Below are 288,358 nucleotides of genomic sequence, written 5' to 3'. Positions count from 1 at the left end.
ATTAGCCCAAAAGGAAAGCAGACGCATTTTGTAAACACTGAGATCTCAGCATCCAAGGAACAGATCTGACACGCAGCCTGAAGCTGCGGTCCCTAAAAACAATAAACAGCTGGAGAGGCTGACAGATATGGAAAGAAACAGAACATAGAGCAAGGAGAGGAGAGGAGGAGACCAGAGGAAGTGGTTCAGGGAAATGGCAAACAAACAACCTTCAAACATAATTGTTCGTTTTCCATTGCAGGCAGCATTTCAGCCAGAGCTGTGTTCTCAGTTTCTAAGCGCAACTGCCGGGGTACATCCCAAAGCAGCAAAGAATCTGCAGCAGATAAACAGAAGGAGGTCATGAGGAAAGAACATTGCAAGTAAAACATGAATAGCAACTGCAAACTGGCAGCTGCAGGCAGGTCTGGAAATGAAAGTGCTCCTTATCACCTGTTTTCCTTGGAGATCTAAGCACCAGGAGCCAATATCATTCATACAGAAGGGGAGAAAATGAGACAGAGGCTGTTTGGTTTGGCTCACGTACAATGGATCTCAGAGTGAGGGGGTAGTCAGATTTGCCAAGCCCATGTAATCTTTTGTCCAGTGCCCTGTGGCACTCTCTTCCAATGTGCCACTCTAGAGAAGGAATCCACCTGTTTGGTCTAATCCAGGTATTTTCTCAAAACACTTGCAGTTATCCCCTGTTCCTAGACATTGTCAAAACTGTTCTCAGAACATGAGAGAGAGAGAGAGAGAGAGAGAGAGAGAGAGAGAGAAGAGAAAGAGAGAGATTTACCTTCAGCCAGCTCTCTCCAGTCCTAATACAAAAGTCCAACCACTATACCACACTACCATAGTCTCCCTTAAGTTGCTTGTGTGTTATCATAATGAATTGGCTTGATTGTATGTGTTGTTCCCCATTCAGATGCACAGCATAGCACTGATCTCAATTATCGTTGCATGTGACATTATTATCCACATTTAGTTTTCATTGTGACTCTTCTTGAGCATTCAGTTGTCACTGTTATCATTGGATCTGACAATAATACTCTTCCACTTGCTTCCTTTTCAGGTCAGTTATCCACAACAGTCAGTGTGTGGTTTTCTCACTGGGAGCGGAAAATCACAGATATTTGTGGCATCCCTACATACCTCTGAAAACATAGGTTTGGTAGATTACAGTGCATTTCACATGATAGGCTGGAATATCTGGGACTTTCCAGCTGAACTCAAGATAACCAAAGTGGTGGCTGTTGATTTGCAAAGAAAGTGTGGAATTAGCAGCATCCATGGCTACCTTTCTTTGACTGCTGTTTGCACTCACCAACACTCACTCTAGAAACCCTAACAAAAACTGAGACGAGTACTTAGGAAAGTGTGTGTGTGTGTGTGTGTGTGTGTAACTTAGTAGTAAGAGATGGGGAAGAAATTTGAGTCAATTTGCATTTAAAGGCAAAATTGCTTATTTCGCCTTTGTTTTGCTATTGCTTATGGTATGTATCGATTTCTGAATCAATACATGAAACGAAACACAGCTGTCTGATAAAATTCGCACTCCTCTGAATTTTGCAATGCAGTTTCCCAGATACATAGTGTGTACAAAAATGAATATGCTAGGGTAAAGTATGTATGTATACATACATATACTCATGAAAATTGTGTGTGTGTGTGTGTGTGTGTGTGTGTGTGTGTGTGTGTGTTAGGAGAAATTAGCACTAAAATGCTTATTCGTTTTCAAGAGGATTTTTTTTTTAAGTTGCAAACTGATGCAGAATGTGGAAAGTGGAAAATTGAGAAACTGAGACCAAAACTGATGTATCCATCTAGCCCTAGTTGAAAGCCAGTGTAAGGCAAAATTAGGCCTTAGGTGGCAGTATTTAACTCCTAATTTGGCCACAAATATTATGTGCCAGTTATTGAGCCAACCTCTATCTCTCTGCCTAACCTAATTCACCAGGGTTGTTGTGAAGGCAATATGTTCATTGCCCTGAGTTCCCTGGAGGAAACGTAATAAAAATGTAATAAAATAATAATAATAAATCAAATCAAATCTATATTAAGGTGCAGAGGTCATGCTTTGGAGTGCTAGGGAAGACCGTGGAAGCCGAGTTGTGTGTGGCCACAACACACCACTTTTGGGGAACATGTAGTTAAAGAGAGGGAGTGCGGGGTGTCACCAGGAATTTATTGCATTTACTTCCTCAAGAGTTTTCCAGATTTTTATACATTGAAAAGTTTACATTAGGCAAGTTTATCAGCCTCGCCTTGAGCTTTTAATAGATTTGCAGCTTCAGGCTGTGTCAGTGAGTTGTGAAAGCAGTATTCCCCTTGGCTCATTCAGGAATCCACTGCCTGAGAGTTAACATAAGCTGAACTCAAAATCAAACAGATGGAGATGGAATCTCTATGCATGACCTATAAATGTGCAATGCCAATGTGGATGAACCAGGCTGTTTTGTCCGGTCCTCATTCCTTTCCTTGTTAAACTATGACTTTGTTTCCAAGTGCCCCCCCCCACCTCCCGTTCACTATAGTCAATAATGGATATTGTGAATTGGAATGCTGAGTCCTTGCACATTCATATATCTCCTTATTTATATATTTACTTTCTTCCTCGCCCACTTCAAGGTTGGTTTTGGGTTTTTTAAACCACTTTCCAAGGGCACTTACAGTACATGAGTCAGAAATACAGCAGGCCTCTCTGGAATGAGCTTGCGGGACAAATAAGAGGGGATCCTCTCAAACCTATGTCCTGCTCTTCTATCCCGTTGTGCTGTTTCCAATGCTGTCATGCCGGAGCATCCTAAATTGGAATCGTGGTTTGAGAGGAAGCCCCCAAAGTGATACTGTTTTATTTATTTCCTGCCTTGCTCCTGAAGGGGTCAGGGCAGTGTACACAGAGAACCCACATGATCTTCCATCCATGCACAGACTTGACCCAGGCCACCAGCACATCACTACACCACATGTCTTCACACCATCTCCTTCCATCCATTGAGGTCTCTTTCATATACAGGCCCTGCTGGCTTATACACAGGGGATGTGGAAAGGTTCTCTGCTGAACTTCAACTGTTTTTTTTATAATTTTTATTAAATTTTACCATTTAAAATACTCGTTTTTACATCCTTAAAATATCAATGACTTCCCTTCTTCTCTCTCTTTCCACAGTTCATTTTACATATCATAAATCCCTGCATATTTTACAAAAACTATCCCATTCAGTATTCCATTATTACATCCATCAAAACTTATTTACACTCTGTTGAATTTATCTTAATGCTGCCAATGTCAGCTGTACACAGTTATTTCCCATATATTCAATAAACGCTTATTGGACTTCAACTGTTTTGAACCAGTTGAAGAAAGGAAAGAAAGGCAAACTACTGCTGTACAAACCTCATTAAAATGAATTGGAGTTACCGGGAGGCACTGTTTAGAAGACATTCCCAGTGGATTGCGCCACAAGATTTGCAATTATTTTGCATGGCTATGAATCACGAATACTTCTGGCTTTCTCCTAGAAATAAAGAGGCATAATCATTTCCGGCACAACCCTATGTATGTTTACTCAGAAGAAAATTCCACTGAGTTTCCTGGGACTTCATCTCCAGGTAACTGTGCGCAGCAAGGATAGAAAACCTGTGACTCTTCAGAAGTTGTTGGACTTCACCTCCCATCAGCCTCAGCCAGGATTGCAAATGGCCAAGGAACACCTGGAGGACCATGGGTTCCCCAGCTCTGCAGCCTTAGGATCCCACAAGATTCTATTTTAAAGTTCACATTTTTTTAAAAAAAACCCACACATATAAACCTGTGTGCAGACATTGCACAGGAAGCACACATTCACAAGGCGTCCGTTGGGTTAGTCAGGGGCTGAGCAATCCAAATTCTAGGGATCTCTCATGGTTAGTGGCTGCTGGTGATACACTAGCATATAAAAAGCTGCAGTCGAATCCTCTTCAGTATTGTCCGGGAGGAACTTCAGCCAGTGTAGGGTAATCCGTGGAGGCGAGCAAAGGCACTTTATCCTGCCCCACCTTCAGTCCAGCAAATATGGGGTTTCAATCACACTTTTACTTAGTGAAGGTTTAGTTCTTTGCCAGTTTTGGACCAGTCAAAATATAACGAAGCATATTTTACAAAGATACATGTTTCATATAGACAGATTTTCTGCCAACCACTCTTAGAGCTGTGTCCAACCGCTGCTACACATTTTAAAAGTGTGTGTTAACATTTCTTATTGGCAAATATAGTTAATGGCAAAAGTCGTATGTTCTTCTAGAAAGCTAGTTGTCCCTGATTCAAGAAGGAAGGCAGATTCTTGGGGGGGGGGGGAGAGAGAAGTTATGATTCACTTGAGAACAAAATGTAGACCTCCTCTCCATAAAACCATCCAATAGTGAAGATTTACTGCTGTGGACAGCTCTGTCCAAACTGCTGAAAGATAACGCCCCCTCCCCTCTGCCCTTGCAAAGAATGGTACCAATTACACTTACCTTTGATGCTGCTGTGGGTCTCTCTCTCTCTCTCTCTCTCTCTCTCTCTCTCTCTCTCTCTCTCTCTCTTCTCTGTGTGTGTGTGTTTAAATGGACAAAATTAAAGGAGCATGCGCAGCCTGCTTTCATGTGGCCAGCTGCAGTATGGGCCAGACTTCTCATTGCGACTTGATGTCAAAATGAGTAGTTCCCTGTTGGATCAGACCAATGGCCTGTCTAATGATTCTAGTCTCATGGTAGCCATTCAGGTGCATCCAGGAAGTCCATAAGCAGCAGATCTCCCTCCTTCTTCGTTCCTGGTATTTGCAAGTATAGTGCCATTTAAAAAAATATTGAGGTTTCTGTTTAACTAGCAATGGAAATAACCTCTGGTTGACCTACCGTTCATGAATCGATCTAAGCCAGGGGCAGCGGGTGAGATCCTTGTCTCTAATCTGTGATCTTTCTTAAAAAGTATAATATCAGGCCTTTTGTTTTACTGCATGTTATCAGGGAATTGGGGAAGAGCAGATCCAGAGATGTGGCAGCAGCTGTGTGTTGCATGTTGAGGTCCCCCAAAAAGCACTCCTACCCCAATAACTCACACATCACACAGAATTTATGTTTAAGGTTTTTGGCATAATTTTGGCCACAACTTTATTAACATACATGGATGTGAGTGGTTGCTTAGGCATTGGTTAGGACTATCTGTCCCCCCGCCTTGGGGACAGAACTGACTTCCGGATTCCAGTGAAAGTCAGTGAGGGGAAACAATATTGGGGAGAACTGGAGCTGCAACACAGGCCCCCAGCTTCTCCCCGCATGCTCCCAGGGCTTACGCTGCCCAAACCCGATTCCAGGGGTTTGGATGAAAGGATGGCAAGCCCCTGAATTCCTTTAATGGAATTCCCTTGCAGCAGCAGCATTGGAGGGGCAGGCCCAGCCAATCCTTACCCCTCCTCCAGCCAATTTTAACCAATGCCTAACTGCAACCTTACAAGTTGTGACGATTTGCTACGCAGTAGGTAAAAACCAAATGGCACCAGCCAATCAGCCAAATGGACAAAATTCCTGCCAGGCCCCTGCCCCAACGGCAGACGACCCCATGACAGGCAAAGTAAGGTCAATGCACAAGACCCAAATCAAGGGAGGGTGGGCGGGTGATCCAGTGCACACAGCGAAAGAGAAAGCAGATCGCTGTGTGCACTGCTTAAAAACCTCTGTTCCCACCCCCAAATTGGCAACATCAAAATTCCCCCAGCAACTCGGGCTACCAATCCCCGCCAAGGCCATCCTTCCTAAACTGCCTGGCAACAGCAGGGTGTCTTGTCTGGCCCCCACCGCAACACATGCTCTCTTTTAATGAGAACACTCTTTCTTCATACCATCTAGTTCAATGGTTCTCAAACTCCCTCCACCTACAAACCACTTGAAAACTTCTGGGGGTCTGGGGAGGCCACTTAATACTTTTTCCCTGCTTGCTGTAACAATGCACTATGCAAGATGCTGTATGATTTTTAATTGCTCTTTTACAGACAAACTGCAGACACCTGAATGAAGCTCATGAACTTCTGGTGGTCCACAGACTGCAGCCTGGGGACCCCTTGCCTAGCCCCAGCTTCATGCACTACAGTCAGGTTCCGAGGGTTAGCCATCACAAACCTCTTTGAGAACCGACTATGCAAAACGGCAGGTCATGCTCCATGCAAGCAAATTAGATAAACTGCACTGTATGAACCATGGAATCAGCATGGAGGGGAAAAATAAAAGTGTCTCTCCTCCAGATATGTATTTTGCATCCTCTGGGACCTTCTGTGTGCAAAGCATGTGACCTGCTCTCCACTGAACATGATGCATTCCAAACAATTGTTTGCCAGTGTAAAAATTGCAACAATTTTATTTATTTTTTTAAATATGAAACTGCAAACTTTACAATTCATCCCTGCTGAGGTTTTTCTTCTTGTGGGTCTACTAGCAAACTGGAATAATTAAGGCACATCGCTGCCTGGATTCCTCTGCCATGAAGTTGCAGGCTGGTGGTGCTGGCACCTTCAGCTGGACCAATGTCTCTGGGTGAAAAAGTACATGTGCATTCTTAACCAGCCTTCTGTCCACCCATATTCTATGCTTGGCTGACTCCAGAGAGTCAGAAGGCTGGTTAATTAGCTACCTTTGAAAGATCAAAGTAGCCCACACATTCTCAGATTTATTTATTTATTTTATTTTTTTAGAACGGCATCAAACAATTTCCTGTCTTTGAAAGCATGTGCTTCAGCACTTTGTGTCAGGCGGAATTGCGGAGGTCCTTTCGTTTCGTTTTGTTTTTTCATTTTCCACATATAAAAGGTGACAGAGAAGGATAAGAATGCACTCTGTTTATGGCTCTGTGCCTGGAGTGATCCAGGAGTCTCCCAGGAAAAAAAATCTCCCTTGGAAATGGGATAATGCGCACCCCTGTTGCTGGGATTAGCGGCCATAGAGGGACAGCTGAATCGGGCACTCGGACTTTAATAGGATTACTTACTTGGGAACTCCAATCAAATCAAAACTTGCCAGCCTGCGATTCAGCTCAAGGCACCCTCCCTGTGCTGGCTGGGACCCTGAAAACTTCCCCAAACATGAGACTCATAGTCACCTTTGATTGAAAATGTCATAACAAAAGGGAGTTGGCTGACCATTTGGTTTTGATATGCAGGCAGAGAGAAGGAAGAGCAGCTTGATCTTCTATTATGTTCAAAGGGATTAGGCCAGTCACACTGTGCCACATGCCACATGAAACAATTCTCTGCACTTTTGCAAATGAGGCTCTGAATACAAAAAGACTGCTCTGGAGAGAGGCTGGGTATATTTCTCTTTGTTCCTATCCTGTGCTGCAAGCAAGAAATTATACCATGTAAAAGACAGTAGCCATTGCCTAAAAGTCAGCAGCTTTCTATTTTATTTTTACTTTCATGGACATATCTATAGGCTGATCTTATTTACCCAATATTCTCTCTATTTTCTAGTCCCTAACAAATCACTGACAAATCACGCTTTGCCCCTGTTTTGTCCCTATTTTTGCCTTTCACAGACACCTTGTTAAAATTGTGTTAATGGGATTTCCTTGGCTTCTCATTCTTCAGGATTCATTCCACTCTCTTCTTCCTAGCCATGAAATCCCAGAGGCCAGAGTGGATCCATCTTGCCTGTAGTGCACATGCATGTAAATGAAACAAATCAACATAATCACTAATACCAATGCTGCTACGGCTGTATCACTTTACTAGATAAGGAATCTACAAGTGACTTACACAAGTTTAAAAGTGTAAAGGATAATAAAAATCAGAACAAGAAACAATTCATTACAATAAAAGTCATACCCAAAAACCTATGCAACAGACCAAAAAAAACTGCAGCAAGAATTTCAGCAGCAGCAGCATCTCATCAATAGACAGTAAGATCATCATAATGCATCAAATGCCTGGGAGAAAAGAGAAGTTCTTACCTGGGGTTGAAGGGATGTTAATGATGGTGTCAGATGGACCTAACAGGGAGTACATTCCAGAAACAGGCAGCCACTACTGAAAAGGCCTTCTCCTTTGCTGCCACCATCTGAACTTCCCTCAGAGGCTGGTTGAACACTACTGTCCAACAAAGTACACACCATATCATTTGACACACTGCAGGTGCTGTGCTACCTTTTGAAAGACTGTGTGTATATTGTGGGACAATTGTGTTTTCTTTGTTAATGAATAAATAAATTTGAAAAACCCCATACTGTCCTGGATGATAGACCATAGGATCCCTGTAAAGATGATTCTAAATAGGGGTGCAAATCTATACAACAGTTTCCCATTATATGAGGGATACAAATGCTATGCATTTTGTAACCTTATTAACCTTTGTTTTGCATTCCTAAATTGGATTGTAGTTTTAATTGATATGCATTAAAGGATATACCAAAACATGGATGAATATTGGCACCACTTACAGCATTTTTCCTCGAGCCTAAACCTAGACAAAACTCCAAGGAACAGAAATTCTATAGTTGCAGGGGAGCCACTGAAAATAACTATCTACAAATTGGGGTTGTCCAAATTTGGAACACCAATGTTAAGAGTTCAAAATGGCATGGTGGACCATAGAGCTATCAATAGGGAACAGCGATGGAGGGGTGCATTTTCTAAAGTTTTGGTGGCTCAAGTTCAAAGCACTTGTAGGTGGTCACATGTGTGTGAGAAAGTTTTGCAGGGCAATCCATCCACCATACCTTTCTGCCCAGCTCTGCACACATGTGCAGCCGCTTGTGTAAGCAGAAATGTCCACAGGGCACAATGGAGCCTTTCCAGTTTCCAAATGGTTTTGTCTGGGCACACAGTGTTTCCTGCCCATGCTTTCAATAGGTGCCTATGAGTCAGGTCCCTTCCAAGGCCTTAATGCCTTCAGTATGTAACAATCCAGAACTCCGGTTCTGTGAGACGTCCAGTTCAACAGCAATTTGCACCTCTTTCAAATCTTCACGGCAAGTAATGATATCTAAGTCTCCAGCTCTTTGCACTTCAGCGCCAGCATTTATCAGAGCAAATAGTTAAGAACTTGGCATCAGTGAGGCTGAAAACATAACACATTGCCTTGATTACCCCTTAGATTTGGGGAGTAGGGAATTGCCAACTGGAAAAGTGATTGGCTCTGTGTGAGCAGAAGTTCATTATCTAGCAGTGCACGGGATGACTTATAAACATAGTCCAGCTGCTCCAGGCTTGCAGAATGCCTGGCCCCAACACACAAAAAGAAAAGAAATGTTTGCAGGTGAAACTGAGCAGATTATGGGAAACCTTGAGGCTTTCAAAATTCACTCTTGCTGCTGGCTATATATAGGAGCCCTTCTCTTCTTGCCTAAAAGAATGACTATTGAACAAACCTGGATAGTCTAAATTGTCCCCCCAATATTTATTCTCTTTTTTCTCTCATCTATATGCAGTCTTAAACACTACACCTGTGCAGGGAGCGCTTAATCCAACCAACTCCACACTTTGTACAGGTATTTCTCAAACCAAATGACCATTTTAAAGATGGCTGGGACAGTTGCCCCTCAAATGTATCTTTATCTCTGGTTATTGTGGATGTATACAGCAGTAATTTTGCACTGTGAACTTAGCAAGCAGCAGACTTTTTGGTTCTTGCTAGGAATTTTGTCTTCTTCTTGCCTGCCCCAAAACACACACATTACCTAAAACTGAAAACGTTCCAGTGTTGTTTAACTGAATGTTATTGTTTTTATTGCACACCAGCCCAGAATCTTACTCCAGATGGTGGTAGGTAAGAGGGTCAGCACTGGTACACAGCATCTTTAGGAATCAGCCCTGGCCACAGCAACTTGGCAAACTTAAAGGTCAGCTTTGATCTGATTTAAGCACAGACCAATTATCCTGAGGCTACAATCCAAACCCAATTAACCTGGGAGTAAGACCCACTGAGTTCATTAGGACTTAATTCTAAGTAGGCATGGTTAGGACCTTACAGTGAATGGATTAAGGTGGGATTAAAATAAACGGGTTCATGGTACATATATCAAAACAAAAGGGGCAGGGCCTTTTCAAATATGGGCCCATATTTATGGAATGGTCTCCCCTAGGATGTTTGTATGGAACCATCACTGGTTCTTTTTAAAAGAAGAGGTATAAAGTCAATTTTAACTTGGTTAATAGCATCTTACTTATAGTATATTTTATATGATTGTGTTTATTGGGTGATTCCTTATACAGCGGTACCTCAGTTGTCAAACACAATCCGTTCTCAAAGACTGTTCAACTTCTGAAACGTTTGACAACCGAGGCGTGGCTTCCAATTGGTTGCAAGAGCTTCTTGCACTCAAGCGGAAGCCGCGTCGGACTTTCAAGTTCTGAGGAATGTTCAAAAACCAGAACATTTACTTCTGGGTTTTCAGCATTCAGGAACCGAAACGTTCAAAAACTGAGCAGTTCAAGAACCGAGGTACCACTGTACACTACAATATGAGGGGGCAGGGGGCAGGATCCCATGTACTGCTGCAGCTCACAACCTTTACTTTTTCATCTAAGGATAAAGAATAAAGCCTGCATACATACAACGGTCAGCAAAGCCCTTTCTCCATGTGATCAAGAATCTATCAGATTCTGTTCTGATCTTGAGATGAATTTGTGGGGGTCAGCAGCTGCCTCCACATAGTCAGTGAATGTGTGATTTGTTTTTTAAATGTGAACTAAATCATATAATGAGAGACACCTATTTCACATATATATTACCGAGGGGAAGGGCTGTAGCTTAGTGGCAGAGCAGCCATTTTGCGTGCAGAAGGTTCAGTCCCTGGCATCTCCAGGTAGGGCTGGGGAGAGGGCTGGGGAGATAGCCCCTGCCAGTCATTGCAGACAGTACTGAGCTAGATGGACTTAGATCTGACTTGGCATAAAGCCTATTCAGTCTTCATTTTTGTAAAGAAAATCACCCCATACAAGCAGCAGCCACAGAAACAGCAGCTGTCTAAAAAACACAAAATCAGATTTCCCGTTATCGTATGGATGGAGAACATTCATTTATTTCATAAAATTTATACACCACCTGATTGCAAAAATGAAAAATAAAACCCTCAAAGCGGCTTTCAAAAAGATAAAACAATGAAATAAAGGGGGGGAATCATAAAACTAACTTTAAAACATTTTAACAGAAGTTAAAATACTAAAATCACCTCAGCTTTCTGGGTAGGCCTATCTAAACAAAAATCTGAATTTGGGTCTGGGGGCTTTTGTTTCTGTTCTGCTCATACAAAATAATGAAAGGCAAGAATTTATTAAGCCTCTTTGATTCCTAGGATGCTAGTCGTGGGCTAAGTCCAGAAAAAAACACACTTCAGTATTCCAGGTCCTCACACAGATTGTTCTTTAGGGAAGCAAACACGAATCCCCCCCCCCCCCAAAGAAGCTCAGGACCCACCTAGTGGGCCTAAAGGATAATTCCATAATCCGCTCATATCGAACTACGGCTCCCCCTTTGCCTTCTAGAACAAATGTTTACCATAAAGCATTTACCCGATAAGTCCCACCAGGCCCACCGCAGAAAGGGCGCTGCCCACTGAGAAGGGGGCAGACCCACCACATTACACTTGCCCCTGGATTATCATCTCAGCCAGTCTTCATTGCAATTAAGCCAGAGCTGCCTCAGCCCAGGAAACGTCCCAGGCTCAGCTTGCTCTCCCCTCCTGCTGTCACAAAGGCTTTGTGAGGCTCAAAAATCATTATGCTGCATTCCAGCCATTGCTATGGCGTCACACTGGGATGCTGTCACTTTAGGAAACGGAAAGCAAATGGATTTGGGAGGCCCTTCTTCCAAACTCCCCATTTTGATTTCTGCTTTTGTAAAGTGATCTCCCCTCTGCAATGGCATCAATGCGAGGCCCTTCAACACTTGGGATCCTGGATTAATGGCGGCTTTTGCCTCTCCGACTTCTAAAAAATTATCCTCCACAGACAGGAAGGAAGCAGAGGTGCATCACCCACAGACCTCCAAAGGGTCCCAGAGATATTAATGGCACCTGGTAGTGATAAAAGTCAACATGCCCATGATATCCCAACATGTTCTTATCTGAGAGGCCTCAGGAGGTGGGCAGGAAATGGCAGAAATTCCCCTCTCCCCAAAGCCTATCTGCTCTTCTCTGACCAGAAATGGGGTCTACATTTTCCATTTGCAACCACAAAGCGACAGCCATTTTACTAAAAAGAGAGCAATTTTCCCAATGAGAAAAAAGGGCTGCCCTTTATCTTGAGCAACACCATGAGAACGTCGCACCATGGCTTCATTCAAACATAGCTGTCAACTTTTCCCTTTTTTAAAGGGAAATTCCCTTATTCCGAATAGGATTCCTCGCAAGAAAAGGGAAAAGTTGACAGCTATGGCGCTAGCTAGAGCAAAAGTAACGCAGCAAGCCCCAGGCTCACAAGGTGCCTCATTCGTTCTCCCTCACTGTCACAATTGCAAGGGAAAGGAAGGAAGCATCCACTTCCAGTTTTAAACATTCATTCCTGGATTTTAAATGGCTTGATTTTTGCCCCGAAAAGCTTGTGGCAAGGATAAATCATTGTAGGAAACTCTTTCCTTGCAGTATAAATAAAGTAGCCACCACCAACCTTGGGATGAGCTGGAGCCTCTGTATGACATGATGTCACTGAAGGGATTTGACATGTGCCTGTCAGCTCTAAGCTCTCCCAACTCTGCCTGGTGACAGACAAACTAAGCCACACATGAAGCAGCAATGCAGCCCCGGTGAAGCAGCAATCCTTGAAAGGGCAAAAAGCAGGGTGCAAATCTTGAGGATTTACAGCCTCCCTTTCCCATAGTCATCCCCACATTTTATCTCTGCTGCATCGGAACTGCATCAGATTAGCCACTAAGCAAGATCCTCATATTTTTCAGAGTGACTCTTCTATTCATTTGGGCATAATCTGAATATTTCAACTGGAACCTTATGCTGTTTCCTGGGATCAAGCCCCACAGAAATCAGCAGGACTTATTTGTGAATAAGCCCCTGTAGGAATTGTTATGTTCATTACTAAGCAAGGGCCCAATCCAACCTCCCCCCTCGCCTGCCACCCTACTGGAGGGGCTTTTCAGAGCATTGGGGCCATTGCCCCATCCTCAGCCTCTTAGGAAAGCATGATCCTCTGCATCCAGGAGCTGACTGAAAAAGGAGCTTAATTGCCAAGGCAAGGTCCTGGCCTAAGATAACCCCAGTGAGCCGAGGCTTCCCATATGGTCTTGCAAGAATAAATGAATGCTTTTGGCCCATTTGAAAAGAATGAGCCAGCTTCAACCTGCTGGCTTGCCTTTAAATTCTAGCTGCATTCTGGTTCACAGAACACAGACATGTGCCCCTGCAGAATCTGGCCTCCAGCTGATTCCCCACCCACCTACTGCTGTGGAATGCACAGCCATTTCCTGCACTCTCTGGTGGACACTGGATTGCAGTCCTGGAAGGAAAGGATGCTTCCCTAGAAAATGCATTGCCGGTACTCTGCCATCACAGCATCATGAAGCCTACTGCATGGGCAAATGGCCTAATAGGACCAATAGGGCCAACAGGATCATAGCCTATTATGGTATGGACAGGTGATGGGTTAGTACAGTCCCCAGCCCACGTGCACAACAGAGATTATATGCAATCAGTAAGTGCATCAGATTCCAAAAGAAGACCTAACCCACAAGCAAACTCACAGGGGTAGCCACCTGGAAGCTTGTCGGCCACAGCTGGTTCCTAAAATTATTTTGGCTAGCCTATGAGGGTCTAGCAAGGGGTGGGGAGTGGCCTGGGCTGCACCACATTGGCCTCAACCTGGTGGAAGTTGTTTTCATCCCCTGAGGAAAGGCTCTTTCCCCAGCCTTGGCAGCATAATTCTATTCCCACTAGGCTCTTAATGAGGATGACCCCCAACCCTCCTGGACATGCAACAGTATGTCATTGAGGCCCTCCAGGGATTCTCTCTAATAGTCAGCTGCAAAGCTTGCACTGCACTCAAACTGCCTCCCCCAACCACTTTAACCACCAACACCATCAGTTCTCACTGAGTGCAGATCTTTAGCTATCGGGCTGCAACCCAATTCTCCCTTGCAGACTTGCCCAATGAATTGCCCCATTAATTGTCCCCTGAGCAGCTGAAGCCTGAAGGCTGGCACTTTCCCCTGGCATCTGTGTTGTAGGTTCTGTCTTCTGAACCAACCATGCAGAGCAAACATGTTAACTGGAGTGACATAAGTGAACTTTCAGCCATGTACAAGGCAAAATTCCATACTTTCCACTTCTGTATACAAAAGCCTTCATTGCAGCCCCCTCCCCACTTTGTATGACCATAGCAATATTATTTGGACTGGTTGCCAACAAGAAAGTGAGATGATGATAGATGACAGATGATAGGTAGGTAGGTAGGTAGGTAGGTAGGTAGGTAGGGATAGATAGATGATAGATGATAGATAGATAGATAGATAGATAGATAGATAGATGATAGATAGATGATAGATAGATAGATAGATAGATAGATAGATAGATAGATAGATAGATAGATAGATGATAGATAGATAGATAGATAGATAGATATAGATAGATGATAGATAGATAGATGATAGATAGATATAGATAGATAGATAGATAGATAGATAGATAGATAGATAGATGATAGATAGATAGATGATAGATAGATAGATGATAGATAGATAGATAGATTAGATAGATAGATAGATAGATATAGATGATAGATAGATAGATAGATAGATAGATAGATAGATAGATAGATAGATGATAGATAGATAGATAGATAGATAGATGATAGATGATAGATAGATAGATAGATAGATAGATAGATAGATAGATAGATGATAGATAGATAGACAGATCCTTCCTCAGGAAAAAAGGAAATAAAACTGAGCATGGGAACATAGGAAGTTGCCTGATACTAAGGCATTGATGCATCCAGCTCAGTATCATTGACACTGACTGACAGTAGCTCTCCAGTTTTTCAGTCTCTCCTAATCCTACCTGGAGATACCAGAGACTGAACCTGGAACTGATGCAGTACCAGTGTAATTTCCCACTGTGCCATTATTACCTGATCTGCCACCTACTTGTCATATCTCAGCATGGCAGATTACAGGCTATTATGGTCACCTTATTTGTCTTTCCCTGTTATGGAGCTGGTTCACAAACCCAGCTGTCATTGCAATGTGCACAATTGAAATAATCTGATTTAGAAAAAAAGCAAACCCAAACTCCTATTTGACTGCTGAGGCTGCTAGGAAAACAAATAGTAGCCACGGCAGTGACCGCCCCCAGAATTCAACACAATCAAGTCATCGCCCTCAGTGCTGACGGAACATGGAGAAACTCTGAAGTGACTGACCTCTTAAGAAAACAGAGCATTTATCCCTTTGAAGTTAATGAATCATGAAGGCATTTGAAAGCTAGACTTGTTTATTTACACACACTGCAGCTCATGTGGAGAAAACACGCACCCATTTGGTGCAGGCCACTAATTTGAATGAAAGATCAAATGGAGGCAAGCAGAACAGTGGGAGGCGGTTCGAAGGCAAAACGTTCTCTCCAGCGACCTCTCCCCATAGAAGCCTGGCCAGATTCTGACTCATGTCAAGCATCACTGAGCGCTGTTCTTTAGTAAGGAAGCCAAACAAGTGAGAGTCTGGTTTAAAACTCAGTGGAGCCAATGGGAGACTTTCCTTTAGATCCCAAGGCTGGTATAGCATGCTGCAGAGAGTAGATTTCCAGCAGAACTCATTGTGTTCTAAATACCTGCCTTCTGAGATGAGTGAAAGTGAATCAACAAATAGAGTGCTGTCAGCTTGATCCTCTCGATTTATTCTCAATGAGGGGGACTCCATTTACACATGGAACTTGCCTTCTGGAACATTTTATCCATTCATATCAATGGAAGGAGACAATTCATGCAAGCATTCCTCTGGACCTTCTAACAGCTCCCCACATCCACAGTGAATGAATGAATGTGCACATGTGCACATGTATACATAGGTGTTTAAGGTTACAGGCCAGGAGAAAGAGAGAGAGAGAGAGAGAGAGAGAGAGAGAGAGAGAGAGATGCTCCTGCATAAAAGAGAAAATCATGTTCTCTGAATCATTCTATCAATCTCCCTAAATGGTGTGTGTGTGTGTTGGCTTTTGTATAAGAAATGATGCTCATTTTCTTCATAGGATTGGCATATTACTGACTCAATTGGAAGACATCAAATTTTACTGAGTTGGCCACTTTTCTGAAAAGTTCAGATAGCCTGTTTCCCAAACTACTTGTACATACACTTCATTTTTCCAAATGGGAAAAACCATTGAACTAACCCACGGCACAGTCCTCCTGAATCTACTCAATACATGGCTGCTGTTTAAATAACACAGCATAAAGGCATGCTGCTTACCATTTCATTTCCTGTTTTCCTTTTTTTGACCAAGGCAAAGGCTGGAGCCTTTGGCTTCTATTGGCAGAGCATCACTAATGGAAGGCAGCTTCTGCCTTTGCCTTTTACCGCAATAGGCCATGAACTCCTCACACACACAAAAAACCAACCCTGAATGTCAACAACACAATGGATCTGGTCAAGTTTCTGGCTTTCCTGCTTGATCAGATTACAAAGGACTCTTCCGAGGTTGAAGAGCAACATATCAAGGGGTAAGACTCACTATTGCAAAAGTCCTAGGAAAAAAGACATAGCATGAAATAATCCCAGGAACTCCATGGATAGTGCTTGGAAGGCTTTCTTACTGTTGATGTAATAGCAACTTTAGCAGGTTGTGGGTGGGTGTCATATTAAAGCACACTTAGCAGGCTGATAGAGAAAAGATCCTAGTTTCAAATGACTCTGAATGCCTGTAGGACAGAACAAGCAGTGTGGGGAGTTTTGACCCTCTCTCTTGTTAATGTGTTTTTTCCTTAAGGGCAGAAAACAGCTTACACTTTGGCTTTGGTCTCCTGAGATGAGCAGCCACCTCTTCTGAGCATGAGTTCCACCATGAGGAAGTAAGAGAGGACACTGTGTATGTTACAAGAAGCAGATCTAATGAGCAAAATGCACATCACTTTCAAATGTATTCAATGAAGCACGATTTTCAAAGTTCCCTTTTTTGTTTTAGTGGAGGAGAGAAGATGCAGCTGCTCTTCTGCTCAAAATCTCTCACACACCCCAATGGCATCTTCCCTCTTGGGAGTTCCAGATGTGCTACCTTTCCATGCACACAAGTGAGGGGAAAGCAGCTGCCTTATACTGAATTGCACCATTGGTCCATCTAATTCAGTATTGTAGCCATTGAGTGACAGCGGTTCTGGCAGGTTTCAGATAGCCCTACCTGGAGATGCCAGGGATTGAAGCTTGGACCTCTTGCTTGTAATGTATATGCTGCACCACCAGAAATGAAAGAGCTAACTTAATGACCTACAGATGTTGCTGGACTACAACTCCCATCAGCACCAGGCAGCAAAGCCAGTGATCTAGGATGATGGGAGCTGTACATAAATTGAGACTGGAAGTCTTGTCTTCTTGTCATATTGACACTACAGACTTTACCCATGGGCTCGATGAAGTTGTTTTGAGAGGATGCTGAGATTTGTCTATTAATGACTACCACCATCCCTAGCCTCCACAGAACCAAGCAAGGTTGGGTGTTGTTATAATATATAATAGGGGAACACCCACTGCATGGAAGTTGGCTGGGGTTACTAAGGGCTGGAAATGCTCTCCTCAAATGCTCAGTAGGACTCAATTATTATATTGCCTCACAGGATCCAGGAAAAAGTCCTGGAAGTCAAATGTGAAGACCTTGAGTCCAGCTCTTTCTCCTCCTCTTTTCTGTAACATATGGGCTTTAAATCAAAGGTAGCTAACCTTTATGGGTGGAGGGGTTAACAGGTGCACTCACCCTTCAGGGGCTGGATTCCAGCAGTGGGTGTGGCCACTCTGCACTCTCTTGCACATGTGCGCCCACCCACAAGGCACACATGCAGACACACTAAATCCATGCAGATCATCTGAGGAGAAGATCGCCCCTCTCCCTCGTCATCCAATGAAAAATCCAGTGACCAGGGATGTGGCAATTTGCATTCTCAAGGTATTGGACTGGGCTTTCCACTCATAATTGTGTCTACTTTTGTTTTGTTATTTTGTTTTTTCCTTTCATCACTACCACCACATTCTTGGGAGGGGTGTTGCTCCAAAAAGCTGGGATTGGGCCTGATCTGGCCCCTAGGTTGAGGGGGGGGAACTAGGTTGAGGAGGGGGGAAAGTTATCTGTCGCAGCTTTCAATTTTCACAAAGCAGTGACGACGACATATTCTAGATTGTACACAGCAGTGCTCTGCACACTGGTGGCCCAATTCCGTGTTCAATAGTGTAATAGCATAAAGACATCTGGGGGATCACTGCACATTGCTGTAGGTTAAGGCTTCAAAACAAATGCCCAGGCTCTAGTCTATAAATATCAGTCTTTCTCCCACTATCCTCTCCTCCCTGGGATTGTTTTATAAATAAGTTGTAACACAATCATTCAGTTGGGTCTCAGACAAAAGAGCAGAGTCCCACAGGCTTTTGCTTTCTAGCACTGTAAATTAGAGAAGCCTAATTGGATTATAAAGCAGCGTCGGTTTCTGGTCTCAGTTTCTCTCGGGCCAAACAAAGTCGTTATTTCATCTGTTACAATTGGACTAGGAAGGAGGCTGGAGATTTGGCAAAGGGAGAAAGCAGAGATGCCAGCACTCCTGCTGATATCAGGGCTTGCAACCCTGTGAAATTAATGAGACACAAAGCAGAATGTTCCTCATAGGCACCTGCTAGAATCCAAAACACATACAGAAAAGATTGCAGGAGTTTAGCAAAAGTTTTTTGATGGCCCATGAAGAGGAAAAAGGAAGCACTACCCTGAGGTGGGTTATGGACCTTGACAGTCGCTTGTGCAACTGTTTTTGCAGTGGGTGACAACGGCATGGCATTCCGAACCCAGCCCAGGGCATTCCACAACTGACAAAGCTTTGAAGTGCCATTAGCAAAAACCCAAACACAGCCATCCTTTGAAATTTGCACTTCTCTGAATTTCGCAGCACAGCTCTCCAGCCAGCAGATATGTACAAAAATGCACATGCTGGGGTGATATATGCATGAATATGCATCTAGTCGGGAAAATAACATTAAACATGCATTTGATATGGGAAAATTGCTTTGTAAAAATGTGTATATTAACTTGTGATCATTACCCTATGAAATTTGGCTCCATGAAAACTATGTCCATTTGGTTTTATATCTGGAATTGTAATTTTTAAGTCACCCAGAGAGAACCTACAGGAGAGCCTAAAAAATATTTTAATTAAATGCTAGAGACAGACATAAAATCAGATCTTTGCTCTAATCTAGCAAGCCTCTTCCTAGGTTCTTATGCTTGGATTCTTCTATTTTTTTCTTATAAGCATCAGTGAAAGCCATCATGTGTCTATGGAGACAATATTAGATTTGGGCATGAAAATTTCTTGATAAATATTTGCATCACATATAGCATTTCCCCTATACAGCATTATGTAGAAAAAAAGCAAACCATGCCCGAGAAGTACAGTGATGGGAAAATAATAGTGCAAATGGAATGTTCTCCCTCTCTCCTCCCCCTGGACTCCTACTAAATCTGTCCTGGGGTTTCCTCCAGCCCCCCCCCCCCCCCGGAGCAGATTTGGAGATGTTGCAGGGCATGGAGGAGTGGAGGGGGGAAGTCTCATTGCACTAGCGCAAGTGCAAATATTTTTCAGATACTGCCCCATGTTTTTCAATAAAGTTGTTTCAGAATCTGGCTTCTGCATAAGAACATAAGAGCCTGCTGGATGAGGCCAAAAGCCCATCTATTCCAGCATCCTCTTCTCATAGTAGCCAACCAGATGCCTACTGGAAAACTGATGGAGATCACCCTCGAACTCATACAGCAGGACCACTCAGTGTGGCTTCAGCATGAACCATCTTTGGATGGACAAAGGTAGGGACAAAAAGAAAATGGGGACCACGTTACAAATTTATGGGAAGCCACATGAGCAGATAGGAGGCAATTTATCCTGTACTGCTATGCATTACTTTATTTTATTTGAACAAGTTACATTTATATACATTTCAAATGCATATAGTTAACATCATAGTTTCTAAGCAATGTACAATGATGCTACAAAAACTAAGTTAAAATTAACAATAAAATTGGGGGGGGGGGTACTTAAAATGCTGGCTGAAGTTACAAAAAGGTCTTCACCTGAAGTCCAACAGGGAGGGGGCCAATCTGATCTAAGCCAGGAGGCAGTTACACAGGATGAGCAGGATGGGCCCACAATACTGAGCAAGCAGCATTCTGGGCCATGGGAACCTCTAGCAGCAACTTTCCTGGAGACCTCAGTGATCAGGTAGGGGTATAAGGGATTAGGCAGTCCTTAAGGTATCCTGGACCCAAGTTGTTATGTGCCTTGAACCCTGGAGAATACAGGCAGCCAATGCAAGCTTGTCAGTACTGAAGTTGTGTGCTGGTGGTAGTCTGTCCCCACCAACAGACCAGCCCTGGCATTTGGCACAAGATAGAGTATCTGGACCAGATCCACAGGTAGCCCCAAATAAAGCACGTTGCATAATGAAATACTGAAGTTACCAATGAATGAATCACCACGGCCAGGTTTCCCTGTCCAAGAATGGCAGTAGTTGGCATATCGACCGCAGCTGGTTGAAGGCAATCTGAGCCATTGAGACTACCTCAACCTCCAGTGACAAAGATGGATCCAGCAGCACTCCAAAACTATGAACATGATGTTTCAGAGGGAGTTTATCCACATTTAGAATAGGCTACTAGCCAATCTCTCAGACACAGGAACTACCCATACACATTGCCTTGTCTGGGTTCAAACTCAGTTTACTGGCCTTCATCCAATCCACAACTGCACCCAGATGATGCTGATGCAGATCATGCACAGACTCTCCTGACTCAGGTGGTCTGAAGAAATAGAGATGTGTGTCATCAGAGTACCAATGACACTTTGGCCCCAAACTAAGGATTGCTCCCAAAGGCTTCATAGAGAACTTGGTATAAGATTGTGCCTTGTGATGCACCACAGTGCAGAGACCACAAGACTGAAACACAATCTCTGAGTGGTCTTGCAGGTAGGAGTAGGACCACTGAAAAACATCACCCCTCAATACTAATTTCATGGATGATATCAAATGGTATTGAGAGCTACTGAGAGATGGAGATGGAGAAGCAGAAACAGAGCCACACTCCTCCTGTCTTGTTCTTGATAGACTGAAACAGATCCAGATAACTGGTATTCTCCAGGAACACCTGTAAGTGCTCCACCCACCCACCCCTTTTCACCATGAATGTATGGCAGTGGTGAGACCTGAACAGCTCAGTGGTATAACTTTGCAGGCTCAATCCCCCATATCTCCAGATACAGTTAAGACAGTGCCTGTCTGAAACCCTGAACAGTTGCTGCCAGTCAGTGTAGATCTTACTGAAATAGATGGAGGAAAGATCTGACACAGTATGCTATGCTTATGTCCCTGAACCCTTGGGGTGAACACCCTCTGTATTAAACAAGCCCTGTGCTTATGTGGCAGGGATGTGGGTAGGGGAGAAAGGAGTTATGTACTGGAAGATGTTAAGATTTCTGGCTACTCCCCTGTTTGCTTGGCGGGGGGGGGGGCGGCGAGAAGATTACGGGCCAGAAGTCCAGGGTGCCCCTCAGCAGCAGTCTAAGCAAAGCAAGGGGATCAAAGCGGGGCCCCATTCAATCCCTGATCTAAAATTATCCAGCTACACCGCTGCAAAGCCCCACGTCTAGTATCAAAAGCTCCAGCCTCCCAGCCTGTTTTCTCCCTCGGGGACTTGGATCAGGAGCGCAGGCGGAATGGGCAGCGACAGGAGAGGCGCTAGGACCTCCGGGGGAGGGGAGGTGGATGCTTGCCTGCGCCTGCCTATTGCCCAGTTAGGGAGAGTTCAGCAGCGCCGTCTCTGATCTCTTCTGGCTCTGGCTCTCAGCAGCAGGTGGTGCCTGGGAGGGAAAAGGTGAGCGAGCTTTCAGCGAGCGAGGGAGGGAGAAAGGAAAGGCTGGGCGTGCGGGGGTGGGGGGGGGGGACAGAAAGTGAGAGGAAGAGAGGAAGAGGCGTCCCAACTGCGTGGCTGTGCCTGCTCTGGCCCCAGCCTTGCCTTCGTGCCGGGGCGTTTTTGCCCAATGAGAGTCCACCGGAGGTGTCCGTCTTCCCCGCCTGCCCCCGAGCCCAGCCCTCCGGCGTGTCCTCCTCATCCCCCTTCCCAGCAGATGCCCGTCCATGGGGCTGCTTGCGAAAGGCTTCTTCCAGCCCCGACCACAACCAGCAGCGCATCTTGCCAGGGAATCGGCCGGCCAGCGGACAGCCGCCCGCGGGTGCAGGGCGTTTGACGGCGCCGCCTTCCCGAGCCGTGCCCAGAGCAGCAGCAGCAACAGCAGCAGCAGCCGTCCAGGTCTGGGCTGCGCTGAGCGGATCGATCAGGCCCCGGTCGTCGTCAGCCTCGCTTTCTCCTTCGCGCCCGGTTGTAGAGACCCGAGGGCTTGTCCTTCTCGCGACTACCTTCCCTCGGCCGGGGAATTATGCTGGGCTCCAGCCGCTGGGCTCGGATTGCCTGCGCGCCCGGGGACACTCGACGGGCGGCCGTGGTCCCCCGTGCGCCCTCGCGCCTCTGCTTGCCCTTGGTCCTGATGCTGCTGACTCTCACGCCGCGGGCGGACTCCTCTTGGTGGTAAGTCGGCCCGACGCCGGGGCTCGCTCGCGCTCTCCTTCGAGGTTAGACGGCGGCTGCCCCCGAGGAAATTTGTCTCTCCCCGACGTCTAACAACGAGGCACCGCGAAGCAGCGGTGACTGCTCAAGGTTCCGATTAGCTTGGTGGCGCGCGCTGCTCGAGGCTGGAACTCTCAAAGCGTGCCACGGTGACGCAGTGCTCCTGAGCATGTGCAAAGCGCACGGTGCAGCGGCAGCAAGCGCCAGGACCTGTAGGAGTTGGGGAAGAGACGGGAGAGTCAGAGGGGCTTGTTCAAACTACTTACCAGTGATGTCGTTGGGTCATTTTAAACTCTGGATTTAATATGTATTGCTTATAGTATTTATATTCCGCTTTTCAGGCGGACCTCACAAAGAGGTTTACTTAAGGTTATTACCCAGACGGTACTAATGCGTAGCATTTCACTTTTTTCAAAATGAGGTTTAGTCAGCCCCAGTCCTGCTGCTTTTGAGGTCTGCTAGGTGGGTCCCTGGACTTTTACCCCGAAGTGCCCGATGGCCTGGCCCCCGTCCTTTCGATGTACAAGCAGGCCAGAGAGCCCCACACGCCACAAACGCAGTTGGTGATGGGGGCTCCTCGCTCCGGAGAAGCCCGCGGTGCTTGGAGGGGGCGATATCGGGGTCCAGTTTCTCTCTCGAAGGGTTTCGGCTTGTCCTTGGCTCCTTCTTTGGACAAGCACAGAGGGCAGCGCTGGTTTTTCATAAAACAACCAGGCGGGCTTGTTAGAGAAGTTGGGGTTTATTTATTGGGAGTGGGGGCGGTTGCGCTGCTCGGGAAGCCGGAGTGCGAGGCGTCAGTGGACAGAACCGAGAAGGGAGGCGGACGGGATGGCGCTGTGAGATGGGAATCCTGCTCATTGATGGGGCGATTTGATGAGGACGGGGATGGGGAAGTGCCCGCTCACCGCGTAATTTTATAGAGTTCTTTGTTTTCTTAATCGTTTGATTGTAAGCCACTCCGGGAAAGGCGGAGATAAGTTTTAGGATTCGAATTATTCTCCTCCTCCTCCATAGGATAGGTGGCTGCAGAGCAGGTGCTATAAACCCCCTGCACACCGACAAATGCCCTGCTTTAAACACGCGCACGAGAGCACGATCCAGCTTAAGCTAAGCCCGCGGGCAGCCCCATCCTTACTCCGGAGTAAGTCCGGGGGAGCCTTCCAGGCCGTTTTTTTCAACGGACGGATTCTGCACGTCCTCCCCTTGGGAATCAATGGGCTTCAGTTTCGATAGGCTTTGGACGCATCCTGCTCCTAGTCTCAAAAGTGACGCCGTCCATTAAATCAGAGACCACGTCGTAAACCTGGGAGCCTTTCTACTGTCTGGCTGTCAGATCCTGAGTCTGTCGTTCTAGCTTGGATCTACCTGCCTGCTCCAGCAGCTAAGGCAGATCTCTGAGGTCTCGAGAACCGCCTTGTCGGTGGGGGGCAGGGGTACGTGCCGGAAAAGAGGGGCAGAGACGGAGGTCCCTTCCAGCGCGTACCTGGCGATGCAGGGGATCGAAAGCGGGACCTTCCGCACGCAAGGCAGCTGCCTTGCCCCTGAGCTATTTGGCCGGCAAGTGACAGCAGTTGCGCGGGCATGGCATTATGATGGGCTGCTCTCCTATGGGTTCCTTCTCTCGACCGTCTCCTTCTCTATGGGGCCTCCTCTTTTTACCTTACCCATCTGCCTGTGGACTCAGTCAAGAGTCTCGTGGCACCATAAAGGCTCACACCTTTTATTCCGGCGTAAGCTTGCAGGTGCTAGAAAGTCCGCTTCGTCAGATGTAAAATGGAATATAAATATACCTGGTGGAGTAGGAAGCGGGAAATGAAATGCAAGAAAGCGCAGAGAGTAACTTTGCTACAGCGAGCTAGAATGTGTGCGCAAGAAGCGCGCGCGCGGGGGGGGGGGTTATTTCCCCCAAAGAATCTTGGGGACTGTGGTTTGCTAAGGGTGCTGAAAATTTTAACACCGCGAAGGGTAAGCTACAATTCCCCGGATTCTTTAGCGTAAACAATGTGCTTTAGATGTGTGGTGTGTGCAAAAGCCTCTGAAAAAGCTGAGTTAATTGGGAAAGGAAAGCCTTAGAATCGTAGAATGGCAAGAGGGGAAAAGGGTCATCTAACCCAACCTCCTTGTCTCTCTGCCCAGACCCAAATGAGCTGAACGTGGCGTCCCAGCACAATGCCCACCATGTCTGATTGGCAGCGCAGCACTGTTTCATCCCGTGGGGACGACCCCAAGACAATGGGTGTTTGGATTACAGCCTTATCGATTCACCATCTCGTCCTCCTTTCCATCCCCATTTTTGGGATGTTAGCTATCTACTCTAGTCATCCCATCAATCGATCTGTAAAATGTCCCTAGATTTTTCCTCTCCGTCAGGCATGGGGAGCCACTGCCCTTTATTTCCTCACTGCCTGAGTTGTGTGTCTGTCTGTTTTAATTCACCCTCCTATGAACTCTCTTACTCCCCCAACGTGGTGCGCCATCGCTGTCATTTCGACTTGCCCACTCACTCGCCCAGCTTTAAAGTTCGCCCCGGGCTTGGGTTGGAGGGAGCGCTTTATTGGGCCCGGCCACCATTGTCCTCGACGGGGAGGAGTGGGGGCGATTCCTCCAGGCGGAAGGGCACATTCCCGTCGGGCCGGGCCGGTGATGGGCAACGCGGCCCCTTTCCAAGCTGCGGGTCTGACTCCCACGACGTAAGCCAAGCCTACAGCCTGTTATTGTTAGAGCCGCTGCGGCCGGCGTAAACATGACTTGAGCCTTGTTGATGACAGAGCCGCTTTAATTTAAAACTGTTTTTATTGTTCATACTTGGGAGTTAAACAAGAGCTCCTTCTTAAATGGGAACAGCTGTCAGTCTGCTCCCAGGTGCGAAGCTGCAGAAAGCGGGTTGTTTCTGCAGTTGCGGAGACGCGGGGTAGGTTCACAAGGACCGAATCGTCGCTTGAGGACCACAGCATGAAGGGATGACTTCCGCGCATCTGATTCCTTCTTTTCACATTCGTATCTCGCCCTTCTTCCAGGTCCTGGGGAGCCCCCATTGTTCCCCACACAGATACATGCAACCCTCTTAATTATCTTCCACAACAACCCTGCGCTCTAGGTAGGTTAGGACTCGACGACAGAGAGACAGTGACTGGCCCAAGATCACCCACTGAGGTCCGTAGTTGAATCGGGATTTGAACCTAGGTCTCTCCAGAACAACACTCAAAGACCACGGGATTAAAATTATTCAATTTGCTGAGGGTTGAGCGGGTTCACACGTGCATGCTCATCACTTGAGGACTGCAGCATCAAGTGATGACTTGCGTGTTCAAAACAGGTCAGGACGCCCAACCAACCACTGCCCCTCATCCCCTCTCAAACCCCAGATTTTCTCCGTGGGATTAGATATGCACCTTTCACTGCCAGAGATCAAGGTCCGGTTCACACGTGTGTGTTCCGATGAGTGCCGCTTGAGTGTCTGGTGACAGGCACAACTTGCCAAACACGCTGCTTTTCCAGGGGTCTGGTTCACACATTCATTCACAACTCCAGAGTACAGTACCGTCAGTGATGCGCGGTCCTTTCGCCTTAAGCGATAAAGGCAAGATGGCTCTACATTTCCCAGCGATAGCGACATGCCAAATAAATACCCTATTCAGGGGGTGGGAGAGAGAGAGAGAGACATTTACGATGGTTAGATGATGGGAGCCAAATAAAGACATCTGTTTGCTTCCTTGGAATCATCTGCGCTTAGCACATACTTAGCAAGGAAAACAAAATGTTGAATAAATAGGAGTACAGATTTGAAGGCAGAACGAATATAAACACCTAACTGCAGCATATATCTGAGGTTTTATTCAGCTGGAGTCATCTGGTTAGTGGTCCAACAAGGCAGTCCTATACTCAGAAGTAAATCCCACTGTGTCCAATGGGGTTTTCTCCCAGGTAAGCGTGCAGAGGTTGCAGCCTCACTGGAATTGAGCTAAATGGTATATATTTATTCTCGAGAAAGCATCCATAGGACCGGGTTGCATTAGGGTGTTTCTTTATTTTATATTTATAGGCAATTTTTTTTGTTTAATTCTTTCATGATCTAGAGACATTTTTATTTTAGAAATCCGACTCCGGATTGTATCTGCTTCTATGCGCCGTTTTTGGATTCTGAAACCCAAACGGTGTTTAAGGCAGTGCTGCAAAATTTAGGAGGGAAATCCGTAGCGTCACTCACAGGAGGGGATTTGGGTGAGAGGACACTGGAATGCAAGATCGGGCCACGAGACAATTCCAAAATCCACCCTGAAGTGTGAAGGCCATACATTTAACACAAAGAAGAAAATCGCAGCTGCAGCGCCCCAAATACTCTCTTATTCTTATTCTGGCAATTTAAAAGACGGTTCGGAATGCACCATATTAGCCGATTTCCAACACCCTGAATAGCAAGTGTTGAGACCGAGGCTGTAAATTTACCGAGGAGTAAGTCCCATGTGCAACCCAAAGCGCTAGCTTCTAACTTTGCAATGCCTGTTTTGATGCGATCCTCTCAGTTTTTGCGTGGTGTGAAACCTAATAGGGAGCGTCGGCCAACCATAAGTCCCAGTGACTCAGCTGATCTAGTAAGTCTAGCCCCACACCCACCCCTCGAAATAGCAGCCTCAGAGATTTCCCTCCCCTGAAGTCTTTGTGGCTACGGTGGTTTCCCCATGAGGCTATAGGTTCCCCACCGCAGAACTAAAAGCACCTTGCCAATCTGAAGGTGATGCTCTTAGCTTGTCTTCAGAAGCAGCTATCGCTGAAACATCTGCTGGGCTGCAAAACTACCCCTGCAGGCTAGAGGAGACTTCCTTCTAAATAGGCAATTGTAGGAAATTAGGAAGCTGCCTTCAACTATTGGTCAGTCAGACCACTGATCCTTCTAGCTTAGCAGCTCTCCAGGATTTCTGGCAAGGGTTCCCAACCCCATCAAGGAGATGTCAGGAAGCAGATGTTCTACCATTGAGTTATGGCCATTCTCCCCAAAGTAGGACTGCACTGTAAACATCAGTGTCCAACTTACTTTCCCACCAATGGGTAAAGCCTCTTGTATGTATGGCGACTTGGAGTAAGGACTTCTCTGCAGTTGCATTCCAGTTACTGAACTGCCTCCACCCTAGAGGCATAGTTGAGGCAACACTGATGGGATTTCATACAGAGTAAAGTTCTCTTAAAAGCTTATGTTACTTGGTTGAAAATGTTTGGATCACTTTTAGCATTTAGCATTTGTGTATTGTTGAATTGATTAGCATTATGGTCAACATCATAATTGTATTTTATAACTGGTACTGATATTGTTTGACTCTTACATGCAAACTGCTTTGTGGTCACCTGTGAAGGAAAATGGTTTACAAATCTCTACATATATTTTATTGTGTGTATTATTGCATTTATATCCCACCATTTCTCCAAAGAGCGCAATAGTTCTCTCCTCCTCTTCCATTATCTTCACAACAATCCTGTGAGGTAGGTTGGGCTGAGAGTTGGTGACTGGCCCCAAGCCACCCAGTGAGCTTCATGGCCAAGTGGGGATTGAATCCTGGTCTCCCAGATCTTAGTCTGACACTCTAACCAGCACACCACACTGGCTAACAAACCAGTTCATAGATTTCTATATCTCCCATCCACAAAATAGATACAACTGCTTGGTTACAGGTCATCAGCAGAAAACCTCATTACTTATTGCCTCATTCCACACACACCCCAACACACACCATTCAAAGATACTGAGACAAGGCTAATCAGGTCTTTAAGAATGAAAAGCTTCAAATCTCTCAGCTCAGGTTGATATTTGTATGACTTCCCTACATAGGAAAGAACAGAGGTGGGATGGAAGCCCTCTATTCATAGCTCTTTTAGGAATTCAAGCTATAGTTCATTGAAATCTGGGTACTGAGCACCTATTGTGTTTTCATAACTTTTCTTTCTCAGTCAGCTGATTCAGCGGCGTAGCGTGGGTTATCAGCACCCGGGGCAAGGCAAGTAATTTGCGCCCCCTAACCCGGGGCAAGGCAAATAATTTGCGCCCCCTAACCCGGGGCAAGGCAAGTACAGTAATTTACTCTCCCAAGCAGCAGCAGCAGCAGCAGCGAGGCTTCTCTTTCCCCCGTGCTCTCCTGGAGCTGCCTCTTTTCTTTCCTTTTTTCCCTTTCTCCAAGGCTTTTCGCTTTCTCTCCTTAATTGATTCCTCCTCCACACCACAGCGTTTCCTAGCTGCTTCCCCCCCCCCTTCCCCTCTCTCTCCTCCTCGCTCTGCTTGCCTTGCCCTGCACCGGCAGCAGCAGGCGCAGCCAGACCCCCGCCAGCCAGCCCGCCCGCCCGCCCACCCGGCTTCCTCTCCTTTTTTTGCCTGCGGCAGAAGGCTTCGCTCTCCCCCTTCCGCGACCTCCTCGCCAAGCCGAGCGAGCGCGGGCTCCCTAACCCGTGGATTTTAGTAGGGGCAGAGAGCTGCTAGTACGAGCGCGCCCCCCGCCCATGTTGCGGCCGGTGCGGCCGGCCCCCCTGGCACCCCCCACGCTACGCCACTGAGCTGATTCATTTTATCCCAGACGACTGCCTGAACTGTTATATATCTAATGCCATTAATACATACATGGTGCTTTTACAAAGAACAAATATAACATATTCCTTGTGATGTAAACTTTTTATTAAAGTTACTCCAGGCAGGTTCTTTATTGTATGTTCTTAGTGAGTTCTTAGAGACAACATTTTAGTTGACGTACTTGAGAAAACAAACCAATGGTTGGAAGATTTCGGAGCCCTTGATTCCAGGTACCCTGGCTGTTTTCTCTTCAGCCTTCCATCCTTTTCTAAAAATGCTTCCAAACAATATTTCATCAACAAAGTATCCTCTCTTGGGGATATAGCTATATTGCAAGCATGTATGGAGATGCTAAACTTGGATCCAAAATCTGGAGCTGCCATTTATGAAGACTTTGACTTAAAAAAAAAAGAAAAGACAATGTTTCTTATTAATTAAAACAAAACAACCAAAGCTTGCATTAAAAACAAACAAACAAATTCATACATAAATAATAAATTGGAGCATCATGAATCCAATATTTGCCTTTTCTAACCCTTCCAAAACGTTCTTATAAAATTTCACTTTTCTTTCAAGCCACCTGGAGCTTCAACTTCAACTTCAACTTGGCAGCATAAGACACATTTCACTAAATCAACAAATCAATACAAAAGGTGGAGTGAAATAATGGAGGAGGATATTTTCTGAGGTTCTCCAGCAACTGCTCCAGATAATCAGAGGTTACACACACAAACACACTCCATCCTCAGAGAGGTGGAGGAAGACCTGTCAGTTGTATTCATACTTATCTGGTTTTTGACATTTTGCCTTTTAATCTTCCAGCACTTTCCCTGTTTAGCTGGCTGGATTCAGTGTTTCAACCCTCATTGACGAATGCTTCTGCTGAGTGGGGCAAAGATGGTCTCTTATGTGGAGAGTGTGACTTCCACGAAACTCTTTCCTTAGCCTTTCAGACCTTTAAAAAGAAAGGCAGTATCACGGATATTGCAGCACTAAGAATGGGTAGCATATTATCTGATCTAGACTGCCAAATTCTTGGGGAGATGGATGATCTCCAAACTTGCGCCTAGAGGAAATGCTCAGCGTTTTCTCCTGCCATTTTTTCCCTAGGCAGAATCATAGAAAGTATCGAGTCAGTTCTGCTCTCTGCTGTGCTTGAAAAGGAATTCTCAACCAAATGCTTCTTCTAAACAGCAAGGAGTTATGAATTTTCAGTGATGTCAGGGACAGCACAGATTGCTTCACAAACCAGCCCCCAGGAATTCTTGGAACACCAGCATGGTGGTTTGCAAATGGATGTGTATATAAAAAACTTGTAACTCTAAATAAATGTTATTTGCAATACAACAGAAGCTCAAAACTGTGGCAGATGGGCTCCATAAGGTGGTTGCAGCAGCTTTAACTGGGGGATCCTCTCTCAGTATTGTGGTTGTGGCTGGAGAACTTCACAGCCTTCTGAATACTGTGATTACTCAACGGGAAGAGAGTGGTCTATATAGAGATGACATTTATAATGCCTTACAAATATCCCTTGATCAAAGACCAGATTCTCAAATGGAATTATGTTGGTATCTCTGATATCAATACTTCCTTCTGACGGAACAAGATCCCTGCTGCTATACACACTTACCTAGAAGTAGTCTCATTGAACTCAGTGATACTTATTTCAGAGCAAGTATGCATAGGATTGTGTTGTTAGGCCATAATCCTACACACGCTTAACTGGAAGCAAATCCTCCTGAATTTACAGCACAGGTGATCCACTGTGACTATAGTCCCTCTGTGAGTCCAAGCTTGGATGCAAAATCCATTTACATACACATCTCTTGGGGGAGGGGGGGAATCCTCATGTTTTACTAATTAAAATAAACCAAAACAACAAAGGCTTGCATTGCAAAAAACAATAATACATTCCTAAATAAAAAAATAAATTGGGGCATAAATAAATTCAGTCTTTGCCTTCTCCAACCCATCCAAAGCATTCTCATAAAACTTCTCTCAGACAGCAAGTATCTGTCAAGCCTCCCAGAGCTCCAGCCTTACTTTGCCAGTTAACTAACTGTTGCAGCAACACAGACAGATAGCAGGACTGGCCCAAGACATTTTTATTCCCAAATTGTAAAATCCATAGCATGATAGTCAACAAAGTTTTACACAGAGTGAATTCACTGAGGTTAAGGGACATGATTAAGTTAGGTCCATTAATTTCAATGGGTCTACACTGAGTGAAATTTAGCTGAATACCTCCCATACAGGGTATGTAATCGATCATCATCATGGTTAACCAGTGCCCACCGGCACTATCTCAAAACATGAAATGTTTTCTTTTTCTTGATGGTTCCTGAGATCAAAGAGCAGTTTAGTCTATATTTGGATACAACTGGACACCATTTTGGATGAAGCTGGGGGAATGAATATTTTAAAACCACTGATTTTAACTACGGATTTCAAAACTGCTCTGATTTTTTGTTTATTAGAATTCCCAGGCAACACTGAGTAAGAGGCTGCCAGTAACTGACACCCTTTGAACAGCACCCAAAAAGTTGTTGCTTGAAGCAGATACCACATTTTGCCTCACGGTAGGGCCAGCACAGCCTTCATTGTCTTACCAAAGGCAGCCTCCCAGGATTGGAAAGCAGGCCTCAGTCCAGAGGTCTGTGGAATCTTATGCCTGAGGAATCCTCTACTTTCCCTTGTAACTACCCACTGCATATATTTTTATTTATTCATTACAATTATAACCCAGCTTTCCACCAAGGAGCTCAAGGTTGTATATACATAGTTCTCAGTTTCCCCCATTTTTATCCCCACAAGAACACTTTGAGATAGGTTAGACTGAGAGATGGTGACTGGACCACAATCACCCAGTGAAATTCATGGCTGAATGGGGACTTGAACCCAGGTCTCCCAAGTCCAGCACTCTAACCACTACACCACACTGGTCAGAGGGGCCAATACTGAGGGAGTTGGAGTTGAAACAGCAGCATATGTTCAAACTAGCCAAGAGACACACTCAGGATCTGGCCCTAAACCTTGGCCACCAGCCTTGCTTCAGAGCTATTTGGAGCGGATTAGAGGCATGTGGCTTCTAAACATAATCGGTGCAATAAACAATCTTGGTGTAAATATCTAAGTAGAGTTTACTCATTGCTGAGATGGGGTTAGCAGTCAGAGAGCGGGATTCCATTTTAAAGCTGGAAGTTGAGTTTAAGCGAACTGTACACAAGCACATGTGTTTGCAGCACACTGACACCACACGCAAAAAGCCACACAGACACATTTCCCTGCCTCTTGTAAACTCTCGTTCACATGCACCATTAGCTAATCTGTTTAACTGAAGCTGCTGTTTCTAAAGTAGTCATACACACACACACACACACACACACACACACACACACACACCATCCAGCATCAGAACAGGTCAGACGTCCAAGTTCCCATTTTGATATCGCTTCTCCATAAACGTGGAGAGGGATATTTTTAAATCTATTTGGTAGGTCTGCTTGCAGCAAGGAGGGAAAGAGAATGAGGACAGATCCACACTATAACATACAAAGCATATTCACCACACTTTTTAAGCACATGACTTCCCCCAAAGTATCCTGGGAACTGTAGTTTTCAGTTACCTTTCCCCATAACCTTAACAACCTACATTTCCCAGGATTCTTTGGGGGGAAGTCATGTGCACTGCATGTGCATCAAATATATTCTATAGATCTACTCAGTGTGTGCATGAGTGAGGGCAATATTTCAGCCACAGAACCCCCTTCCACTTGATACAAAGTAAGGATGGGGAACATTTTTCAGCCTGAAGGCCCCATTCCCTCATAGGCAACCTTCTGGATGCCACCTGTCAGTGGTGAGTGGAGCCAGAGACCTTTGTACAGTCAGAAGTCAGAAGCTTCTACATACACCCACCCCCCACCCACATCCTCCATCCAGGCAAACAAGAAATTCAAGGACACATTCCAGGCAGGCAAAAGCACTCAAGGAAGCCACAGAGTGGGAGTATTGAGGGGAGTGGCCTGGGATAAGTCCCAAGACCTGGGGGGTTACAGAGGTTCCCACCGCTTGCATATGGTGTCTGTAGAAATGCACAGGATCTACTTCTTCCAGGTGTAACATCTCCAGAGAGGACAACCAGATTGTGGTTTATTTATTTCCTCTTTTCAGTTAAGAGAGACTCTGTGCAAGTGAGTTTTCCTTCCTTCTCACTTCAAGCTGCAGGTTCTCTCCTTCCTTTCTGAAGGTATGGGGGTTCACAATGTCAACTTGATCCCATCTGGGTCTTCATTAACACACACACACACACACACACACACACACACCTCGTCAGGTTGTCTCCTTCTTTTGAGTCCATTTCCCCTAGACTCCTCCCATTCTTCTAACTCCTCCCTGCTGTTTATCCCTCTCCTGCTACCTTTCTGGATAAAAGACTGAGTTACAAACCAGGAAGACCCTGCTTCAAATAACATCTCTGCCATGAACTCACTGGGTAGTCTTAGGCAAATCACTCTCTCTTAGATTCATTTCTCTCATGCAACTTGCAATATGGAAACAGTACAGAGTTGCCTTGAAGAGTTGTTGTAAGGCCCTCCAGATGCTGCTGGACTACATCTTCCTTCATCCCTGGCCAGGCCTGATAGGAATTGGAGTCCAGCAACATCTGGATGGCCAAAGGTTCCTCAGCCCAGCCTGTTATAAGGATTAGAACCAGATCACTTGCTTTGAACTCTTCACCATGTAGTACAAATGTTAAGTGTTGTTATTATTCCCTCTGATGTTTCTTATATGTTCCCATTTTCCTTCTTTTGTCTTTTTCATTTTTGGAAGCTGTTGAAAGTGTCTTGGCCTCATTGTCTAGGTTTTGGCTTCTTCTACTTCTGTCTGCATCCTACCTCAAAAATATGTTGTCTGGGTTTGCTCAGATTCCATTCCAGAAGATGATTTGGGGAGGAAGCACAAGGATATTTGCAACCAAGAGAGGATGGGATTGGTAGAGACCATAGCTACTCTGTGTTTCAGTGCAGATTTCCACATCCCATAGCTGTGAGGGGTTTCATAGGCCTTCGTTTTCAGAACTCTGGTCTATCAGATAACAGTGTCCAGAAGGGGACTCTTGGATCCAGGGTTAATGGTTTGGGTTTCTCACTAGTATCTGACATTGCATCAGAAGCAGGAAAGGAGTGTGACTCAGTCTCAGACTCTAAGCTCCATAACTAATGCATGTGTGAATTGGCTCATCATGTGAATAATTAGTTACATGATGCATACAAGAGTAGCAAATTAAATGCTAACACATTGTGAAACCAGTATGCAATCTGCAATATATAAACAAGGCCAGCAATCATGGTTTAAGGGTGCTAATGAAGCCACATGCAATCCAAGAGATATATCTTTACAGCAGTGTGAGAATGCTGGGCTGCAACAAACACGGGACAGTCTGCCATGGATGAGGAAGATGACTGATGCCAACATGGATCAAATGAGTATACAAATCCAAGTTCACTTTCAGCAAATTGTCATAGTTTGGTTCATATGTTAATTCATAATACGGAGAGACAAAGACACACTAGATGGAAATAGAAGCTAATAAATATCGAAAGGTACAATGCCCCAACAGCTTCTACCTCAGACATCCCAAATTGATAAAAGTAAATGTTCTGCAGGGCTTGAGCTGAAAACCACCAAACTAGTGGCAGTATTAAAACCTCCAGTGAAGCTGTCACCACGTTAAATATTTTCTCATTTGCATACTCACTTAACTGAGAGTAAGTCTTATTGAATGAATGGTTTTAGTTCTGAGTAACATGTATAGGATTGTGCTGTTATAGTTCTAGAATTCCCCCCACCCCACCCCAAGTATGAGAGCAGATGGGTTTGTTCTGTTCACAATTATTTCATCTAATTATATTCTCTGGTTCATGTTTCATTCATTGGAGAGTTCCCCCCTCAAAACAGGGGTTGAGAACTTTAGAAGTATGTCTTTGGCTTCTAGGGCTGCATGTAATTTGCATCTCATCATTGCTCATGCAATGAATATTAGTTTCCCTGTGTTTATATAAATGCTGTGCAGATGCCATAGTCATGTTATGTCTATTCTACAATTTCCTTTTCCCTTTCCTTTTTTTGGAAACTATTACTGTCATATTTGATGATTTCAACTAAATCTTGAGGTACAGATTCTTGTGACTGAAATCCCATGAAAGTTCTGTTTTACTGGCCTCAATGCTTCCACACCTTTAGGGTTTTTATTCCTCTATTTATTTGCTACCCCATTGTCAAGGCCGCCTTTTGATGTCGCCAGAGATAGAAGTGTGTGTGTGTTGTTGAAATTGCTTTCCTGCTGTATCCTACCTTTTAGCAGAAGAAATAGCTTTTGATGCAGAAGTATAAAAGACAGGTGGGGAGTCTCTCACAGATGAGGGCAAGCTGGGGGAAAATAGCTAATGCCAGTGATGGAGGAGCAGTCAGGCTTAAATATGGAATTAGTACAGAAACAGAATTTTGAAGAGGGTACCAGCACAGCAATGAAAGTGAATCTTCAGTTAGCAGAGGCATTCCAAGCAACTGACTGAAGGGGGGAAAGTGATAGCAGTAAGGGCAGCTATGTGTGGGTAGTTGTTGACTAGGACACAGATAATACAAAACTGTCAGAGGCACCCAATGCCTTTCTTGCATGTGCAGAAAGACTTCTGTGAGTGCAATGGAACTTCCCTCCCTTCTCCTCCAACCTGTACGCCTCAAAATCTACACTGGAGCATTGGAGGAAAGCTCAGAGCAGAAAGGAGGAGCATGGCGAAGGGGAGCGGGGAGCGGATTTCAGTCACTGTATTGAAACTGCAAGTATATACTTGGATAAGGTAAAGGTAAAGGGACCCCTGACCATTAGGTCCAGTCGTGACCGACTCTGGGGTTGCGGCGCTCATCTCGCTTTATTGGCTGAGGGAGCTGGCGTACAGCTTCCGGGTCATGTGGCCAGCATGACTAAGCCACTTCTGGCAAACTAGAGCAGCGCACAGAAACACCGTTTACCTTCCCGCCAGAGCGGTACCTATTTATCTACTTGCACTTTGACGTGCTTTTGAACTGCTAGGTTGGCAGGAGCAGGGACCGAGCAACGGGAGCTCACCCCGTCGTGGGGATTCGAACCGCTGACCTGCTGATCGGCAAGTCCTAGGCTCTGTGGTTTAACCCACAGCGCCACCCGCATACAACCCAGTATTTCAGACAAAACCTAGAATTTCTTGGGTTGAATTGGATCTGCAAAAAAGTGCTGCAGTGTTGCATTCTCCCTCTTCAGGATTCCAGCCACTTCCCCTCTTATCTACCAACAACAACTCCCCCCCCCAGTCTTTTCACCCCCAACTATCTGTCAGTCAGCATCCCATGACCACTGAGCATACTTAATCCTCATTGGACTTCTTTTCTAAATAGTTTTGTAGGTTTCTTTTGTAGCAGAGATATTTCCTATCACCTAGTAAGCCGATCCTTTTACCTGAAGATGCCAGGGATTGAACCTGGGCCACTGTGCATGCAAAGATTGTGCTTTGTCACAGTCTAAACTAAGCAAATATCCTTTCTTGGAGCCAACTGGTCATTTAAAATTGCAAGCATTAAGAGCCTTCCGCAACTATAGTTCTTCTGCAGGCATTTGCTTTTCAGAGGAAACATAAAATAAGACATTGTGAAGGTCTTTCATTTTATGACTTTGGCAAAAACTTGCTAGCATTATACAACCAATCTAAATCTACTTTCCTGCACTTTACATTCCTGGCCCCTGTGGCACCTTTCACAAATATGTGCTGCAATGGCACAGACTGGTATGTGGAGGTTTCCAAATTGGTCTAGACTTTAAAGATAATGGGGCTCACACCCAAAGTTCATGAACGTCATGATGAACCTGATCTCATCATGGATCGGCTGTAGAACACAGAACTCGTGTTGAGTTTTGGCAGTGGAACACATAGGCTGAATTTGGAAATCACCCAAAAAAACCCTTTATTTTAATTAACCAGAGTTTGTCATGTGATTAATTAAACCCAACACTCTGGTTAATACTAACAGTGGTTTGTACAAAACAAGACAACTTCAAAGCATAGGTCATGGGTAGACAAACTAAGGCCAGGGGGCCCAATCGCCTTCTAAATCCAGCCTGCGGACGGTCCGGGAATCAGTGTGTTTTTGCATGAGTAGAATGTGTGCTTTTATTTAAAATGGACCTCTGGGTTATTTGTGGTGCATAGGAATTCGTTCATTTTTTCCCCCTCTCCAAATATAGTCCGGCCCCCCACAAGGTCTGAGGGACAGTGGACCGGCCCCCTGCTGAAAAGGTTTGCTGAACCCTGGCATAGGTTATGAAGCTGGCTTGTTTCAATAAAAGAAGTGAAAGGGCGGCCAGAATGTCTCTAAGGATGTACAGAGTGTCTTAATCCTTAGGTGGCTGAAAATAGGAAGCAGGTCTGAAGATAATGGCTTCTAGGAAATTTAAACCTCAACATCTCTCCTTTGGAAATTAACAGCCTTCCATATCCATCCCAACCCCATGCATCCTGTATGTTGTTATAGAATACCCACAACATACATGTGGAGGAAATCCATTGATGGGCTGATTTGGAGTGCTTTCAGTGGTATGAAAGTACATTGCCCAAAATATGTTTAAAATTATTATAGAATGAGGACAGGGAAATAAAAATAAAGCCACCAAAATGAAGTCGGGATAAGAGGTAGCTGTGTGTGACCAACGGTGTCAATTCAGTACTGTGACTGTACGTGAGGAAATGAAGACTATTAATCATTCCACAGCGTCAACTTATTTTAACAGGCCAGGATAACCTCATTTCCAACAGGGTTTAACGAAGTAGTAAGAGTTTATAATAATATTACTTTTTTAAAAAGAAAAAAAATCTTGCTTTTATGCAACACTTTGCATTCCAGGGTGCTTTGCAACCCATTGCAAAACTGATATCGATGGCTGAAAATATGGTTTTTTTAAAAAAAAAGGGCATGCAACCTTTAGCTGGATCTGCTGCAGAGTGCAAAGTACACCAAGTCTTTCCTCTAGACAAGCCAGCACTGGCAGCTGAGTGACCCAAACAGCTGCCCAAGACTGCACCACTGTCAAGATAGCACGATGCCCTTTCCAGATCAGCAGACGGGGAAACTGAGAAAAATATGTGGCCCATTGCCTAGCAATTGCTTGGGTCTTTTCCACAATTCTCCCCTGTCTGGCCAAAGAGGCCTCATGTCAACTTTGAAGTCACTGAACAAAGAGGAGGGGAAAGGCTTCAGTATCCATGTGCAATGTAGGCACATAAAAAGTTGACACTCCCTTTGCACTTCTTGGAGAAGCCTTAGCAAGGCTAAAGGAGTGGAATAATGCCACACTGAAAAGGACCAAGCACCATACTTGTTTTTTAGCATGGCAACATCTATTTTCTGTGACTTCCTGCCTATTTCTATCAGGCAGGCAATTTTACTGTACTGTTTTGTGTACTAAATACTATCAAAACAGATTTTGAAACTACTGATTTTATCTATATTTTGATGTTTTTATGTTAGGTACTGTTTTTAAGGTATGCTTTATCACACTCCCTGAATGTATTTATACTATTTTACATAAAACTGCTAAATTTTAAATTATTATTAAGTGGTATATAAATCTATAAAAAATAAAATGGCATGCCCCTTTCTTTAAAGGTGTAATCACTACCCTCATTTTGTATACTATTTTATACATTAAAAATCCTGAGTGGATTGTGGGAAAGTCAGTTTTGGCTTGTTGCCTGAGATGTGAAAATACTAAAGGGCAGCATTGATCTCAGGTAGAATTGAGGGACAAATTTGTTTCAGTTTGCATGGAACGGTGAATCTACCTAATTTGCATGTCCTAAAATAATACATGAACTGAAACATAGACATCCTTCAAAATTCATGCATGTCCAAATGGTGCCATGCTGTTCTACAACCAAATAAGTTTTACAAAAATGGACATACCAAAGTGTGGATAAAAAAATGCACATATTAATGAAACGAATGTACAAAAATGTTAATTTTTGATTACAAAAATGTGTATACAGGCAGAATGTGCACATTAGGAGAAATTCACACTCAAATGCTGATGAATTTTCATGAAGCCTTTAAAATATATAACAAAACTATATAGAAATGTGCACGACTGAACTTAAGATGGGGGGGGGGGGGAGTGACAGAAACCAAAACTGTCAGACTCACCCATCACAGGAACTTGTATCCAAGTCACAAATGACAGGTGGCTCCTGAGCTTTGCAGAATACAGTATCATGTACCGTAATGCATTGTGCTTAATGAGTCAGACAACATCCCATGCTACACATCTAAAGTGTAGTCTTTAAATAACCAACTGCCAACCCATTCATACACCCACCTACCCCCTCTCCCCACTCCCCCACCCCTTAGAAAAACATCCTGTATATCTATAACTCAGGCTTCACTCTGAAATTCTAATTCAATTGAGAAAGCTGTGATGGTATCCACTGTTGAGCCGCGAAGGGATTACATGTTTAGCATTTCTTCCAAATGATACTGTGGGGAGTAAGCCAAACTATGGACCTGCTAAATATTACCAGCAGTCAACCTTCAGTCCCAACACAGGCAAACAACAATACGGACATTTTGAAAGGAGTAAATTATAAAATTCTGACTTACATTTTGAAGAGGGGTAAATTATCATCTTGTTCCAGGCAATACATTGAACCAAGAAGGCACCTTTAAGCTTACCTGAAACAGGGCTGACACAATGTGTCATTATCGTTAGCAGAATAATGAAATCATATCCATACACACTGGTTGCCATATAGATCAGGGATGGGCGCTCCATGTGATGTTAAACTGCAAGTCTTAGTGGAAAGTTATCCATCCACCCCCCCCCCCGCTCCCCATTGTAACTGCTGACTGGAAGAAATTGGCCACTCTGGCTGAGAATGATGGGAGCTGGACTCCAACACTATATGGAGAGACACATTCCCAACCCTGCCTCAAAGCACGCCAGTGACTCTTTTGGTTCCCAAGGCCAGGAGCAGAGGCTCCTTGTGCTCTGAGGAAAAGGATATATCCCTCTTCCACAGAAAAACATTTTAACAACTTTGCATTCCCACCCACACCCCACCCCAGACAAACTTTCTGTTCAATTTTCAACCCGTTGTACTGGGCGAGCTCTCTTTTCAGTTGAGAGCAGAGCAGAAAATCATCAGCTTGGCCACATGAACAGGGTAGGATAACAAGTAAGATGAGCATCTGGATTCCCCTGAGATTCTGGCTCCCCACTTCCCTCATGGGAGCATGTGCTCACCGGGAATACACGCTTGTTGGGGTTTAAAATGAAACGTATGTTGCTGAGTAAATAGACCGGGCTGCCTCTGATTGTTGTGTTTATCCAAGAAGCAATTTAGGATTCTCCTTGTTTATTGGAAGAAGAGCCAAAGGATTCTTACAACAAGGGAGGGGGGAGCACAACAACTGGGAGGCGATATGTGACAGTTTTCTTCTGTTGTCTTGAGGGCTGCGTCAAGGGCAGGCTGCATTAAGGGGCCAGGGAGAGAACGAGCACTTGGCAGTTGCAGATCTAGATCTGTGTTGATAACAGATTCACTCATGGAAAATAAAGGCAGGCGGGGGGTGGGGGAGAGAGAGAGAGAGAAAGCCACATAATAAAATTTCACTTCTCCCAGCCCATCTAATGTGAATTCTTCTGCAAAGTGCCAAGCAGATTCAGAGTGGGAGAAAGGAAGAGGGAGGAGAGAGTAGCAACTTATTCTGAAACTTCTTAGGCTTCAACAGAAGGGTAAAGTTAAGAGCAAACTAGCTGATGCATTAAAAACATATCGTGTCTGATTTTTCTTATTTAAATAGCAGTGATGGGGAGAGATGTGCAATCAGGATTGGGGCTGTGGTGTAAGGAGAGGGGTGATGAAGAGGGTTGGGGGAATATGACTATTCTGGCTTGTCTGTTTCTCATCCTCCCATCGTTAACAAGTTTTCCACGTTTCCACACCAGTTTGCTTTTTAAAAAAAAAAAAAAAAAAGAGTTCTCATGAAAATTCAAGAGCATTTTAGTGAAAATTCATCCGGCTACACACATCTTTGTGTTTTGCTTAGCATACACATTTTTTCAAAGCACTTTTCCCTTATATAATGCAGTTCCATATGCTATTTTCAATAACATATGCATTTCTGTACATTTTGCTTGGCTTCCAAACTGCATTGCAAAGTTCAGAGAACAGCAGATTTCAAAAGGAGGCCATGTTTTAGTTTGTGCATTGTTTCAGAAACTGCAGATTAGGTAGATTTGCCCTGCTTGCTCCACCACCTCTGCCAGAAGCAGAGAAGCAATGCTGTTAGTGGCACTGATTTCAGGCCAGATCACACCAATTTTGGGTGAGATCTTGCCCAAAATCACACATGCTGCAAGATCACAGACTATTTTGGTGAGATCTCAGTCAAAATTGGTGCAATCTCGCTTGAAGTTGGCGCTGCCTGGCAGGGTGCACAGCACTGGCAGAGCAGGCAGTGGCAGCAGTGGTGGTGGTGGCAGCAGCAGCAGGTATAGTGGTGAGAGTGGCAGCAGTGGCAGGGCAGAATGGCACTTCTAATATGTACTGTAACCATGGCCTTTGCCTGATTCACAGGTTAAATGGGAGTTGTGTCAATGATGTGGTATTCGCTGGAAGTACAGTTCATGGTTTGAAATGGAGATTTACTTGGAATTCAGGCCTGAAACTTTTCAGTGACCGAGTCCAGTCTAAAAATGTGAAGACATAACAATGGAGAGGGAGAGCATTTCTGAACATGTACAGAATACATTTTCTCTTGGCTTGCTCAAATGAGTAAGTAACCAAAGCCGTCTCCCACACATCCAAACTCTCACCCATCTCATAGCCAATGTAAATATATTCATTCCTCCTTGCTACTCCAGTAAACAGGTGTTTCAGAAAGAGGCAATAGTGAAACAAAGAAATGTGTACAACATGGGGAGAGAAACTTCTTTCAAACCACTTTCAATGTTCTTAAAAATTATTGTTTCCCTGCAAACCCTGGTTAATGTGCCAGCTTAGCTCAGATAGTGAGGTTCCTCACTTGGCTGGAAGGTTCAGCTCAAGTTTTAAAAATGCTACTGCTAATTATTCTGTTTGGCTTTGCAGAGAATCACCTTTTAAAAGCACAAAGAGAATCTGCATGGGACTGAACAAAGTGGCTGAATCTAAGCAGATTTTAATCTTATTTTAAGCAACTGGCAGGCAGACTCTTCTTGGAGGTTAGCTGGTGGTCCCTTCCATTTAGTACACAAAGACCTTAAACGTTACACACAATGAAGGAGATACAGAGAAAAATATAATTCATCTGTCACACTGTTACAATTTGTGATCATTGCGATTCATCTGGAGGAATAATGGTGCACGCCTGTTTTAAAATGGAATGTGCTGCCTAGAATGGGATATCCATTATGTTCTTTGGGTCTGTAGCATTCTCTGCTGAAATAAGAGATGCCATGTTAGAATATATGGCAGTCATGGCTGTGGGTGCAGGAAGAGTCTGCAGAGTATGCAGGAGTCTCAAACATCCCCCACGTCTTGGGTTCTGACATTTCACTAAAAGGCCTGCCCACAGATACATCTTAGCAACAAATGCTGGCTAAAAAGCTCATGTCAGAAGGCTCATTTTTGTACTCACCATTGAAAGATCCTGTTTACATTTTTATTAACTCAAGAGGGCTTGAGTTAACTCATCAGTATGTTAAGCACATCATTTTTTTATTATTTTAATTGTTTTCTCTTTAACCTGCTTTTGTTAGTCCTTCCCCCTCTTGCATGCCATAACACAAGCTCTCTTCTCACTCTGAACTATGGCAGGTCCCCCCCCCCAAAAAAACCCCAGTTATACCTTCTTCTTTTCCCATTTGCATACCGCACAGGGTGTGTCTGTCCTCCTCTTTTTCTTTCTACAGTTCCCTCCCCCTCTGTTTCTTCATCCATCCATCAATCCTTACCTTCCTTCTCACTGAACACAACACACAAGTCTTTTACTCTCCCAGCCAGGGCCAGCCCAATACATTTTGGCACCTGAGGCAAACCACAAAATGGTTCCCAGCTCCCTGTCAAGGAAGAATGGGTGTGGAATAAAGATTTACACTGGGATCCGCTGCCCCTGTGGATCCTGCCACCTGAGGTGATTGCCTCACCTTGCTTCATTAGGGAGCTGGCCCTGCTCCCCGTAATCCACACACTGAGGGAGAGCGTGTCAGATGGGCAGGAGGACAAAGTGGTGCCAACTCCATCACAAGCTTCTGAATCCATGGAGAAAGAGAAGCCATGAAGATGTGCCCACCCAGATAGCATCCTTTCATTCCCACCTTTCTTTGTAGTGGGCTTGAACCAACTTGCCCACCAAGAGATGGGAAAGGGCAAACAAACAAGAGGTGTTAGAAAGATTCCCCCAATCAGCTTACGTTGCATAGGTCCCATTATAGTCCAGCTCAGGTTATTAATGGTACATGAAAAGAAAGGCCTAACTTTGGCCTGATCACAGGCTTTGTAAAGTTGTTGCTACTTTCCCATTTGGCGCATTTCTGCACAATGCAAGCAGTTGGTGTTGGTTCCAGTTCTTTAGTGGCCCTAATTTATTTATGCCTGTGCGAACTAGATACAGAGCACGCCTGCTAGCTAACATTGCATGCAAAGTAGGTCTCCGAAGTTTCTTGGCCTATCACCGCAGACAGTAATCACCTCACACAGCATGACGCTGGCGCTTTGGAAGTGGGACTTTTGTTGGCAAGGTGGACCGCAGGGGGAAAAGAGCAATTAGTGACCTTCCTATGCTCTCTCCCTCTGGCTTTATCCTTAAAATAATATTTGCCTCAGTCAAGACCCTTGGCAGAAAAAGTGGACAAGAGTGTAAATCATTGGCTCCCTCTGTGAGTTGCGGACAATAACATGACTTGAAATTTTGCCTTAGGGAGGCTCTACCTGATGGCTCTGCATGAACATGTTTGGGGTCAGGAAGGAGCTTCCTCCATAAAAGACTGGCAAACAACCATGAGTGGTGGAGCTCTGCTATCTTCTAACGTCTGCTCTTGGCTCCTTCACTTGTGTCATGGCTTTGCTAAACCCTTTTTGAATCACACTGACACTTCTTGGCCCTTCATTGCCTCCCGCTTCTGCTTCGTAAGCACTCTTGAACAGCTTTCCCCAACCTGCTGCCCTTCAGATGCCTTGGACTATAACCACCACCATCAATTATTTGCCCTGCCACCTAAGGTTGATGGGAGTTGGAGTCCAACCACATCTGGCAGACACCAGGCAGGGGAAGGGTCCTATAAGATGAAGTGCAGCAATGAAGTGGGGTGAGGTAGTGCATGGAGTATACATTCATGGGACAAGGTGCTGGAGAAGATGGTTCTCTTCTTTTGTTGTTCTTCAGGGTAACCTAACTCGACTGCATGTCTTGCCATGAGGGTAGGGTTATTGTCTTGTTTGTTATTATGTCATGTATTTTTGTGTTTTTATAATGTAAACCACTGTGTGATCCTCGGACGAAGGGCAGTATATAAATTTAATAAATAATAACAACAGTTATTTATAGGCATTGTACTACACTGGTGATTCCCTCTGTCCTGTCCCATGCACTCTGGGCAGAGAAGACAGGAAGAATGGGCCCTAGCATAAGAGTGGACTATGCATCAAATTCTCAGTTCATGCTTATGGAATATAACCAATGCTGTCTGTACAAGGGTGGAACAGAATTGGAATCATAGAATTGTACAGGTGGAAGGGACCATGAGGGCCATCTCCTCATGGACTTCACTCTCCTTGCCTTGCCTCTTCAGCCTTCCACACATCCTCAAAATCTGTTCCAGAAGGACTTAGAGGACCTTCCAGAACAGATTTTGCAGGCATGCTGGAGGACGGAGGAGAAGATGATATTTATTTATTTATTTATGTATTTATTTGATTTATATACCACCCTTTCTCCAAATATCCCAGGGATATTACAACGTTAAGAACATAATTTAGGAAGCATAATGATAAAAACATAATACACAGCGTATTAGTGCACAGGTTAATGATAAAATAATCATAATAACTGCCCCCCCATTTAATTGTGCAACATCGGATTCCACTCTCTGCTAATTGCATCTGGCTTTTTCTCAGTGTGAAAATTCAACAGAGATTTTTGAAATTTCTCACAGCAAGGACGAGAGACCTCTGGCTGCCAGTGGTTTATTATGCATCCTTGGACGTTCCTTCAAGGAAAGATAGTCAGCCTTGGGATCCTAACATCATTGGTCTGGAAGAACGTTTGGTCAACAGCACCAGAAGAATTTTCATCTTTCTTAAAACAAATACCTCTTACACAACCTTCCTATGTATCAGGGAGCCTTTCACTTCATCACTGTATGGCAATTTCCTGTATGGCAATTTCCAAACTCCTGATATACACTGTGGAGAAAATAGTCACAGAACATTTTAATAAACTTCCTGATATGCAAAAAATAAAAATGAATAAAGCAACTCCTTTTTTATCTGTATGTTTTTATTTTTTGTAATAATTTTTTATTAGTTTTACAATTTAATTTTACATTCACAAATAAAATAAAATCAAAAAGTGTAGAATTCTCCAAAATCTTGGGCTTCCTTCCTTCCCACCATAAAGGTAAAAAGGTTAAGGGACCCCCTGACCTGACCATTAGGTCCAGTCGTGAACTGCTAGGTTGGCAGGAGCAGGGACCGAGCAACGGGAGCTCACCCCGTTGCGGGGATTCGAACTACCAACATTCTGATCGGCAAGCCCTAGGCTCTGTGGTTTAACCCACAGCACCACCCGCGTCCCCCTTCCCTCCATAGAGTCCGCTAATAACCATTTTTGACTGCATATCATATCGCCCTCTATTTGTCCATAAAACTCTATTTGTATCTATAGTTATTTTTGCATTGCAAGTGTTATTTCAATCCTGCTAAATGTTTTTAACTGTCTACAGTGTTCTCTCAAGTACGTTACAATTTCCCCCCAGTCCTTGTTAAAGTTTTTATCATCCTGGTTCCTGATTTCTTCAGTCATTTTAGCCATCTTAGCAGAGTCCATCAGTTTTGTTGTCCACTCTTCTCTTGCAGGTGTTTTCTCTTCCTTCCATCTTTGGACTAAGAGTATCTGGGCTGCCATCGTCAAATTAAGCAACTCATCCTAAAAATCCTTTTCAGGGAGACAGTGTAGTACAACTTTAATCCATCAAATGGGAGCAGGACATGGACTGAGAAACACATGCCAGAAAAAACCCCAAATGTTGCTTGCCTATTGTGAGTGAGCTCATGGTTGAATTACTGCAATGTCAACCAGTGATTTTAACCCTGTAGTTTGGTAAATTGTAGATCTGTCTTGGTGGGGTGCTAGAACAGCATCTTTTTCAATGGCAGGGAGGGGAAAACTTGTTCAACCTGTATTCCTCCATGGGCAGCTTTCCAGGTGATGAGGGGCAGCAGAAAAAGTGGGTGGAGCAATGGATGTGAAGCCCACCTCTGTACAGTAAGCTGCGTTGCAGTCACGCAAAAGTCAGAGGTTTCTACCCAGACAGTGCTACATCAAGGCAAGCAAGAAGGCCGATCATAGTCAAAGCCAAAATCCAGCCAGGCAAAAGCACTCAAAGAGGGCCAGAGCAGAGCTGGTGAGTGCTGTGGCCTGGGGAGAGTCCAAAGGATGAGATAGAGAAGCTTGATGAGTCACATTTGTCCCAGAAGCCTCAGGTCCCCACCCCCGCCTTACAATGCAATTCCATACTACAGATCGAAACTTGTAAAAGTGAGTGGAGAAGTTTATTCTTTCTGCCATATCTTTTCTGTGTGTCTCCCTCTCTCTGTTGCCTGTCACTTTTAACATATGATTTCTTTTTTAGTGGCCCTTCCTATATAGCCTCTCTTTTCTTCAGAAAGCTTGCATGCAACAACCCATTTTATCCAAGTAACAACCCTGTAAGGTAGGCTGCCTCAATTTTCATGGCTAAGAAGGGATTTGAGCTTGTGCTTCCCTAGTCCAAAATTCTTAACCACTGCTCTGCCCTGGCTCAGAGAGAAAGGAGCCAGATGTCTGTCTGTCTGTCTGTCTGTCTGTCTGATATTCATTTCCATTTATGAATCACTTCCCAGAATAAATTTTGAAGTGTTTTCAAAATAAAAATATCAACAATAAAAACAAGGCATATAAAAATATGTAAAAACTATTTAAACAGTTCCACATATGAAAGCAATTCCTTTTATCCTTATTTAATTAATTGCCTTCCACACATGTCTCAAGGCAACGCACAAATGCAATAAAAACCCCCAGCCAAGAACAGTTAAAAGACAACACAGAAAATAACATCAGATATACAACCAACTGAAATCAATTCCACATATAAAAACAAATTAAAACAATTTCATATGCAAAAACAATAAATGTTATGCTATTAAGCCAAATGTAATGTGGTAGCAGTGCACAATAACTAGACATGTAATCAAAACCACATTGGTAATATTATATTTCATATTTTATTCCTTTTTATTTTAATGGATAATTGAGCAAAGATTTAATTGTGGTATTGAAATCTCAAGTGACGGTGTCAAAAATGGGAAATTATTGGACACATTTTTGCATCATTAGGGATCATTTGAACAATGGCATTAAAGCAGGAGGTGCAACCATAAGTTTTTCACTGGCCAGTCATTAACCTTCCCATTAAAAAACGACAAGGAATAAGATATCTAAAATCTGGTCATTATCTTGGAATTTTGGGACAACAGATTTAAGCTCAAGAGCAGGGCTTTTTTCAGCCAGAACTGGCCGGAACTCAGTTCCTGCACCTCTCAGGTGGGCACCATTGCCATTCTAAGAGAACAAGGGGCAGGGGTGCCCACTTAAATAAAATATTGGGGAACCAGGTAAGCCCTGCCCCACATCACATGACACAGTGCACACACGCCATTAACATTTGAGGGCCTGGCCCCCTCAAATATTTTATTGGGGGGCTGAAGACCCCTCGGCCCCTAGAAGATGGCTCCTAAGACAAGGGAGGCATTCATGGTGCATTCAAGCACCTCTTTGTTCTAGAAAAATAGCACTGCTAAAGAGTATTTGGAATTATGTTATCCTCATTGAGACTGCATGATGCATCTATCTTTTTTTAGTCTGATTTTACCTTTTTATAAATTCATACCTGTTTTAACTTTCATTTGAAAAAAAGTAAATGTGGGAGATGACTGTCAAGGAAATATTTTAGCCTTGCGACTAAGGGGAGTTTGCAATTTTGAAAGAAATTGGAGCACGAACTTGGTGCTGGGAAACTGGTGAGAATGTGGTGGTAGACAAACAGGAAGGCTACCTAAGGAATTGGGAACAGAGGAAACTAACTTACACTGAGCCAGACCATCAGGGCACCCAGCTCACTATTGTCTATACCGAGTGGCAAAAAGTGGTTTCAGACCAGTTTCTCTCCCCAGGCCTAACTGGAGAGGCTGGGGATCAAACTCAGGACCTTCTGCATGAAAGCGGGTGCTTTACCAACTGAGCCAAGTCCCTTTTGAAAGAGGATCAGGTGGCAAATTAGTTGAAAAAGGAGGCAGAGACCAGAGCCATTAGGCAGTAGGATGAAAAGCAGGAACCCAAAGGGGGAATGTGGGGGAAGATGAGGCAGAAAGCAACAGGAAAGGGCAAATTGCCGAGCAAAGGAAGGGCCACAAGGAATGGGGCAGGGGGAGCTAGAGTATATAAGAGATTCTTGTGGGGCCTAAGGACTGGAGGGTGAGGCTGGAAGAGCTTGGACAGGAAGGAAACTAGCTCAAAAGTGAGAAAGCCGAGGCAATGGAGAGGCCAAAAGGGGGACCGAATTTCACATATTGAGTTAAACGAACCGTGAAATTTTTGGCTGAAGATCTCTGAGCTTGTGGACAAACAGTGCGGTGCAATGGGAGCCAAGCAACTTCCCCCTTAACACTCTGGTGGAACTACCCCTGATCCTGTTTCAGGAGGGGGGGGGAGCCTCCCTTCAGTGTCATGAGGATGCGCTTAACATTGAGAGAGGGAGGGAGAGACAGTTGTTTGTAAGGGCTGTTTTTTAAGGCTACAGTTCAAACAGACGGAAAGTGGATTAACATCTAAATACAGTGGTACCTCGGGTTAAGAACTTAATTTGTTCTGGAGGTCCGTTCTTAACCTGAAACTATTCTTAATCTGAGGTACCACTTTAGGTAATGATGCCTCGCGCCGCCGCCACGCGATTTCTGTTCTCATCCTGAAGCAAAGTTCTTAACCCGAGGTACAATTTCTGGGTTAGCAGAGTCTGTACCCTGAAGTGTCTGTAACCCAAGGTACCACTTTGGTTCTCAAATGTGCATAAGTCCAGTTTGCTACAGGCAATATGAAAAAAGCACCGGCAACGATCACACCAGTGCATAGGTGCACATTTAAAGCACATTACCTCCCCCCAAAAAATATTGGGGACTGTAGTTTGCTAAGGGTGCTGGGAACTGTAGCTCTGTAAAGAACCAACTACAACTCCCAGGATTCTTCGGCAGCATGCTTTAAATGTATGGTGTTTATGCAGAGTTTCAGCTTTCCCAGGTTTTGGGGAAGCTTTGCACTAATGTTTAGAAGTTTCTGAAGCTGTTTTCTCTTCACAGCGTAGTTGTTGCCATAATACTGTATCAAGACATGGAGTTTGTGTTCTTTAATGACAGAATTCCAGTTTATTGAATTTGAAGTGGGAAAGCTGGATAAAATTAATAAGGCAAAGATTTTGATAAGAACTGTATGGTTGTATCGGAACAGGGGTGGGGAAGCTGAGTCTCTTAAGGTGATGTTGGACTCCAATTTTCATCATCCAATCTTCAAGGGTTATGGTCAGGGATGATGGAAGTTGTAATCTAATACTATCTGGAGGTCCCCAGGTTCCCTCCCCCTGCCAACAATCCCTAAGTAGAATATATCTATGAGACGCTTAATCTCAGGTTCATGGGTTATAGCCCCACAATGAACAAAAACATTCCTGCATTGCAGGGTGTTGGACTAGATGACCGTCTCAGGCCCTTCCAGTGCTATTATTCTATGTCCTAAATTGTTAATAAAGCTAAGATACTGAGTGAAGAGATCTTTCATTTGTGTCTATGAAACCCATGTCCTTCCTCTGGTGCGTCTGGAGCTGGAAGATTCAGTAAAGATTACTGAGAAACTCTGAAGAAGGATAACATCTGGTGGCGATGCAGCCTTAGCTGTCCACTGCAACCTTGGCTGAACATAGGCAACCATTCACCCGAATAGGTTCGCCACACTGTGCATGCAACCACTTGCCTCTAACATCCTGCTAAGTGGTGAAGATTTTACCACACATCTACACCCAGTCAGGAAGTGAGGGAGTCATAAAACTCTCTCTACCACTTGGCAGGACATCACAGACAGACAGCTCTTCAAGTGGTTACACACACAGTGTGGTGAATGGCCACTAGGCAAATGGTGGAGTGGGCTGATCATCCTATACTTTTAATGTTCTTCAGTCTGAGGGTCAAGAAAACATTCTGCCCATATCATTTGACACCAGGCTTGGATCCGAAAACCAGCCACGGGCCTGGATACAGTTCCTCTTCCACAGGCCACATTTGAATCCCTGTCCCCTTCCTCATCCATCCCATGCCTCCTCACACTTGACCAGGGGCTGTTTTCCAGTGCCTCATCTTCTCCCCACACCCCCACCTTTTCTGTGTGTTTTCTGGCTGCTGAAAGGTTGATGAGCCAGCTTGTGAAAATAATATGTGTTAGCCAAAACAGCCCTCCCTTGTAAAGGCTGTGGGGAGCAGTGTTTATTATCCACCACGCCAGCCCTAGATGACCTCAACTTCTCACCAGAGTTTAAACCAAATATTTTAAAAAGGAGAAAAATAATGGGCCCTTGTCTTTATCCGCAGAGCTGCGAGCTATCTCCGTGACTAATACAAATGATAGCATATGGTGAGGTGGACAGTGAAATATTGCCCAGGCGTATTGCCTTTTTCGTTATTATTAAAGGGAGGGTCTTAATTCCAGTCTGGGAACTTGAAACACTGGAACCTTACCCAAACCTTTCCCTTTTCAGCCAGAAATGCAGCTTCAGAGGTATTCTCTGAATTCTCTAGCCTAAAGAGAGAGAGAGAGAAGGATTGCTTTCTTTCTAGAATGAATGAAATTATGCTGTTTGATGGATATGGAAAATTCCATCCTTGACTCAACTGTCTGGGTTACTTTAAGATCTGAAGGGATGCCTTCAGGGCCCTGAAAATGAAGCCTTGAGAATATTAACAACAGCCAATGTGATTTGTTCATGTAAGGCAGGAATCCTATCCATTATATCTTGGATCTAAGTCCCATTGAACTTAGTGGGACTAAGATTGGAGTAAACACACAGAGTTCTGCTGAAAATCAGGTGCAGCATGCCTGACTATATTTGTTCATGATAGAATTAATATAGTGGGTGAAATCATACCCAGGAAGACCTTGGTTCAAATTTCACCAGTCTCAAAATGACAGGTTGACCCTAGGAAAGGCATTTTTCTCCTATGAGTCCAGCCTCCTATCTAGAAATGGAAATATAGAATATATGAAATATATTTGTTTGCACCCTGATCTCTAAATGGTGGAAGGTTTCGGGATTCTGGCCATGTATCTTAAGTTTGGTTTCCTTGGAGTGGATTTCACTGAAGTTTATGACGCTGCTGTGATATAAGGCTTTACAAATACACCAGCTGAGCATAATAGGGAAATTTCATAGCATTAACACTCTAGCAGGTCCTGCTTCCCCACTGGTTTTCTAGGGGTTGCCCCTAATGCCACAGCACTGATTCTCACAGATAGCAAGCCATGCCTCTGCAGTTCTCAGACTCAGTTCCAAGACCGCCCATCTATAGCTGTCTTTCACACAGAGACATCTTGATGACGTCACCTCAAGTCAAGGGAGAAGAAAGGTATGCCCCTTTGCAGAGGAGTCTCACGTTTCTGTGGCAACACATCACCTGTACTTGGCTATTTCTTCAGTTTAGCCTCCCAACAAAAGGGAACCACGCTAAGCTTGTCCAGCCTGTTTGACCTAGTTGCCAGTCTCATTTGACAAGCACAGTCACAGGGTTCATAGAGGTGACCCCCCCAACCCACTTAGTTCATCCTCAGACAATGTTATCCTAGTCTTTCACTGCTGCTTGTAAGGATTGCTGAAAAACAGTAGGAAAGGTGTCCTCAACACTATATAAATGATACCGTATTGGCCTGAATATAAGCCACACCTTTCCCCCCCCCAAATTTGGGCTGCAAAAAGTTAAAGTGTGACTTATATTTGTGAGCCTTATGGCTCCCCCACTCCCCAGGAAGCAGCCCACCCACCACTCCCAAGCCTCCCATAGCCACCTAAGAAAGGGGGAAGGGGGGGACAAAGCAGTGCAGCTCCCCCTCCCCAGAGCAGCCCGGGAGCACAGGGCAACGGTGTGCAGCCCACCCGCTGCTCCCAAGCCTCCCTCAGCGCTGGCTTGCGGAGGTAGTGCTGGGAGTGCCAGAAGGCAGTAGTACCAGGAGGCTGGCATGCAGCGGACTCGAAAGCTAGCGCCAGTGCCAACTTGGGGAGCAGGGCACTGAGCGCTGGTGCCAGCCGCCCCCATCCCCCGTTCAGGGCAGTACAAATAAGCCTTGAATTTTAAAGGTGTGGCTTATATGCAGGTGTGTCTTATATTAGGGCCAATACTGCAATGATTATCACTATCTACAAAATTCTGACTAGGCAAGTGTAATTGAGTAGTACAATAATAATCTGCAGTGAGTCTCATGATAGTTGATGTTTCACTCTCTGGAATCATACAATAACTTTTTTTTAAAAAAATAGCCTTTTGTCCTACAGGCCCCAGCTAAAAACAAGTTCTTGTACAAGAAAGTGCTTTAAAGTGTTTTGTTTTGTTTTGGTATGAATGGTTCATGGGTTTGGAATTCCTCAAGCTGGCACCAGCACTGCACTTGCAGAATGTACCAGGAATCCTCAAACACCAAATGACATCTTTGAAATATATACCTTGCTGCTCTGCCTTTTAGTGCTGCTGCGAAATCTTGCTCTTCAACTTGCCTGGCTCCTAACACTATTAATTCAACAAAACGTTGCAGGTTCTTTTGAGCCAGGGCATTGGCTAGGGATAATTTTGTTAGACCCAAAACAGGACCCTGATGCCTCAGCATTGCCCTGTCCCTGTATTGACTGCACCCCCACCCCGCAGGTCTGTCTGGAGTTTTAGTGTAAGACCGGCATGTTGGCAACTCAAATCCAAGTTGGAGCATGGTGCAGTTTTTACTCCTACAAAATTATCTTCCCTCGGGGAGAAAAACTTGTACAGAAGGATTAAATAATAATAAAAAGGTCTGCCTTGTTCTATCAGCTTCAGATGCAGCCAAAAAGGGGGGCGCTTGGAATACGGCTAACATCAGGATATCGTGAATTATATATTCTCGGAGAAGTATTTTTTTATTTTAAAAAGAAATCCAGACTGTCAATGCTGGATTTCAGAACAGTAAGCTCATATAAAAGGTCCCAAAATGGCAGAGGCATGGAGTGGGGGGGGGGGATTATGCCACTGTTTATTGCTTTCATTATAAGTTTCAAATATAGCAATAGATAAGAGTGCTCAGAACAATAGCAATTGGCACATTTGGGCGAGGGGGGGGGCTGCATTTTCCCAATGAGAAAATATTGCAGTTGGAGAGATGGAAAAATGCTACTGCCCTACAGCAGAACTACTTCCCCCAAACAAACAAATAATCGCAGTGCATTTAGAGTGCCCTGAAATTGCCAGAAAGCCCACCCCAAAGGCATAGAAAAAACCACACACCTTTGTTCAGTGTGCATCTGTAATTCGCACCGGGTCAGTATTTCCTAACCAGTCTCCATTCATCCAGATCATTAGACATAGGCCAAGGGTGAAGAACCTGTGGCCCTTCAGATGTTCTGCTTCCAACATCCTTGACTATTGGCCATGCTGACTGGCCTTGGTGTCAGGTTTTTTCAGTTGGGGAAAGAAATCCCCCTAACTAACTAACATAAGAAAACCTAACTAACCTAAGAAAACAGGTCTATTGTTGCTAGTAGATGTGGTAATTTAATGAAGCCTGGAGAGGCCAGATCTATCTACTCTCTGTTGTTTCTCAATGGGTAGAGTGGCTGTCCATCTGCAGGTGGACCTGTCATGAAGACAATGTCTTCCCTTCAGTTCTCCCCCTGGATCCTTTTACCTCCATTTACACCAGCCTTTAATTAAGTGCATTGCTGCCATAATTGGCTTCACAGCCCCCAGCCCACTGCACTTCCCTTAAAAAGGTAACACCCAGGATAACAATAGACTATCTTTCAAGACTGTCATACATTACTCTACAACCGGCAGAGTTGGAGTGGGACCAGGGAGACAAGGGTTCAGATCAGTTATGCAGCTCATCTTGGGCTAGTCACTGTCTCTTAGCTTAACCTACCTCACAGGGTTGTTGTGAACATAAAATGGGGATGAGGAAAATCATGTGTGCCACACTCTTTGTTGAAGCAGGGTGGGATATAGATTAAAATAAAAATTAAAAATGATTATTTAATTAATAACTATCAATATTCACTGCTTTGTTTCTGGTGCCTGCTAAATACTTCTTTGTTTAGGCAAGCCCATCTGAATATGTATCTTTATTATCTATGGTTTATGGTGATGTACATTTTTAGCAACTGCTGGTTTTACTTAGATTTTGACAAATATTTAAGTTAGATTGCTTTTAACGTTCAATTTTTACGAACACTTTTTACTGAATATTTTATATTCTCTGTAAATTGCATAGAGGTTATGGATGATTAAGCAGTCTATACAACCTGGGTTTTTATTTTTTTTTAAAATGAAAATATAATAATTTATAACACACATTTTATTTTTATTCTTAGTATATTTTAATTTCTTTTATATATATAGAATCCATTTGTTTAAACGGGATATCAATAATTAGAAACAAATACATAAATTAACAGTGTGAAGCAGCCCTAAGTAAGCGCTTGGACCAAAGTCAGGAAATAGGAAACTGCCACTTGGAGGAAATGTGTCATTGACCCAGCTGCCCCCCCCCCCCCTTCATTCTATCCACCAGGAGCTGCTAGACTTTGAACCAGTTGGCAGTTGTGTCCTGCTCTTTTTACAGGGTCACTTTCTCTCTCCCTGCAGGTACATTGGGGCCCTGGGGGCAAGGGTGATCTGTGATAACATCCCTGGATTGGTCAACAAGCAGCGACAGCTGTGCCAGAGTTACCCAGACATTATGCAGTCCGTTGGGGAAGGAGCAAAAGAGTGGATCCGGGAATGCCAGCACCAATTCCGTCACCACCGCTGGAACTGCAGCACTTTGGACAGAGACCACACAGTCTTTGGCAGGGTCATGCTACGAAGTAAGTCCCCAGAGCAGCTCGCCTTTTTGCAGAGAGCCCCACTGAATGGTGCAGCATAGGAATCTTTGACCTGTGATTATGATGTTCTCGTTTGAAAAAGGTCAATGTTGCCTGTCTCTCTGTGCTTTATTTATTAATTACTGATTTATCATTCTTATGAGGCATCTCAAACCGACTTCCTGCATCATGCTGGCATCCGCCTGTCTCAAGAGACAATGGAGGGTGCCTCCAGGGTAGGGCTGCCATATTTCAGAAAGTGAAAATCCAAACACAGAGATTGTTGAGCTTCTTTTGCAAAATCTCATACAAATAAAGTTTCAGAGCTGCTTTTTCAGAACCTGCCAAAATCAGCACCTCCGATATGGGTTGCCGTACGTCCGGATTGTCCTGGACGTTTCAGCAATTTCCACCCAGATGCTGTTCCCAATGGCTGAATCCAGGGTATGTCCGGGAAATTCTGGACGTATGGCAACCCTACTCCAGGGGTTAAGCCAAACTGCTCCATTAGCAGCACTTAATCTCTCCGGGCCACAAGCTTGGGCAGTGTGTATGGAGGTCCTGGTCTGCTTAGATGACAAGACTCCCCTCTTGGCCTCGCTGATGTGGTCCAAAGGAAAGGAGAACAACATGTTTGGCACTAGCTTGGCTGCAGGGGTTGGTGGAAGGAAGCATACAAGTTGCCATCGAACTGTTTTAGGGACTCCACTCTGGATTTGTGTAGGGTTTGCTCCTTAGCCTTTTAAAAGAGTATTAGACAAATTCCTGAAGGATAAGGCTATCAGGTCTACTAGCTATGATGGCTATGGTATATCTCCACTTTTGGAGGGAGTATGCCTCTGAATACGTTTCTGGTGAACACAAGTATGGAGGGAAAGTGGCAGGCACGATGCTGCCCATCTTAATCACTTGGCTGCCTGCCATAGTTTTTCCCCTCTGTCATTTAATAAGAGATCTGCAACAAGTTTTTACCAAGGTCAATGTTGCCTGTCTCTCTGTGCTTTATTTATTAATTACTGATTTATCATTCCTAGGTGGAATGATATTTATTGCCTAGGTGGGTTCACTGTGAAATAATTTTATTGAAAATCTTGAATGCTGTGGCTTTAGCACCTTTCCAGGCTTCAGGAAACAGAAGCAAATAAAATGGACCACTTACCTATTATTTTGAATTTAAGATTTATGGAAGCAGGTACAACTTTACAAGGACTTGACGTTGGCAATATCCTTAGTATAATTTCACGGCGTATGTGCGCCAATTCAGAAAGAAAGATCCCCACATGGAAGTAGCCCTTATGAACATGAGAACATAAGAAGATCCTTCTGGATTAGGCCAATGGCCCATCAAGTCCAGCATCCTGTTCTCACGGTGGCCAACCACTCAAACAGGACCCAAGCACAAGAGCGCTCTCCCCGCCTGTGATTTCCAGCAACTGATATTCAGAAATAATATTGCCTCCAACTGTTATTGCGTCCATCACGGCCAGGAGCCTTTCTGTGTCGCTCCATCTCCTGGATCATTTTGGTTGCTGTTTTCTGAACCTTTTCCAACTCAACAATATCCTTTTTGAGGTGTGACAACATGCACACATACATGTAAATGTGTACAGAGAGAATGGGGTGGAGAGGCAGAGAGAGAGAGTTTGGGAGTTTCTTAGAACTGGAACTCTCAGATCCGGCTTCATACCTGACTGGGACAGACTCACATTTACGAGACAAGTCTGCAGGCATAGCATTTAGCTTTGTCCAGGAAGGAAGAATCTTTTGCTAATCGCTGTGGACAGAGCAAGGCCTAAATTACCCTGCATGATGGCTTGGCTTCCCCTGTATACTAAGCAAACAGTAATAGGATATGTCACTGTGCTGGGAAGTAGCCACTTCAGAATAGGAGAGAACACCTCTGGAAGCATGAGCTTGAAAGTAAACTGTAACAGGATATATAAATATTTGGCTAGCGGGAGCTGGCTGGGAATCAGCTGCTGGGGCAAAGTTTGTAGTCACCCTGCATAGTGCAAAAGGCCAAGCCACAGCTTTGACCTTCCTCTCAAAGAGGGACTGTGGTCAGGGAGTAAAACGCACCCCTGTGGAAGGCCTCACACATCAGTGTCTAAAAGCTCCAGTGTGCCCTGCACTGGCTGTGCCGATAGATGTGTTTCAGCCCTGCCCCAAATGTTACAAACACTTGCTTTAAATGATACACAGGGAAGCATGCAGGGGCAGAAAGTCAGTGTTTAGTGTGTATAGAAGTGGTTTTGTGCACTACCCCAATGTTCTTCTCAGTCTGCATACAAGTATAGGAAAGTGCATAGACACCTCTTTTGTCCTTGATTTTTACAAAGAAAATAGTGCAGGGACAGGATTCACATCTCCATAATGCCTTTTACCATAATGTTGTGCAATGTCAGACTGATATAGGCTAACACCAAATCAGTAAGTCTGCCTACCAGATAAGCATCTCAGCCTACTTACATTTATTTGGCTCCAGCCTGCCTTCTCTTTGCAAATTTGATTGTAGTCAGGTAGTCCATTAACAAAACAGTTTTGCATCTGTAGTAGTCTATTTTGCTTCCACGTTTGAGCTGATCTTTCTTTTTGCTTGGCAGATTGAATATAGTATAGTTGTTTTCCCACTCCCTTTAACATTGTGGTACAAGATGTTATGGGATATGCCATACATCTCACATAGTCACTAGCAGGGAATCTTTTTGATGATAGGCACGCTGCTTTAGGACAAGTTATGCATGTGAATATGTTTAATGGAACCTTGTCTTAAGTTAAATCAATAAAAGCCAAGCACTGTCTGGCTGATCTTACCTTCGGTCCCTATTTCTAGAAAGCAGACCTGCCATTTGCTTCTCCAGCTTCTGCTGAAGGATGCTAGATTGCACCACTGGCTTTGAAGCTGCTATCCGAAGGCTGCGTCTGAGGAACGCAACAGTGTGGTTTTGATTTGCAGCTGTTTTTATGGCCATTATAAAAACAGATGCGAACTCAAAGCAGAACTATAAAATACCAGGCAGCATCCTGCACTGCATGGGGACTTGCCAGGCGATTTACAGCTTCTGGAAGGAGCAGTACTATATATGCATTTATCCAAAAAAGACAACAGCCACCCAGATATGATGGGAGGATCGTGCTGTTCAGACTCAGGGGTACAAGGAGAGAGGTGTGGAACCAGAAAGAATAATTTCTACAGATGCATGCAAACATGTGAACAAAGAAGTCCCAAGATATCTGAACCTTGGCACATTGTGGAGATGAAGGCAGGCGGACAGAGGATCAGACAGACTCCCCAAAGAAAATTAAAAACAATATTGAAATTGCTCATCTTCTGTCAGCAGAACTTTCTTCATTAGGGCCCTACACCCTTGTCTTCCAGGCTGCTTCTCAAAGGCATTTTACCTCCAAGAAGTCCATTTTCATAGCATCCTCTTCAGCAGGACCCTCACTGTTGCTTGATCATTGAATTTACCCAACTCCAATCCCTGCTCAAAACCAGAAAATAATCTAAGGATCTCGGGCGCCTGACTTTGTATCCCTTGTTTTGTGCATCATCAACATAGTGAATCCATGGCTCATCAAGGTAGCAAGTGAGCCTTACCTTTGTGTCTTTGTGTCCTTTGTGTCTCATCAAGTTGTGTAGCACCCCCCAGAATATCTCCTCTACAATGGTTAACATAGTTTCATTGTTATCCTTGCTAGGCTTGGGGTGCCAATCAAATAGCCGATGAAATAAGCATCTGATATTTTACTGTTATCACATATTGCCAACTATCCCATGAAGTCCAAAATGTTCTTCTGTAGGTAATGGCGTGTACTTTTTATTGGATCACACTGACCACAAACATCCCCTTCCTGATAGCTTCCATAATCTTCCCTGTTCTATCCCTACCCCAAATGAGAGTCAGTGTGGTGTAGTGGTTAAGAGTGGTGGACTCGTAATCTGGTGAACCGGGTTCGCGTCTCTGCTCCTCCACATGCAGCTGCTGGGTGACCTTGGGCTAGTCACACTTCTTTGAAGTCTCTCAGCCCCACTCACCTCATAGAGTGTTTGTTGCGGGGGAGGAAGGGAAAAGGAGATTGTTAGCGGCTTTGAGACTCCTTAAGGAGGTGAAAGGCGGGATATCAAATCCAAACTCTTCTTCTTCTTCTACCCCAAAAGAAGCAGCTGGGACTGTTCTGTGCTAAAGGATAAACTAAAACCCTTGTATACAGCAGCTTCTCCTACAGGTGATTTGCTCTTCAAAGAAGAACTAGTAGAGCTGAAAAAAGGGGAAAAAATCCATAGAAAGAGTGGCACAGCTCACAAAAGCCCCAGAGTCTCACAGTTATTACCATAACTGAATGTAAAGGCTGGCTTTTGTCTTTCATGGTTACTACTATGCATGCTTTACTGTATTTGCTTAATTTCATTTTAAATCACAATAATGCATGTAATTACCAATAGATCAATGATGTTTTGGCTGCTCAAATGGTCAGCACTGCTCCCCATGCAACAGACTTCTAGGAGTTCCATAAACCTTATGGCTTGGAATGCCTCTATAGTAAAAAGCCCAGACTCTCCTCATAATAAGTAGACTGTTCTCTATGATTTAATGCTTTACTTCAATTATGAAATATTTGCATACTCTCTCTAAATTGCTAAATATGTACAGATGTGAAAAATAAGAAGGGAGAAAAAAATGTTGAAGAGATAGCTGTGATTAGTGAAGATTGCTAAATATCATGAATGCACATAGACTAGATTAAAATTAGATTACAAAATCAGTTCAGAATGGAGAAAGAGAAGGGGTTCCAAATATATATACTTGAACTTCACATTGAAAGTTAGTTCCAGCGGTTTTTCTTATAAGAGAACAATGGCAAATGTAGGAATCCAATTTGTAAGATTTCTTAAGGAAAAAAACCTGGAAGTAATGATCTCATTGTGCTCGGTTGACTGCACTATTCTAAGTGTATTTTAAAAAAGAAAATAAAGGGTATATCAAAGACTTTGATCTTAAGCAAAAGTACTTGGAAACTGATCTGAATCAGTGTTGTTATTGTAATTTATATACCGCCTTTTATCCAAAGATCTCCGGGCAGTGTACAAAACCACTTAGCTTCTGACTCCTGGCTCACTATTCTTGTTCCTTGTTTCCCACCCATTTGGCAGGTAGCAGGGAAGCTGCCTTCGTCTATGCAATCTCCTCCGCTGGAGTTGTATACGCCATCACCAGGGCTTGCAGCCAAGGTGAGCTCAAGGCCTGCAGTTGTGATCCCCACAAGCGGGGCCGCTCGAAGGACGAAAGAGGGGAGTTTGACTGGGGGGGCTGCAGTGACAACATCAACTATGGGATCAAATTTGCAAAGGACTTTGTGGATGCCAAAGAGAAAACAGTGAAGGATGCCCGGGCCCTGATGAATCTGCACAACAACCGCTGTGGCAGAACGGTTAGTAGCATGAATTCTTAGCAGCTTGGCAGTGGCTGATATGAGTCGTCCTGTATGGTTCAATTCAGTTGTGGTTGGTGGGGGGGCCTGAGAAAGGGTGGGGTTGCTTATCTGCCTTCCTAACACTGAGCATTGCTGCCAGTTCCTGACAGCCGGAGGGCAAGCCGAAGGGGAGCTCAGCATGGTTTGGGTGCAGCGGCAAGAGCATAAGATTGGTTCTACCACCTCAGGCACATGGTGCTGAGCATCCCACAACTCACCCTCTCAGGAACTGGCAACAAGATGTAGTGACAGGAAGGCAGGTGAGCAACCCTATCCTGCTTGTGTCACCCCACTGATTGTGCCAGCTAATAATTTTGAATACAACCACCCAGAGCCCTTTCTGTGCTACAGATCTCAGCCCGTGGAAAACGCTGACATCTCAGATTTAATCGTTGGAGAGAGAGACCTGGATTTTGTTCGTGGGGCTCTAGTCCTTTGGACAAGAACAAGGCCTCATTCAACAGGAACTCACTTCCCCTCATGTAGACCAGGCTTCCTAATCAAAATAAGCCAACGGATGGGAGTCTGTGGCCCTCCAGTTTTTGTGAGACTAGCTGCCATCATTCCTGGCCATTGACTTTCCTGGCTATTGCTGATAAGAACTGCAGTCCAATAACTTTTGGAGGGCCACAGGTGCTCCATCCCTGGCCTAAGAAGAGTTTAAACCAGGGGTGGTTAACCTGTTGTTGGACTTCTATCAGTCCCAGCCAGCTGGCAAAAGGTAGGGAAGGGGAAATCATGCCATACTCAGCCACAGACCCAAGGAGAGATTTGGTATTGCGCTGTGTCAAACATTCTGCCAGTGCAAGCATTTCAGCTTGCCTGACAAAATGACCCCCCCCTCTCCTCCCCCACTGCGATGCTGTTCTGGGGGATTCTACACACACACACACACACACACACACACACACACACCCCAACCAATTTCAGGGGGCATGCAGAGGAAGGGAAGAAGCCCTGTTGCACAAGTGGCAGTCCTTGCATTGGCTTCCACTGATGGCTTTCATTAGTTAAATCCCTTCCATGCCTGCATATAAATATAATCAATTTCTGTTCTGTCAAGCTGGCATTCTTTTTAGCCAGAAAGGCGTGCCTCTGTAGCATCATTACAGAAAATTTGCCTCCATTCATGCAGTGATAGTTATCCATTTCAGCACAAGCATTTTCAATCAGGTCATTAAAGGTTCCTTAGATTTGCTTCCAGCTGGGATGAATCTTGGCTCTAATAGACTAGCCCAAGGATTTTGACAAAAGAAGAGCTGCAGGTATTGTTCATAGGGCTGGCGGGTCTTTTCTATAACTAGTGAAAATGCCCTAAATGGAAACATAGGAGAGGTAAGGTGTCTGAGGCAGCGATAACCAACACAGGAGCATTATTAAAGCAGTTTTTGTCCATAATGGGAACACGTAGGGTCATTTATAGGGTTGATACTGTCTCTTCTGTTCCAGGCTGTGAAGCGTTTCCTGAAACTCGAATGCAAATGCCATGGCGTCAGCGGCTCCTGCACTTTAAGGACTTGCTGGCTGGCAATGTCAGACTTCCGCAAAACAGGAGACTACCTCCGGAAGAAATATAACGGTGCCATCCAAGTAACTATGAACCAGGATGGCACTGGGTTCACTGTGGCCAATAAAAACTTCCGCAAACCCACCAAAACGGACCTTGTATATTTTGAGAATTCACCCGATTACTGTGTGATGGACAAGTCTGCAGGTAAATGGCTCCTTTGACCAAACAGCAGGCTTTCTGTGCCCTTACTCGCTAGCTATCCTTCTCTCATGGGGACCAGCAATTTTATTCTAATCATAAATGCCCAGGACATCTTCAACATTGGGGTGAACAGCATGCTCCCCCATATTTCATGACAGCAGGCTAGTTTAGGGAGTGCACAGGGTTATGGGTGAATAGCACACACAGCAGAATGGCAGGCAGGGGTTCAGGAGGACTATCTGGTGTCTCTTGTCAGTGCCCCCTCCTGGCCCGCGGCATCTGCCACTTGGGACAGCTGCCTCACTCTTCCTAATGTTAATGCTGGCCCTGATGCATTTCCTGCCTTGCCCAAGCCAGTTTATTATTGTTGTAGCACATTATTAAGACTGGGCATCTATTCATTCCCAGGAATATAGGAAACTGCCTTATGCTAAGCCAAACCATTGGATCTAGCTAGCCCAGTATTGTCTACAATGACTGGGAGTGGCTCTCCAGAGTTTCAGACAGGGGGCTTTCCTAGCCCCACCCACAGATGTCAGGGACTGAAGCAGAGACCTTCTGCATGCAATGCAGATGCTCTAGCACTGAGCTATAGCCCTTCCCTATCAGTCAAGGGCGACTTATACAAGTCAAAGGCATTTTTCGGATGCTTTAGGTTGCACTGCTTCAGATAAGTGCTTGTAGAATTTGCTGCCATGTACACTGTGGAAAGGAACCCATAACTCAAGCTGACATAAGCCGAGTGTATAAGGTTTCCAGATTTTTGCTCTTCATCAGCAAACCAAATGAAAAATCCAATGAAAGTATTCTTCTATTTTTACAGGTTCGTTAGGGACAGCCGGACGAGTGTGCAACAAGGTCTCGCGTGGGACCGATGGATGCGAGGTCATGTGCTGTGGCCGAGGCTATGACACCACCCGCGTGCGGCGAGTCACCAAATGCGAGTGCAAATTCCACTGGTGCTGCGCTGTCCGCTGCAAGGAGTGCGAGGACACCGTGGACGTTCACACGTGCAAAGCACCCAAGAGGGCAGAGTGGGTGGACCAAACCTGAGACAGTGTGAGCCAGAGGGGGGAAAGCAAAACTGGCACAGTGCCCCAGGGCTTGGGCATTCTGGGAATTGTAGTTCAACTGCATGGCTTTTATTTAATTAATTCTGCAAAGCACTACGGAGAAGACTACATTTCCCATGGGGATAGCGAGCTCTTCTGCTCACCCAGTAGAACTCATTCCTCTAACTTTAAAAAGGAATTTTCAAATGACACGGAACTGTGAAGCTTCCTTTGCCTGGCGATATTGTCCAAAGAACAAATAAATAAAAAGAGGGAACAATGCAGCTGCGTAGGAGCACAAGAGACTGAGGAGCAGGTTACAATTAGCTGGAGAACCTTGCCTCTCTCCAGGGAATGTTCAGCAGTATATTATAAAATGTTGCCTAACCTACAGAAATCCCTCCATCTACCCTGGAAGAAAGTACTCTATTTCCCAAAAGAAGGTGGCTGTATAGTCCTAAGGAACTACATGTTCTGCTATGGATCTCCACTCATACAGAGGCCACCATGCCTGCACTATGGACATTAGCTGAACAACAGCAACATTGTGTAAAGGGACTTCGTTACCTTTTCCTTTCTAATGGAAAGCAAACTGTGGAGTTACAAAGTTGGCAGCCGAAAGAAAAACCAGTATCTACATGCAGAGGGGAAAAAGTATGAAAGTTGAGAGTACATGTGTATGTCTGGATGCGCTGGTAGGTTCTAAAGGAAACTAATATAAAGGTGACTTTTTGGTACAAATGCACTTGTACATCATGTAGACTGCTTTAAATACTTTAAATCAAAATCCCATATAAACCTGTATCAGAAAATGGTGTTCTTTGCTTTGTGGCTTTCTACAATCGTGGCTAGCAAGGTGAGTAATGGGCAGGTTCTTGCCCTATGTTATTGCTGCACTCCACAACTGTGGCACTTCTAGACTATAAGGTCAAAGCAAAGTTCTTGAGGCTAAAGGCAGCATAACAGTGCTATCAGATCACCAAGCTAACACTTCTCTTTTGTCTCTGCATCTCTGAAAACTTTCATCACCCCCCCCCCCCCCACAATCCTTGCATATTTCTCTTTTCTGTCAGTCTACATTCCCTGGCCACACTGTTGAATGTTTATCTTCTACCATAGCCTCATGTGCAACTGTTGGAGATGCTTCAGTTTGGGCCTCTGCTGAGATTACAAAAAGGCAGCCATTGTTGTATCCGTTTTCCACTCCTTCCAGGGTGGGACAGGCAAACACAAATCTCTTATGTTGTGATTCTTGCCTTGTGGGGGTTGGACCAGATGACCCTTTGGGTCCCTTCCAAGGAGTACTTGGGTCATGGTCTCATGAAGTCACATGCAGCTCCTAAGCCATAGCTTTGATCACCTGAAATCTAGTGCAGGGTTTGACCCTCATCTTGTGAATCAAGTCATTAAGCCAAGCTCTGTAAATGAATCCTTTAGGATGCAGAGTCACTGTTTGGCCTCTTGCACCAGTAGAGACCTGCAAGTATTAAAAGGGTCCTATAAGGATCATTTTCAAAACCACGATTATAAAAGCTGTTTGGCAATACAAACCCAAGTGTCAGTCTTTTGTGCGACATCATTTCACAGTTTCACGGTGACTGTCTTTGGAAGATAACTCCTTAGGATGAAGCCAGGACTGTTAAGCTTGTTTAGGTTCACAGTGTTGTTATAGCTTTTGCGAGCTCAGCAGAAGCCAATGAATCAGTCTAAAGCCACATGGCACACCCACGCCACAGGGGATGAACCAGTTTTGTTGAATAAATGCAAATACCCAACTATGGGAGCTTCGCATCTGCAATCAGCATATTGGCCTCACTGTTATGCAATAGCTGCATTGCACGTGTCTGCCCAGACAGGCCACAGCAGTGTCGGAACCATATTAACTTCCTGAACCAGTACACATCTCCTTAAGCACAGATCTTACCTTGTTTGGTGGGACTTACTCCCAAGTAAATGTGCAGAAGTTTGCAGCTTGGGCAACTTAACTTAAACAAGCAAACAAACCAACAAAACCCCTGTTAATAACCTCTACAGAACTTTTGAAGGTACAAAGTGCCTGATAATCCTACACAGTCCATGTTCAAACCAAATATTTCACCTAATGCATTTTAGGAAGTCTCAGGTTCAATGTCCAGCATATCTAGATAGAGTTAGGAAAGACCCAAGCTGAATCTCTGGAAAGCCATGGGCCAGTCATTGGCCGTTGACATTTCTGAGCTAGGCAGATCAATAATTTGACTCGGCATATGTCAGCTTCCTGTGTACCAGCTCCCTTTCTCTCTCTGATGCAGGATCAGGGATGGAGACCATGGCAACTGGACCTGCAGATTTCAGACAACATAGTAGCCTTTTCCTAGGCACAAAGACCAATGATGTGTTGAGAGAATCTTAATGTATGGCTGGGAAACGTTTGTGGGGGGTTTTAACCCAAGGGCCACATTCCCTTCTGGGAAACCTTCTGAGGGCCATATGCCAGCAATTGGCAGGACCAGAGGCAAAAGTGGGTGGAGCAATGAACATGAATATCACTTTTGTATGGTAGACTAGTTTCTACACATGTCCACACACCCATCTCTGTCTTCTATCCATGCAAGCAAGAAACATTATTAGAGTTTATGGAGATTTTTCCAGTCTACAAAAATGCTCAAGGAGCATACAGGGCTGGAAAGGAGGTGTGGCTGTCGAGAGTCCTACAGAGACCTGGAGGTTTTCCATTCCAGTCTTAATGGAAAATATCAGCATTGCTAGCTTAGACAGTGGTGTACCTAACAATTTTATTGGGGGTCAGCAGCAAGATCCTATTTCATTCCTGGCTTTTTACAAATTCAAAAGGTGTTTTCCAACGTTCAGATATATGTTCCAATATATATGATGCAGAATTGACATTGCAGAAAATTGCTAGCCTGCACCTTTCAGGGTGCTGTTGCTGCAGAACGTCTAAGTTCTCATTGCTCAAATAGGAGAGAGAGAAAAAAAAGATTTGATAAGCTCTTGCCAACTAATAGTGACTGAATTGCAACGCTACATAAAGCAGTCTTCCTAAATTGCATTCACACCTTTAAGGAAGTATTTTAATGGTTAAGCAAAACTGGATCATCATTAGATCATCCCTTATCAAACGTTATGCTGAAAGTCTCCCAAGGCTATTCTGTGCCTGAAAGGGGTATGTTCATAAGAATAGAATAAGTCCAAGAAATGTTGAGAACAAATGACACCTAGCTTTCCCATTGTCTGGTTGGGGAGAGAACACAAACCTGGGAACATGGTCCTCTGCTGCCATGGCAACAAGCAGCTCACCTTTGAAACTTCCCCACCTTCACAAGAAGGTCACATCTCCTATTCTTTCTGGTGTGGCATTGACACAGTTTGCTGCTGGCCTACAGAAGCTTTGATGAGAGCTATACACTCAGTACCAGGCAATATGAACAGCAGGGAGCTCAACTTAAGGAAAGAAAGAGGAAGAACATTATGAAAGCATGGGCAATGTCAAATGTTGCATTACAAATCCAAACGTTTTCCTCATTTGTTTCAACAAAATAAGCAATATATACCTTTTAAAAATCCCCTCACCGTTTTCACCATTGTTTTAATTGGATTCTATTATTTGCATTCCAATTTGACACTTGAAAGACTTCTAAAACCCTTGCTTCACCCGACCAGTTTTCCTTCTCATTGGCCTGCTTACCAATAGACATACACATACATTTTCTCAGTATTCCTTACTCCAGCTCTACAAGGTAGGTCAGTATTATCATCTCTATAGCACAGCTGAAGGACTAAGGCTAGAACACAGTAGCTTGCTTAAGACCACTTAGTGCAGGCATGGCCAAACCTGGCCCTCCAGCTGTTTTAGGACTACAGTTCCCATCATCCCTGACCACTGGTCCTGTTAGCTAGGGATGATGGGAGTTGTAGTCCCAAAACAGCTGGAGGGCCAAGTTTGGCCATGCCTGACTTAGGGCAATGGTGAGGAACCTTTGGCCTTCCAGATGTTGCTGCACTACATTTCCCATCATCCCTGAAAGTCGGCCATGCTGGCTGGAGCTTATGGGAGTTAGACTTCAATAACATCTAGATGGCCACAGGTTTCCCACCACTGACCCAACAAGTTCAAGGCAGTGGTAAGATTCAAAGCATTAGCTTCTTGTTTCACAGTCTTTAAAAATGTCTTTTTATTATAAAGAAAAATAATACAAAGTATGCTTTCCATTGCAATTGCAGGCTATGTTTCCATTGCAATTACATTTTCTAAAAAAATCAAAATAAGCTTGAATTGGTATTACAAAACTGAAAAGCAGTTATAAATATTTATGTCAATGTTATATTTAAGCAGAGAAATTAATAAATTGGCGCCACAATAAACTTTCCCCCTGTCTTTTGTTTTCTTTTTCAGTGTCACAGTTTATGTAACTTGGCATTTAGGCAGGGGGCCAAATTTTAGTAATCAACTCTTTCATAGAATATATTTTATGCGCTTCACCCTTTTCTTTGCAGTTACAATTTTAGCAGCCATCAGCAAACCAGAAGTTAGGCAAACCATAACCATTAGGATTCCCCTCTCATATTTCTAACTATCTTACATAACAAACAGCAGCAGTTCAGTGCCTATGAAATGTTGCTCACATTGTTTCTTTCAGAATGTTATCTCAATATGCCTGCATCTTAGAGCACTTCCACCACCTATGAATGAAGTATGTACGAGAGCAGTTGCATCTCAAACTCCTCATGTATTAGATTAATTTAGGGAGAAATAAGATACCAGACACGTAGAATCCTCTTTCATGGGAATATAAAACAAAGGAGAATTGCTTTTGGCAAGGGTTTTGGGTGGAATTGAACATAGCATTATTACAAATTTTCCATCTGCACAAGCGTATCATCTTGCTAGATGGAACAACCCCCCCTCCCCGTGCAGTGTCTCTCAACTTGCCCCCAGAGCCAATTTGGGGTGGGCACATGGGGGAGCAGCATTGCACAATTGGTCGCTTCTGCTGATAAGACTTGTTAGCTGAAACCTGCCCTTTGTATCAGTCTGCATCACTTATTGCAATTTCAAGCATTTTCTCCCAATCTTGTTTTAAATTACCTCTTACATCACAGTCAGGGGTACCCCAGGGGTAATCTGTGACCCTCCAGATAGTACTTGTCTGCAACTATTATCATTCCTGGGCATTGGCTAAGTTGACTGTGGCTGCCTTGACACAACCACCATCAGTTCCAGCCAGCATGGTCAATAATCGGGGGTTATGGGAGTTGCTACAGTGGAACAGTTTCTCAAAATCAGTTATGTTGCTACTCAGTGTACTGGCTCTTCCTGTTCTGATCACCTAATCATTCCAAATAGAAAACAATGAAAGCCAATTCAGATCCTCCTTCAGCCATCATTCCTTGATATCTCACAATCTATTTGGAAGACTTGGCTACAATTTTAAATTGTTAAAGGTTTATTGAAGTTTTGGGTTGCAATATTTCACTTGCAGTCCATTTGGACATGGGACTTCTGATAGCCTCGAATTATCTACATTCTATAGGAAATTTCTGACATCCACATTTGGAATGATATTGCTTCTTACATTTGTTCATCAGATGTGTATCCATTTATTGGGGGGGGGGGGGGGACTCAGCACACTCACAGCTCCAAGAGTGATCGCTCAGTCTAACTGATTTCTGTGAAGGTCTAATTCGTTCAATACTTTGGAATTAAAAAACGGTTTTTATGTATTAAAGGGTTTAAAGTTATCTCTTGTGCTAGTTATTGCTTACTCTTATTTTGTCTTTTATTCAGCAAAGCTGATAACTGAATAAAAGAATGCCTGGACAAAAAATGCTTTTCTGGCACCCCACACAATCTGTCAATCTACTTCAGATGAGTACTTAAAAAGAAGTATTTCTGCGGTTTCTGCATAACCTCATGTCCCTAATCACATGTGTAGATCTCTCAACCAATATCAACGTGCGGTACTTTGTATAAAGAGGCTGATGCAGACCAATCTATGCATGCAGGTGCATGATCAGAAATTTCTCTTGGCAATCAAGATCTACTTGAGAGATATGTTGTCACATATTGCTCACCTTTACCAGGATTATAGCAATCCTAGAATAACTTTCAACAGAGCAAGAATAATTTCTAGGTGAAGGTTTACATTCCATCGCTACTTTGAATTTTGTTATTATATGACTCAGAGAAATGGATTCTCTTACAATTCCATGTGAAGCAACATCTATTGCCTGGGTATTGGTTAAAATACCTTGTGGGATGTTTTTGTTCTCATCTCTAGTCATAATGTGCTTTTGCTCTAACGTCATGTGCTTCTACAGGATTTGGAAGAGCATCCTGTGCAGCTTCTCTATTCCTATTCAGTACCACTTTGGCTTATGTTCAACAGAGAATTTGATGGGAAACACCCAATTTATACCAGAGTCCATCCTTAGGATTCATTAGAAATTTAATTGCTCCTTTTTCGTAAAGTTATGCTGGAGAGAAATCTTAGCTCAGCTCAGAAATCCAGGGGATCCAAATTCTGGTTCATCAAAAAGTCATTGTTTCAAATCTTGTCATATAGAATTTCTGATTCTAACTGAGACCAGAGCCAAAAATACAAGAACAATCATATTGGGGCAAATGCCCTACTAAACGTTACTGAAAATGTGTGGGAAGAGCTGGTCTGCACAGCGGCGTAGCGTGGGTTGTCAGCACCCGGGGCAAGGCAAGTAATTTGCGCCCCCTAACCCGGGGCAAGGCAAGTAATTTGCGGCCCCTAACCCGGGGCAAGGCAAGTAATTTGCGCCCCCTAACCCCTAACCTGCCGCCGCTGCCAGCTGCTTCTTGCTGCTACCTGGTCTGGTCTGGTGTGGTTCTCTCCCGCGCTCAGCGCTGCGCTGGGCAGCCGCTGCACTGTCCCTCCCCGAGATAGTCCCTCGCTCTCTCTCCGCACCGCATGCCTGGCACCCACCCCCTCCACAGTGGGCGGCGACCCAGCGGCTCGGATCAGATTCGCACAGCCAGCACTGCAGTGAGAGAGAGTGAGCCAGGTAGGGGCAGAGAGCTGCGAGTGCGAGCGCGCCCCCCCCAGATGTTGCGCCCGGTGCAGCCAGCCCCCCCTGCACCCCCCACGCTACGCCACTGGGTCTGCATCAGCTCCCTCTTATGCTCTAAGGTTTCACAAGAGTGCTACAGGTCACAGCAAGGAGTCATTGTTGCAAAAGAAGCTCTGCACTGATGGCTGGTTCTGCACCAGACTCGGACTTTGTCAGGTCATCCATCCCATCACCAGTGACACTTGTATGCTCATGGCCTTCTTGGGATCTTCCTTCCCCATCCTGTTTGCTGCTGCATTAGCAAAATGAGTTGCCCAAGTCAGGCATGTCTGTGGTCATAGTGCAATTTCTAGAACAGTTGACAGATTTCAATGTAAATTCACACTAGTTGGTCCCAGTTGATCTACACTGCATTTTCATATGCTGCTTTTGAACAAAACCCAAATATTAAATACTATATTTTCAACCATAGACAGCCGTGCTGTTGCTTAGTCAAGTCTCACTGCCAAGGAGGACAACAGGCTGACCACAATATCCAAAGGGAAGATGCAAAGAACTGATAAGTATTTGTGGACTTTAGACTCAGTTACACTGCCATTCTGCTTACGTTTTCCACCAGTGATTTGGGAACAGGGACTGCCCTTAAAATATAGGCCATCTGACAAGCCTACTGCCATCCACGACTCTGGAAATTACTAAATTACCATATATACAAACATTTTAAAAATTACAATTCTGAAATATATTTCAGTGAACAAGAAAGTCCCTGGATCAAATGCCATGAACACACAGTATCTACTGAAGCTACTCTTTTAGCCTCAACCAGCTCATCTGTAATATGGGTATAACATGAACTTTACAGGCTTGCTATACAGACCAAGATAGTGTATGTGTAGTTTCTCTAACATCCGGAAAGTGTAATATGAATGCCAAGGATTCCACTATTGTGGTATTAAGATTTTGCAGCAGCTCCAAAAACCCGGTCAAGTTCGTATTTAAATTTTGGCCAGCTGCAGGCAGGTGCCTTCAGTTCAGACCGTCCAAATCCCTCCAGCATCTACAGATTACGTTGCTTGTACTCAGGTTTGCTGCTCCCCTCTCCAAATGGCATTACTAGAATTTCTGAAGGTGAAAGGGGAGACGAGAAGTTGAACTCAGCCCAGAGCCTTTCAAGCTTGCCCTAACAGACATGTTCATCAGCACCAAGATCTAATCTGCCGGGAAGAGCTCCCTTCATTTATCTTCATTATTGCCTCACCTGCCATCAATTTAAGACTTAAACCTTCACAACAAAACAAGCCTCCGCCCCCCCCCCTTCCCGGAGGGTAATGCTCGCTCAGTGGTCTGGAAAGGACCTCAGTGCTAAAAAAGAAAGAAAGAAAAAAGTGCTGAGGGGCAACAGCCGTTGATGAACACTTATTCGTCCTTGCAAAACTGCTTAGGAGCTCCCCTCTGGCAGGAATACCAGTGCTGAGGAGGCTACCAGACCTTACTTGATGAGTGACAGAGAATTTGGGAAAGTGGGGTGGGGTTTTAAGATGCCTTGCTCCATAAACAGTCCTGGACTATTTCTTCTGAGCCTCTCTCTGTGTGTGTTCAGTAAGCAGCAAAGATAGTTAAGAGTGCCTAAGGCCTCATCCAATACAGCCTGTCTCTGCAAAGGTGTGAGGGAGGGCAGTAGTTCTCTCTAGCAGCTGCATATTTTGGTAATTCCAGGAGCATGAACACTGAAGGAGGACTCATTCAGGGGCAATGTGTTCCTCAAAGCCCATCATGCAAAAAGATGCAATGCTGGTAATAAGTTGACTGATAAAGTGGGGAAAATAAGCTTGCCGTCCTTTAATGCTTCCAGTGATGGCAGCAGTTAAAGGGTTTTTAAAAAGCAGAGGGTAAGGTGAAGAGATAAGGTGAAGATTTTATCATGGAGCAACCATGAAAACAGAGTCATAGAGTCTTCACACATAAGTGATTTTTGGTACAATAAATATGCAGTTGTTTGTTGCAAGGAATCCTGAAGTCCTCCAAAACACTTCATGCTTCTGTTGCAAGGGAAAGAAAATTGCATTTTCCAAGCAAAACTAGGGAAATGCAATTATCCACCCGCCCCCATGCTCCTACTGTGATTGTAAATGATGTGTGGAATGCAGTTGCCAAGTGAGTCACAGGCATTTGATTAAGTCCACTTTTTATGGCTGCTGAGCACTTCCCCAAAGCAACAGAAAGTGGTAATCCAATTTAGAAGTAGCAACCTTCAGGAAGGGGAAGGGCCATCAATTTGTGATAGAGCCCACAATTTGCATATGGAAAACTCTGTGCTCAAGTTCTCAAAATTTCCAGGAAAGAATCACAAGGAACAGCCCAAGGAATATACTTGTTGGCCAATCAGTGTTGAATTGTGCTCATGTGTGCCATACAATTTCCTTAATCAGGTGGGTGGGAAGAGTGGTTTCTATAGGGAAATTACACAGCAGGGGAATAGTTAAACTCACCATTGCCCTAATATACAGTCCTGATCAGTTGTCCCTCCCCAGCCAGCTGATGTTTACAAATAATAATGATGAACAGGGCTTTCTTTCAGCCAGAACTCACTTCCAGCAGCTCTCTGGTGGGCACAATTGCCATTCTGAGAGAAAGAGGAGGGTGTTCATGGTGAGTTCCAGCACTTCTTTTTCTAGAAAAATAGCACTGATAATGAGATAGGAAATCCAGTCACAGATCTTCAACATCCTGCCAAGTTGGGCTCTCAGAAAACTGAAAGTAGACAGGCTAATGGTCTTCCCACACAAGGTAGGTTTGTATATTAAAATGCTAACTTTGTCCAATAAATTTGCTTCTACTATTGGAAGGGGGAGGCAGAAGGGACAAATTAGCCATCCCTTTTAAAAGGACTCCCTTAATTGGTAAATCTAATAACATTCAGAACTCCCTACGTGCTCTCTTACATAATGTATCTGCTGTACTCAATTTTCCACTGAACGTGCACATTTCTCTTTTAAAAAGCAGATGTTTTCTATCTAGTGGAGCTTTTAAAAGGGGATGAGCCTTGTCAAGGATTCTGTTCCACTCACAAACCCTTCCTAAGTGATGTGTATTGTGTCTAGAAGAATCTCCACAGAAGATCATGTTCTAATAATCTTTAAATCTGCCATGTATGATATAGAAGGCTAGCGGGAGAATTAATTGGTTTAAGAATGGATCACAGAGAACTGGGATGGAACAGTTGCAGTGAATTACACCAATTCCATCTGAAACAGAACGTGTGGGATACAAGTCAGGAAGATGCAGATGCAGTCTTTCAGAGCAGAAGATGAGTGAAGCCAAACGTGGGCCACAGCATGGGCACCTTTTGATAAAGTTGCCAGCTTCTTTATAAACATGTGAAGCTGTTTAAAGCACAGGGCCTGACAGACAAAAAAGACGCTGAATTAGAAGCAGAAGTTTTCCTCACTGTTGCTTCTCTGCATGCTAGGAAAAGCTTATTGATTTGATTTTCTGCATAGTAAACCTAAACATAAATTATGGCTCCAATCCCACTGTTGTCATGGGCAGCTAGTCTCATAAACAACTGTTGAGTCCAGTGGTAGACAAACATGTAAATATGTATCCAATGATTCATCAGACCAGCTCATTAAGTCTCAGATGAACAGTATGATGAAGATGGGGATTATTTCATTAGTCTATATCTGCATTAGCAATTTATGTTGCTGGATATCTTCCTTGCTGGATAAGGATATTAGATTATGCTCCTTGCAAAAGCATTGGTGTGTCCTTCATTCCTGTTGTACTTTTGCTGTGTCCAGTTCTGGACACCACCATTTAAGAAGTAGATTGGCAAGCTGGAGCGTGTGCAGAGGAGCATGACTGAGATGATCAACAGTCTGGAATCCAAGCCTTCTGAGGAACGGTTGAAGGAATTACCTGCCTGTTTAATCTGTGCCAGCAAAAAAGTTTAACCTACAAAAATTCTCTGTGCTAGACTGTTTGCAGAAGTACAGGATCAAATGGAAGAGAGGGATGAGAAATTCTCAGCAAAGTTTAAAGGCTCACACCTGGATATATTCAAGATTAAAATTACAAAAGGAGGAGGGGAATAAAATCCACGTTAAGAACATTTGATGCTGCTAATTTTTATTTCTCGTAGTAATTTACTATAGCAATGACAAACTGCCATCCTTTTTTAATTTTAAAACAGGAAGTTATTTAGTGCCTTTGGCATCATGCAGTCCATTTAACTGTTTACAACCATTCAACTGGGGAATTAGTGAGCTGTCAACATATAGTGTTTGAGGAACAGTCAGAAGTAGAAACTACAAAAAAGTTGCAGCATGGAGGGCTCTTGTCCATGGCTCTGGCCAGCCAAGCCTTCTAGGAATCTCCATTCCATTTGCCAATTCTTGCCTCCCCACTCCAGTCAGCATTCCATGGCCACTTATAAGCTCTGTCATTATTGGGCTAGACTTTTTTTTGGAGGGTGCCATCTTTGCCCACCCCCGTTTTTTTTATTTATTTCTGCAAACCCTAGGGCTTTACCAATCACTTTGCTACCTCCCTTTTCTTTTTCAGTGTGCCTGTTTTAGCTACAATCCTGTTGGCATTCACTCTCTGATTTAGTCACTATTAGAGGGAGACGGTGACTCTGTGTGTGTGTGTGTGTGTGTGTGTGTGTGTGTGTGTATAGAGGGAACCTCTGAGTAAAAATAAAACAATCCTACTGGAATTTTCTTAACATGTGTCCATTGCTACTGGAATGTGCACATAAGCCCTTGGGTCCTTGTTCAAATAATAATTTTAAAAAGTCACTAAAATAAGTCTCTGCCTTTGTGAGGGTTGCTACTACTAAATCACCACATCAATGCGATGTACATATTAACAGCCCGCTCTCTTAAGCATTTCTTAACAGCTTTCCACCCACAGCAGGAATTCTGCTTCACACATGCTAATAGTTGCTAATTTTCCCCTTGAGGGGGGTTAGATCTGTGCAATGAAAAGGGATGGCTGCTGGTCCAGCCCCTTGGGGACAATTTATGGGACATTTGAACTAATATTTGTCTAACCTGCCACGACCTGTGTGGGAGAGGATTTTTTAGACACAGGCTTCAAGTGCATTATTACTGCACAGGAGACAGGCCAGACTGACCTAACCAGCAGCAGCCAGGGGCGGTGACTGCTGTGGAAAGAGGGGGATGGAATTGTTGTCTTAAAATCTTGGCTGATGATTCAAGGCAGGGAAATGCGACAGTCCCCCAGTTGGCTGCAGCAAGACTGAAAGGCGGTGGGGGGAACAGTCAATGCAGACATCAAACCTGTAGACAGTAAACCAGTACTTAATTTGTTAATCAGCAATAGCTTCAGGTAAGCTAGCATGATTATTATTTTTTATGCAGTTAACTTGTATTCATTTATAAATAGCCTATGAGAGAAAACAGTTTGCATAAGCAGAGTCTACAGATTCAGGAATTTCAATTTGGACACATTGGCTGGTGCTGGCAAATGCATGAGGATACTATTACACGCAGAAATATCCATGAGGCCTCTGTGTGAGAAACCTTTTGCATTCTCACAAAGAAATGCAAGAGAGTACAGTATTGGTATCGACTATTTTTCAAAGGGCAGCACAGTACAATTCCTAGTGTGACTGGCAAGTCCCACAGAAGAATGTAAGTGGGAGAGTGTCCTCCAGAATCTTTGAACGACAACTCCCATCAGTGGGTCTTTGTGAGGTAAATTAATGTTAGCTTGCTTCTTTCTTGAAGTAGTGCTGGGCAAGGTGGTGGAAATTTTTGAAAAAGAGAGCAGAGTATGAGAAAACTATTTCATCCCTTTAATTCAGGTTTGATGCAATGGACAATTTACACCAGGGCCACTGCTGCCTGTGTTGAGAAATTGCCAGCAGCTGAATTCTTCCAAGGTGCTTTCTTGAGGCAAGCTGAGTTTTGGTGCTACTTTGAGAAAATGAGTAAAGCAGCAGGCCTAGTCCCACTATTATGCAGACTGAGGCAGCGGCTTCAGGTGACAGGCGTGGGGAGCAGGAAGTGAAAGCAAGGTGTTTGGAGGACAGAGCTGTATTTGCCATATGGCTCTGTTCTTCCAAGTTAGCCTGATGCCCTCTGGTGCAGTGGAGGATGTGAGATTTCCAAATTGATCACCTACCAACATTGATGCAAGGCCCACTGAGCACACGCCCAAGACTCTCACTCCATGTAGAACCTACAATGCAGGACCCGCTGGAATACTGTTGTCATATTATGTGTACAGTGGTACCTCTGGTTACAAACTTAATTCGTTCCAGAGGTCTGTTCTTAAGCTGAAACCGTTCTTATTCTGAGGCGCGCTTTCGCTAATGGGGCCTCCCGCTGCACATGCGCCTCCATCGCGCAATTTCTGTTCGCATCCGGGGGCAAAGTTCGCAACCAGGAGCAGCTACTTCTGGGTTAGCGGAGCTTGTAACCTGAAGCATTCGTAACCAGAAGTGTTCGTAAGCAGAGGTACCACTGTTCTACCTGATAGATGATGCTTCAGGAAACTTACAGCTTACCTGCAGTGGGAACATGCAAACCTGATGTTCACCCCTGTACTCCACTGTATGTACAGCATACAATGAAGCTCTGTGAACACAGTGGTTACAATTCTTTTTCTATCAGCAAATCACAGTCTACAACTCCTTGATTCTATCCCATCCTTGAAATGATGAGTAATGTTTATTGATAGTCATGAGAACCATGTAAATATCTCATCACTGGAGGGCACTCTACTAATTTGAGTTCTTCAGGCTTCCCAGCTAAAGACCTGCTATCCTCCATATGAAAGGCGGACATGTAAAACACCCCTTCCAGCTTGCAATTCTGTGGATTCAACAATTGCTTCTTAAGTGAAGAATAACCTTCAGGCTCAGCACATATGTAATAAGCAGAGACAAATAAGTTCAGCTACCACCGCAGAATTACAACACTAGAGAACAATTTGCTGCATTCCTTCAAAGGCCTGTATGAACCCAATCTCCTAAATAAGTACCAGACACCAAGTGCTCCGTAAGCAAACAGAGCCCCCGAAGTGCATAAATGAAATAAGTAAAAAGCTTCACATTACATATAAACCAGCCGTTTGCACCTTGTTATTAATGGTCTTGACTGTGACCTCTGAACCCAGCCTTGCTTGGAGTCACGAATCCGCAAGTCTTGGCACCTTTGCAATAATTCCTAAATGCAGGAGAAGAATAAATAAAACTGTCCAACTTTAAATTAGATCCAATAAAACAGAATTTAGTTTCAAGCAAAACTGCATCATGAAGCTCTTTCATGGAGGAACTTCATCCAGAGATGACTGGCTGCCTGAAAACACTGCAAAAAAACAGCCCAGTTGGCTTGGATTATTTGGTTATCAATTTATTTTAAAAGAAAGAACATTCTTGGTATTATCTGAATTGGCCACTATACTGAGTGGGGTAAGGGAAGAATACTATGAGTTAAGAGTAACCAGCAGAGAACAACCTGATCCCCATTTTCCGATTGCTTTTCACGGTATGGGAGTTGGTGCTGCATGGCCCATTAGATCCTTTAGCAACCTTTTGTATCTTTGACCCTGAGTGCGCTGATAAAACCACCTGGCAGGCATTCAAATAGGGATGCTGAGAGCTAATGGCATCAGTGTTGTGGCATTAACCATGGTTCCCTATTATCTTCCAGGCATTATACAGGGTGCTGTTTTAAACTTACAAGTCCTAAACTTCTGAACCCTGCATACTTACAGGCTGCTTTACCCCCTTATATTTCTTAGCTACTTCCAGTGTCAACCCAAAGTATGCCTTTGCCTTTATGGTGTGCTAAGTCTGATTATCAAAGTGAAGCGGAGAGGCACTTTCAGAAGCTGTCCCGCAAAACAGTGGAACTCTTTTTCCTTACATATATTGCCAACTCAGAGCTTCAGCATCTTCACCAGAAGAATAACAAGAATCAAGGTAAACACTTGTACAGTAACACACATCACCAGGAAGTAAATCTTAAGCATGTGTGTTTATGTAGGTAGCATGTGCCACTTGAAACACATCATGGCAAAGCACCTTGCCAAATGCTAGAATTTACTGGTGAAGGTTAGGAGAAACTTACATATCAAAAAGCAAGAACTGCAAAATTAAGCAAATACTTTTTAAAAAAAAGCCAATTCTACTCTCAGTGAGGAGCACACTGTGAATGCTATGCATACATTTCTAAGTTGCAATTGAAAGGCATTGCCAAAGCAACATGAAATGGTAGAAGGAACTAAGACTCCAGAAAGAAGAAAAGCTACAATTCTGTGCACACTTAACTGGGGGCAAGTCACATCAAACTTATTGGGGTTTAATTCCAAGTAAATATATGTAAGATCAAGCAGTTGAGAGCTAAAAGCTACCTGAGGGCACATAGAATTGCATTGGAACTGGAATGCACACACTGGAATGCAGTTTTGGAACATTCATAAAGAAGGCTTACAGGTTAAAATGATCTCTGGCTTTTTAGCACCATTCTCAGCTGGGCCAGTTGCTCCACATTTCAGTGTGCACAACTGAGTATGTCATAGAACAATGTGGATAAACATGGCAACGCGTTTTACCAGATAGCAGAAGAGTAACACACACACACACACACACACACACTGTCTTATGGGAGCCACATAGGCTAAGAATTGCTGCCAGGACTACATTCACCACAAGCTCATCCTACTCTAGTACACTCATGTCAAAGAAGAGACAGTGAGAAAAACCAGCTCTAGGGAGTGATACATGGGAGGCTGTGCTTCATTTATAACCCCACACATATGCTGGAAAAGGTTCAACTTTAAAAAGCATTATATCGCTTACCTTATGGGCCCCTGTGGATGGTGAAGTGAAACTGCATGAGCACAACATGTCTATTAATCATCACAGCGATACCAGCGTGAGAAACAGCCCCTGTGGCTTACGTTCACTTGGAAGAAAACGTAGAGAGTTACCTCCTGGTAGCTGAATAGTTCCAGCAATTTGTATCTCTTGCTTTCCTGTGTTGTCATATATGAATGCAATTATCAGTATAGATGGGGTGGTAGGTGATAAGGTTGCCATGTGCCTTCTATTGAAAATATATGTATCTCTAAAATGGGGGGGAAAGCATAAAATGTAACTGAGAATGGGCTTCCGGATTTTGAGCTGTTCCCGGCCTTTCAAAATTAATATATGGAATGGGGTGAGACCATAAGTGTTGGCAACATTTAAAATCAATATCTCAACAGGCAGGGGACCCATGATCTATAAATCATTTGGGAAGTGGTACTATCTCATGCTTCAAGATCAACAGCCAACCTCTGTGCAAGGACTCACTGAAGACAGATATACATGTTTCTTTCCATTGTGGGGGCTATGCATCTTTTGCTGAAGCATTGTTCCCTCATGAGAATAGATAGGAGTGTGCTTTGACAATGCCTCTAATTGCAAACTGAGAAACGCATGTGCCATCCAAAGTCACAGTGCCATCATTTAAAAGTTTAGGTTTCACAGTTTACCCCCACAAAGCTGCCATTTGCAACAAAGTCAGAACAGGGGGTTGGGATATCAGATCTGAGCTGTGTTAATGCTTCTGTATGATCATAGGTCAAGGCAAGCATCAATTTTGTCTGCTGCAATTAGAATAAATTCCTCCCAAGGTATCAGTCTCCATCAAGCACTACAAAGTTAAGCAATCCCAGAAACAGTTGAAAGCACAAGTGACAAAGCCCACTTGTTAAGCTCTGATTTATGACTCACTGAATGGTAAATGTGAAAAAAACAATTCAGCTAATTTAATCCCTTAGAAGAGGGAGGACCTGGACCAGTTGCTGGGGTGGACATGTTTGTAATAGAATATAATTTGGCTTGAAGAACATGTAAGTGACCACAGCAATGTGATGATCATGAATTTCTACCCTGCCCCATCTTGAAGGGTGAGGTAGCATCATGGGTCATGAATCCATGTACTCTGCAAGGTAGCTGTAAGCTCGTTAAAAATCAGTATCACAAGAATGTGGTGACCAATCTGAGAGGTCATATACTCAGGGTGTTTTAGAACAGGGGGTGGAACCCAGTAATTTGTCCCACCAGCACAGGGATTTCTGCTTGTGGTACTGAACTCCCACTTTCCCTGTGCATACCTTGTGCCCTCCTTCAATCTGCTCCAGAGGTTTGGGGGAAGCCTCAGAATAGATTTAGGGGGCACACAGGAGGAGGAAAGCAGGAAGATTTTGTTGCATGAGCAGAAATCCTCAGTGGTTCCACCTCCTCTGTGCTGCTATCCATTCACCTGCTTTCTTGCTTTGGGCCTAACCTGCACAGTTTGGGCAATATAATAGGAGAATGACAAGGTGAATGGCTGCTCCTGTAATTTATCATTTGCTCGGGAGAGGACAGGTGAACAAGCAGCGACAGCAAGATGCAGGAGCAGCAGGACTAGGATTCTCTGGCTGTTGTCCGTGGGCTACTTGGGTGTGGGCCTCAGCAAATGCCCAGTGATTCCAACACGACTCTTGCAGGTTTTATTTTTTGTTAAAAAAACATTTACGCGCAGAAGGCAATTTCAACACACAGTCTATCAGATTTATTGCTTTCTGGAAAGAAAGCAGTAATCTCAAATTGTACAGCTAAAGTGAGCACAACACTCTTGCCCTCCCCGTCCCACCAAACATGGTGTTCTTAAATCGTTATAGACTCTAAGGCTTAAAAAGGGGTACAGCAATTTTAAGCACCAGTAACAGGATGCAAAACAAAACTAAGTCACGGAGTTTGTCTTCCTTGACACCCGCAGCTGCAGATGCTTTTGTGCTAGAGAGGGTGTTGGTGGTGGAGTTCCTGAGAACACTGACCCAAGGACTGAGTTCACTCAGATTTGGGTCAGCTGATGCCAAAGACCAGTAGGCATGAGGCGCTCAATCTTCTCCATCATGAAGCTCAAGGGTGACAAAAGAGTTCCGAAGAACTGAAAGAAAAGAAAAAGCTACAATTAAGCTTAATGCTAAAGTTAACACACTCATTCAAGATGTATTCTGCTGACATATTTGACTGGCCTTCATTGAATATAAGTGGAATAATTTAGGAATCAAAACAGATTAGGCTTGGCAGGGGAAAAAACAGATGTACAATATACTTCTTTTTATTGTTAAACTTTCTAAATATATTTCTAATTTTTTTTTTTCAAACGAAGAGAAACTCTGAACTTTAAATATGCAAAAAAAGGTATACATAGTGACAATGGGGGGGGGGGGAAATCTGAATTCTCCAGAAAGATGCAGATGCTTTAAAAATAAAAGATTGTGAAGAGAAATGGCTGGATTCACCAAAATATGCCTAGAAGAAAAATTCAGCTGAGGAGCTGATGGGGGAAAGGTACACAAAGAAATACATTTCTATGAAACACTGGCTTGTTAAGAATGCTAGCCTTTTTACAGTTTTGTCTTTAAACAGTTCAGTCAGTCTTAGGCATTCTGTACTTCAGGACTACCCTTATTAGAGATAGGCAAATCATGGAATAAGGCTTCAATGACAGCAAAAATAACTAACTTAAATATGGAAGCGAGGCAGAGCTAGTGCAGAAACAAAGGTTTTCAAGCCATTAGCTATATTCACTTAATAGTGCCTTAATCTTTGCTTCGACTTTACGAGAAAAAAACTGTAGGCCCTGGTGACCCCGTTCAACCTTCTCATATTCAGCACAGATACTATTTTACACAATGGACCATCCTTTCTCCTAATTGCCTTCTATAATCCACTGGGACCTTTTGCCATTCTTCACATCAGAAAACACAGTCTAGAAAGTTGCCATTTGAAATAGTATTTTAGCTATGCAAATGGATTAATGTTGAGGGAGACAGCCATGCTATCTTCAATTGCCTTGACATAGAACAGTTTGACTCGGCTAACTCTAAAGTTAGCTCTCATTCCAAGTAACTTCACAGCTCCACTACTATATTAATGATACTTTTAATCAAAGGCTCATTCTTCATATCCAGGAATTACACACAGAAGCTAACCTGTAAATTACAAGTGTCGTCTCTCAAATTAATATTACAGATTAAGATGTAGGTTAGTAAGGCAAGAAAACAGTACCTTTCATCCCTGCACATCCAGCTTGTGGGAGACTATTTCACATAGTTCAAATGTAGGCTATTATTCATTACACATCTCCAAGCCATATACATTTTCTCACAGATAAGCAGAAGCTTCTAGTGTTTATAAATTTGAGATGCTCAGCAGCTGTGTATTAATTTAATTCTTGTGTAACTTAATGAGCCTTCGACAAAACAGTAAAGGGATTTATTCCTGTTACAAAAGCAGTTGTCATGCAATTATGTGAATTCATTTGTTGGAATTCAGAGGTCTAGCTGCCCTACCAGTATAATCTCCAAATGAACCCAGTGCTTCAAAATAAATATGCAAGAACACATGGAGTAGCTGATGATAGGATGACAATTTGTTACACTGGTATTTTGTGATATGTGAATTAGAGCTGCCACCTAAGGTGATTGCTTTGTATTGTTTCAGATCGAAGGATCTTTGTATTGTTACTTCAGATCTAAGGAAGTGCCATCAGCAAGACTCCATCATATGAACATTGGAGGGATGGAGACACAGAGGGTACATTCCTCTTGCTTCCTGCTTATGTTGGCAGTGAAAAAGGGAACAGAGATGAGAACAGAGCACCCAATTCTACACAGGCTCTTTTCCTTGCATATTGCTAATGACTTCTTGTTTTTGCAAAGAAATCTAAGATTGCCATTCAACTGGCTTCTATCTCTTCAGGTTAAGCAACCACATAAACAAGTTCAAATAATAGTAATCCTGTTTCTCACTGGGACATTCAAAGCTTCTGGAAAGCAGGCCCTGTAACCCATTCCAGCTGCTAACAAAAGCCAATCAAGATCGCTGTGCCCCACTGGACCCAATGGAAAGCTTCCATTCACTTCAATTTAGCAGCTATGAGCCAATTTTGAGCTTTCACTGTTGGCATATTCCTTTGTGTATACGATGCAGCTATTAAAAGACTGGCTGTGGTTTTTGGCCTCTCAACAATTTTTGTTGTAGCTTGGCAAGAGGCTTGTCTGGCGATTTGATTGTAGAGGAAACAAGTGAAATATTATCCAGTGAAAATGCATAAGTCAATGTTATTCTGTTAAATAAAAGATATTAAGTTTTGTTCTTTTACAGAAGTACATAGCTGACAGAACAGATTAGACAGCTGAGAACATCCAATATCTCCTCTGTGGAATACACGGAAGAGTTGGGGGATATGAAGGAAGGCTGTCTTTTAAAAGCATAAAAACTGCTCAAAGATAACGTCATGTAGTCCAAATTTTAAACCTGAAAGTAGGGAACAAATCTTATGCGCTTCTACCACCAGGTGTTATTACTGATCTATTTTCATAGCTTAAAAGAGCAAGAGCTTTGGTGGGGGGCAGTGTTTAGGCCTAGGACTTACCAATTTGTTGCAGGACATGTTAATAATAAGATTTTTTTTTAAAAAAAATCTCTAACTTACTAGAGCATGAAGCTCTGTTTTTTATCTCGTAAATGTAGAAAACGAATTAGCCACACTCACTTTCTTGAAATCTGAATGCAATCTATTTAGTAAACAAGGCAAATAATGTAATCTAAATAAAAGAGTCATTCAAATGAGAGCCTAAGTGCTGTTTTTTAACCTATAAAGTGCTTAGCTTGAGCCCTACATCCCTGAGACCAACTTCCTTTCCTTGTGCTGTCATAAGCATTAATTTCAATTGACCATGGCCTTCATGGCTGTATAAATCCACATGCCAAGTTTACACTGCCAGGACACACAGAGGTGTTCCGTGGCTGTCCTCATAATTGAAGGTCTCACTTCACCTGGAGGTCCATCAAATTCAGAACCTGAATGTAAAACATTCTAAGCTTAAGGAAACGTAGGGTAATTATAATTTAGGAAAGACTGCACATGTGCATGTTTTAATTGCTACCTGCCCTAAGTCCTCAGGAAAGAGAAGGATATAAATTTAAATAAATAACCAAATAGTCCAATAATTAATTTAGTAGGAGCAAACTGGCTACAGTAGTGAAAATGGGTTAAGGAATGAGTGACTCAGTCATTTGCGAATAAAGCTTACAGCTGTCAGCAGAAAAAAGGAACTCATTCAATCTTCAGAAGGAATGTTGTATTATAACTTGGTATCAGCTGAGTCAAGAAGACACAGAAACATGACTATTAACAAGAAACAAGTAGGACCAACAAAAAGGTGTTGTAGTGCAGAGTGTTTGTTTACTGTTCCAATCATTCATCCTTTTTTGAGGGGCTGTTTAATTCCCACCCACTTGCTCCCCCCCCCGTAAAAACTTCAGGGTTCCCCCAATATTTCCTGTGTGCTGTTGTTGTTTTGTGTGTGTCTACTGTTTTGGCTATATACATAATATTCTGCAAGTCTGAACACTGAAAGAAGGAATGGTGATGGGCTCCAGGGTCATGTTCATGACAGGAGAATTCTGTATACTTTAAATAATTATGGTCCCAAAATTAAGGGGAGAAAAGAACTGGAATTAAGCCAGGCTCTTACAGCATTGTTCACGGGCAGTTCAAATGACCACTTTCTGTTAGATTTAATATTTATATCTTGTCTTCTATTACAATAATACTCAAAGCAGGTATTTGGTGGAGGCTTGTTAACTTTATTGGGTCACAGTGAAGTGGCAATTAAAATCACAGCCTCAGATTATACATGGCAGCAATCCTATACCTGGAAGCAAGTCTCACGGAAATTAATGGGATTGAAAGGACATGAACAGGATTGCACTATTAGTATCACTACTTTCATTAAGTTTGAAATCTTTCAAAATTTGCATTGAAAGAAAAAAACATTGAGTTAAACATTGAAACGTAAGGACAAATGCATTATAGACAGATGTAACAAGAGGACTAAATGTAGGTATTCGTTTTTTACTATGATAGAATGATATTCTGGGTATATCAGCAAATTAGAAAATACAGGTATTACAATGTTTATCTTTTTAGATTTGTTCATATTGAAGCACATAATTGTTTCCAGATATAACATTTTACAAGACTAAGCATGTTTCAGATGCAATTCAAAGTAAATTTATAATGCTTGTAAAGACCAAACTGAAATTTGGTCTCCAAATAAAATTGAGGCCAATGTTACTATGCAAGAAAAACCTACACTAACAAGATTTTGTGCTATCACTATAGCGGACAAACAGTGGCGATGTTTGCAAGTAACATTAAACCATAGTTTTAAATGGTTTGTTTCCCAGCAGTATGGCAGCAGTAGGACCAGCGGAAAAGTGAAGCGTCTAAGACAGGCATGTCCAAAGCCTGTTATGGGGGCCTGCTGGTCGATTTAATCTGGCCTTCATCGCAGTATATGTCCTAGGGTAAAATCCTAAAAAAAGCTCAACAACCTAAACTCACCAACCCTCATGCATGTTCACTTCATCAAATCTGGTCCTCTTTGAAAAAAGTTTGGGCACCCCGGTCTAGGATTTCAAATTAAGCCATTGTTTATTGTAACTATAGTTTGATGTGACACATGAACCAGTTCACTATAAAAACAACACTGATTTGAACACTGTCAGCTTATGAAAAATTACTTTTAAGGAAACAAATCATTTTGGAAAAAGATAGTTTCTAACTTAGTATATGGCATGAACGAAAACCCTGCTATTCCCATTTAACTGCTCATTAAGGTTGAAATGTTCAGTTACAGACCTGTCCTTGTTTAACTGGGCAGATTTAGTAAGTACTTACAAAAACAGTGAGGGGCAGGTATTTTAGAAGGGGGTTCTACCTTTTTCTCACACAGTGCCTCCAAGACTATGCCTGCTGAGACATGTATATTATCTAAAAATAAAAAGTATTCATTTTGTTCATATGAGAAGATCTGCAGATTCTATCTATCAATGAAGACTCCCTTAACTGTGATAGAGATGCTCCATTCATAAAGTGTTTTCTAGTATCACAGAGCAAGATTCGTATTGTAGTTAAAGAAACAACAAGGCAATAGTTTGCGCATTAATGGAGGAACCATATTTCTTTATGGGCTTACTGTTAGTGCATGAATGAAGGGTGGAGTGGGAACCCTCTCCTTCTTCCCAATAATTCAAGCACCGATGATCAACTTTTCCGGAGAAGTCTTTCTTGATGTTCTGGAGTGGTACTCATCCAGACAAAATGACAAAGTCCAAAAGCATACACAAGTCAGTGCAAGCTCCCTCTATTTAAGGAAACTCGTAAGAACAGAGCTAGTAATGACCATGTTGTTTGACATATTTGAAACTATATACAGTACTTCCCATCAAGCATTATTTCAAAAGAAAGTTTTATATGTGTGCATGCTAGAATTATTTTCAGGTTTAACACTGCAATTGTTCTATATGTAAATTAGGAAGCAACAATAAAGAAATCCAGCATAGAACTTCACTGAGCTATTCTTTGTTAGTGTAACATTTGACCTTGTATCTTGTTGGAAATCATACAATTTTGCTAGCGCAGTTCTTGAATTAATCAAGCAGATAGTTATATTCCATTCCTTAAAAGTTAGCCAATTATGAACCACACACAAAAGTGTTACTGGCATGTCCAGCAACATTTTCCCACATAATGAGTAACTAAATTTGGTAGAAATGAGGCCCCTGTTATCAGACCTACATATTTTGAACACTGCTTAATGAAAAGAAACTAGAATATGGATTTCATGCAACTTTGACATTAAAAAATTAGTAACTATGCTCTATTTCTGATCTCCACTTGTTGTAATACACATATTCAGCAAACACTCTCCATCCAAGGCTATACAATAGCAAAATCAATGATCTGCTGTATGCCCGGTTCAAAAGTTCAAGGGTAGGTACTCCGAATCACAGTACTAAACAACGTTTCACAGGAGCTAAAATTGAGGGCAATTTGGTATTTTACAGAGAGGTTGTTGCTGCTATCTTCTAATACCACAGTAGATCAAACTACATAGATCAGCATTTTGTTTTGGGTAATACACACAATACAAAAGGGGGATTGGGGGTCATGTTGTCCTCATGACCCGATTTCTTAAAAGTCAATAATTAAGACCACTTTCAGCCTAGATCTGCACTACCTTAACCATAGAAGCTACAAGAGACATCTGAAACAGCTGCTGGGTGAAGAAACTCCACCTCATGGTACCCCCAGGTGTTGTTGAACAGCAGCTCACATCATCCCTGCCCACTGGCCATGTTGTCTGGGGCTGATGGAAGACTCCCAACAAAATCTGGAGGGCACCACACTGGCTGCCCCTGGACTAACATCAGGCTGCTCTGACAACTGTTTCCTGGCCAAGGTCATCTGAGATATGCTGTGAGCTGGGGATCCAGAAGGACAGTAGCAACTGAAATACCTGAGGACTGGGAAAAACCTGTATACACATCCTACACCTCCCTTGTAACTCTTGCCTATTTAAATATATTACAAGCATCTTCACGATGTTTAGAATAGATGGTATAAATACTCAAAGTAAGCAAGTAAAATAAAATAGTGACGAAGTGGAAGACTCTTAACAGGCGTGTAGTACATCCGAAAAGAAAAGAAACGATAGTTCAGCAGATGGTACATGTGACATCATCTGTTTACATGTGTGGTTAAATGGACCTTCAAAACAAATCTGAAAAGAGTTGGATGCTTGCTTCAAAAAGGAGGGTAAATTGAAGATCTACCAGACAATGCTGGTGCCCTGTGAATATGGAATGCATGGTATATTTACTGAACAGTATTCATTAGGATCCTGGAAGCATCTTCCTATCCTTCTCTGGCCTTAGAAGTATGCTTTGTGCTGATGTGTTAGTTGTTTCAGTGCCAAGGATGGATATGTTTGTTTGCTCATGCAATTTTAAGGGGTTGAGCGGAGTAGTAGTTAGTCTGCTTTGTGGTCTTAATAATGGTTTTAGTTGTTCCTGTTGTTTTAATGTATTTGAACCAAGTCTATACAACATTTTGTGACACTGTATCTAAGTGTATGCGTTTTAAGCTAGTATCCTGCCCTGGAAGCCTTTGGGATGAATGATGGACAAGAAATAGCCAGTAAGTAAATAAATAACATTTGCATAATTCAGGCTATTAATCAAAGCAGTCAGCTTGAAGAAGAGTTCATTCAAACGTCTACCTGATCCCTTTTCAGAATACCAGTTTAGGTAACTAAAGCCCTCATGACTCAAGCTTCTAAACATATTAGAATGATTACTGACTATCAAGAAAATATGTTGAATATTGAACTCTATCTCTACAAAATGTTAGCCAATCGTCCTGATCTTCTGATATAACCACTGAAAACTGGCCAAAGATAGTGCTTTCTTTACCTTTACAACCCTCTTTAGGAATTCTTGTCAATGAGGGCATTTGCTATTGAAGTTGTATTTGTTATGGGTCCCATTCTGCCTCTCCCATGTGACATGTCTCAAATTATTTTTATTTTACCATATAATTTTATTCTGCAGTTTGAACAATGCTACTTGTACTTCTTGTTGTTATAAAGTCCACTTATCCCTTTGATAAATGTGTTTGCCTTGTGCTATCAACACAAAAAGAAAATCACATAGTGAAAATTGACCGCCTTCCTGCCAGAGTAAGCTATCTATATAATCAAAAAAGCTTACAGAAACGTAGTGTTTTAAAAGCGTAAAATAAAATAAAATCCTTTTATGCTCCAGAGACTTAACTTGCCATATTTGCCATACATGGAATGGAAACTAAACAGTATTAGGGTAAATAGACAAGCAATGCTTCCATTTAGACCATATAAAAGAAGTTTTCTTTGGTCAGCCACTAGCTCCCAATTGGCTCCCAGGGTACAGCAAGAAAGAATGCAACCGTTTATTTATTATTTGTATATGTACTTCATATGTAACAGGATACTGGAAGATAGTCTCAATATTTTCATGCTAATAATTCAAACACTGTAAATTAGGGTTGCCATATTTCAAACAGTGAAAATCTGGAAAGTTGTTGAGCTTTTTTTGGGCAAAGATGTTTTGCCCAAAGTAGTTGAGATTTGGGGCAAAAAACAGTACTCTGGAAGTATGGCAACCCCACTGTAATTATTAGCAAATCCTTACAGTCAAAGAAAAAGTGCATGTGGTTTGAAATGGCTTAAGAGCCCCCATGTCCTGCTTTAGAACTGGAAATTGTGGTACATCAGATGTTTCCCCATAATGAGATACAGTCCAGCTGCCGAAAGAAAACCAAGATCGTCATGTATCACCTCTGAAAAATCCCCTCTTAAAAAAAGAGGAACACTGAGCTATGCTGAATCAGGTTTTTAGATGCCCATTGTTCTGAATTAGTTAACAGTGTTCCAGAGGTGGTTTCTGCATGTCATATAAATACATTAAGTAAGTTGAGTCAATACTTACAGCTTTAGCAAAAATGACCATAAGTTCCGGGAACTGGTGTGTGAGGAGCGCTAGCATTGCTGTGAAAGAGCACAGCCCTGCAGTAAAGTGGATGAAAAAAGGAAGTTCCTTCTGCGGGTACACAGACACATCATGAAATGCTGGAAGGAAGGGGGGAAATGGCAATAGTTATTTGATATTCCAGGTATTTTAGGGATGGTTAGATAAAGGTCGTGATTTTGCAAAGAAGAAAGACCTATCTGAGATGAACTATGATCTAACTTTAAATAGAGGGGAGGAATCTGCAACACTGATTAAATTAAGAATTATTTTAAAATACACCCTTTGCAGTTAAGATATATATCAGTGAAAGCCTCAATGGAGTAAAACGTTCTTTCCTTTTAAGAATTGACCAAAGCAACAGAATTTTTAAAATTTGAAACCTGCTGGAGAGTAGCAGCATAAAAAGTGTTAAGATGATTTTATTTATGGATAGTTTTGTATTTAAAAACTTAACAGGAATGCGTGAGTGATTGTGCTGAAATGTCTTCATGCACTGGAGTTTAATTATACCGGGAAGCCGATGGCTTAGGGTTCGTCACTAGCAGAGGCATTCCTTGAGCAATATCCTGCATGAGTGAGAAATGAGTAATTTAGAGCAGTCTGGGGGCAGATTTTAATTAGTTTTTAAACAGAGCTTTTCAAGATTTAATTTTTTTATTGAATTGCAAAAATATGCAAGTGCACTTGTGGCAGATGTGCCCCTTGGCTGCTTTAGTTATAAGTATGCCATATACTTTATAAACAAAGTTCTCCCAAGATGGAGAAGTTAACACTTATCAGAATCTCACCAGCACCTAGAATGAAACAAAACCCTCATTATAAAATAAAGGGGCACCAAAATTCTCGCACTTAGCAACTGAGAAGCATATTTTCAAATCACTTTACAAAGGATCGTTCATGGGCTACTATCAAGAGCCTAACTCAAGGTTAGAATTTACCAGTGTGGCAAAGAACCTCTATTTTTGCATAGATTCTATAGTGGTTAGGAAGCTCTATGGCTGTCTGGTATGAGTAAGGCAGGTTTGCCATTTTATAAGGGCTGGTTAAGTGTTGACCACTTTCTGGTTAAATCAATTGTGACAGCCATGCATCCTAAGGGTTTGAAATTCAGAAGGCCAAAACAACCTCACTTTTATTAGGGCTTTATACCAAAATATTCCAAAACTCAGGTTTTTTAATTGCAATTGTTTATCATACCAGACTTGAAACATCTTAGGAATCCTTTGAAGACCATGCACATTTCTTGTAGGAAGTGTTTATGCATGAAAAAATAATTTTTGAAAAGGGGGGGATCACCACAAGCAACAATTGCACATGGATCTATTACACTCCCCATTCTGTAATATTCTTATAGAACAATCTATGTCATTAACATATTTTTTCCCTACAGAAAATATTGAACATATGAAACATTCCTGATCTGACTTCAGGATTCAGTTATTTAAGTGAATGGCACCCTTCCTAGCACACCAGGAATTTCTCTGTGAGTGTAACTCATTTTTACCTATCTAACAGAACATATTTTTGAGCAAGGTTTTTCATTGCCTAACTTTCATGTTCACCTATCTTTAAAATTCACTTTACTTTACATCTATCTCCAAACATCTGAGAGCTGAGCAACTCTCGCAACATACAGAAAAAGACAAAAGTACACAGCATGCCAAGCTATGTGCTTGTGTCATGACAATATATGTGCTTAAAACAGCCATACTAGCTGGAATCTTTAGGTATGGCACATTTCCAGCATGGGTCTGTGCTGAACAAGTTGACCTTGGGCCAGTTTCTCTCCTCATTTGAGTATCGCCTTTTAGAAGCCAGAAAGAAAATAGCCTTTTTTTATTTAAAACATTGAGTTAAAGCTCCAAAGTGTTATCTGAAACTGCAGGTTAAGCAAATGTATGCAAGTCTAATTATTAAATATTTATATCTTGCCTTTTTATAGTACAGTCTCCAAGTTGACCAACATAAATATACAAGACAATTCAGATAAAGACCTCTATACCACCCACAAATGTAGGTCTTCAATCAAGCTGTGCAGGTTGCTTACTGAAGGAGTGCAGCAGCTTCTCGCTGATGTGATGGTGTCTAAAACTGCACGGTGACCATTCTGAAACCTAGATATTGAGCATTTTCTTCACAGTGGAAATGTCCACAAGAGTGCTGATCAAATTGACATTCCCACAAGGGAAGCACTCATTCAATATTTTCCCACCTGAAAGAAATTGTCATTCTGGCCTGGGGTGCATGAAGGAGAACACAGGCCATTTAAAATGCTCTTCCCTTTCGACAGAACTAACCTAGAGTGCAGAGAATGCTGCTCCAGTCAAACAAGTAGGGAAAGAAACTCAACAACCACAAAGCCGAGGGGCAGTATTGTCAAGTAACACTGAGACTGGCTAAAGACACAAAAGGGGACAATGATATTTTAACACCACTCCTTTTAGAAAAATTCCCCTCCTCAGGTTATCTTCGCAGCACAGAACTCACCACAGCACAACTCCATTCCATACCAGTAATCTTTATGATTATTTTGTACTATTTTTATGGTATTTTATGTTCTATTGTATCTGTATATATATATTCCTGTATACAGCAAGGTATTTTATGTGTGTGTGTGTAATAAATACAAATGCCATAAGATCTTGTACTAGAAACCCCAAATCATGTGGAAAAGAGAACAAGCCACAGCTCTTCCCCACACCAGCGTCTCACCTCCTGGCCACCAGAGGCAATGCTGCTGTGGGGAGAAGTCATACTGAGGTGGTCTCTCCCATAGTGTGAGGTATTGACATTTTCTTTGCAGAATGGGAAGGAGTTGGACCACAATCCCACCACCACTTCAAATATAAGATACAAAAGGGGGCTAATTTACATTGTTGGATAGCTGCTTCATTTATTTAAAAGCTAACTGCATTCAGTGTACAAGTGTATGGAATATTTATTGTATGCATGTATAGACACACAGGTATTCCAGTTGAGCACAATGCCACACAGAAAGAGAACAGACTTTTGTGATTAACTGTAGATGGAAAAAATAAAATGTGAGAAATGGAACATTTTCTTACTTGGTAATAACTCTCTGTCTGCTGTCTCTGTGCAGCTGGGATAAGGATAAAATAGATGGCCCTTTTCTAATGGATATGGGATCATTCTAAAGGCTGAGGAGGTAAAAAAAAAAAATCATCAACATCAGACCCATGCAAAATTCACTTTATTAGAGTCGCCTGGAAACAAAGTCATATCTGTGTTCTGTATACCACTTGTGATCAGATTCCTTTTATTAAATTAGCACCATTCTAGCTACCCTCAGACTCACTGACAATCACCTCCCAAGCCATCCAGTCTTCTTTCACAAATCAAATAGGATAGGAATTCAATATTCACATGGCATGTTGCATACATCTTGTTGGCATCGAAGAACAAGACTAGATGATCCATAGAGTCCCTTCCAACTCTATGATTCTAAGACAATATGAATACGATCCAAGATACTTCTTGACATTTTTAGTTTGAAACACCCCATCTAGCTTAGAAAACTTTCTTAGAAAACTGGCAAAGTGGTGCAACAGGGGTTTCTTTCATAAGAATGGAATATTAGCAGCACATGCTCTTCTACATATCAGCTATTTTGTCCCCCCACCCCCGAAGTACTCTGGTTCAGTTACACTGAAGTAACTCCATGAACTGGCTTTTGGAAGGAATGGGTGGGGTGGACAAGGAAAAGAAATATGCATGCACAATAGATCTTTTAGTGTTCACACTGCAGAAGAGAACACCTACATGCATGTATTTTTAGATCCTTGGAGCAGAAAGAGAGCACAAGCTGAACACCTGTGTCATCTTAATTGCACCTTCAATGTGACTGAAATCTGGACAAGAACTAATACCAAAACTACCTAAAGTGCAGAGGGAACCTCAATAATGAGTCAGGACAGCCTCACAGTTCAGCTCCAGCTGCACATTTAAAAATAATGATCCAAAAAAGAGAGAGAGAAATATTAGCTCATGCCACTAGCAAAGAATACTTACTGCCTTCCCATGTGCAGTGCAACAGATTAAGCGCCCCTTCAATTCGCTTCCAGTGCTGGAGATGGAAGAAAGCATATGCCACTGCTTCACTGTCTCCACGTTTCAGGATATGCTCCGGAGGCAAAATTAAGCTTTTCATTTCTAGCAAGTACTGGAAGAAAATGTGTAAAGTGATGTGAAGCTACACAGGCTATTGAGGTTAGTTTTTCGTATACACAGACTTTCAAATATTTCAAAATTACTTTTAGCTTGATCCATATATTACATTAGAGATAAAAGTTGCTGACTGGAACAAAATGTGGATTATTTGGCAAATGCAAATTTGAGAAGCGCCTTATGTACAGGCATATACAGACACCACTCAATGGGGAAAGACTAAATCAGATAAGTGTTCATATTTTACAAACACATTCAGACTTCAGATTGCAGTACGCAAAGTGGTTCCAGGAACATACATGTAATTGCCTTTCTAGACAGAACATCAGTGAAAATCTTCAGTCCACGTGATGCAATCATTATATTAGGTGCTAATACTAAACCCCAGTTCTTGGAGAATTTATCAAACAGAAGACACCCTTCAGCAACAGACAGCACTGGCTGAACACAAATCATAATGAAAACTGAAGTGGTAGCCAGGGATTAAGCAACTCCGCGGTCCAGTAAAAGCCATTAAAAGCACCATGTGTACTCCAAAGCCCCCTTCCCAACCCCTTCAATCACAGGCACTCTTTTCTCCATTGAAGAAGGCCCACTATCTAGATGAAGACAATGCATCTGGAAAAGCAACATGCTACTACTAACATGGGTGGTTTTTGTTTACTGCTTTCTTCAAAAATGCAACTTAGTTTGTGCTGCTAAATATGCCAAAGTGGGGGAAATAGTGCATGTTCCTTTTACAGAGCAATGAACTTCCACATTTACGTGCAAGAACAAGATTAGGACAGCAGAAACAAATAATCACAATCAACACGATTTATAAGGAAATGACTCCCAAGAAGTAGAAGAGGATACAACAGTAAATTACAGAAGTAATAAGGGTGATGTGCTCAACTGCCAGCAGGGCCTGTTGAAAACAAAATTTTGAGGAGCCCAGGGAGTTTGTCTTTGTTAGGGTTTCACACTGATAGGTAGGTCCCAAACAGTGACACACAAGAAACTCCATTAATAGGCCTCTTAAAATAAATAAATAAGTCTGGCAATTGTTACGGTATGGCTCTGGTTCAGTACTCTGCCTTCACTGCTTTGTCTCCCAGTAAAACAAAAGGCGATGGAGGCTATTAGCCTTACCAAATTGACTTGTGTCCTCAACCAGACAGAGAACTGTATTCACGTGCCATTCACAAAGCAATCTACTGAGTCTATTCTATACCAGGGATGAGATGATGATAATAATTTTATTTATACTCTGCCCGTCTGGCTGGGTTTCCCCAGCCACTCTGGGCGGCTTACAGCATGTATAAAACACAGTAAAACATCAAACATTACAAACTTCCCGATACAAGGCTGCCTTCAGATGTCTTCTAAAAGTTATGTAGTTCTTTATCTCCTTGACACCTGAAGGCAGGGCATTCCACAGGGATAGGTGTGGCTCTCAAGTTGCTATTGGAGTATACTCCCATCATCCATGATCCTTGGCCATGCTGGCAGGGTCTTATGTGAGTTGGGTTCAACAGTAGGGCCACAGGTTCACCATTCCTGTTCTACAGGTATACTCTTCCACAAAATGCAAATAGTTACTTTAAATACTCTTGTTAGTGTATAATTACTTGAGTATTCCCCCCCCCCTTTTAGAAATTCTTTTTGAAAAAGAGAAATATTTTCAGAGTAAAGTACTAAGAATTGCAGGTTTAAAATTTCATTGATGAAAACAAATCAGAGAACGTTTAGAGAACATTAAATGAATGACTTTGATGAAGTCACTTATGAACTGGCCTGATCCACACAATAATGGCCAAAGCTAATCACATCCTTGATCACTGCAGTCAATAACACTGTCAGTTCTCCCCCAAACTGTAAGAATGCAGTGAACTTAATGATTTTTCAGCAGATGCCACAAACCATGAGATTATTTACTAATCCAGTTTAGAGGACTTAACTTTTCCCATTCAGATTCTTGAAGGAATGTAGCCAAGGTTGTGCCCTGGTCAAATATAGTGCATTTACTGCTTCACTAGGTTCTTCATTTTGTGTCTTGGGGCTACTTCTGGGAGGGTAATATTCTTACTAATCCCATTTAATCCTCTTTGACAATTTTTTTTTTAACACAGTAAGGGATCACTTGTAGAGAGCCATTGTGGGAAAATGGTCTCAAATATCTGACCTCTGACATGACCCCTGATGGTCTTCAGTAACTAGTTTGCTGTTGAGATAGATTTCTTAAATAAGGCAGGGGGAAAGTTGCAACAATGGTCAAGCTTCGACTATATTAGCCTCTCAATCACTAATTGTGAACTCTCCAGCTCAGGGGGTTAAATCTGCCTGTCTTGCTACATTATGCCATGCAGACACATAAGATAAATAAGTGGAAACTGCAGAAAAATAGCTAGTTCTAAGTCACTTGTTTAGCTATTTGCTTTCGTATGGGGGGAGGGGGAGATGGTATGCTGAAAGTATTTTAGTTGCAAATTTGGCATGCAGAACCTGTTTCTCTCTCTCTGTCTCTCTCTCTCTCTCACACACACACACACACGGAGAGAGAGTTGTGTTGCTGTCATTTCCAAAAAAGCCACCCATTTCCCCCCAGAAGCAAGTGCACTTGGGTGCCAGTTTGGAGGGTTTGTACTACCAGAGAAACAGAACAGTGATCATGTTGGTGTACCAACTGTCAAAGCTGGTTGAGGTAATCTCAAGTGTGGTAAATGCATCCTTGTAGCAGAGAGTGTTCCTTGTCATATTGAAAGGAAGGGGTACATCACCATGCCTAGATCATGAGGATCTAAACCACTACTCAGTCACTAACATCCCTTTCTGAGGAAGGTGTTCAAGAGACTTGTGGCCATGCAATTTCAGACATACTAAAAGGAAAAGCAATTATCTTGACCCATTTAATTCAGCACTAGGGCTGAATCTAGACACATCGAAAAAGTGTTTCAGTTAAACTTGTTGTAAACTTCATACAGGGGAATCCCATTGGTGAAAGACAGGACTCCACATTGCCATCTGGTGTCACAGTGTTATAATGCATATAAAGTGCTTTATCTTTACAAATGTAGCTGAGTCCCAGGTCTGGTTTTGGCACAGAGACGGCTGTGACTGATAACTTGCTTTAGGAGAGAAATGGAAGTGTTACCCTGTTGCTTCTCCTTGAACACTTAGTGGATTTTGATACCATCAACCATGTTATACTCCTGGAGTAACTTGGTGGGTTGGGATCACAGTGTTACAGTGATCCCAGACCTACCTATAGGGCTGCTTCCAAAGAGCTGAGTTTGGCTTAGCCCCAAGTTCTGCAATCCTTATTTTTGTTCCCAATGCTATTTAAATATCTATATGAAGTCATTAGGTCACATCATCAGAGAGTTTGGAACTCAGTGTCATCAACATGCAGATGACATTCAGCAATGTATATCAGTACCGTCTAAACTGATCGCCGAAGAATTGATGCTTTTGAATTATGGTGCTGGAGGAGACTCTTGAGAGTCCCATGGACTGCAAGAAGATCAAACGCATCCATTCTGAAGGAAATCAGCCCTGAGTGCTCACAGGAAGGACAGATTGTGAAGCTGAGGCTCCAATACTTTGGCCACCTCATGAGAAGAGAAGACTCCCTGGAAAAGACCCTGATGTTGGGAAAGATGGAGGGCACAAGGAGAAGGGGACAACAGAGGACTAGATGGTTGGACAGTGTTCTCGAAGCTACAAACATGAGTCTGACCAAACTGCGGGAGGCAGTGGAAGACAGGAGTGCCTGGCGTGCTCTGGTCCATGAGGTCACGAAGAGTTGGACACGACTAAACAACAACAACCGTCTAAACTAGATATAGCCCTGTTTGTGCTGAACCAGTGCCTGAGGGTAGTAATTAGCTGGATGAAGGCCAATAAACTGAATCCTGACTTAGTGAAAACACTGTTGGTGGGTGGTCCTTGTGCTGGGAAAATGTGTATTTTGCCTCTTCTAGATTCCTGGATCAAAATATCCCAGCTAGTTTTACATGTTCTAGTAATCTCCCAGTTGGATTACTGTAATACACTCTACATACAGCTGCATCTAAAGTTTTAACAGGTGCTCCTAGGCTTATTACACCTATTCTGCAGGAGCTTCACCGGCTACCTACAATTTAAGGTGTTATTAGTATGTTAAAGCCCTGAATGACTTGAAGTGCCTCTCTCCATATTAACCAGCTTGAGCTCCAAAATCAGTTGAGAGTGCCTTATTTGCAGTCCCACCTATGAGTATTGTGGGCCTTCTCTGTGATTGTACCTTGACTCTGAAACCTTGCCCAACGGTATGGACAGAATAATCACTTATACTTTTCCACTGTACAGTTCAAATTTGCACCTCTCCCAAATCTTTGGAATTTTACAACCCTCTATTGTTGTAATATTTGCTTTGCTTTAATTGTATTTCATTTTAATAACTGTAGCTTTCAGTACTGTTGGAAAACACTTTGAGTGTGTCTGGTGAAAAGTGCTATACAAATTTTATAAGGCAACTAAGGTTTGATAAAAGAAGTTTTGGAATTCCAGAAGAAAGATCCATTTGAATTAATGAGATTTATTTCTGAGTAGATATGCACAGGACCACGCATCTTGAAACTTTAGTTTTGACCAAGAAAAATGCACATCTAAAACAAGCATTTGTTATTTCAGATTCATGCTTAACTATAAGATTGAACATACATTCCCTGGAAACTCAGATAGCAGAGGTGGGAATGCACACACACACACAAATAAACCAAGCAGTCAAGCAAGCCTGTTATCGCTTAAATTGAAAACCATAGACACAATATATTCCAGAACTTGACTCTTCCTTAATCTAAAGAAGCTGTGCCTGTATCTAACACTGCTGGCACACCATTCTCCCCAGCTCCTTGTCAGCTGGAAGTTGCATCAATACAAATAATGAAATCTGAAGGAAAGCATGACCAGAAAGGAAGATAGAATTATGGATAACACGAAGCGCTAATTTTCTTGACAACACACAGAGCTAGTCAGGACAACACAAAAAGATGGTACAGACATATTAAACTCCTTAAGGATACAGCAGTTCTGAGGCAATTGAAGAGACACCTAACTCTTAGATAATGATAAGACATCATAATCTTCTCCCCCTAAAGGCAGAGGATGAAGCAAAATCTGTCTGAGACTGTCTGAAATGAACTTGCTGTGCTCTTGATCAGTCATGCAGGCAAGCAGCAAATTCTCTCAGCAATTAGCTCTCTCAGTGCACATTCTATCAGATTGGACAGGCAGACAGAAGACTGGATGGATAAATTCAGACCTTCAAGGAAAGAACCATTTGGACGTCCCGATTATCAGAGGAGGATTAGGTCTGGGGATAAGCCATCCTTCCACTATCAAGACTGCAAGGGCCATATATCATCAGTGTCAGGAATGTACAGAGCTGGTTGAAATTCCAACTGTATACACTCATTTAGGGGAAAGTTGGACGGGGGGGGGGAGTCTCCCATCTAGGATCATGTCATTGGGTGATATACACTGTACGAGTGTGGTAGGAAGGCTTTAATTGTTCCATATGACATGAAAACAAAATGCTTTTAAAATCTGTCTTGGAAACAGAATTTGGTCAGGATAAGAAATTAGTCAATTACATCAGCTTAAACATTTATGTTTCAGGTTATCCAAATTAACCTCATGGATGTTTTAATTTTCTTTTTAAGTCACTCTTTTACCTGGCACTTCTGTAGCTACACAAGCAAATTAAACATAATCACTGTAAGTTTCTAATATTAGAAATATTAGACAACATAGCTAAGAGATAATATTTATGTGGCGACCTCCAGATGCTGTGAACTAGAACTCTCATCATCGCTAACCACCGGTCATATTGGCTGTGAGTGATGGGAGGTGGAGTACAATATATGGAGGGGACCATGTTGGTCATCCCAGTCTCAGATATTGAGAACACTTAAAATTTGTTATAACGAACAGTTTAATTGAAATACACAAATTGCATTATCTAGAACAGTGAAGCATTTGTACAATATTATATTAAAGTTTATATTTTGCCAGCAGAACAAATTAAAAACATAATCCCTAAACACTGATCAGCACCAATGTGCCCAGTAAGCCACATGTTCTGCAAAAGAATATGTTCATAAAGGTCATGTATATTGTCTGCAGAAAGACTAAGGGCAAAAATCAATCCTCAATGTTGCATGAAGAGGCACTTATGGAAGCTCAGAAAGGCATGACAAAAAGCTCTTTTTCAGTTTATGAGGTTCAATTTTGCTGTCAGGATTTACAATTATCCTGCCAAGTTTACAGTAAAATGAGCTGGTAGTGAGCTGGTAGTGCATGCAACTGCTCAAAGAGGTAAGACAGTCTTACATTTCATTAACAGTACAGTAAGATTGCAACTCATGTGAGCACTACGTTCCAGAGCACTCATGTGAGCACTACGTTCTACACAGCACATACACAAAATTGCATATAGACAAAAGCTGCCTGCTGGAAGTGGGGGAAATCCTGCGCAGAGGACCTTCCTGCACTGGCTCCCTAGGCTGCAAGAAAAGTGGGGGGAAGCTTGGTTCCTTCAGATGCGAAAAGGGAGAGAAAAGCAGACAGGGAGAGAGGCAGGCAGAAATGTGGCTCAATTCCAATTTGGGGGGTTTGTTTTGCCTGCAGCTCTGTCAGCCTCTCTCTGTCCAGCCAGCAGCTCAACATTTCTTCTTATTCTTCCATCTGCCTCTACAGCTTCTCCACTCATTTCACTCATTTTGGAGCTGCCACCTCTGATGCAACCACGGTTGGGAAGGCTGCTGCTTCCTCAAAAGCCAAGAGTGCATAATTGAATTTGCTTAAGTAAAATGTGTGTGTGCTGCAACTGCACTATACAGAGTCCAGACCACATGGGAAAATAGTTCCACTCTTTGCTAGTCAGGCCACATCTGGAGTAGTGGGTTCAGTTCTGGGTGCCACATTTAAAAAGGACTGGTGAATGTCCAGCCAGCATGGTGAGGTGGTCTGGAAACCAAGCTCTATGAAGAGCAGTTGAAAGATCTGCATACTAGAAGTCAGACGTAATAAAAGTCTGGAAACTGCTGGGAAACCAATTTCAGCTAAACGTTAGAAGAAACTTCCTAACTGTTACGAGCTATTTGACAGTGGAATAGGCTGTCTGAGCAGCTGGTAGGCACTAGCTTCACTGGAGGCATCTGGTCAGAAGCTGGTCAACCATCTGTCAAGAGATGCTGTAGTTCAGGGGTAAGAACAACTTTGGCTCAGCAGGCCAGATTCTAAAGTGGCCACCCCTTTGTGGGCCACTTTTGACAGGATGGTGGATCTCCAGAGAAGTGTGAGGAGCAAGGTTCAGGGATGAAAACAAGGTCTCTGGAGGAGCAGTAAGATATCCTTCCAGTCTCCTCCAATTAGTTTGCACAAAAGAAATGCCTTCCATAGGAACAGTTTCAAGCCCCAATAGGCCCTGCTTCCAAGAAAAAATGGTCCCCGTTAAAGGAGAACATCTTTCTTCAAAGCAGAAACCATACTTATCCTATGGGTATTCCTGCATGGGAAAGCACTATATTCAAATGGATAAGGATCAAACCCACTGTATGTAGAATGGTTTACAGGTTCATTTAGAGCTAGCCATAGTCACAAACAAAAGGATGGAACTAAAACACTTACTCAAATATCTTTCTGAGAACCCATCTGTTTCTTATTGTCTCACTTATCTGATACATCTAGTTTTCAACTGGACAAAATCCTAAATTTCAGCCATTTAGAAAAAGCTTTCACTTCCTATTAGACAAAGAAAGTGGTCCATTAACAATTGACTCTTTGGAAAAAAAACAAATAAAAGCATGCAAAAAACAAGTTCTTCCCTAGAGGAGTTATTTTTAACTTAGTTCTAGTACAATATGCTATAGTTCTGACTGTCTACAGATGAAATTGTCCCCCAAAAATGCTGATACGATCATTATTTCCTGGATAGTTGTTCTGTTCCCATGGTTCTCAAAGTGGTAGGTGAATCTCCCTAAGGAGGCTTACAATCCCTGGGAGTATTAGTGGTCCTGTTTATCCCACATTTCCCCCAATTTTCTTCTTATTTTTACTAATCTATATAGTGTCAACTTGCACGATGTTTACTTGGAAATCAAAGTAATAGGGCTATATATTAATACATTTGTACGGGCTGTGTGAATTCAAGAATAAACAGAGGGGTCCACTGTGTTCTATTTTTCTGGAATCCATATCTAAACAGGGACCTTAAATGACCCTTTGAGCTCATATTAAATCATGCCTTGACAACAAGCGGCACCAACTCATTGCTTTTTCTTAGTTATGTTTAAACAAGCTCAAACATTGTCTCTTATCTTAGGACATGGGTAGCCAACCTGGTGCTTCTTAGATGTTTTTGAACTACAACTCCCATCAGCCCCAGCCGGCATGGTCAATTGTCTGGAATGATGAGAGTTGTAGTCCAACAACATATGGAGGGCACCACATTCACTACCCTACTTAAGGGGAAATTATATTAGGTTGGAAATTCAGTCAACATGCTTCTACCAATCAGAAAACAAAATCATGCTCTAGGACAGCATACTATTTCATGGTCTTTGAAAGTTTCATTAAGTTAAACAAGTGCCCACCCTATGGAGGTTAACATATATTATCTCCCTCTGTATGGAAAATTATGGCTGGGGAAGCAGGTAGAGTCTGTTTAGCAGGAGATCCTAAGGACTGCCTTGATCAGCCAACCTATTTATCAACTGAGGAGCTCAAAAGCAGCCAGCAGAAACACAGAGGTGAATGCTTGGTATTACAGAAGCTGAAATGGTTTATATATTTCTATTTAGATTTATGGTACCTTTCAAAATGGAACACAAAGTGGTTTTACAAACAGAACAATTACATCAGATAACAATTTCCATACATCTTTAAAACAAATAAAATTGAAAATAAATAATAGCAGGGGGGTGAAAAGACACTGATCTAGAAAGACAGTGAGCTCAGAACCATAAAATCCTTTTTAAAAAGGGCTAGAGGAAAACATGAGATTCCTAGTCTCCCTAGATCAGAGGTGGTGAACTTTATTTTCAATCTGAGGGCCATACTGCCTCTTGATCCACCCTCTGAGGACCACATACCAGCATGGTCAAAACCAAATCAGGCATAGCTACCCCACACTCGCTCTTTCTTGTACATACACCTAGCTCAGCCACACATCCTTAACTCAAGACAACTCTACAGAAACACACACACCACTTTACACACCATTGTTTATCTCTTTGCCAGCAGTGCAATACAACTGCTCCCTCTTCTGTTACCCCCTTCTCTGATTCCCCCACTCTCCCTGCCAGTCTTGTGACATTACACCCTCCCCGTGTGTTCTTCCTAACCCTACCATCCCCAAGGGCTCCATGATTCACTTCAAGGCAGACTGATTAGGATCCTCCTACCAGTATTAACAGCATTTGCAGAACTTTACCAGCAACTGTGATTTCAGAAAACCAACAAGAACAGCTGGGATCTGAACACGCAAGTCAAGAAGTGCGTCAGCACATCTGAGTGAGGCCAAGGACCTCAGAAGTGCTGTGAGAGACCAATAAAAAACAGAGTCCTTCTCAGTGATAGCTAAAGTAAAGAATTCATTGAATGGTGAAGGAAGGATTAGGGCAGGCATAGGCAAACTCAGCCCTCCAGATGTTTTGGGACTACAACTCCCATCATCCCTAGCTAACAGGACCAGTGGTCAGGGGTGATGGGAACTGTAGTCTCAAAACATCTGGAGGGCCGAGTTTGCCTATGCCTGGATTAGGAAATAGTCTGCTTTCATCAAATATAAACAAATAATCCAAATGGGATGGCTCTAGTTAGGAGACACATAGGAGAGAGGGAGGATGTTGTGGCAGGCTTGAGTGCCTATCTTAAAACAAAAACAGGCAATGGAGAGAGCATTTGATAGCACCAGAACCACCAATGAATGGAAAATGCACTGTTCCTATTTGAAGATAACAATCAAATAGTAGCACCAGGAACAACAAATTTGCCAACAAACATACAAACTATGTAATCTCTCAGCATGAAACCAATTATAAGGACACTAATCTCTCTGAAACTCTGTCATGCAAAAATGCTTTTGGGCTGCAAGCATTTGAGATTAACAATTATGAATTGTTAGGTGTTGCAGAAAAACATGGTGTCAATGTGTGACAGAACTCTGAAGAGCTAAAAACAACAACCCTGTACTTCTGTCTTATGATATTTTAGCAAATGTATGCTCTCAAACCTATGTGTGCCCGAGAAAATGTGAATGCTGGAGATGGGGGTGGAAATCAGTGCAGGAAGTGCCTCCATGAAGACACTCCCACTCCAGAGACCACTATTCTCCCAACTGAGTTTACCCCTTGTTTCAGAGCCCATTTGTTTAAAAGTGATTTTACCCAAGTGCCTGCTATATCTGCCTCATAAGACAGAATGCTGGTCATACTGTGTAGTTCTACACTCAATATGGTGTATGTAGAGAAGTTCTTAAAATAATCACCTGTTTTAGTTGGCTTGCCTTTTGCTTTGTGTGTGTGTGTGTATGCATGCACGCGGACAAACACTTACCTTTGGAACATGAGGATTAAATTCAACTGCTCTGTGAATTGCCTCTACAGCATTAATCTCTGCTGTACTAAGTCCTCTTCTAGAGGCTGTTTCTGGAGAGAATCTGCAGCAACATTCAAAAGTTTGTCAAGTTACTCAAACTGAGGCAAAGGATAATCTAGCTTTTTTAAGATGAGCTGATTGAAAATAATTTTTTTTAAGTAAAAGCTCAAATTAGCTGGGCCAGAGCTTAATCCAACAAAGCAAAAGCACTACTTGCAGTTACCAGATGCAAAATTATTTGCTTGCAAGAAGAGTGAAGAGCTTATCACTTTACATCTGAATCTGAAATATTTCACTTACCTATCTGAAACTGCTCTGGCCTTTAAGAGTGCTGCTGTGTAACATATCGCTGCTGATTTTGGAAGGCTGATGTCTATGAAACAATAAATTGTTGTATTTACATTCTAAAGTGAGAAACATTTCAAAACCACACCCTTCACGAAGAGGGAGGTACTTTAAAGCTACCACAAAGGAAAAGGCAATGTTTCAGACTAAGTTTACTTGCTTTGTGTGAGAGCTCAGGGGAGGAAACTATAGAGAAAGACACGGCTATGCATCTTACTCTTTTGTACATGTGTCAAATGTCTGCTGCTTTGGATCATGGCTCCAAATTGTCTGTAGCTTCTTATTTCTGAGAATTCCAAGATGACTAAAGGCCCATTGCCATTGATGTGGCTCATAAAAACATATGCCCCCAACACCCATGTGCCCACAGCAACAGAATGTGGAATAACCTCTTCTGTTCCATATATTCTCTGTCACTCATCTTTCTTTCCTGTACAATCTCAACCCTAGGTCCCATTCCTTCCTCTTTTCTCCTAATCACCTCTTTCCTTACTGTCATCACCACAACTTCCCACGAAGTTACTCTTCCTAGCTACTACTTCTCTTCCTCCTTTTCCCAAATGAGAGGATCAAAATTTTGGGCTGGTTGCCACACAGCAATGTTCAGAATCATGTATTGTTTCTGGCAAGTCTTCAACATCACTAATGTCATAAAACCAGGTTAAAGCAATCTATTAACACATTTTAAAATGCCTCCAGCCACCTTCAAATCCACCCCCCCCCCAATTCCATGTTAATGGGCAGTTTTAGCCACTATTTACTTTTTAACTTTTAAAAAAATACTTAGCTATCAATTGTAAGAATCTGCAGTATATTCTGAGTTAAAGCAATGGCTCCATCTAGCTCCAGCATTGCATCTGAATAACAGCAGCTTTTCAGCATCTTGAATCTTGAACACCCATTGCTGGAGGGGACAAGGAGTGAATCTGACACCCACTGAACTGTGTTCCCACCCTTAACTTCATCAGAAACATGATAATTAGTTTTAATATCACTGTTCAGAGTTTACATGAAACTCTTCTTACATTTTATGTATGTGTTCCATGGTATGCTGAAAAGCAACTAAGCACTATGCAGTCCTAGAGGAAGAACTGTTAGGAAAAACTCCTTTGGAGCACCTCTCACAGAAAATGTGGTAAATCTGGCACTGAATTTGAAGTGCATTATAGTTTTTTGACCTGAAATCATTTGTAGAGATGCACCACGAAAAAAGCGGTGTAACTCTGAGAACATACAGAAGTAGTTAGTCTCTTCTGCTAACTGATCTATATATAAACATCAATATAACATACTAGTGACAGGATACATTATTCAATTATAATGTAGAAAGTTAACATAAAAAGGTAAAGGTAAAGGGACCCCTGACCATTAGGTCCAGTCGCGGATGACTCTGGGGTTGAGGCGCTCATCTTGCTTTATTGGTCGAGGAAGCCGGCGTACAGCTTCCAGGTCATGTGGCCAGCATGACTAAGCTGCTTCTGGAGAAACAGAGCAGTGCATGGAAACGCCATTTACCTTCCCGCCAGAGCGGTACCTATTTATCTACTTGCACTTTGACATGCTTTCGAACTGCGAGGTTGGCAGGAGCAGGGACCGAGCAACGGGAGGATTCGAACCACTAACCTTCTGATCAGCAAGCCCTAGGCTCTCTGGAGTGAAAAGAGCCACTAGAAAAAAATAAGTGGGATAGAACTGTCATTCCTATATGTCCTGCTTAAATGATATCTTCTTTAAATTTTGGGGGAAGCGTTACTGTTTTTTAAATGAATTATAGATAGATAGAGAGAGAGCCTTTCACCAGCTGGATTACAACCTAACTAGCATAATAAAATCCAAACAACACAATAACTTAAAAACAATTAGTATTTTGCAAACAACCCTGGGATTTTGATTGGATAAAGCACAATTTAAAAGTTGAACAAATAAAATAATTTCATCCAATTTATATCAACTGCCCAAGGTCCAAGATAAGAGACAAATCAAGGTGAACAGATGTCTGTGTTGATTTTCAGGCACCACCTATCTACTCTGCTGAGTTATTTGAAAAATGTCTGCTAATCATGGAAGGCCTTGGACCCCAAGAGGGAAGGGGCCTAGTTATTTATGAAAATATTATTCAAGCACACACTGCAACTTGCATCTAACACACAATGACATTTATATATTCTTACCATCATACTTTGCTAGAACTGCCTGGACATCAGCATAAGCCTGTAGTTCCAGAAGTGATTCTAGGAGGTTTTCATGTATATTCAATACACTTAGGAGAGGAAACTCTTTCATTAACTGTAAATAGGAGCCAGGAGGAGAGAATAAATTAGGCTACGCAAGTTTCTATCTTGCAGCCAAGTTTTATGCATGTTTACTCCACTAAGTAAAAATGCATTAAATTTGATTTTAAGAATAAAATGAATTACGCACATTAACCCAATGAACTCAATGAGATCTAAAAAGGTAAAGGTAAAGGACCCCTGACAGTTAAGTCCAGTCACAGACGACTCTGGGGTTGTGGCGCTCATCTCGCTTTACAGGCTGAGGGAGCCAGAGTTTGTCCGCAGACAGTTTTTCCGGGTCATGTGGCCAGAGCAGCGCATGGAAACACCATTTACCTTCCCGCCAGAGCTGTACCTATTTATCTACTTGCACTTTGATGTGCTTTTGAACTGCTAGGTTGGCAGGAGCTGGGACCAAGAAATGGGAGCTCACCCCGTCACAGGGATTCAAACTGCTGACCTTCCAGTCGGCAAGCCCAAGAAGCTCAGTGGTTTTAGACCACAGCGCCACCCACGTCCCAAATGAGATCTACCTCCAAGTAAATGTACCTAAGTTTACAGTCTAGGTCAACAGACTTGGTAGCAAACTCATGGTTAGCAGAACCAAACACAAAGGATTGTACATTCCACTCATATCTTGAAATCATAGGTGCTGCTTTTCCTATACAAAGTGAAACTGACCCATTTTTCCTTTGCAGCACAGATTGAACTCAAGCCATTCTGCAACGGAATTGCTCAGTTGACCGAAACAGCCAAAGAGCACTGATTTCAAACCTCACTTTGGAAAGGGTTCAGATCCATTCAGTAGCTTCCAAGTGGAACCAATCCCAGTGGGACTTCCATCTGCTGCCAAATTTAACAGGCACTGAAAACAAGTCATGGAACAATCAGCACCCCTTTTAAGACTCCTGATCATTCCTGCTCTGGACCTGACATCATATACGATATCGCGGGGGGGGGGGGGCAGATGGCATGACACTGGGAAAATAGCCTCTCAGGCTGGATGTTCCTCATCACTGCTATACACGTCTACTCAGAAGTAAGTGCTGTTGACTTAAATTCAGCCACTAGCCATGATGAGCTACAACTGGAAGCAGCAATGCAGATTCTGAATACTACCTACTGGAAACTACAGGATGAGAGAATGCTCTTGTGCTCAAATCCTGCCTGCCAGTTTCCCAGAGGCATCTGGCTGGCTACTGTGAGAAGAAGTTACTGGACTAGTTGGGCCATTGGCCTGATCCAGCAAGTTCTTCTTATGTCCTCCCAGGTAAGTGGGTATAGGATTGAAGTCTGGATAACTTACATCTCTCATCATTTTTACTGCTTCTTTAATTCTTCCAAGCTTCCTTGCACACATAGCTAGTCTTCTTTTCACATAAACCAGTACATTGGTGTCTCTTCCTAGGGAAAAAGAGAGGCTACATCAAATACATAAAAACTAACTTATCACACATTTTCTAAACCAGGCATTCATTTCTGCATATGTTGTAGATCCATCCTGCTCTCCCTGTCCACAAATATATTGAGAAGGTTGAGAGTTAAACCACAGAACACACCCATAAAATCACAAAGTGACTTTTTAAAAAAAAAAAACACAGGAGTCAATCAACATTTATCCATCTGAGTCTGCAAAATGGAGGGAACATTATATCCTGAGAAAATAGAAAGGGAGGGGCACAGACAATGTGATGTGCCAAACACTGACTTAATATGAAGCACAAGGAATCCAACTATTTCCTCAAGCCACCACATCCAAGGATGTGGGACAAGAAACCCTCTAACACCCTTTCATCCAAACAACATATTCATAGCTTCAGCACATATTTGCTGTTCCATTGTAATAAAAAACTGAAGTTTGACAACTTGTTTGTGGCCTCAAAATTAAGACACCACATTCCATGGCACAAGGCAGCAAGAGAGAGAGAAATACAAAGAGAGAGAATGATATTGTAACCTTGAGCTATTGACAGAGACTTGCTAGAAAAAGCAAAAAGGATGAGCTGTTGGTAGAGGGATGAACCCACCAAAGGTAAAATACCAAAGGTAAAACATTATTTCCCACAGCCCTGCTAACTGCAATGTAGTTAATATAGAACTGTATCGTGTTGCTGCTCTGTGAATAGAATGACCTCTTTCTTAGAGTGCAACTCCCCTTCTGTGACCAGCATATTTTAAAATATTCTCATAATATTTTAAAATAAGGCTAAAGCCTTATCCTTTACACACGTAACTGAAAGTGAGTCCCATTGTATTCAGTTCAGCTTACTTCTGTTTTGACACATATAGAATTGCAGTGCAAAACATTCAGCACTTTCTGAAATTAAAATGCAGCTTGTACAACTGCTGCCTGTACTTATTATGTGTACTTTTAATTTTTGTGTTCATGTGGATTTTAATCCTTCAGCATTAAACTTTTCTAGTGCTTCTGTAGATTCGAGCATGACCAAGCACAGCACTATTGACCATTTTGAATGATTTGTGAAAGGATACTTACTAAACTGTGCTTCATGCTGTGGACTCTGGGAACTGCAGTGCTGAGACTTTCTATAAATGGTTTCTCCTGCTTTCAGAGCCTGCTTAAAATATTTCTCAGCATCCACAATAGTAGTTGCTTCTTCCTCGGCCAAAAGAACATATGCTGTGGCACAACTGAGAAAGAGAAAAAATGAAACCAGGTATTCAAAAGATGTATGTTGACACAGTGAAAAGATTAACAATGTATACAGTACAGTAGCTGAACATACTTACAAATAAACTCCAATCAAAGATGTGGAACAAAACTATTTTCATCCAAACAATACATGTAAAATGTTTCGGTACACATTAAAAGGAAAACAGGCTCTGTGACATTGACCCCAGGCAGGAGGGGGACTACTAATTTTCATTGAGGGTGGCTATTTTACGATCAAGATGACTACAAAATGCACTAAGTAAAAGGTAACTTTCAATATCTGTTAAACTACAAAAATGAAGTTTTTTAAAAAAGGACTGCAGTTCATTCTATGTAGAAGCTCAAAATATTGGGTGGAATTTAATGGTGTGTTATTATGAACTACTCATCTGTGTGAGCATTACAGCTTGCCACATGGAATGATGTCCCCCCCCCCACATTGTTCTTGGGATTGTCCCAACCCCAAGTTCATTTTGAGGGGCACGTGAGCAAAGTAGAAGGAGGGAAAGCTCCATTGCACAAGTGGATGTCCTTGTGAAGGGCTTCTGCTGACGGGGAGTGTTAGGTGCATCCCACCCATTACTTTTGACCTTGAAATTAATAAACTGGGGGAGCAGGGGCTTAAAATGGAAATACTGGTAGTTTCATAAACAACAACTGTGCTCAAATATTCTGAATTTCTATAAAGCAGTGTTTCAGATATCCATGATGAGTCATATAAAAATACCAGCCCCCACATATAAAAGTGCACTTGGATAGTCAAATGTACAAAATAGATTTGCAAAGTGGTGTATTGTTTAAAAAGGTATGGAAACTTTTGCTCTGCTTTCTCTCTCTTAAGTGGAACATTGTGTGAGATACAGAAGGGAAAATGTTAGGAAAAGAAAAAGAAAAAGAGAGAATTCCCAGAACATTTTTAAAAATGACTTAACTATGAAGATTTTTATAACAATTGTGTTTATTTTGAGTTGAAAAATACCCCTGCTACTTGAAGATCTCATTTTCTAAAAGGCGCATGCTAATTTTGGACACAACTGAGCCAAACATAAGAATTTTGAGTCCTATTAAAATGGACCCTTAGTTCAGTTGCACTGAAAAAGATAAGATTCTTTACTTCATTTCTATGGTTCGGCATCAATTCAAACTTGTGTGAAGTATCCACTTCAGACTGTAGGTTGGGAAAATTGTAACATCTCAATGTCCAACAATTACAAAAACGTCTTACATGTTAGCTTTATATGTCAAGGGTTAAAAACTTAATATGGGATAGTGTTACAGCCCACCAAAGATCACATCACTTGAACATGTCAATCATATTGTTACAAAAACCCAGTGCTCGCCCCTATTTTCACCAAGCATTGGCACAAGCGCATGGGGCCACATGCACACACACAGGGTCTGGGTCCCTTTGGAGAACAGAAGAAACATCGGAGACTGTCATGCTTTGAGAAATAGGGTTTATTCGCCTATTTACACATTCAGTTTGCATGGAGGAATTCCAGATCTTACAGCTTGGCCCAAACCATTGCAGGCAACCTTTCCTTCTCCCCCGCCAAGATGGATCTCAGCCTTACTTCCTTCTTCTTCTACCCAGAAACCCTTGCTTCAAACCTCCCTTTTCCTGTCCCCTCAAACACACAGTTACCCCGGCAAGCTTTGTAACATCTGGCTCCCCAGGCCAAAGGATCCTTCTATGTCCCATCAGCACCTTTTTTCTAATGCTAACAGGTCTGCTCTTCCCCCCAGCCAGTCAGAAATTCTTTTGCAGCTTAGATCTTCCACCCCCAAATAATCACAATCCTAGAATTTATTAATTTCTATGTTTATCCTAAGTCTACAACAATTTGAATAGGCCCTAAGAAATTACTTAACAATGCTGTATAGCTTTAATTTTAGTTCATAAAATTAGGGTGAGACTTGTTATCAAACTTACTCATTATTTAATTCTAAAGCTTGATATGCTGCTTTTATTCGGGCCTGAGGGTTCCTCTCCCGCCATGCCTTCTGCATAACTGTTGGGGGAAAATAGGATTTATTTACAGGCAAGTCATGACTGTAAGTATTCATGGAGAAACAAACAAACAAACATCTCTCTTTCTAAGAATAAAGCCACTACCAAACTGAACACCAGCCCCTATCACAGGGGTTGGCAACCTAAGGCCCATGGGCTACAAGTGACCCATGGGGGTCATTTAATTAACCCACGAGCTGCCCCCAAACTGAGCTGCCTGCTCAGCGAGTCCCCATGCGCTGTGCTAAACTGGCGCAGCACAGCGCATGGACTCACTTCCACAGCACCAGAAATCACGTCTGCGCAGACGCCGGAAATCGCGCGTGCGCATGATCTGACCCACGGAGGGATCTCTGCTAGAGTGAACCAGCCCTGCTAGAGTGCCGACCCCTGCCCTATCATAAATGTATATTATTCTTGATCTTTATTTTTAAAAGAGAAAAATTCATAAGGTGACCGACAGAAGAGGGGGGGCAGAACTTGTGGCAATTAGCCCCAGGTGGCTCATGAAAGTTTGTTGTTTTCCCTCCTGCTGGCTGCAAGGTAAGTTTGGTCACTGATAGTCTCTGAGTGGAATGAGTGTGGCTACATGGAGAACAGTGCCAAAGCTGGTGGGATTGGCCTGGCTGTTGTTTCCTCCTCTTCTGCCAGATGCTATTCATTTTAAGTGAATAAAATTCTCATCATTGCCACTCACTTGGCTGGGTTCAATTTTTTGGAAATGAAACCCTAATCCCAACAAAGGCTAAAAAGTCAACATTCATGAACTGATTGCACAATCCTATTCATGTCTACTCAGAAGTAAATCCAACTGATTTCAATTGAGCTGACTCCCAGGTGAGAAAGCACAGGATTGCAGTTTGAATATATCTGATGGTCCTCAGTTTTTATAAGAAAGGGAGAGAACCAATATACGTTTCTTTTGGAACTAAACCTGCAACTGTCCAGCAAGAATAATGTGGAAAATGTTGGAGCATTTTTCTGAAAACATAATGTTAGTTTTGGCTCTGATGATGAAACAATATACGATGTTTATAAAACAAAAACTACAGCTCTCATATCATTAAACATCTCATCAGATTAATGTGTAGACAGCTAACTCTTGCCGATTTAGATGAACTAGTAAGAATTAACACATAAGCTGACAAAGGCCAGATATGACAAATGCCATTGCTTTAAAGATAGAATAGACAATATGTAACCCTCAATACAATTTGGTGCAATCAAAAGCAAAGAAATATAATAATCTCGGGGCATGGCAGGGGTTTTTTATAGTGGTAATTCAACATTCAGAAGTCCGTAACATTTGTAAGTCTTACTATTGAGAGTAACAAACTCAAGAGGGGTAGCCATATCTATCTTGCTGTAGCAAGAACAGTGAGGGTCTTGAACTGTCACAAAAATTCTGCTGAATGCATCCAATGAGGTCCATGTGCATGGTAAACATTTTAGTCTTTAAGGTGCCACAATACACCTTTCTTTCCTGCTATGTAGTCTTGGACAGGACTCTCAGGTGAGCAGAGGACATATGTAAAAATATTATCACAGACATGCAAAGTTCTGGCAATAATAATGACTTAAGGTTTGTTTTTCTCATCCTGGTGTCTCCATCCCAAGAGATCAGAAACATTAGGAAAAATGGCATAAATTATCCATCAAATATAAAAGAGACTTAGAAAAGATATTTAGAACAAGCATTCCCAACATAAAAAACTATTCATGGCCAGACATCTTTTTATCTTTCATACAAGAGATACATTTGATACCTGCATCTGAAGGTCGAACTGAGTCCGTTTCACATGTGAAAAAGGTCTGGTGATCCTGAGCAGATAAGTTCATGTCATAATATGTAAGTGGCTCCTTTCCAGTCACCCATGTATATCTTTAAAAAAAGAAAGAAAAAGAAAAGAGGCTTCATTAACAGCCCAATTCTTTGCATATCTACTCAAAAGAAAGCCAGTCGGATACGCTCCCATTTAAGTATCTACATGCCAACCTAAAGGACGCATTTAGAAATGAATCATCTATCCAAACAGATCCATCTTTGTCTTTATATATGGAATTTACAGGAAAGAGTAAGATTACAACGTTCTGACAAACCAGAAGCTCTAGTTCTATTTTAATTTATTTTACAAAAATGGCTATACACTAATATCACAAAGATAAAAATACCTGCTATATTCTGCTCCTCTAAAGAGATTAAGGGGATTTCTCCATACTTTGCACTCTGTAAAAGGAAACAGTTTAATCTCAAAATTAAGCCAGAACTGTAGATTTCTAACCTATATGCCTTGTGTGTTGAGGCCTGGTTCACCATAAGAATCTTGGTTCAATAAATATGAAATCATTACTTCTGAACTTGCCCACATATTAAAAAAATGTTTCCTCCGCAGAATCAGAAATAATCATGGGCTCACATTCTGGTTTCTCCCTTTTCTGGTCTGCAGTAGTCATAATTTACCATGACATGCAAATCTGAAATGATGGCTCGCACTTGCTTTCAAAACTAGATTCATAAACAATCGTTTGAAGCAGGCATGGCAAGCCCTAACCATAGTATTAAAATGTGGATGGCATGACAAATTACCAGTGTTAATGGTGTTAAACAGAAAATTTAAAAAGGGAAAGCCCCAAGTAAGAAGAAAGGAAACAGAGGAAACCCTGGTTTGTTTTTGATAGCCCAAATTACAGTTTGGATGAATGTCTAAATTGAGATACCACTTCAAGAAAACAGTTTTTCTATCACACGTAGGTGCAAAGCAAGCAATTTTCCAAAAAACAAAAACAAAAGCCACTTGTCACATTGATCTATATAGCAAAATATATAAAGGCAAGATATCTATTATAAAAAAAATTAAAAATCATATTGATTTGGAAATTGCAAGGGGTTGTGGAAAATAAAATACTAAACTCAACAACTCACCTGCCCCCACTAAAAAAGGCTTTGCCCTATCTGATTTACTTTATCTCTCTTGTTTTTCCTAAGCAAGACAAAGGCATTACCTGATGCAAAGCTAAGCCCATTTACAAAAATAAACATAAATTGTATTTACAGGCTTTGGCTAAGGCCAGCTATCACGAAATACATTTGCACAAAGCCAGATGTTAGAAGCAATCACCTGACAAACTCTGCCTGCTTGTCTCATTTTCTCCACTAGTGGCAGAGAAAGTTGCCTGTGGAGAATTAGTATTCTCTGCTCCTCCAATAAGTGGTCGTAAATGGCTCACGGATACCTGCTCAATGAAAGATGTGCCATATTTCCTGAAATACCACCATTCAAATATCTGCAGTGAGAAACAGAAAAACATACAATAAACCATTGGGTCAAGAATCTCAAGTCACGTCACTTGCTCACAAAACAATAGGCCGGCCGCAATTATATTTATGGTTCCTTTCAGCAAAGGTTGACAGTTTGCCCACAGATAATGTGATAGAAAAGAATTGTTTCTAAACAAAGCCCTTTTAGAGCACAGCCACCAGCAAAGTAGTAAGCAATGCCCCCAAATTTCAGCCACTTCCTGTTTCTCTGTAAACAAAAGTGTAATGGAGATATAAGATAGCCCAAGAAATCTATTTGTTCTTACCACAGGGCTGCTCCCCCCGCTTCCAATGGAAAATATTGGCTTAAAAATAGTATCCTATGTTTTTCAAATTAAAACTAATCCAGGAAAGCAGACTTAACCGTCTTTCTTCTAATACTATGCACTTGATTTTGGTCATTTTACTACCCTGTGATAGCACACCGCTCCTACAACCACTTGTGTACATTTATTTGTGGCACTGCATGAGGGTTAGGAATAGATAGACAGGTTTCATCTTACCTTTTGAACACAGTGCTGCACAGGACTCAGAACTAGCATGTCCTATGTCAGAGATTTGGCCCCAGCAAGTAGGATCCAGGCAAAAACTAAATGCTACTCTGGGCAATTCTGGTAAAACATGGGGTGCCATAAATCATATGCTGGTGGACTCAAGATGAACAAGAACTGCCTGAAGGCAAATGATAATATTTTCATCATCTTTTTGGTTTGTACACTGCTCCTAATATGCATATTTTATGTTCAATGGAATGGCATTACAGTGGTACCTTTGGTTACGTACTTAACTCGTTCCGGAGGTCCGTTCTTAACCTGAAGCACCACTTTAGCTAATGGGGCCTCCCGCTGCTGCCACCGCACAATTTCTGTTCTCATCCTGAAGCAAAGTTCTTAAACCCGAGGTACTATTTCTGGGTTAGCAGAGTCTATAACCTGAAGCGTATGTAACCCGAAGTATCACTGTATAGTGCAACTGTGGCTATGCATAAGGCCCCCTCATACAGCCATGATAATGAGGCAATGCAGGTAGAGTCCCACAAATGACTTGGCAGCCTAAGCAATGTGATTCAGAATACTGCCGGGGAAGGCTCAACACTATTGTCACAGCTGCCCCTTATAATGCTATAAACCATTTCATTTTTTTACTTGGAAGGCTGTGGTTACCAGCAAGGAATCACATCAAAATGAATAAAAATGTTGGTTTCTTTTTCTGTACAGGAGCGCCACCTAGAGTTCAGCTGGCATATCAAAGGTAACTTTCATCTTCAGACTGGCACAGTTTACAAAAGACTAATTTTAAAAATTAATCTGTAACACTGTAAACACAGATGCATCACATTTCACAGTAACTATTCCTCATCTTCCAAAAATCCCCAAAAGGTACTGTGGATGCAGACATGACCTATTCTTAGTTGCTGTAGACATTTTCCTGGACATTTTAATAACAGTCTTAAAAGCAGGCCAAAATTTAGGATTGAGTATGCATTAATCTCTTACTTCTTTGTCCTAAGCAGCAGAAGGGACTAAATAGCCATCTTAGCAATTAAAAAAATAACTTTTAATCTTCTAAACATCTAAAATCTGAAGATTTCTATACAATACTTGTGTGCTGCATTTTAAATACTAGCCTACGTAGTAGTATAATCTCACTTTTACTCTACAGTGCAATTGCATCCTAACGTGTGCAATTTCAACCTTGCGTAGTTGAAAGCTGGCCAGCTGAAATCCCACAAATTAATTGCATGCAAAGCAGAGCCTAAAAGCTCCTTTTGCACTTGGTTTTCCTGGTGTGGAAAGCACTTTTAAGCTCTCAGACTTGCTTACCAGGCTTTGGGAGGCTCTCGTTAGATACTGCAGGAACTTGAGTGGCCACATTAAATATCATGAGAGCCTCCCAGAGCCTGGTAAGCAAGATGGAGAGCTTAAGAGGTCTCTGCCTTCCTTGGAAGGTCAGGATGGCCCTGTGAGGGTGGTTCGAAGGGGGAGGTTCAAGTATATGCATTTTTGCATGTATGTGCCATCCCTGGAATGCAACCCCAGCACAAGACACAATCATACTATATTTCTGGTTCTGTAGGATCAACAAAAATTCCAGCATGAGTAAATAGAGAAAATTACTTACAAATATCAGACCGGATATCAGAGAAGATGTCCCAGTAAGTGCAACATAGAATTTTGGAGTCAATGTGCTCAAGAAAATGGTCACTGTCAAAGAAAAAGGGAAGCTTTGTCAATCAATACATTTGCCTCTCAGTGTCTGAGATGACATTACTTAAGCAACGCACGCACACACCTACACAGTATCAATTCCTCCGTTGGTTGTGGGTACTTTTTGGAAAGTCTGAATCCGGAAATGATGTAACCCAGGTAAGCTATGCTTTGAATGTTAGAGGAGAACCATTAATGTTAAAGTAGACTTTTTAGCTAAAAGTGCTGGACAGGACTCAAACACAACAACATTCTTCCCACCTGTGATTCCCAGAAACTGCTATTCAAAGACATACTGTACTGCTTCCAACAGTAGAGCTAGAACCTAGCTACTGTGGCTAGTCCATTGAAAGCCATCCAACACGGTAGGCATCACCACTGTTCATGGTAGAGAATACCATAATTTCACTACGTGCTGTGTTAAGTACTTTTTGTTTCTTTGTTCAATGTTTAGCTTCATAAGAAGTCCATGAGTTTGAGTTCAAACAGCTAACCCTAAATGTTTTAACTGATATTTTAGCTTTCTCTTAACCTAGATACAGTCAAAGACAAGGATCCAAAACAGCAAACCACAGTTTTAACACAAGTTTAATAGCTTTAACTTAAATCTGTAAAGAGTAAAATATGGGGAATTATGGATATTTGCTCAATTTTAAATACTTTTGAAAACACATATTGGTGTGTTGTACCTTGCCTTGTGACCATATGGTGAAGAGCAGTATAGATATATTTAAATAAGGACCGAGATTACTACAATGCATTATATGTGGGGCAGCCTCTGAAAACAGGAAGCTTCAACTGGTGCAGAAGTCAGCGGTCAGGTTGCTCACCGGAGCAAGAAAGTTTGAGCATATAATGCCAATCCTGGTCTAACTGTAATGGCTGCCAATCAATTCCTGAGACAAATTCAAAGTGCTGGTTTTTACCCATAAAGCCTTAAACAGCTCAGGACTGCAATACCTCAAGGATTGCCTCTTCCCATATGAACAGACTCAGAACCTGTGATCATCATCTGAGCCACTTCTTTGTGTACCCACTCCATGAGAGGTCCAGAAGATGGCAACACAAGAATGGGCTTTTTTGTAGTGGCTCCCCATTTGTGGAATGCTCTCCATAGGGAGGCTTGCCTGGCACCTTCATTACATATATTTAGGCACCAGGTGAAAACGTCCCTCTTCTCCTAAGCCTCTGGCTAATTAAGCCATCTGCAGCCTTTAAAACTGTGAGGGAGTGTAACTGTTTTTGTTTGTTACTATGTTATGCAGTTTTGCGTTCTTACATTGTAAACTGCCCTGTGATCCTAGGATGAAGGGCGGTGTAGAAATTTAATAAACAACAATAGACACTAGTTTCATTTTTTTATTAGAATGGGCACAAACATTTCTTTTAGCATGGAGCATAGAATGTGCTTCTTGTAACAAGGGTTCAAAGTATTCAAAATTAAGCCGTAATCTTCCAAGAAGTGTCAACACTTAAGGGTTCCTTGTAATTGTGAGAAATTTGAATACAGATCATTGCAAACATCTATTTCCATGTAGGAACAACATATCTGAAGCAGCTCAAAGGTAAACTAACACTGCTGCATGCTAACAGGAAGTAAATCTCATTGTACTCTGTAAGATTTACTTTTGAATATGCATGTTTAGGACTGATTCATAAAATCCAGACAGATACTACCTGAGGCATTTTATTAACCAACCTACAACACTGAATCTTGTTTGTGGGTTAGGCCTACTGATTGTTATTTAGCAAGAGATTAGTAGATAAAAAGTCTAAAGAAAATGAATATGGTATGTTGACAATGAGAAATTGACAGCTCTTATATTAGTGAGTCTCACAATTTAACCAGTATAGCTAGTTTTGTCTGAACAAGTCTACCTTCCTGGGCTTTTGAAACCACAGAATGCAAGAGACAAAGTCTTAAACACACAAACTAAGACCAAGTTAAAAGCAGGGCATTTGCATTAAGCCCTGAGGGGGATCCTAAGGTAAAAGTCAACTTAACTTGATGTAGTGCTTCATGTGCTGAGTATGGCAAAACTCAGTAGGCCCACCAGGCAAGTAAATAAGCAGACTCTCCTTCATTCCCTAGAACGTTAACCCATGAACACATTGTTCTGAAGTTAGGCATGTATTGAGGATGCGAGTGGCGCTGTGGTCTAAACCACTGAGCCTAGGGCTTGCTGATCAGAAGGTCAGCGGTTCAAATCCCCACGACGGGGTGAGCTCCTGTTGTTCAGTCCCAGCTCCTGCCCACCTAGCAGTTCGAAAGCAGGTCAAAGTGCAAGTAGCTAAATAGGTACCACTCTAGTGGGAAGGTTTGCCAGAAGCGGCTTAGTCATGCTGGCCACATGACCTGGAAGCTGTCTGAGGACAAACACTGACTCCCTCGGCCAGTAAAGCGAAATGAGCGCCGCAACCCCAGAGTTGTTTGCGACTGGACTTAACGGTCCAGTCACCTTTACCTATGCATGTATCATCATGCTTTGGGATGTTTTATTAAAATACCCGATACTAAGGATGTAACCATATGACATAAGTCCCATTGAATATAATGGCACTTACTTTTAAATAAACATGGAGAGGATTGAGCTGTAAGTCATGCTGTATCCTGGCCTGCAGACTTAAGAGTGTGCTTTTAACTCCCCAACCATTAACTTTAGACCAACAAAATATTATGAGACTTAGCATCTATGTAAGGCCTGCAATTTAAAAAAGCAACAAAAGGGGAGTATGGAGCTCACTGCTCTAATAAAAGAATAGTGACTGTGTGTAAATTGCAGCTTTCAAACAACAGGTTTAGTTTCTTTCTGTTTTGATGACACAGAGGATCTGACAGCTGGTAGTATAGATGCTGTCATCATTCAGGGCTTGCAGACAGCAACAGATGATAGAAAGCTGACAAAGGGAAGAAATCACGGACTACAGACTGACTTGCAATCTTTAAAATAAACAGACACAAAGAAAAGTGGAGAACCAGATTTAAAACCAACTTGGCTTACAAATAGCTTGACAAAAAATAATGAGGCCCCCAAAGGACAGAAGCACTTAAATACACACCAAAACACAAAGGAGAACAGAGCCCAGGAGACCTGCAAGAACCAATCCTTTCTAATAATACGACCCTTCTTACGAAAACTGTATTTGTATGCAACCAACCCCAAGGTAAGCACATCCCAGATTTTAGTGTGAGGCAAAGTCATAGCTCTAGAGAAGCCTGTTTTCACCCGCAGGGCTCAGCCCAGAAATGAACGGCGTAAAGCCAGTTTCACGGAGCACGTGCAGAGTTCTTTCCACAAACGGCACCTCAAGCACCTGAGATTAGGGCTGAAGAGTTGTGGGGCAGCGAGTAGCCCAAACAGACCCCTAACCGGCCGCCCCAAAGCCCCCCACCCCTCACGTCCATAGCAGCGGAGGGAAAGGAGGCGGGCCAGCCCGCGCCCCTCCCCGGCGGCGGAGTCCCCTCAGCGCCCACAGAGCTGCTCTCCCCTCCCGCTCCCCCCGAGCAGCCCCTCACCTGCCGCCAAGTTATCCCGCAGCCGGAGCGGGCCTCGCAAGAAGTAAAGGAGCCCGAGCGCCGCCAGCAGGGCCAGCGCCCGCGCCCAGGGTCCCCCCGCCAGTCTCAGCCTCTCCCACCGCCGAGGGCAGTGGCTGGGCAGCTGGGAGGAGGAGGAGGAGGAAGGCGCCGCATCCCCATCCACAGGAGAAGGACCACTCTCCGCCATGACTCCCGCCCTTCGCTCGCTCAGGCCTGGCTGGCTGGAGGAACGGAGGGAGGGAGGGACTAGCCGGGCGCGCCGCCGCCTGACTCTGAGAGAAGCGGGAGCGCGCCCGCTGCTCCGTCTCTTGTCCCCCGCGCACGTGTCTGTTAGCCGCCTTCGCGGGGACCCCTTGGGGATACACCCCCACCGCCGGCCTGCTTTAAAAGGAGCGCTTTTGTTCTTTCCCTTTTTTTTAGGGCTGCCGTCCCGTGCAGATTTTTTCATTAAAAGGGACGCGGCTCCGATTTTTGATTCCCCACCCGCGGGAATTTTTATTTATTTTATTATTGCTTTTCTGCTTGGAATTGTAAAGTGGTCTTTAAGGGTTGGGTTTTTTTTTTTTTTTACAAACGGGATATACATTTTTAATAACTAAGTGCGCTCCACTGAATGCATGCTGTACATGTGAAATGCACAGCACGCAGATACAAGAATGTAGCCTGATAGTCCCTGTTTTTAACCATTAGGAATTTGGGCGAATGGCGTTCTCCCACTTTCCTTTCTTTTTCAGGATGATGGGTGTTGGGGGGGGGGCAGACAGAGAGACATTTTTTAGCACGCCTTGCGAAATCCACATGCTGTCCGGCGAACGGAACTGAGCTGCTGAATTGCGGTACGCTGTGTCCGCCTCCGATATAATCTGAGCGCTGGGCAGGGTTGCGCCCTGGGGCATTAAATGGGCGTGGCCGGACGACTCCTTCCACGTTACAGTAGCTCTGCCCTTACCCATCATGGCGAGCGTAAACGTCACTCAGGTCTACACAGCGAGTAGCGGCCGCCTAGTTGCATTGCTTTGACTTAAAAGGGCAGGCTTGCCCGTACCTAAGATGGCGCCTGTCCGCTTCAATAAGATCCCCTGAAAAGCAAAGAAGCGCATCGCTCACCATTGACATGTGGGCTGGGTGGTGCCTCGCCTCCAGCCACGCCCCCCTTCCCAGCGCGCTTTGCGCTGGGCTGACAGGTGGGGCTGAGTTTAGGGAACCCAAAATGGCGGACTTTGAGGATCGGGTGTCGGATGAAGAGAAGGTAATAAGTTGTCCGGGGAAGAGCAGAGGGCTGTTTCTGTGTTCTTCGGGCACAAAACGATTATTTTGTGCACATAGCGAAGCGGTATCCTCCTCCTTGGTTCTTCTTGCTGGTGTTTCTAAGGCTCCTGAAAGTGTGAAGCCTCGTGAGCTGAAGGTTCCTTTTACTTCCTCGATTTCGAGAGACTCGTTTTCTCTGCTTTTTTCCCCCACCCGCCGTGTCTCTTTTAATAAGTTCAACTGCAAGAACATTCGCCAGTGCCTCTTTCGACTGATGGGGGACTAAATTGTATGACAGGCTGTCCCCGATTTCCCGTTTTATTGACATCTTCCTTTGCTTTATGGGAAAATGCATACGCTCATCTACGATGCTGCTCTGATCGCCTGATATTTAGTTACCGGTTTATTTGTTTTACCGGTCCGGTATTTATTTACTACATCTTAATCTTGACTATTTTATCGTCACGACAACCTGTGGTGGGGATTGTGCTGTTCTTGTGAAGTGACAACAACTTATGAACGTTATATTGCGCTTCTGCTGTTGCAGTGCCCCTTGAAGGAATTCCCCAGTGTAGGAGAAATCCCAACATTGTTAGCCTAACAAAATAACATTTCTTGCTAAGAAATGTAGTATTGAACCCACAGTACTCACTTTGTTCTCTCAGGGGCACAGGTGAGCGATTTTTGTGGAGAGCTGAGGAGCAGTTTGAAAGGATTGTTATCTCCTATGTATAAATTTCATTGTTGACCCTGGAGAAACAGGTTTTACACGTTTCAAAACAATTCGCCAGGGTCGGCATTGGGGCAGAAGAAATGTGTGTGCCATATAGGAAGCTATATTTCTCAATCACTTTCAGCTATCCTATTTGGCAGGGGGTTGGACTCGATGGCCCTTGTGGTCTCTTCCAACTCTGATTCTATGCCTGTCCAGTCTACAAACATGTCTCTTGATCTTTAATGGAATATGCTTTTGACCCAGGGAATTTTTTCTTTTGCATTTCTGCTATGCCATCAGAGCACCTCTCGCATGGGAAGGAATACAAAGGAGTGCTACATCCAGGCTATGGAATTTGTTTGATCAAATAATAGTAGGTGTGCTTATACATGAATTATAAAAATGTAAGGAAATAATTGGCCTGTGCTTGAGGCAGGAGGTGGAAGCAGTTGAGTGACAGGAACAGTGTCATACAGTTCAGTGTAGTTACGTTAGTTTTTTTGCCTTACTTGTGGCTCCTAGACACTTTCTGAGGAAATACAATCATCAAACCTTCTAGTGTTCTAATAAAGGTAATCTTATTTGCTTTCCACCCAAGTGTTTAGCTAGTGACTTGGAAGCAAATGCTTGTTTGATCTGCAACATAGCTGAGAGAACCATGCCAGGTAAAGAATGGCATGGGTGTATGTGTGTGAGAGCGCATACATACTACTGCAGCTAATACAGGACATATACCTACCTTTCTGTTTCTAATCAGTTTTCTTCTAACTAAGTCACTTGCAAGGAAGTGGAAATGCAAAATGCTGATCGCTTTACAGATAGATTTGATGGACTCTTTTGCTCCTGGAGCTTTATCCTATAGTGTTCAATTTGAGGGGGGTGGAATATCCATGATTATGACATCTTGACAGCAGGATATGAGAAACAAGGTGTGTGAATACTTGTCTGAGATCGAACATGGTAACTAGGCAGTTTCTTGTCCCTTCTTTCCAGTTGCACATAAGCAAGTCGTGTAAGTATGCACATCATTTTTGTAGCTCTTCTCTGGTCATGAGCAAGCATCTTAAAGCTAGTCAGAAAGCTAGGGAAACAGACATCCACTCCATTCAGTGATTGCTGCTAATCTGCAGAAGTTGCATTTTTGCTTACTTTAGCTTACTTTGGCTACTATGGCAGATGACACAGAAAGTTGAACAGCAGCAAATGAGACCTTGTTTTTATACTGTAGGCCCAGTCTTGGCATTTAATGACTTATAGAGTTCTGCTAATTTCTCCACTGTCCAAATGCTATTCCTTTCAGTTTATAGTACTTAATTTAAATCTGAGTGAAAACAGTTCACAAAGTGCACATCAAAGAGTTCTTTATGCAAAATTACAGTATTCGGATAGTAAGGTAAAGGGACCCTTATAGGTGCAGTTGTGGACGACTCTGGGGTTGCGGCACTAATCTCGCTTTACTGGCCGAGGGAGCCAGCGTACAGCTTCCGGGTCATGTGGCCAACATGACTAAGCCACTTCTCGCGAACCAGAGCAGCGCACAGAAACACTGTTTACCTTCCCGCCAGAGTGGTACCTATTTATCTACTTGCACTTTGACGTGCTTTTGAACTGCTAGGTTAGCCGGAGCAGGGACTGAGCAACAGGAGCTCACCCTGTCGCGATGATTCAAACCGCCGACCTTCTGATCGGCAAGCCCTAGGCTCTGTGGTTTAGACCACAGCGCCACCCACGTCTCTTATTCGCATAGTAAAGAGATGCAAAAAAAATTGGGCTGAGGGCACCATGAAACCTAGAATCTGCATAGTAAGAAATTACAAGGAAGTGTTGATTTGGATACATTGCATAGTTTAAAACCTGCAGGTTATGTATTGGGAATTTCAGCTTTAAATTTAGTAAGATTGCTGTAGGACATGGCAATGAATTGCTAATTCAGCAAAGGCTAGAATTACTGTAGTCACAATATTCGATTGCAGTCTGTCTGAATATGTAGAGTCTGCATGTACCCATGACAACCCAAATACAGTAACATTTATTTTGGTGCATTTTCTGCTCTAGAGAAGGGAAATCAATTTCTTCCAGCTTTGTTTTCATGTGAAATTGAAGCAGATGGGGACCTGTCTGCATTAGTACACTAAGAAAACAGAAGTCAAAATTGCAGGTTGTTGATAAGCTTGAAAATAGTGCTTACCACACCAAATAACTAGAACTTTGCTCAGTTTAACAAAGGCAAATGCATTATTTTTTAGCTTAGCCATAGCTGCTATGCCTTTATTTTTCTAAAGAAATAATATAAGGCTGTGTGATTTAATGTACCGTATATGTTTGTTTTTCCCTTGCAGCTTAGACACATTCATTGCTTGATATAGATATCTTGTCAGAGAGAATGAAAATGAAAATAGATTTCAGCACACTGATGAACACACACTTTTTGATTAGTTGAGTTTGGATCTGAAATCTGAAAACAATCAAAAAAGTTTTAGTACCCGTGATGAATTTGATAGGACTGTGTCCACAATAGATTTGTGTTTTAATAAGTTGCTATTAGTTGGATTATAAAAGACTGCAAAAGCGTTGTATTCCTCCTCCTCCCACCCTGCTTTCAGTTTCTCACTTTGTCTGCTTGTTATTTTTTGGGTACCCCTGAGAGATAATTGTAGGTGAAGATGGTCAAATGAGGGGAAATGGATCCGATACTCTCCATTGAAATGAATCCTGGTGCTTGTTAGACAAAGTAATATGTTCTTTGAGCACAGTATTTGTAGGAGTGCTTTAATGCAACCAGAGCGTCATGCTTACTGCTTACAGATGCACTTTCTAATAAAAGCACATGCTATAGTTTGAAGGAGACTTTCAGCCATCTAGGGCAATGCTCGGGAAAGTCTTAGGGGAAATTATTTCTAGACGTTGCTTTTCAGTAATTTTCACCAGGGAATTATTAATGCCCCCCCCCCCCCAATTGACAGCAGTGGCAGCTTGGTAGTGGTGGGAGGATATACTCCATTCCTTGTTCTTCTTTTATACAGATTCATGTTTCAGAATCAAAATATAGCAGTCCCTTTTCTTCCTTGGCATTATGATATGATAGACACTGTGTTCCAGTTCTGTTACATACACCAAAAGGCAGAGGAGGCTTTGTTCCCAGCTATGTGCCTCTCAGGGCTACATCTATGTGGGTGGAGTTTGGGGGGGGGGGAGGAGGATAGGAGCAGGTTTCTTTTGGATAATATGGTGCTGCAGTATGTATTAGGCCAACTTGTGTAGTGCTCTTAGAATCATGACAGTACAACTGTGCATCTGTTTCAGGTCCAATGATGCTTACATGGGGGGTTGGGAGAGGGGAAGTACCTCTAGTGGGGGGACACGATGTTCTCCTTCTGGGGGTAGTCTTTCCACCTTTGGTCCCAGCCCTGCCACTCAGCTCTTACCTAGAAGCTGTCAGCATGAGACAGCGGCCACACTCCAGGAAACAGCTTCAAATGGCCGGCCAAACCAGGTGAGGGTGGCTGATGAGTCTCAAACCCTACATGGACTTCCCCTACATGCAAAGACAGGTTCTGGTGAAATGAGCAAATGGTGGGTCCAGTGGTCAAGAAGGTAGTTTCTGCACATGTTGTAGAGGGAAATGAGGGGCAGATGGGGCTCGTCTACCTGGGAAGGTAACCATAGGAGAAGAAATACAGTGGTATATGGGTTGACAAACGTAATCCGTTCCAGAAGACCATTCAACTTCCGAAATCTTCAACAACTGAGACGCAATGGGTGGTCAGCAAATTCCATTGAGAAAATGGAGAAACAGGCCTTGGAAGCTGTTTGACTTCCGAGGCTCGTTCAAAAATGGAAGCATTCACTTCTGGGTTTTCAGCATTCAGGTTCCGAATCGTTCGGCTTCCGAGATGCTCAAAAACTGAGGTTCCCCTGTACTCTGATCCTAAACCTCTGCTGCCTTGAGGGGTATCTTTGGGAGAAGAAAATGCTAAGGGATAAACCCTCCACAAATCCAGAATGGAGTCCCTAAGATGGTTGTATGGCACCTTGTACAACTAAGCTGGTGCCAAATGTATTGCTTTGCTTTCCTTTGGACCACATCAGCGAGGAGTGTGTGTCTTGTCATCTGGGCAGCCCAGGACCTCCATACACATTGCCCTGGCTTGCACCCTCAGGAGGTCACTTCACTGTTGGTAACACAGTGGTTTGACTTCACTCCCGGAGGCATGCACCATTCTCTCGAGACAGACGGATGCCAAAAACAATAAAGCTTGTTTTTATCATCTAACTAGGCATGCTAATGTTTAAATACAATAAAATCTGCCTTGGATCCACGTCATGTGTTTTTTTCTCCTCTGACGTGTTAAAATTTGGAAAAATCATATAGATAGTAGCTTTGTGTGATGGTGGGAGTGTATTTTTGCTGAGCAAATGCCACTTGGGAAACTTGCATAGATCAACTTGTTCACTCACCTGTGTAGGACAATTGAATACAGGCAGTAACCCAGGCTTCCTCAAACTCGGCCCTCCAGATGTTTTGAGACTAAAATTCCCATCATCCCTGACCACTGGTCCTGCTAGCTAGGGATCATGGGAATTGTAGGCCAAAAACATCTGGGGGGGCCAAGTTTGAGGAAGCCTGCAGTAACTATTTCATGCAGGGGTTCTGTTCCCAGCCTCCATGCGTGTCAGTGGAGCATGTATAAGCATGCCACACCCCGTTCCACCCTCTTCTGGGTCCAAAAGGACCCGCTCATCAGCAATCACATATCAGTTGGACCTGGCTAAAATGGTCACCACCTGTATATGAAGTGGGCTTTAATATCTATGGCTGTAATCCTATGTTTGCTTCCCTCAGAGAAAGTTTTGTTGCTTTATGTACAGTGGTGCCTCGCAAGACGAAATTAATCCGTTCCGCGAGACTCTTCGTCTTGCGGTTTTTTCGTCTTGCGAAGCATGGCTATTAGCGGCGCTTAGCGGCTATTAATAGCTTAGCGGCTATTAACAGCTTAGCGGCTATTAACGGCTTAGCAGCTTTAAGAAAAAGGAAACAAACTCGCAAGAACTCGCAAGACGTTTCGTCTTGCGAAGCAAGCCCATAGGAAAATTCGTCTTGCAGAACGACTCAAAAAACGGAAAACTCTTTCGTCTAGCGAGTTTTTCGTCTTGCGAGGCATTCGTCTTGCGGGGCACCACTGTATATGTATTACTTGCAATGAAGTTTTTATTCAACCATCTTTTTATAGCCTAGAAAACATGAAACTTATCCTATATCAATCTCAATCCCTTGTACTCATTTCTAGTCTAGATATCCCTAATATCTCTTTAGATTGGTATCCTTTGTACTTTAGGAGGAATTTGAAGTCCCTCAGTCACCTCATAACTGTTCTGATTTAATGCTGACCTGGAGCATTTGCTTTCCTAACCAGGCATCCTCAGCAAATGAATTGCATCACGACTGTGGGAGATATGTAGTAAGCACATAGATGTCTGAATCCCATTAAAAAAAAAAAAAACCTTTGAGGCAATCTGACAGAACTGCAGATATTCCTGAAGTCAACAGGAGAGTATTATTATTACTTCTGCCAAAGTCTGCCATCTTATGATCAATAGTAAAAGAACTATTACTTGAAAATATTTTTTTCACTTTGACTGCCATTTGATTCAATTTACTTGGATGTTCATTTGATGTGAAAACTAGGCCTGTTGATATATAACGTGGACCTTAGGATATCAGTCACAAATTTTGGGGATGTTAAATTTTTACATTGTGTACGTTTATATGAAAGAGAGGACATGACAACAGATAGTAGATCATAAGAAATTGGTTTTAATACCAGAAGGGATAATCTCTCTTCTTTAGGGTATCTATACCTGTAGCAGTTGTGTTGATGAGGAAGTTTCAACATCATAATCCTGCATAAAATGGAAAATCTGAATCTTGTATACATGACTGGGAAAAGTACAGAAGCTCTAACTTAGATTGTCCCCTGTGGTTTAAGTCTTTCAGTGACCCATTTTATGCATGTTGCAGTTTGCTGTTGCCCACCCCCCAAAAGAGGAACATAACTAATTAGTTTGGGGTTTCTCAAATGGGATAACCAGGGACTTTCAAGGGCACCAGTTTGCACTGTTAACTGCATTGCAATATGACTCTGCTGTGGCTGCACCTGTTGCAACCATGCATGTTGTGTGGCTTCAACTGCAGCCACTGCTAAATATCTGTTTAAGAGCACAGACTGAAGCCCATCTGATTTATTTGCAGGTGCGTATAGCTGCAAAATTCATCACTCATGCACCTCCTGGGGAATTCAATGAAGTGTTTAATGGTAAGTTAAAAAAACAAAATGATTCATATAAGTTCTCCATTTTATCAGTTAACAAAAAAATCATTGAATGCCTATGAGGCTATACTGAACTATTTAAGACCAAAGTTCTTGCTGTTGGGGTTACTGTCATTCAGAAATAGGGAATTTGGTGTTTTTAATAAATAAACTCGCCTTTAAAATGTCTTCTGTACCAAAAATTGCGGATTGCTTGTGAGTGTCTTGGCTTTTGGTGGTCTTGCATTTTATATACGTAGGTCTGTCCCCAACATCTTATTTTTTGTGTGACAGGGCAATTGGGGCTATGCAAACAAATAGCTGCTATGCTGCTGCCTGATTCAAGTAGCTGGGAAGGAAGATAAAACTACATATGCTGCTTCCTGCTGAGTGAACATGAATGCTTTTGTGGTGCCAATATACATGTAAAGTGGGAACTTCAGTTGTTACTTACTATTTACTAATTTTTTATACCGCACTTCATCCATAGATCTCAGGGCAGTTCACAGCATAAAGTTACCTCCGGTAGTTCATAAAGAAAAGGTGTTCAGGAGCAGCACTTGAACTGTCCAAGTAGCACTTGTATTTTTGTCAACTGCCTCCTTAGTAACTTTCAAGATTATGGGTCTTCTCTGGAGCCATTCATAGAAATGCAAAATTTCGCACACAAAACTTATCTGTCCTCCAGTGTGCTCCTTTTTGGTATCCAGTATCATTGTAGTAGAGAATTCCAGCCTGGTTTTTGTTTAAGAAATAAAGGGGGTGGGGTTCTGATTCCCACCCGGCCAGTCAGCTGTTTGCTTAGGTTCCATCTAAAAATGGGTGTATAATTGATTTCCCTCCACTCCAGTCTGAATAGTTCTTTAACTCTTTGAAACCTAATCCTTTGACATATACTATACTAAGAAAAATACTGCCTCAAAAGGAAATACCTTTCAGAAGTACTCACTATATCAGAGGATATTCTAAATGCAACACACTTTCTTTATTTTTCTGTTAGAAGCTCTCACATTCCTAAAAAATGAGAACGATTTTTTGTCAACAATTTTTTTTGTATCCAATCCAAACAATTTGTTGTTCAAACATTTATCTGTGTGCTAGTAAACATTATATTGAAGCAGTGCAATTGTTGCTCATCTGTATGAATGTTTTCTTCTTCTTTTTTAGATGTCCGGTTGCTGCTTAACAATGACAATCTTCTTAGGGAAGGGGCAGCCCAGTAAGTACCCCTTATTTTATGTTAAGATCCGTGTTGCCTCAAGCTATGCAATTTGTTCATAAACCACTTCAGTAAAGCTTGAAATAGGAGGGATGGAGGGATTGTTGTATATAATTGTTTCCAATACTGAAGTGAGTTTGTTCACTATAAACCTGCCAACTATAGAAATTGTATGCTTTCTGCAGTGGTGAAATATTAATAGAGGCCCATAATTTGCAAATATGTTTGAACACAGTAGGGCTATGTGTGTTTTCTTTCTGCAGAGTCAGGATCTAATATTTTCTTACTTGTTTTCTGTCTCTTACAGTGCATTTGTCCAGTACAACATGGATCAGTTCACTCCTGTGAAGATAGAAGGATATGATGATCAGGTAAATTATTCTCCTTTCGATTCTCCATGGTGTTTGCATATTGAACTTCATGTGTAACTAGATATTAAGACCTCCTCTGTGCCTGGTCTCCCCTGCCTCTCTTTATGCTTGCAAAATGCTTGTTCTTGTGGGAATGATTAAAGGTTGGAGATCATGGGATGTCATTCAGGTTGCATATATTGGCACTGGACATCACGTGTGTGGTGAAGGAGAGAATTTTGAGCATGCCTGTATTTTAATGCACTATAAAAAAAGTGTAGTTTTTAATATGTGGCGCAGTGCTGCATTAAAGTATTGAATCTGGTGAGAAGCTGGAAAGATTATGGCTGGCTTCACTGCTTGCTGCCCAAAACCTCCTCCAACTCCCCCTGCAGGAACAGGAAGCTCTATAGCCTCAGGAGGGGTGGAATAGAGTGAAGACAAGACTGCACCCCAGCTAAGGGGAATGTGACTTCTGGCTACATGTTGGGGAAAGCAAGCAGGTGATTCATCATGTGCACAAGCTTTCCTTAAAGGTGCTTCAACCATATGTTCCCTCCTCCCGCCATACCTCTTGCCATCTCTTTACTCGCCCAGAGGACTGAATCGTCAAGCAGCAACTAAGCATGGCTGGCTTTAATGCCTTTAAGGCAGTATCATCTTGAATAAACTGTAGGCATCCAGCACAGCCTTGAAACCTCTTCAGGTCTGAAGGTGGACTTGATACCAGCAAGGTAGTGAAGCAAGAAGAGGGCAGCTGGAGCAAAGGGAGAAAACGCTTCGTCAAGGGCATTGAGGTGGGGTGACAATGATGGGAGGGGGAGGGCTTACCAAGTTTTGTGGAGAATATACTAATTAATGTTGAGTTTGAAAAGAGATATAAGGTTTCCTGTTCAGCAAAGCTGTTGAGTAGTCTCTTCCTTGAGGAAGATGCTTGCCTCATAGGGGTTTTCCACCTTCCCAGGAAGCTAGTGGTGGTGCAGGGTTACACATCGGCCACTGATATGATCCAGTTTTGTGCTTCTGCCTTTCCTTAACTTGGCCCTTTCAGAATTGGGTTACTTAATGCTTCTCAAGGGTCCCTCTTGCAAGCAGAGAAGGATCTATCTTTTTTTTTTATAATGTACAGTGGTACCTCGGTTTAAGAACAGCCCTGTTTACAAACTCTGCAAAACCAGAAATAGTGTCCCAGTTTGCAAACTTTACCTTGGGTCTAAGAATGGAATCCAAACGGTGGAAGGGCACCAGTGGCGGGAGGCCTCATTAGGGAAAGTGTGCCTCGGTTTAAGAACGATTTTGGTTTAAGAATGGACTTCCGGAATGGATTAAGTTCGTAAACCGAGATACCACTGTACCTGAAACAAGAGCCAAGGAAGCCTGTAAGAAGGTGCACTCACAATGGCTTGCCAGTGTTCTAACTATAATAGTTTTTTCTTTTTTCTTTTTAAGGTTTTAATTACGGAACATGGTGATCTTGGTAATGGTCGATTTCTAGACCCAAGGAACAAGCTTTCCTTTAAATTTGATCATTTAAGGAAAGAAGCAAGTGATCCCCAGCCAGAGGACACAGATGCAGCGCTGAAGACCTGGAGGGATGCCTGTGATGGTGCACTAAGGGCCTATGTGAAAGATCACTATCCACATGGCTTCTGTACTGTTAAGTATCCAATGTTCTTCTCTGTTGACTCATTGTTCTTACGTTGACTAATGTAAAGAACAGAAAAAGTTTGACTCTACCAGTGACATAGATGTCGTTAGCTAACATTATTAGCACTTTGTTTTTTCTGTGTTGCAATGGGAGGTTAAAAAAGTGTGTGTGCTACTTACACATGGCCTAGAAATATGAAAGCTGAATTAAATAACCTTGAAATGTATTTTATAGGCTTCAAGCAACTCCAGCATCTTCCCTATTCTGGCTACAAAATGGAACCAAAATATTCCCTCCCTTTCCCCCTTGACAGAAGGACAAGTGTAAAATGGTGTTGTGCTTAAATGACATACAGTGTATGTCTGACATTTAAACAAAATGGAAGAGAAATCCATTTGGATATGCAGGCAAAAAGGGAGTATAGGATAACAAATTGGCACCCAAGTAACACATCATTAGTCAGGAAAGCAGGCTGTTGTGTTTCAGCCTGATGCTCTTTAGAACTGGTTTTACCAAGAAATTGGGTTCCCTTTGGATGTTACAGCTGTTGCATGGGAGCTGTTTTTCCATGGGTTTATTACATAGTATTGATAGTATTGATGCACTATTTACAAGTCTGCCAGCACATGGACAGGACCATTTGCATAACTCTTGCTGCACAATTGTCATCTGACTGAAATTGAGATGACAGTTGGGTGGCAATTTGTCTGCTGCTCGTGGTGGTGGGCCATGCCTGGAACAAACCTACAGAAAAGTGTATCCCACTCTGCTGCTATAATATCTAAAGCCAGGTGAGTTTGAAGTTTTTGTGTTCTCTTATGTAAGCTTCTCTCCTGGAAATAGGTTTACAGTAAGACAATAGATGGGCAGCCAACAGTCATTGCTTGCATTGAGAGTCACCAGTTTCAGCCCAAAAACTTCTGGTAAGCATGTCTCTGATACATAATCTTTATTCAGCACAAATTAATCCACACTGGTCCATCTTATCCTTCATGGCTTGAAAAAGGGAACTATCTACTGTGACTTAATGGACCACCTTCTCTGGAAGTTTAAATTCCTCAGGGGCAGACCTGCTCTTCTTTGGACCAAACTATGTGGACATTAAAAATGCAAATAACATCAGGTGGGGGCTGATAATCTTAATCGTAGCAGGTGTAGAGAGGGGATTTAACCCTTCCATCCTTTGAAGCTGGCATTTACATTTGTGTGAAATCACCCATTGGCATTAATAGGGGATTTCCACCCAGAGCAAGTCTCACCCTAAAAGGAAGGATTTCCCTCAAAACCAAAGCACATGATGAAAAGCTTTCTTTGTCACCTGTGATCCTGATAATCATAGCCCATCTATGGTCTCAGAATTTTTTAAAAAACCAACCTGCATGTGAAAGACAAGGAGGCATTTAATATCTAATTTAGCTGAATCAGAAGAGAGGCAGTAGCCTTACTTGTTTCAAAGCCCAAAGGCCTTAACTGTTGCTTTAATCTACTGTCAGAATAAATTACCACAGGCAAATCATTTGTGTTTTGGACTAAGAGCACACTCCTAGTGCTCTTTTGTATAACTCAATTTTGCCTATTTTGTTATAATTAACAAAAACAGTAGTTCACTGGAAGCTCTGCTTTCAGAATGTGGATAGAGTTCAGCTGTGAAGTAATGTTCATCTGCATAGGAGTTGTCAGCTATATAAATTCCAAGCAAATATGCCTGAACAAGTGAGACCAGTAAACAATTAGTCTGCTTCAGTTTACCTATGGTGGAGGGAGGACTTGTCCAGTTCACTTTTGCTCTAAGGAGCTATTTGGCCACTGCAAGTGTCTGCTCTGTTTCTGTGTAGGAATGGGCGCTGGAGGTCAGAATGGAAGTTTACCATCACACCACCTACAGCTCAGGTGGTTGCAGTGCTCAAGATCCAGGTCAGTTATACAGAAGCAATGCCAGCAAATGCAATGAGGCTTCCTTCAGCAGTTTCTACATGTCTTGGCTTAAAGAAAACCTTTCGGTTTAGTCTAGAATGATGAAATTAGTGCTTTGTTGGTTGGTACCTTCCCAGAGTAGAACTTTCGAAGCTACAAGTTAACATGCCTGACTGCATAAAAAGGCTCTCACTGATTTGCATAGCCAAGATGAAATGTGCTGGAGCATGATGCAGCCCCACTTTGGTGTTTAAGGCAACAAAGCCCTGTATTCCTCTTTTATCTACAATACAATTGAAATTGAGATTGAGCCTTTTTAAAAGCTTATCGGCGGCAAAGTCTTTGTCAGGATTCTTCATGATACAATGGCTGTTCAAAAAGAAAGATATTAGTTGGATCGTTTTTTAAAAGACTTTTGGGAAATGATGCATATTATGAGAAGAAGCTAAACTGCTGTTGAGATGTTTAGCTTTGGGGTTGGGAGCTGGAGCTTTCCCTTCTGCCTGTACAGTACTTAGCACAACATAGTCCCCCAGGCAGAGGCTTAAATACTGCTTAAAACTATGGGTTTTATTTTAATCTAGGTGCATTACTATGAAGATGGTAATGTGCAGCTGGTGAGTCACAAAGACATACAGGATTCTGTAGCAGTGTCGGTGAGTGCAGCAAGTTTCCTTTATACTACATATAATTTTGCTTTCAAACCTGGGGGGGGGGGGGAGGAGAGAGGGAAGGCTTTCTTAGGATGACATTTTCACTTCCCTTATAAATTTACATGCATAGCCCCTGCAGATATTCATGCCTAACACATGGATATCGGGGAGAACTGTGTGACCTTGGGAGTGGGACTGTTTCTATCACTCAGGCCAAACTCAAATATCCAAGCAGTTCCTGATGAGTGTTTGTGGGCAGCAGGGCATTTGTAAGAAACACTCCAGGCTTCAGGAAGTATTCTTTCTCCAGGCTTAATGTCAGGAAAACAGCTTTATCTACATGCTGTACCGCATGCATACCTTCTCTCAATATATTTTATCACAATCCCAGAATTGCAAAGAAACCATGTTTTTATTGAATCATTATATATAGTGGGAGGGTGGAGTGGGGTTTTTCTCAGAAGGGTCGTAGGAGATGGGTGATCTGATATAATGGTCTGGTGTTTCAGTGTATCTGAAGTACATGCACACGAAAGCTTATACCCAGAACAAACTTAGTTAGTCTCTAAGGTGCTACTGGACAAATTTTTTATTTATTTCGACTTCGTCAGACCAACACAGCTACCTACCTGAATCTAGTTCCAGATTACATATCATCATTCCCTGTTCCCAAAATTTTAATCTTCAGTTTATTGCTGGGGGAGGTGGAGAGAGAGATCAGGTCACATGTTTGATCTCTTAAGTTGTATTTTCCTACAAAGGACAGCAGTCTCTGCCTAAAACTTGCTGTTTTTTAACTATGTAGCAAAGGAATTTTAAAACATTCACTGTAGTGGTTTTCAAAACACTAACAGGTACACTAACCAATTCCATTAGTCAGTAATCCGTTTAAAAATAAATCAAAATATAATGTCTATAATTGACTATATCTTGAGGGATTGGGAGCTGTGGTACTCATGTTCACTCCAAAGCTTGGATGGGAATGTGAGTTCCCCATGGAACTTTTAGATGTTGACCATGTGTTGATATGCTAATTGTTGCCTGTTCATCTTTATAGAATGATGTCCAAACAGCCAAGGAGTTTATTAAAATCATTGAGCATGCAGAAAATGAGTACCAGGTAAGAGTATTGTTCTTTAACAATATTTGTTTTAAATTAACACCTTTAGATTACAGAAAGAACATTTTATATTCTAAGCTGCATCCATTTATTGCATTTATATCCCACCTTTGTTCTGTAATAGAACTCAATAGCTTTCATTGGATTCCCATGCAGTCTGTCGCCCAGGCACTGCCTAGACCTGCCGAACTTCAGTAAGGTTCCCATGTTCAAGGCCCTTCATGCAATGCCCTATGATAATCGGTGTATTATCTCCCCATTTATGTATTTATTTAGTTACTGGATGCACCATAACTGACAAGGAATGTAGTTTTTCTTCTCTATACAGTCATACATGTGGCTGGTGCCCATTGGGTCTGGTAGGATCAAAGGCAAAGAAACCAACAGGAGGTGGAGCCAGAGGCAATGACAGGCAGAGCCAACTGATCTTAGTTTTGTTCCCCATCCACCTCCTTGCTAAGTTCTGCAAAGGCAACACTGAGACTGAGGGGTAAGAAGCCAACAGCCGCTATCACCTCCTGGACTGGTTGTAAGATGGGGGAGGGGTGGCTAAGGAGGAAATGTTAGTTGGTGGGACAGTGCCTCAATTGTCCTAATGGACCAGCCTCCACTGCAAGCATAATTACAGGGTTTATATAATTATACAAATTGCCTAATAAAGAAAGATCTGGGGCAGGATCTAAAAGTGAATATAACGATAGAATAGAACTATAAAGAGTAGACTTGAGAACAGAAACTCATGAGCAACAATTCTTTTCCCCATTCCCATCCTTAATTATTTGACTCATAACTCCAGGAAATGGATACTTTCCCCATCATGGTACTGTACACTAGGGGCCTGGTTTCTGACCTGGCTCCCTCCCCACCCCCAATGAAGTAGACAGTAGGGCATGACTATGTTGGTAAGTTATTTCAGAATAATGTGCAATTGCAAATGTCTGTATTTCCAGAACATAAGCCTGTAGGTTAGGCACAGGGAACCTCTAGCCTGCCAGGCTTCTAAATCTGGCCCCTAGTGCTCGCGCTATACCGCACCCTTTATATATAGTGGTACAAATTCAGACACTTACCTTACATGTCTACTGGATACATCTACAATTTCCAGGGACATCATACAGTTGTCAGTGTATTTATATCATGATCAAGAAAGTTATAAGCTACTTATCTCTGGTTTGCAGAGAATCACAGATTTAGAGAGCCAGCTTTCAGCTGTTACAATGGGCAGCGACACTTCTACCTGTGGACTTTGTGCCCATGTCTGCAGTCATGAGCAGTGTGAGCTATAGGAATTTCAGTGATCTCATTCAAAGGTTCAAAGGTTGCTGCACTGGTGCAGTCAGCGTTCCATATGCAGGAGGAGAGGGGGAAGTATCATAGCAGAACTGGAGGAAACAATACACTTGTCATTCAGAATTAGAGTGGCTCCAAGTACACAGTAGAGTGTTGAAGCCCTGTCCAGATCAGTATGTGGCAATAGTATTGACAGTCTTTAGACCGTGTTAAGTAGGGTGTGGCAGCAGATCCATTGTGTAGGCAGAGGCTATTTCTTGCTTTTGAAATCCAATCACTCCCATCCTTTTTTTTTTCTACATGATTGCAACAATTCTGGATTTAAGCACATGGATCTTCTGTTACCACTAGTCTGGCTCTTGGTTGTCATTGTTAACCATGCTGCTCACCCTAAGGTTCCAGGTGGATTGCAACACTTTAAACTACAACATGAAAAACAGTTTTAAAATTTACAATTACAAAAATTACCATCCTAAGAAATAGTGTGGGTCCTGAAAATATACATTTCATGTGGGGTTCTTTTTAAAGGAACAAAGGACGCTGCCTTGTACAGAGTCAAATCATTGGTTCATCTAACTCTGCACTGTCTATACTGACTGGCAGGGTTTCAGGCAGGATACTTTCCCAGCCCTACCTGAAAGTGCTTGAGATTGAACCTAAAACCTGTATGCAGATACACTACTAAAGAAGTGTGGCCTTTCCCCAAAGAAAGGAGTCCTAATGTTTCTTTCTTTGCTGTACAGTGTACAAATTTCATGGGTAAGCATTCACTCAGAAGCTTGCATTGAGGTGACATAGAAAGGCTATACTGTACAGTCGTACCTCAGCTCCTGAACGCCTTGGGAGTTGAACATTTCGGCTCCCCGATTGAAAACCGGAAGTAAGCGTTCCGGTTTTCGAACGTTCTTTCGGAAGCCGAACACGGCTTCCAATTAGCTGCAGGAGCTTCATATCAATCAGAAGCTGCGTATTGGAAGTCGAACATTTCGGAAGTGGAACAGACTTCCGGAACAGATTCTGTTCGACTTCCAAGGTACGACTGTACTACTACCACTTGTTTGGCCATGTTGGCTGAGTGAACCAAGGGGTAACTAAAACATGTCAAGAGATAACCAGTCTTAAGGGAACTTGTTTATGTATCATCAAGCTCTAACCTCTAGCTCACTTACTTGTTTACAGACAGCAATCAGTGAAAATTATCAGACAATGTCAGATACCACGTTCAAAGCCTTACGTCGCCAACTGCCTGTCACCCGCACCAAGATTGACTGGAACAAAATCCTCAGCTACAAGATCGGCAAGGAAATGCAGAATGCTTAAGGACGGAGCAGAGGTGGTGTAGGCAATGTTAGCATGCTAAGAAAGCAAAGCAAAGGTGGTCCTATGCCAAGTAGGTGGGTTCTCTAGTATGTTGGCACTTGTCTAGGGCTTTCAGACTTAACAGGTTTTCTAGCCTTATGGAGGACTGTCAACACACAGCATTGTCTTGTTTTCCGTTTCCCTGCCATATAAACATAAATTTCCTTTGTAAAAGTAATCATGCATTTCCTAGTAGGCTTTCTTCATTTGGCCACTTTGGGATCAGCACGATCTGTCCTTATATTGGTTGGTAAACTTCTTTGCTAAGGAAGTCCTTCTAGAAATGCAGGCTGGGTAGTGCTGGAAATATTGTTTCCTTGCCACCAGTCCAGGTATTGTATTCAGCTTAATGGGACTGCTGGCAGGTTTAAGGTGCTGCACTGCACCAGATACAACTTGTCATGACCTGTCCCTCCCCCCCCAAAAAACTGCCAATCACCACCTAGCAATATCCTCTAGGCTTAGCTTTTCATGTTTGCAGGTTGTTTACAAGATTTCTCCCAGAAATCCCAAGAAGGCCAGGTCCTCTGGAAAGGTGTTTTTTGGGAGGAGTTGTTTTTGTTTTTTAAATCCAAAGACTTGAGCCACATTCTCTTCAAGTGAACTACTTTTTTCTTTGTTCTTTCCTGGAAGTACGGTTAATTTAGACATCTGCATTTTTACAGGATGGGTTCTCCATTTTCCTTTTTTAATACTTGTCTGATTGCTGCAGAGATGTTTTGTTTAGATGGAGGAAGAAATTACAGAAATGAAAAACTGTAAATGTTTAATGAACTTTGGGTTTCTTGTGCTTTAATGCTTTGTGGCAAGTTCATTGCATTTGTCCCAGAGATGTATGAATGGACATGTCTAAATGGTCAATAAAAGATTTGCACCATCGCATTTCTTCGTGTCACCAGTCTTTTGACATGCTCAGAAAACACTGCTTGGTTGACTATTTGTTGAGATTTTAAATCCTTAAAGACTTTGGAGATACTGGGAATTGGTTCCTAACATGAGAATGTTTGCTAAATTGGACCAAAGGCCATTTAGTCCTGAATGCCAATTCTGATACCAGATCACCAACCATCCTTTGTTGTTTTATTCCCAACACATTTTCTCTGATTGCAGTATTTGTCAGGGGTAATCATTATTGCTGGATCTTTATAGCAAGCTTTCTACAAAGATCCCATTTTTTATATTCTGGGTCACTAAAAACAAATGTAGGCCCTGTCATTCCACATAGTATATTTCTGGAAACTTTTTTTTCTTTATTTTTATTCAGCACTGCTTGCAGCAGGTGGAGCAGGAATCCTGTATAGTTCATGGCAGTGAGCAGTATAAAATAAAATACAATGCATCAGTAGATCAGAATCAGTAGATCAGATGGCTATATCAACTAGCAAGATGACCCTCTGGGAAAAGCCTGGGTGAAAAGGTAAATTTTAAGCAGGCACCTACATACCAATACTGTGGTGTCTGCCTGTTTTTCATTGGAATCACATTCAAAAGTGCAAGACTAACAATTTTGATATTGGCAGACATAAGACTAACCTCAGAATTCTATACTAAGAATGTGTATCCTGATGTGGGAAAACCGCACCTGAGGTCAGTTGCCCAGCCGAGTCCTTTACTCATTAACTGTGATGAGTGACACCCAAGAATTATCTAAAAAACTTTTATTTCTTGCTTGAGCAGGAAAGGTTACAGCAGTGATCAGGAAATTAATCAGAGGGTGAACCCTGATCTGTTTACACAACAGTTTTTATAGTCATATAGGCTGCACATTCGAGACATCCCGAAATAGTCTTACTGCCAGCTTGACCACAAAGACAGAAGTTTCCACTAGCTATGTATTTCCTGTTTATACCCTTGTTTTAAATGTCATGCCCTTGCACACTCTTAAACCTTTAATTTACACACACACACCTGTTAGCTTATCTGATCCCAGGGTCCGGATCCAGTCACCTCGTACCCTCGCCGGGAGCGTGAAGGAGTCAAGCAACACCTGGGTGTGGTTTCACACAGAGAAAAAGTTTATTGCAAGTCTGCGCAGAGGCAGCCAGCGGAATAGCTTCCAAATACTGGCGGCCCCTCTATTGTGTCTTACAAGCATTCTTATACCCAGTTGCACACTTGTTTCCTCAATTGTTTCCCCAATCAGTTGGCAGAGTTACAATTCATTACCTTATTATGCTAGCTAAGCTCCTCCCCCCCCTTCTATATGTCTGTTAGCTTCTATATGTTTGCATACCTAGCATAACTGAAGCAGGAAGCCAGGCAGGAAACCACTGCTGGCCTACATAGCTGAAGCAACTGTGCAGCCATAACTGGAGCAACTGTTAACTGGCATAACTGGAACAGCTGTTAGCTGGGGCCCTAATACATGGTGGGGTTAACCCTTCCCTCTCCCTTCACACCCTTATGGTTTGCACTTTCTCTGTTCCTCTTTTAAGTTTGCATTTCAGTGTGATCACAGTGTGAATACATGATTATGTTGTAAGCCTGCAACAAGCTGGCATTTGTCTTGCTTCAATTATGACGAAGATGGAGGTGGTCTTGCTTCAGTTGCAACGCTCCCAAAGATCAAAATGACAAGGCAATGGTATACAAAGTAAGGCATTCCTGGAAGTAACCTGGTCCCAACTTATTCTGGCCAGTACAGTATATGCCAATAGCAAGACAATAAACTTGGCCTGGTAGCATATTGGCAACCAATGCGGCAGCAATTTCAGCACAGGTATTATATGCTGTTACTAGGGCATCGCCTACAGTCTTTCTGGAGCATTCTACAACAGCTTCAGCTTCCGAGTAGACCTTGGGGCACATAGAGTGCATTGCAGTGATATAATCTGGAGGTGATTGATGTCTGGACTATTGCAGTTAAGTTATCCTATCCAGGCAAGGCTGCAGCTATTGCACAAGCCAAATATGGCCACCTTCAACTCCAATGACAGATGGATTTGAGGGCAGCTCAAGGCTACACACTGAATTTTCTGATTGAAGGAAATGTGCTACCGTAAGCCCAGACTTCACCAGTGATGCCACGTTGAGGGTATGCCTCACTCTGTGCATTTGGCTGACAATTTGGGACAACCCCATGGTTATCATGGAGGCCATGAAATCTCAAGCTGGCCTCCCTGTGTATGTTGAAGTCTCCTGGGTTCTTCCAACAACTCATTGGAAGCCATCTGCACCAGCTCTGTTGGGGAAGCTGCTGGTTAGTGAAATGAGCAATGTACCACTAACAATCTGCAACCTGTCTCTTTGGCCCAACTCTAGATCAAGATCCTCAAGCCCATTTCCAAGCCACCATGTTTTCCTGATAATGGAGATAGACATCCTATGAATATAGCAACACACACGGTCACGTGCTCCCCCTATCTAACCTTCCCCCAGTGTAGATAATCCACTAGAGCAATACGTACCAAAATCAGTCCGGAATCTAAATTGGAATGGAACCATATAATCAGTTTCATCTAAAACCTCTGGAGCGTCATTGCTACAACTTGCTCATGTACCCTGTCCATGCTCACTTAGGTTGAACATCCCCTTTATTCAGTTTGAAGAAATGTTTCACATAATTCAACGTGGCATTTTACCTTCTTAAATAATCTGGTGACTGCAACTGGCTACCTTGACGTTCACCCGATTCCCAAACATTCATGCCTAAATTAATAGCAATGCCAATATTGATACAAAAGTACTTCCAACTGTCATGAAAAATGTGCATTAATTATTACTCTCTGATGCCTGTTTTCAACCAGCTACCATCTTGTTACCAATCATGGGATAAATGAAGGGACTTCACTGGAAAATGATGATCTGGCCACAGCTTTTCATAGTTCATTATGTTTACTTAGTTTGAATGAAATTGCTAAAGACTGCCTTTAAGTAACTGTCTTTTGTTTGGGCTACTTGGTGTTCTAAGGTTTTCTGGGCTAAAGCTAGGCTATTTTCCCTGTATTTTAGTCAGTTACTTAAAAGATTTATATTTTGCCTTTTGAATCAATGATCCTCTGAGGAATATCACATTTAATTGAAATTGTTAGAATGCTGGAGTATGGTGTGTCATCCCCCCACCCCCAAGCATAAGAACTATTATTGCTGTAAATGTTAACATACCATATGATGTGGGTGAAAGCACATCCAAGGTTCAGACATGGCTGAGTCACTTTGTCCCAGCAATGATGAGAGAGTCCAGGAAGCGCTTCTTTCAAACAGGCAGAATCAGATTTTATTTCAAGCTACAGACAAGAAAGGTTGCTTGACAAGCAAACAGCAAAGCTTGTTCAGAGCTGGAAAACCTCAGATGGGTTTTCAAATCCTTTTATACGTACAAGTAAATGAGATAATATTTCCACAATAGGTAACCACCAGAAATTCTCTGTATATGTCTACTTAACCACATCCTACAGAATTAAGGCTGTGTGGACAGTTTCCCCCCACAGGGCACCAAACCTCCTCACAACACCATATTATGAAACACATGCAACAGCAATCTGGGCTCATGCCTTTGTTGGAAGGATTTTTAAAGTACATGTGGCCCACTCAAATTGTGTCCAAGAATTGACAGACGCAGCAATGGAGAAAAAGAAAGTGGTATTTTATTGCTGAGCAATAATGACCCAGTGGAATGATTTCCAAAGACTGGGCGCCGCCGAAGCTCTAGCGCCCTAAGGCTTTATACCTGAGTACATACATCATAAAACATGACATAATCGTATATAATCGCATATGGCAGCAAAAATCAAACCAATGAACGCATGCATAAACCTTGCCCCTGACCATGTAAAGAATCCTCCCCAACTTCTGCTTTCCTCAGACGGTACATCAGCCTGACCTTTCCCCTGATTTATAGTAAGAAAGGAGAAAAGAAACTTATTTGCCCATTACAATGTACATTACAAGGTAACCCTCCTACACACCATTTGTTATAAACAGGGACATGGTGGTTAGCGTTTTCCTGTTTTTAGCCGCTGAGGGGCTTGCCTGGACGGAGGAAAGTACCAGCACATCAGATTTATTGCTTCCTACTATGTTGGCGAACCACTGAGTGCCTTAGAAGAACGGGGGGGAGGGAGAAATGGGGCAGAGGTCATTTTGGATTTCTAAAATCTAAGCATTTAGCTCTGCAGAAGCCTTCATGATTCAAACACCCTTCGTATACATGGGTATATAGAAATCATCATAAAGATATATGGTTATATATGGAGATATGATTATATAGAAATCATAAGGGTAAAATTCATCCAGGTAGTCCTGCTTCACCTTAAGCTTTTGATGCTAGCAAGCATAACTGAGATGGAGATGGCTACACAAGATGGAGTCGGTCTTGCTCATGCATATAAAAATGGATCTTGCATTGGCCCATCTCACATATATGCAGCCTTTTCAATAATTATAAAAATGTAGGTATAAAGTTTAAGATTAAAATAGCTTACACATAAGTTTAGAAATCTGCAATGAAGTACATAATAAAAAGTCTGCTATCCACTTGATTTTAAGTTCATCTGAGAAATCAAGAAAATTCATGCTTCCTAACTGATGGTGGATGGGGAGAGAAATGGGAAAATGGCATGGGAGTGTATGTTGGAAGAGGTCTTACTTCTTCTTTTTTTACAGGTCTTGCTTTTAAGATTAAACAATGCGGTTTTGAGATCTAAAGCAAATGCCAAAGTCTGTATCAGTATATTGGGATGCCTCAATCACAATGGAGATAATTTTGGAAGGATATTTGACTTTGGAGAAATGCTGATAAGGAGGAATTGTCCAACTACGTATTTGTTTAGCTACTGCTGATCATCCTCTGAGACACAGGAACAAAACTTTTTTAATTATCAAGGGAGGGTCTGCATAAACTGACAAAGCCATCTAAAAGGACTCAGGTTACTGAATCAACATTAGATACACTTTGGACCTACTAGTGTCTGTTCTAAACCTGGTTTTGAGAACACTTGTGGGCCACCCTGAGTTATTGGGCATATTTAATGAAAATGCAACTCTACACCTATTTACCGGCACTGTGGGTTAAACCTAGGACTTGCTTATCAGAAGGTTGGCGGTTCGAATCCCCGCAATGGGGTGAGCTCCCGTTGCTCGGTCCCTGCTTCTGCCAACCTAGCAGTTCAAAAGCATGTCAAAGTGCAAGTAGATAAATAGGTACCGCTCCGGCGGGAAGGCAAACGGCGTTTCCGTGCGCTGCTCTGGTTCGCCAGAAGCGGCTTAGTCATGCTGGCCACATGACCCGGAAGCTGTACCCAGCTTCCTCGGCCAATAAGATGAGCGCCGCAACCCCAGAGTCAGTCACGACTTGACCTAATGGTCAGAGGTCCCTTTACCTTTTTACCTTTTAACCTGCATTGAAATACATGAAGCTTACTTGTGAGTAGAAATGCACAGAATTGCAATATAAAGCACTTTTAATCCAAAAATGCACCCATCTGTGAGCTAAGTCACTATTGTATGGATAAATTTCTAAAATGGGAGTTGGTGAAAGTCAGCTTGCTGAGAGAGCCAAACTTCCTGCCTCCAAATTAGAGAATGCCCCAAGCCATTTTGATACCTGAGGCAGAAATTAAAAATCTGCCTCCTCTGATGGCAGTGAAAAACGTATTAAAACAACTGAATGTTTGGTGCCTTTTAATAGTACCTAAAATCTGCTGCTTCGCAGTGCAATCCTATCTTTACTTACTCAAGCCCCACTGAATGAATAGAGGTTTGCAGCCTTAGCCTGCCTAACAAGAGGAACAGTCATAATCCATACCAAGAACTAACTTAGTTGGTCTTAAAGGTGCTACTGGAAGGATTTTTTTTTATTTAGTCATAATCCTCGTTATTAAAGACTTAGCAAAAGTTATTTTGTACATATTCACAGTTCTTACTTATTTCTTCACCTGTTCCACGTCTAAGCGTTCGACCATTGAGCTCAGGTTATAGAATTGTGCTTTCCCCTCCTTCCTTATTTCTTTCCCCACCCCATGGGTGGACTGATAAAAAAAAAAGGAAAACCATCAGCAAGCCTGAATCCTTGGATTGGCAGGGGAAGAGGCGATTGGTTTGTCTCCACCCTTCCCAGGCTTGACGAGGAGCCTGAGTCAGCCTGGCCATTAGCTTTCAGTTTCGTTTCTTCCGGTTCAGAGCCGATAGTCTTGCAAGCAGATAAGCTGCAGGCTGGATCATTTCACAGGCGGAGGGAAGCCGGGCAGGCGGATTTGCTGGAGCTTGTTGGTGGGAGCGGAGGCGAGGAAACGACCACGATGCCTAAACGCACCGTAAGGGAGAATAAGGAGATCGGAGAGCGGTTCCTGCAGTCCCTAAAGGAATCTGGCAAGGAAAAAGTGAGCAACAAAAAAGAGCTGGCGGCGATCTACAATCAGGAGTTTCGGTACAGGTTAGTAGACGAGAGCAATGGGGGGCGGAGAGGTTCAAGGATGGCGGAGCGGCCAGCATCTCTGCAGCGCAGGAGGCTTTTCCTCTCGGCTTCCTGGCTTTGGAATGAAGGGGAAAGCGCTGGAATCCCTACTGAGCAGCAAGCCCAGGCTTGCCCAGAATGGGACCCCCCCCCCGGCCTCTCGCTTCATTCAAACTCGCCTCTGGGTCTCCTCGGTGGAGCGGAACTTCGCGCGCCCCGACGCCTTTCCTTTTTGAGTTTGGCAAGCAGCCCGGCTGCGTTCTCGGCGCAGCGCAAAGGCGCATCCGTGGCGCAAAATGGGGCACGTCGGTTTACTACAGACGGCCGTGTTCGAGGGGAGGGAAAAGGCTGGGGTGGCTTCTCTCAGTTGTTCGGCCTTACATATTAGCGCTCGAGAGAAGGGTCTGAGGAGAAGAAAAATGGAGCAAGGGTGTGGGGTCGAAGGGAGGGAGTTAGACAGTGCTCAGAGGAAAGGTAGTAGGCGAAGGAAAGGAAGGGCCCCGAGGAGAAGATTGGATGGGTTGGCCTCCAGGATAAGTAGACCGGTTTCAGAATGGTTTGGTTGAAACATGCAAGTTGGACGGCGAGCTTTTCCTGTTGATCTTTAAACATCGCCTTCTCTGGTGGGTTCAGAGCAGCCTACAGCCATGTTTTCTGTAAAGTACCAGACCTTCAAAGCACATTCCCTTCCCCACCCAAAATAATAAAAAAGGGAACTATGGGAACTGTAGTTTGCCCATCCCAGGCCTGTAATTCACAACACCTTAAACGACAGTTCCCGGGATTCTCATGGTCTGACGTGGCTATGGTTGGGTAGGTTGAGGTTAGGAAAGCGGGTAAAATAAATTCTTCCCATATTCCCAAAATAAAGCTCTCAATACATAGCTTTGTTCTGTTCACCTCAGTCTCCCAGTTCTCAGGTTCTAAATTACGCAACTGAAATGAACACAAGTGCTCAAACAAACCCGACAACACCCAGGACTCCCTATGAAAATTGTGCATTTGTGGTTTAGCGGTGCAGTCTAGCTGGTGGAGTTATTGGGCACTTGCAGATAGTCACTTTTTGGGGATGGGAGCCAATAAAGTACTTGCAAATTCAGGCTTTGACACTTGCGTGTGACCAGAGTCCTTGCCCCACCAAAACAGGACATTTTGCAATGAGGAAAGTGACAGGAAAATGCACTGGAAAGTGGGGTTAACAATTTTCTGATACAACAGCCCGATTCATTGGCATCATCTAAACTCCCCACAAACTTTATTCAAAGAATTTGGGGTAAATTCTCAATAAATAGGCCATCGGGAAATGACCAAAATAGGAAGTGGAAATGGCAACACGAGAGTTCTGTAACAATGAGGCCCAGTCTCGGATGGTGAAAAGGCAGAAGACGCTAGAGATTGTTCAAAGATTTTATAGATGAGTTAGGTGGGATGGGGAAGCCGCATAGTTTGGCTCATTGGATGCAAGCCAATTTCTTCCTCTTTGAGGCTGCTTACAGTGACTGTTGTGTTGATATGCATCAGATAGAAGTGGACTATTGCTCATAGGCTGACAACTGCTTTAAAAAAAGCAATTTCCCCTCTTTGGGACGATTTTCTTAAATGACCATTTTGGATGTTGGAAAGGAATTTCTCTACTGCGCTCACATTTGTAATTTTGGGGGGGGAAATGGAATGAGAAGAATGTTTTAAAAGATAGTGTAGGCATCCCCTGAGAGGGTGTTTTTAAGAATCTGGGAGCACAAGAATGTGGCTGGAGAATTAGAGTTTGGTTTGGAAATTGGAGAGCTTGTTGGAGGAGAACCAAAGGGTCACTTTCAGATGTTGTAATTTCTAGAAGGTGGAATTTATTGTAGAAAAAGAGCAAAAGGGACCAAGCTGTGTCATGCCTTAAAAAGATTAATGATTAGTGTTCCTCAGAACAGAACCCTATCTGTGCAAATAACATTGTTTGTCTTACTGGTAGGAAGGCTGTTATAAATGGTCAAGGTTTAAGCTGCTAAAAGTATGTGACCATTCTAGTCTGAGGTAACTGGGCCTAGGACAGCAATGTTATTGTGACCTCCCTTCTCCTTTTCAGCAATGTGGAAATGAAAAGGAGTGGGGTATCCACAGACAAGATAGGTGTTTCTGTATGTTTGGAGGGCTCTTCATGGGGGGATGGGGATGGGACGACTTGCATTGAGCATTGTGTATGCGCAAAATCCTCCCCTATAAGCAGAGCATTAGAAAAATTGAAAGTAAATCTCCCGAGCAACAACCTAGTTCTAAGGTAAGAAGAGAAAAGCTAGACAGCCTGCTCACTACCTCCAGCTGAGGTAGCCTTTTTATCCCCAAACTGCCATCACAGGCTAGCGAAAAGCCATTTTACCCTGAAGAGAGGACAGAGAAGCCTGTCAGTTAACCTGATTGAAGAGAGCAGCATGAAAATATCAGGTAACAACAAGGAACCAAGCTGCTGCTTAGCAAACAGTTTATTGTTTGTTCTGTTTATTGTATGCTCACAGTGGAAAGGTGTGAGGTCAAATTTTCTCTTCCTCCCAAGAGCTTTCCCAGGCAGCACACAGAGGAGATGCTTTGCAAGGAGTTCCTTGCTCTACTTTGTGGGCTAACCCAGAAATATTTCTCGTCTGTAGCTTTCTGATGTCAAGGAAATACCGTAAACAACTATATGGCTTTTAGAAGACATCTGAAGTCAGCCCTGTTTAGGGAAGTTTTTAATATTTGAAGTTTTATTCTGTTTTGAATGTTCTGTTGAAAGCCGCCTAGAGTGGCTGAGGTAGAAATAATCTATTATTTATTTATTTATTTGCTGTCTGCACAACCTGCACCTCACTTTTGAATACAGAGTACTTATTAATCTTCCCTCCCTGCACTCTTTCACTCAAGTTGGGGACCAGCTGGCTCATCAAGCCCTGAAATCTCCCCCCTTCCCACCTCAGTGTTACAGGCACTTTAGCACTCAAATTCAGGGCTGCTGATGCAGCATGGGAAGCGGAGCTTGTAAGAAACAACAACAAAAATTTCCCATACTGTACTGCTCAGGTTGAGGACAACAGCTACCAGGGCCGCCTTACCCATAGGCGCTAGGGGTGTGGGGTGCCGGGCTCTCAGGGGTGCCAGACCAAGAGTCTGGGGTCCGAGAGTTGAGTCCGGGGAAGAGCCCGCCCATTGGTTGGAGCGCTGCGGCAGGCTCTTCTGCTGCGGGTGGCTCTGCGTCACGAGTTTCAGGGTGACTGAGCCAGCAAGACACTGAGACGGTCGGCTCCACCCTCCTGCATGCCTGGGACTGAGCAACTGGGGGGGGGGGGGCGCCAGGTGGATCTTTGCACCCCGGCGACGCATATGCTTCAGACAGCCCTGACAGCCACTGAGCTAGCCTTCCCCAGATATTTTAATGGCTTGAAGCAGCTTCTCCTAATTTACCTGAACTGTTCTGTGCCAAATGAAATACACTTCAAAGAAACGCAGTGGATGCTTGGGTTGCGAATGTGATCCGTGCGGGATGCACATTCGCAACCCACATCTGCGCACGCACGGGTTGCGATTCAGCGCATGCGCAACCGCCGAAACCCGGAAGTAACCCGTTCCGGTACTTCCGGGCTTCGACGGTCCGTAACCTGAAAAAACACAACCTGAAGCATCTGAAACCTGAGGTATGACTGTACTTTGGTTAGCTCCTGGCAAGACTTGTATGCACAGGATTTTCAATGAGTAGCTAAGTTCAGATTCTTGGAATGTTAAAAAAAGTGTGTGGGGTAGGGAGTTGCAGCACAGTAAAGAAAACACATAATGGCACAAGATTGCTTTTTTGTTTTGGCTGCTCCTTTGGAATTTGTCTGATAGGAAAAGGCTCGTTTTTCAAGGTCATTTGCAAGGGAGTTTGTCTAGGCTCGGTAAGCAAAGAGAGGGAAAAGTCACATTGAACTTTCCCAGGTTTTTGTTCTGAGGAGCCTGGGAAGCGACTCTTACATTTCTGAATATTTGCCTGAATTGTTTGGTTCATGTTCTCCAGGCCTGTTAGCGCCTCTCCTCCCACCCTGTCTTTTAAAAAAGAAATCCTAACTTTTTAATTATCCAAAATGTAACAGTACAACAAAATCGGCATTCTAAAACAGTTGGTTAATCCTGTCTTTCTTTCCCAGGAAGTCCCAAGTATGTAAGACACAATTGTCTAAATTTACAAGTAGGACATGAGGCAAAGGAGATGAGTAAACAAAACAATAATGGTTCTCTTCTACACTCAGTTTATATGAAAACTGCCCAAGCTGCTGCTACAAACTTTTAAGTTTTTATTGAAATCCAAATGGAGAGCAGAAAGTAGTTTAACCAGGTATATGTAGACAGTCATCCCAGAAAATATAAACTGTATACCAAGATGTGTATGCTGTTTACCAATTTGTGGTTTTTGTTCATTGATTTGAATGTCATGCATTTAATGTATAAGCTTCTCAACCAAACAGGATAAATAAACAGATTCAGAAAATAAGCCAAATACTGTACTCAGAAGTTGCACAGAAACTCAACAATTGCACAATGATTTCTGCAACAATTTAGCTGTGGAGAAATTGTTTCTGGTAGTGTGGAGCTTCCCTGGAACTTTTACAATTCATTTAAGCTTCTTGATGTACATTATATTTTAATGTACAGTACATATAATATATTGGAGTAGGGGTTAATGCATGTAGGGTATTTGCTAATTTCTGCCCCCTCTTTGTTCTGTACCTTTTGGGGGGAATGCACTTCCTCCTTTTTATGTCTGTATAATATTTTCATGTAGATCTCCAAAGACTCTAGGCAATTAAGGCATTCACAAATCAGTTGTATTTACCATATTTTTCCATGTATAAGACTAGGTTCCCCCCCCTAAAAATGTCAAAAATTAGGGGACATCTTATACACAGATACATCTCCCTCTCTTTCTTAAATCTGACTCCCCAAAAATAGGGGGCATCTTATACATAAAGGTAAAGGGACCCCTGCTTACATTGGGGCGTCTTATAGATGGAAAAATATGGTATACAGATCTACATATACTTCACTCTTTTGAGCTGTTAGAACAGAATTGGGGAAGGATTGTAGTGTCAATTGAGTCTAGGATTGCTGAGAAAAGATGGCTACTGTTGTGTATTGAGTCAAAGGATTTTATATCTGTATTATTATTGTCTGTATTTGCATTAGGGTAAAGTAACTGCCTTTTGGTTCCAGAGGGTACAGCTACTATTGGTTCATTTAAGCTGCTGTATTTGGATCCTCTGTCTTATTGGTTCCCTCCAAAAGGCAGGACTGTGATTGCCTGATATTGTTCCCTCCAAAATGTATCTGTTCTTGCTAGTTCCCTGTCCCTATAAATGTAGCTTTCCTCTCCCCAGTCGACAGTCTTGTTGCTTAAATAAAGAAGTGTTACTAGAGAACTGTCTCCAGCATGTTATATCAGGAGAGCTGAAATCACAAACCCCACGTCACAACAGCTACTCAGGGGCCACTTCTCTTATAAATTCCAGAGGGGTAGCTGTGTTGGTCTCTTCGGCAAAATTACAGACATACATTGTGGTACCTTTAAAGAGGAACATATTTAAGATCCCATTAATTGTGGATTAGAGTCTCCTTCATCAGGAAAGTTCACAAAAGCTTATTCTACAAAAAAAGTAGCTGGACTTTTAGTTTACCACAGTACTCTCTCTGCTTCGATAACAAAGGAACTTTCTTAAGAGGAACTTTAAAAGGGGACAAAAAGCAGTTGGATGAACCCTGAAAGGCAAACAGTTTCACACAGAAATACACAGCAGATGTATTTGGCCAGCAGATTTGTGTCTGCCTGCACATTCAGGGCAAGGCAAGGCTCTTGTGCCTTTAAAATACAATGAAGGCAGAAGATTTGTCGTTTATTCCTGCTGCAGTGATGCAAGAACTTATTAGGAAAAAAATTCCTTCTATCAACTGTGTTGGAAAAGGGGAGTCCCTATGTGTACTGAGTTAGATGTTAATCCATCAGAATGGTCCTGCTCAATTTAGCTTCCTTTGTTGAATAACGGTCTTCTTTCTGTTTCTTGTGTTGGCAGACATGATGTTAGAGGACCTAACTTCTCAGCTGTTCTCTATGCACTCTGGCGCTTTGGCCTTGCCGAGTTCCGTGGGGACTCTGTGATGTTTGGAAGGGTGAGAGATGATTATCTTATTGATTTTTGACTCCTCATCTGATACATTGTGTTGAGCAGCTACGAGGCCTGATGGAGACTAAAACATATGTCTCTTGAGGCCTGTTAAAGTGGGAGGTGGTATGGAGGCCCAGTACTGTATATCATTAGGGTCTACCCTCTCCCACTCTCTCTTTTGCTTTACACATTTTTTAAAATGTAAATCTTTCTCAGTTTACTTGAACAATAACAGTGGTGTCCCCATATATTATTAATTCATCCATTTCAGCTCTTTAGACAGCAAAATCAACTTGTTTGACTGTACCATGTCAAAAAATTATGGTTCCTTTTTGCATTCTTGGGAAGGAAGAAACCAAGCCACCCTTGTACCCAGATTTTCTGTGAGAGGGAAGCCTCAGAAGCCACAAGCCCACAGAAACTAAGGGAACACAGAATTCACGCAGTTAATTTACTGGCACCTGTCATTGACACATTTCAAGGCTGTTAATTGGAAAGAGCCTCTGATTGAGACTCCAGGAAGCAGCTACCAAATAGTGTAGACAGGGCTGAGTCGAATGCACTGTTGTTCTCACTTGGCATCCGGCAATTCCTTCTATACAGGACACAGGCTGGCTGGCCCAACAACTTTTTCCATTCTCGAGTCTGCTTCTCCCTAAATTGCTGTGCTAAACTCTTTTCCATTGAGCAAGAAGCTGCCAAAAGCAGAACAAAGAAAGTATATGCAAATCAGTAATTTATACAAGTAGCTGTACTTAGATTATTTGACACGGAATCAGAGTTAATCTTGCTGCAAAAGTCTTGGATTTGTTCTTGTTTGTTTTAAACCAGAGAGGATACGCAGCCCTGAACACAAGTTTCCATCTAGTATGTAGAGATGGGTTCTACTGAAAATATCCCCCAATGGTGGGGCACTTTGAGAAGGCTCCTTCTGAAGTTGGATTGTATTGAATCCAAAGTATGACCCATTATGAACTCCCTGCTTCCTGCTATGAACTTTATTCTCAGAGTCTTCCAGTTGTTCATGGTCACTACACTTTGTTCCCCTTGTGTAGGTAAAGAAAAAAGTAAAGTTTACTGATCAGTACTGGAGACCAAGCTATGATGCTGGAGATCAGCCTAACCAGGACCAAAGCCCAGGTGCTGCCCCACCTCCTCGCAGGTCACGTGCTAAGGACAGGTAACGAAGGAGATGAAGAAGACTTAAAAGACTGGGATTGTGTGTGAGCACAACTTTCTAGTACTCTGCATTTCAGAGATAGGTCTTTGCATTCCCCGAGTCCCCAGTCCTACCACATAACTGAAAATCGGGCTGGGGTTGGCCCTTGTTTTCAGAATCTTTGGAATCTTCATCTTTATTTAAGAAAACATTTTCGGCCCTCTTTGCTGTGGAAATAAACTTGAAAACATAAACTGTGAGCTCACTCTGACTAGCTCACTAGGGGTAGATAATCAGAATCCATTTAGCCCCTTATTCCTCACTTATGGCTAGAGCAAGTGCAATAAATTATGGGAAATGCAAATGTCCTTAATTTACATAGTGCAGGGTAAGTTATTTATATTGGCATGGAATTTGGATTTGTGTATGTGTGTCATAGTATACATGCAGCCTTGCGGATGTGGAAAAAGAATTCTGGTCTTTGTCTTAACTCTCACAAAAGCTGGGCAGATCAGGGGGCTCAATACAGTCTTGCAAGAAAATAAAATTTGAAAGCAACATTTTAAATCCAAGATTCTCAAGAAGCCAGTCACATTGCCAATAGCAGGGGCATTCCCAGGGGCCCCTCAGCTGAAGGTCTTATGAAGACAGAAGGGCCTTCACAAGTATCCTGTCCTAAACTTCCAAGGCCTTTGAATGTAAAAAGCCAATAATGACTCAGTACTTCAAATTGGATCCACTGTGCTGTAGAGGCAAAATATGATAATAATATCCAGTCCCGCTTAGTGCTGGATGAAGTTGTTAGATTACTAACTGTACTTTCGAGCAGCCTTCAGAGACATGCACAACACTACCGTAGTCTAACCTGGAGAAAATTTTGGCATGGATAAGTGATGTCAGACTATCTGCTGCTGTTTGTTTGTTTGTTTGTTTGTTACATTTTTATCCCACTCTTTCCGCAAGGAGCTCAGGGTGGCATACATAGTTCTCTTCCCCATATTGTCCTCACGACAATCTTGTGAGGGTAGCTAAGGCTGAGAGCCAGTGACTGGCCTGAGGTCACCCCGTGAGCTTCAGGGCTGAGTGCAGATTTGGTTGGCATTAAAAAGTGTTGCTGTAATGGGTTCAGTTCCTCTTTTTGATACTGGGTCATTATATCTACTTCCTGCTGTACAATAATGTTAGAATATCATTGATACCCTCTGAATAACTCCACATCAGAACATGGGGCATTATCTCGGAGCAATTGCAGATGTGTATATAGGATAGAATATTTTAGGAACTTGTTACTCTGCTGTTTCAATTCCCTAGAGCCGAATTGGTCTCCAAGAAGCATGGAGTGGACATTGTTTCGAGTTGTGATGGGGAGAATGGTAAAATCAGTTTGCATGTGTCTCGAAATGAAGTAAAGAATATTGTAATAGAGGTACAAAATAATGGAGAAAATGAAGTGACGCTGTCGAGTTTCAGAAAACTACGTGGACGTCGTGAATTTATCTTTTCTTATAAACAGCTACCTGTGAAATTACAGCCAGGTAACTTATGTGCTTATTTGTTGAAATGTATTGGTTAACCCATTGAAGGGGATTAAATTGGGTAACCATGAGATATGTAAAATATCTCACTACCGTCCAATTAAATAGTTGCAAAAATATTGTTGAAACCCCTTAAAACCCCAAAGGTCAGCTCAAAAAGTTTTTCCATTCATTTGGAATATGCTCAAACTTGGACTTTAGTGAGCCTCCAAGGGAAAGTAGTGCCAGTGCAGAGACAACCAACTTACAAATTATTCAAGCAACTTCTCACCCAAACTGAAAGGACTTCTCTAGCACAAAAAGCATATAAGCCTTTTATATTTATTATTTTACTAGAAATCCGGAATTGTCATTGATATATATTAACAATATTGTTGTTGATATATATTTTCTTAGAAATTTGAGAGTATGTCACTAAATGGGTGCTGGTGGGTGTGGGGCAGTGTCTGAAATGTCATTGAAGATGAATTGAGGGTCAGTTTGAGTTAGACCCTGATTCAGTTTGCTGCAGTCTGTGGTTTGGCTTGGGGTCCAAGGCAAAATCTACTTCAGAAAAACTAAGCTTAATTCTTCCCCCTTTTCACTATATGGATTTCACCCTTTTTTTACCTTTTGACAGAAGTGGATGAAATTTGCAGGCATAGTAACCCTTCTGAGTGGATAAAGCCTACCAGATAATAGAGATATAGATTATGGGGATTTTGTGCTGGGCATATTTTAAAATTTATATATTTTTCTCCCTCCTGAGGGGATGAATCCTGCCAAATTACAGAAGGATAAGGGCAGCCTTTACTGTTTGGAAGAGTTACTCTCTCCTAACATTATTTGGGCAGTTGTTATGAAAATTAACAGATATGAGAGGTATCCCTAGGTAAGAATCCTGCCAAATTGCAGCCAAATAGGTTGAAGGTTTTTGCTATGCACTTTTTAAAGTTGGTGGGGAGGTGCTTATTTAAAATTGGTGGGGAAAACAAAAAGGGTCTTGTTCTTTTTTGGAAAAAAATTTCCCTCAGTTTCATGGAATTGAAACCACCATGGTAGTGAAAGGGAAAGTCTGATCAAAACTATGTGGAGAAACCCTATTGGCTGCCCCTCGTCCTCCTCCAGAATTAAAAAAAAAAAATTTAAATTGTTTCCTATCACTACCTTTAAGATGACACATAAAAGCACAAAAAAAAAATTCCTAGCATGTTTTGTGTGTGTTCAAGAAGCAAATATTTTATATTCTGCTAGATGAAATATAAAATAAGTTACCACAAACCATTAACATTTTCTGTTTACTTGATACATTTTAAAACCAGATGATCTGTTAACAGTTAATAAATTGAATTACATATTCTGGAGGGCATGTATCTCAGTCCCCTGATTTCAGATATTGTTGTTAGGAATTACACTAGAAAGACTGAGAAACAGGCACCCTCCTCCCTCCTCATAGCTTGTACTGTTAAGAGGCTTTGTTACTTTCAGGAGAAACGTATAGGATCCGAGTGCGCTGTGAGACAAAGGACTACGGATACTTTCCTGTCACCATGATGTTTGATTTTGATAGTGCACAGACTGGACGCTTCATCATTGGACGTTTCATGTCTGCTGTTGCTCACAGTAAATTAGAAGAACAGCTGGCTCCCTCAGCACCTTACAAGCCATACCAAGCCAAACTGCACAAGCCACAGGAAGTTGAGATAGTGGAAGGCATTGCACCAAAAAAGTATGTGGGGATTCTGTTAGTGTTATGTTCTCTTGCTTCCTTCTTTGTCAAACCACTTCTCAAATTTATACTCTTTAAGAACTCTGTCCTTAACCAGTCTTGCTGTCTCCTAGCTGTTTTTCTCCTGCCATCCAACACTCCTTCCTTCCTTCCTTCCTTTGAATTACTCAGTCTCTTAAGTTTTTCCTTTCTGATGTCTTTCCCAGCTGATGTAGATACTTAAAACTCTCAACTTGACGCTGCACAGCACCTAGCTTTCTATCAGTGCTAAATAAATACACTGGAAGTCGAACAGAATCCGTTCTGGAAGTCTGTCCGACTTCCAAAACATTCAGAAACCAAAGTGCAGCTTTTGATTGGCTACAGGAAGCTCCTGCAGCCAGTCGGAAGCCGCATCAGACGTTTGGGTTCCAAAGAACATTCACAAACCGGAACACTCACTTCTGGGTTTGGGAGCCAAAACGTATGAGTACCAAGGCATTCAGGAGCCAAAGTATGACTGTAATAGGCAACATCTGAGTTGTTGCGTGGAGCTGGACTTCAGATAGAGTTAGACCTCTTGCTTGTTTATGTCCTTCCATAAGCATTCCGAAGTCTTCACCTCATTCTTTCTCCTAAATCTTCCTTGAGATAAGTCATTCATGAACTATCTAGGTGGGGGATTGATTGATTCATGCATGTGTATGTAGCTCAGAGCTTTCCAAACTTTTCATGTTGGTGACACAATTTTTAGACATGTATCATTCGCAATACAGTAATTCAGTTTTACTAGCAAACCAGAGGTTAAACTAACTTCTTTCCAGCCCCGGGAGGAGTGCGGGGAGTGTTCACGTGACACACCTACACACTGCAGCCGACACATTAATGTGCTGCAACACACAGTTTGGAAAGCTCTGCCTCAGCCACTTCTCATCCAGTGAGACTCAAACATGTAGATGGCATCCGCAGAAAGGGATAATATTGTGTCTGAAAAGTCAGGTGAAATTTTAACTTGTGTATTGATACATTTTTTTTTAACCAATATTTGCTCTCAAAGCAGCTTACAATGAAAATGCACAGAAAGGTACAATTATAATACAGATAAATTTTTATGGCTATCTCTTCTAGTCTCTGTCAGTTGATGGCATTGTCCATATTCCAGGCTCTTCCTACAATGGGAGGGAGTCGAAGGAGCTGCTGCTTGTAAATATACCACCTCACATCCAATTATCTGCATCCCTTCATATCAAAGCACTGTCTATAGTGTTTGATCTATGGTTATTGTTCCACAAATGCTAGGAACCACTTGGTATAATCATCAAGAGGTTGACATGCTTCTGTGAATTTGGCCATCCATGTAGAGCTTTGAGAGTTTCCTGGATCTTCCTTGCAATTGCCCATTCTGGGAATTTGTGGGGCATTGTTGAACTTGCAAGTAAAGGTTGCAGACTGTCTACAGGGAGACTGTGCAGAACCTAATGTTCTATACCAGGGATCAGCAACCTTTGGGGGCCTATGAGCACATCTGCAAATTGAGGAAACTGTCACAGCTGCTGCTCATGCCACAAGCACTGCAGCTGCACACATGTACTTACTGGTTGCTCTAGCAGTCAGGAGACTCCTGAGGAGTAGACAAGTGCAAACAGATGCAATTAATTGACTTGCCTCCCAGCCCACAGACTAGATAAGAGGGCTTCTGCAGGACAGCAGGCCAAACATATAAGGGTCAACACCAAAGGGAGGTGGTGGGTCACCAGAGGGTGAGAGTGCCACGCCCTTTGACTTTGTATCGTTGAATTAATTCTCCTGTGAGAGAAAGTGAAGAATTGCTCGGTGGTAACTGGAATTGTTTGCTTGCTGCTCAGATTGACAGCTTACATGCTGTACGGGAGTTAGCTTTGCTACAACTGGGGGTTGTCCTGTTACACGTGACATTAATCAATAAAACCTTGCACTGCTTTTTACCCCTCTAGCACTTTGAACTATGACCTTGAGCAAAAAATACCTCTGCAGCACTACAACTACCCAAAAGACCTGAAGGATCAGGTAGAATGCATGAATAAAGGTGACGCACCCAAAGATGGCACCCGTGAGAAGATTGCACAGCTCAGGTAAGACCGCCCCCCTCCTCCAATGTTTCTTCCCTTATTAAGCGCATATTGCTATATTTTTACAAACTGTTAAACAGTGGAACAAACTCCCTTGGAAGGTGGTGGACTCGCCTGCCTTAGAGGTTTATAAGCAGAAGTTGGATGGCTCCCTGTTGGGGGTTCAGTGCATTTCCTGGTTTGGGATGCTGCTGCAGTAGTCGATTTCCTGCATTGACAGGAAGTTGGACCAGGTAACTGGTGAGGTTCCTTCCAACTTCATGAATTGAGAAGGTTAAATTTGATTTGATACTATGATTCATTTCCATAGGAGCGACCTGAAAGCTGCCTTGCAGTTTGACAACTACAGTAAGAAGTTTCATCTGCTCCTTTACCTAGAGGAGATCCAGATGGAGGTGGACATTCATCGATACGATCAGTCCGATGTTTGCATGGAAGCAGACAAGAATAGTCCGTTTCTTGTCCTGACGGTAAGCAGCAGACAAAGAGTTCTCTTAGAGAAGAGAGTTTCTCATATTGTGTGAATCATATGTAGCAGTTAGATCAGGGATGTGGATTGGGCTTTGGGTTGCATGTAGTGTGGGTTGGGGCACTTGCTAGCAGGCCTGGGCTCCTCTCTCCTACCATCCACACTAAAACACACAACCTTCCCCCTCCCAGCACATTAAGATCCCAGCGCCTCTCCACTGATGGACACTAGGAGGAGCTGAGGAATACCCTAATGTGCACTCCTCAGCTGTTTCCAGTACCTGGGGAGGTGAGAGGAGATCTCAAGGACTTCATGGTGCCCCTTTCCTTTGGTGCTGAGGAGGAACATGCCAATTCAGTGCTGAGCAGTGAAGAGAGTGGTAGAGGTGAACCAGTTGGAGAGCAGGAAGGGGGCAAGCAAGTCAAATGTAGAAGTCAGCTGAGGAGGCACCAATGGAAAGGACCAGATTGTGTGCAAGATGCCGCCTTCCCCTCTTCAGGTAGTTATTGGGAGCATGAAGTTAAAAGGGCATGGTTGCCTCTCAGACTGGGTTCTGTTTTCTGCTCTAGGCACCTGGTGTGGCCGAGAACCGCCCATCAGTCCTGAGAGGTGATCATATTTTAGTAACATTGGCTGAAGAACGCAAACGGCACCCGATTGTCCAATACAAGGGCTATGTCCATGCTGTGGAATGGGATAAACTCAAGCTGGGCTTCTCTGACAGGTGAGTCCTCCGGCCTGAGGCTTTGTTTAGACCTCCTTCCATTGAAAATGGAATTAAGATTTCCAACTCAGGTGTGGCTACTTGTAATTTTGTGTTTGTGGACATGTAGCAGATGTAATTCACAACATTGCAGAACCTGCTCTGCCTTTCTTCATCACTTGGCTGTTAAAAGCAAAGGGATATCCTTTGGGTCAGGAGCTGTCAAACCAAGATTTTCACTTGCTAGAGACACCATCAGATGGACAAAACTCAAGAGATGCAATATTGTAGGCAGGCAAAAGAAAGAAGGGGAAGCAAAGTCCAGGAGGTTGGTAGACAGTATTGGAAAGCAAATTCATTAGTTCCAGCAGGTCAGGTGGGACCAGCAGATGAAGTGGAGCAGTTTTGGTCTGTGGCCTTTTGAAGAATGGCTGAAGCGGGTTGGGGGTGGGATTGCCCTGAAGGTTAAGGGGGAAATGGAAGTAGTTGAAAGGGAAAGGGAAGCAGTGTAGTTGGATAGTTTGACTTTATGATTGGCCTGAATTGGCAGCAGGTGGCTCTCAAGCTGATGGATTCAGCAGGTGGTATTGTGTGGGGGAAGGGTATGTAAGTTGGAGCTAGAAAGGTTGGTGGAAATTGGTAGCCTGCAAGAGTGACCTGAGATCAGCGATGCCCAGAGCTTGTTGGTAATTTATTCAGCACCCTTTCCTTTTCCCAGGTTGACATCTCGCTTCATCAATAAAATGAAGTTTGATGTGAACTTCACCTTCTGTCGTCTGCCGTTACGAGTCCAGCATCGTGCCGTTGACCTTGCCCAAGAGACGCAACTTCAGAACCTGCTATTCCCATCTTTCTCACTGGAACATTCTCTACTCACTGCCGGTCAGCTGCTCAAGTGAGTGTATGGAAAGGAAGCAGGGAGAGATTGGAAGTGGACAAAGGTCCCTTTCTGCCATGGAAATGCCCTAACTGTATGGAGGTCTTAGAGCTGAGGGTTCATATGAGTATGTGGTATGAACGTGCCTTTTTACTTTCTCTTTGCCCTGCGCTTTGGTACCTCTTCTTTTTTCTCACTCTTCCCACTCACTCTTTCAGATTATATGACCGGAATCTGGAGAGCAACCAAGAGCAAGTGAAAGCTGTCTATCAGGTGGTAGCAGGCATGTCCAGACCAGCCCCGTACCTTATATTTGGGCCACCAGGTACGGGCAAGACAGTCACTATGGTGGAGGCCATTAATCAGGTGAGGAGAGAACTTGATCACTGTGATTAGATTAGCATTGAGTATACAGTGGTACCTCGGGTTACAGATGCTTCAGGTTACAGACGCTTCAGGTTACAGACTCCGCTAACCCAGAAATATTACCTCGGGTTAAGAACTTTGCTTCAGGATGAGAACAGAAATCGTTCAGCGGCGGTGCAGCAGCAGCAGCAGGAGGCCCCATTAGCCAAAGTGGTGCTTCAGGTTAAGAACAGTTTCAGGTTAAGAACAGACCTTCAGAATGAATTAAGTTCTTAACCCGAGGTACCACTGTACTATTAAATGCGGGAGAGAAATAGACTTGCTTAAGAGTATTGAAATGATGGAACCGGGATACTCACCTAATTCAAGAGTCTTGCAGAAACCTAACTGGTTTGTTATCATCCCCATCTTGCATCCTGCAAGTCTGGACCAGTCTCAGGGTAACTCTTGAGCCCTCTAAATGCTACCGTTCCTTATAAGCCTGGAAGTGTTTTCTTTGGCTGGTCACCAGTCCCCCAGTATTATTTCCCTATTCTACTCAGGTACTAAAGCATGTTGAGGGTTCCCACGTGCTTGCCTGCGCCCCCTCCAACAGTGCCTCTGACCTGCTCTGTCAGCTCCTCCTGAAACATGTGGACAGCAGGAAAATCTACAGGATGAATGCTAGCAGCAGGGATTACCGCAGCATCCCTGAGAATATCAAGGTATATACTAGTTCCATGTGTCCAAGCTAAATGTTCTGTCCTACCTAGGGTTCTTTATTCACTCCTCTCAGGGTAGTAAGCTTGTAGTACCCTCTTCCTCCTTGGATACAAGGTGAACAAGGATGTTGCTAGAGCCCAGCTTATGCCTAATACCTGTTTTTGCTTATAGCATGTCTGTAACTGGGACAAGAAACTGGATTCTCCCGTCTTTCCTAGCAGGGAGATTCTAGAAAACTACCAAGTGATCATCACCACCCTGATAACAGCAGGAAGGTAAGAAGGCTCAGATATCATTCAGAAATGACAAATGTGAATAGGTGAGAAGTGAAAATCTGTATGTGTTTGCATATGTAGTGGGGAAGACATAATATGTTTAGACGGAAAACTGTTTTGTTACCATTGTTGCCACAAAATTTTAAATAAACCCTTTCACATTCTCTTTGCCAGTCACCACTGAAGGAGATGGAATACATAAATACATACATCATTTTATTTGTGTTCTGCCTTTCCTTAATTAAAACCATGCTCAAGGCCGCTTACAACATAAAAAGTTACATAATTACAAGCATAAAGTAGTCCTAAGCAATAAATAAACATTGAAAAATACACAACCATGTTAAACATTTCCACATGAATCATAATAAGATCTAAAATAAAGATAGAAAAAATAATCAATAGCAGCAGCAGCAGCACCCCCTAAAAAAAAATCCCTAAATAACAGCCCTCGGGTATTGCAGCTGGCGTAAGTCAGGACTTTGCCCTCCCAGGCCAGGTGGAAATGGTCTGCAAGGAAGGGAGCAGGTATTCCAGGACTCACAGCCAAGATGGTCTTTATTAGCTATTTTTGAGAGAAAATGTTTTAGTTGTCAGTTGATGCAATTCACCAAGACACCAATCTGAAGCACAATTCTTTCTTCTGGGCATGTTACATTGCTATCTGTGAAACCTAAAACCAGAGTTAAGACCATAGTGACACAGCTGCTACTGAAGGCCCTGGTTTAGTACTCAGGACGCCACATAACTGCTGTTTGCCACCATGTGAATGGAATCCAGACCAAAACAGAAATGGCATTTTTGGTGGCAGCCATGTTACATAGAATCACAGACTTGGAAGGGACACCAAGGGTCATCTAGTCTGCCCTGCAGTGCAGGAATCACAGCTAAAGAATCGGTGACAGATGGCCATCCAACCTCTGCTTAACAACCTCCAATGAAGGAGAGTCCACTTTCCAAGGCAGTCCATTCCACTGGCGAACAGCTCTTGCCATCAGAAAGTTCTTCCTAATGTTTATTCGGAATCTCCTTTCTTGCAATTTGAACCCACTGATTCTGTTCCTACCCTCCGGGACATCAGAAAACAAGCTTCTTCCTCCATCTTCCCGTGTGACTCCTCTGTTAAACTGCCACTTGATGTGGTTGTCCTCTAGCTGGGAAGTCAGATATCCTCCCTGTGCTCCCTTTTGTTTCTCCTGGCTAGGGTGGTCCATGCTCAGTTCCCTCCGGGACACTTTACTCACGTCTTCATCGATGAGAGTGGTCATGCTGAGGAACCTCAGAGCCTGATTGCCATTGCAGGTACGTTTTCTACCCTGAAAAGGATTGTCATTTCTGTGGGAAACGTTTTTTTTTAACATACTGGTTTTTAATGGAACAGAATGCAAACTTTCATTTTATTCACTAAACTGACAGGGTTCATTGTGGGGCAATTGCCTTGTCATGTATGTTCTCGCTAGCATGTTTCACTATGTTCAGCCCCCAGAGTTCTGGAAGGCCCTGAATCGAAATGTTTCTTCCTAAAACGTCCTTCACTCATTTTAAACAGCATTTAGCTTATCTTGTTTGCTTTCTGTATTTGCTTCCGCTGTTGATGATCAGGTTGCCTTTCCCAAAACACATTCCAGGTCTAGTTAGTTCTGCGTTTCTAAACCTTATTCTGCTTTAGGGGAAAGCAGATTAACGTTCAAGCCCCAGGACTCTGGTTATGGACCAGACTGAGCAAATGGCTAGAGCCCTGTCTTTTTCTCCTCTTCCTTTAGGCATCCTAGCCATGATGGACCCAAGGACTAATGCTAAAGGAGGTCAGCTGGTTTTGGCAGGTGATCCCCAGCAACTGGGACCAATCCTGAGGTCTCCTCTGGCTAAGGAGCATGGCTTAGGTGAGTAAGGAGTAGGTAGCAATTTTTTAAAAACCCACTGACATGTATTTTATTTTATTTTGCTTTGCGTGGCATTTCATGCAAGTTGAGGTATCTGTTCTTAAGTTGGAAGGAGGAGGAGCATAAATCATTTGAGCTCTGTGCTGAAATCTTCCTAGTGGGTTTTTAAGTGGGCAATGGTTGATTCGACCAAAGGAGTCTCTGTGCAGACTCCTCCCTTGTTGAACAGTCTGCTTCTAGGCTCGATTCATGCAATGCCAGCAATACAGTTGTTGCAGCGGATGCAACCCATGTGGCAAGTTGAGGAAGAACCAAGGCTCAGTGATAAGAGAATGGGGGTTGCCTGCAGAAGGTTCCAGGTTCAATCCTTGGCATCTCCAGATTAGGGCTAGGAAAGACGCCTGAAATGTGGGAGAGCTGCTGCCAATCAGTGTAGACAGTGCTGAGCTAGATGGACCCTTGGTCCAGTCTCAGTAAGAAGCAGCTTCCTTGGTGCTTCTTGAGCTGTTTCTGCAAAACTGCACCATACAGCTGGCAATTATGTTAAGTGCATAAACAAAACATTCTGAAACCGAGAGATTTTTGCAAGTTGACTCAAATTATGTGAGCGTGCTTCACACAAATGGCTTGCCCCTCTTGAGGTTGCACCTGCATCGTTCTTGTTCTTAGCAGCAACTGTGCTGCAGGACAGGCGCATGAATTGGGCCTTAGCTCTGTTCTGAAAAAGGGTTTAGAAAAGGATAGATAAGAGAGTTCCCAGCCCCAGTCCCTTGCATTCATTTGGAAGCTCTGAGCAGCATCTCGGCTCTTATAGGACTTTCCCTGCTGGAGCGGCTGATGCATGAAAACTCACTGTACGAAAAGAAGGATGGGAGCTACAATCCACAGTTTGTCACTAAGCTGCTGCGTAACTACAGGTACATTCACCGCTCTGCCTCAGGATTCCAGCAGGTGGCGCACAAGTGTGTCTGTATGGATCTTGCCTATTTAATGTAACACAGGTTACATTAGGTTGACTTGAGTGGTATTCCTGGGTTCTGTCTTCCCAATTCAGGTTGATGTGGACTGGGCCAGCTTCTTAAGAGACTATAGCAGAAGTGGGGCCAGCCAGTGCTTTATACTAATGCAGGAAGATTGCCAGTTACTGTTAAACAATGATCATCTTGCCCTAAAACACAGACAAAATGTTTATTTTACTTGAGGGTAAGATATCAGAAGAGTGACTTCAACTAGGGGCTGGAATGAAAGATTCAGGTCTGCATCCCAGATGTTTATAGACCCATTTCATGGAAGGAAGCCACTGCCTTCAAAGAATAGCGACATCTAACACATTTTTACAAATTGCAGTCTGTAAATGTCGTGTTTTACAACTACTACTACCCTTTCCTTATCAAAGAGATGGCCTTCACACAGAAGCAAGTTTTGCCTCTCCCACAGCCCCTCGGCCCATTTCCTAAAAAGAAAAGCACTCACTCGCCCTCACACACTCAGCTCCTGCCAACTTGTGAAAACTATTTACAAATGGCATGGCATGGAGGCCGCCCATTTACCATTTGTATATAAGTGAAAACGATCAAACGCTGCTACAGCATCAGTGGGCCCATTTTGTGTAATGTGGCATTGCATTATTATGAGCATAAGAGGAAAGCGAAGGATCTTATATGTGCTAAAGTATGGTCTTCCTTGCCCCCCAGGTCCCATGCTGCCATCCTCAAGTTCCCCAATGATAAGTTCTATGATGGGGAGCTGCAGGAGCATGGCAACCGCCTCATCACTGAGTCCTACTGCAAATGGAAGGAGCTGGTGAAGCAGGTGAGGAGCGGTAGGCACCTGGGAATTCTTCCATAGGCATGAACACAGCTGAGTCGGCGTGCTTTCTCCTTGCAGGGGTTTCCCATCATCTTTCACGGAGTCTGCGGGGAAGACCAGCGTGAAGGGAACAGCCCTTCGTTTTTCAACGCGGCCGAGGTTAAAGTGCTGACTGACTACCTCAAAAAACTGCTCCTGGAGGAGCAGGGCAAGAAAGGCATGTCTCGCATTTCCCCCAAAGACATTGGAGTCATCACTCCATACAGGAAGCAGGTGAGATCTTCTGCTGGTCCCAGCTCACTGAACAAGATTCCCTTCCAGGAGTCATGGAAACTTGGAGCCTCTTCATTGGCCAAGTTGTCCTCCAACTTAGGTGGTTGCAACTAGTTATATGCATGCATGTGGTCAGTGGAAGGATGCACTCTGCGGCAGACAGATGCTACGGCTGTTACGGTTGGAGCAGCTAAAAATGTGGTGTGGCAGTCATATAACTTGCTTTTGGGTGGTTGCAGCTAGTCATGTGTGGCCCAGGCTATGTCTTGCATTCTCCATGTGGATGCTGTGAATAGTTGTGCTGTGTAACCTCAAGGCTCCATCATGTCCTGGGTTTCTGCTAAAGGTAGCAGTGGCTGCAGGGCCAATATAGTATAGCCTTTGCCCAGGGTCTGAATCCTTCCTGCACCACTCCCATCATCTCTACCAGGAATATCAGACCAGTTACTCCTACTGCATCAACAGAGAATTAAAGGCTACCCTGCCCATTTGTGGCAGGGAAGATTTCTGAAGCCACCATCCCTATTTAGTGGCCCAAAGGAATTCATCCATTTGCTGAGGGCATTAGACAGCAGACGTGCAGCATTCTTGCTTGCTAGAAACTGAATCGGACAATAAGAATGAGGGGGTGCACAAATAACTGGTTTTGCTTTTCTCTCCCAGGTGGAGAAGATAAGAAAAGCCATTGATCTGGAACTAAAGGGTGTGAACGATATCAAGGAACTAAAGGTGAGACTTAAGTTTTCCTGCCAGTCATGCCAAGGGAGAAATGGTTTGGATATATATCCACATCAGACGTGGTGCATCTTAAATAAGAATAGCTTTATTGCACCCAACCAAAAATCCATCTGTTCTGCCACTTGTGTGTCCAGCAGCGGCTAATCATATGGTCCAAAAAAGTTCCCAAGTGAGGTTTTGTATGATGAAGTATGCCTTCTTACATCACAGTGCTGTGGGAACAGAGTAAGCACTGCATCAAGGACAGAAACACAATAAGTTGCTTTATATGGAATCTGGCTATTGGTTCATCTAACACAGTATTGTTTACACCAGGGCCTTCCAAATTTGGCTCTCCAGCTGTTATTGGACTACATCCCTAGCTAGCAGGACCAGTGGTCAGGGATGATGGAAATTGTAGTCCAAAAGCGGCTAGAGACTCAAGATTAGAATACCCTGGTCTACACTGATTGGCTTTCAGGCAGGAGTTTTCCTCAGCCTTCCTGAAGATGCCCTCCAGATGGTGATTGACTTACAACTACAGCATTGTCAATTATCTACGTTGATGGGAGCGGTTGTCCTGCAACATCTGGAGGGCAGCAGGATCAAGCATCTCAGTACCAGGAGGAAGAAGGCCCCCAGCTAAGCTGCTTGCCTTTCCTGAGTTTGGGATTTGAAGATTTATTTTCCTAATCCTTGTTATCTGGCTATTCTTCTTCTCTCCCTCCAGCTTGGCTGTGTTGAAGAGTTCCAGGGCCAGGAGCGGCGTGTGGTGCTCGTCTCAACAGTGCGCAGCAGCAGCAATTACTTCAATATAGATGAGGAGTTCAGTATAGGCTTCCTTCAGAACCCCAAGGTACAAATCTGGGCACATCATCCTATAATCTTCAGAAAGGCCCTTGTCGCCTTTCCTTTGGGATCCAGGGCAGGTCAAGAAACACTACCCCTCCAGAGATTGCGAGAGAAGCAGTACCATTTGTGGCTTGGCTTGGTCATAGTGTGTTTCTGAATGTAATCTTCACTTACTGCCAGGCCAGGTGGATTAATTTTTCTTCTTTTTCTTCTCTCCACTTTCAGCGCTTCAATGTGGCCATTACAAGAGCCAAGGCACTCTTGATAATTGTAGGAAATCCGGCTACTCTCAGCAAGGATCAGTGCTGGAGCGAGTAAGTGTTGCCCTCCAGTTCCTACACCCTCTTATAATAATAATAAAAATATTTTTTTATTTATACGCTGCCCTTCCCGGTTCAAAAACTGGGCTCAGGGCGGCTAACAACAAATTTAAAACACTTAATTGTAAAAGCAGCATAAAATACAGTATAAAAACACGAATAACAATAAAATTCAAAATTCAGAAATCAATTTAGGGGAAATAAGCATTAGATGACGCGGGTGGCGCTGTGGGTTAAACCTTAGAGCCTAGGACTTGCCGATCAGAAGGTCGGCGGTTCGAATCCCCACGATGGGGTGAGCTCCCGTTGCTTGGTGCCTGCTCCTGGCAGCCTAGCAGTTTGAAAGCACGTCAAAGTGCAAGTAGATAAATAGGTACCGCTCCGGTGGGAAGATAAACAGCGTTTCCGTGCGCTGCTCTGGTTCGCCAGAAGTGGCTTAGTCATGCTGGCCACATGACCTGGAAGCTGTACACCGGCTCCCTCGGCCAATAAAGCGAGATGTGGCCGACTCTGGGGTTGCGGCGCTCGACTGTTGTGCCTGTAGCCTGGGCGAATAGATCATTCTGCCCCTGTCAAGGTGTTGCATTTATATAGACCTTTGGTTTTTTATGAACATGAATGTGCCATATCTTGAATCAGACTGTTGGTTCATATAGCCTGGTGTTGTCTACTCTGACAGGCTTCAGCTTACCAAGACCTCGATGTAAAATCTTTTCCAGCTCAGGTATTTGATATGCCAGGAACTAAACATGGGATCTTGTTGTTGCAAAGTAGGTGCTTACCTCTGTGGCTCCCTGTCCTGGGGACATGCGATTCTAATCACAGCACACCCTTAAGCAAGAACTGATGTTGAAATATACCTCATAGCCAATGGTTACGTGAGAATTAGAACATGGGCCATTTCAGGAAGCAGTGAGCTACGTCTGAGCAAGAATCCCCCCGGCTATTCTGGTTTAGTGCAAATATATCCTTTTAAAATTATTCTGACTTCCTCTAAAGCTCATGGGTCAGGCTGGTGGCATTAACACTACTATTTTATTGGCGCCCCTAGGTTTCTCAAGTATTGCAAGGACAATAATGCATGCCGAGGATATTGGTATGAGGCAGATGAGAATGAAGAGGATGACGTGCTGGTAGAACTCGCTTCCTTGAATAGGCAGCCAGAAGGTAAGAGGCTAAAGTGACCTAAATTGGACTCCAGTTATTTCTTGGATGTATAGTAATCCTAAATGCATAGCAACTAACCTGAAAAGCCTTATCAGAGTTGGGGCAGCCCAAGGAGGCTGCTCAGTTGACAGTTATAGTAATTATCTGCTGGGTTCCGTCTGTGACTGGAGAGTGGATGAGCAGTTACCAAAATAAATGCAACCATCTGAATCGTGATGAAATACTTCTATGGCAGTATTTTTTTTCAATTCCTGTGTGCTGTACAATGGATAGGGTTGCAGAAGCCACCCTTTCTATCTCCCAGTTTTATTTAAAAAGAGAAAGATCAGCATTTTTTTCAGCCACAAGCCCATTTGACCAAAGCCAATGTTCAATTTTATTTTATTTTTGCACATTTTCTGCAAGGGCTCAACATCAATTTTGATCCAAATTGGGGTAGATTGTTTAGAAATCCTGCTTTCTAAGCACACACACACACACAAATGTGGACTTTCGCTGCAACTCACTTCATACATTTTGAGGAATAAGGATTGCAAAATAACAAAGCATAAATGATTTTTGTTGGACAAAGTCCTGTGTATTTATTTTAAAGAAGTGCCAATCTTTTAAGTACCCCTGAAGGCTGCCTTGTCAGTGCAAGGGGCTGCACATTGTCAAGGAGATGGGTGCTTGAGCGCAGAGGAAAGTCCTGGCACCTGGAGCTTGGCAAGTGCTCACAATGCAGCACAGGTCCTTCTGCTATAACATATTCCCCACCAATAAATTGGCAGCTCTGGAGCATGTCAGATCAATTTGGAAGCAAGGGCAAACTAAGGAAGCACTTTCGTTTGCTCTTCATCTGGTTTTCCTTCTCTGCAGGCAACAGTTCTGGTGAGAGTCACCTCCAGCAGCAGGTGGACCCAGAATGGTCACGTGAACGCTGAGGACCTGTACTGTCTGAAATCTTGGTACTGCTACTGCAGCCTGCATTCTTGAATAAGTTATTTCTCCTGTTTACATACTGAAAAAGCAGATGATGACCCAACTATAAATGAATCATATTTGAGCTCCCTATTACTATTTATCAGGGGGTTAAAGCCAGAATTTTATAAAGATATCCTAATTGTGCAAGAGGGAATGCAGTGTGCAGTTACCTGCATCCACCTAATGCAGTGTAAATTCACTTTCTTGTTGTGCAAGACTTCTCTGCATTCCTTCCTTTTGTGTCCAGCGGTGTATGAGAAAAGACTGGTATTAGTTTGAAACGCAGATGTGCTGGATTATAAAGCAATCAGAAATAAGAAAAGACTGGGGAATGGCACTGAGTGCAGAGGCTTAACCTCTCCTTTTGAAATTGGCAGGAGGAAACCCTCCCATTTTGCGGTTCAGAGACTGACAGCTAGATTTCTATTTCAAGCTGCATTTAGTTTATCATGAAATTGTTTTGGGGGACCAGGGGGAAGATGAACCTTAACTCTTAAACCCTTCCCATTTCCAAGACTATATCAGATTTTATCAGGTGTTTTTTCTACTGGATTGTCATTAAAGCTTCTAAAATTTACAACGTGTATTATGTTATTGAATGAGACACTGCCCTGCTTTCCCTTTCCACCCACCTTCCTGTTGTAGTACTGATAGAAAAAAGAGAGAACAGGGGAGAAGGAGAGTAGGTCAAGTACACATTATTCTAAGTTTCAAAATACATGCCTTTTGAGCACGTTCTTGGGACTGCCCCTGTCGTCGTCTTTACAAAAAACAAAACAAAAAACTTGTTGTGGCTCTGTCTGGATCAGAGTCACAACAGTGTATGCAAGGAATTAACTTAGCCTGCTCCTGTGTTATCCTCTTCTCCTAACTTCTGTCTCTGGTGCAGCCTGCTGGAATCTGGAATCTCCAGCAACTAAGGTATTTTATTACCCCATGTTTGAGTATTGAGAGGGAAATAAAACTTAACCCCTTGGAGAAATAACTTTCCTGCAGCAATATGTATTGTAGAAGGATGTTATGCTATAGTTTACACAAACAGAGGTCCGTTTCTTGCAGGAGTTGGGAAACGTGCTTTTTTTCTTCTTCACCCCATGGATAAGTAAAAGCTAATCTCAAAACACTGCTCAGCTAAAGTGACATTCTTCCTCCCCTGGGGCAAGATTCTGCTTTATTGCCATTGTGTCATTTTTATTTCTGCCTGCTGAGGAGATGACGCTGTGAATGGTACAAATAGCAACTATTATTCACAAAGCCTTTGGAGAGCTGCATGTTAAGGGAGCAGCTGGTACAGTTCGCAGATTGGAGCAGCAATGTTTGGCTCTTTGCCTGCCTCTGAAGTAAACAGAAGAGTAAGAACGTTGGTTTCTTCTGCAGTTCCTGGCACAACTGTGGCCATAAATACTGACAATGAATTTGCAACTAGGGGATAACCAAAGTGGTGCAGCTCTGTGGAGAGCTGTAAACTATCAGAAGTCCTACTTGAGGAAGAATTCCCTAAAGGTTGTGGCTGTTTTCTTTCATTCTAGTGTAGTCTTACTGCTGTTGGTGCTGGCGGCACATATGCAGTTCCTTTTCTTGGATCGTGAACTGCTGCCATAATTGGTAATTTCAAAGTACAAAAGAAGACTCAAGTTTACATCCAGAACAGCTGTGACCCATTACAAACCAGTAGCACGGTCAGGGCTGCTAGTGGTACTCCAGCATGCATCTGGAAGTCCACGGCTTCCCACCCATGACATTTTCCTCTCTAAGCCTTCTCTATGCACCAAAGTGAGAGGACCCTGCTCGCAGAGCTCCATCTTACTGTAGCAAAATGCAAGGAACATGGTCTTACCTGCTGCCTCACCTTGCCTAAAGAAGCCAGCCAAACTGGCTGAAACTGCAATTCTAAGAACGTCTGCTCAGAAGTAAGGCTTACTGAATTCAGTGGGGCTTACTCTGAGATAAAGGTTTAGGGCTGCAGCCTTAGTTTCGCTGTGGTCTAAACCACTGGGCCTCTTGGGCTTGCTGATCAGAAGGTTGGTGGTTTGAATGCCTGCAATGGAGTGAGCTCCCGTTGCTCTGTCCCAGCTCCTGCCAACCTAGCAGTTCGAAAGCACACCAGTGCAAGTAAAAAAATAGGTACTGCTGTGGCAGGAAGGTAAACGGTGTTTTCATGCGCTCTGGTTTCCATCATAGTGTCCCGTTGCGCCAGAAGTGGTTTAGTCATGCTGTCCACATGACCTGGAATGCTGTCTGTGGACAAACGCTGGCTCGGCCTGAAAGCAAGATGAGCGCCGCAACCCCATAGTCGCCTTTGACTGGACTTAACCGTCCAGGGGTCCTTTACCTTTATAGACAACCCAGCTCATTTCTTAAGGGAACTCAAGGCAAGGCACATGGTTCTATCTCCATTTTATCCTCCCAACAAACCTGTGCGACAGGTTAGACAGAGAGAGCAACTGGCCTAAAGGGGAGCTTTGTGGCTGAGTGGATGTTGGGACTCTGATGCTGAGACCACCATTGCTGTACTGACTCTTGCTAGGAATGTTGCAAGCTAAAAAAAATGGCTTATGGGAAGCTATGTTTGGCAAGTTCCAAGTCTATTAAATTAAACACGAGTGATCTGTAGCACTTGGGAGTACAGCAGTGTGCAAAGCAAGGAAAAGTTACAATAGATTGTTTTCTACTTTTAAAATTACATATTGTTGCATTAAATAGAGGCAGATAACTTGGTTTATCTTCTGTAAACATAGGCAAGGCATTTTAAAAGGCAGTAATGCATTGCTTGTTCCACAGCAATGGATTTTGGAAGCCTATTGTGTTACGGCAAGAGAACCCATGAGGAGTTTTCAATTAGTTAGGAAAATTGTATTTTAAAAATATAAAGTCTAGTGCCTTCTATATGAATTCTCTCTCCGATTGGGATTAAAAAAAAAAATTAAGAGAATGCCATTGCTGTTCTCAAGCAACACAAAATTCATCCACCAGATGGCACCATCTACAGTTACATGCTCAATAGTATTTGAGGGTTGCTAATGAAGGGGGTTCCTGTCCCATGACAAGAGGTATAAAATGCACTTGAGTTCCGATTGACGTGTATAAAATCAATCATTTCTCCCACATCTTCTTCCCAGAGCCTGCTTTTTCTATCTGCAAAAAGAATCTGGCCACTGTTTTATTTAGCAGTAGGGGTGGGTTAGGAGGCCAGGGGGACAAAGCCGTTAAAGTAGGATAACCCTGCCAACTTTCTCACCTTTTGCATTGGGGGGGGGGGGACCCATTTCCATGTTCGCACCAATGCTTCTTTCTTATTGCTGTGTGCTCCTTGCTCCTCCCTTCTTACCTGTGAACCACAGAATCGCTCACTCTGAAAGGAATGCACAAGGTCAGTCTACATGAGAAACAAAGCAGTTGTAGTGAGGTGATAAGAGAGTTGTCAGCCCGCCACTATCAGAATAGGCTGCCCCATGGTGTCAGATCGCAGGACTGATCACTCTTAATTTTTAAAAAGTCTTTACATGTTTAGAAAGTGTAGTAAGTTACTAGCCTCCCTTTTTCCCCAATGGCAGGTGGTACACATGGGAGTCCAGGGCAATCTCCTATCCGGTGTTTCTAGGCACATTTTGCGACAGGGAATTTAATTAGTGTGAGCAGTTTCTGAGCTCTGGGCTCAAAGATTTCAGATTAAAACTGCAGAGTGGCAGGAAAGGAGGACCCTTTTCTGCCTCCCCACTACTCTATGAAAGACTGGAGAAGAGACCCTCTTAAGAATATTAGGGGGTGGGAAGGGGGAGGACTAGACCATGTGAAAAATGAACATAATATTTTAGCTGCAGTTTATTCACTTTCAGCTTTGTGTTCTTGTTACTAAAAAAGCATGCCTAGACATTCTGTTGTTGCGCCTATAACCTCTGTTTAAGCTGCCATTTAGCTCTGAGCTTTCATATCTCAGTTTCTAACACTGCTCCTATCCCAGCACTGGGAAAAGAGCTTAAATGGAACACCTTCCCCCCTGCTCTGCTAGCTTTCCACCTACTTTTTTAAAAAATAGTCCAACTATCTGGACTCTGAGGCGAAGCAGTTCATCATTCTATGCCCTTGGGATTCCTAATACCCACCAATAAAGATAAAGGATCCCCTGACCATTAGGTCCAGTCGTGGCCGACTCTGGGGTTGCGGCACTCATCTCGCTTTATTGGCCGAGGGAGCCGGCGTACAGCTTCCGGGTCATGTGGCCAGCATGAATAAGCCACTTCTGGCGAACCAGAGCAGTGCACAGAAACGCCGTTTACCTTCCTGCCGGAGCAGTACCTATTTATCTACTTGCACTTTGACGTGCTTTTGAACTGCTAGGTTGGCAGGAGCAGGGACCGAGCAATGGGAGCTCAACCCGTTGCAGGGATTCGAACCGCTGACCTTCTGATCGGCAAGTCCTAGGCTCTGTGGTTTAACCCAGAGCACCACCCGCATCCCAATACCCACCAAAAACTTTGTATTAATAAATTTGCCCAAAGATAAGGAGCTGAGTTGCTACACTTTATGGAATTGTGAGGAAGAAGGTAACAAGACAGATACGATGAAGCAGCTGAGAAACTTCCAACACAGGTTGACTGCCCTAGTGATGCTCAGCAGAATTAACACAGCTTCATACAGTTCAGTGTGCAGATGGACAGCCATATAGCATCCACAACAAAAAGAGTCGAGCTCAAGTTTGAATTAATTTAATGAAGTGAGAATACAGTTTTGCCAAAAACACAAGGCACTGCTGCTCCAAAGAGAAGCAAAGATTATTTCTGACCACTACAGAGCGCAGCTCCTTAATGCGAATACAGGAGGCCATTTTGGCAAGACTTACCCCGCTTGCTTTAGCACATTTGTGGAGAGAAGCCAGTGCATTCATTTGTAAACCAGAGGCAGGCTCCACATTCTCAGATTGCAATATTCAGAAATTTAGCTTCCGTAATATGTAAGAACAGGAAGACACAAGGGTAAGAAGCACTGGTGAATCTGTACAAAGCACTGAAGAGTAGGATTAGTATAAAATGGGAGCAAAGAACAATACAGAGTTAGTTCAAGTACACTGCCTGCCCAATACAAAAAGGACATTGTTTATAAGGAGGATTCAGAAGGACACCTCTGGCCCTTGAGAGAGCTGGAAAAGGCAGCCTGGGCATGCAACACAGGAAGAGACCGTGTAGATGCCTATATTGTGTGTCCCAGGAAGTTTTACTGTGCAGAGGGATGAAGGACATAGCCAGCATGTTAAATTTTTTATTCTAGATAGAGCTAATAGCTCCACCTCTCCACCTCGACCCCATCTGTGGGGTGCATGGAAAGGGAAAGATACACTTCAGACAGCACAGTCACATCATCTGCCAATGCACCCCTTTTACAGGAGGGGGCAACCTTTGCGCTTTTTGTTCTTCCTGACTTGCAAGGCGGCTCGAGTTGCCATTTCGAACACTTCCCGCACACCGTCCTTCGTCTTGGCTGAGCACTCAAGGTAGCCAAAAGCATTGATCCGGTTTGCCATGTCTCTCCCTTCCTCTGGTTTCACTGGCTCCTTACGAAGACAAAGCAAAAAACACAATCCAAATTAATGAAACCAATGCAAGGCTCGATTTAAGGAAGAACTCGAGTTAGCACAGGTGTAGCACCCTATCCTGGCTGAGAAAAGCAGCACAGCTCCTCGCAGAAATATGGGTGGCCATTTTGGTAAGACTGAAAGGACATTCTCGCATGAATTGGGGGTGGGGGGAGAGAATGGTCCACATATAGAAAGGGTCAGCAAGGCCTTTTCCATGCTCAGATATATACTCAGTGTTTGGAAGGCCAGAGGGCTGGGCAGTTCAAATTCTGGGGCAGGGGCAGGGCCAGTGCTGTGGCCCCATTGGCGCTTTCTATATGTGGACCCCCATTCACACAACATTTGAAGCAGATTTTAGCATCCTTCCTATAGACATACAGGGTACGATGGGCCTTAATCTTTGTACCTGAGGACTTTGTGGTTCATGTATCTGCCCCAAGCCATCTGGATGCAAGGGAGAGAGGACAGCAAACATGTAAACATCTTAGCAAAATTTGTTATGGGCTTCTGCAGTGATCAAATCTCTTCTGGACCACTATTCCATGCTACACCCTGCAGGACACTGCCCCATCATCAATCTGCAATCTCTGCCATCTACCTTTATGGTGTCTGTCTTGCCCTGGTGCTAGGCTTGTCCTACTGAAAAAGTCAGGGAGTCCCTTCCAAACCAGGCTCTGACTCCACTGTAGGTCTTCTGTATCTCATAGGGCTTCAGGAACGCTGCTTCCAAGCAGTAGTTTTCAATCTTTTAAGAGATGAGGTCCCACTTTAACTCCAGCCTAGACCCATCTTCTTGTTGTTACAGTACAAACTGCCTCTCTTCCCTCCCACTCCAAAATCCTTTAATCCACCTTCTGGGTCTTAACCAAAGATATTGCCAAATTCAGAATTAGGAAGATTGGTGTTCGTTTAGTTTTTAATTCCTTCAGCTCAAAATTCCCAGCATGAACCCACTCTGAAGTTCAGTTCACAATGGTTTCACCATCAGATAAAACCACAGAGCAAGGAATCTTACACTCTGCACATGCCAGCCCACCCTTTCCCCTTTGGGCTGCATATACACCAAATGTTTAAAGCACATTCCATTCTCTCCCCCCCCCAAAGGAAATTGTGGGGACTATAGTTCATCCTTACAAAACTACATTTCCCTGCACCCTTAAACTACAATTCCCATTATTCTTTTTTTTGGGGGGGGGTGCTTTAAATGCATGGCCTGCATGTAGACCAACACTTCCAAAAGTAGGAGCACCGAGTGTCAGTAGGAGAGACTTTTATCATTACAGTGGTACCTTGGGTTAAGTACTTAATTCGTTCCTGAGGTCTGTTCTTAACCTGAAACTGTTCTTAACCTGAGGTACCACTTTAGCTAATGGGGCCTCCCGCTGCGCCGCCGGAGCACAATTTCTGTTCTCATCCTGAAGCAAAGTTCTTAACCCGAGGTACTATTTCTGGGTTAGCGGAGTCTGTAACCTGAAGCGTATGTAATCCGAGGTACCACTGTACAGCCTGAATGTTTGATAACGCTCAATAGCAGTGAGCTATGTGAGTTTTAACTGCCAATACCTCTGCCCGGAAGAGATCTTACTGACCCTGCTCAGAGGCAGCTTCACCACCAGTCCTCCCCTTCTGCAGTGGTTACTGTGTTGGGGAAAGTGGAAGTGGGAGCAACTTCCCATGGACTTTCTTGTAAAAGCCCTGAATATCCTCCCAAGAATTATGAGGAATATCAGAACTGATTAAGAGCACCATTGGAGTAGGGCACTATCTTCCAGGTGGACCAAAGATTTAGAGCATATTGCTACAATATCAAGAAATAAGGAAACATGAAATCATAATGAAAGATGGTAGTGTCAGAGTTGTAGAGTTGGAAGCTACCCTGAGGGTCATCAAGTCCCAACGCCCTGCAATGTAGAAACTCAACTAAATCCATACATAATATTCCAGAATCGAGACACTTGCATCAACCTCCTAAAAGCAACCCAACATCTTTCTAGGAGTGCTCCACTAAAGAGCAAATGATTATTCACAAGACATTTTGTTCTCTTAATCACCAATATAATATGAGATGGGAAACTTTGGGGCGGGGGTGAAGTTAGTATAACAATTCAAGTACTGACAAATCATTCTAGTTCTGAAATAATAGTCTGATCTCCCAGAAAGAAAAGTGATTCCCTAAATTTCTTGTGTGAAAAATCCAGAGCATTTCCAAGTTTCACCTAATACTTCAGTGTAATATTTTAAATAAGATGCATATTGCATCACACATTGTATGGAGTAGAGCACAGATCCATGTATACTATTTAATTGCGTTAATGATCTAATCCTTTTTTTTTTTACACACTTTTAAGTTTTTTATTTACTTTTGAAGATTTCTCACGTGATCCTGCTTGGAATAATGCTCCCTAGTTGCAGAGTTTCAGAATACACAAAAGGCACTTGTTTTATCCGAAAATCTTCAGTTATCTCACCCATTTTAAGGGGTATTAGATGACTTGCTGTTTAGAAAAGGATAGGAGGGATATAGATTCTCCCCAAGAGCACTTTACTGCATAGCAGCAGCCATCAGTAATTCTGGTATGAAGAGTTCTCCAAGCTGTGGCAACAGTGGCTGTTGGTATAAAGCCTTCCCAGAAACATCACAATGACAACATTACACAACATTATGTAAAGCAAGTGAATTATTTCTTGCTACAAAAACTCAACAACCTTTTTTTAAAAAAAAATACAACAGGCTCCTCCTACCTGTTTCATCTTTGCCAGTTCCCTGCGGGTGTGATCATCATTCCGCAAGTCCTTCTTGTTCCCCACAAGGATGATGGGCACATTAGGGCAGAAGTGTTTCACTTCAGGTGTCCATTTCTCTGGGATGTTTTCTAGAAAGGCCAATCACATTCTCATGAACCAGGTCAGGCCATGAAATAAAAGCCCTCCTCCCAATGAAGGACAGATTCACAGGTATAATAATCCCACGGCACTTAAAAAGGAAGCTGTTTGAGACCTCTTCAAAACAGGCCATCCCCAGATCCAGTTTGTTGCCAAAAGCAAGACTGGATACAATGAGAGTCCTATTTCCAGAGCCCTGGCCAGCGCATGGCTGAGAGCCTGCTCTCCCTACCACACCCTGTAGCAGCTGAAAGGGAACACTGAACTCCCTATGCCAATGTAAGAAATAAAGTGACTGGGAATATGGGAAAGCTCTCCTCACATAAATCCCAGAGCCACAGCAAATAATCCCTGGAGACGTGGGCAAAGATCAGTTTCAGAGAGACAGAACACCACACAGAAGGAGCTGTGCAGAAAAGTTCAAAGCATTTCCCAGCACACACACTTCCCTGCAGAATCCAGCTATGACAAATACTGTCATCATTATTAAGTCTATAGCGCTAGCAGATGCCCAAGGAGTCAACGCAGTTTAGTAGTTGTGTAAGGTCCCAGTTAACTGTTTGCCCTCAAATGCAGAGGCAGGATCCTATCATCACCCTCCAGCCAACAAGATGCTGTTTAACACAGAACTGCTCTAACATGGGCCTTGCTGGTTATATCCTGCATCATCTGCCAAACCCGTACACGTATCTATGTGTAGAGGCTGTTTAAAAGTGTCACTACCTGGAGTTTTAGAGGCAAAGTGTTATCTGTTAAAATGTGACAATACTGCGGTCCATAAAGTCCTATGAATAAATTCCTAGTTAGAAATAGTACTCCTGATTCTCGATTGTGCATTCAAAGGCAGTGGTTACTGGAATAAGGTTTCCCCTTTTTCAAGTGAGAAAAATATTGCAAGCAGCCAAACGTGTTTGAAAAGCCCCTGGATAACAGGGCAAGGCAGCTGCTTTCATGTATAGACCAGTAGGCCTTTATTTATTACCTACTTATCTCATTTTTAACTTGTCCATGATCAAACAAGGTGGGGTACCTCAAACAATATAAAATAAAACCAGCGACAATTTCAACAAAATTATTAACACATGAATCAGCCGGTATAACCTCTGTTCTTCCTTGTTTGTTCTACGATCCAAACTTGAATCCAGGTCTTTTATGGGGGGGGGGGGGGGAGAGAGAGGCCAGGGGTTCCCCACCACTGATCTTGCTCAATGTCTGCTGGCTCTCCAGCAATGTCTTTTCCATCTACTGCCACCGACCATTTTAATTGAAGATGCCAGAAATTAGACTTACGGTCACCTACTCAAAAAAATGTACTTTACATTGAGCTATGGCACTTCCCTTAATATTCTTAGACTACTGCAACAGTTGTGGAAAATGCTGGGAACTGTAGTTTAAGGGTGCTGGGAAGTGTAGCTCTGCAAATGACCTCCTAACAACTCTAAGCACCCTTAATAAACTACAGTTCCTGTGATTCTTTGCAGGAGGCTATTATCCTTAAAGTGTGCTTTAAATATCTGGTGTGAATGTGACCAATGTTTCCCAAAATAGCCATTGCTTATCTGGATCCTGCAGGGACTGGAAGAATCACTACTTTGAAAGCTAAATTAGGTGTTTCAGCTTTCCCAACCCACCCGCTCACAGAGTTCCCTTGTATCCTGTGGGTGAGGCCATGAGCAACCAAATGGGCAGTATCACATGCTCTGTGTCCTCACGGCCTCTTACCTCAAGCCTAGAGTGCCATAGCCTTACCTAAGCTGTCTGGACTATCAATGGAAAAGCACATGAGGATAACATCTGTGTCTGGATAAGAGAGGGGCCGTAGCCTGTCATAGTCTTCCTGCCCAGCCGTGTCCCAAAGGGCCAGCTCCACCTGGAGAGACAGAAGGAAGTTTATATCAGTGAGCAGGAGCATCAATACCACTCTGGATAATAAATAAAAGCAAACAGGAACACAGACCCCTTTTTCTTTCTCTCCCCATAGTACATCTTGCTTAACAGGCAGCTTTAAAGGCAACCTGGCACAACATCTACCCTAATTAAACTGCCTGAGCCCAGGAATTGATTATGGCCATTATCCAGTGTGTTTTATAGGACTGCAGCGCTACCCTCAAGGGTGCCACCAAACGGTGTCAGATGATCATGAAGCTGTCAGGAGAGGCCAGGTCCAAACACAGCTCACAGCAACATCCCTCCTAACCAACGTGGGACGGTCAGTTACAAGATGTGCAGACTCAGAGAGATAACAGCATGACATTGATACCACTTTAGAACAGTTCTACTGAAGTTACTGTAAACCTTTATTGAGTATTTATGATATGGACAGTACACAGCTTGGCCCAAAGGGAAAACCTAACTTGAGGCAGGAGAGGGGACGAATAGGATGAAATCAGGGTTTTGGCAACAGGTGACAGAGGTGGGCAAGAACATTTTAAAGGGATTGGTGTCAGAAGGAGCAGCATGAAGTTCAGCACTCAGGGATGAACTGCAACAGAAACTGATGTGATATTTAGTTGGGGTTAAAAGCATATGTACGCTCAAAGGTGCTCCTGTTAGCAGAGAGAGTTACCTGTTTCCCATCTACTTCAATGTCAGCAATGTAGTTTTCGAAGACGGTTGGCACATAGACCTCTGGGAATTGGTCCTTACTGAACACAATCAGCAGGCAGGTCTTCCCACAAGCACCATCTCCAACAATCACCAGCTTTTTCCGAATCGCTGCCATGCCTGCAGAAAGAGAAAGAATGCTAGATATGAAACACAGATCATGAAGACGCTGGAATCCTACAACAGGGGTGGACAAAAAACAGTTAGGGATCTACTAGTAAATTTCTTGGTGATTAGCAGGGTATTGGCAAACGTTTCTGACTCCCCATTGTTTAATGATAAGCAACAGCAAAACAACTTTTTCCACCCAAGTTAGGCTGCTAAAATAAAGATAAGCTACTAACCAGGAGTGGACTTTCATGTGAAGGGTTGGTGGCCTCAATTGTGTTCCAAATTCCTCAGCTTAGAATGCGCTCAGAGACACCTTGTTCTTTAATTCTAACTGTTTGTCTTTTGCACTTAGCTCTGATGGGTAAATCTTAAGGCTCTAATAAAAACCCAAAGCAATATGGACAAACCCCAAGCCTGCTCACCCTTATGCTACTGGATAGATGATAACTCCTCCTTGCAGGCAAGGCATATTCTGTGCCCAATATAGGGCAACTCTTTATCAAGAAAAACTAAATCCTGCAATCACAATGAATTATGAAAAAGCAAACAAGTAATCAGGCGCTATAGCACCCTTATATTTCAGAGTGGCCTGAAAATCCCTCCTGCTCCCATGCAGCATAAGGAAGTTCATTTTAAAATGTCACAAGTACTTTCCTGATCACCTCACAATTCAAAAAAGCCACGCTTTTCTTTGACTGTCTCACTGACTTCACTTGCAAGAACATGGCTGGGCTACATTTCAGAACAGATGTATAGATTAGCTACAAAAACCACAAAAATGTCACTGCACACCAGACTTTCTGCGGGTTTCAATCCAGCGGAAGTTATTTTAGAAACCATAAAGTGCGCCTGGAGAGCACAGTGATGCAACAGAAACAACACTCAACATGAATAAGCATTTATACTCGAGAAAGGTCCAGCTGAAAATTTCAAAATATTTAGACGGCAATATTGTGCAAGCAAGGAAAAACAATTATCCTTATGACTTATAACATGTATCACTGCCTTTGCTGGACAAACATTCTGAATATTATATATTACTGTCCTTCCCTTCCCCAGCTTCAATTTTTTGAAGCTGCCCTCATTCATGAGGTTTTTTGGGGGAGGGGGTGCTCTAATATGTAGTTTCAACCCCAAATCTGCACCTATTGGATTTTGGGGTATTATGCTAAAGGCACTGGTGGACTGTGCTGGGGAGTGAGGGGAGAAGAGAGGAGAACGTTGCTGTTTGGAGCAGAGCCAACCAAGGGATTCCATGGGGAATTCCAAGGGATGTGTGTAAGCACATTCACAGCACAGGAAGCTGCAGCCAGATCTCCTCTAGCAACATTTCATCCTGCATACCTAAGCAATGCTCCAATATAGAGCTGGTGTGGGCTCCAAGCACAAGGATAGCCAGAAGTCATTCTGAAGACTGGAAGTCCTGTACTAAGTTTTGCCCGCACTCTTGCCTTACAAACCAAGAAAATCACACAGGTGTCTAAATTAGGCACCTGTAAACAGAAGGGAGATCAGTGATGCAGCAGAACACCTGCCAGGTTAAAAAAGGCGAAAACACCTGGGATATGAATGTTTCAGAGGCTCGGCATTTGAAGTTCAAAGAACGATAGTGCTCGATTTGTCTGGATTTGTCTGCTGGATTAAATACTCTTGCAACAGAAGCCAGTTTACTTCCCTGGCAATTACACACACAAACCCCAACAGAAACTCCTACAACACAGGGAAAAGTACCAAGTATAATCAAGACTTGTGTCATAAATAGATTAACTAATTAGATTCAGCTTCAAAAAGCAAGATGAAGTCCTCATCCATTTGTTCAGCAGGTGAGCAATAAGCATTCCTCCTACTCTGCCTGAAGCCAAGCTTACTATCAAGAAGGTTGCATCTGGAACATTTTGCCATAAACCTAGACCTCCAGAATACGTGCAGTATTGCACTCCTTTCTCAGCTGCCAGACTTCTCAGGGGCAGCAGTTGTACAACATTTATAATCTCCAGGGTTAAGACGACTGTGCTGTTTAGCATTCTGACAGTAAAAAAAGGATGGAGTGTTAACAGGGCTGAATTTAAGACTTTCTAGAGTCCTCAATTCTTCAGAATTAATACCTTGATTCAGCCAGCAGACACAGAATATGTCAGGAGTGAATCCCTGGTCATAAGACTTGCTAATTTGGAACAAACCCTGCCTGATGTATAGATGTCACAAGCCCTAACGCAAGACTATACAGTCTAGAGGTAATGATTTACACAAAGGCACAAGCATCAACCCACATGAAGGGGGGAAACACACCCAATTCTAGGTTGTTTAAAAAATAAAACTAAACCTGAATCTAGTATTCAACTATCTGAGACATTTCTCCAGCTCCCCAGTCATGAAACTGCTAATACCGTAATTGTTGGTTGGCATCTGTCTGTCTCAGGATACAGTGGAAGAGTACATCTTCAGGGGTTAAGTCAAACTGTTGGAGAGCTACAGCGCCTGCTGTGGCTGTAGAGACCGATATGGGAGAGACATGTTTTGTTGCAGCTGGGGCAGATGAAGGCATCCAGTTGTGCTGATGCAGATGTGCCATGGTATTTCTTCTCTCTCTGCTCCTCCCAGCAGTCATTCCTCCTCCTCCTCTGGTCACTGCTATGGATATACAACCTGACTGTCTCCAGGTTTTTTGTGTGTGTCATTTACAAACAACATTTCTTGGGTAGGAACCTGTCACAATTTTCTCTTGGAATGGAGACATTGCCTGGTTCAACAGACCCCCATCACTCCTTGAATGGATGTACACACCATCTTTAGTCAAGCTGAAGGCATAGGAGAGTAACAGGGAGAAGAATATGCCCAAGAGAGTTGGGGCAAGAACACATCCCTGTTGCACACTGCTCTTTATAGGGAAGGCATCCAAGGATGAGCCATAATGTTGTTGTTGTTTAGTCGTTTAGTCGTGTATGACTCTTCGTGACCCCATGGACCAGAGCACGCCAGGCACTCCCGTCTTCCACTGCCTCCCGCAGTTTGGTCAGACTCATGCTGGTAGCTTCAAGAACACTGTTCAACCATCTCATCCTCTGTCGTCCCCTTCTCCTTGTGCCCTCCATTTTCCCCAACATCAGGGTCTTTTCCAGGGAGTCTTCTCTTCTCATGAGGTGGCCAAAGTATCGGAGCCTCAGCTTCACGATCTGTTCTTCCAGTGAGCACTCAGGGCTGATTTCCTTAAGAATCCTTTATACAAATCTATGGTGACACCACACTTCGAATATTGTGTACAATTCTGGTTGTCCTTTATCTCAAAAAGGGTGCTATAGAATCAGAAAAGGACAAGAGATTATCTGGGGCTAGAGTTAATTCTTGGGGAGTGGAAAAGCCTACATCTGAGGCTTTTTAGTTGTCTTGTTTTTTGTTTGTTTTTAAAGACAAGAGTAGGATACGCTTGACATTTATATACATGTTCTAAGTTTACTAACTGCATTTATATTTTCCCCAACAACAAAATGTTTTCTGGATGGCTTCCAATGAAGGAAAAACAAATGCATATAAAAATAAAAACGAAACCAATAACCATAAAATATAAGAACATAAAACCAGCAGCCAGAGGATAAAAGCAACCTAACAAAAACTCACAGCAATACCATAATTCTGAAAGTTTTAAAATGTGTGATAATATCGAGCCATAAAATCGACACTGAAGCTAAAAAGGTTTAAGAGCCTGATAAAATAGAAAGATCTTCACCTGGTGATGAAACACTGACTAGAGCATAGCTATCGGGTGAGCCAAGCAAGCATCGTGTGGAGAAAGCACATAGAGAATAGACATTTTGTTCTCCCCTCTCTCCTAATACTAGAACCCGGGGTCAGCCAATGAAGCTCAGTGGTGAGAGATTCGAGACAAGCAAAAAGAGGCACACAGCACAGAACTAGACAATGGAACTCTCCACCACAAGATGGCTTTCCTACAATCAGGTGGTATATGTTACATAAATATATCATAAACCCAAATAAAATATCTCCAAGCAGGGATATTCCTAGATTATGTAACACCCTATTTCGTACCTTGGCCCTGATTCATGTTATCTACTGTATCATGACTGGATAGATCTGTAAAGTTGCTTTCACAGTACAGCATATTAATATCTGCCTTTATGCTATTTTGCCTTGACAAATCAATTCAACACAAGTTGTTCTAGGGTGCAAAAAAACAACAACAAACAACCCTCTCAGGAAAGACCAGAACTTTATGTGTTTGTTCTAAATAACAGCATTTTGCCATAATTCTTGCATAACAGGCTTTACTTTAACTGATGTGCTTCAAATTAGGACAACCTCTTGTGTCCTTTTTTAAAACAAACAAACAAACATACATACATACATACTGTTATGTACTGAAGTTCTCACCCTGGGCCAGCAGGGGGATACTGTATAGTTAAGCAAATAAGGGGTCGAAAGTGACGTTCAGTGATTGGATAGTTTTAGAAAATTGTTACAGTTACATTGTACTGGAGCTCTATATAAGCAGGCTGACTGAACCCTTCAGTTCAGTTCTGTTCTGGCCTGTGAATAAACAAGAGCTGTTTGAAGAATCGCTGTGTTGTCTGATACGTTCACCCACAACTTAACACATACATACATGCTTCTCTATGTGGTGGGGAGAATTAGCATGTAGACAACTATACAAACATGAATACTCCCCTCCCAAATCTCACGAAGTCATCTGAGGTGCAATGGGAGGAAACAGATGCAGGTACTGTTCACAACACTTCACCTGACTACTTTGAACCCATAAACATTGAATGGAAGGAGGAGACTTCCAAGTGTTATGGTTGGCTAAAAGAGGGAAGACTTGAAAAAGTCAGAGCATATCCATATTGATAAGCAGCTTGTTCTCAGAGACAAAGCCAACAGGAGCTAAATATTTTATTCATCACATTCAGCCTGCAGTCAGTGGATAAAACAGATGGGATCATTGCTCTTAAGATACTGCCAGTTAAATGTGGAGAATTGAATATCATTCCTTTTCATCCAGCCTACTGCAAGAAATTATGCCAGAGATGGGTCTGACATTTGTCATCCATATAACACTTTTATTGAGCAAAGTGTTTTATAAACCTCATTGCATTCGTCCTCAGCTGGCCTTTCAGGGTGGTTATTTACATTTTATGGTTTAAAAATGCAGGCAACTTTATTGCTTAACCACTGGTCTTTACAATAATAAAAATAATAAAAGCACAGTTTGGAGCACACAACATAAAGCCTTCTTAAAAACTCATAAAAACCAGTAGTCCGTTGTAATGCAGGCATACAAAGGAAAATTATGGACATGGACATGGCTACAGCAGAGAATCTATGACTACCCTTGGGACTCGAATCTGAATCTTCAGTGATCCAATTTATTGGAGGTTTTAAAGCAAAGGTTGGATGGCCATGTACCAGGGATTCTTTAGTTGTGCTTCCTACAAGGGGTTGGACTAGATGACCCCTGGGGTTCCTTACAACTCTACAATTCTTTTATTCTACTAATTTTAGAGATATAGGAAGGGGTAAGATGTTTAGAATAGTTGACCTATTAAAATATTCATTTTAAAAAGTGTGCCATATATATATATATATATATATATATATATATATATATATACACACACACACATATATATATATACAGTGGTGCCTCGCAAGACGAATGCCTCGCAAGACGAAAAACTCGCAAGACGAAAGAGTTTTTCGTTTTTTGAGTTGCTTCGCAAGACGAATTTCCCTATGGGCTTGCTTCGCAAGACGAAAAACAAAAAAAACGAAAACGTCTTGCAAGTTTGTTTCCTTTTTCTTAAAACTGTTAATACCCAGGATGACTTCGAGGAGCAACTCATAGCACGTGGTGTGGTAGCCTTTTTTGAGGTTTTTGAAGACTTTGGTGATTTTGAAGACTTTGGGAAACCGTGCTTCGCAAGACGAAAAATCCGCAAGACGAAAAAACTCGCAGAACGAATTAATTTCGTCTTGCGAGGCACCACTGTATATATATATATGCAGTGAAACACATATCAAACAGCTAATGTAGATGCAAAGACAAAAATGTTTTAACTTGCCTTTTGGAGGGTAAGCGGGAGAGCGCCAAACAGAATACATCTTGACACTGTGAGGTTACCTTTTGTGGCATGGGATTGGGGGGGGGGGGGTTGGACAGCTCTGGCAAACATAGGTGATATGTTGCCATAGGAACTCATTGTTAAATCACTGTCCTGAATGACTAGGCAATAACTGAAAGCAGGCAAGAGGCATGTCTCTCTCCTCACCCCTTAGCTACAGAGGATGTCATCTAGCGGCTTTGAAGTGTGTGTTTAAGTAAGCACAGCCTGCAGTTAGGAATTCTGGATTCTAGAAACACAGGGTGCTGGCAGTCTCCCTCAAAATCTGGTGTGGGAGAAGTGGGGTCCTGAAGTGCTCGAGCTTTGTGCTTCCACCCATGCTCAACTTGTGTACATGCAAGCATTACAAAGATCTCCTTCCTTTCCTTCATTTTGTTTGACCCCACTTTTTTACAATCCAACCCACCCAACCATATACAGTGGTACCTCGGGTTAAGTAATTCGTTCCGGAGGTCCGTTCTTAACCTGAAACTGTTCTTAACCTGAAGCACCACTTTAGCTAATGGGGCCTCCTGCTGCCGCTGTGCTGCCGGAGCACGATTTCTGTTCTCATTCTGAAGCAAAGTTCTTAACCCGAGGTAATATTCCTGGGTTAGCGGAGTCTGTAACCTGAAGCGTATGTAACCCGAGGTACCACTGTACAGTGTTACAACAACCTGGTACCTCAGGTTACATACGCTTCCGGTTACAGACTCCGCTATTTACAGACTCCTATTTATATACTTGCACTTTGACGTGCTTTCAAACTGCTAGGTTGGCAGGAGCAGGGACCGAACAATGGGAGCTCACCCCGTCGCAGGGATTCGAACCGCCAACCTTCTGATCGGCAAGCCCTAGGCTCTATGGTTTAACCCACGGCGCAACCCGCATCCCGTGCATCTAATTAGAGGCCAATAAAAGAGCATGGCACAGTGAGAAAGAAGAAATCAATGAACAAAAGGTTAGCAAGTGAAGGAATTACATGAACCTTGACCAAAGAAAAACTGGGCAAATCTTAACTCATCTTCCTGATGGGTTTTTGTGGAATTGATTTATTGGTTTGGCGTGACCCCCGCTAATTGATTTACGATCCACAATTAGCTCTTTATGCCCGGCGCGCTTCCTCCGAGCTGCGCCACTCAGCTCCGTCTCCAGTAGCTCTCCAGTCACGCCTCAGCAGAGTTGAACACAGCAGCGAAAACTGTCACGTAGCTTCACTTAGCTTCAGACAAACACACACAGAGACCAGGTTTGTCCATTTCAGTTTCTTTATTCCGACATTCCCCAGGAATCTCCTGGGCTCACCGCAGCCATGACAAACTACGACCTCTTTCTCACAGAGACCAGAGGGGAACAGAAACGTAACTCCTCCCAGCTCCTCCCAGCTTCGAAAGCTGACGTCAGAATGCTGAGGCATCATGGGAACAACTTAACCTGTTAAGTTCCAAACCCAACACCCCCTCTTGCCGAACCATTCTGACAAGACCTTTTTTGAGTTCAACACCTTTCCCTTTGCCTTGTGCCCCTTCCCGGCATCTTTCCCAGGCACCTGTTGAACCCCTTCAACACTCCCAGAATCACACTGTGCGACACTTTTCCACGCACTTGTGACCTGATACCCTACTGACCCATTTGGGCCAGCAGTTGTGTCTTCTCCGTCAGATCCTTCCCCCTCTGACTTGACACCCTGTTTGTGAGCTTTCTCCATTACGCTAACCGGAGATGAAGCCTCACACCTGGACACTCCTTGAGGCTAAAACATCAGGAACAGGGGCTGCAGCCATCTCTAGACTTTTCTCAATACTTCTCCAGGGCTCTGGCCTCCTGCTGAAGTTTCACAGCACATCCCAGATAGCCCTTTCTCAACTTCTTAGAGTGAGCTGTTGAAACGCAATGTCCTCCAAGACCTGGCTGCCTGCCATTGTCTTCCGTTCTCCCAAGGGGCCCCAAGCTGTACTCACAGATTACAAGCTCCTCCGGCACCCATCCGTCGGGAAACGATTTTCCAGCTGCTCTTCAGCTCCCAGCACTCAGCTCTCAGCACAGGCAAACACTTTGCGTCTTTCAGCTGCTCTGAGCTCCGCAGCTCTCCTTTGCCTCTTAACACCAGGCAAAAACTCCTGCCAGCGTCTCTGCTTCAGACCGCAGACTTCAAACGCATTCCGGCACTTCAAAGCGTTCCTGTGACAGTTTTTACGATCGGTGATTAAGGGTCCATAACCTGTGGAATTGATTTATTGGTTTGGCGTGACCCCCGCTAATTGATTTACGATCCACAATTAGCTCTTTATGCCCGGCGCGCTTCCTCCGAGCTGCGCCACTCAGCTCCGTCTCCAGTAGCTCTCCAGTCACGCCTCAGCAGAGTTGAACACAGCAGCGAAAACTGTCACGTAGCTTCACTTAGCTTCAGACAAACACACACAGAGACCAGGTTTGTCCATTTCAGTTTCTTTATTCCGACATTCCCCAGGAATCTCCTGGGCTCACCGCAGCCATGACAAACTACGACCTCTTTCTCACAGAGACCAGAGGGGAACAGAAACGTAACTCCTCCCAGCTCCTCCCAGCTTCGAAAGCTGACGTCAGAATGCTGAGGCATCATGGGAACAACTTAACCTGTTAAGTTCCAAACCCAACAGTTTTCAAACCTAATCACATTCTTTGTTGTTGTTGTTGTTGTTGTTGTTGTTGTTGTTGTTGTTGTTGTTTAGTCGTGTCCAACTCTTCGTGATCCCATGGACCAGAGCACGCAAGGCACTCCTGTCTTCCACTACCTCCTGCAGTTTGGTCAAACTTATGCTGGTAGCTTCGAGAACACTGTCGCATTCTTTAGTCAAGACTATTGTCCTCATGCTATCAGTGACAACATAATCATGTTGCAGGACATGCAACAATTGCTATAGAAAAACTCCCTTGGTGTCTCCAGAGACCATTAACACTTTTTCAGGGGGGCAAGGGTCACATTCACCCTTACCCACCTCTCCAAGGGCTACATGCTGGTGGGAAAGGATCAGAGCAAAATAAAAATAAAAATAAGTGGGGTCACAAGTCCATGACCAGGAAGAAAATAAATATTCATGATTGATTGATTGATTCATGGTTTTATACACCCCAAAGGCAGCGAGAAAAATTGTACAGCAATTAACCAATCATGCTTCAGAAAAAAATAATGATTTTATTCACTTTGTGTTGAATCTATTAAAAAATGGAAGAAGGCACCCATATCACGGTGGACTCGGGAACATTGATTGGGGTTTGCTAGCAAGAATAATTAATACAGGAGCGCCTAAGCCACATTCACTCAGTGCTGCAAAGTTGATAACTTGGAAACAATCCAACTCAGATTCCAACACTGTAATTGACTGTGTATGCTTGTACGCATTGTGAAATGCCAGCCAGCCTTGAGATAAGCCAAATTTGAACAATTCTACCCCTAGAGATTTTGTTACCTAGGTTCTGTTTATAAAGAGATGGCCTTATCTACAAAAGAGGAATTCCCAGTTATATATAACTGAAGATAGATAATAACGATACTCTACAAGGCTGATATCTTAAATTGTCATTGCCTTCTATCCTGAAAACACAATATGTTGGTCTTCAACACACTTAAGGAGCATTAAACAGTGGATCTGAATAATGTTATCAACACTTAGCATTTTATATAGCACTCTACAGCACGCAAAGTACTTCATCATGTACAAAATTTCAATAACTGTTACAGACAACCCTGTGAAGCATTAGCTCGCTTCATGTGTGCAAGGGGTTCCCCATGAATAAAGAAACAGCAGGACTGTACTGCTGGCCCTGCTCCCAAATGTGGCTTCTCCCAACCCCATCTCTGACATCAGCACATTAGGTATGGACATCCCAGCTCAGAAATCCACACCCAACGCATGCATGTTTGGGAGAGGCAACGGGTTCACCCTTTTTACACATAGACTCCCTTTGCATGCTACTCACATGAAGGAACGTTTTGAAGACTGTCCAGAAACTTCAATTGGTCCAAAAACGTATCAGCAAAGCAAGCACACATAAGATCACACTCCAACAACCCAGTACATCCTTACAGTGCTTAAAGAGATAGAGCAGCTATCAATTCATTCCTGGAAACAATTCCAAAGTGCCTGGCTTGGTCTACAACACCAAAATGATCTGGAACAGAGGAAGCTCCAAGTATAGGCTCAGCGTTGCCTAATTATCTAGCAGTGACTTTGGGGGATTTCACTAAGTCCAGCCCTACATGATAATGGAGGGTCAATGAACCTGCAAAGGATGTGCTCTGCCACTCAGCTATTACCTCAAGATATGCGAAATATTAACCACCCTGGCTGTTAATATCATCTTCAAAGCGTCTCTCCACCTTCTGTGGTGCAGCAAGCAATGCGTGGAAGGGCTTTTTCAGTAATGGCACCTAAAGCCATTTCAAACAAATACAGTGGTACGTTGGTTCTCAAACTTAATCCGTTCCAGAAGTCTGTTCCAAAACCAAAGCATTCCAAAAGCAAGGTGCGCTTTCCCATAGAAAGTAATGCAAAATGGATTAATCTGAACCTGACTTTTTTTTTAGTTTATTTTTATTAAGATTTTCAGTTAAACAGAAAACAGAAAACAAACCAGAACAAACAATCAAAAACTAAAACACTCTTAACAATCATTCTTTGGTACCATCATCTTATTTACATTGCGTTGGATCACGCCTCGACTTCCTTCCTATCCCGTTGCGGTTTTCTTGGTATACTTCTACTCTTACAGTTTCTGTTCCAATTATGTACACGTCACAAGGTTTATGTTAAGCCTACTGTAGTTTTTAAATTTCTACAATTACTTTCAATATATGTCACAAATTTACTCCATTCTTCAATAAACTTTGTACCTTCTTGGTGTCTAATTTTATGTGTCATTCTTGCTAATTCTGCGTATTCAAATAATTTTACTTGCCAATCCATAACCGTAGGGATGTCTGCTGATTTCCATTTTTGAGCTATCAATACCCTGGCCACCACCGTCGCATATGGAACCTGACTTTTAAAAACATCCCCTAAAACAGCAATTTAACATGAATTTTACTATCTAATGAGACCATTGATCCATAAGATGAAAGCAATGAGCAATGTACTGAGGCATCTAATCATAGCCTGCATTTTTATCAAGGCTTATAGTTTGATTAGGGTCTGTATTTTAAAATGAGCTTAAAGATTTTCAAATGTTTTATGCCAGGCAGAAGACCAGCTGCCTAAGTACTTTGGCAAGATGTTTATCCTCCTGGACAAGGGGGCCCCCTGATTTATAGCAGAAAACAATTCTCAAAGTCGTAAAAAGGGAATTACAGGCTGAGGGCAAGGTTACACCACCCTACATAATTAAGAGTTGGTAAATAGTAAAAACCATTAAACTTGAGCCATATCTTTCTAAGGTTAAAGGCCAAGAGCAACTGGCTGGAGAAGGAGAAGTGTAAACAGAAAAAGAGGCTTTTTCCTATTTTATTTTGAGGCTGTAAACTGATTCCTTCCTGTTACTTTGAGAAGGTTTATTCTTGTAAAAAGCTATCTATGATAATGTATGAAATATACTGGCTTAAATGTAATTATGCAAAGGATCTAGAAAGAAAGAAATGTTAAATTCTTATTTCATAGAGTCATATTGCTGTAGGAGACCAGAGGGGCAAATGAGCCCAGCCCCCTGCCAGACAGGAGACGCCATCGAGCACTCCTGATATATGGTTGTCAGGCCTTTGTTTAAAGACCTTCAAAAAGGAGATCTTTCATTGATGATGCATGAGAATGTGAACCCAAGATCTCTGACATCTGTTTAAGATAAAAATTTAAAATGATTAACCATCTGTTTTGGAGGGCAATAGGGCAAGGAGGGCAAGAGGTGAGCTGGTAATTAAGGTTCCTTGTTGAGAAAAATGTAAGATATATGACTACTTATTTGTCATTTATAGATAGAAGAATATATAGCTTTTTGTATCCCATAAAAGGCAATAGGAAATGGGTGTATCTTTTAGGATTGGTTGTAGCAATCAGCCAATAGGAAATTCAACCAGGCTGATTGGACAGAGGCAGCCAAAGGAGGAGCAAGGGAGCTGGGCTGAGGGAATATAAGTGCTGGCCATAATGGCAGGAGACCAGGCCAGAGCTTGGTAACCATATACCACTGTGCCTCTCATTTATTTGTCTGACAAATAAATTATTATTTTAATTTCTCTATTGCTGCGTTGAATATTTCATTCCAGCTAAGCGTTAACCACAAGCAGGGTGCTACATTTTATGGTGCCTGCGACTCGGATAAGTGGTCTGCTGGAACGCAGCCCCTTCGCCTTACTGGGCAGGGTACAGGAGAGAGGACCACTCACTGCTTACCCAGCGCGCACTGGGAAGTTTTTTTTCCAGGGGAACGCAGAAGTCTCGTCTGTCTGATACCCTGCCCACCGACGGCGACGGACCGGGGGGAACCAGAGAAATAAACAGGCAACCAACTAAGGGTAAGTGCACTAAGGGGTTTTTGGCCCTCCAATTAATTGGGAGGAAGAGAAGTCTTGATCAAACTTCTGCGTCTCAGTAAAGGGGAACTGAGTACGCTAGGTGGTTGGGTACATCAGATGGTGATCTGGTGTAGGGAAAGGAAAGGTTGGGAGGTAGAGTATGGTGAAGTATCCAGCGCATTGTATGTGTGAGAAAGTACAATTTGTAGCTGACCTGAGTGTGGAGTGGGTAGTACTTCGGTTCCCGGTAAGGCGACTTCACCCGGGCAAGGAATCTCACGAAGCGTGTGTGTGAGTGACTGAGTGGATACTTCACAGGGCCATACAATGGGAGTTGGGGGTTCAAAGGGGGAAAATACACCTCTTGAATGTATGTTAAATAATTTTAAGAAAGCCTTCTCAGGGGCATATGGAGTCAAAATGACGCCAGAACGCTTGAGAACGTTATGTGAATTAGAGTGGCCGAAACAAAATACTGAATGGCCATCTCAGGGAACCTTTGATATAAATTTAGTAAGCAAACTTTGGTCTAACATCGCCAAAGAAACTGGAGGGTGCCCAGAACAATTTTCATATATAGATTCTTGGCTGAGCACATTAAATAAAAATCCTCCATGGATAAGGGAATGCAAAGTCAAACGATGCAAATTGTTGGCTGTAAAAGCCGAAGCTAGGAAAGGAATCTTGCCAAATAAACTCAAACCCATTTTTGAGGGACCAGAGGAAGAGGTGCTTCCACCTCCACCCTATGCTCCACATCGAAGGGAGCCTAATCCAAACACTCCACCAGTTGTAACCCCAAGGCAAGAAAGTGGAATGAATAATGGGGCTGGAGTCACAGAACTCGATTCCTTGATAGATTATGATAAATATCTTCAGGAGGCATTGGAGGCCTATAATAAAGCCCAAGCAGAAGTGGTTATTCCACCTGTGAGTCCTAGTAGAACTCCATCTACAGTCTCTTTTAGTGGAACAACTGATTGCCTACCCCAAACCCCTGTACATCCAAGTCCTAGAGAATTATTACAGAAGTTACAGGGAGACCTTAATCGGTCAGCAAGCAATACAGCCAGGCGTATAAGGCTGCTAAAAGAACGCCTTGGGACAAATACCATCCCCTATGATTTGAGGCCCCTAGAGCAAAGCGAAGAGAAAGATCACGTAGTAGCCCCTCTCAGAAGAGTATTTGATGCACTTGAGGAGCCTGTGCTGGTTAACGGGCAACTCGGACCACGGCCACCTCGAACTTCGACCCTCCAGTACATTCCATTCACAACTACGGATCTGATGAATTGGAAAACACACACCCCATCTTTCGCAGAAAAACCTCAGGCTATGATGGACTTGGTGACTTCAATAATAAATACTCATAGTCCTACTTGGACAGATTGCCGCCAGCTCCTGAATACTCTGTTCACCACTGAGGAAAGGAGAGACATAATTGAAAAGGCACAGATATATTTGCGTGAGCAGGCCAGAGTGGGAAATATTTTAAATGTTGACCGTCATCTCCGGGACAACTTTCCCTTGGAAGATCCTAATTGGGATCCAAACAATGCAATTCATCTGGCCAGGCTTACCACCTACCGCCAGACGCTTGTGCAAGGTATCCGCAGGGCATGCCAGAAGCCCACTAATATGTCTAAAGTCTCAGAAGTAGAACAGAAACCAAATGAGAGTCCAGGAGACTTTTTAGAGAGGCTGCAGGAAGCCTATCGTATATGGACTCCTTTTGACCCTGAAGCCCCTGAAAACAGCAGAATGATTACTGCTACATTTGTGGCCCAGTGCGCTTCTGACATTCGTAAGAAAATTCAGAAATCAGAAGGATGGGAAGGGATGCTGATGAGCCAAATTATGGCCATTGCACGCCGAGTTTATCGGAATAGGGATGAGGCTGAGAAGCAAGAGAAGAAGAAGTGGCAGAAGGAAAAGATGGTGATGTTAGCCACAGCAGTAAAGCAAGACTACCGCCCCTTAAATGGAGGGAGAGGGCGGGGAAGGAATCCACCACTGGGAAAGAATCAATGTGCGAATTGCAAGAAGGAGGGTCATTGGAAGCGGGAGTGTCCTGAACCCCTGAGGTTGGAAGAAGTACGCCCAGGCCCAGGCCCAGGCTCCGGCCCAAGAAACCAGGGACGGGGACGGGGAATGATCCGAGATGGAAGATATCAGAGACCTGGACAAGGACGGAGTAGGGACAATTTCATTGGACTGGCAGAGGAGGATTTTACCCAAGACTAGGAACGACCGGACTCCATAAAGTTAGGCTTCCAGGAGCCCACGGTCACGATTCAATTAGGGAGCCATTTAATAGACTTTATGATTGATACTGGGGCTGAATACTCAGTACTCCCAGAACTATTGCAGAAAAAGGCATCCAAAAGTGTAGTCATTAAAAGTGCCACTGGTCAGTCAGCTAAGAGGTCTTTCCTCCAACCTTTGGAATGCCAGATTGGGGGACATCGTTTAACCCATCAGTTTTTGTATATACCTGAGTGTCCAATACCTCTCTTGGGTAGAGATATGCTGTCCAAATTGCAGGCCCAAATCACCTTCACTCCTCGAGGTCCAGAAATGAAGCTGCCATCAAAGGCAGCAGGAATAATTTCCCTCTCAGTACCTAAGGAACAATCATGGCGCCTAATGTCAGCCCTGCAAGTCCAACCCACATTGGATACAGAGTTAAACAAGCTCCTCCGAACCCTACAGGTGCCATCAGGAGTATGGGCCGAAAATAGCCCACCAGGAATGGCTAAGAATATAGCTCCAATTGTAGTAACCCTAAAACCTATGGCTACCCCTGTATCTGTAAAGCAATATCCTTTACCCCGGCGAGCAGCAGAGGGCATCCAGAAACATTTGGACCGCCTATTAAAATATGGTCTGCTTAAGCCCTGCCAATCAGAATGGAACACACCTCTATTGCCTGTTCGGAAACCTGGGACAGATGAATACAGGCCAGTACAGGACTTGAGGCTCGTAAACCAGGCTATCGAGACCTTGCACCCAAATGTACCAAACCCATATACCCTGCTGAGTTTGATCCCACCAGAAGCAACATTTTTTACTGTATTGGACTTGAAAGATGCATTCTTCTGTTGCCGGCTGGCACCACAGAGCCAACCTATATTTGCCTTCCAGTGGGAAGACCCTTTAACAGGAACAAAAGGCCAGCTAACCTGGACGAGATTGCCCCAGGGATTCAAAAATTCCCCAACTTTATTTGGCACTGCCTTGGCGAAGGATCTAACAAGTTACCCCTCAATACCTGGAGAAAAGGTGGTTCTGCAATATGTAGATGACCTTATATTAGCAGCAAAGGATTTTGATACCTGTAAAGAAGGGACAGAGGAACTGCTCCACTTGCTCTGGGAAGCTGGCTACCGAGTTTCCCAGAAAAAGGCACAGTTATGTTTAGAAAAGGTCAAATATTTGGGCTTTGACATCTCACACCAACAACGAGCATTGAGGCCAGAGAGGAAAGAAGCTATTTGCCTTATCAAGGAACCTACCACAAGGAAACAACTCAGAGGATTCCTGGGAACAGCAGGGTTTTGTAGACTATGGATACCTGATTTCAGCAGTCTGGCCAAGCCCTTACATGAAAGCACTCGAGGTGCAGAAAAGGACCCATTCGTATGGGGACCTGAGCAGCAAGAAGCCTTTTTAGTTATCAAACAACGACTTATGGAGGCCCCAGCCCTTGGACTGCCTAATTCGGAAAAACCCTTTCAGCTGTATGTACATGAACAGAATGGGATTGCAGCGGCAGTCCTGACCCAGAGATTAGGAAGTTGGAATCGTCCAGTAGCTTATTTGTCAAAACAATTGGACTCAGTAGCAAAAGGATGGCCTCCATGCCTAAGGGCAGTAGCGGCCACTGCAAGCCTTGTCAAAGAAGCTGATAAATTTACCTTCGGCCAGACGATGTATGTGAATGTACCTCATGCTGTTCTGACACTCATGGAATATAAGGGTAGTTATTGGCTAACGAACCCAAGGATGGCTAGATACCAAGGCCTATTGTGTGAAAATCCCAGGATTCATCTACGAGTAGTGAATATGCTCAATCCAGCAACTTTGCTGCCCCTACCAGAGGTAGATGATGAAGAATCACATGATTGTCTCCAAATAATGGATGAAGTTTATTCCAGTAGACCCGATCTGAAAGATGAACCATTGAAAAATCCAGATGTTGTATATTATACTGATGGTAGCAGTTACCTGCATGAAGGTGCCAGACGAGCAGGATATGCTGTGGTCACCAATGAGGAAGTTGTGGAAGCTGAAGCTTTGCCTGCTGGCACCTCAGCACAAAAAGCTGAACTTATAGGTTTAACTAGAGCTCTGCAATTGGCAGCCGGATGTAAGGCAAACATCTATACTGATTCTAAATATGCCTTCTTAACCCTGCATGCACATGGTGCTCTATGGAAAGAAAGAGGTCTAATCGGAGCCCACGGGAAGGCCTTGAAATATGGACCTGAAGTAGAAATCCTGTTGGAAGCAGTATGGGCTCCAGAACAGATTGCTGTAATGCACTGCAAAGGTCATGGACGAGGAAGGGATCCAATAACCAGAGGAAATCATGCTGCTGACAAAGCAGCCCGAGAGGCAGCCCAAAAGCCTGTGGGAGGATTTATAGCAGCCCTCATACCAGAGGTAGTTCCAGGAGAAGTTAAACCTCACTATACCCCAGAAGAGAGGAAGTGGGCTGAACAGGAAGGAGCGGTTGTGAAGGACGGTTGGATGATACTGCCGGACAATAGGATTTATGTACCTCATCACCTAGCAGGCACAATTGTAAGAAATTATCATGAATCTACTCACCTTGGCGGTACTGCAACCAGAGAGAGTCTCAGTTGGAAGTTGTATATTATTAACCTATCACAATTAGCAACTTGCATTTCACAGAAATGTGTTCTTTGTGCTAAAAACAATCCCAGGCAGGGACCGGTACAACCTCCTGGAATCCAACATGTGGGATATGTCCCCATGGAAAGCCTAATTGTGGACTTCACAGAGCTGGTCCCTTCTAAGGGATTCAAGTATCTCCTTGTGTTTGTAGATACTCTTACCGGATGGGTTGAAGCTTTTCCCACCCGAACTGAAAAGGCACGAGAGGTAACTAAGAGACTCCTCACTGAATTGATCCCGAGGTTTGGGTTACCTAGATGCATTGGAAGTGATAATGGGCCAGCGTTCATTGATCAAGTAGTACAAGAAGTATGTCGAGTCCTACAAGTGAAATGGAGACTGCATGCAGCATATAGGCCTCAGAGTTCAGGGAAAACTGAAAGAATGAATCGGACTCTGAAAACCCAATTGGCAAAATTAACCCAGGAAACGGGATTAGGATGGGTGGATGTGTTACCCATAACACTGTTTCGTGTTCGGTGTGCACCCACAAAAAGACTTAAGTTGTCACCTTTTGAGCTCCTGTATGGGAGGCCGCCCTCCTTTGTTCAGGATATTCCAGCTGACCTCAAACAAATAGGAGACCATGTGACACAGGAACAAGTGCAATCTCTCTCCCGTGTTTTTGTTTCTCTTAACAGGTGGGCCCTCGAGCGCACGCCGTGCAGCATTGCCGAGCCGATTCATCAGTTCCAGGCTGGCGATAGCGTATGGGTGAAAGAGTGGAAACGAGATCCACTTGCACCTAAGTGGTGTGGACCTTACACCGTCTTGCTCTCTACTCCAACAGCGGTGAAGGTAGCTGAGGTGACCCCCTGGATTCATCACTCCCGTTTGAAGAAGTCCGAAGGCAGTTGGACGTGCAAAGGTGACCCCTCTAATCCTTTAAAACTGACTCTCTCCAAAAACCCCTGTATCTAGCCCTACGGGGAACGGGCTAGGTCACGGGCAACATTAGACGACCGGCCTGCTGCAGCCACAACCTGGAAGCTGGCTGACCTGCGCACGCCTGAAGCTTGAGGAGCGTCTAAACCAGCGATTGTGAACGGGAAGATTCTCTAATACAATTAATTGACTGCCCCCCCCCCTTGTGGAACAATTATCAAGGATATTACTCATTGGGGATCCTTGGGATATATGTTTTGGTCTTGGTGGTTCCCCATTTCTGTCACTGGGGGAATTATATTGGGGCTAATATTTTTATGCTATCACAATAAGGTAATCTTTTGTGGAAGGAATGCATATACTACACATCAACATGATTTTATTATTAATCCTGATCCCTTGGGACGGGGAAGGGTCCTTGAATCTGACCAAATTTACTAAATATGGATTCCGCCATGACCACAATATGTGGGTAGGCTTAGCTGAGATGGTAGCCAATGTTGCAAATAGGACCAATTGCCTTGTTTGCTCTCTTGGGCCAGATGATTCAGAGGGAGGTATGCCCTTATTACCGATACCATTAAATGCCATTGGTATGGTAAGCGAAATGCCACACCAAACAGAAGTACAGAATTTCCCCGGATGGAACTCAACTAAACCAATACGAGTTATACCTGTGCAAGGGGAATTCTGTGTACATAAATTATCAGATGCAGCTGATTCTACCATGATAGGCTCTTCTCATTGTCACTATACTTGGGATTATATTAAGAATAGTCAAACCTGGGTAAACGGTACTACCTATCGAACTCGGAATACCTTGCCCTGTGCACCTCCTTTTATTCATGCATGGAAAGTGGTATGGAACATAACTGTGACAGAAAAAGGCAATCTAACATACTGCACTGTGAACTCTGTACCCCTTTTGATATTTCGCCTTCTGCACTCCACGTACCAAAAACCTCAGACCCGATGGTTGTGGTGGATATGTGGAGAATGGGCATACAAGAAGCTCCCTTCCAAATGGAGTGGGACTTGTTTCCTGGGATGGGTATTACCACCAATGTGGATTATGCCCACTAATTCGGCCAAGCGTACACGAAGAAACGCTGATATTTCTCGTATAGCAGGAGGAAGTACCCAAAGTTGGAGCGATACTGATGATTGGCCACCAGAGCGCATTATAGCCTATTATGAGCCTGCCTCCTGGAATCCTGGTGAGCTCATACAAGGGGCACGGGATCCTATTTATAATCTAAACAGAATAATTCGATTGCAAGCAGTAGTGGAACTTGTAACCAATGCAACGGCCCAGAGTTTGAGACTTATTGCACAACAGCTGGATGAAAGTAGAGCCGCCATTTTGCAGCTGAAAATGGGAATGGATTATGTACTTGCCAGGCAGGGAGGCCTATGTGGAGTCTTGAACTTGACAGGGAATGCCTGTTGCTTTAACATTTCTGATAATGGTGAGGCAATCCGTGTGTTGGCCACAAAGATGGAGAGTATAGCACACGTCCCAGTACAAACATGGGAAGGATGGGATATGGGATGGCTCACCAACTGGTTACCTAATGTTGCGGGACTCAAAGGGATACTATTGTCTTGCTTGTTTTTCTTGACGGTAGTAATAATGGTTTTATGTATGGTGCCATGTATCATTTCATGTTTTAGAAGTACAATTAGCAAGATGATTTCGAATGAAACTCTACCTCATATCATGGCCCTATATAGAGCTTTACCTCAGGAATATGATGAAGGTCAAGCTATCAAGGACACTTGGGATGAAGGTCCTTGAGCTTGAAAGGGGGGAATGAGGCATCTAATCATAGCCTGCATTTTTATCAAGGCTTATAGTTTGATTAGGGTCTGTATTTTAAAATGAGCTTAAAGATTTTCAAATGTTTTATGCCAGGCAGAAGACCAGCTGCCTAAGTACTTTGGCAAGATGTTTATCCTCCTGGACAAGGGGGCCCCCTGATTTATAGCAGAAAACAATTCTCAAAGTCGTAAAAAGGGAATTACAGGCTGAGGGCAAGGTTACACCACCCTACATAATTAAGAGTTGGTAAATAGTAAAAACCATTAAACTTGAGCCATATCTTTCTAAGGTTAAAGGCCAAGAGCAACTGGCTGGAGAAGGAGAAGTGTAAACAGAAAAAGAGGCTTTTTCCTATTTTATTTTGAGGCTGTAAACTGATTCCTTCCTGTTACTTTGAGAAGGTTTATTCTTGTAAAAAGCTATCTATGATAATGTATGAAATATACTGGCTTAAATGTAATTATGCAAAGGATCTAGAAAGAAAGAAATGTTAAATTCTTATTTCATAGAGTCATATTGCTGTAGGAGACCAGAGGGGCAAATGAGCCCAGCCCCCTGCCAGACAGGAGACGCCATCGAGCACTCCTGATATATGGTTGTCAGGCCTTTGTTTAAAGACCTTCAAAAAGGAGATCTTTCATTGATGATGCATGAGAATGTGAACCCAAGATCTCTGACATCTGTTTAAGATAAAAATTTAAAATGATTAACCATCTGTTTTGGAGGGCAATAGGGCAAGGAGGGCAAGAGGTGAGCTGGTAATTAAGGTTCCTTGTTGAGAAAAATGTAAGATATATGACTACTTATTTGTCATTTATAGATAGAAGAATATATAGCTTTTTGTATCCCATAAAAGGCAATAGGAAATGGGTGTATCTTTTAGGATTGGTTGTAGCAATCAGCCAATAGGAAATTCAACCAGGCTGATTGGACAGAGGCAGCCAAAGGAGGAGCAAGGGAGCTGGGCTGAGGGAATATAAGTGCTGGCCATAATGGCAGGAGACCAGGCCAGAGCTTGGTAACCATATACCACTGTGCCTCTCATTTATTTGTCTGACAAATAAATTATTATTTTAATTTCTCTATTGCTGCGTTGAATATTTCATTCCAGCTAAGCGTTAACCACAAGCAGGGTGCTACAGTACTGCAGTCACACAATCATTCAGGAGCTGAACTGGGTTCCACGCAGTCACAAAAATGAAACAAAAAAGCTGCAAAACTGCAAAAAAATAGCAAAAACAGACAGACCTCAGCGTAACACTCAAATCGGAGCACATTCGGCTTCCAAAAAAAGTTCACAAACTGGAACACTTCTGGGTTTGCAATGTTTGGGTTCCAAGTTGTTTGAGTACCAAGGTGTTTGAGAACCAAGGTACCACTGTATTGCCATCCGTGTATTTAAGATGGAGTCTGAGAGAAAGTGGTACTGTATACCTAAGCTGACCTACTGGAGTTCATGATACTGGAGGCAACTAGGAGAGCTGTTTTGTATAAAAGTTAAGAGTGTCACACTAGGACCTGCTGTGTAATTCTCTGGGTGACCTTGGGCAGTCTCTCTCTCTCTTTCTCTCCTGTCTCACAGGGGGTGTTGCAGAGTTAAAGATTAAAGCTTAGGAGGACCATGCCCAGTGCCCTGAGCTCAATACCATCTGAACCAAGGATAGCCTGGTTTACGCCTCAGCCTCTTAACCTCTGCGCCATACACCAGTTCATGTTTCAAAACAATTAAAACCTGCAACATTATCACAATAACTCTGCACTATCACAGTTATTGATAGTTAGTAAGCAGCACAGTGTTCTAAACTTGTGTGCCAGACATTCGGAGGTGTGACCCAAACTGCGGAAAGGGAAATAAAAGTAAGATATAGCAAAACAAGTCAGAGGAACTGGCATTCTAAGGTCAAGATGGTCCCTGCTATTGGGAGTCTTTGTTCCTTTTAATATTATTATTGAAGGGAAGTAGCCTATGTTTGTATTTCATCTGTCAGTGCAGGCCCCGTTTTCCCTGCTGTCACCTTATCTTAAACACAGGGCAAAGGGAATTTGGGAATGTGAAGCATTCTCTTGCAACACCAGAAAGGAGAATTTGGAAAGAGCAGTCAATGCTTTCAAGTCTGCCTGTTACTTGGAACTATATATTTGGGGAGGTAGGTCAGGGGGAAAAAGGTTTTGCGTATATTACAAAAGGTCAGCAATTGCAAAACAAAACAAAAAAGCTGGCTGAATGCAACCTAGGTCAAGAGCCCAGTTATGAGAGACATGCATTGCAATCCATCTGCATGCAACACACCCTATACTTTGAGAAGGGTGTAGACTACACTCTTTGCCAACCTAGTGCTCTCTAGATATATTGCACAACAACTCCCATCAGCCCCTGCCAAAGTGGTAGTAGCCAGCAGCAAGTTATTTTAAGGAGAGACCTTCATTTGAAGGACCAGGAAGCCACGCTGGAAAGACAAGAATTCCACCCAACACACTGGAGAGTCACAAGCACAGTAGCAAAGTGCGTAAGTTTATCTGCTCTCTTATCAAAGTCTCCCACCATTTACTTGCCAGCTGCTAAAGCCAAGAATTCCTGGCTGTGCAAACCACACCTATTCATATGCCATGCATTATGCAGCTCTCAATTCAAAATTACGACTGGCCAAATTCTGTTTTTGCTCACTCACCAGAGTTTCAAATGATGCTGCAAAAAATGTCTAGACATTAAGGTGCACCTTTGAAAACTTATAAAATAGCAGCTGGGGCAGAGGGAAAGGAAATTTTTAACCCTTCTCAGCCTGTTGTGGTCCTAAGAAAAATCAATCCAAGTTTATTTACATTGGAAGTGAAGCCTCCCCTGCTGCTCAAACACACTCACAACATTTAAAAATATTCACATTAATTGCATTCAAACAATTACCATTGCATCTAGTTTGACCCTAAGAATGTACCTAAATGCATGATTTCATAATAACTGCTCTGAAATGTGCAACAAAGTAGTGTTTACTGACATATATGTGTGTGTATATACACACACACACATCACATTCTATATTCCAGCCATATTTCCCAGTTATAAATCAAGAGCTTCTCAACATGGCCTTGTAAAGGTTTCCACTCAATAATTAAACACTTAATGCAAGATTACTCATCCCACTGAAGCATTAATGCATGACAGTGATGCAAGTAGCTACTTGTTGAGTTCATCAGGTCAGTAATAGAAACCAACCAAGGTTCACAAAGAGTAGGAGATGCCCTTAAGCAAGACTTTTTTTTGACAAGCGGTGGTGGAGAATGTGATTAAGCACTTGCCTGCAGTTTATTTCATTGCTAACATAGTAGCAGAAGAAATCTTTACAAGATTAAACATTTAGCATGATGACGAGACGAACTCTGTGCAATATACTCATATGTTGCTATGGGAATGCTGGTTTATCCTAAGAAGGGTAATAATCTACTACCAATACATTTTGCACTGATAGTCCAGCAGTGGGGAACCTCCAGCCCATAGGCATAATCTGGCCTGCCACCTTTTCTTTTCAGCCCACCGGCATTGTCACAGAAGACCACACCTATAAAACAGGCCGAGATGGCAACAGTTTTGATCCACTTTTTAATATAACATTTATCTCAAATCTGTGCAATCTGTGTACACATCAGCAATGACCCACATTCGTTAGAAACTATGATGACAACCTAATGACTTACCTGGTAGCCACAGGTGATTAGGAATTTCATGCAGCCAAGTGAACAGGCTGGCAGAGGAAAGATGGACTGCTCTATTCCTCCTCTACCAACCTACTTGGTTTCCATGTTATCCGTGGAAGAAGCAAAGCCTCTTCCTCCTCTACCAGCGTGGAAACCCAGTGGTCAAGCAGATAAGGAACAATGCTTCTGCTCATTTCACTCACAAACCCACCTACTCCCTACCAACCCCCTCTCCTCCCCATTTACACCTCACCAACACCCTCCCTTTAAACCTTGCCAAACTCACCCTTACATCTCACCCAAACTGTGGCCTACTCACCTTACAATTCACCCAAACCCTGGCACAGGCAAGTCATAGAGGATCAGGCAGCAGAGGCTGGGCTAGCTCTCCAGTAACCATTCTGCTCTGCTGCCACTTCCCTTCTCTCTGCCTCCAGCATTGCTGAAGCCAAAATAGTGGTGTCAGTTTAAGGGGCAAGAGAGAAGGACAGTTGCTAGAGAACTGCTCTGGCTTGTTCTGGCTACTCAGCTGGGCTGCCTACCTGCTCATTCAGGCCATTGCCACGTTGCAGTTCACATGGACTGCAGCCTGATGACATCCTTACACTTCTATTTATATAGAAAAATGTACAAGGCTGCATAAGGGTGCACATCATTTGGAACTAGGCAAACAGCTTTTGAAAAGGGAGGGAATTGAGACCAGCAGAGCTGCCAAATCAGCCTCAGAGCCCAAAACCAGGGTGATGGGTGGTGTAAAAGCTGCCTGGTAAATCTAACAGGAAAATTATAAAAAGAAACTTTCTCCTTTGTCTTGGTCACTGCATAGAGTTCTAAACAGGCTTAGAAATTTTGCACTGAGAAAAGGATTTTAAACAAGCAATTTCAGAAGCAACACAGAAAATCCATGAATGAAAAGAGACCTCTGCTCAGGGAGCTGAAAGAAGTAAATGAGAAAGCACCAAACAAGGCATCTCTTCAGAGCAGGCACAAAATACATAGGAACATGTTCAAGAGGTAAACTTTGCTGATTCAGTAAACGGATTGTAGAGCTGGAGCCAACAGTGACACACAGCAGACCAAGCCAAGCCAGGAGACCCAAGACAACAACAAAAACCTGCAGGTAATGGAAGCTGAATGCACTGAGCACTCCAAGTTAGAACAAGGAAGGAAAAGAAGAAAAGAACTGGGTATCGAACTGCAATCTAGGATTTCAGATACAGTCAGCAGGAAGCTTGACAAACTGGCTCAGACAAGAAAAGCAACAGACACAGAAGACTACGCTTCACATCTTCCACAGCTTTTATATCGATCTCTGCTTCCTGACATCTGATCCAGATGATGAGATTTTTGGCAAAGCAAGCAACTGTACATTTGTAAATGGGCAGAAAATGCTGCCCGATACACAAAAAGATAGAAGTCTGTGGCCTGTGTTTACATGGGTATTCGTTCCAACCAAAATCAAAGGGGACTGTGTACATATTGTTCAGTCCGATTTTGTGGGAGAAAAGTACCATTGAACACAATGGAGTTTATTTCTGAGTAGCCATGTACAAGACTGCAACACATCAATTCCCACACAGAACATGTATCATTCTCCTTTTAGCTTTTCCTTTTTTTTTAGTGTTTCCTTACTTTTGAACTACTCAGCCCAACGTCAAATACAAGTTCAGCAGAAACCGTCTTAGGTTCTGTACAAATCAACAAAGATTTCTGTTGGGAATCTAGTGTGAGATACCCATGTAGAGAAAGTTGCCCCAAGTGCTGGTCACCACACAGAAGCAGCTTAAGGTCCAAATGTCACTCCCCCTCTCCTGCCAAGCCCGGCTGCTCATAGGAGACAACTCCTAGATGCTGAGGGGTCTTCATCCCCAATAAAATAATGGAGGGGGCCCCCCCAAAGCTGATGGGAATTGCCATTCACACAATGTGTGTGCACTGTGTCATGTGATTGATTATGTGGGATGGAGCTTACCTGGACCCTCCAATATTTTATTGTAGTTGGCACCCCTGCAGCTGCTTAAAACTCCTCTCCTCTCCCCTCCCCTACCAAACTGAAGGATGTGAGACAAGAAACCAGTTCAACTGGAGAAAGAGAAACTAAGGGCATCTGCAAGGGACAATAAGTGGATAGAAAAGGGGGGAAACAGCCACTGATTCTCCCTACCATCACCGTTACATCAGCAAACACAGGTTCAGGAAACATACTCTTCCTGTGGCAATAGGCAATTCCATCATGACATGACAGATGGAAGAGACATTTTGAAAGTTATCAAGTGACATTTTGGAGGTCAATCTAAAGTTATCTGAGCAGACAGTTTTTGAACATGGTTGACATATCACAACCTATGGAAGTTGTATATATTTTGTTTCATTGTCCTCCGCTAGCCTTAGTAAAGTCTGTAGCTTTTAAGCCATTCACATTGTAAAATGATGCAATAAAATTCATTCCCATTAACGTGCCACATCTTTTCTTCAGGCAAGGGTGAAACCTGGCTTTTTTTCACCCAGGTCAAATACCCAGTTTGGCACACTCCCTGCCCCCATGCACACTTGTGTACACACGCACACAGGCTGGGAGCCTCAATACCCCTGGAGACTTCACCCAGGGCAAAAAACCTGGCTACCCCCCCCCCAGCTACAGCTCTGCTTCAGGTATCAGGTGTATGCCTGTGCTAGCTAGGAAACACACTGAGAAGCCTGGAGCAGATCAACCATCATTGGGTCAAGTGAACCAGATAGGTCTATCCTTTAAAAATCTGTGCTGCCAAATTCCATTTAGCAGAATCAAACACAAAACTCCTCGCCTCCTGTTGCAAAACACCAAGCAGCGCACGTGATGTTGAAGCCCAAGCAACAAAGTGGAGAAGTTTATGCTTCGTTCATCTTCATGTTATAAGGTTTATTTTAGCACACATCAAGAGAAACAAACACACTTCCTGAACATGAACATTTCCTTTCTACCATTTATAGCACCAGGGGCATAAAAGATGAACTGGGAAATATATTCGGACATGAGCTTTCAAACAAGTACAAAACTGACAAGCCTGTTCTTTATCAAAGCCCATAAAGTTTGAGATGCAGCCTTGTAAAAGGTGATGCACTTACTGGGACTGAAAACCCGGCAGTTCTTGGGACTACTCTGTCATTTCTGGCAAGGAAAAAGCAGCAAACAGAGGAAGCAAGTGCCCTCTACCCCATAAAAACCTGTGTTTTGAAATAATCTGAATGCATCTCATAAATGTCTGGAAACTGAGGAACACTTTTTGCTCAATTAAAACCAAGAAGCACACTTCACTCTCACACCCCCAAAGATTTACTTTTAGAAAATACAACAATACTTCTGATTCCATGACATACAGAGCAAGGTCTAGCCACTCAGCATCACTTCCTTGCCTCAGAGGATTTTGGTGGGAGCTACTGTGTGCTATAACACCAGGGCAAAGCGAGGAGGAGGGCAGGAAATACTGCCATGTGATTTCTGCTCCTCATCAGATCTGAATGTGTTGTTATTGTAAGAATCTCTTGTAAGATGCTTTGAGAGCCTCTCGTGTGTTATAAGCATTCTAAACAAAAACATATAGGATTTGCCTATGCTCTAAAGAGCCCAATATCCTATGCTCCTGTATGTGTAACTAGTCGCAGGGGCGAAAATAGGCTTTATTTCACCCAGGACAAAGACCCATTTTGGCATCACCCATGCACATTTGCACATTTGCACACACACACACACACACACACACACACAGCCTGGAAGCCTCAGTGGCACCCCTCTGGAGGCTGCACCTGGGGCAAAACACCTGGCAAGCCCCCCCCCCCCAGCTACGGCTCTAACCTGTCACCTTTTTTCACAATAAACTGGGGCAAAGGGCAATTTAAAGTACTGTATAGTAAAGGCAGGTAGGAGAGGATGCTGAACCCTTCACCGCCACGCCCTTTTTGAAAAACAATTTCACCCCAAAAATGAGGCATGGAATTTGGGCAAGGAAAGTGTCCTGTTCCTCTCTTTCTTGGGCTAGACTTTAACACACCCACCCCCATGAAGGAAAATCCACACAACCCACATTCTGGTGCACAGCTTGCTCCTGACATGAAGGTGCAAGAGACAGGCTGCTGTGCAGCAGCAGCAGCAGCAGCAGCAGCAGTCATAGGATTAACCATCACATGCAATGCAGTAGAATTATTCACCCAACTAGCAAAAACCAAACAGAAGCAGAAAAGACCAGAGATCAGCAATTCATGCATAGATGCATCTGGCATCTCCTCTCTCCTGAGCTGGTTTCTCCAGGATCTCAATTTATTTATATATTTGTGCACAGACAATTCTTACAACTACACAAGTGTGCCATGGCACACAATTCAGAACTACAGTAGTGATCTAAGGGAACTGGGATTTAAGGGCCGAGCTAGTCATTTGGCAGGACAGCTGGCCCTGGGAATCTGAGTCTTTGTCTCTCACCTAAGAACTGGCAGAAAGAGAAAATGAGATTTTGAGAGAAGGCGGCTATTTAATCTCCAACAACTGTGCAACAGTCTGCCTTGGGAAGTGGTGGGATTCACTGGTGGTGAGGCTGGTGAGCCACCTGTCAGGGATTTGTAATGCCCTGCATTACAGATCCTTCATCAAACGGGAGGTTGGGCTAGGTGACCACCAGCAGACTCTTTCCAACTTTAAGATTCAAACCTTTTCCTGCATCCCACTTCACCTTACTCCCTGGGAGATGCATCAACTGAAGAATTGTTCAGGTGCAGAAAATGTTAAGGATCCCTTCCCTGCTTCCAAATCAGCCTTTATCCACTCTAAGGGCTCATCCACACTTCTGCTTGTCCTGTGCCTAGAAAGAATGGGGCAGAGATGTTTTCTGTTTGCCCTGGTGCTTTTCCCAGGAAAGCCCACTCTTTAACATTGAATCAGATCAAGCATCACTCCATGGAAAATTCCACTGGATTCAGTGAAAAAGATTGGGTTTTCCCAGGAGAAACTGGCAGGACAAGCTGGAGCCCCAAATTGCACTCTTTTCTCTAGCTGTGGCCCCCAAGTACATCTTTTGTTGTGGCTAACAGAAAAGCAGCAGTGGGAGGGAGAGGAGAGGAAAAGATAGGTTGGAGGGAAAGAGCAAGCACCTACCCTTTTCAGGCTTTTAGTAGAGAGACAGGACCCCAGCCATAGGCCTCTACCAAATGTTTAAGTTGGCCCGACTATGGTTTGAATGTGTCTTGACCAACACATTACCATGCAGGGCTGAGTTTATGAATTTTGTTTGTTTGTTTGTTTGTTTGTTTGTTTGTGTTAAGAGTTCTCGATTCTCATCTGCACATCCACAAAAGATTATTATTACCCCTTACGGAAAGGAGGTTTAAAACATGAATCAGCAGAGGAAGAGGGATGGATCACAGTATTCACGAAACTTTGCATGTTTTGCCCAAGGTATAAGCCTGAAAGGGCATGTGCTAGTAAGTCACACGTGCCCCACAGTTCTGACTTCAGATTTACAGTGCAGGAACCTTGTTGTCAAATGTCACAACAAAGCTGGAGACAAAGTTAACTTTTCAGAGCAGCCAAACTAGTCAGATTGCTTTGAGTAAGCATTTGTTTTGTTGTATCCTATACTTTACTTTTTAGAAGTAATTTTTTTTTTGTAGCAGGCCAAGCTACAGTAAGTTAAACAAACACACACTCAGATGAACGCTCTCTTTTTTCCTCCCAGATTTACACTCCAGTCAAGATTATGGAATAATTTCTCTTTCAATGAAGACAATGCCCACATTCATTCATTTTGGCAAGGCGGCGATGCTACTGAGTATTTCACTTGTCGCCTGAGCTTCACATAAATAGATCTGAATGTCAGATCCAGAAAACAATGAATTCCTCCCTCCCCAGGTTTGCAATGGTTTTTATCTTTCTAGATCCAGTCCTCTGTTGAGATGTGATGAAATCTTTGGAAAGAAGGGTTGCCTCTGTTGCGATATCTGTGTGACTAAATGCAGTCTAAGCTCTGTTAACCCATTCAAGCTTGACACTGTCCACTGGACTGCAGTGATAGACACCTCCCTATGAACAAGCTGAAGGGATTGCTGTACAGGATGCAAGAGGACACACTGCTGTGGGTGGGTGGGAAGAAAAGTTGAGAGACTTAATTTAGCCTTCAAAATAGTGGTTCCTCCAAGATTCAGATAAGCAAACTGCTATTTTGGGAAACACTGGTCATATCCGCATCATACATTTAAAGCACACTCTTATTTAGCAATCATGGTCTCCTTGCAATAGCCGTAGGAACTGTAGTTTGTTAAGTCACAGATCTACAATTTCCAGCAACCTTAACAAAATAAAGTTACCTGGATTATCCAACTGTTAAAGTGGTATAACAGCATTTTCAATGTATCATGGGGATCTGACCACTGGGCTTAAATACACACACACAACCAAGGAACATGCAAAAAACCCTCAATTTTCTGATTCCACTCAGGAGATATATGATCTGCATTTCAAATGAACACACTCAAGTCCTAGAAGTGAACTTGGCAATTTATTTAAAATGTATCTCTCCCACTTAAAGCAAATGCATAATTCTGAGTTTCAAGTGGAGTGCTTTACTGTTATTGGCCTGACAGTCATTCAATATTTGCCCAATATCATGTTTCTTTAAATTTCTCTACAACAAGAAGCAACAATATTTGGTTTGCAACAGTCAAATTGAAAACCTTTTGGGAAAGGAACACTCTTAATTCTGCACTTCCCCAAATTTCAATGCAGATTCATTAGGTAAGTATAGAAAGTTGTGTTCAATGATGCTTCCACAACAGGTAGAATAGTCATGCTTTGTCAATACACTTTTTATGGAGGATCTACCAGAGAGATAGTTTCCACATAACACTAAGCCAAAGCATGGCAAAGCACAAATCTAAGGGTTCCTGGAGAGAAGAAAACAGTCACTCCTTCCCTATTCCCTCTGCTGCTGAGAGTTATGATTCGGATTAGCATGCCATCCAAACCTGGGCTCATGGTTTGTTTCATTCAGACAAACAGAGCTGTATACCCAAGAATAAACCTTGGTTACAGCTCATGGTTTGTCTGTATCATGGGTAGGCAAACTAAGGCCCATGGGCCGGGTCAGGTCCAATTGCCTTCTGGATCCGGCCCACGGATGGTCCGGGAATCGCTGCGTGGATCGCCAGCGAACGCGTTCTCCCTCTCTCTCCCTCACACAGCGGTGGTGGCGGCATCTCCTCCCTCCACCTGGCTTCTCCCCGCCCTGCCTAGAGGAGGAAGGGGGCTGGGCTTTGTTGGTGCCAGCAGCAGCAGCGCCATTTTAAGCAGCCCCTCTCCGGAGCCCTTTCGTGCACTGCTCATCGTCCCTCTGCAGACGCCAACGCCAGCCCCTGTCGCTCGCAAGACACAGGTAAGCAGCCACCGGGGCTCATGGTGCTCTTGCATCATCCCCCCCCCCCCCGAAAAAAATACAGCCCGGCCACCCACAAGGTCTGAGGGACAGTGGACCGGCCCCCTGCTAAAAAAGTTTGCTGACCCCTGGTCTATATGTTCCCAGGGAACCATAGGACTGGGCCCTAAATCAATTTTTTCTTTTGCATTAAAATGCCTTTCTGTCTTAAAAAAAAGTTAAAAGGTTCACGCAGAAGCACTTAAAGCAAATAAGCCCTTCAGTCAGTGCTATTTTAGCACCATACTATTTTTTCCCTTTTGCAAATATTTTAGAGTACCTTTAAAACAATTCAAAGAAAGCACACAATGACGATGCCTAAATAAAAAGTGCTTTAGCACAAATTAAAATTGATTCAATTTTTTTTAAAAGCATGCTCAGAGTTGCTGCTTCCCTACTCAAACTGTTATGTCACACGCACTCATACAGATGGAACATAGTGGGATGCACACACACAAAGTGTTATCCTCCGTATTCCCTGAAGCATAGAAAGTTAACAATTACACATAGAGCAATGATTGGGAAGCACAAAGTTCTGCCAGTTTGGAAGCAGCTTCAATAAAGAGCTTTCTAATCTCTCTTTCGCAGCACAACCCCCCAGAAGTGAAGAGAAGTTGAACAAGAATTTATTTATGCAGTTCAAAGTAGTTTCAATAGTGCTTGCCCAGCAAAACTTCCCTGGTGGTTTGCATGTCCAAAGTCTGCTGGCAAGGATGGCCCATAGTTTAAAAAACTATTGGAACCCCCTTTTTGAAGCTACATACAAGATGCTTCTTCACACAGTGAAAATAAGACTCATCTATAATATTCAAACAGAGAAAATTATAGACTTAAACAAGTTACCTATTTAATGGTGTCATATATATATATATATATATATATATATATGTATGTATATATATATATATTCCTTACTCCAGAGTGCAAAGCTGTCTTTTATCCATTAACTAACAGATATGCTGGAATCCCACAACAGACACAAAAGCATCTGCCAGTCACAAATATCCCTGTGAAGCAACCTGACAATGCTACTGCCATTTTCAGTGGGTGTTTTCTAAAAGGCTGGGGCAGGATTTAGGGAGCCTGGTTTGCAATGAAAGGACTTGGCTGCCAAATTCCAAGGAGAGGGAGGGAGGATGGGGAGAGAGAGAGAGACACAGAGAGAGAGGCACTGTTCAGTCATGGTTCTGGAATGCTTTCTTGTTCCTAAGCTATTAGCACAACCTCCTTCCCACCCCAATATAAATGTCCGAATGTGAGCTAAGCAAGCATTTAAAGGACACAGGGAATCACTGTCCATATCACATGGCAAGCCAGTTTCACAGGAATCCTCAAACAAGGAAATGCAACAGCCACACAGAAAGGTATGCAGCAAACAGGGAATGAGGAGCAGGGGTGAAAAAGAAATAATCACAGTGCCTGTTTGGTTCAAACCAAATTCTCCATATATGAATATGCTGTTCCCATTAAGCACCCTTTAAAAAACCATCCATTGGTGAGTATATATTAACACAAAAAGCAGGGAGCAGTTAGAAAATGTGCTACTTTTCTTCCCTGACCCACTATTCACCTTTTTTTTTGCTTATCAGAGCTCCCACCCATCCTCAGTTACTCACTAGCAGTTGTGCTTTTCCAACTTCCTCCCAACAGATTCAACCCATCCCAATTCCTGTCCAAATCAGTGAAGAGAAATTCTTCACCTACTGAACACAAGGAAAGGCAAACGGGATTCACATTTTAAAACAACATTCTGGGAACGTGACAAAATAATGGAATTAAAATGGCAACCAATCAAATGGAATTATTAATCAGAGCCATGGTTCAGTGCCTAAATGTGTGAAGTAGTAACAAAAAAAAAAAGAGAGTGCCTTACAGCATGCAAAGATTACTGTGACTCTTTGACAAGGAAAAGGTATTTAGTCTTCATAATTCCAGGATGCACTTTCAAGGCCAGAGCAGAGAGCAGAGAGCAGCTAGGCTCAAGGCACAACACCTTGCCTTTAGAGATCAAAAAATAACTCTTCACAATTTTTGCCTTATGCTTAGCAAGTGAGGTGAGGTAGTACAAACAGAGCCTTTTCTGGGGTGGCCCCTCAATGGTCTCCAGCAAGAGACTTGTGTTGCTTTCCATTGCTTTTGAAAGTAAGCTTTTGAATGAAGCTGCCTTTTTAGTCCTCCAGGCATTTAGGGATGGGGACACACAGTGGCGTAGCGTGGGGGGTGCAGGGGGGGCCGGCCGCACCGGGCGCAACATCTGGGGGTTAGGGGGCGCAAATCCATGGGTTAGGGGGTGCAAATTACTTGCCTTGCCCTGGGTGCTGACAACCCACGCTACGCCACTGGGGACACACACACACACACACACGGTGTTCAGTCCATCTCACTACTGTTTTTAAGATTCTGTGGGAATCAGAAATGTGTTTCATCTGTTAGAGTTACTTTCAAATCAATTACCTCTCCACCGCCCGTGCCTAGATCACTTCACACCTTCCAACCCACATAGGAGAAAAATTCCAGCAACTGCCCCCAGTTCTCCCCATTGCTCACTGGATCCTGTACATTGAAACTGCATGTGCCCTCCTCCCCCATGCAAAGGACACAGCATCACACCCACGTGCATTCAGATCGTGCATTAACCTGAAATAACTTGGCAACCCTCACTTGCTCCACTCCACCTCTGCTAACCACCCTGATAGCAAATACCACGGCAGAGTTTTCAAGGATGACTAAGGCTACAAGGCTAGCCGCGGTTACTAAGGAGTAAGTCTCATCGAACTCAGTGGGACTTGCTCACGCTCTCCCCCGCACCCCGCATTCACGCGAAACTAAACACCATTCAACAGCGGGGTCTACTTTTGAGTAAGCATGCCTAACGATTTGGGTTGGGTTCCTTCCAAGGGCTGACTTGAACCTGTCCCATGGATATATCTACAGATACAGAGAGATACATACCGCACTTCCAAAACCTGCTACCCCACCCTGCCTTCTTGCGCGCCCCCCTCTCGCTTCCTCCAGCCGTGCCAACTCCTACCATGCATTTCCCTCTCAGCTCTTCTCCTATTCAAGCCAGGCTACTTTAGGGTCACGCTCACTAACCTACGGGAAAGGCGCTCCGGGCCGGGCCGCCAAACCTATCCCGAGCTTCCCTCCTCGCCTTGCCAGCTACCTTAAAGCGGAGTCAGGCTCCGGCCGCCGCGCTCCCTCGCCTCTCGGTCCGTCCTGACTAAGCGCGAGCCTTCGGGGAGCGGAGAGGCGGGACCGGGCTCGCTTGGTGGGGCTGACACTGCCGCTGAGGCCGCCTCCCGGCCCGCCTCGGGGAGGGGCCGCCGGGAGAGGGTCGCGCCGCCCGGGGCCGCGTCTGGAAGTGGCCGGGCGCGCAGAGGCGCCTTCTCGAGGGGTCGCTGTTGCAAGAGCATCAGGGCGCGCGGAAGCTCGCCTCCTCTGAACATACGTAGAGCGCGCTTCTCCACCCCATGATCTCTAGAGTAATAGCGGAATCGAGAGGGGACGTGGATCCCAAGCTGGGGGGGGGGGGGGCTCGGCGCGACGCTTCTTGGGGAGATGTGAACCATTGCTGGCGGGAGAGCCACCCTTCAGTTCTGCAGCGGGTGAGAAGTCCCTGGGAGCCGCGCATGGGCGTAGCCAGAGATTTATGGGGGGGGGGGGGAGGCAGAACTGAGTTATCTGCAATGCCATTGGTTAGTTAGTTAAGTATTTTTATTTATAGACTTGATCAGGGGGCAGCTGCCGCCCCCCTACCCCCCCCGGCTACGCCCATGGAGTCGCTGGAAGCCCAGTTCCCGCCGGATGGTGGCTTTGCTCCCCCAGTGGACAGGGGAGGCGCAGCGCACATGCTTCGGGAGGCCAAGCCACGGCTGAGTCAGCGTTTGGGCACATGATAGGAGGGAGGCGTGCGGGTAGGTCAGGGTGAGGGGTGGGGAGGACGCCGCTAGGAGCCGTGCGCGAGCAGCAACGGATGGACAGAAGAGGGTGTGGGTTGGAGTAAGCGAGAGATTTCTACAGCAGGGGCAGCTGACCGGTGTGGAAAAAGTGGTTTGTTTCAAACATTTCTATAATGCACTGCTTAAAAAAGCAAAAAAACAAAAACACCTCGGAGCAGTGTGCAGTATAAAAGTTAACACTACCATGAAAACAAAAATGCATCCTAAAAAAGCCTTTAAAAATGCAGCCAAAAAGCTGTACTATAAAAAGCATATAAAAACCAGAATTCATTAAGATAAACACAGTCTGATCTTATGGGTCAGGGAAAGCCTGGACAATATGATGGGTTGGTTTTTCTCCTTCATGTATAGCAGAGAATAGGGCGTTCCACAGCAGAGGAGCAACAACAGAAGTTTTGGGTGGCAGTGTAGGTTGCGGTGGAAGGTGATCTAAATCAGCCTCAACTTGGTGCCCTTTGGATGTTTTGAACTACAACTTCCATCGGCCCCAGCCAGCGAGGGGTGCTGTAGTCCCAAATGTCCAGAGGGCACCAGGTTGAGGAAGACTTCATACAAATTATCTTCTAGGTCCGTATAAAGGGCTGTTGGACTTTCAGGTAACCTTGTCCTGAGTTGTTTAGGGAAGATCTTGTAACATGGCCTGGTAGCTGATTGCCAGAATGATTAAGGCTTCTCTGGAGTTCAGGCAAAAGCGGGGAGAAAGACATCAAGTCTGGAAACTGGGGGACCAGGGTGCATGGTGATGTCTTTTTAATACTTCCACTGTGCCTGTTTGCACACACAAGGAAGTCTCGCTAAATCCCCTGTGGCTGAGGATGATGGGTCCAAAACATCTGGAGGACACCAAGTTGGCCAACCTGTTCTAATACAGGGATGGTCCTCCAGATGTTGCTGGACCCCACTTCCTATCAGCCCCAGCAGCCATGGCCAGTTATAGGTCAGGGATTAGGGGAGTTGAAGTGCAACAACTTCTGGAGGGCCAGAGGCTTCCCTCACCTCCGTGCTCAAATCCCACATGCGTTCATCTAATTCACCTCACAGCTGTTGGGTTTATTGGCTACATCAAAGTTTACTGAACACCAAACAACCAACAGAGAAGCTCCAGAATTCAATAGTAAAGTGTGAATGTGTTTAAAATACAAAAAGCAAGGGAAGAAATACTAGAGGGTGAGGCTAACCACACACACACTCACATGGCCCGCAGCAACAAGCCCTGCACCAACCTACTAAATCTGGATGAAAGGCCTCTTTCTGTTTCACACGGGGATTTAGGGAAACAAAGCTTATCCTCCTTCCAGCTATAGACTTAAACTCCCATGACTCAGGCAGGAAAGAAAGCACCCTCCAGGCCTCTGGCTTCAACCCAGCCAGACCTCAAAACCATTTATGTTTCAAAAGCGTTCAGCATCCAATCCTTTTTCTTAGTTTCATGTACTCCAAAGGAGGTGCTCCCATAGAAAGGAAAGGAATTGTGTGTGCTGCGAGCAATGTGTTCATTCCAGTAGCAGCTCCCAGCCAGTATCAGAGGCCTGTGCGAAACTGGAATCTTGAGGCGGGATCTCCTTAACATTATCTACAGTAGGAACAACCATTCCATCAGGGCTTCTCTATTGACTCAGCTGAGAGGCCAGCAACTTGTCTTCTCCTTTCCTTAAACACTTACATTTCCAGATGCTCACTTCAGGGACTCAGAACTAATGTCTGAATCTGCTTTCTTTTCTCCTACCTCTCTCTTTTCTGTTTGTGCTGCATCTGTTATATTATCCTGATGGATGGGACTGTCTTACTACCAGTATCTGTAAGCTGCCCTGGAATCCCCTCCATCTTCTCTTTTTCTACTTAGTAGCTGTGTCCTTAACCTGCCCCACCCCTGCCATCACTTGTGGGTGTGGTGGAGGGGCAAATTGGGCAAGCAGGCTGGAGGTTCCCCACTCCTGGTGTACTTTATGATTATGTTCTGCACCTCGCCTGAAGTTGGATTCATGTTTGGTTGCAGCCTAATCTCTAGTCCCCTCCCTTTCCCAAATATTTAGGATTAGCAACCTCCTATGAACTCTCACATGCGAGCACTGCTCAACCCTTGTTTGCAGTGTACACTTGATTCCTCCTGATTTTTTAAAATGGGCCAATATATCGTTCTGCTGCTCCCTTGTGTCCGTTGTTAATATTCAGCCTGAACCTTGCTCCATTTTTGGAGCTGTCTTCAGTCATCCTTAACTCCTAAGAGGGAGAAGATTCCCCATCTCCTTCTACCACAACAAAGAGATCTGTTGTATCTAATGCTCAGATGATGTGTTTTGTGTACCAGCTGGGAGGCTCTGCAGAATTAAAATGCTGGCTGCTCAGTACAATGAATCGTGTTCTAATCTTGCTATTGATTGTAACCAGTTGGGAATTACTCATCCAGCCTTCCAGCTGGAGAAGAGCATGAGCTGTGGATATGGCTGATACCAAGCCTCCAAACTATCCCCTATCTGCTGCTTCTTGATCTAGGAACCAGTCTGCAAAAAAATTTGGTTATGATATCTTAAGAGGTGTCCAAATGCATAGTGAAAAGATAAACAGCTTTCCAAAAGATACAGGAGACCTGCCATCCTTTACCATCATGTTGCCTTGCCACTTTACCAGTTCTAACTTGCTAGCACCCAGGACTATTGTTTGTTTGTTTAATTTCTATACCACTCTTTATCTGATCACAAGGCAGTTTACAATATAAAAACCCCCAAATGCATAGTAACAAACAAAAACTATTAACTAACAGCCCAGTCCCAATCCTATGCATGTTTGCTTCAAAGTCCCATTGTGTTCAGCAGCGTTTGTGTCAAGGTAAATGTTCACAGGATTACACCCCAATAAACATTTACTTGGCAGTGCTGGTGAATTCAGTGGGCTTGCCTTAAAATGAAAGGGACTTCAAAGGTCATTTAGGCTAATCCTCTGCCAATGAGTAAACGTGCATAGGTGTTTTCTAGCTACTGAACAGGGGACTGAAATGTTTTAATTTTTGTTTAAGATTCTTGAAAACTTATGATTCTTTTGAATTTTTGTTTTTAAATTACTGCATTTGGGTTACATGTCAAACAATGTAAAACATATATTTTACGGAAATGCAGCTTTCTGAAATGGAGAGAGGATCATCAAAATGATTGATTTGGCACCTATATTCTTGTGGCCTGATCCTAGTCAGGTTTGCTTGGAAAGAAGACCATTAATTTCATTGGGGTTTTCTCCCAACCAATATGTTCTGCTCCAGTTCACAACTTCTAACTGTTATGAAGGATGAATGAAGTGCAGATCCTAGTTGTAGACTTGAACTCACATTGACCCACTTTTCTTTCTGTCACATGTTCTGTGCATGAGAGGTTGAAATTCAGTGCTGTTGTTTCCCCTGGCATGGATGTGCTGCGATAGGTAAAGCTACAGTCATTGGACTTCCTCCCATCATGCAGTTGTCAAAAGCACTGGAGAAATCTTGGGAAAAGGTGGCAACCGCCCAAGTCACTATTTTATGTATTTCCATTCTCACAGGCTGCTGTTATTAACATTGAGCAAAGCAATTATGTTCATCAGCCTTAGGAAAAAATGATGACATGCTTCTCTCTCGAGGCATGAAGAGTGGAAATAAATACCCCAGAGGCTTCTTCCTCTAAAGAGGAAATGGTGCTAGAAATCCCTTGTCAAATATATACAGCAAGGCACACATCTCAGGGTAGCCCGTATTTTGTTTTCTTTTACATTAATTGCTGAAATACTTTCTTGTCTGTTCAGAAATAAGACCCATTGAGCTCAATGGGACTTATTTGTAGGGTTGGAGTCAAGTAAGCTGCATTCATCCTTGGGCATCCATCTAGGGTCTGCATGCCAGCTATGACTGTGGCCACTGGGCCTCAAGTTGCTGAGGAAAACAGTAAATCCAGTTTTTTTGCCTCAGCCGCAAGCTCCTCACAGAAAGCAACAGCATGGACTGTTGCGATATTCCTAGCATCACTGCTGCTGTGTGCACTTCTGGTTCTAGAATCTAGAGACAAGATGAGCATTGAAACAGAACAAGTAATGCTTTGAGATACTTCACATTTGGATGTCCCAACAGGGGAGAATAAGGCATTCATTTTGTAAGTCAAGTAGTAGCTCACTGTAGTGAGCATTGCCACTAGGCAATGGTGGATAGTGGCTGGACTCTTGGTCTCAGGCAGCCTTCCTCAACCTTAACCCTCCAGATGTTTTGAGACTACAATTCCCATAATCTCTGACCACTGGTCCTGCTAGCTAGGGATCATGGGAGTTGCAGGCCAAAAGCATCTGGAGGGCTAAGGCTGAGGAAGCCTGGTCTCAGGGGTTGTGGTGGTAACAGCAGATATTTAATCTGCATCACAGTGTGGACAACTCTGGCTTTGGCAAAACCAAAAGTGTCTGGGACTGCAGAGCAGAGCACCTTTGCCTCACGGTGAAGCTACTACAGTAATAACTTGTCACTGCACATCGGGAATTATGGGACTAAGCTTCCAGCTCTGAAAAAAATATGGTTTTCAAGCACATTTAAAACCGTAACCTTTGCAGATTTTGAAACACAGGATGGCAGAGTCACATTCCTTCTTCCCCCGTGTAACATTACCACCTAGCAAAATTATAATTTAAGAAGAGCCCTGCTGGATCAGGCCAAAGGCCAGTCGAGTCCTAGGGGAAACTCACAAGCCTGGCCTGAATGCCACAGCACTTTCTTCACTTGTGATTTCCAGTGACTGATATTCAGAGGCAAGCTGCCTCCCAGAGCAGAGATAGGACACAGCCAATTTGCAAGCAGTTTGTTTGCCTTTGCAACCAACATTTTTGGCTGCTCTCAGAAACCCTTGAATGGAAATACTCTCCTACCATATATTTTTTTCTTATCTGGGCTGATTGTTTCAAGCAGAAGGGATTCTGTGGAACTGGATTGTTCATTCCATGGCATTCTGTTGAGCTGAAGTGTTTTGAAACAACAGTCTTGGCACTGGGTGCTGAACTGCCATGGGGATGCTAGCAAAACTTCTGCCAAGGAGCTTATAGGAACAAAAAACAGCTCATCAGCTGGCCATCGATCAAAGCTCACTTTGAGATTAAACTTAGTATCATTAGCATTGATTGATTTCAATGCATGCTTTCAATTTAGAAAGCCCCCTTGAGAGCAATGTTTCATAGGATTTCCCCAGACAAATCATGCTAGTTTATAGCACAAATGCACAGCTGTAGCCAATTTGTTGCACAGGTTTTAGATCAGGGATAGCCAACATGGTGCCCTCCAGATGTGGTTCAACTCCCTTCAGCCCCAGTCAACATCAATGAGGATGGAGGCTGTAGTCAAACATTTGCAGCGCACCCATGTTTCTAGAGCTACCTTACTTCCAGAATCTGTGGGAGGCAGGAAGGATTTCATACCTAACATTCAGATATAAACATAAATATACAGTATTATTGCTGGGGGGGGGGGGAATGCAATTCCCCCTTCTCCAGCACCACTTACCTTCAGAGTGGTGCTGTGTGGTTGCATTAGATACTCCTCAGGGGAGGATGTAGGGGAGCCTTCTTCATGCTTTTGACATTTAACCAATTATTCAAGTGGCAGCCTTTTCAGCAACCTTCATTTATATCCCATCAGTGACTGCAGACTGCATTCAGTAGTTGCTGATGGATTTGTATAACAGCATCTTTATGTGTTGTTCCACAATAGTGCTTGTGTCTTGTGATCCCCACACCCACCCCAGTCAGAATTCTGACCCAGATCTCTGTCTACAACATAGGCACTTATACAGATGCAGAAATCGATTCATTTCAAGACCTCTGTGTTTGGTGTCTTGCCAGTTGCTCCTCCTCACATCCACATCTCACAATAGGAATTTTCAGGCTTAAGAGACTTGAGGTGGAACTTGCTGTCCAGGTGAAACTGGCAAGGCCTCTCTGGAATATGATTTGAAACACAGGCTCTTTAGCACCTGTGCAATTTCCCCTTTGCAGGGAGGGAATGCGCTCCCCATTACCCACGGGGGCAAATACTGAAACAGCAGAAGGGGAATAACAAGAGGGCTCTCCTTGCAAGCAATATGTTTTCCACTAATCATTACATGTGGACTGGATAGTACAGTAGGGCCTTTGAAAGGACTTGTAGGCAGAACAATTTGGAGGGAAAACAACATTGCTGCCCTCTGTTGGGCAGCATGGCAAGACTGGCTACCATGAAGTTTTTAGAGCAGCCTCCCCCAACCTAGTGCACTCCAGATGTTGTTGGACTACAGTCCCTATCAGCCCTAGCAAACGGTATGGGATGATAGGAGTCATAGTCCAACACCTGAGAGGCACAGAGCTGGGGAAGATTAGTCTAAAGATTACCACTTTTGCAGTCAGACCTGCTGCTTGAATGAACACTTTGGCCCAGCCCTGACATCTGACAACTGAAGCAATGTGGTTGCATTAGCAGTCCCATTAGCAACTAAGGTAACATTAGCATGGTTGCAACATGGCATCTGCACCCAGAATTTTATTGGGATTGGAGGATATTGTTTGAGTTGGCATAAAATCAATCAAGCTTCCTTTTTTTCAGCTTGTAGTCCACCAGCAGCACAGCAACCTTTCCAAAGAGAATAGGTTGCTTTGCATTTACTCAGGGCATACACACCTTGTACATTTCAGCTGGTACAAAACCAGATTAGAGTTAGAAAGACCTGAGAAAACTCTTTTCACTTAGCAGCTGGGGGAAGGAAGACAGGGAATCATCATTCATTACACAGCAACAAGTCTCAATTTGCTTCCATGGTACACTCAGTTAGCTCCATTTGGAGGATGCACCTCTTTCCCAAGTATTAGGTGCTCAAGCTCACATTTTTAGGTGTACATCCGAAGAAATCTTAGATGTACACTCAATAACCAAAAGGTGTGTAGTAGAGATCACCTATCTAAATTTGAGAGCTCTGTATGTGAGTATCAGCAGGTCCTCTTCACAAAGTAGAGAATTGTGTAGAAAACTGTTGTTACTATTCATCTGTCTTGAGACATAATGGTGTGCCTCCAAGGAGGAAGCCAAAGTTGTGGCTGTTACCATAAAGCACCAATGCTGCAGCAAGCAAAGGCTCTAGCAGCTCAACCAGCTGCTTGTGGCTGGAAAGCCAGACAGGATGTTTGTGACTGTTGCCATGGGAACAAAGGGGCAGTCCATTCTGTACTGAGCACCGAATGTTAGCTCAGTGTGTGTGTGTCATATGACCCGTACTGGATGTACTTGGGAGGAGTTTTCTTCTTGCTGTTGTTGAGTGCAGACATGATTCTCTGTACTGATGTAAGAGGCAGAAATAAATGATGTAAATAGTTTTCTGTCTGCTTCTTTCCCCTCCCTGGGGACACCAAAGGGGAGAGAGGAAGAACGGTGTGTTCCTCTCATACATCTGAGAAGAATCGCCGGACCTCGCCTGCTTATCAGCAGAGGTTGGGAGACGCGGGGAGGTCGACAGGAATATCTGCCGGTGCCTACGCTTGTGGCACATTCCTCTGACCCAGGCAGAATTCCAACAGTGGCAGCCTTCGGATGGTTGCGATTCATCGGACATCTGCATGAGAGGCTGGTGGATTGTCCTCCTCTGCTCCAAGGAGGAAGAGAAAGCGTCTGAAAGCAGCCAGAGGCTCCACAGACAGCTGATGGAAAGAAGAGGTGTTTTCCAGAGCAACAAAGTTCAAGGTATGCTGCATTTCGGGCTAAAAGTGTGAACGCAGGAAGATTAATTCCCTGGTTCACGGAGCTGCGTTTCAAAGAAAACAAAAGCTCCGGAGGAAGAGGCCTGCATTCCACAAATTTTTGTGGTAGATAAGAGGTCCCATTGAAATGCATTGTTGCTAGGTAACGGTCCTGGAAAGTTACTGGCAAAGGGGCTGGACTCTGAGTGTGAGCCTGGGAAAGCGAAACAAAATCAGAGAATGTTTCGGCTACAAGGTTTACGAGCTCTTGGAAGGGACTTTTCAATAGCAGCCTGAGTTTAGCTGCCAGGTGCAAAGAGCGTAAACAATTTGCAGTTTGCTGCGTGAGAAAGGAAAAAACGACTGTTGGATTTTACAGTTTGTTTGACAGTGAGCTGGAGGCTTGGCTTCAAGATGGATGCCAAGAAAGGAGTTTTGCCTTGCCCACCTCCCTTGACCGATGACAATTATTCATCTTGGTCTGTAAAGATGAAGGCCCTGCTGCAGAATCAGAGGCTTTTTGATGTAATTGAAAACCCCATCCCTGCAGCACCAACCGGAGGTTGGGAATCACGGAACGTGAGGGCCAGGACTGCTATAATTCTGTGTGTCTCAGATGATCAGTTGGTGCATGTTCAGCATTTAGAAAATGCGAAAGAGGTATGGGACACGCTGCGTACAACGCATCAGAGAGATGCTGGTTCTTCAGCGTTGCTGTATTTTGAGAAATTGACCAATCTGAGACTTGCGCCTGATGGAGATGTTCAAGCGCACCTGACAGAAATGAAGTTTCTGCGTCAACAGATGGTGGAACGCAATTTCCGTCTTCAGGAGGAAGTGTTTTGCTTCATGATGATAAACAGCCTTAGCCGCACCTACAAGGTTGTTGCCAGTCAGCTTGGTTCCCTACCGGCCGCGCAGCTGACCGCGGAGAGAGTTTGTGCTGTGGTCCTGAATGAACACGACAGACTTGCTGCACTGGAAGAAAAAGACAGGGGGAGGGAAGAACAGAGTTCTAATTCCCCCACTGCTGATGCTACTGGAGAGCATGGTGTAGCATTGAGTGCTGTCCGATGCTACAATTGTGGACAGACTGGGCATCTACAGCGAAACTGTAAGAAGCCGCGCCAGTCAAGAGGAGCAAAGAGCAGCTCTACGAAGCCTCAGGCGTCAGGCAAAAGCCGTACCAAGTGCCAGGTGAAACCTGCAAAGGCTATGATGGCGAAAGGAACCACGCCAGATGTTGGGAACGCATTCATAATCGACACGGGCTGTACAAAACATTTGTGCCCGCACAGAGGACTATTTTCGACGTTGAAGAAGCAAAGCTTCACTGTGAAACAGGCCAACGGTCAGGAGTTGGAAGCGACCGGAATTGGGACTGTGTATCTTAAGAGTCTGAACTTGACTATAAGCGATGTTTACCTGGTTCCAGAACTGAGATTTAATCTGCTGAGCGTGTCGCAGATTGCAAAGAAAGGACTGAAACTGTCCTATGATGCTAAAAGCTGCAAGATCTACAAAGATCGAGAACTGTTTCTTACTGCCAAAGAGAAAGATGGACTGTATTTGTTGACTTTTGATCAAAGTGATTACATGAAATGTAATTCCTCTGTTTCTAACGAAATCTCTCTTGCAGGAGTGACCAGTCTGAGCACCAGGAAGGTGACGAAGAAGGTCGACAGAGCATTTCAGCGGGTGTATACTGATGTGATTGGTCCTCTAGAACCATCTAGAGGCGGTGCACGATTTTACCTTTTGTGTGTGGATTGTTTCACTAATTATTCTTGGGTTTATATGATGGAGAAACCGCAAGAAACTTTAGAAAAGTTTCAGGAGTTTTGTGACAAGGTTAAAAGTATGCATGATGCTAACATTGATTGTCTTTTCACAGATGAGAAGCAAGTTTTTCTGTTGCAGAAGTTTCAGAAGTTCCTGGATGGAAAAGGAATAGACCACAAAGTTGCAGTTTCGCAAGAAGCGTGGAACAGGGGGGTCTGTGTAAAAGTGAACAAAGAATTGCAAAAGGGAATGAATGCACAATTGCTGAGTTCACATTTGCCACATGAATATTGGGCCGAATCGCTAGCGTCCTATCTTCATGTGTGGCTGAGAAAAGTCTCAACAGAGTTGGGATGTTCTCCTTTTGAGAAGCTGTTCAATAGAAAACCTTCTGTTGCCTACTTTAAGGTTTTCGGGTCTCATGTGAGAACAGAAGCTCCAGGTGGAGTAAAGAATGCCAGAGGCATTTTCGTAGGTTATGAAAAAGGTCTCTACAGAGTAATTTTGTCTGAATCTGGTCAGGTGATTCTCACAAAGTTCCTAGAGAGTGCTCCAGAGCAAGAGCGGGTTGTAGTACACACATTTCCCACAGGAAACGATTCAGATGATGATGATGATTTTTCTGATGTCACAGATTACAGTGGTACTGATGATGACAGCGATAGCTCAGACAGCTCAGTTGTCACAGTCATTGAGAGGAAATCTCACATAATGACTAGACCCTCAGAAGAGGAGGATGAACCATTGATTAAGCTTAGTACTGGTTCTCCAGAGAGTTCAAAGGTTGAACCGGTGAGCACAGAGGATCAGAACCTCATACGTAGGTCTGAGAGAGCAACGAAGGGTGTACCACCCAAGAGGTATTCAAAGGAGTTTGCTAACCTTGCATATGTTGCTATTGTAAACGACCAAGGACAGATTGAAGCTGTGTCTGAGTCAGAGACAAAGGCACAACAGAGAGTTGTTAACCGAGGTAATGCGAAGTCACACAACCAGAGAGGTACATTGGTTAAACCAGTGGCGGGTAGTTCCAAGGGTGGAACTGAAACAACAGGGGAATGTTATAAATATAACAACTGTTTGTTTTCTTCTCTGGATGACGCTTTGCTCGCGGCACACATTGATACTTTAGGGGGAGTATGTTACCATAAAGCACCAATGCTGCAGCAAGCAAAGGCTCTAGCAGCTCAACCAGCTGCTTGTGGCTGGAAAGCCAGACAGGATGTTTGTGACTGTTGCCATGGGAACAAAGGGGCAGTCCATTCTGTACTGAGCACCGGATGTTAGCTCAGTGTGTGTGTGTCATATGACCCGTACTGGATGTACTTGGGAGGAGTTTTCTTCTTGCTGTTGTTGAGTGCAGACATGATTCTCTGTACTGATGTAAGAGGCAGAAATAAATGATGTAAATAGTTTTCTGTCTGCTTCTTTCCCCTCCCTGGGGACACCAAAGGGGAGAGAGGAAGAACGGTGTGTTCCTCTCATACATCTGAGAAGAATCGCCGGACCTCGCCTGCTTATCAGCAGAGGTTGGGAGACGCGGGGAGGTCGACAGGAATATCTGCCGGTGCCTACGCTTGTGGCACATTCCTCTGACCCAGGCAGAATTCCAACAGTGGCATCACCAAAGTCTCCTAGCGTCACAAGCCTGGGCAGTATGTATGGTGGTCCTGGGCTGCCGAGACAACACATCGCTGATGTGTTAGGGTGGCAAGAAAGGCTGCAGGTCCACATCTCTGTTCTAACCTATTCACTGTGTGGAGGATCCTCACATAATTTAGAACCCTGAGCACTCAAGAGTTCCAGTTCCATGGGAAGCCCCCACATACGGAGAAGCTCTAGATATATCTATATAGACAGGTGTAGATATTGGGCTCAACACAGGAGTGGAAGAATAATAGGAGTAGAATGAATGTGGGGTTTGGACCAAACACATGGCCCCACAGCCCCATTCACTTTGCTTGCCCTCTATGCACAAGTAAAAAAGTAAAGTAAAGAACCCCTGGATGATTAAGTCCAGTCAAAGGCGACTATGGGTTGCAGCGCTCATCTCACTTTCAGGCCAAGGGAGCTAGCATTTGTCCACAGACAGCTTTCCGGGTCATGTGGCCAGCATGACTAAACCGCTTCTGGTGCAACAGAACACCATGATGGAAGCCAGAGTGCACGGAAATGCCGTTTACCTTCCCACCACAGCGGTACCTATTTATCTACTTGCACTGGCGTGCTTTCCAACTGCTAGGTTGGCAGGAGCTGGGACAGAGCAATGGGAGCTCACTCAGTCACGGGGATTCGAACCCCAACCTTCTGATCAGCAAGGCGAAGAGGCTCAGTGGTTTAGACCACAGTGCCACCCGCATAAAGAGGGCTATAGTACTTAACGAAAACTTTACGAACTATACACATTCCTTGCCAAATCTGTTGAATGCTTGAAGCAGGATATATCAGCTGGATAGCTCAGTCGGTTATAGTGTGGTGCTGATAGCACCAAGGTTGCAGGTTCAGTCCTGGTAAGAGACAGCTGCATGTTCCTGCACTGCTGAGGGTTGAATTAGATGATCCCCATGGTCCCTTCCAACCCTATGATTCTTTAGCATACAGTGTGGATCTGGATCCAACTTTCTTCTTTTTCTTCTTGAATTAAAAACCCACCCCTCCCCTCTGGTTCCCAAGAGAAGCGTTCACTTGACTCATCTCTCACTGGTGAGAAGGTACACATCACAATCACCAGAAAGTGACAGCACAACAATCAGGAAATACCAAAATGCTTTCCAGCAAGAAAGAGCCTTAGCCAGCTTTTACTTAACAATGGCAACTTAATAGTTGCAGTTTTTCAGTTGGTTCTTTAATCTTTTCTCAGGTACTAATGCCACACTCTACAAAGAGATCCAACCTTCCAGGATCTGCCTTTACATAATAGAAACTGTATAACAGCACATTTACTCAGAAGTCCCGCTGAGTTCCAAGGGGCTTACTTCTAAGTAATTGTGCATAGGGCTGCAGCCCAACAGAATGATCCTGCACGTGTTTACTCAGAAATAAGTCCCACTGTATATTGTCTGCGCTTAAGAGGTGGCAGGTATTTTTGTGAAGCCTGAAATTATTTTCTTCTTAAAACTCAGTTAACTCACAGCTAGATAGAGTACAAGGGCAAATTTAAGGTGCAAGTTCCCCGGCCAGAGATGGTCTTGCTTTTGCACAGCACAGCAAGTGGAAAACGACAGTTCCATGAAAAAAAATGAATCCATTTCTTCCCCATCGCAAATTTTGAAGGCTTCCTATTCATTGAACAAAGAACTCAATGCTTCGGGCTTCAGAGGTAGAACTTCAACTCAAGAAGTAGTACATTACTTTTCATGGAAGGTGAACAGACCAGAAGTACAGACCGTTCTACAGTTATTCCCTTTGTAGAAATTGCTGTCTTCTATGTTTCTGCTGCGTTTGCAGCACCAAAGTGACCTCTCTGGGGTGTAAGTCTGGGATGGGGTAACTCCCTATGCTGCAGTAGATTTCTGTATCTTGTTATTTAAGGGTCAGTTGTTTAAACCAACTAGAGATGTCTCATCACAGTCATTTTTTTCTGTCTGTTCTTCTAAGTGCACCCCCATCTGGTGAAAGTGAGGCACAGCTGATTTTCCCCAGGGACATTTTCTACAGCAGGAATATTTTCGCACCTTTCCTTCATTGTCATTTGGAGATGCATTCATGAAGAACCAACCAACTTGGCTGAGGTACAGCAATATCCAAGATTAGTGTAAGAAACCCCTATGGATGCATCCCCCCGTACTACGCAACAAGTGGTTATGGCAAGCCAGGGGAATGGTAACAAACCAATCAGCCGTACTTGCTTGGTGCTCCCTCTAGCAAGAAGGGAAGGGAAGGGATGTTCTAGGCAATTAGGCATAACTGTCGTGACGGTGAGGTGTCCTTGGGATCTGACAAAATTCAGCTGCCCCTTTGCAACCATGGGAGACGGAATAGGAACACACAAAATGGCTAACACTGCAGGGAGACTCCAGTGCCACTACCCAATATAGAGGACATTTCCATGTGACCAAAAGCTCAAATTTAATGCAGCCCTTGGAATGCAAGATTTCCTACAGGTCTCCAGGGCCGATGGGTGTAAATCCTGAGAGGAACGGCTCTACCTTGACTTTCTTGCCGTTAACAGAAGCGTGGACCAGGGCTACCTCTTTGTGTCCCTAGCTGGAACCCAGCAAGCTGAGACAGAGTGGGACAAGGACCCAGGGTGCAGTCATACATTCCCCCACCCCGAATCCTCTTCGGAAGACTCCAGCATTATGAATGTTCCAGGTGTAGGGAGAATCTACAGCCTCCAGTTCTGCTGCAAGATGGTGGTTCTTTCCCTCGGCTTTTCTTCTTTGTAAAGTCTAGAATCATGACCCCTGTGTCCCTGGGACCTGAGGTTCAGGTGTAGTTTCCTGGACCACCAAGGGGAATAACAAAGACAGATATATCATCTCCAGAGCCCAGCTTGTCATTGGCCAGCCTCCAGCCACGTTCCTTCAGAACCCCTCTGGACCTCACCACCAACTCCTGGGCCACCATTGTGTACCTGGGAAACAGAACCAGCCCATCAGAATGCACACCCATAATGCAAGAGACGTGGTAGAGTACAGGTTTTTTTTTTAATAAAAAGTACTTATTTTAAGTGTGAATGGTGTTCACAATAATGATCTCATCCCACTTCATTCCCTGTGCAACTAATTAGGAAATTGTAGGCCCGTCATTCATTTACTCTCACTCACCTTTCAAATTTGGCCTGGCAGTAGGTGGGGATATAAGGTTCCCCACCCATGTTTAAAAACAGTAAAGTGCAAACAGTTGGTTGATTATATTCAAATGTATGTAATGAAGTTCCAACTTTAAAAAAAAAAAAAAAAAACGCAAATTTGGGAAGCTGAAATTTTGAGCAAGAGAGTGGGCAGGAACCTCTAACAGAAAAAATGGGATTTTGAATGGAAAAACAGCTGCCAGTTTAAAAGGTTAAGAAACCCCTCCTTCTCCCCACACCTACTACTCAAAATTGCAACCTCTTAAGGCTGCTTTTAATTTCCAAGAAATTGGTGCTTCATTACACAGACACACATGAACAACAAACACGTACTTTGCCCCTAAGACCTAACACCGCCAGGGGACTTGAAGGTAAGAGAAACAAAAAGGATTCATGTCCCAGAATAGAAAGGAGGTAAGGGAATAAACCAACCCCAGACTGAGAGCAAACAATGGACCTCAGAACCTTAGGAAATAAAGTGTCTGCTCAACCACTCTGGTGTAAGTATTCCTTGGCACACTCACCTGCAAGGGTCATTGGGCTCATAGCCCATTAGGACATCAAATACCACATTGGCAACCTCTCGGTCATTGGTGACATCCCAGAGGCCATCTGTGCCCAGCACCAGCACATCGTCAGGGCAGTGCTCATACTGTGTGAGGTCATAAACACGAACCTGCGGAAAAACGTAAGGGATGCAGCCTCACTGCTCTGGTGGCAAGGCTCTGCAAATGCTTTTCCTCAAGGCGAAGCACTTTCTGAGTCCTGTCACTCCCCAGAGGTGAGGAAAAATTTTGTGCTTAGACGCCCCATTCATAAGCGTGCACAGGAATCTTGGAACAGCAGCACTATAGCTACCCAGTAGAATTATCCTGGACACTGAGGTCCAGCAGTGAGGGTCTTCTGGTGGTTCCCTCACTGTGAGAAGTGAAGTTACAGGGAACCAAGCAAAGGGCCTTCTTGGTAGTGGAACACCCTCCCATCAGATATCAAGGAAATAAACAACTATCTGGCTTTTAGAAGACATCTTAAGGCAGTCCTGTATAGAGAAGTTTTAAATGTTTGATGTTTTATTATGTTTGATGTTTTTATTTGTTGAAAGCCACCCAGAGTTGCCGGGGCAACCCAGTCAGATGGGCAGCATATAAATAAATTGTGGTTGTCTTGAAGCCTAGCTCTTGTCTTCTGCAGCTACACCAATCTTACCCACTGTTTCAAACCTTTCTATAATGCGCTCTCTCTCTCTCTCTCTCTCTCTCTCTCTCTCTCTCTCTCTCTCTCACACACACACACACACACACATGCAAAAGCCCCAGAATTATTCTGCCTCAGAATCTGATCCTTTGTGAGCCCTCCCTCCAGTGTCCTAAAGGGACTACTGTATAGATTTGTTGATGGTGGTGGACAAGACCCCAGTCCAAACGCTCAAGCCTGAATTAGAAGCACCACCTGTGTGGATGTGTGTGTGTTGTACAGGCTGGACACATGAGTGGAGTGTGTGTGTGTGTGTGTGTGTGAGAGAGAGAGAGAGAGAGAGAGAGAGAGAGAGAGAGAGAGAGAATCCTGCAAATCAGAATGGAGTGTGACAGAAGAAAGCATTTTGCCTGCAGCCAAACCTGGTTTGGAGAGCTAAGGGTGATCAAAAAGCTTCAGGAACCCAACCCCCCCCCCCAACAACTTTGAGTTTTGGAATATTTGATGAAAAATAAAAATATGCTGTTACTGAGCAGCTGTAATTCCAGGAAGTAGAATCTTAGCTCTGATGAACTCACCTCTGGGGTGCAGGACAGGAAAGGTTTGATGTGGATGTTGGAGCTGTACACCTTGAGATCATGATCACCCAAACCCCGTGTCACCCCAATAGTTGCCATCATTCGAGCCTAGGAGGAAAGTAAGGGTGGAGTCTCTTAATAGGATAGCAACATAATGAGCATCTGTGCAACTTGGATAGGCTCCTAGCACTCTGGGCTTGCCTTGCATGCAGAAGGTCCCAGGTTCATAAGTATGGAAAGAAGGATCAGAGGCAGTCAGCCATAAATTAGAATACAGATCTCAAATAAAAGAGATGTCTCAATTTTTGAGCATGCCACATGCCTCCTCCCATACCAGCCTGGCTATGCATTAAGATCTACAGATGAAGCCTTTCCCTGGGTGCCATCAATTGATGAACTATACATTTTTGTTTCCTTGTTTTAAATTGATTTTATGGGCTTTGTTCACTTTCTAGTTTTATTATGTGTTGTCATCCTGTTTTTAGTGTTGTGTTGTTGTTGTTGTTGTTTAGTCGTTTAGTCGTGTCCGACTCTTCATGACCCCATGGACCAGAGCACGCCAGGCACTCCTGTCTTCCACTGCCTCCCGCAGTTTGGTCAGACTCATGTTTGTAGCTTCGAGAACACCATCCAACCATCTCATCCTCTGTCGTCCCCTTCTCCTTGTGCCCTCAATCTTTCCCAACATCAGGGTCTTTTCCAGGGAGTCTTCTCTTCTCATGAGGTGGCCAAAGTATTGGAGTCTCAGCTTCAGGATCTGTCCTTCCAGTGAGCACTCAGGGCTGATTTCCTTAAGAATGGATACGTTTGATCTTCTTGCAGTCCATGGGACTCTCAAGATCAGCCTTCTTTATGGTCCAGCTCTCACTTCCATACATCACTACTGGGAAAACCATGGCTTTAACTATACGGACCTTTGTTGGCAAGGTGATGTCGCTGCTTTTTAAGATGCTGTCTAGGTTTGCCATCGCCTTTCTCCCAAGGAGCAGGCATCTTTTAATTTCATGACTGTTGTCACCATCTGCAGTGATCATGGAGCCCAAGAAAGTAAAATCTCTCACTGCCTCCATTTCTTCCCCTTCTATTTGCCAGGAGGTGATGGGACCAGTGACCATGATCTTCGTTTTTTTGATGCTGAGCTTCAGACCATATTTTGCGCTCTCCTCTTTCACCCTCATTAAAAGGTTCTTTAATTCCTCCTCACTTTCTGCCATCAAGGTTGTGTCATCTGCATATCTGAGGTTGTTGATATTTCTTCCAGCAATCTTAATTCCAGCTTGGGATTCATCCAGCCCAGCCTTTCGCATGATGAATTCTGCATATAAGTTAAATAAGCAGGGAGACAATATACAGCCTTGCTGTACTCCTTTCCCAATTTTGAACCAACTAGTTGTTCCATATCCAGTTCTAACTGTAGCTTCTTGTCCCACGTAGAGATTTCTCAGGAGACAGATGAGGTGATCAGGCACTCCCATTTCTTTAAGAACTTGCCATAGTTTGCTGTGGTCGACACAGTCAAAGGCTTTTGCATAGTCAATGAAGCAGAAGTAGATGTCTTTCTGGAACTCTCTAGCTTTCTCCATAATCCAGCACATGTTTGCAATTTGGTCTCTGGTTCCTCTGTCCCTTCGAAATCCAGCTTGCACTTCTGGGAGTTCTGCTGTATGAAGTGTTTTTATGCTTTATCTTATTTTATAGGGCACTGCATTACATTGTATTGTATTGCTGTGTATCACCCTAGAACCCATCAGAATGAAAGATGGTTTAAATTTTTTAAACATAACATACATTGTGTCCTATGGAGTGGGGGAACAAGCAGGAGGTATCATACAAAAATTGCTCAGTGCAGACTTACCAATGAGCCGTCTCTGTCAAAGCCAAAGTGTGCTTCTGACACCAATATCGCATACCTCAACCTATATTATTAGGTCTACTCCAAATCCTCATGCCCTTGTTTAATGAAAATTCTCTCCACTTCTCCAATGATTTTTCAAATGTGCTCAGTGTCTCACCTTTTTACCCTCTCCGTAAACAAGTGGAAACTTCAGGTCATCTTCTTCTATCCTTTTATATGCCCTGGTTAGAAAAAGAAATCACACAAAATGAGTTGCAGTGCAGATGAAAGTTAGAATAGGAAGCTGCCCAAGTAAGACCACCAATCCATCAAGCTCAGTACTGTTGCTATTGCGTGGCAACAGCTCTACAGGTTTTCGGACAACAGACTGTCTCAGCCCTACCAGGCGATGTTGGGGATTGATACTGGGACCTTTTGCATGCAAAGCATATGCTCTACCACTGAGCTCTGGCTGCTGTGAAAAGCACAACTGAATATCCTCATCCCAATGCCAAGCAAGCAAGCAAGCAACAAACTCGGGTCAGAACCATTTCACTTAGGTAATTTCCCTGAGTGTACAGGCATGGATTTTCACAAACACCCACAAAATATATGCTTTTCTCCCACTGTTATCTTTGAACAAGCAGGATTACTTAAGCCATACAAAAATCTGCAGAAACTCTTTAGTAGAAGCAATAGCCATATGTGTGCACATCATACTCCTCTATAATACCAAAATAAACTCCCCTTTTTAAAAAAGCCTTCATCGTCGGTCTCCAGCTTTAGTAACACGACAAAAAGAAAAAAGGGAGAGGTAGAGACTTTTCTAGTCCAGCTGAGTAGGGCAGTGGTGATGTAACTAGCTGTCACTAGAACACCGAGTTCCTTCGTCTTGCATTTCTGATTGATTCTGGCAATCAGTGTAATCTAGATCAGATGAAAAGAGTTACCAGCCATTCATGTTTTGGTCCCTGTACAGCATCTTTTTCCCCACTTCCTTATGCTGGATTCTTCGAGGGAACTCCAGGTGAGTGAACTCATTCCCCAGCAGCTCAGGTCTCAAAAAGCCCTAGAAGAGGAAAGGAAGAGCAAGTTTAGTGATGAGCACTGCCTGGATCTTCTCCACCCAAACAACACAAATCTTTAAGTTCCAGATCTCAAAAAACCCTCATGGGGGCGCACTGAGCATTCACAAACTCTTCTATGATTTGTTCCACATGCTTTCCTTCAGATATATGTTTGTATGTTTGTATCTCTTACACTTACAAAGAAGGTGATTTGGGGAACATTTGAAAGTGCAGAACCTGCCACCCCCCTCCCCAACACACACCTATCCATCCTTGCTCTCACACACAGATGGAGCATCTAGGACAGGCATAGGCAAACTCGGCCCTCCAGATGTTTTGGGACTACAATTCCCATCACCGCTAGCTAACAGGACCAGTGGTCAGGAATGATGGCTTGTTGAGATGAAAAAGTTATTGGTAGGCATCTAAAACAGTATTGTGAGGGTCAATAGGCAAGGAGTTCAAAAGTGTAGGTGCTGCCACATTGAAAGATCAGCCACAATTTTAAGCAGCTTAATTATTTGCCCTAGAAATTGGCAATAGTGACAGTTTTACTGCTTGAGCAAATAGCAGCTCCGAGGGACAGGCAATCTAGATCAGGACCATGGGTTAAATCCCCACTCTGTCCAACATATCATATCTGCATCCCCACCCCTGCAGCTATTATACAATAAAGAAAAAAACACAAGGCCCAGTCTTGATTAATATCTCATCTTGTTTGGAGCAAAAACTTTCTTTTCAGTACTACAGTTGACTCTTGAGGGCACATTTGCATCTTCTGCTCATGGCAGAATTAACAATGATCTCCCCCAAGCCACAAATGTTTTGAAAAACCTTATAAAGTCACATTTGGTTAATAAAAAACCACTCAGCAGAGAGCATCTAGACCTCTGTGACTTGCAAAGGATTTGGTTGAAGTGGTTTTATCAAGCAGCTACCTAATTGCTAGATGAAGCATGAATTAACAAGACTGAGTCTCGTGCAGAAAAAGCTTCCAGGCACAAAAAACATCCAAAAGTGAAAACAAGCTGAAATTATTTAAGAGATAATTAAGGGAGGCTAATGCACCAATCTCAGTGAGTGTGCAAGCACCAAAGTTTAGCTGAACAGGCAATAATTTTCCATTACCCTAGACAATCTATCCTATTTCTGTGCAAACGGGGGGAAACCTGATAGACTAAATCCTATACAGACTGAATCCTATGCTATGTCTGGAGATGTCAGAATCCCATTTTGATACCAGGTTAGATGCTCCTGCTACAGCAATTCATTCTCTTCCACACATACACTCAGAGAAAATTAAAGGTGGCTTTGAGATTGGTTGCCTTTTCATCCTGCAAAGGAAAAGGGCTTTCTTTGTCCTCCTGGCACTGCTGCCCTAATCAGGGTTTAATTTTCAGAGCTGGCTCTGTGATTTCCATGACTTGCCAACGTCTTTGAAAAGAGGCCATTACTCAACAAGCAAACCCTCAGCCAAAGAGCCAGCAACAAAAGCTCAGAAGGCAGTATCTACATTCAGCATACCTGGTAAACCTCGCAAGAATGGGGCCCAGGACTCAAACGGGCAGCAAATTATGCAGTGAATCTCCCTTTACTCACCCCCTTGTGTATTTTGAGTGTAACTAATCCAGAGAAAAGAGGAAATGGGCAGAACAAATTCTATTTTTTATGGTACAAAAGCAAAACTACAGAATATTATATACATCAGGTTTCCCTCTTGCAATGATTTAAGTGGGGCATTTCAGATCACAGTGGCAGAGTGTAAAGGATCGTTGCTCTGGCACTACTTACAGAAAAGGGCTTAAGCTATAAAAGGGCTTTGGCTCAAAGCAAACAGCTCAAGCCCACGGGGGAAGTGTAAGATTGGTTTTCTGAGTGCTCAGTTTCTTTATCGCAGCCAGTGAAGAGGATCCATTACTCGGTGCAATTTCCTCCCTTCCAAGACATGGAAGCTGTTTGGATATAGAACAGCAGATAAGATTCCACCTGGTGTCTTGCCAAGGAGGTCCACTCTGAGCCAGGAAGCATTGCCAGCAGCACCTCTGCTTACTTGCTTGCATTTTGGACACTCTCACTGTGCTTCCCAGGGATTCTTTCCCCTCCTCTGCCTTAGGGCAAAACTCATGCAATATGCAAATAATTTTAACAAAACCCTGGCAGCTCCTTCCTCTTCTAGGGAAAAGAGCTGTGTGTGTGTGTGTGTGTGTGTGTGTGTGTGTCTGAACCTTACCTTGCAAGCCTGACTCTAGAATCCGGGGGTCAGCAGGGGGAGCAAAGTGAAAGGGTGGAAGTGAGCAGGGCCTATATTACCATATTTTTCACTCCATAAGATGCACCTAGTTTTTAGAGGGGAAATGCAAGAAAGAAAATATTCTTTAAAGGGAGTGCTGAGCAGAGCCTGTATGCATCCCAGGCTCTGCTCAGAGCTCCCTTTCATGAGCCGCGTGGAGCGTGTGTGGCGCTTGCAGGCTTTTCTCCCTCCTCTTGGGGGCTTTTGCAGGAGGTGAGGGAAGGGACAGAGGGGCTGAGCCAGAAGCTAGAACAGCAAGAGGGAGCGCTGCGCGGTGATTCCTCTCGCTGTTCTGGCTTCTGGGATAGCCGTGCAGCCTGCATTCACTCCATAAGACGCACACACATTTCCCCTTACTTTTTAGGAGGGAAAAAGTGCATCTTATAGAGCGAAAAATATGGTACTTTTTATTGTGCAGTGCTCAAGAGCATTTTGGAAGCAGAAAGGCAGGAGCCCAGCACCACCAGAGCCTCTGGACCAAACTAGGCATGACGTTAGTTAAATAAATGCAATTCACACACACATTAGTAAAACAGCAGCTACAGGGAAGCCTGAGCAGCATTATGACCGCACGCGGTGAGCAGGAAGAGTTTAACCCTCACCACCACCACCTGCCTGCGATGGTCCCAAGAGGAACTGCCCCTCAAAGCTGCTATGTGCTCTGGAGGGAAAGTCTCCATTGCTTCCCTCCTGATGCAAAGAGCAGTTTGTGGTGTATTTTCTTTAGCACCATGGCAGTGTATGGAAAACACACATGTTATGTGGATGGACGCAATATAGTTGGGGTCCTCTCTTTATTGTACCTTCACTAAGAGAGCCTGGAAATATGGAAGGAAGAGACTGAATGTTTATCAGCTACAATATCTGCCACCTCCAAAGGTTTATTGTCAGATCAGTTAAAAACATCAATCTTGTTCATGCAGGTTGCTTTTCATTTTTAGCACTATTTTTAATGTGCTTGACCTCCAAGCACTGGAGTTCTGAATATTCAGCACAAGGCAGAGTAATTAATACCCGCCTCCATCAATAACTGCAGTACAGCTTCCATTATCAGAACTGGTTCCTGAGTGGATGATGTTTTGCTATTCTGTTTTTCAAATTAAATTTCCATTTATAATTTCGTACTACAAAAGTAGTATTTTCAGTTACTACGAAACAGTATTTTGAGGTTTGTTAGGCTGTACATGTACATATGTCTAATTATGTAGGTCTAGACATGCATTTATTGGTGAGCTATTAGGGGCACTTGAAGACATTGTTCGTACTGAAACACCTTCTCACGTTTATTCCTGGATGGCTTTGGTTGATAGTGCTAAGTGTTGGGCAGTGGGTTAAAATAAATCAGATAGGGGGAAAAAAAAAGTTAATTCTTACTAAAAACTGCAGCCTTTGCCTCTCTGTCTCTGGAGTAAACTCCCTGGACATTGGAATGATTTCCCCATTACGGATGATAATGGCCCTGCAATGAAACATGGAATGAGGACATTAGAGAGCATGTGAGAGAAAGAGACAGTATAGGAAGGGAAAGCAGAAAGGACATCCGCGGGCAAAGAGAAGCAGCAGTGTTAGCTAAGGTCCACTTTGCGTATGCTTATTTTCTATATAGAAAGGTGATTACTGTGCAGGTGGTTAGGGGAGAAGAATAAGCATGAAGTGTGGTACGAGAAATGGTCTAGGCAGTTGATAAATGCAATGCATTGTCACACATTAAGTAGCCTAAAGAGGCTCCCTCTCCCACAGATTCCTCTTCCCAAAATGCCATTTTATGAGGCACTTGCAATTGCATCATGGAGCTCAGAGACCTATCAGTCAAAGTCTCCCTGATAGCCTCCTGTCAATTGCGCTACCACAATTGGAGGAGAGAATCCTCTAGCTTGCTGCACCCCTTTCAATCTAAATAGGCAGAATTCATTCCTGCTGTGTTCTAAGGATTACTGTAGCTCCTCGTTTCGTAAGGAAGGTTAAATCTAGAGGCCTTGTCTTACACAAGTGAGGTCCATGGAGAAGAGATCTGAACACAAGTGTCACATTTCAGCCCAGTACCAGTAATTCTCTATCTGTACGGGAAGTTGCAGGCACAGGTATTTGGGATTCGTCTCCCACTTCAAAAAAACCTCTCTGTAAAATGGATTAGAGCCTTCCCGAACCTGATGCCTTCCAGATATTTTGGAGTACAACTCCGATCAGCAGGCTCTGCAGAGCTTGTCTGTAGTCCGGGGCGGAAGTCCCCGGTTGACTGGAAGGCCTGGGATGTTCTTGGCATGATAGCCTAAGTCCAGCAGGTTCCTGGTGGGGCATCCTGGCTGATTTAGCCTTCCAAGGCCCACTGCCCCTGTGGATCCTGCTGCCCAAGGTGGTTGCCTCACCTTGTCTCATGGGTGGGCTGGCCCTGAACAGTGGGACATTGGACAACACAAACACATGATGAAAGGAAGCAGAGCATTAGGAAAAATCAATCTAGAAAACAGAGCAGAAAGAATGGAGGGTGATCATGAGAAGAGAAGCATGGCCAACATAATGGGTAACCATCAAGAAAACGCTAAGATACCAAGTGCTCAATAAATAAATTTGAATATGCACAATTCACACTCCAGCCAACACTACTGATTGCTATCATACTGAGAATGAGCAAGAGAAGTGTTGCTGTTTTCAAACAAAAAAGGTTTTATGAACAAAAGAAGACACAAAATTCAACTGAACTGCAATGATAGGCAACAACTGTGCTTAACTCCCAAAGCCTCCAGGTTTGTTGGAAGTGGCAGTTCTAATGTTGTCTAAGTCTTGCATCAGGATCCCGGTTCTGTTCCACTAAAGAATGGACTATGACATATTTAAATAATTATCCTGGTTTGATGAAAAACTTGCATTTGTCTGCAACAGTGATAGAGAGGATGTGCCACAGACACATTACCAACAAATTTGCCCTTCCTATCTTTTTATCCATTCATTGTTTCCTGCTTGGGTTTTTTTGAACATGCACAGAGCAGGGGGTAGCATCTCTGTTTTTCATGCAAAACCACAAAGAAGGCTGACAGAGAAATCAGAATGAGGAACAGAACAAGCAGGAGACTCAGTGGGGAAAACAAAACCAATACTGTACTTGCCAACTCAACAACAACAACAACAACAACAACAACAACAACAACAACCTGCAATCATTTCCCCTTGTTTGGGAGCCCTTGCTCTAATTGGCATCCTTGTTTCACTTTCATTCATCTATATTCCAAAGGTTCTTAAGGCAACAAAAAGACATTTGATGAGAAAAAAGTCAAAGATGGCACACCAAGAAAGTAATGGTATTCCAAGTTTAGAAATGAACCACTAACAGCAATTGTAACCATGGACACTGTATCAACTATGGATTAACTGGAGACATCTACACTGCTCTATAGTCTAAAAGTGGCCTAGCAACTATTCCTTAGCCTACTTTATGTATTATCTACTGTTGTCCCTGCCCCAATGTTGTATGGTATCCTTGCCATGTTCCAGAAAGGGAAAATGTGTGCACATTGGCTTCCATGAAATTGGGGGTGCTACACAATTGTGGTTCCAGATCATGTGGAAGCCTGTGTAGATGGACCTCTATGTGCATTGGCTCCTCCTCTTCAGACATTCCCACCAGTGCCTAGATGTTGGGGCTGGTTCCAGGAATACTCACAGTGTTGGGAGTAGGGCCACAAATGCAGCCTCACTGCCTATTCTACTCATGGAGCCCTTTTCCTGTGAATGATGGGGGCTATTCTCCCTAAACTACAGTTCAGTAAGGAAGAAGAGCTAAGAATCTCTATTGGAGAATCATCACAACCTTCTCCAAACTGCGTTCCCAGGATTCTATTAAACTGGTATACTGCCAATGAAAGTTTGTAACATAGATATACCCAGACATATCCACACTTGGATTACAATACAAGATCTCGCTGATCACACACACACACACACACCCACCCACCCAAGCTGGCTATGACTTTGAGAATGGCTTCCTTGCAGTTTATAGGTACCATCAGCAAACCTCCTGATTTCCTGTTCTTTAACCTAATTTCCTACCAAAGTGACCACAAGTTGACAAAAACAGTTTCAAAACACACCCACATTCATCAGGATGGAATCTACATAACAGAATGGTTGTTGCACACTAAAGCCTATTCCTCATACTGATTAGGATTGAAAGGAGACTATAAAAAGACTCAGAAAATGCAAAAAAGGTACAGCATGGCCTTAAAGGGGGGGATGGGGAGAGGTGACTCCTCTAATATTGTCTTTCCCTCTTCACATGCTAAAATCAATAAGACCTGAGATACAAGGGTGTCAGCAACCAAAAGGTGAAAGAAGGGCATTTTGAGCAGGATTTCAACAATCAGTCAGATGCTGGTACTCTCAAAATACTTTCATTTATTTTCAACGTTTACTAAAGAGTTTGGGTTAAAAATAAAGAAAACAGTTACTCATTGAAATATAGCTGTTTTCATATTTGGCATTCATACTAGATGAATGTCCTGATTATCAAAGAGAGATTTATTTTAAAATTACTGCTGCAAGGCCAAGGTAAAGAGACAAGCAGTAAAAACATTTTTTTGGAATGCATCAACAAACATTGATTTTTCCATGCCTGAGACACAGCACCCCTTCCCCCCTTCCCCTTGTACAGTAAAGCCTGCATGTGTGGGGAGGAAAATGGGGAAACACTTGTTAGCCCTACACCTAATGCTATTATACCTGCTGAAAACACAGATCACAAGCAGGGCTGGCAGTCCCAATTTTGTTCTCCCACCTCCATTATGTATAGAAAGGATGAACAGCCTTTTCCAGTCTAAGGCTTCATTGACTCATGGTCCATCTTTCAAGAGCAACTTGTGAAAATGGGTGTGCTCAAAGCGTAAAAGTTGGTGTGGCCAATCTATTTATTTATTTATTTATTTTAAATGATATGGGCTGGTCCAAATGGGACCTTTGGCCTCACAGTATCAGCAGCTGGGTACTAATGGGAGCAGCCAGGCAATATATGATTTTTAAAAAGCTACGTTTTTGAAAAACAAAATTATCTTTTTTTAAAAATGCAGGCGCTTGGTGGGGGTTGTACAAACACCTTTTGGCATCAAAGTGGTTCGGTAACTCAGATAATGACTACGTAAAGGCCAGGGAATATTATTCCTTTCCTAGTGTCACCCTATGTATACCTCCCTGGTGGTTTACTGCCTCCACCATAGGGCGTAGGCAAGCACATGGAGGGGCGCATATTTCTAGATAGACTTTGGTGGGTAAGTGGCTTCCTCTCTAACACTCCTGAAAGACGTATTTCTCCTGGGCTCTCATATGACCTTTCCAAGCTCACTTGCTTACATGAGGGCATTCCATTCCGTGACCAACGGGCAACTATGACTGGGAAAGACTTCGGTTCATTTCCACTAGGCAGTCAAGGAATCTTATCCTTCTCCTGGTGAAATGGCTTGGGCTGCCATGACCCAGCAAGCAGCAGAGTAGCCTTTCCCGCCCTCGTCTCTCTCCTACCTACTGTCACCTGCATTGGCCACGTAGAACTTCCCCAGGAAATAAACCGCAGCCAGGGCGCAGCAGCCTCCTGATGCATGCCGAGCCACCCGTTCCTGCTCGATCTGAATGTCCTGGGGAGACAGAAGAAAAGACTCACTTGTGGAAGGCAGCTCTCTGAAGAGAGGTGCAGCGCAACAAGACAGGAAGCACACACATGCATCAAGGTGGACTGGGATGGGGAAACCTTTGGCTCTCCAGATGTTGTTGGACTCCAAAATCCCACTGGCCTTGGCCACTGGTCCATGGCAGCTCATGCTGATGTGGTCCAACAACAAAACCCAAGCACAGGTCCTCCATCCCTGAATTAGGGTTATCTTTTACAGCAATCACCCAAGCTGCCTCAATGGTTTAACATTAAAGCTCTGGTAGCTTCCAGTGCCCTGCCAATACAAGCTGCTCCTTACAAGATTTTTTGCAATTGGGTCCGAATGTTACACAAGGTGTAAATGCATGCAGTGGTAGGAAGCCCAATGATCTGTTTTAAGATGTGGAAAAGCCATGTGGGGGAAGCAGCAATCAGGAGCAGAGAGTGATTCATTCTTTACCCACTCACCACTTTGTCGCTCTTGCAAATAGCTTCCCACATACGTACCTGCACTTCCAACATGTTTCTTGGGAAGCGCATATACCTCAGTCAAGAACAAAATAGACATGTATTGCTTCTGTTCTAAAGGGCGTGTATAAATTGAAGCATTTCCCTTTTAAAAATGCAGACATTTTTCCAATCTCCATTTAGGTAGGAATGGGGATGCATTTGCAGATAAATACATACATGACATGATAATATTGATGTTTCTATACTCTGGTGTATGGATCTACTCACTTGAGGTTATCTTTTAAACTTACTAAATCTCTGAAATTGGCTTCACAGCATTTGGTTTCCTCTTGGGTCAAGAAGAACAGCAGAACCCTCAGACTTCTTCCTTATTTTACTAATGGAACCACATCAACTCCTAATCTGCTTTTAAAGGCAATCAATGCCTATTTTTCCTAATCTGTTTTAGACCTTTAGTCCTTCCCTTCCTCTTCCAATTTAGACCAAGCTAGGAGGATTTTAATTGCATGCAAATAATTAACATGCATTAAAAAAAAAAGCTGCTGCAGAAAGGAAAAGGAATGAGATTGGGACTACAATACTTTAAGAGGGAGGGTTAAACCTGTCCTCCTCCTCCTTCTCCATGACCCCAACAAAAATCTGTAGAAGCTTCCCTTCCCTTTGCTCCCTAGGTTACCGGCAGTTAGGAATCCGGCAGAACATATTTGCTTTTCAGCAACAGTGCATCCATCCTCTCCTGAAGCAGCTCCCTTATCTGAGTTTGCATGGCTTTAATATGCAATCTTGCAAAGGACTGTGTGCTGTTCCAGTGATGTAATTTGTTTATGTGTGGTGGCTTCTCATCACAAGATGACAATATCATGGTGTGTGAGCATTGTTGAGGAAGTTTCTGCCCACACATCAATCCCAGAATGCACTGGGCACTTCTCCAAGATAGGATCAGGGATAACACACACACACTCAGTTCAGTAGGGCTATTCACTTCCTTGTTATTAGAATCAAAGAGCTGTAGCATTGTAAGGGACCACAAGAGTCATCTAGTCTGATCTCCTGCAATGCAGGAATCCTTTTACCCTACACTGGGCTTGAACCCACAACCCTAAGATTAGGAGTCTGATACTCTACCAACTGAGCTATCCTGCAGGTATTGTTTACAATGACTATTAAAAGGAACAATAGTGTTTACATGATTAATTATTACAGCAAGGTAGAAAGGAATGTGGTGGAGAGACTTGTAAATATTTTTAAAGGTATTTGGGAAAGGGCTGTAGCTCATTGATGGAACGTCTGTTTTTCATGCTGAAGGTCCCATGTTCAATTCCTGGCATCTCTAGGTCGGACTTGGAATGTACCACATCTGAAACCCTGGAAAGCTGCTACCAGACAGTGTAGACAACACGGATGGACAAATGATCTCTATAGTGCAGATTTACATGCTTCTATTGCTAACTTATTTTAAAAGTGGAGGTGAAACAGTATCAACAGCACATTTACTCTGTGCACTGAAGGTCTGGGGATCACTATTCGACTTCTCGGGACCCACACCTACGCCCAGTTTGTCATGTGGGAAGCCATAAAAAATTATATGCTTATAGTGTATGCAGCTTCTGACTATGTTACTTCCTGTGCTGCAGCAATGGAGCCTGGGGGCCTGAACTTTGCAAGGCTGAGCTGCAGAGGAACAGCCAAGCAGAGCAGACTCATGATCTGAAAGCTGGGTAAGCAAATACCCTGTCAGACCAAAATAGTCATGGGTTGCCCTGTCAGCATCTTGGCTGCAAAAGGAAGTGAATCCACATTCTGGATGGAGGACAGCCAGGCAGGAACGGAACACATCCCAGATCCTAGGACTGTCTCCAGCTTGCACTTTATGCCATGTCTATCACTGTGTGGTGTCATCGAAAATGGTTTTTTTAAAAAAAAACACACCACACAAAACAATTAATTTAGGTTTCTTTCATTTGTGACCTCAAATGATTCCAGCTGGGTATCAGAGCTATACTTTTCTAATTTAAATCTGAGATTTAGGAAAATTTGGGAGTGAATAATTCACCCAAGGTCACTTGGTCAGTTTCAAGGTCAAACAGAATTCTTTACCTGGAATCTCCCATGTGCAAACTCAGTTTTCTATCTATTGCACTCCACTTCTGGCCAGTAAAATCTTTTTAAATGTTTTTATAGCATTGAATCAGACCTTCTTCTCCAGCATACCCCCCGTTTTTTCCTAGCATACTCACCATCTGCTTGAATGCATTCTCAATAGCTCCCACCACCAAACTCTCATGGGAAACGGCCTTTTCCATATGGAAGCGTGGCAGGGCATTGTTTGGGACCTCAGCATCTTCCTCAGCCAGAGGAACCCTCTTTGGTTCTCCTAGAACTGTCCTGGGACCATCTTCCAGGCAGATTGGAGGAAGGGATGAGTCTTGCAAGATGTCCACCAAGTCTCGGAGTTGGTCACGGATTTGGAAGTGAAGCAGCTTGGATGCCATGACTGCAGCTCCGCTTCCAGCATGCCCATCAAACAAGCCCCAGTAGTAAAAAGTCAGGCCTTTGGTGCCCTGCAGGGAACGAGGTACAAATCAAATCAAATATGAGAGAATTGGCCCCAAATAGCCAAAGGAAACAAAACACATGTTAAAAGCCAAAAGAGACGAGGCAGTAACACTACACGATTCCATAAACTTTAATTGTTGAAGCAATATTCAGCTCCTTCTGCACTACAGGTTAACTTATATCACAGTGTGCTAATTTAGAGGCTTAGAGGACATCCTCTTCCTGGACTCCTGATCTACTGCAATGCAACTGGAGGATGAGAAACAGAGGGAAGGATCTGTGTGTAAAAGGCTATGGAGTAAAAAAAGCTTGAAGGGCACGTATGGCAAATTCATGTGCCACTCATTCCTTTTACAGCAACATTGACAATAAATACTCCAGGGGAGAATGGAACAAATCTCAAGGGAACTTCTGAAGTTCCAAACGTCTTGTGTCAATACATCAGCTGTGACTGGAATCACTTTCTCCTCTCCTCAAACCAGGATAGAGAAGGTAGATATAGGACTGAGAGCCAACATTTAGAAGGAACTCTAGCCATTGTGTTGCTCACCCCTTCTAGATCTCCAGAGGTTTCCTTGGGGGCTGGGTTATTCCTCACAGCCCGTCTCTTTTCCACATACACTGCCTCACAGCACGCTTGATCCTCGTTGTGTTGGCTCTTGCCAGCATTTATCACCCTGGGCAGAAAGAAAGATTCAATCAGGCAGTGTTTGATTAGATTAGTGAACTTCCTTTTCCCATGCGTCGAGCCGCTCTCAAAGCAAATATTAAAAAAGTAACATAAGCACTGAAAACTGGGAAACACTGGCCTGCGAGCGCTCCAACTGGAGAACAGCCTTTACCAAAGGTGCCATGGACTTTGAAGAAGCACAAACTCAGTGCAAAAAGGAGAAACGAGCTAAGAGGAACGCACGTTTGGCAAACCCACTCTGGCCCAGAAACCGGTGTCCCCACTGTGGAAGGACGTGTGGATCCAGAATTGGTCTCTACAGTCACTTATGGACTCACTGTTATGACTATGTTCATGGAAGACAATCTTACTCAGCTACAAGTAGTCACCGAAGAAGAAGAAGAAAAAGAAGAAGAAGAAGAAGAAGAAGAAGAAGAAGAAGAAGAAGAAGAAGAAGAACAGCTTTTTTTACAAAGCTGAAGATGTAGTGCCATGTCAATTCTTCCAGGAAAGTGGAAGACAATCTGAAAGAGGGCATATTTGGAAGTCACAGCTTCACACATTGCACAATATGCTGTCTACTGACTGGGCAATCCTCCTTGCCTAAGACCTGGCCCTGGCACTGTGTGGTGTGTACATTTATCCCACTTCACTGGTTTCTTTAGTGCTTGTTGAACTGGTGGCCTGTGGGCATCAACAGGTCCACTAAGCCATTTCTAGTGACCCATGCACCAGCACTGCCACTAAAAATGTTGGTAGCAGCATCAGTGGCAGCATTGTCCTTTGAGGAAAGAAAAACAGCTCAGAGTCTAGTGACGGCTCAGGATCGCAATACCTGAAAGATTGTCTCTCCCCATATATACTGTCCTGGACTTTGTGTTCATCATCTAAGGCCCTTCTTTGTGTGCCTCCTCCACATGAAGTCTGGAGAATGGGCCTTTTCTGCAGTGGCTCCCTGTTTCTGGAATGCTCTCCCCAGAGAGGTTCGTCTGGTGCCTCCATTATATATATTTTAGGTGCCAGGTGAGAACACTCCTCTTTGATCAGGCCTTTGGTTGATTAAAATTCTACAGCCATTTAAATGTGTTTGTGGGAAGGGGGTATTATTGTTTCGTAGCTTCTGTTTCAACTACTTATTTGTGCTTTTATTTTGTATTTTTACCTTGTGAACCTCCCTGAGCTCTTTTGATGAAGTCCAGTATATAAAATAAAGTAATAGTGAGGGAAACCATTTGGGCAGAACCTGTTGGTAGCAGATTTCTTTCCTCCTCCATGGGGAAAGTAGGCAGCCAAGAGCTCTCATCTGGGGCTGATGTTTCCTGAGTGCTCTTTATTACTGCAGGCACTCTGGAAACCTTGGATCAGTTCAGAGCACTTGGTTGTTTACTCCCTCTGTGAAAGAGAAGAGATTGCCACCAATGGCAATCATCCTCATCCCTCACCTTTCCCATCGGTTGTTAAGCGGTATCTCTCAGTTTTTCCTTGTGCTGGCTACAGAAATGAGGGCAATACTAACGTCAGTTGCAAAAACACAACAACCCATCTTTGTGGGAGGAAGTTGTAGAAATGTGAAACAGGAAACGTTCCCTGGACAAGAGCATGCAGAAATTCTGTTTGCAGAGCAAAAATGGGTTGACGTTTGAGGAGTGTGGTTGAACAGAGTCTGAGAGCTTGAAAACTCTCAAACTTCCTCTCACGTACACTTTCCCAGAGCCAAGAGGTTAGCAATACCCTCCACGTGCCTCTGAAGCAACAATGTATTTTTAAACACATAAAAGAACTGGAAGTACAAACAAACTGGAGAAGTGTCATCGTTTTAAACTGCAAATAAACAACCACACACAGAAAGCAAAAATAAATAATTAAGAAAATCATACATGATCCTGCCATCAAACTAATGTACATGGTGTCCCACATAGTTCAGTCCCCCATTTTAGCAAAGATGCTCTGTCTGTGTTTCATGTGCCTTCAGACCATAGCCTGTCTGTTTAAATATATTTTAAGACAATGCCTCCTTCTCCTGAAGCTTTTCTGAAAAGGCAGGAAGCAGAAGGAAGAGTTGGAAGATATATAGTACCTCAGAAAATGAGAAGGAAGTGGAGCACACAGAACCTGCTCCAGGTATCACCATACAGATCCTGGTGGTGTGTTCTTTGCCTGCAGGCTAAATCCAGCTCACTTGTCATATATCTGCTTGTCCGTGACATACAACTTGTGGGGTTGTCAACTTTTCAACTGGTCTGCGGATCTGCTGTAATCATCAGGCAAAAATAGTTCTTTTCAATTATGTAAGGGGGAGAGTGGGTCTATCCTGGCTGGCTTTGCCTCCACACATTGGGAAATTATATACCACTGAGGTGATTAGGATGCCAGCCCACGGAGGTACTGCATGAATTTGGATAGTTTCCCTCAATGAGAGCAGGGGGCAGGAACACAATAGCAGGAGCAGGGCCAGCTGGTGCAGGCCCCACTGCAAGACAGCAAACTCCTGAAGAGATAGATCACTTCCAAGCTGTGAAAAGCTTTTCCTGGGAGTTCCCTGCTGTTTGCCACTGTCAAGGGCAGGGATGGGCAAATACGTCAAATCTTGCAAAACTGTTTCTCCTAATATGATGCATTTTTAATGTTATTTTTCATCAATATATGCATTTCTATGCACACGTTGCACTAGCATATATATTTTTGTACACGTACTTGGCTGACAAACTTGCAGAGTAAAATTTGGAGTAGTGTGAATTTCAAAAGAGGGCTGTTTCAGTTCATGTCTTGTTTTGGGAAAGCGGGAATTAAGCAAGTCCTCCAATTGTGAACTGGAACAAAATTCTCCCTGATCCCAGAGCAAGAAAAACTGCTGCAGAGGCTGCTTGAAATTTGGCAGTGCTGTGATTTGGTACATATCATGTGATTCAATTTACTGTTATCTCATAAAGACTACAGCTGCAATCCTGACCTCACTTATCTGCAAGCAGCTCCCACTGCATTTAATGGGACGTATTTCTGAGTAGCCATAGTTTCGACTGCAGCTTACATGGCACACCTAGACTCCTTCTCAAAAATAATGTCACCCAAGTGTGAGGAGTTTTAGCTCAGCCTTCACAGATTTGTGGGCAGCTTCAGACATTACAAAGAAATGTGCATCTACAAATGATAAAGCGTAATTGCAATAAACATGTTCATTATATGGGTAAGATTCTTAAGAAAGAGGGAATCAAACCCAGATTTCTGTTTCTTACAATTTGTTGCCTATGAAGTGGTCCTTTGGTACATTTCTACCCTTAAAACAACCTTAACTTTCTACATTCTCCAGCAATGCATGATGGAAGTATGTAAAACAAACATGCATTAGTGGATTATGGTGGCTCATTTTGAGCAGGGCCATGGCACCATTGGACAGTTATGTGCAGAGAGAGGCACTAATCCCAGATGGCAGGTGCTGTGGGCAGCAATGGCAGCCTTCCCACACCCAGCTATTCCTCCAGAACACTTTGGCTATTCCTCACTGTTTGACATTAGACCTAAATGTTCCCCGGGCCTATCACACATATCCTAAACAAGCCTGCTGCCCTCAAGTGCCCTGGAGGAAGTCATCCCACTGCCAGTGTTGAAGTCCAGTCAGTTTTGGGCATAGAATGGAGGGATGTGCCACCTTGCCCTCTGCCTCAAGCAGCAAAATGCCTTGAGTCAAGTCCTGGTTATTTGTTTACTTCTTATTTATTTTATTTCTGAATCGCTTCTCATGAGGATCTCAAAGCGATGTACAACAGTTACAGTGGTACCTCGGGTTACATACGCTTCAGGTTACAGACGCTTCAGGTTACAGACTCCGCTAACCCAGAAATAGTACCTTGAGTTAAGAACTTTGTTTCAGGATGAGAACAGAAATCGTGCTCTGGCGGCGTGGCAGCAGCAGGAGGCCCCATTAGCTAAAGTGGTATCTCAGGTTAAGATCAGTTTCAGGTTAAGAACAGACCTCCAGAACGAATTAAGTTCTTAACCTGAAACTGATCTTAACCTGAGGTACCACTTTAGCTAATGGGGCCTCCTGCTGCTGCCACGCTACCAGAGCATGATTTCTACATTTATATAGCACTTTCATCTAGGAAGTTCCAAATCCTGCAAAGGGTAACGCCCAGACAGTTTCCACACAGCTACAAATATATGTTTCCATTTACAGCCAAATACCCCTGTTTTAAACACTTTTATTTTGAAGCAGATTTCAATCCAGCCTTCAAGTTAAGTGCACTTACGGCTCAGGCTGAGATCCTATGCATGCTTAGTTGAGAATAAGCCCTACTGAATTCAGTAGCATTTATCTAAGTAAATATTCACTGCATAAACACAACCTGCAACTTTGAGAGTAACCAGTAATTTTAACGGAGCGTCTCCAGAGGAAAGAGATCCAAGTGTTCAATTGACAACAATGGTCAAGGTCTCTCCTTCCCTAAATAAAAAGTTCAGAAAGAAAAGAAAACCAGATCAGCAAAGGGCACCTCCCCTATCTAGATAATTATTTTTAGAACCTGTATCATTATCTCAGGGCTGAGCCCTAGTAACCTTCTTATAACCAAGATGTGTTTTCCTGGCAAACAAAGGCAAGCTAAGGTCAGGGACAGAGCAGCAAGGAGTCATCCACTTTTACAAAAAGTGGACCGTTTAACTTACTGGAAACTGAAACTATAATTTTATGTAGATATGTGAAATGTACATAGGAATAAAAATAGAATAAAAGAGAGAAGGAATAAAAGCTCTCTTTTATGCAGTTTCAGTGTTTTATAATATAAACCTTATGAATTATATGGTTTTTTTAAAAAGAGACCCAGCTAAAACAAGCATGAGCACCTTTGTCTGTCCAAACGCCTGTATTTCACCAGCTAGATGCCAATTTACCTAAACACTGCATCTCGCTATACCCCATAAAAGCTTTAGCTGCTGAATTTCTATCCACAGGAACCTGTTCAGAATAATGTGTGGTGATCTTAGTGAGAATAAAAATTAAAAATTCACCCACACAAGCCCCAGACATCAGAGGGTGTATTTTCTGTTAAAGTAGTTTGCTATTTTTGTATGTTCTGGATTCTCTCCAAAAATACATTTAGCCATATTTTCAAGCTTTTTCTTCCAACTGCAAGGACAAGAGAGCTGCTTGTGTGGGTGTGCATGAGAGCCCAAAGTGGGTTAACATTAAATGCAAGACTGCATTTAAAATGTCTGTTTTTCCTTTAACAGTAGCAAAGTGGGGATGGTAATTTGATGGGGACTGTGGAACATGGAGAGCTTTATTTTTAAACTCATGACGGCTTGACCCCAAGAGATCCTGATTTTCAGTGTTTAATCATCTTGTATATGACAAAATCTGGAATATTTCATGAATTCGAAGGTCATCCTCCCTCACGAGCTATACTAATCTTCTCTATATTGTATTTATTATGAACAAAGCTGAAGAAAAAGACAGGAACTGTCCATTTGTAATGACAAATTTTGGTGGGTGGGTGTTGTTGCAAGAAATGATCATTTACAAACTTTCTGAAGAAAAGAAGGTTAGGAGACTCAGTCTGATAGCATCACTGACCTCTCCCAGCAACTAATCCAACACCTGCCTGCCTTACCTTTAAAGAAGGCGGCAAGGAACTCAAGCCTTTCCTGGACTCTCAGCTGCACCTAATGTAAATCATTCAAGAGAGACAGATTCTCCCACAGCAAGCCTATGCACAGTTCCTAGAACATAAAAATGTCACCGTGCACCAGAGCTTTCCAAACTTTTCACGTTGGTGACACACTTTTTAAACATGCTTCATTTCACGATACAGTTAATCAGTTTGACTAGCAAGCCGGGGGTGAAACTAACACCTTTCCAGCCCTGGGAGGAGCGTGGGGAGAATTTGTGCAACACTTACACACTGCAGCCGACACACTAATGTGTCGTGAGACACAGTTTGGAAAGCTCTGCTGTACACAGCTGAGCTCACTTCCTCATAAGGATCAGGTTGCATGGAAACAGGTAACAGTCTCAATATGCCTTTAACAGCAGAAGCGGAAAATAGATACACAGGCAGTGTTCCACGTTTTCCCTCCTGCACATCACCCAAAAAGAAGAAACATACTGGATAAAAACTGCAGAAAATTTGCATGTGTTGTTGCATATAACTAAACACAAACTTTAAAAATAATTGCTACAATTTAAGCACAGCGAGGAGCTAACCTGTATGCCTGCTCTGTCTACTCTCCTGGTGATGGGCAACTTCAAACACCCTCCCTTCTCCTCTGTATCTTCTTTCTCTTCTTCACTGCCCACCAAACGAAGACTGTCCTCTGCGAAACCGGACGCAGAGCACCCTGCTAGGCTTGGTTAGCTTAAAGAACTACTCCCAGCCCCATAGCCCCGCCCCGTCTTCTCCATGAGCGGCCGCAGAGCATCCTCAGACCGTCCAAGGTGAGTTAAGCATCTTGGACAGCTGACTGGCTACGCGACGGGGCTTCTCCACCTGACCGCGTACCTGAGCTCACAAGTCCTCAGAGAGCGGGGCGCGCCAGGCTAACTTGCAAGAGGGTGGGCGGCGCAGCTGCACGAAGACACGAAGGGTGGGGAATGTGGGGTGAGGTTGATCGCGTTTGAGGAAAGGGCCAGTATCAACTGATCAGCGGATTGGAAAGGCCAGAGCCCGAGTCTCATCGCGTTACCTCATCTACACGTGAATACACCCTCCCTTCTCGACACCCTCATACTAAGGGAGCTATGGCTAGAATGATTAAGAAAGGCTGGAATCTACCTCGACGTTAAAGATTAGATTATAGGAGGGGCTCTGGTGCTGGATCCGTATTCCACAAGGACCATCTTGATGCATGCGGGAAGCCCGCAAGCACCACATGCGCCCCTACTGTGGTAGAAAAAACACGCGCTCACCAACAGGTATTCAGTGGTAGACTGCCCCTGTAGCTGGAGGCTCGCTTTCCGAACCATACATAGACCGTAAGCTCGCCTTGGCTCTGAAAGCCCTTATCTTTAAATCCCAAAGTTGTCTGAACATGCTCAGAGACACTTTACCACCCGCTACACGCCCGAGATTGGGGAGGGCAGAGAGCGAGAGACAGACAGACATAACTACAAGACCCACAAGCACGCACCCCCACCTAAAAATAATAATCTCTAGGTGGGATATGCTTCCCAGCGGTCCCGCGAAGCAGCCCTCTCCCCGCCTGCCCTCCCCTCTCGCTCGCCCTTTCCTACTCGGCGTAGCCGGTGCTCCAAGGCAGGCGGCGGCCGCTCTCGTGGGGGCTCTGGACGGCTCGGCCCGTGTGGTCATCCGCCCGCAGAAGCTCCTCGGGCGTGAGCTGTAGGAAAGCCGGTCTGGAGAAGCTGCTTCGGGGCGGTTCCCGGCAGGGACCGGTGCTGGCGGCGGTGGCGCTGGAGCTGGGCCCGGGGGCAGCGGGCGGCGGAGGGGGCGGAGGCGCTGCCGCTGCCGAGCCGGAGGAGGCCGAGGCGGGCGGCGGGCTCGAGGGGCTTCCTCCGCCCCCCAGGCCCCCGACGAGTTGCGCCATCGCGGAGCGCACCCTGCCCAACATGCTGCAGGAGCCGCTGCCGGGCGCCGCGGGCTCGGGGAGGCGGGAGAGGGAGGCGCGCTGCCTGGCTCCGCTCCCCTCCTCCGCCTCCGCCCGCTCGGCTCGGGCTGCAGCTCCGCCGCCAAGTCAGGGAATCTCCGAGCGAGCGCCTTCCCCCTCCCCAACCAGCTTCCAGCATCCTCTCGGGGCGCCCCGAGCCTAGCAAGGGCCTCCCTTTCGCGGGCGTCTTCAGAGCCTGTCCTTCTGTGTCCTCCCCACCCCAGTGCCCTCTGGGGCGAAAGCGACTCCTTAGCACCTCACCTCGGAGTAGTCCCTCTTGCGCGCCCCCCCCCCCACCGGGCTGCTTTGGAGAGCCTCGCCCGCCGCAGAGTGGCTGCACCTCGTTGGCTTCTTATTGTGTGGACTGAGATTTAGTGGACCAAATGTTTGCGGGCTCTCGATGCTACTACATTCGTACACACAGCATCGATGATCTTCAGGCAACCCACAGTTATTTTAAGGGGAAAGTGATGTCTACATGATCAGATGTATACTGCAACCCCAGAGTCGTCCGTGACTGGACCTAATGGTCAGGGGTCCCTTTACCGTTACCTTTTATACTGCTTTAGGTTTTTGTAGTGTAAGGGCCTGAGCTCAATTTAGAGGGTGATATAAAAATGCAAGGAACGTGGGAAAAAAAAATGCTGGTGGTCTCTGAGGTGCTGCAAAAAGATTCCCTTTTTGTGTCTGACACACCAGTGAACTATTGCAGCCTACCAAATCCAATTGTCCTAATCCCTTTGTTGCCTCAGTTTTCAATAAGGTGAGCGCCAGTAGTGTGGCAGCAAATTCAGAAGTGCAGGGCCCCTTCGTGATGTCACAGGCATAGTCGCTTCTGAGAATATACAATGATTATAAGTAGGGATGCATTATCCACGTGTTGCCTTTCCTCTACAAGAACTATTTTTGTGCATGTAAATGGACAAATGATTTGGAGTGCTCCACTATCTTGTTTTGAACTCTATGATTCTGTTTCTTGAAGTTCCATTGTATGTAACTGAACTTGCACACCATTCTCTTGACAATGAAGTACCTTGGGTTTTCACTATTCCTAAATGTTTAGCTTTGGACCAAACAAAATGACTCAAATATTTTCCCCACACGCTATCTCTCTAGGGCAGGGGTAGGCAACCTAAGGCCCAGGGGCTGGATGTGGCCCAATCACCTTCTCAATCCAGCCTGTGGACCACATGGTCTGAAGGATGGTGGACCGGCCCATGGCTGAAAAAGGTTGCTGACCCCTGGCCTAGGGTGACCCTAGGAGCCAGTCCCCAGTGACTGACTCACATCCTCTTGGGCCAATTGACTCCCATCTATACAAAGGGTGTGAAGATTTCTAAGTTCCTAAAAAGTTCCCCTTTCATGCTGATTAGGTAACTCTAGGATGTTAGAAACAGGGCCCCTGTTGCAGAAATTATAACAGGTCTTGAACCTGCCTCCCTCCCACAACCATGTCACCTCTGGTAAGCACTACTGTACCATCCAAATCACTATTACTCCAGACAAGGTATCCTAGTTCTTCGCTGCTTTAGAGTCACCACACAGGCCCCCAGCAGCTACTGGTCATCTCAGACAGCAAAGGGTGCTCAAAATGAGTTTAGGTTGCATCCTTAGAAACAGAAATGTACATTACTGAAGTGACCCTTTCTCCTTTGCTCTCAGCACCATGTTACTACACTCCTTTATGACTATTCTGCAGACTCCACTGCATCATGTTCCATTTTATGTTGTCCCCCCAGACCTTTTCTATATAATACTTATTGTCTTGGCTCCAAAGATGTCACTGCCATAGAGTGACATTGTCACCCTCCTCCTCCATTAGCACTGCACTGCCTAGCCAAGAAACATGCACATGTGTGCACACATGGTGTTCTTTATTGCACCTTTCTTTATTGTTTTCCCTGTGCCAGAGTTGTTGTCTAATTGGGAGTGTGTAGTATTTGCTCTGTTCTGGGTTTACAAGGGACTCTGGGTTTCACATGGAGGGCTCAACTGCAGGGGATGAAGAGAGGAGTCTTTGGCTGCTGGATCTTGGGATAGTCTAGTGAACAAGGATAACTGCAAGCTCCCCTTGTGCAGCTGAGTCATTTGGTAGCTCAGGAATTCATGAAAGAGTACTTGTTTGATTTATCTAAAAGGAGCAGTATTTTCTGAGTCCTCTTTGTAGGTCTACCTTGTTAGTTGGTTTGTTGCTCAGCATGACACATAAATCTCCTGCCTACACAGCAAGTTTTGCTGTGGTTACAAAACCCAAGTCAGCAGCAGGACTGGAGTGTGGCTTGGTAGAGCAAGCCAGTTTTGGGAGCCAGAAGTGGAGATAGAGATTTGAGGACAATCACTATGGGTGGCATTCCGTTAAACTTTACTTGGAGTAGATCAGCTGAAATTAATGGACCTAACTGTCATGTTCACCCCTTTCAGTGACTCTGCTCTGGCTTCGTTGCATATCACTCTGGTTTGTCTAAGCAACATTGACAAAAGACCAGTGAATTAATGGTTAATGCATTTTAGAGAGGTATGAATACTCCCATTCTTTTCTCACTGGTGAGAGTTGGTGTGCAAAGAATATAGGATGTGGACCAGGGAGGTGTGGGTTGAAATTTCTGTTGAGCCATGAAGATAATTGGACAATCCTGGGCAAGTCACCTTATAAGTGACTGACCTAGCATCTACCTAACCTACATTAGAGACATGCTGGGATAAGCAGGACAGCCACTGATATCCTTGGAGGAAAGGTCATGATGTGTGGCAACACACAAAAGGGAAGTCCCAGCAATTCTGCAAAATTCAGTCAGGGTGAAGATTAGATTCCAAAGGCACAAGAGCTCAGGGCATGCCTGCTGTTGTTTTTGAAAAGCTAAAGTTGTAGTGCTGTATACACTTAGCTGGGAATAAGACGTCTCAGCTAAGATAAGCAAGATTTGTTGAACTCAATAGGGCTTCTAGGATTTGTCCTGTGAAATGCTGGTGTGCTTGCTGCTGCACTCAAATTGTGGTTAAGATCCTGACGTACATGGTGATAGTTTGCTTGTGTATGCATCCTTCTTGTGTTGCTGTCAGATTGCAGCAAAACTGCACATGGCCCTATACCCTGGGAGGAAGGGAGTAGGATGGAGAAAGGTAGCCATCACCCTAAGCTTTTTTATGGTTCTGGAGAAATACCATGCTAGTGTTTTAAAACGTGTCTGTCTCCCTTCACAGAGAACCTGCTTTGAGGTTTGTTTTTTTAAAAAACTCATTTTAGTTTGTGCTTCCTCAATTGCCATTAATCATGCTGTAAAGGACACTGTGAATAACTCAATTCTTTGCCAGACCTGAGAGGAAATAGTACATTCAAGGTGAGAAGATTACTGGACATATTCTCTTTTCATATGCAGCTCTGGTTTCTGGCCAGTTGCTTTGCACTGGTGCCTGTTAGGTGTGAAACAGGCATACAAAGTTTTTATTGAACAAATTGGCATCCTTCTTGCGAGTGCAGGCAAGAAAAATGATGAGGCGTTTGTTTCCCTACCAAGCCCAGTTCTGATCCTTCAGCATTTTGTGCTGCTTATGCCCTTGCTGTACCTGCCCAGAGATAAATGTGCTAAAGCAGCACCTTTCTTGGATTGAAAACCCTGCAGAACAACAAAACAATGGTGGCTAGTCAGGGTAATGGGAGAAGGCTATGAAAATGCCTAGTTAAGGAAAGAGGTAGACAGGAAGGTTGTGGGGAACATGACGGCCAGTGTCTTCCATAAGAAAAAGGAGAAGTCGGCTACAAAAGGGATCTGAGCTGTTGCTCCAGCCCACTAAAACATTAGCCAATGAAGCGTGCATGGAATTGGCCCTTTCCATTTCTAGTGGTCCTTCTGCAAAATAGAGAAGACGGATTTTCATAACAAGGGAAACAAGGTGGAGTTGCTTGCATATCTTAAGGAAGAATTGGCACTTGCAGATTCATTAGCACTCTGCATGTCCCAGTTCTTTGAAAAGGCTCAAGGATCACTGCTGCTCCAGTGTGCAGTATGTGTGTGCACCACAAACACACACACGCTGAATGAACTGTGAAAATTGAATTTATGTGCATTTATTTATTGTGCACTGTTCTTCTCAGTTTTACCAATGAATCTGATTTTCTTAAATAACTGAAACTAGAGAGGAAATGGCATCAAATTGAGGCAAGGGTTTTAGAGCATGTTATGTACTAAGCTTAGATCCTACAACAATAGGCAAGTAGGATCCTAGAATGCAACAACTGATTGGCTTGCAGGAGAAGACCAATCAGGCTCCAGGAGGGAAGCAGAATCAGCTAATCAGATGGGACTCATTGTGTAAATAATGTATATAAAAGCCTGAGGTCTGGGGGGCAATTAAACCACTGTTTTACAAGCTACAATAAAGAGCATGAAATCACTACAGGACTCCGAGTATATTTCTGGATTCTCTGGATGCGTAATAGGGTGTCCGTTTAACACCCCACGATTGCAAGGGAAGCCTCTGGAAAGCACACGCCCTCAGACCAGGAAAAGGGCATGTTCATCCTCATTGGTGACCCTTCCTGACAGACAGACAGTATGACCAAACATTGCTAAGGGACAGCAGCAGTAAAAATAATAAAAATCCCAATGCCCAGAGGGCTACTTCTTCTTACAGCTGTGTTACTACTGCAGACAACTCATCATCTTCTCAGTAGCAATTTATTGCAACAGCAATGATAATCATAATTACGTGAACATCCTTTGATCTATGATAACTATCAGACTAATAGTCCTACAACTGTCAGTTATGCAACCCTCTTCTGGCATCTTTCATTGAAGATGATAGATGATTCTATTCATTGCAGCAAGTACACATTCAGTTCCATTAAAAAAAGATGAAGATGGCTGCAATCCTATGCTTCCTAGGAGTAAGCTCTTTTGAAGCAAATGGGACTTAGCTCTGTGTGGATATGTATATGATTCTGCCATTCCAAACACACTTGCTAGGAAGTAAGCCCCACTGAAAACAGTGCATCTTGCTTCTGAGTAAACATGGATTGGATTGTGAATGCTTAGGGATGGCCAACATGTATTCTCAAGAGCTGCTTTGTGTTTTGCCTTATAAATTGCCCCTTGTGTGTAATGAAAAAGTTGGTGCAGCCTTTAGGGCCGCACTGTTGTGGAACATAATATGCGCTTAGGGCCTATCTAGAAGCGATACACTTTGCATGTCATATATTATCTAGTCTGCCTGTCAGTCTTCCACCACTTTTAAGACCTGGGAGCTAACTTTTTGCACCCATCCACACCCCACACCACCTGCATTGTGCGATTCACTTTGAATTATTTTATTTATTTAGAAAATACTAAAGAGGCTTGCAACCATTATCATACAATTATAAAACTACACAAAAATTAAAAATTACAACCAATAATTAAAAATATCAAACCTCATTTCTGAAATATATCATGCCATAGCTATCCATGAGTCTTTGATGGTATCCAGCTAGTTTCCTCTATTCACAGGGTCAATAATAGGGCACCATTTATTCTACAAATCTATAAGCATATGTAAACTGCCCTGTGATGTTCAGATGAAGGGCGATATAGAAGTTTATTAAATAATAAGAATATATCCTCATTTCTAGCTTTTCACATTTGCACAGTTACTCTTTTTAAATAACAATATGCTTTCAAATCTCCCCTTTCAAAGAGTGCTCTTCTGGCTGCCACCTTTTTGCCACTACAGTGGTACCTCGGGTTAAGTACTTAATTCGTACTAGAGGTCCGTACTTAACCTGAATCTGTTCTTAACCTGAAGCATCACTTTAGCTAATGGGGCCTCCTGCTGCTGCCACACTGCTGGAGTACAATTTCTGTTCTCATCCTGAAGCAAAGTTCTTAACCTGAAGCACTATTTCTGGGTTAGCGGAGTCTGTAACCTGAAGCGTATGTAACCTGAGGTACCACTGTATTTGTTGAGCAGCTATGACCCAAAAAGCAGTAATTGTGGGTCTTTAGTACTACTTTGGTTCATTATTTTTATATTCTCCCACAACACAATCCCAGAATGTACCCACAACAGTACATTCCCACCCCTTATGAAAAAAACGTTCCGTTCCTTCCACAACCCCACCTTATAATGCCTCATCTTTTGCGTTTTTTAAGGGGGGGACACACACCCAAATAAAGAAAGCCCAAAATAAAATGTTGGTGCTCCTGGTGCCTGGATCCATCCTCACTCAGGGTGCAACTCACCCAACAAAGAGCCATGCTCATGAAATTCAGAAATGCCTGTCCTGGGAGAAGTGATTGAATTTGCTTTGTTTCCTGTTGTTACAGCACGTTTATTTTGAATTTATGGATGCTCAAATGTGTGTGTTATGGCAATGAATTACAAATCAGATTTATAGCTTTTAATCAGCAAGGTCACTGCAGTATCATGCGTATGCAAGATTAAAACAAGACAATAACAATAAAAGCAGAAGCTACTATGTAACTCCTTCTAGCCAAACAGCAGACATAAATAAAATGATGCAAATGGACGTGCTGGCAATTTATAACAGATATTTCAACACACTTCCTTTTTGGCTTCTGTGCAACTGCTGCAAATTTAGCACCCTTATGCATATAACGTATTTCTTTTTGTTTTATAGGAGATAGATGGTTTCAGATAGATCACTAGCATTTAGCACACCAGTTAACAATGCTGCTGTAAATTTCTTCCTTACAGGCCACAAGGAAATGACCATTAATTTGTCATTTCATTGCCACACCTCTGTGTGTGTGTGCGCGCACAGACCGTAAGCCCCACTCCCTTGGGTTAAATATTGTCAGTATTATCTGTGTGACACTTGTATCTCTCTCTCTCTCTCTCTCTCTCTCTCTCTCTCTCTCTCTCTCTCTCTCCAAGGCATGAGTTACATTTTTAAAAAGGCAGTAGTGCTATTTTCCCAATGGACATTTCACTGTGCAACCTGGAATCCTAGTAACTGGGAGTTTCTCCCAATGTTCCTGCAAAAGACGCTTTTATGTCTAGGACCTGTGTGAAGATCTGGGTTTCCATGACAACACTGAGCAGTACATGAAACACCTTCTGCATCTTCACTTTGGAGGTGTGGTTTATAATTAGAAGTCAGGGAGACAGAGAGTAGTGTCAGAGAACCAGCCTCACATAACCAACATGATTAAGTCCGAACGGGTTAATACTATATACTAAGTTGTCCTGCCAGGCTTACTTATGTCCACTTCCCCTACCCTGGAAGGATATAGGAAATCAAGCCAATTGTTCACCCCTCCCCCATCTCCATGAGACACTCAATGTGTGAAGAGGTTTTGAGCTGGTTGCTCCAGCTCTGACCGCATGGCTCTTGCCAACCACTCTTGTGTTCCTATACCAATAATTTAGGAACTTTCACCACTTTGGAACTAAACTACATTTTACTGACTGTGACTTTTCTGACCGATGTATGGAACAGCACATGAACCTAACCTTTGAAGAGTTTCTACGTAAACAAATTTTTCACTTAACAAGAGTGTGGTCTTTTCCTATGCTGGGAGAAGGGGGAGGTTTTGGAATGCAAAGGACATATTTTAAAGGTCTAACAGCCTATATTTCCACACTTTACTTGGCTGCATATTTTATGATTTTAAGTCTCTTCTGGGGTTCTCTCACCAAAATGTACTTGGATCATGCCATTCAGGAATTATCATTTTTATACCTATTTTTCCTTGAACCAAAAAGGGCTTATCTTGCACCCCATGAAATTCCTCTTCTGGAAAGGGGTAGGAGCATGTTGTGCGATTCTGCCCGCCCCCCCAAAGCATGTGGGGAGATACAGCAGCCACTGCAATATATAGTTGTACCTTGGGTTAAGTACTTAATTCGTTCCAGAGGTCTGTTCTTAATCTGAAACTGTTCTTAACCTGAAGCATCACTGTAGCTAATGGGGCCTCCTGCTGCCGCTGCGCCGCTGCTGCACGATTTCTGTTCTCATCCTGAAGCAAAGTTCTTAACCTGAGGTAATATTTCTGGATTAGCAGAGTCTGTAACCTGAAATGTATGTAACCTGAAGCGTATGTAACCCGAGGTACCACTGTATCTGCAAAATAGACTGCCAAGCAAGGGAACCACACATACACTTTTTAAACTTTGTCATGGAAGAGTACCTAATGTGTGTCACGTGTGTGTGCTTGGCATGTTACATGTACCCAAGGGGAGTCGTCACAAATTATATTCCATAGCAGAAGAGACTTATGTTTGGCTATGCTCCAGGGAGCAATGGATACAAAGTGATGAACTTGAAGACAGGGAAAGTCAGCACAAGACGTGTGGTTCATTTTGGTGAACACAGGAAAGCTAACAAGAGAGGAACTGCGATAGGCTTTTTTGATGACTCAGAAGAGGAAACACAAGCCCTCGTGAACTTTCCTGAATTGATGTATAACAGTCCAGATCTACTGTCACATTACCTAGCACAGATGCTGAGCAGGAAGGAGAAGCAGAACAGCAGATTCCAAGAAGCAGCAGAGCCAGAGGGGAGCAGACTGATGATGAGATGCTTGAATTGGAGAGTGATGAAGAGACTGATGAGACTCCAGAGTGAGGCATCAGATGCTCAGCAAAGGTGCTCCAGCCCCACAATTGCCCCACCTCACAAAGTCAGTGCAATCCCGAGAACCTTCCACTTGGGAAGAGATTGGGCAGATGCCAGCTGCTGAGGCTTGCCTGCAAGAGGGATGCAGCACAGAAGCACTGCATCAGAAGCAAGCTGCCTTCTGGCAGGCAGTCCATTGGAAGTGAGTGGGTGTTTAAGGTAAAGCAGCGTGCAGAAGGGGAAATTGGGTGCTACAAAGCAAGATTTGTGGCAAACGGTTACTCACAAAAGTACATATAGGGAAGACTACAATGAAACTTTTGCAGTTACACCACCATTAGGCTGCTTTTGAGCATAGCAGCTTCCAAAGAAATGGACATTAATACCACATTTTTGCATGGCTAGATCTCAAAAGAGATTTATATGGAACAGCCCAAAGGTTTTATCAAACCAAAGGAAGCACATCCAGTATGCAAACTTCAGAAGTGTACTTGCCTCAAACGTGGATCTTGGCATCTAGGAATTCTCCTTTCATGCCGATTTCCCCCTTGAACCGACAAGTAGGATATAAGGCAGGATCGGTTCCTTCACCATTGGCCATGCTAGAGGGGGCCGAATTGTTGGAGTCCACTATGAATACAAATTATTGTGAATGCACAATGAAAATGATGTCTGCAGGGAGCCTCTCGTTGTTAATCTACATCAGAGGTGATTTTAGGGTAGCATGACCGGTTTGGCTGCACTGGGCACCACACTGCACGGAACACTATAACAATGCTATAGAATGGAGCGTGAGAGGCAGGAGAGCAAGCCAAATTTTAGTGTCACAAAGGGCACCACTGTCTGCATATTCTTGTCCTTGCAGTCCTCAGAACACAAGGTATCCTACTTCCTTATTATGTGTGCGCTTAAACTAGTAGTAGAGGCTGTTCAACAGCACATAATACTGTTGAACTCACTGCCCCTGCCTAGTGTGAGATGGCACAATCAGGTTTCTAAAGCCTTACGATAGTGTGTTGTTTTGGGAGCTTGCTGTATGCTACCATCTAGTGGCCAGAAGAAGGAATGCCACTGTTTCTGGCGTGATACTGTCTACCTAACTAACTGGAGAGTATATTCTCAGGACAGAAATAAATTTTGAGTGGGTTCTTAGATGATCTCACTAATACAGTACTTTCTCCACTCTGGGACTAAAATCAGGTAGGTGTGTGTGTGGATCTTCAAGTTGAAGAAATGCCATGAGGAGTAGATAACCCGTCTCCCCCAGTGCCGTGTTCTCAATCTATTTCCTCCTTTGTTCAGTCTCTTTCTAAATGATCTTGAAAATGTCTTCAATGGCCCAGAAGGGCACATTTCAAAACTAGGAGATCGACAAATCTGTATCCTAATGTATGCCGATGATGCAGTTATTTATTCCACTCTAGACGTGGGTCAAGCACAGTTGTCTAAAAACCGATTATGGGAAATCAAAGATTTCAGTTTTTGAAAAGAAGTTTTCCCAGCATACAAGGGTTCTGGGTAACTAAATTCTGGAGCAGGTTAAAAGCTCCTAATATTTTTTTTGGGGGGAGGGCTAGTATTCAAAGCAATAAGCTCACTTTTCACCTTCCCAATTCCCTTTCTGAAGTTACTTCTCTCTGCTATTCTGCAGCCCTGCTTTGCCCTCCTGTTCTCACCTTCATGTCCATGCCTCCTCCTCTCCTTTTGTGCAACTCCCCTTGCACACAACTCCTCCCCACGATAGCCCAAATCTTCCTCCCCCCCCCACATTGCAAAATAACTAAACACCCTCACCATCCCTTCCCATTCTTCAAGCCTTTTCGTGGCCCTGCTTTCATCTTCCATCCCATCCCCATGCCTCCCATTGCCTCCTTTTTGGCAAGCCCCTTTGAGTCAGCTCCAATTTCCTAGTTCCCTTCAAATGTCTTATATGGGTCAGCACTCTTGTGTCAGTCTCACCCCCCATTCTTCCAGAACTAATCTTCATGCTTCCCCCATTCCTCTGCCCTGCCTCTGTCCTCCCCAGAGGAATTGGATTTTGCATTGAAATCAAACCGCAGGGGATTTTATTACAGTAAAAAGCTAGAATTCCTGTACGTTTGCTAACAGTGCCTCATGCAAGTGAAGTGGTGCATAGCTGGCCTTCTATTCTCTTTATTTTAAGGAACCACAAAAGAAGTTTTGTTGAATATGGGCCCAGGGATAAGACATTTCAACATACGGCCCTGACGTTTTGTAGAACATGACATGGAGGTTAATTTTTCTCATGGGCACAAATGAATCCATGTATGAGATAAGGCAAGAGGGGCAGCTGAGCCAGTAGCTATGGCAACAGCCCGGTGCCATCTATATAAGTGAATGAATCATGTCAGCTCATCAGTCAGTCACTGAGTTTTGTGAAGTGAGTCAAAGTCTGTGTTATGTCTTGGAATTGCTGGAACAGAAATACTTTGTGCTTTGTATATATCTGTATCAGCAAAGGCTACAAGCTGTATGTATATATCAGTGTCTGGAACTTTATTGCTGAAAATTTTATCTCCTGCAACAGTAAACTTGTTGGACCTTAAGCTACCTCTGTGTGGTGACTAGAACTGGGGGCAACTTCTGCTGCCTGGGTCTCTCACCTCAGATTCCCAACATTTATTTTTTGTGGAGGGGGAACAATCTGATTCCTAAGTGGTTCCAGTGTTATAGATAACACTTTTTTGCAGAGTGTGCAGATCTCCATGTAGGTTTTTTTTTTTTTTAAAAAAAACCCAGCTTCCCCACTAATTTGAGGAAAATTCACCCAATTAAGAGAGCCAAAGAAGAACAGGAACACTAGAGAATGCCAAAACACTTGATATAACTATTGAAGCCAAAAATATATTTTCTGCATGTGTTTCTTTGACTTTCAAGCAAGCAGCTATCACAGAGTGAACCCTAACCCCTTTCCTCCTTAAAAACAAAACAAAAAACAACACTGGAAACTCATTTGTCAAGGCCAATTCTTTCCATGACAAGGAAGCTCTCTTTATCCACAACACATGAACTTTTGCATGTTGCTGTTGCTCGAAGAGACAGACATGTCTTTCCTCCTGTCTGGCAAGGGAGAAGGGAGAAGCCACAGCTTTACAGCTTTTCCAGAGATTTCCCAGCCTAGCCAAGTGCTAAGTACTGTTTCCTGCTTACATGCTAGATTGAGTGAACCCCTTTGCCCGTGCTCTGAGAACTCAGCTTGAAAAGAGAGTTTGGGAAGAGCATTTCTCTCTCTCCTTCTGCCTGACTATTTCTCTCTGGAACTGATGCCCATGCATGCTAGAAGAATGCTGTCCTTCAGTTAGGTGCTGAAAAAACGAACCAACTATAATATGAGCCTATTTCTTTCTCCTGTTTAGTGAAAGATAATTCTTAAAATCAGAAGGCCTTGGGCACCATGGCACAGATTTGTAAAGTGAGGACCATGGAAGTAACAGAATTAGACTCCAGCTGGTGGTGAGGAGGAATTATTTGAGGAAGGTCACTTCCTTGCACTTGAAGTACCCAGCAATGTCAAAATACCTCTAGCTTCAAAACTAGGGAGATCTTGAGGTAGTGGAAGTAGCTACAAAACTGGGATGTATGGTCACAACCACATCAAAGCACACAGCTTCCCCCAAAGAATGCTGGGAAATATAGTATGCCATATTAGTACTGGGAATAAGTTGCATTTCCCAGGGTTCTTGGGTGGAAGCCAAGTGCTTCAAAGGTATGACGGGGATGTGTCCGATGTTTTCATAGTGCGCATCTCCCACTATCACAGGGGCAATGCAGAGCAGATCTCTATGTGTTGACCAGTGTCCACCCTGTGTGCTCTAAATGGCTGCTTCCTGTTTGGGCCAAAGCGTTCACCAGACCCATTTGCCACAAGCAAAATAGCCAGTTCCTTTCAGATCCACTCAATCCACGCTGTGGTAGGTGCCACCCCTCACAGGCAAGGAACCCTTGGCCTGTACCTAGCAAGAGGTTTTTGCGCACCAACTCTGAAACAGCTAACTCATTTTCCCCCTTCCAGGCTGCCTCCTCCAAAGTACTTGAAGCTTTCATTCTCTCAAAGGGGGAAGAACGGAGTCAAAGGGCCTCAAGGAGCTCATTTTTTCCCTCTTTTATGTTCTTTTTGGGCAGATGTCTCTCCATTTTCATCTGTATTTAATGGCTGTGCCCCCCCTTTTCTTCCCACCACCTGCAAACGGCTTGCACAGAGGAGTGATTCCTCGCAAGCTAGGTGATTCATGCTCCATTAAGGTGTGGAGGGAGGGGAGGGGAGGGGGAAGAAAATGGCCTCCATGCATCAAGCTTGTTATAAGAAGGGAAGCCCCTTCTACCTCCAAGCCCAATTTTAGGCTGACTTGGAAAGGCAGACTATTCCATTCACTGGGTACAAAGAAATGAACCCACAAAGCTGCTACTTCTCTGTTTTGCCCGTTTCTCTCCCTATTGCTCTGTACCTACTTCCTGTCCCCCCCATTAGCTGTTGGGACTAGGCAGAATAACACACAGCACAATCTTGTCAGCCATGTGTTTGTGTCCCAGGCCATCAGGGAGAAAAGGCCATCTACTCCTGAAAAGGCCATCTACTCCCCATCCACCTGAGAGAGCTGCTACGGTGGCCCTTCTCTGGGCTTCTTCAGAAAGGCTGGTGTGCCCTGCCTGAAAGGACAAGTCCACTGGGCTCGGGGCAGGGAAGTGATGCTATCAGCCCCTGAATGAGGCGGTGCAGCCCTCAATGCATGAACACCACCATCCTGGGTCTCCCCCTATCCAACCTGGCCTGCCGTCTCAAATCTGGTGGGGCACTCCTGTTTTGAGATATTTTTAATTGCATGTCCATTGCACAGGGCATGAAAGTGTGATTACACTTATGACTGGGTATCACTTTTAGCTCAGTCAATATATTACTCCTAGTAAATATTCCTGAAGCTTTCTATACCTACCTGAAGATGAAGGCAGACTATTGCTTGTCCATTTAAGTGCATTTTGAGTTCTAGCCACTGCAAAGCAGTTGTGTGGGGGCACGCACGTAAAAGTTAGTTTCTAATCTTGGTGATTATTTCTGCACCCAGAATTCCCAGTAGAACCATCCTTGAGCTCCATGATGTTTTGAATGCCTTTGACAATTCTGTTCCAGAACTTTTGTAGCATCAGGGAATCAAAGTTCCCAGCAGATGGCGCCACGTTCATCAATGATTAACATGCTGGTAATTTAGGAGAGTTTGAGCTGGAAGAGTCGGCAACAAGAGATTGATTTTTAAAACAACTACCACCTAGCTCTCTAGTGTATAGCAAGGAGGAACTGACTGATAATAGAGGAGCAAATCAGAACCTAATTTTTGTGTCCATAAAATTCCCAACTCCTTCCCCTGCCTTTCAATATACGATGCCATCTATGTGCTTAACCACCTATTTATCTTTGTAATTCGTATGAATCCTAGTGGTACAGCAATAAAACTGCTAGCACATTTGCAAAGCTAAGCAGGGTCTGGTATGATTTCAAATTGGTTGGGGGACTTGTGTTGAGATTCCTACATTGCACAGGCTTGGATTAGATTATCCTTAGCATTCCTTCCTACTCTACAATTCTATAATATTGCTTGATTGTAAATAAAATCTTGTAGGAGCAAGTATGCAGTTAAGGAGTATTTCTGGATCCATTGCTGTCACTTGAGGCTCAGGTGGCGTCAGTGGCTCAGAATGCCTTCCATCAGCTTTGGCTGGTGGCCCAGCTACACCCCTATCTGAGCAGGGATAGCCTAACTACTGTTGTCTATGCTCTGGTAACCCCTAGGTTAGATTACTGCAATGCGTTATATGCAAGGCTGTCTCTGAAGACAGTTTGGAAAGTTCAGCTGGTGTAGAATTCAATGGGCCTTTTCTGCGGTGGCTCCCTGTTTGTGGGATGCTCTTTCCAGGGAGGCTCGGCTGGTGCCTTCATTACATATATTTAAGTGCCAGGCAAAACTGTTTTTCTTGAACCAGGTGTTCAGCTGATTAACATTCTATGGCTTTTTTTGGAGAGGGTTTGTTCAGGGCCATCTTTCGCAGATGCAGCACCGGGGTGCAAATATCCACCTAGCACCCCCAAATTACCACGTATGGGTGGAGGGCAAAGCTGTGCACTGCCAACTATCAGGGGGTGCAATTCTCCCCCATGCTGCTGCGGGAGAGCAATCTCCGCAGAGGCTTGGGAGGGAAGTTGCGCCCCGCCAACCATATGGCTGGCAGGTACACAGCTTCCATCCTAAGCCTCTGCTGGGATTGCTCTCCTCCCGAGGAGGCTGGGAAGCTGCACGCCCACCAGCCTTATGGTTGGTGGGGCGCAGCTGGCAGGGGTGCAGGGAAAAGGGAGGCTGTCGGCAAAGCTGCGCAGCTCCCCCACTCGCTGGGCGCCCCTGAGAGGCCGGCGCCCTGGCGCAACGCACCACTAAGCCCTAAGGGAAAGAGGGCTCTGGGTTTGTTTTTGTTTTATTATGTATTTTGTATTCTCATTTTGTATTTTTCTATTGTGAACTTTCTTGGGATTTTTGGATGAAGGGCAGTATGCAAATTTTAATAATGATAATGATATAGTTCTGGTCAATCTCTATTAAGAGAGTGAGATGTCAGGGGCAGGCAGGAGTCAGAAGTGTGGGCAGAGGAGGTAAGGGGCAAGAGTGGAAGGGGCCAATGATTTGTGGGCTTCTGAGCCACCCATCAGGCAGGGGAAAGAGGACAAGTGTGGGTGGTCAGAGATGGGAGAAGAGGAGGTGGGGGAGAGTTACAGGAAGGTGCAGAGGTGGAAGAGACAGCCCTAGAGAGAGTTGGGTGATTAGAATTGCCTCTGTCCCCTTCCCCACTCCTCAGTGACATGGAGGGGCTTAAAGTGATGGTAGCAGCTAGAGCTGCCATGTAGGAGAAATCACAAGTTGCTTACTCTCACTATGTCAGACGAGGGGGGGCGGGCGTTAAATGTGGTTGGGCTGTTGCTGCAACTATCTGGGTTGGAGCACAAGTCTGAAGAAGGAGGTGCCTAGCTAGGCAATTAGCAGGATTGCTGCTTCTATCCCTTGCACCTTAGGAGCTGATGTAATTGAGTGCTTTGCCAGTAAAGAACTAAACTTCCAAACGCTTGTCTTCATTGGGGCTGCATGTGCTCAGAAGATGAGCCCATTTAGATCCTCCACTAACCATGGGGGACGAATTAGATTCAGTGCACATTTAAAAGCCAATCTACCCAGTTTGCACTTCCTGAAACAATACACAAAGTGAACACACAGCTGCCCTTCGAAATTCACACATTCCCGAATTTTGTGATGCAGGTCTCCAACCAATAATGTGTGCAGAAATGCATGTATGGGGGAACATAACATGCAAAATGCATCGTATTAGGGTGGGGTGCTTGTAAAACTATTGTTATGATTTTTCCAGGGGGTCAGTCCAGTTGGAAACCTGTGGCCCCTTCCAAACCTTTAATCCTATATCTGTGAGGGCATAATGTATAAGAGGAAGCCTGCCAAACTAGCCCCTCTCTCAAGGTAATGGCTTAGCTGGCCAGTTGAGTGCTCATCAGCATCTCAACAAATGAGCTAAGCGATGGTGCTCTCTAGGAAAAGGAGCAGGCATTCCCCTCTCCTTCATTCCAAGGGAACCAAACCCCAGAAAAGCACCCGGAACCCCCAGAGTCTCTCAGCACTTGGAGATTGGGGTGGAGTGTTAACAATATGTACATTAGGTAAGATTGCATATAGCACTGTGTACATTGGAGAATTCCAGGGCAGACAAGTTTTGATGAGGACTTTAATAAGCCCACTAGTTATTATGGGATGCCCATAACTCTATTTGTTATTTGTTGTAACTTGCTCAGCTGCTGCCATGGTGCTCTCTAGCTAGATTTTCAGCAATGCCCACATGAAGACCAGTGGTCATTTGGCCTCTCAATATGCCACGAAGCACGGACTTAAATGCACTTTGTGACGCCTTGGGGCATTTAGTCAGCCTATATTAGTCTGCTGCTATATTACCTTTACTTCCACTGACAATACAGAGCTGTTCCTGGCAAGGTGGATATCTGAGCTATGTGATGACAGATATTTGTATTGTTTAGCTTTGTTCTGCTTTGCAATTTACTTGGATGATCCCCTGCAGACCCAAAGTGGGTCCCAGAGCAAAACAGGGCAGGATGGTTTAGATTACAGCTGTCAGAAGCAGTTATTTGGAAGTAGGATCAGACAGCCAAAGAGATCTGAAGGGAATGAAGGGTGAGGCTATTTATTCCAAATATCCTTACCTATTTGGGATTTGGGAACCATTTGATGGAGACTAAGCAATATTCTACTATTAGACGAACAGCCTTGGGAGTATTTGCATTTGTGAATTTTTGTGCACGCAATGGGAAGAAATCCACCTGCAGCCTATTTCTGCGGATGTGTGATGAAGTTGCAAACTGAATGGGACAGAAGATCTCTCTGAAGAGTGAGGGAAAGGAGTGATAGACAAATTCAAGCAATCAAAAGCAAATAATAATAATAATGACTTGGGACATTGGATGTTCTCATGATCAGAGAAGGGGTTTGTGTATGTAGTCTTCTTCTTGGAAAGTATTTTGGTGAACTGCTAGATTGAGAGCGGAAACATCATTTGACCAGAGTAGCCAAGTACAATAAGGAGCTGAAGGGCTTTTCCTGATATATGATTAAATAAATAAATAAATGGAGAAACACAAGACAGCCTTAAGCCATCTAGCCATCTTCCCCTGCCACAATAGGAAGCACATGCTGAGAGGGATGCTTATACTGTGAAAACCAGGAATGCCTCTGACTTGTCCAAAGTATGTCTTCCACATCACATCGTACTTTAGATGCAACACTCATATAGATGAACAAGAAGTGCAAGGCAGTGCTGGAGGAAGTAGACAGAGGGATGTCCTGTCTCCTCCCCACTTTTGTAATTTGAGGAATTGGCTGGCACCACATGTAGTGATGGCTACTAACTCGGGTGGTTTTAAAAGGGGAGTTATTAGCTGCTAGTCATGGTCATGAGATTTCTATTACCCCCAAGATCTGAGGCAGCACACTTCTCTGAATACCAGTTGCTGGGGAACTTGAGCAGGACAGTTGCTATTGTGCTTGTGCTCTGTTTGTGGGCTTCCCAAACGCAACTGTGGGAAACAGGACCATTGGTGTGACCCAGCAGTGCTCTCCTTAGAGAGTAAGATGGGCTGCATTTGTATGTATTGGTAATTTGTGTGTGTGTTGACACATTTTGGGCTGGTTTCAGCTCAATTGTTGCACTAGCAGGAGCCAGGGCAACAAGTCCTGCTAGCACAATGGGGCTTTCCCCCCTTCTCCTCACTCTATCTCCACCCCCATCACCTCTGGGGAATCAGGGGAACCCCAAGAAACATGGGAGGGGGGAGGAGAGGAGAGATTACTCTCTGGAAAGCAGAAATGTTTGTCCTATGGAACAATCATAATAGTGCAACATGGAATTCCACTCTTTATATTCAACCTTCACTCAAGTTCTACCCCCCCACCTCCCACCCCTCCATTTGTCCTCCTAACAACCCTGTGAGCCAGGCTAGGCTGAGAGGCATGTATGCATATGTATATATATATGTATGTGCATGTGTATTTATAGCCTGCTTTGCAACTAAAAAGCAAGTTCCCAAGGTGGAGAACAATAAAATAAGAACAATGTATCGTGGAGACAGCACAGGAACAAAGTGTAAGAAAGTCTTTCCTCCTGAGTAGAAACTGTTGCGCAGAGAATCTCTTGCTAAACCATCAAGCAGTTGGTTCCCTGAGACATTTGTGCACCATTTGTACATTGTAATGATCAGTGTGGGGCAGACAGGGAGATGAGGATGATAGTAGCAGGTAAGGCCGTCTTAGACCACAGATGGGGACCCTTTAGCTCTCCAGATATTGCTGAACTGCACCTCCCATCATCCTTGGCTGCTGGACATGCTTGCTGGGGCTGATGGAAGTTGTAGTTCAGCAACATCTGAAGGGCCAAAGGGTCCTCACACCCAGTTTAGAGGATGGAATTAAATGTGCAGGTGCCATTTTTCAGCACTCACCTGTTTAATGCAAGGTGCTTCATCCCACACAACTGCTTGCTGTTGGTGAAGCACTAGGCAAACTAGCAGGGCATGGTTACATTGTCTTATACATTTTAATATTATTAGACAAGTGGAGGGATCAAATGTCCAGTTGCCTCCCCCCCCCCTTTGCTTCCAAGAGAACCCTTGCCCTTTAACAAGCACCTAACTTTCTCTCTCAGATGTTAAACCCACCTTCATGGCCTGCAGTCTCAGCTGCTGTGCTTCATGCCCTGTTCCTAAATGTTGCCAGTGATTGCAGCCTCTGATGTGGGACTGAGGTTCAGGCTCCTGGTGGGTTCTCTAATGGCAAGGCATATGCCTTGAAGTTTAATTAACCATGTGCTTTGGAATCCAAGCAGCAGTGCACTCTTCTTTGCTTCCCAATAATGATCTTTTCTCACCCCGCCCTTCCCTAAGCCAATCCGTAGATGCCTGGCACACAGGCTGTTTGAATCATAACACTAATTCTCACAAGCCCATCTCTCATAGTGAAGAGTTGCTACATCCAGTTCTGCAAAGCACCCAGGGGCTGCACGGGAATGCTGATTAAAATGCAAGACTGCAAAAGGCACCAAACCGGTGCGTTCTCTAAATATTTTCCCTTTTTTTAACAGCCCTGCATATGTGCAAATGTAATCAGGCAGCCGGGATGACTGCTGGGCTCCGAAATGCTTTTTAATGAGGCAACCAGGAGTGAGAATTGCTCCGAGTTTGGTGAGTTGCAATCAGTGTTCCGGCACCTGCAGTGCTGGGGCCCTCTCTTGATCCCTATTTATTTGCCCTATTTAATGCCTTCTTTGCTCAGAGGCAGCATTTGCAGTTATTGTATTGTAAGAACAGCAGAAATAGGAAAGGCCTGATGCCAACACAACTGTGGAAAGCCACAGTGACATGTTCACTATCAGGCTGCCTGATGCTACCCTGGCCAGAGCATTGCCAGATTCACTATTTGGCTAGGCACTCCTGCTACAACTAAGATAGATAGCAGGTATTGGTTGCTGTCATAGGTATGCCCAGCACATTTCATTAGGGTCTGCACTCAGGAATTATTCATTTACTTACTTATTTCAATGAAGGAAGAAGGACAAGGAAGAGGTAAAGTGGTAAAAAGCTAACAAAGCAATGACAACAAGAATGGTCAACAAGCCAAAAAATGATATTTTCCCTGCAGATAAAAAGACCCATGCCAAGCTGACCTTGCCAAGCAGGGCAGATCTTGAGGGCTGAGGGTGTGCCACAAAAGCAGTCCCCCACACCCACAGATTTCTCTCCACGGAAGGTGGCCAGAGAGCTCAGACGGAGACAGAGACAGACACAGGCAGAAGAAAAAGGCTGGAATTGACCTGCAGCTTCTGCCTGCAGAGGATGAATCCATCCTCCCTCAATGGAGCCAGTCACCACACTACCACTTCCAGAAGATAGATGTCGGCAGAAGCTGCATCTGGTTTGGCTTTCTTCATATGACAAAACTCTAGGGACTTGGGTATTTCTGTAATACTTGCTTGGTTCACAAATATACAGATAGTACATCACTGGAGGGCATTAGCAGGCCCTCTTACAAAGCAGCAGATCTGCTGTCTGGCATCAGAAACAGAGAGAAAACCCTGCACTTACAAGGTGTCCAACTATCTCAGAGTGCTTTTTCTGCCTATTCTGAAACTAAACCTATACACATGCCTATGGAGAGACTGCTGGATTGCGCCAGTGGCTCATTGAGGCCAGCCCCCGTTTTCACCATGACCAAGCAGATGTCTGTGGGAAACCTGGAAACAGGATCTGAGCACGAGAGCACTCTCCCCTCCCGTGGTTTTCAGCAACTGGTATTCGGGGCATAACCATCATGGTTAGTAACCATGCCTTCTTACCTTACCTGCCTTCCTTCCTTCGCTGCTGGTGTGTGAGGGAGGGAGGAAGCAAGAGAACTTTCACAAGTTCTGATGCCTGCATTTCCTGTACACCTCCTACAGCAAAGCAGTGTCAAAGTACTAGCATGAAAATACACAGAGGCAGATCCAGATAATTACTGCTGATACAACCCCCTGCGATGCCAGCATGAAAAGCCACAAAGTTCCAGTTTGAAAAGAACACGCAACACAGCCGCCTTTCCTGAGTCCGAGATGCACCAAGCTTCCAGCTGTGTTGAACTAATTGAATTCTCTGCTCCTGCAACTGGCCCCAGTGATAAGGCCAAGCAAATTAGGATTTTAAAAAAAAATTGCTTGGGGCATCAGCCTTACCAAAAACAAACAGTGCTGCTGTGAATTGATAACAATAGAGAATCTTTGCTTCAGCTGTGCATGGATGCAAAGACTGATGCTTCTGCACATCAGGGGAGAAAAGCAGGGGTGGCAGAAGCAAGTAGCGTCGTTATTGATTTCCTCTAGACCAGCATGTTGGAAATATGGAAGAACTAATGAAATTAAAACAGCCCAGCCCAGTCTGTGTTCTCAGCAACTATATATACAATCAAAGTGCGCAAGAACCTAACCTCCTTGTGTTACATTTTTGTGTGCAGATTTTGCATTGCACTATTATGGTGCAAATGGGACGTGGGTGGTGCTGTGGGTTAAACCACAGAGCCTAGGACTTGCTGATCAGAAGGTCGGCGGTTCGAATCCCCACGACGGGGTGAGCTCCCATTGCTCGGTCCCAGCTCCTGCCAACCTAGCAGTTCGAAAGCACGTCAAAGTGCAAGTAGATAAATAGGTATTGCTCCAGCGGGAAGGTAAACGGCGTTTCCGTGCGCTGCTCTGGTTCGCCAGAAGCGGCTTAGTCATGCTGGCCATAAAGCGAGAAGAGCGCCGCAACCCCAGAGTCGGTCACGACTGGACCTAATGGTCAGGGGTCCCTTTACCTTTTATTATGGTGCAATAGTTTGCTCTTACAAGAACTTAGCAGTGGGATGCTTTGATATGGTATTGATATGGGCAGCCACTTTAATGGCTCGAAAAGAGGATTAGACAAATTGAGAGAAACCATAATGGATGCCATTTGCCCATTCCGACATGTGACCCTGTTGAACTCCAGTTCCCATCAGCCCCGCCCCAGACAGCATGGTCAATGATGGGGGATAGTGGGAGCTGCAGTCTAGCAATGTCTGGAGGGCCGTGGGTTCCCTACCCCTGCTCTAGACTCTTGCCCCTTGAGCTATATGTACTTCAGCCCACCGATTTGAATGGATTGAAGGGCACTTAAGGGGACGCGGGTGGCGCTGTGGGTAAAAGCCTCAGCACCTAGGGCTTGCTGATTGAAAGGTCAGCGGTTCGAATTCCCGTGGCGGGGTGAGCTCCCATTCCTCGGTCCCAGCGCCTGCCAACCTAGCAGTTCGAAAGCACCCCCGGGTGCAAGTAGATAAATAGGGACCGCTTACTGGCGGGAAGGTAAACAGCATTTCCGTGTGCTGCGCTGGCTCGCCAGATGCGGCTTTGTCACGCTGGCCACATGACCCGGAAGTGTCTCCGGACAGCGCTGGCCCCCGGCCTCTTGAGTGAGATGAGCGCACAACCCTAGAGTCTGTCAAGACTGGCCCGTACGGGCAGGGGTACCTTTACCTTTACCTTAAGGGCACTTAACTCTGTGATGAATTGTGGCCTCAGCTTAGACTTGGCTTCTGTGTCGATGCTCTGCAGCCCATGTCAGTTGCGCCATCTTTTCCTATTGGCGCTGCTGTCATTTGGAGGGTTTAATTTTATTCAGGCTGCTGGGTCCACTTTCACGCATGTTGGCTCAGGGTAAATCTATCAAGGCATCCTTAGAGGGCCTCACATTCCCTCTTTATGGTTAAATAGCAGTTAAAGGAGAATTGAGAGAGCCAGCTCATTATTCCTCTTTATTTACAGCCTAGGCAAATGTGAAACAAGGGGAAAGGGCTTGCTAAAAAAAAAAAGGGGGGGGGGGAGCTGGCACTGCGAGGCTTGCAAGGGTAGCCAGGGGGCCTCTGGCAATGGCATTCTGAAGTCACAGAGCTAGACTGAGCAGCACCAAGCATGAATTTGCATGCTTATAGCAATGTATTTGTACAGTGGTACCTCGGGTTAAGTACTTAATTCATCCTGGAGGTCCGTTCTTAACCTGAAACTGTTCTTAACCTGAAGCACCATTTTAGCTAATGGGGCCTCCTGCTGCTGCCGCACCGCCAGAGCACGATTTCTGTTCTCATCCTGAAGCAAAGTTTAACTCGAGGTACTATTTCTGGGTTAGTGGAGTCTGTAAACTGAAGCGTATGTAACCCAAGGTACCACTGTAATGACAAATCTTTTTTAATGAAAAGAGAGAGAGAATGAGTTTTGTGCCAATGTGATTGGTTTAATAGCAAAACCAGACTACAGACTCGCCACCCTTTCTTTGCATTTCATCATCAAATTAAAACAAATAAAAAGCTTTAGGAAATTGGATGAACAAATAACGAAGTGACGTAAAGATTAACACATTTAATAATGGCACAAGTTTTTGTGTAGTAGAGTGGACTGCATCAGAGGCAGCAAAGAAAGAAAGCACTCTGGAAAATGGATGAATGAGTATGAGAAAAGACACCTAAGTTTACACACACACACACACACACACACACACACACACACCCCAACTAACAACTTACACAACAATATGCTTTTCCAGCTTTGCATATTGGTAATGCTAATGCCAAATCATAACAAAAGGAGTCCATGTTTTGCAGAGTTGTTATAACAGACCATTTTATAGACACACTTTGTCATTATATGCATTTCCATGATCTGCAACTCCAAAATGATCCCTCTCCTAAAAGTCCAAAGACTTGCAGTGTGATCCTGCACATGATTCAGAATCCTGCAGTGTGATCCATCATCCCCCTGGATTTGTGTAGAGATTAGGCAGTGTTGCATATCCCACATTTCACGGTGCCTTTTCTAGTCACTTTTTTTATTGCAAAAAGTCCAGATCGTATTAGGGAAGCAGGTTTATCTCACAAGAGCTCCAAACCATTCTTTAATTTTGCAGCCATAATTTGCTGGGATGGGGCTGAATCCGACCTGAAAAAATAGTGGCAGCCTGGAAGCACCCATAATGTGAAGTTCCAGCTCCATTAACTACCCTTCCTCCTGAGCATCCATTGATGGCCTTTATCATTCTTGTCTGCTTTCCTACCTGCATTATATAGGTTGCTTTACTGAAGTAGCAGAGCTCTTATATGGCTGATCATAAGTGGACAAGCAGACTGAAAATATGATTAATGGCCTCCAGTTTGCCTATTCTTACAGCGCTCCTCTTCCTCTCCCCCACCCAGGTTTTTTTTGTTGCTTTTTCACAAGGCTCTCCTGGGCAATTTGTAAAAGTAAACACAGAAACACCGATGCAATATCAGACACAGGTCATTTTCTTCCTGTCAGCCCTGTGTATCATTTGCTAGTTTATTGACATCCCAGGATCATGCAAGGAGGGCTGCCAGAGCTCTTAGCATTATTTATTTATTCCTGAGTTTGCTCAGACCTTTAATCAAAGTGCAAAAGCATTTCAAGAAGAAAAACGGGCTTCCCAAAACTGTTTGTATTCAGGCTTTGTTTTGAGGGGTTCACGGAACGTGCATCTGTCTGCAGATTTTTTCATGTAGGCTTTTTGGATGGGACCATTGCAAGGTTAAATCTATCCATACCTCATTTTCTCCTGACAAACAACCTGATGATACAGGCTAGGCTGATGGACATTTTGCTTTCTGGAATACAGGCATTAAGAATTGTGTTAGAAAATGCATAATAACTTTAGTGTGCGGATGTCACTGTGATTGAAGAGGAGGTTGATGGCATGCCATAATGGCAGCCCCAGTGGATCTAGAATGGCACATTTTCATTGCCAGCACTAGCACCTAGAAGTCAGCCATTCTAGTCAGTTTTCCTGAGAGAAAGAGACATTTGCTCTTAAGTTCCCCTGCAGTAGTGTGCCTTCTTCCCCTTCACATTGGTATTAATGGCTTGTATTCAATTCACCACTAAGCAACGGTGGCATCAGCACAAAGGTTTACAGCCCCCCCCCATATACTCCCTAATTCTATTTTTTTAAAAAAATGATATTTATTGAAAGAATTTTTTTTTTAAAGTTACAAAAGAAAACAAAGTAGAAAAAGAGAAAAACAAGCCACTTCCAACCATACAAATACACAAAACAAGAGAGAGAAAAACAAAAATACACCACAAAAATTTAAAAACATTTAAAAACAAATCCATTATTCTCAATTCCTCAACTGTCATTACCCTCTTTCCTTGACCTCCTCCTCCTCCTCCCCTTCCTTGTGTCCTGGTTGTTAATTGTCACAGCAAATCCTTTCCACATTTCATAATATTGTGTCATTACATTACCTTAAACTATTTTAATCTTATCTTACTATAAAAAACCTTGGAACTTAAAACTTAAATCTTATTTTTACCAACTTCTCATAACCATAATATTCTTACATAATTCTTTAAACATTTTTACTAAAGCCAAATAATTTCATTCCAACATTTTTCTAACATTCATCAATTTTATAAAACAGTCCTAGTAATGAAAAAAACAAATAAAAACAAATCCAATCTTCATCCAGCGTCCCTTCCTCCTGGTCCCGGGTTTGTCAGTCCTTATTATCCCATTAACCTGGCGCATTAACCTGGTGACCTTATATCCGAGGCCCTTAAGTCTCTTCCATGTCCCTTCCGCAGCTCTTCTTCATATTTGTAACTGTATTTTCCTTTGTCTCCTGCTCATTTCACTCGTGGGAACTCCAGCTTAGCAATATTTTTGACCCTTCTCGACAGCCCCTTTTCCATAATCGACACTAAATTCCATGTGGTATTTAAAAACATGTTTCAAAAACCCTCCAAAATTGAGAGCCCCCACAGTCCCAAACATCTCACGGCCCATTGCCAGACTTGAAAAGTCCAAACATCCCTGCATAGGAGGGTCTATCCAACCCCCCATTTCCAAACCAAACCAAACTTTTTCTTTCCAAATCTGGCTTTTTCCAAGTTCATTTGTCAAATCCGAAAGCTCATATTCCTGTTGGGCCTGTTCTGTCAGGGCACACTCCTGATTTAATTCCTGGGTGGGCTCCACATATTTTCCCACTGCCTGTTCAAAATTTCCCACTGCCTGTTCAAAATTTCTAATCGAATCAGCCATCAAATTCGTCTTCTCATGTAGCTGTTCCAGTAGGGCATTTGTTTTATAGAAAGCACACAACAGAGCTTCTGAATACATTGTCCTGCAAGGTCAGATGTCTATTCCCACGATTGTAATCTGTAACAGCTGCCAGCTCCCAGGAGTTGGTTACAGTTTCACAGTCTCCCTCCAGGGGGAAAACTTCTATTTGATCTTTCTTTTAAAGACAAGTCTAGCAACAGAGTTTCCTTTTTTCAGATATTTTGTCAATATTTGTTCCTTTAAGGTGCGAAAGGAAACAATGGAATCACTATGTTCCTCTTCTTTTAGCTATCTGTCAAAAGCGTTTATTTCTGGTCAATGAGCTTCAAACGTCAGTCCTGACACCCCGCTCCAGGATCAGGACGGTGGAAAGTTACTTTACTTTAAACTCACTTCTGCAGGTTTAAACAGTCCAAAAAAGATCCCCCTTCTTCTCCTGCTGATGAAGGGGGGTTCAACAATTTTAAATGATGAAAGCCAATCCTTTAGAGGCGATTTTCTGAGCTCTAGTTTACGTTGTCTTTGCTTTATTCTGTCTACAAAGAAACGGAAGGCTGACTTCCTGTTTAGACCTTCCCGTTTCAGTACCAAATTGAAGTAAAATTTTTAAGTCCAATTCCTTTCTGCTCGCAAGTCCTTATTTAAAGTCCAATTGTTCAAAGTTTAAGTACTCACGGGTGCTTATTTTAGAAGCCAAATTGTCCCAGGAAAAAGGCAGCACTCTCTGGCAACGGCTGTGCGGCTTCGCTCCACGGAAATAGCAGTTGACTCACAGCACCGCTTCCCCCTCTTCGCTTCGGAGCCCGTTAGTGGGTTCCTTTGCGGGTTGGGGGGGCGCTAAGGGTGCCCGCCGAGTCCCATGGTCACAGGCTTCATCCGCCTGTGATTTTTAAAAGGGTCCCCGCTTCGCCGTAGCGGAAAAGACCTGTTTCGCGCGGAGCTAGTCCCTCCAGTTCAGAGGGAGTCCGCCATTGCCAATGGCGCCACCCCAGAAGTCCTTATACTCCCTAATTCTATTCTGGGTTTCCCCCCAAATCTCTGGATCAGATTTGAAGAGGGTGCAGGACATGCACAGGGGAAGGAGAAGGGAAAGTCCTGTTGCACAAGCATCCATCCTTGCATTGATAGGACTGTTACTTAGTGCTGCATTGAATACAAGCCAATGTTTCTTTGCCAGAAAACAGTGTTATGCACCACCCCCTTCTCTGATCACTGAGAAGTTACAAGGGCAGTACTACGGGGTCTAGTTTCCTTTCAATAAGACAGTGCAGGAGATTGATGCTATCTTTGTAATCTCCGCTTTAGTTACAGATCTGCATCCACTCTCGGAGGCATTGGTGCTGTGGTCTAAAGCACTGAGCCTCTTGGGCTTGCCGATTGGAAGGTCAGCGGTTTGAATCCCCGCGATGGGGTGAGCTCTGTCCCAGCTCCTGCCAACCTAGCAGTTCGAAAGCATGCCAGTGCAAGTAGAGAAATAGGTATCACTGTGGCGGGAAGGTAAATGGCGTTTCTGTGTGCTCTGGTTTCCATCATTGTGTCCCGTTGCGCCAGAAGTGGTTTGGTCATGCTGGTCACATGACACAGAAAGCTGTCTGTGGACAAACGCCGGCTCCCTCGGCCTGAAAGCAAGATGAGCGCTGCAACCCCATAGTTGCCTTTGACTGGACTTAACTGTCCAGGGGTTCTTTACCTTTTTCTTTTTTACCTTACTTCTGAATACCAGTTACTGAGAATTGCAAGTGGGGAGAGTGCTGCTGTACCCAGCTCCTGCTTGCAGGCTTCTCACAGGCACCAGTCACTCCAGAAACAGGATGATATGATTTGATAGGGCTTTGGCCTGATCCAGCATTGTGGACAAGTGTCCAATTGAGCAGGGTGAGCATAATCAAGGAACACACTGGGGTGGAAAGCCAAAGTGTTTATTCAGCCGTGGCAGAAGGCACAGAATAGGTTAATACCTGAAAAATCTGTTGACTCTAAGGAGCTCACGACACATATTTATACAGTTATACATCATTACACATGAAGAACGTGTGATCACAGACATGCTTTGCTAAAGTCAAGCAGGTAATACCTAGTTGGGCCTCACAGGAAACACCTTGTGGCCAGTCTTCAAGGCTTGAGGGGATTAGTTCCTAAATAAAACGTTTTAGCAGATTCGGTGGTTACTCTCTGTCACAACCTCTTCCCTCCTGGACACTGCCTTTCCAACAACGCCAGGAACCCCCCAACCACAAAGTCTGAACATTTGTGTTTCCCAAAAGTCACCAGCACTACCAGGAAACTTCCAACCACAAAGTCTGTCGAAAGTGGACAGTTTGACTTTTCTTCTAAAAGCACCTTGTGGACAGCTAAATGGGCCATGCTAAGTAGGTCATGTCAGTTGCAAGCCATCATCATGGACACACTTAGACCAAGGGGGGTCTCTCTAGCTCCTTCACCAGCAGGGCTCTTCTTTTGCTCCTGCCAGCATTTTGAGGGCCCTTGAGCAAGAAAGATATCCTCCTTGGATCCCCTTCCTCAGTTTGACTATCTCCTCTTCTCCATTATCACTTCCTGTCCCTCTTGTTCCTCATCATTGCTACCCCTTCCTTACTTCTCTGGCAGAGAGCTGATGAGCAAGCAGGTAGTGCCATCTATTGCTCTTCGTTCTTACCACCACCATCTGTCTAGGCCAGAATGAGAGGTGTGTGAACGAGTGAGCTGTCAGCGGGCCCCCTTCTGGGTATGGGCCCTCAGCAAATGCCCAGCCATGCTGATCCTCTGATGAGCAGAGCGTAAACAGAGGCAAAGAGAGATGCCTACAAAGCAGATCCCTAAATTCCATTGAACTGCCTGGTGGTGCTTGTTAGGGGCTGGGATTGTTCCAAAGAATGTTGAATTACAGTGGAGCCTCAGGTTACGTCACCCTTGGCTTGAGATTGGCACAAACCCAGAAATATTGGAATGGGTGACTTCTGGGTTCGCGCTGTTTGTGCACGTACAGAACCACTAAATCGCGTGCGTGTGGAGATGCGATGCTTTGCGTTGTGTCGTTTTAGGGTTGCGGTGGGTCCTCCAGAATGGATCCCCGCCGTAACCTGAGGTTCTACTGTAGCAGATTTTAGTCTGATCTAGGAAAGTGGTTCATAAGTACAAGTGCAGACTCAGGATCCCTTAATCCAGATTAGTTATGCCTGGCTTGAGTAAGTGTCCTACTTTAGAAATGCAGCACACACTGGTGTGTGTGTGTGTGTGTGTGTGTGTGTGTGTGTGTGTTTTAAGCAGACCATACAAAACTGAAAGTCAGTTCAAACCCCGGAATAAAGAAGATGAAAGAATGTTATTTGCTCCACTTCCACACAGAAATTTCCCTGCTGCAGTGCCTTATAAAAGCTTCAAAAGGAGGAGGCTATAGCCCGCTGTACAGAACGTTACCTTTGGAGTGGTAATGCACTTTCTGGCAGCTCAGAGTTTTGGAGGGCGGGGAACAGTCCTTCAGCAGTGGCCTTTCAACCAATCCATGAATAAATGAAGCCTCTAGATCACTGGAACACCAGAGGATGCTTCAAAATAGCCTCCTTGGTGCAGTGCATTAGTTGACTACATAGCTTCAGTGTGTGTAATGAGCAATATATTAATTTATAATTAGTGTAATACAGTAGAGCTCAGCAAATAGCTTGGTGCATCCTGGATAATTCATCAAGAAAAGGAGCAGCCCTTAATGGGTTCGAAGGTTTGCCTGTCCCCTGTAATCGGGAAGGGCAGAATTTATTGTGATTCCTTTTACGGGGCAATTTGATTGCAGCCACACATCTTCATTTCGTGCCTCTTTCCTGCTGCTGCCGTTGCATCCTGCACAGAGAAGGCTGCTCCAAAACTAAAGGACTCCACTGTACAGTACCTTCTGTGACCTCATTTGCTACTACGTATTTGCAGAGTGTGCTGGTTCACATAACCTTTGACCTCAAGGACTCCCTCCAGTATAAACTCTTTGCTCCAAAATGTTGCCTCGTCACTTTCATAGCAGTTTCCCAGAAGTGTGCTCTCTCTCTCTCTCTCTCTCTCTGTCTCTCTCTCCCTCCCTCCCTCCCTCTCCCCCCCTCTTCTATTTTATTTGCATCCGTCCTACCTATTCTGTTTTATAGGATTTTGGAGTCATATCCTGGTGGTTCCAATATTTTTATGATCTGATCATAGGGACAGTAAAAGGCTGAAACTGAGACCACAGGGGAAACACTATGCAACTGTAGTTCCCACCACTCATAGATCCACTAATGGAAATTTTCTAAGCATTCTGGCTGCAAGAAGTGAAGTTACAAGGAACCAGGCCTCTCAGTAGTGGCGGAATGCCCTTCCACCAGATGTCAAGGAGATAAACAACTACACAACTTTCCAAAGACATCTGCAGGCAGCCCTGTATCAGGAAGTTTTAAATGTTTGATACTTCACTGTGTTTATTTTATATTATGTTGGACGCCACCCAGACTGGCTGGGGCAACACAGTTGAATGGGTGGGGTATAAGTAACAAATCATCATCATCCAAGGGAGGAGCATTAGTAGCAAAGCATTTGCTTTGCATGCAGAAGGCCTCTGGGTCAGTCCCTGCTATTACCTGCTAAGGAACACTGGATTTAAGTTCTGAGAAATATCTCTGCCAGACAGAGTAACTGGCACTGGCAAAGATGGACCAATGGTCCAAGTTGGGGGATGATTTGCCTCTAAGACCTTGTTAGGGTTAAATCTTAATCTTACAAGTGGCTGCAAACCTCCTTTGGCCCAGTCATGTCTTTACCTGTCCCACAGTTGACATCATGCATGACATCAGGAGTAGGGCAGGTGGGTGTGGCCAAAACAGTATTGTGGGCAAAATGGGGAGGCTTGGAGGGTCTAACTATGCTCCCGCCCTTTTGTCCCAAAATGGCTATGTCAATCAAGCCCTGTTCTGTCCAGCAACAGGAAGCTCCCCACATAATTCTTGATTTCCGCCCCCTGCCACCTGACAACTAGCAGCTAGGAGGCAAGTTAGATCAGGAAAATGGCACTGGAGAAACGTGTTAAATAACTCCCCCTTCTGCCAGCAATGCTATACTGATGAAAAGTGTAAGGTCCTAGAGAACAAGGAAACTGCTGAGACTTATAAAAAGCTGCGGGAGAGGGACACTGAGCGACATCATGGGAGGGGTGTTTCTAGGACTAAGGTAAAACTGTGAAGCCCCTTGTTATTTTTCCAGTTGGTGGTTGTTTAAGTAATCCTCTGTAATGCTTCCTTGGAATGCATTCCCTTTTTTCTTTGTTGTAAGCTGCTTTGAGCATGATTTATTGATGGAAAAGTGGCATATGAATGAATGAATCAATGAATGTATGAGCTGGCAGAAGAGGGAAGTGGGATAGCGCAAAGGGACACTTCCTTGCAACCAAATATGGTCAAGGGGATGAAGCGACTCCCCTATGAAGAGAGGTTGCAGCATTTGGGACTTTTTAGTTTAAGAGAAAAGGCAAGTAAGAGGTGGCATGATACAGGTTTATAAAATGATGGCTGACATGGAGAAAGTAGGTACAGAAACGTTTTTCACTGGTCCAGCATCTTGTTCTCACGGTGGCCAACTAGATGCCCATGGGAAGCCTAAAATCAAGACCAGAGCACAACAGCACTCTCCTCTCCTGCAGTATTCAGACGTATGGAGATCAGTGAAGGTAGAAAATAGCCAGCAGGTTTAGTAGCCATTGTTCCATCTCCAGCCAAAGACTGTGTGTAACCTTGAACAAGCCATTGATATGGGCTTCTTCTGTATAGCATTAAATGCAGAAGACCATATAAGCCAAACTTAAGCACTTGACCTTTCAAAACCTTAGGAGGCAGTTCTGAAATTGACAAGATCACTTAAGTACTGGTATAAAGAGCAGTGTGGTTTTTCAGTAAAATCTACATACATAAAATCAGCGGTTTTGTCCTAAAAGGCCACATTTGGAGTTTTGGATAGAATGAACTTCATTAGGATTTCATTTTCTTCCTTGCCTGGGGAGCTGTTAGTTGTGAAGAATAAAAACTACCTCGGCTCAGCATGCCTTTTTCTATACCGAAAGAACTTTGTGAAATCCTGAAAGCTGCAGGCTTCTGTGGGAAGGGGATTTCATTTTCTGCAAAATGATTTGGAAACAAACATATTTGTACTTACAGCAATGGAAATTTTAATTGTGCAGGATTCATCCGGTGAACAATCTGGTCTAATTTAACCAGAATTTCAGTGATTAAAAAAAGAAATTTATCTGATTTGGTTTCACTTTTCACAACGAAAACGTTTTTATTTGGAGAGTAACACACTATTGGCTTGTTATCACAGGACTATTAAGGGGTTTCCCTCAATTATTTGATTAGTATTAAAAATGCATTTGATTTAGCTCCCTTGTTCAATAACCATTAAATTGTTATTGTTGTCTTTTAAGCTTTATGATCTTGGCATCCTGAATAGTAAAATGTTAGAATCACCCAGGGCCCATTTTAAGTGTGTGCATTCTTGTGATATATTGCTCGGCCAAATAATGTTTAAATGTTATCTCATGCTAGACATTTGCTCTACAATTGTGATTATTCCAAGCATGGGGGGCATGTTACACTGTTTATCCAAATACATACTGGAAAATGGCAGGGACTAGACCACTTACCTACATATAGAATAAAACAGGTTTTGTGAACCAGTCCGAAGCTGCAATCCATCCTGGCCCCAGAAGCCCATCAGTTAAAGTAGACCTTGCTGTAGATATGTCTGCATCAGGTCATAATGGACTGCCAGCCACTCTGCAGCAGCAGCCTTCCTGCATTGACCACCACCCCACTCATTGCAACTGCAATGGGAATCCCCTTCCTGAGCTCCAAGCATCATACAGCTGCATTGGTCAGAATGGCACTGAACAGCTGGGGCTGGAAGGAGACAGAACCAGGCCCTTTATATTTTCTTCAGGCTGCAGAAGGCTGTCAGGAGAAGGAGCAAGAAAGGACACAGGGAGGGAGGCTCTTCA

General features: G+C 43.6%; 7 protein-coding genes and 1 long non-coding RNA gene across 12 annotated transcripts; 5 read left to right on the top strand and 3 right to left on the bottom strand.

The window, feature by feature from the left end:
- Nucleotides 1-21,951: 21,951 nt before the first annotated feature.
- WNT2B (Wnt family member 2B) lies at nucleotides 21,952-66,998 on the top strand. Its single transcript, XM_081009884.1, has 5 exons — nucleotides 21,952-22,753; nucleotides 55,583-55,803; nucleotides 60,956-61,233; nucleotides 62,725-62,989; nucleotides 63,810-66,998. The coding sequence occupies exons 1-5, from the start codon at nucleotides 22,605-22,607 to the stop codon at nucleotides 64,037-64,039; spliced, it is 1,143 nt and encodes a 380-aa protein (XP_080866010.1). The 5' UTR covers nucleotides 21,952-22,604; the 3' UTR covers nucleotides 64,040-66,998.
- A 14,632-nt stretch (nucleotides 66,999-81,630) lies between these two features.
- Nucleotides 81,631-121,953, bottom strand: ST7L (suppression of tumorigenicity 7 like). Its single transcript, XM_081009843.1, has 15 exons — nucleotides 121,666-121,953; nucleotides 118,063-118,145; nucleotides 115,742-115,907; nucleotides 114,795-114,849; nucleotides 114,389-114,504; nucleotides 112,545-112,623; nucleotides 110,435-110,589; nucleotides 109,244-109,341; nucleotides 107,836-107,950; nucleotides 105,620-105,692; nucleotides 105,278-105,380; nucleotides 94,541-94,691; nucleotides 93,577-93,669; nucleotides 90,470-90,609; nucleotides 81,631-82,031 (listed from the first exon to the last, which is right to left on the bottom strand). The coding sequence occupies exons 1-15, from the start codon at nucleotides 121,871-121,873 to the stop codon at nucleotides 81,936-81,938; spliced, it is 1,731 nt and encodes a 576-aa protein (XP_080865969.1). The 5' UTR covers nucleotides 121,874-121,953; the 3' UTR covers nucleotides 81,631-81,935.
- Nucleotides 121,954-122,796: 843 nt separating this feature from the next.
- CAPZA1 (capping actin protein of muscle Z-line subunit alpha 1) lies at nucleotides 122,797-140,392 on the top strand. Its single transcript, XM_081009899.1, has 10 exons — nucleotides 122,797-122,935; nucleotides 129,900-129,963; nucleotides 131,125-131,176; nucleotides 131,484-131,547; nucleotides 132,976-133,182; nucleotides 134,018-134,097; nucleotides 135,010-135,088; nucleotides 135,673-135,744; nucleotides 136,799-136,861; nucleotides 139,331-140,392. Exons 1-10 carry the CDS (start codon nucleotides 122,801-122,803, stop codon nucleotides 139,469-139,471), a joined length of 957 nt encoding a protein of 318 aa, XP_080866025.1. The 5' UTR covers nucleotides 122,797-122,800; the 3' UTR covers nucleotides 139,472-140,392.
- A 652-nt stretch (nucleotides 140,393-141,044) lies between these two features.
- On the top strand, nucleotides 141,045-143,376 carry LOC308479189. The gene is made up of 2 exons (XR_013987540.1): nucleotides 141,045-142,103; nucleotides 143,257-143,376. It is a non-coding gene; the product is annotated as an uncharacterized lncRNA (long non-coding RNA).
- Nucleotides 143,377-146,383: 3,007 nt separating this feature from the next.
- Nucleotides 146,384-171,500, top strand: MOV10 (Mov10 RNA helicase). 2 transcript variants are annotated; one of them, XM_081009799.1, is made up of 22 exons: nucleotides 146,384-146,882; nucleotides 152,963-153,059; nucleotides 154,111-154,235; nucleotides 155,526-155,749; nucleotides 157,217-157,457; nucleotides 159,410-159,547; nucleotides 159,855-160,014; nucleotides 160,583-160,737; nucleotides 161,435-161,611; nucleotides 161,812-161,959; nucleotides 162,502-162,663; nucleotides 162,833-162,936; nucleotides 164,141-164,238; nucleotides 164,700-164,819; nucleotides 165,634-165,736; nucleotides 166,514-166,631; nucleotides 166,707-166,901; nucleotides 167,565-167,630; nucleotides 168,349-168,474; nucleotides 168,696-168,784; nucleotides 169,842-169,957; nucleotides 170,816-171,500. In XM_081009799.1, exons 1-22 carry the CDS (start codon nucleotides 146,470-146,472, stop codon nucleotides 170,878-170,880), a joined length of 3,240 nt encoding a protein of 1,079 aa, XP_080865925.1. In that variant the 5' UTR covers nucleotides 146,384-146,469; the 3' UTR covers nucleotides 170,881-171,500. The 2 variants fall into 2 exon arrangements, with proteins under 2 accessions (XP_080865925.1, XP_080865926.1); XM_081009800.1 differs by lacking the exon at nucleotides 146,384-146,882 and adding an exon at nucleotides 151,091-151,233.
- Nucleotides 171,501-175,610: 4,110 nt separating this feature from the next.
- RHOC (ras homolog family member C) lies at nucleotides 175,611-216,760 on the bottom strand. 3 transcript variants are annotated; one of them, XM_081009931.1, is made up of 5 exons: nucleotides 216,607-216,760; nucleotides 181,942-182,099; nucleotides 181,125-181,245; nucleotides 179,235-179,365; nucleotides 175,611-176,468 (listed from the first exon to the last, which is right to left on the bottom strand). In XM_081009931.1, the coding sequence occupies exons 2-5, from the start codon at nucleotides 182,095-182,097 to the stop codon at nucleotides 176,295-176,297; spliced, it is 582 nt and encodes a 193-aa protein (XP_080866057.1). In that variant the 5' UTR covers nucleotides 182,098-182,099; nucleotides 216,607-216,760; the 3' UTR covers nucleotides 175,611-176,294. The 3 variants fall into 3 exon arrangements, with proteins under 3 accessions (XP_080866057.1, XP_080866058.1, XP_080866056.1); XM_081009932.1 differs by having other exon boundaries at nucleotides 216,537-216,736; XM_081009930.1 differs by lacking the exon at nucleotides 216,607-216,760 and adding an exon at nucleotides 188,165-188,256.
- Nucleotides 194,558-207,642, top strand: LOC308479526 (uncharacterized protein; the record flags this gene model as incomplete). The annotated part of the gene is made up of 3 exons (XM_081010234.1): nucleotides 194,558-194,927; nucleotides 194,959-196,716; nucleotides 207,626-207,642. The coding sequence occupies exons 2-3, from the start codon at nucleotides 195,015-195,017 to the stop codon at nucleotides 207,640-207,642; spliced, it is 1,719 nt and encodes a 572-aa protein (XP_080866360.1). The 5' UTR covers nucleotides 194,558-194,927; nucleotides 194,959-195,014.
- Nucleotides 216,761-229,675: 12,915 nt separating the features above from the next.
- PPM1J (protein phosphatase, Mg2+/Mn2+ dependent 1J) lies at nucleotides 229,676-255,743 on the bottom strand. 2 transcript variants are annotated; one of them, XR_013987595.1, is made up of 11 exons: nucleotides 255,192-255,743; nucleotides 247,847-247,973; nucleotides 246,978-247,301; nucleotides 244,143-244,255; nucleotides 240,012-240,096; nucleotides 236,231-236,349; nucleotides 235,459-235,522; nucleotides 233,447-233,554; nucleotides 232,199-232,350; nucleotides 229,817-231,455; nucleotides 229,676-229,786 (listed from the first exon to the last, which is right to left on the bottom strand). XR_013987595.1 is itself a non-coding variant. In XM_081009863.1 (10 exons), exons 1-10 carry the CDS (start codon nucleotides 255,524-255,526, stop codon nucleotides 231,308-231,310), a joined length of 1,575 nt encoding a protein of 524 aa, XP_080865989.1. In that variant the 5' UTR covers nucleotides 255,527-255,743; the 3' UTR covers nucleotides 229,676-231,307. The 2 variants fall into 2 exon arrangements, 1 of the variants encoding a protein (XP_080865989.1); XM_081009863.1 differs by having other exon boundaries at nucleotides 229,676-231,455.
- Nucleotides 255,744-288,358: the final 32,615 nt, after the last annotated feature.

Source organism: Podarcis pityusensis (assembly GCF_964106645.2).
Source record: "Podarcis pityusensis genome assembly, chromosome: 6".
Lineage (NCBI taxonomy): Eukaryota > Metazoa > Chordata > Lepidosauria > Squamata > Lacertidae > Podarcis > Podarcis pityusensis.
The sequence above is the reverse complement of the archived record's forward strand: the minus strand, read 5'-3'. Positions and strand labels throughout refer to the sequence as shown.

Coding starts and splice junctions, on each gene's coding strand:
- RHOC (XM_081009930.1), bottom strand. CDS start 188,204: ATGTATTCTGTTTGGCGCTCTCCCGCTTACCCTCCAAAAG. Junction 181,246..181,941: donor TTGAAGTAGATGGGAAACAG/GTAACTCTCTCT, acceptor CTGTCTCTCCAG/GTGGAGCTGGCCCTTTGGGA. Junction 179,366..181,124: donor TGATAGTCCAGACAGCTTAG/GTAAGGCTATGG, acceptor TGGCCTTTCTAG/AAAACATCCCAGAGAAATGG.
- WNT2B (XM_081009884.1), top strand. CDS start 22,605: ATGCTGGGCTCCAGCCGCTGGGCTCGGATTGCCTGCGCGCCCGGGGAC. Junction 22,754..55,582: donor CGGGCGGACTCCTCTTGGTG/GTAAGTCGGCCC, acceptor CTCTCCCTGCAG/GTACATTGGGGCCCTGGGGG. Junction 55,804..60,955: donor TGGCAGGGTCATGCTACGAA/GTAAGTCCCCAG, acceptor CCCATTTGGCAG/GTAGCAGGGAAGCTGCCTTC.
- MOV10 (XM_081009799.1), top strand. CDS start 146,470: ATGGGTGGACTGATAAAAAAAAAAGGAAAACCATCAGCAAGCCTGAAT. Junction 168,475..168,695: donor GCTTCCTTCAGAACCCCAAG/GTACAAATCTGG, acceptor CTCCACTTTCAG/CGCTTCAATGTGGCCATTAC. Junction 168,785..169,841: donor AAGGATCAGTGCTGGAGCGA/GTAAGTGTTGCC, acceptor TGGCGCCCCTAG/GTTTCTCAAGTATTGCAAGG.
- PPM1J (XM_081009863.1), bottom strand. CDS start 255,526: ATGTTGGGCAGGGTGCGCTCCGCGATGGCGCAACTCGTCGGGGGCCTG. Junction 240,097..244,142: donor GCCAATGCAGGTGACAGTAG/GTAGGAGAGAGA, acceptor GTTTCATTGCAG/GGCCATTATCATCCGTAATG. Junction 233,555..235,458: donor TTTACGGAGAGGGTAAAAAG/GTGAGACACTGA, acceptor CTTTCCTCCTAG/GCTCGAATGATGGCAACTAT.
- CAPZA1 (XM_081009899.1), top strand. CDS start 122,801: ATGTGGGCTGGGTGGTGCCTCGCCTCCAGCCACGCCCCCCTTCCCAGC. Junction 131,177..131,483: donor CTTAGGGAAGGGGCAGCCCA/GTAAGTACCCCT, acceptor TGTCTCTTACAG/TGCATTTGTCCAGTACAACA. Junction 135,745..136,798: donor AGGATTCTGTAGCAGTGTCG/GTGAGTGCAGCA, acceptor TCATCTTTATAG/AATGATGTCCAAACAGCCAA.
- ST7L (XM_081009843.1), bottom strand. CDS start 121,873: ATGGCGGAGAGTGGTCCTTCTCCTGTGGATGGGGATGCGGCGCCTTCC. Junction 114,505..114,794: donor AGAGGAGCAGAATATAGCAG/GTATTTTTATCT, acceptor CTTTTTTTAAAG/ATATACATGGGTGACTGGAA. Junction 110,590..112,544: donor GCTTTAGAATTAAATAATGA/GTAAGTTTGATA, acceptor TCTCTTTCTCAG/TTGTGCCACAGCATATGTTC.